The sequence below is a fragment of the Esox lucius genome, chromosome 20 (genome assembly GCF_011004845.1).
Source record: "Esox lucius isolate fEsoLuc1 chromosome 20, fEsoLuc1.pri, whole genome shotgun sequence".
Lineage (NCBI taxonomy): Eukaryota > Metazoa > Chordata > Actinopteri > Esociformes > Esocidae > Esox > Esox lucius.
This window is the reverse complement of record NC_047588.1, coordinates 36151055-36424914: the sequence shown is the minus strand read 5'-3', so window position 1 is coordinate 36424914 and position 273860 is coordinate 36151055. Positions and strand designations below refer to the sequence as shown.

The following is a 273860-nucleotide window of genomic DNA, read 5'->3' as shown; positions in this document are numbered from 1 at the left end:
GTGTGAGGTAATGTCTGCCTGTCGGTCGGTCTCGCCACCACGTCTGTGGTTCCCCACTCCGACACCCAGCAGCCGCTCTAGCTCAAACCTGCCTGACAATTGTGTGTTTTTCAAAATAGAATGTTTACCTGTGTCTGATATTTAGCCAGCAGATGTGAAGTTGTAGGGTAATTCCGTTAATTCATCATATTGGGGCTGAAAAGCTTAATCTGCTATTTCAAAATATGTATTTAGTGCTGTCGAACTATTAAAATAATGAGTTGGCCTTGCTCAATTTTGGCTGGAAAAATATATATTGAATATATTGTGGTATACTTTAATGCAAAGAAAACCAAAAAACAACTTTTATTTTGAACAACCGTTTACTGTAATTTAAAGTTGTCATGCTTCCATTGTTAAGGTAAGCCTACATCTTCAGAGCAATGCTTGAAGACACACACAAGTTCACTCTCTTGTTGTGAATGACAGAGCACTTACTCTCTCATTTACACTATTAAAACTTGTTGCTGGTTATTATTTACTATTTGGGTGGTATTGGTGCCAGCAAGGTACCAAGCTAATAATGTAGTCACTTGTTGTGTTATGGAAATCAAAGTTATCCCATATTCAACAGACAAAACATTCAACAGATTTTGGTTTCCTGATAACTTATTAAATCAGCGTACTGTGTTATTTAACTGGCTCTACATTATAAAAGCTGTCTGAGACTGTTGCAAACAAATAATACTAACTAGATGATGCAAACAATTTTGCCCCCATGGCCGGCCCTAGCTTTCTTCCCTGTCTGGTGGACTTGGGCCCCCTAGAGGTCGGGGGCCCTAAACGACCGCATATGTCGTTTATGCCTAGGGTCGGCCTGGTTACCCCCCAAAAAACCAAGTCATCCATTTCATTTAGATGAACAGCATTCTTTACATTTTGGAGACTATTTCTGTTGACGGTTATGTTTGGACTGTCCCCCACAAGTCGAGAGGCCACTTTAGTTAGTGGGTATAACAATATAAGCTTTTGGCTATTTTATCTTATTTAGTTTATCCATTATCTATTCATCAGCTGGATGCCTATGTTCGGCACAGCAATGCGAACCCCGTCAGCTATTATCTGAAAAACTAGTGAGGGTAGAGCTGTATTTGCTCTAAGGATGGATCTGAGGTTCAAACATGTAAAAATGTGTTTATGGTGATAAATATTGTGTTAGAATGCATATACACTTAAGGGATTTCCAGGAGGTTCTACAGCTATTAACTTCAGAAGAGCAAGGATCTACTCATACCACTATCTTTCAGTATATAATCTAGTCAGTAGGTCATGTTCAGTGACATTTTATTAACAATATTATTTTGCCATGGCTGTCACTCTAAGAATATGGTATAAAGCATCCAGGCATTGCATTGAATGGTCCCGTAATTATTAAAATGTTTTATCACGTAGAAGCTATGGTTAGCATGTCTTAATTTTTTGTAAAATATCTCAACCATGTTAGCTAGAAACAAATGTTACACAGCATAATGTATAATATCGGCGGTGTTGGCTAAAAAAATGGCAGTGGACTCCTTTGTGTGACTCAAAACAGGAACATGGTCAGACTGCAAGTCAATGGTCTACATGAAGCAATGCTTGTCAAAGTGATCAATCAGATTGTTAGTTTTCCTCACAAATGCCGGTTGGTGCTCTTTTAGGACAGTTGCGACTTTTAATGGCTTGTATGCACACCAAACGGGGTTAAGGACCGTCACTAGTGAAGCTAATTATTAACTGAAAGAGTCTGTGTCCTACATTTTGTGTGGCAGGAATAACTCAAATTTGAGGTGCATGAATGCGTTTTTGTGGGGGAGGTTATGTTTTACAAGGCTAGGGTTAGTCGTCAAACATGGCTGGTGACCCTTCTGACCATTTGTTTTCAAGAGGCATCACACAGGCAACAATCCATATGTTTGGATTTGGTGTGTATTTGGAGGTGGACGAAAGACTCTTTCCACCCTGGGCATCTGAGCTGAGATTAACTTGGACAAGATGAAAGCCGCCTGCTGTGTCTCTTTGTAATGTAGAACACACTAGAGGAGAGTGATGCTCTAGTTGGATGGGCTAGCGGGCTGGGAAGGGTACTCTCATGGGTGAGTCCAATGCCCTTCACTTCCTGCTATCTACACTGAGGAACACAGTCCGTTAGAACACTGATATGGTTTAGAATGTTTGGACACCAACTCAAATATCCAAGATAAAACCAGTTTAACTGAAATTGGAAATTACTCAAGGAAAATGTCAGTCACTAGGTGGGTAATGCTTTCCTAAAATACATTTTGTGCCTATCCCCAAAATTTTAAACCAAAATGATTATCAGTTTCATAAACATTTTATAATTTATTATACATTTAGTGACTTTGGTATGATGATAAGAAAATATATACATAGGTTACACTTCAAGATTAAATATTAAATTAATCGATAATTGGGAGGGTGGGGGGGGGGCTTTGCCCATCTTCCAAAGGTTTTGGTTGAAATCATTGTACTTATGTTTTTATTGTTATCCAGTAATCTAGGTGGGACTACTTGGCCTATTTCTCAGCCTACTCAAAACATGACTTTAATATGAGGCCACTGAATGGTGGCAAAGTTTAGTTAGCTCCGTCACTGTGAGGTCACGGTTTGACTCCAGCTCGTGGATGAGCTCAGAGGTGCAGCAGAGGGCATTGCAGTTGTATTAGCCTACTAGTATTAGCTTTTTTAGTATGGTTTGTGCATTCCTATATAATACCTATATAAGGTTATCATCCCAGAGTTGCGTGTACCAACTCAGTTAATATAGTGTAAACCTCGTAGTGTTGGCTTACATTTGTTATCTAGCTAAAAATATGTACTGTTAAAACAACGTTTTGGCTCAATAATTAATAATAATTAATTCTGGGCTTGAATATAGCATGTATAATTACAATTTGTTGTTAACTATCCTTTCTGGAAGCAAACACAAGCAATAGTCAGTGCTGCCTATAAGCCTGTTCATACAACTGACAAAGTTATACTTCATTTTCAAGTTCCTCCAAAAATGTCAACAAGCTAGGTTATTGTCCATCATATCTGTGAAATGTTAGGATTATTTCACCCCTATTAAATTATTCTGGTACCTGTAGTTTTTCCTGATCTGTTAACCTAATCAGGTAAAACTCTGGGCATTTCACATTATGGCCGTTGAAAATCCAGCTTTTGGCCGTTGAAAATCATTTCTTCTGAATCAATGTGTTCATTTTTATGACAAAAACTCTATCGTGTGGGCAATAGGAAATACAGGCCCTGATCTATACTTTTAGAAAAAAAGATTCCAAATTGTTCCTCGGTTGTCCCCATAGAAGAACCTTTTGTGGTCTCCAAAAGAACCATTGTTGTTTTCGAGTAGAACATTTCTGTGTCCCATGTAGTAACCTTTGTAAAAAGGATTCTTTATTGAATCAAATAAAAGGGTTATTTAAAGGGTTCTTCTATGGGGTCCGCTGAAGAACCCTTTTAGAACCCTTTTATTTCTTGTGTCCACACCCTAACCCAGATGATTAGATGGTCACTTATAATCAGAACAAATGTGTCAAATTTGTGACAAAGTGGGAAACATTTCCATTCCACCTTAACAGGCTGAAATTCTTACATATTTTTTAAACCTCCATTTTGTACACAGCCTTCATATGGGCCTTTTTTTTTTTTTTTTTTAACAGATTACATGGTTTAAAAATAACCCCTGGCCTTGGGCAGGGTGAACAGCCTGTCAAACTGCAGCAACGTTGTACATTATGTTTTAAAGATAGACAAATGGGGGTTTCCCATGCACAGACAGAGAAAGCAAAATTAGTGGACAGTAAGATTCAAAGGGCCGAGCTTGGTTTGTGCAGGTTTGCATTTTCTAGACCTGCACAATGCAACTGTCTAATTTAAAAATAAGGTCTGCTATTGTTTTTCTTGATAAATTGTAGTATATAATTTGGGGTTTTAAAAGTGTATACTAGTTGGACCAATTTGTAATTTAATCCCATTTACATTTTTCTCACAAAAAATAACTATAAATACATTGCTTTTACACCCAGTCAGAGGGGCTAGGAGCACAGCAGAATAAAATGCATTCAGCTGCTGCTGGTAGCCTTCAGTTGACCAGATGGAAACTATCTTGTTTCCATACAGTACAGATTGCTGATGTGTAGGGCTGCTCCACTTTTAAATAGTCTTTCATTGGGTCTGTTTGGAGTGGTGTTGTCACACCAGGTAAATATATAGGCAGCAACAAAACTACCATTTAACGGACAGAAAAATTAAGAACAAGTTTTTTAATGCTTTGCCTCAATATTTTTATTAAATTACTTCAAAAGTGCTTTGGCACATGTTTTCTGGCAGCTCTGGCAACAGGCTTTTTATAGCTTTCAGTATGCCTCCTTTCAAAATGCATACGCATAGCTAGCTATCTAGCCAAGTAAAGTTTAACTAACTGCCTCGTATTTCCATATTTCATATCTGAAATATGGCCACTGACTAATTGCAGTATAAGTAGTTTTCTTTCCAATCATTTTTCATTTGTTTAAAAAGCAACTTTTCAGTGTAGGATTTAGTTGGAATATAAAAATATGAGTTTGTATCCTAGACATTTTAACAATTCTCTTTTGTGTGTAGTTTTGAGACTAACTGCCAATCATGACAAACATGAGCTTATGCACTGCATGTTTATTTGACTTCATAAGGCAACATTCAGTTACAATGGGCTCCAGGGACTCGAACTGTGTGTGTTTTGCTACTAGGGAGGAGAGAACTGTGTACCGTACAGACCTCAAGGAAGACGTCGATTGACTTCCCTTTGAAAGGCCCCTGATCTATACACTACATTTCCCTGTTAAAAGAGCTACTTTATTGGCTGTCTATCAAAAATGGCTGCCGCACAACTGAATGCACAGCCAAACAGAATCGGAATGAATTCTAACATTCCAACTCCTGAACGTAAAGAACAAAAACGGGACAATGGCTTCAAACAGTTGCCCTTCAGTGAGCCAGATTAAATTAATAGTGAATATTCTGTCTCAACATATCTGTGTAGCGTGTATGAACTGTATTAAAGTCATGCTCCATCAGGAGGTCTTCTGGCAGTATGCTCCCATGGCATCTCTCCATCCTCAGTCTCTTCTCCGGTATCATGGAGCTGAGGTCCAGCTCCTCTGTCTTCGTCTGCCCTGATTCACAGGCCTTCTGCTGGGATGCTCTTCCTGAGGTCAAACTCTTCCATACGAGCTGGGCCTGGAGATCCTGGATCACGTTTGTGGTATTTTGTTACCTCAGCTCCAGAGCTAGTGCTGTCTGTTCTTTCTCAGCCAAAGTCATACGTTCCCTCCCAAGCTCTGGCTTTGGCCTCGCTGACAATTCCTTCTTTCTGACACAACCCGGGATGCGCTTATGGCTTCCTTCTCATTGATGGACACTAGACCCACTGGCCTCTACTCTCCTGGACCTGGACACCGCTGGTCCAGGTCCATCTACTGATGGCAAGTTGGGCAGCCCGGGAGCTTTTATATAGGATACCCGGTACAAGCCTTTGGACCTTGGTGAACCATTTTGTCCCATCAGCATGGGTCCATAGACTAAAGTTGTCTGCTTTGATTGGACCAAGGCTCAGCATCAAAGACCATCTGTGTCTCAGAACCTCAGGAGCTTATTGTCCACCTTTTTTCCCTCAGACATTGTCGGCGGGCCTTGAGGGTCAGAGGTCAGTGGGGCAGTCCAGTTTGTGCAGTATCTGTTGTCCATGACGTACAGGTAATCACAGAGCGGCGAAAGGTCTCTTTCATGGCGCTAAGATGTTCAACGAAAGAGAGTAGCCAGGTGACTCAGTGTTCCGCGTATTAGCAACTGTAGGCTATGACTGTCACCAAAGGCACATCTAGAACCTTGCCAGGTGACGCAGTGTTCCGCGTATTAGCAACTGTAGGCTATGACTGTCACCAAAGGCACATCTAGAACCTTGGAGGGGACAACCTGCAGCTGCACCAAGCTGTTTATTTCATCCTGCTGTTTAGATGTGAGGGCAGTTGAGTCTGCATAGAGAGCGCCGATGTTGAAGGAGTTCTTGTAGTGCTGGACTTAATCCTGAAAGGAGGCTATCTCTCTCTTGCGGTAGGTGTACAGGTTATTCTTTCCCATCTAGCAGCATCTGTCTGAGACAGAGCAATGAGAGACACACTCTAAACAACCCAGTAACTTACTTTCAAAAGACAAAGATGGCTGTTTAGTGAACAGGCTGTTTGTGAGGTGTGATTGCCCTGGCACTAACGGTATTAAGCCAAAAACTAAGGGAAATGGAAATGTTTTCATATGACCTCTCCCGCTCATTTCTCCGGTCACAAATGCATTATTATTATTATATTATGTGAATGTTTCCTAGCAACGTGAGATGGATGTGTTAGTGAAATCATGAAATCATTCAATTTAGCACTTATGGTAAAAAAAATGACCTGACTTGGGTGCTGAAAGGTATTTTCCCAGGACTCCAGAAAGATCTTTCAAGTGGCCGTCTAGTCAAGGCAAGTGAAACACTGCACAACAGTGGTCAGATTTTCCATTGCTTATTCTCCAGTTTAACAGAAAGGAACAGGGCAACAAGAGGTTTGGACAAAAGCAAACATTCAGGCAAAAGAAAATTGACTGAAAAAACAAAAGGTTTGAGAATTCAATAGGAACAGAGGCCATGAATTAGAGGCCACGTGTTTGTGTGTGACTTAACATGGTGGGGCTAGTCGCTCATCAGAACATTCTGACCGTTGTGATCTGCTATCCAGGCCTCTTGTCATTTTTCAATCCATCTCGGGACAATTTCCAGAGTGCAGCATTCCAGAATCATTGTCCTGAGATGTTATTAGACCCAGAGTCTGCTGGAAAAGTTAAACCACTCTGCCCGAGGAAACAGCTTTTTGCCACAGCTATACAATCCTGAGCATTGCCTCTTAATACGTGTTTTAAAAACTTGTCTTTGTTCAATTAGCCTGGAATACGTAACATCCTTCATTACCCTTTGGGATTTTAGAATAATATTGACAGGCATTCAGAAGGAACTATATTTGCAGTGCTTGTGGTTGCTGAGCAATAGACATATCTAAGTCTAGCAACTATGGGCTCAAACACACTGTCACTGAACACTGACACAGAAGTGTGATTGCTACAAGTCACTGCTATTGCCCTGGCTGTCAATGTGTTGAGAGGTTAGTGTCAGTGTGCAGGGCTTCTAAAAGCTTTTGTGTTTACACAGCTCTGCGTTCTAGATGGCAAAGACAGACAGGCGCGGATATGAACACAGTGAGTGAATGAGGCTTATTCAGGCACTGACGTTATGTTATAGCAGTCAATCAAAGCATGCGGACAGTGTGTTGTCATAAAGCATTTAAGACATTTAACGTTTAAGTATATATATATTTTCTTTTTTTGCTAGGCTACAGAATGAGTCACAGTGTGATTAAATTAGTTATTGGCACAGTTTTAAAATGCCTTTGTTTGTTCATCCACATATTTTTATAACGTCTTCCTTGGAACACATACTGTATAAGAGAGGTGAGCATAAGTACTTTCCTTAAAAACGTAGCTTTAGAAGCACTGATTGTAGGATTGAGTTGCATTTTGATACTGTGCAGTAACAGAGACACTTGGGCAAGGTATATGACTTCCTCCATTACTGTCAGTGTGGTGTGTGAAACCAAGAACAGCTTGCCTAATACATGCAAAATATTGCTTGCAGTGGACAAATCCAATAAACCTTAACAGGCGGGTAATGCAGTGGGTGAGTGGTCATAGTGTACCAAATTGCTGTTGACACAGTATTTTTCGTCACACCATATACTGTAGATATCGATCCTGTTTAGGTCCCGTCTAATGTAGCACCAGTTTTATTCCCTTTTATTCACATAATAGTTTGCATGGTTGTATGGACACACAACACGCGGTTAGGGTTGCCTTGCAGAGTTTTCAGTGCCTGGGGGGCACAGAGGGGTCAAGAGCAGGTCTGGGACCTGATTTATGACGTGGCTCGGGGGATATCAGGAGGGAGGGGAGAAAACGGTATTACTTTGATAAATCTATTGTAATATTGCTGTGGAACAGCAACATGAGGACTGAGGACGACCTTTATGGTTTTTGAGGAAATGTGTTGTCAATTTCCAGCGTATGATAACTATTATATTGGATTGTTTGTGAGTGTGTGTGTGTGTGTGTGTGTCCCTACAAAAGGGATGTGGTCGCTGTGTCCATCTGAGTTACCCCACACATGATTCTGGTTAAGCGTACAGAGAGCAGATCACCAAGGGGCTTGTTTACACTAAGCCATATCTTCCGAGAAGAAATCAAACTCGAGATGCTAGATTATTTGGCAGCGTGAACGTGCAGATGCAGACGGCTCGAGACGCCACCTACCGAGGTAATGTGCTCCATGATCTTGCAAGGTACCTCTCGAACGTGTAAATTCAGTGGCTAAGAAAATTATTATGTGGACCAAAATAAGTCTATCTAGCATTGTTATTCTCTCCCACCTAATGTATACCAGACCATTGTACACGCCTTCCCCTACTGAGACCACCAGTGCAATGATTGAGTATGAAATAAAACAATTATCAGAAGTTTACATACCCTTGAATGTTAGTGTTACAGACACAGAAGGTGACTCACACACAGGTGAAAATGGCAATTAAAGGTGAATTGCCCACACCTGTGGCTTTTTAAATGGAAATTTGTGTCTGTGTATAAATAGTCAATGAGTTAGTTAGCTCTCATGTGGATGTACTGAGCAGGCTAGATACTGAGCCATAGGGAGCTGAAAAGAACTGTCAAAAGACCTGCGTAACAAGGTAATGGAACTTTATAAACATAGAAAAGGATATGAAAAGATATCCAAAGCTTTGCAAATGGCAGTCAGTATTGTTCAATCTCTCATTAAGAAGTGGGAAATTTGGGGATCTCTTGATACCAAGCCATGGTCAGGTAGACCAAGAAAGATTTCAGCCAAAATTGCCAGAAGAATTGTTCGGGATTCAAAAACCCACAGGTAACCTCAGGAGAAATACTGGCTGCTCTGGAAAAAGACGGTGTGGTTGTTTCAAGGAGCACAACATGATGATACTTGAACAAATATGAGTTGCACGGTTCGAGATGCCAGAAAGAAGCCTTTACTGCGCCAATGCCACAAAAAAGCCTGGATACAATATGCCCAACAACACCTTGACATGCCTCACAGCTTCTGGCACACACATTTGGAATGACGAGACCAAAATAGAGCTTTGAGGTCACAACCATAAGCACTATGTTTGGAGAGGGGTCAACAAGGCCTATAGTGAACAGAATACTATCCCCACTGTGAAACATGGTGGTGGCTCACTGATGTTTTCGGGGGATGTGAGCTGTAAAGGCATGGGGAATCTTGTGAAAAGATTATGGCAAAATGAATGCAGCATGTTATCAGTAAAGAATGGCAGATCATTTTCATTCTTCTGCAAAAAAGCTGCGCATGGGATGATTTTTGACTTTCCAGCACAACAATGACCCTAAGCACAAGGCGAAGATGACCGTCCAGTGGTTACAGCAGAAAAAGATGAAGGTTCTGGAGTGGCCATCACAGTATCTTGACCTTAATCATCGAGCCACTCTGGGGAGATCTCAAACATGGGGTTCATTCAAGATGACCAAAGACTTTGCATGATCTGGAGGCATTTTGCCAAGACGAATGGGCAGCTATACCACCTGCAAGAATTTGGGGACTCATAGACAACTATTACAAAAGACTGCACACTGTGATTGATGCTAAAGGGGGCAATGCACAGTATTAAGAACTAGGGGTATGCAGACTTTTGAACTGGGGTCAGTTTTCTTTGTTGCCATGTTTTGTTTTATGATTGTGCCATTCTGTTATGACCTACAGTTGAATGTTAATCCCATAATCAATAAAAGACATGTGCTTTGCCTGCTCACTCATGTTTTCTTTACAAATGGTACATATATTACCAATTCTTCAAGGGTATGCACACTTTTGAGCACAACTGTAAATACCCATTTTTGTGTCAAGGCTTTGCATACCTGGATTTGGGCAGTTTGTCCCATTCTTCCCTGTTCATCCTCTAAAGCTCTGTCAGCTTAGATGGGGAGCGTCTGTGAACTGTGATTTTCAGTAGTCCCTATAGTTGGTCAACGGGATTCAAGTCCCGGCTTTGGCTTGGCCACACAAGGACATTCAAATACTTGAACCTAAGACCCTCTAGCGTGGTCTTGGCTGTGTGCTCTCTGTTGTCGTCGCACTGAAAGATGAATGTGTGTCTCTGTCTGAGATCATGAGCACTCTGGATCAGGTGTACTTCGAGGAACTCCTTTTATTTTGCACTGTTCATCCTTCTCTGCATCCCGACCAGTGTCCTGGTCTCTGCTGCTGGGAAGTATGCATTAACTATAGACCACAGAAAAATGCATATGCTGGAGATTTGTCTGCTTGCCTGAGTCTTTTGGGAATAATTAGACCATGGGGTTGAGAACAGCAGCTTGGGAAGGGAAGCAGCCTAGTGCTGGGCTTGGATCGTAGGAGGGGGTGATGGGGGTTGCTTTAGCATGGCCCACCGATAAGACACACGGCGGCAGACAAAAAGGATCCTCGGCTAGTTGTTTTTTCGGCAGCCATTCAATTTCACAGGGACCTTTGACTCGACTCCAGATTTTGCTCAGGATCTTTTCCCGGACATGAACTAATGTGCAAATACAAAGTCAAGGTATGTGCCAACTGAAATCATGATTGAATTGTCATGTTTGTGAACCTGTGGTTGGGTCTTATTTAGCTGACAATGTTTAGTTTATAATACAGTGTTGTGAAAAATTGGTTGGATCCAAAAGAATGACTGGTGAATTTTCATCCTGTTTGTATTGCAATGTCAGTTTGGACAGTTTACATTGACTGTATTTTAGTGCAGTCAGACAGAACGTCTTAACTACATTCCTCTCCACATCTGTTTTCAGTGAACCCAAAAGATACATTAATTAGTTCAGAAAATATTCAGGAAGCAGCTGGCCATTCACTTTGTTACCAGCTGTTTTTGAAGATAGTGACACATATGTTTGGTATTATACAATACAAAGCAATTTTATGTTTCAATTGAAGCAAAACTTAAATTTTGTCTTTCGGTTTGGTGATCCATTTTCTGAAGAAATAAGCAATAAGTCAAGACAGCATCCGTTTGTATCACACTTCTCTGAACTGGAAGCTAGCAACTTCTGTAAAGGTCGGACGTGACATTTTTATTTGGCCAGTCAACACAAGATACTGTGTACTGGGATTTTAAGCACACCAGTATCTCATGTTACAAATTAACTCCACTTATACTTTTAACAAGAACTCCTTTCTCTCTGGTTTCACCATGGTTTGAGGGAAAATGTAATAGTCAAGCATAGATTGGCCAGAATGCAATATAGTTTTCCATAGCCTGATTCTGGCATCTGTCAGCCCGAGGCCTGCCCACTGTTCTGACCCTGGCCCTGGTATCTACAAGATGATATCTTGACAAAGATTAAACTCAGAACATACTACCGACTCACCTGATACACTGCATGTGGTCTTCTTTGAGAACAAAGCTTGTAAGTAAACTCACTCCTTTTAGTCAGCACCTGTTGTTAATCGCACTTTGCATTGCAGTTTACTGAATTCTTATTGATTAACTAAGGAAAATATCGTTGCTTTACAGATGAGGAATGGCCGAAGTATTTCAACCTGCTGCTTTGTGATCCTCATGGCTTTAACAAGTAAGCAACAACGACACACCTTTCACAGACTTTTCCCTGTAACTGGTATTATAACTGGAGCTGGAAGACAGTGGTTTATAACTGTAGCATCAAACTCATTTCATAGAGGGCCTACTGTAGTAGTGCCTGCAGGTGTGGACAACCAGGTGTGGGGAGTGGCAAACTAATCAGTGGCTTTAGTTCATCAATCAAGTCCAGGGGAGGAGCAAAACCCTGCACCCTGTATTCCATTGTGGTCTACAGAATATGCAGTGTAGTCCTTATGCTACTGCAAGAACGTCATCAGTAATCGATATCAGGCCATTATAAGTGGGGGAGAAAGCACTAAGTCACAGCTGTCGTATTCCCACAAAAAGAGCTTCGTGGTCCAAGTTATTTCACTTGTTTTTTATTCTAGCTATAATTGAAAAACATTCTAACTAGCTGGTGTCTACTGGGAGAGTCATGTGAGACACTATAATACTTCACCGCCTCTTCCCTCACTTAGTAATGGGCTGTGATTTATTTGAAACATTATTTGTTCATGGACTCACTTTATAGACATGACATGACATACCCGCACGCTATTACATTCGGTTCAATTGAATGGTTGATGTGTTATTATGTTCCTCTTTATTTTCTAATACACTGGGAGTTGGGAGAAACTAGTCTGCAGTCAAAACATGTTACGTTTAACACACTCTAGTGTATTCTTATCCCAGGGTTTAGTGAAGGAGGCTATAATGCATCGTGCAACAGTCTCCAGTTTGAACGCTACGTGTATGAGGACTGCATCCCGCACTTCAACCACAGCATGGAGGCAAGTGACTACCTGAACACATGTCCCTGGCCCACCTTTAAAGGGTGAGTTTGTGTTGTTCCCTCTGACCTGACCTGTCTTCGCCTGTGAGTGGTGTTTCTTTCTATCTTGGAGGCCCAGGGTGCAGGTTAATTGCCGCTGCCTGCGCCGCCCTTCGCATCTGAGCTCGTCGTGACGTGTTCGTAGTTGATGAGTGGGAACAGGGCCGGGTACAGCCGCCCACGACCCTCTTTAACGTCTCTTTCCTCAGATACGCGACCTTTACGTCATGGGAAGGTCAGCCACTTCCTGTCTCCGTTTTGTTTTTGTTACTTCCATTTATTTGGTGGGTTCCCACCCACCCGCTCTAGCTTGTATTTCTCGGACAGCGCATGTTTGTACAAAGTGAGGATGTAGTGCTAGCCCTATAGTTACAGGGGTAATAGTCCCTGTGTTACTATTGACCCTAATTGCGAGGTCACTGGACACTGTACAGGAAAGCAGTGTTCATCTAAGAGGAGGAGCTGAACAATCAGCCACACTCAGACTTTTAGCAGTTGGTTCACATTAGTGTGTTTAGCGCGCTCTTCTTTTATTAGACAGTTTTAATTTTTTTCCCCCACTGGCTCGGGCCCATTTCCTAACCCTGTCCTCGTTGTCGTTTTGCACTTGGTCATGAAAGGAAAACGGTACCCAGTCAAACGTCCTTTCCCCTTGCCACTCGCAGGTCCTACTTGGTGTTGAATGACTGCGTGGGCAAAGTCGCCGTGGTCACCGGGTGCATTGAGCCGTCGCTGAAGGACAGCGTCTTCCTGGAGGTGCACCGGAAGTACTTCAGCCTCTGCTCCGGCCCGGCAGATCCGGATGGGCCCGTTCTGATGCTACTGATCATGCCCTCGGTCATCACCACCCTGGTGTTCTCCGCTCTGTGTTTCCACCTCACCACCGGCAAGACAGCCAAAGGGCTCTGAGAGAACAATCTCTCACACAGACACACACACACACAGACACACAGACACACACACACACAGACACACACACACGCACACACACCCCCCCCACACACACAGACACACACGCACACAGACACACACACACACCCCCCACACACACAGACACACACGCACACAGACACACACACACGCCCCCCACACACACACAGACACACACACACGCACACACACCCCCCCCACACACACAGACACACACGCACCCCCCCCCCACACACACACACACACACACACACACACACACACACACACACACACACACACACACCCCCCGACACAAACACACAGACAGACACACACACACACCCCCCACACACAAACACACACAGACACAGACACACACACACCCCCCACACACACACAGACACACACACACCCCCCACACACACACAGACACACACACACGCACACACACCCCCCCCACACACACAGACACACACGCACACAGACACACACACACGCCCCCCACACACACACAGACACACACACACCCCCCCCCCCCATACACACAGACACACACGCACACCCCCCCCCCACACACACACACACACACACACACCCCACACACACACACACACACACCCCCCGACACAAACACACAGACAGACACACACACACACCCCCCACACACAAACACACACAGACACAGACACACACACACCCCCCACACACACAAACACACACAGACAAAGACACACACACACCCCCCACACACACAAACACACACACAGACAAAGACACCTGGCAGAGACATGACTTTGTTAAGTTGAATGTGGGTGTTTAATTTCCCTCAAAAATGATTTGCTCGCCCACACATTGTTTGTTGAACACCAGTGGTAATAAACTTGTTCTTTACTGTTATGTATTTGAATGCCTTTTAAATAAAGAGTTCATCAGTGTATTTGAAACACATAAATATTTATTTTCAGACAAAAAAATAACTTTTTTTATATAGTTGTTTGAAAACTCCTATAGAATAATAGCAGGCCAAACTGCTATTCAAGTATCCACAGTATTGCTAATGCTAAAGTAATTCATAATTCACTTTTTTTTGGACAAACAGACCATACTTTGTCATTATAGCCAGACATTATTTTCAGAGCAAATAGAGAGTTTCCAGTGGTGTGCCACTTTGACATTACCATATTGTGACATCGTTTTTGACTTCCACACACAGGTATCATATGTGCAAACTATACAAATTCTGACATGAAAGATCACCTTTTTAATAGTGACATTAAACACCTTGTCCTTCATTGAGGGATACATAGTATTGTATGTCATTAGTGCCACTCCCTTTTACAATCTGAGGGAATTCTAGAAACCATGTGGAGAGGAACTTTATCACTTCATGTTTGATACACAGCAAAAACCTGGAGGATAGTAGGTGGACATGACCCATTCATTCTAATGAAAATGCAGTCCGGGACTTAAAGAAAAGATGGAACTAGAATACTAGCACTTACAGCAGGATGTTGCCATATGGTTGAGGGTGTGCACGTTCACACGCATACACAGCAAAGACAGACGGGCAATGTAGTTGCATTCATGTACAGTTGATTGTCTATTCCTTAACGGCCTTATGAACATTCTAAACAAAACAAAAACTGTCCATTCTCATCCGATTAAAATTAACGAGAAGAGGCCCCAGAAACGCTCAATCATAGGAGAGAAAGGTATTTAGTGGCTGTTCAAAAACAACAGGGCTATATTTCTAGTGTTTGAGTGGGTGGTCTGCTCTAGCATGGAGGTATCAGACAACGGTACGTAGTGGATTCCCAACCTCTAACGTGCCAGGTCCTTTTCACCGGCCCATTACTGTTTTCATGTTCTAGTTCCAGCGCCGAAGGAATCCAGACAGAAGAGGAGAATGGGGCAACGCTACACCTGGCATCGCTACACTCCCAATTCTTTTCATTTGTTTTCGCCCAGCGTCTGAGTGATCGTTCAGCTGAGCACAGCTACCCCCAAACACCACCACCACCAAACCTCCCTGCTGTGGCATGATCCACATGGATCTCCGCCAGGGTAACTGCAAACCTTTTTGGCTTAGACATGCCAGGGGCCCTGTCGGTATAGGGCCCTGCCGTTATAGGGCCCTGCCGTTATAGGGCCCTGCCGTTATAGGGCCCTGCCGTTATAAGGCCCTGCCGTTATAGGGCCCTGCCGTTATAGGGCCCTGCCGTTATAGGGCCCTGCCGTTATAAGGCCCTGCCGTTATAGGGCCCTGCCGTTATAGGGCCCTGCCGTTATAAGGCCCTGCCGTTATAAGGCCCTGCCGTTATAGGGCCCTGCCGGTATAGGGCTCTGCCACTATAACTCCAATCCCGGAGCAATTCACAACAATTTTGGCCCACGACTCTGTTGACTTCAGTTGTTCCTTCAGAATCCAATCCAATGACGCTGGCACAGCTCCAGTTTTGTGTGGTAACCACGGAGACACAGAGCACACAGTGTAGACAAAGCAGAGAGTGACAATCAGAACAACGTCCCTAAAGACGGACCGGCCTATACATTCAATAAGTCTCACATAGTGGGCTCAAGTTGGCTGCCACAACTACCCCGGTATCTAGTGTTTGTAGAACAGGAGTCACAGACAGGTGATCTTACACTTCTCTAGAGGGGTCTAGAAAATAAAAACTTGGTAAGGTACATTAACACATCATGTAATTAACAGTTTCCTGAAACTGAACAGATGTTTTGACATTTGAAACATGGGCTTCTATGGTTCTCCAGCTTTCTTCATGATAATGTATACTTTAAACAGAGACACAGTCCACGTGGTGTTTATATTTGGAGCTTGACTTAAGTGTTGAGTCCATTCACTGTGGTCAGACGTACAGGACCACTTTTGAACTACAAACCTTGATCTACAACCAATTGTATAACTTCAAACAACAGGGCTCAACAAACCGGTGGTCAACGATCTATTTGCAGTTTAAAGGTTACTTCTACCTGAAGCTACGGTAGCGTTCACATCCAACATTTACGTAACAGCAGCGGGTGATGTTGATACCTGTGTCATAATCCCAGCGATGTCACCTTTTTTTGAATCGTGTTTAACTGTTTTCACATTCCTCCAACATCCCAGATGTCAATATGGCTTTATAGGATTTAAGCGACTAACAACGTTTATTAACAACATTCCATTTTTTTATAGTCACAAAAATACAAAATATAAAGTATGTTTACGGTCATCAGATCAGGAGGTGTTTGCTCTTGCACAGTCCACAGTCAAATCCAGAATCCTGTGACTGGCCGGTCAGACCTAACGTACCTCAAGAAGTTAACGCCTCCACAAAACACATAGGCAGTCATAAGTGCATGTTCGTTTCTTGGGGTAACAGCGTTGACAGGGGTCACTGAAGGGTCGTCCTGCTCTTGGACCACGGACACAGTGTGGCAGCGCAAATTGCGGTCAAATGTCAAGGGTGAATGTTCCCTGCCAAGAGCAAACAACCTAAAAGTAGACACAAGGGACATTCCAAACCTCCTGTTTGGTTTAACGACATCATCAAAACGCATGATGCTTACAGTACCAAGACCGGGAAGAGGCAGTTACACTGAGGAGGCAGTTTAGTGTTGGCAACCGGTGAAACCAGTGTGGCTATTGTACACACAGTGTTCATCCCACCAAACATATGGGACTACAACACCGGCCTACTGGAGCACTTGGGGTTTTTTGTCACTAAAGCGTCTAGGGAGGTCAGCCACCAAACGGCCGGGGCTGGGAGGAGACCCTGCACAGGGTTTCTGGGGAGATGAGTGTTTATGAATTCCCGGTCTGCGATTAAAATGTGCCAAGCACTTTAGGATTTCTCACGGACTCAGCAACATCAGGGACACAGAGCGGTTACTGACCTTTCTTGGAACAATACAAATAGTTGGAGTGGGAGGGGGAAAAACATGATAATGGTGTAGTTATTCATTTATACTTACAGCATTTTAGATCAGAATGTATGTAATATATGTATGCACATTACATATATATACACGATTCTCTGTTGGACAGATTTCCTAGTCTCAGCACATCTGAGTGTTTCAAAGACACAGTAACCCGGACGTAGTAAGGTTTGTCTCCCAAAGAATATTGGTCGTGATTGGTAAACGTTGAAAGATGGAGAGAGTCTACTGAGCCACCCTGTTACATCTGTCTACACAAGCATGTGAATTTCGTTATATTCGTCCCGACCGTCCTCGTCAAAGTTGGGGGAGTCCTCGTCCCCATCCAGCTGTGTAGAGAGAGAGAGAGAGAGAGAGATAATGAGAGAAAAGAGTGAGAGTTTCAGCCATATCTAGATTACTTAGATTCTCTTCTTTATTAGATTCTTCTCTCGTGACACCAAGTCAATAGGCTCCATCACATCTGCTCCTTCCATTGTTATGTGGATGACACTCACCAATTAGTATCTTTCCCCCTTCTGAAAGCTAATTGGCGACATGCGTTTCTGCGTGTTTGGCAGCCTTCTCTGCTTAGATGTTGGCCTGCCACCTCAAGCTCAACCTCAACAAGATGGTGCTGCTCTTCTTATGTGGGAAGGCCTGTCTGCTACAAGAGCTTTCCATCATTTCTGATAGTACCCCCCTCCCAGATTGCAAAACAACCTTGGGGTGACTCTGGAAATATCTATTTGTTCCATGTTAACTTCAAGATTCACTGTTACTTCAGGTGATCTGTCAACTCTATCATTTGACATCATTTCATTAATTAATTTCCATTGATATTATTAGCTAGTAAGGGTTTTAACAGATTTATTTTGTGTGGAGCAAGTTACCTGCATGCAACCCACGCAGGCAGCAAGCAGGAAGGCTGCACGCATGCAGCTCAAGATTATTTGACAGTTCTGGTCCCCTAGTGATGGATGTTAGTGATGCACGCTTCAGACATTGCACTTCTTCACAGACCAAGTAAATACACTTTGAAATAATCTCAAGCGAAAGGTTTGTGTAAGCATTTTATACGCTGTAGAGTGCCCCTGCAGACGTATAACTGAAGCACCCGACGTGTGATACTCCATTCTCTAAGGACCCTGTATCCTGTTTATATTGTCTGCTTGTGGTTTGGAGCCTTGTATACTGTATACCCCCCGTTCTAAATCCAACTGTTGTTACAACGTTGTCTCATTGCAGCAGGCTTGGGGGAGTTGAAATCAGGACGTACTTCCCACTAATCACACCCAGCCAAGACATTCTGATTTCTTTCCCACTGCTTGCCCAACTCACTGTGTGTAGAGTGCAATCCCAGCCAGCAATGCCTCCCCTCCCGGGCAGTGCTGGGCCAATACGCACCGCCCTATAGGACTCCCGGCTACAAGCCGTTATATGACTGTAGGTTCAACTGTGGAGCGCAGTGTGTACCTACCCTGAGAATACAAACAACCGTGTCACAGCCGGGAACCCGTGCCACAGCCGGGAACCCGGGGGCCCAACGCCGCCCCGGGTGAGGGGCCTGGGTCAGAATCCGGAGAAGGTTTTGCCATATCCACCTACCGCCTGGAGCTCACGCTCCTCGAAGAGCCGCGAGAGGACGAGGCGTCGGAGAGGCACGGTCATGATGAGGATGAAGGGGAAGGCGAGGGAGGCCACCGTTGACTTGACCACCCACAGCAGCACAATGCAGGCCAGCTGAATGATGGTGAACATGTTCATTCGCCATGTCTTCACCTGCGGCCCACGCCAAGAGACACGGTCAATGGGCTACACCGCCAATGCTTATAACAAGTGACCATATGCAGTCTGGTTACAATGCACCCTAACCTTATATGATACGTTATAACTGAAACCTAACGCTTCCCACCGGCATGTTTTAACCAGGATTGAACTGCATGCATATTGTACACAGAGAAACACAGGCATGAAGATAGGCAGGCGGGCAGACAGGTATAAAACATGTTGTAAGACAGTCTTTGACGCTAGCCATTCTATCACAGAGCACAGGGTTAAGGATTCTGCCTATGGAAAATGTTGCATAGAATGACATGGATTGAGCTCCATCTAGTGGGGGATCCCTACCAATCTGTTACAGCCTGACAGACGGGGATCCAATATTGACCTGAACTACCGCAAAACTGACATTAGACCAATGGCGACGTGATCCCATTAAATATGTCTGTCAACTACATAAAAAAATGAGAATCAACAAACATCCAAGTCACCAGCAATACAAACATGCTCGGGGTAGCGGGTCCACAGCAGCGACCCAGGTCACAGCCCCACCTTGGTGACGTAGGTGTGGTCCGGGTGGTGCTTGGCGGGAGTGAACATGAGTGTGATGCGCTCGTACAGCTGGATCCCGGTGATGGAGGTGATGCCCATGTAGAGGAAGATCCCGAACAGCACCGCCAGCGGGATGTTACGCAGCACGTCTGTCATCACGATGGACATGCCTGAGGAGAACGGGGCAGTCGACGTTGAGAATTCAGGTGTGTGTGGTCGCTTCTCCGGCTTCAGACCCAAACAGTGCAGAATTGAGTATCGATGGATGAGCACGCCAGACTCCCAATTGATCACCAAGCCCTCAATTACTCCACCCCGGTCAGTTTGTGTGTGGTAAAGTTAAATACGCCGATCGATTATACCGCCGGTATCAGAATGGGACCCCCCCCCCCCCCCCCCCCGGTCGAACAACGCCATCCTACACCTTCCGAACGGCCGCGCCGGAAGTCCACACCCAGCCCATCCCAGAACGGCGCAGCATCGCCCCCTCACCCACGAGCACGGCGACGACCAGGCCCGTCACCCGCTGCTCCTTGACCTCCTGGATCATGGGCTTCTCTCCGGGCGCCGTGGCCTTGCTCATCACGGTGAGGGCGTTGACGTGGGTGACGGAGCGCACGGTGGCAGCGGTGAGCCAGGGCAGGCCTAACAGCGGGCACAGGGCGCCCAGGGTGACGATCAGCAGCAGGTCCAGGTGGAAGCCGGAGCCCTTCACCAGCCTACGCTCCTTCTTGCTAACGATTAGTCTGGAACGGGAAGGTGGGGGGGGGGGGGGGGTGGGGGTGTATGCACTTAGGATGTATGCGCTTACAGGTAAGTCGCTCCGGAGAAGAGGGTCTGCAAAATGACTAACATTTCAAGCTGTATCAACGGTACATTTAGGTGGCCCAGAAGGCTGTTTTAATGTTGCTATTTGTTGGGCATTGTAACAATCAGTGGCCATAGCAACGGGCAGCGCTTACGAGGTGATCTGCGTCTCCATGAAGATGAGGATGAAGACGAGGATGGCGGGCACCACCGACGCTCCCATCATCCACGTGGGGAAGGGCTTCTGGTCGCCAAAAGGGCTGATGAACCAGCCTCGCTTGTCAGGGGACGTGACTGAGAAACCGGACGGCACGTTGAGCTTCTGTAGAAGACCAGGCAACAGACACACGACCAGTCAGGGCAGAGGTACGGTGTGTTGGTAATTATGTTGTATCAGTACGTATGTTAGCGGTTGTTTATGTGTCTGATATGTAACCAGAGCCTTTAGATAACTGTACGGACAGGTGTAGAAGTCAGCTGGGAACAGCCCAGTCATGGTCACCTGGGTATACGTGTCAGGGACGCAGTAACTCAACAGCACAGAGAAGAGGATGGAGATGGGGATGCCAAAGTCACCAATGATTCTTCTGGCCTGAGGGGGGGGGTGGGATCAGGTGATATGACACATTCAGTTCATTGGTTCACTACAGTGTCACTCTGCGCCAACGACAGCCGAGAGATTTTGTGCACCGTTGGACAAAGAAAACGCTTGACACCCCCCGCCCCCCCGGTTACCTTCCCGCCGAGGAAGCGGCTGTTGCGCAACTTCCTGAGGAAGAACGCCACAAAGAAGGTGCCGAGCATGAGGACCAGGGACAGCAGGGCCGTGTTGGGCTGGTTCACCACCGGGCCATCGGGGTCCGACAGGCTGATGAAGTCCATGCCAGGCAGGGTGAGTGTTGGAGGGTAGTTCCTCATCAGAGGATGCTCCTGAAACACCTGGAACAAGGACACAGGCACACGCGTGTTCAAATTGACCAATTTATCTTTTATCGCATTGACTGATGTTTCTGTTATAATTATTATTATTATTATACAGACTACATCTGGACAGGCTCTCACTGATCGTATTGGATTCTGTTTTATTACATTATATTCTATTATACTGCATTCTCTTCCAGAGCTCTGTCCTCATGTAACAAACTGGTTTTACCTTGATGAGCTTGGAGAAGGTCTCGTAGATAAATATGAGCGAGATAAGGAAGGCGAAGATCTCCTGAGTGAAGGGTGAGATGTATTTGACCAGGAAGCTGCCCTCAGCTGCCACTATCAACAGAACTATGAAGACCAGCCAGAACCCAATCCACACCCGGCCAGTCAGGTACTCAAAGCCCTGGGCCTGGCAGAACTGAGGGTGGGAGGGAGGAACAGAGGGAGGGACGAAGGAAAGAAAGAGAGGGATAAGGGAGAGAGAAAGACAGTGAGAAATAGAGGGAGAGAAAGAATGAGAGGGATGAAGAGATTAACAGAGGATGAGGCAGAAGGGATGACCGCGAGAGTGAGAGAGAAAGAAGAAAGGAGGGACGAAGAGGGAGGGATAGAGAGAGAGAATGAGGGGGAGTTAGAGAGGGTTGGAGAGAGGAAAGTGGGAGTGAGGGACATTTAACAGTTTTAATAAAACCGGAAGCATGAACTGGCCTAACAGATGCATCGATCTAACCTTTCTAAATAATCATGAGGAGTTATAGTGACTTTGGGATGGATTAATGTATCCCATTGCCTGCTGTACGTTTTTATGATCAGGCACCTTATAGAAAGCCTCCTCAAACACTAGCAGGGGTCCTGAGAAGCCAATGATGAGAAGTGGCTGTCCGGCCAGCAGTGAGAAGAGCACCCCTAGGGTCGCCGTGGAGATGATGAGCTCAGACACTCCCATCATGCCCTCTGTTTTTTCTCCTGTTAAAATATATTAAAAGGGGTAGTCCAACCCAGACAACATATATGATATACAGTACATGTTGAATACCATGGTATATGACAACCTAATATGTTGTGCAACTACTTTTGCATGTTGTTTTATATAAAAATCGAGCAAACCGAAATGTGAAAGAAATCTAAGATTTAAGTCGATTGCAAAACACACTGCAGTCCTCCCTTTAGACTGGCTGACGGGCTAGATTAAGTATATCCACAGAATGAAACCAGAGTCCATATCAGCAAACGTCACTACCAATGTGTTAAAATGTGACTGTGTGGCTCCTGTCATTTAGTAACAGCTTCTTTAAAAAAAATACAGAACAGCAACAAAGTCCACATCTAAAATATGAACACAAAGAGAAATGGCCGACAGCTGGAAAGTCAGTGCGTTTCCTCCCGCTCCCTTACCCAGCAACCCTCCGAAGGTGATGGTGGGCGAGAGGGCGGCGAAGTAGATGAAGATGACCGCGGCGATGCACTGCGAGTCCAGGGCGTCCTTGATGTCGCTGACATAGCGCGGGTAGCGCCGCTTGATGTCATGGATGAGGCCTCCGAAGGGGACGCCCGACCGCTTCATTGGGTCCACCTCCTGGTCCTCCTCCTCCTCCTCCTCCTCCTGGTCCTCCTGACTCATCTCTGTGGTGGAAGTGGAACAAGTGTGTCTAACACGGCACGGGGTACTGAACAGCAGGGAAGGTTCTGCATTGGATCCTTCCTACACTTTGTCATTAAATTTACTTCCCGGGTTAAATAGCGGAAACATCAAACAAGGTAAAAACGCGTATGTGTAAGCCGGATGAACTATTGACAATTATTATTACTTTTAAATGAGGTCTGAATGCATGAAAAGGCATAAATGACCTTTGGTCTCCCGGTCCGTGCCGGGGGTGAAGAGGGCCAGGCACTTCTTGATGTTCTCCCTCTCCTTCCTCTTCCTCAGCATCTGCTTCTGGAAGGAGGCCACAGTCTTCAGCAGGTCCTTGCCCTCCACGTCCGACGGGGGGATGACGATGCTGCAGTCCAGGAACTCGTTGATCCCGTTCAGCAGGTCCTGCCGGTCGTCCGCACAGTAGGCCACCTCGTGGAAGTTCTGGGGAGGTTCGGGAAAAGATCAGCAACAGCCTGAATAATCCCAGATCCTAATCAAGACTAGCCTTACTTCAAAGCCTGAAAGGATTTTGTCCCCGGATTAGTTTTAATCTGAGTAAAAAATAAATACAAATAAAAACATACAAGTCAATCAATCAATCAATCAAAATTTATTTATAAAGCGCTTTTTACAACAGCAGTTGTCACAAAGTGCTTTACAGAGACACCCGGCCTTAAACCCCAAGGAGCAAACAACAGTAGTGTTGAATTTCAGTGGCTAGGAAAAACTCCCTAAGAAGGTCGAATTTTAGGAAGAAACCTAGAGAGGACCCAGGCTCAGAGGGGTGACCAGTCCTCTTCTGGCTGTGCCGGGTGAGATATTAAGAGTCCAATTGGAATAATAAATACATTTCTCTTGGCTAAATCCAGAGTATATTTGATTTTAGACTAGGTCAGAAGTATGACCAAGTGGACAAGGACAGGAACAGCAACGGTCCCCCCAAACCAGGTAATCCGCAGGTGTGGACCAGGACCTCATCTCCTTCTAAAATTTAAAATTGGAGGAAACTGAGAAAAGTTAGTAGTACATCCCTCATGTCCCCCAGCACAATAATATAGCAGCGTAACACCTTGGAAACTGAGACGGGGGGGTCCGGTGACACTGTGGCCCTACCCGGGGGAGGCCCCGGACAGGGCCCAACAGGCAGGAAATCAATCCAACCACATTGCCAGGCATCAACCAAAGGGACACCCACCAACCGCAACCCCCCTGAATGAGGGCCGAGTATTGCTAGTAGCGTACAGCCCAACTGCACAAGTGCGCAATAGAGAGTCAACAACAAGCCAGTGACTCTTCCCCCGAAGGGCATTGGAGGGAGGGCATCCCAGTGGCGACGAGAGCCCACCTGGCAAGACAGCAAGGGTGGACAGTATCAAGCCTACTGGTCACCTTCACGCCCCCGGGCCAGGCTACACCTAATTATAAACCGTGCTGTAGAGATGAGTTTTTAGTAGACACTTGAAAGTTTGCACTGAGTTTGCATTTCTAACCTTAATTGGCAGATCATTCCACAGGAGTGGAGCTCTATGAGAAAAGGCCCTGCCGCCAATTGTTTGTTTAGAAATTCTAGGTACAATTAAAAGGCCTGCGTCTTGCGATCTAAGGTTACGTGTAGGTATATATGGCTGGATCATTTCAGCAAGGTAAGTAGGAGCAAGTCCATGTATTGATTTATAGGTTAAGAGTAAAACCTTAAAATCAGCCCTAACCCTAACAGGCAGCCAATGTAAGGATGCCAGGACAGGAGTAATGTGTTCAAATTTTTTTGTTCTAGTTAGGATTCTAGCAGCTGTGTGCAGCACTAATTGAAGTTTATTTATTAATTTGTCTGGATAACCAGAGATAAGAGCATTGCAGTAATCTAATCTAGAAGTAACGAAAGCATGGATTAATTTTTCTGCATCAGTTTTTGATAGGAAGTTTCTAATTTTTGCGATGTTTCGAAGATGAAAATAAGCAACTCTTGAGACATATTTTATATGTTCTTCAAATGAGAGGTCAGGGTCAAGGGTAACGCCAAGGTTTTTTACAGTTTTTTGGGATACGACCATGCAGCCGTCGAGGTTCACAGTGAGATCTGCTAACAACGCTATTTGTTTTTTGGGTCCTAAAAGGAGCATTTCTGTTTTATTTGAGTTTAAGAGCAAGAAATTCTCTGTCATCCACTTCCTAATGTCTGAAACGCATGCTTCCAAAATAGCTAATTTAGGGGCTTCTCCATGCTTCATTGAAATATATAACTGTGTGTCATCAGCATAACAGTGAAAGTTAATATTGTGATTTCGGATTACATCGCCCAGAGGGAGCATGTATAGTGAGAAAAGTAATGGGCCCAGAACCGAGCCTTGAGGAACTCCAAAGCATACCTTTGACTTGTCAGAGGATATGCCATCCACACTAACGAACTGATATCTTTCAGATAAATAAGATTTAAACCAGGCTAGAACATGTCCACGTAGCCCAATATTGGTTTCCAGTCTCTCTAAGAGAAGGGAGTGATCAATAGTGTCAAAAGCAGCACTAAGATCAAGAAGCAACAGGACGGATGCGGAACCTTTGTCTGAGGCCATTAGAAGGTCATTTGTTACCTTCACGAGTGCAGTCTCAGTACTATGATGGGATCTAAAACCAGACTGGAATATTTCATAAATGTTTTTTGTCTTTAGGAAGGCATTCAGTTGTTGGGAAACACATTTTTCTAAGATTTTTGAGAGGAACGGGAGGTTCGATATTGGCCTATAATTGTTTAATATGTCGGGATCTAGATTAGATTTTTTTAGAAGAGGCTTAATTTCCGCAATTTTTAGTGAGTTTGGTACGCATCCGGAGGAAAGGGAGCAATTTATTATGTTCAGCATTGGCTGACCTAGCACAGGAAATAACTCCTTAAGTAATTTTGTAGGAATCGGGTCTAGCTGAGAGTTTGTGGGTTTAGAACTCATTACAAATTTTGTAAATGTGTCGAGCGATACGGTATCAAAAAACTCAAGTGTCCCCATTGACACCTGATCAGGGAGGCTCCGGAAATTTTCCGGACAACCGAGATTTTTAGGACCATAACTATTTAGGGATTCAGTTATTTGTTTTCTAATGGTGACGATCTTTTCATCAAAGTAGTTCATGTATTCATTACAACTAAAGTGAAGACCCACTTCACATGCTAAGCTTTGCTTTTTTGTTAACTTTGCAACTGTATCAAAGAGAAATTTTGGATTGTTTTTGTTCGCCTCAATCAGGTTGGAGAAATAAGCTGATCGAGCAGACGTGAGTGATTTTCGGTATTGTACTGTACTGTCTATCCAGGCTAGTCTAAATACTTCCAACTTGGTGGAGCGCCACTTTCGCTCCAATTTTCTGGAGGCTTGCTTAAGTGCTCTAGTATTGTCGGTGTACCAAGGAGCAAGTTTCTTGTTGCGTATTTCTTTAGTTTTTAGTGGTGCAACTATGTCTAATGTATTTCGCAGTATTGAGTTTAGATCCTCGATTTGATCGTTTACAGATTTATTTACTCTGTCATTTAAGAGCGAACTAGTAAGAATATCAAGGAATTTATTTGTAATCCGAGAATTTATAGTACGGCTTTTGAAACTCATTGTTTGGGGGGCAAGTGAATTTCTTGTTTTAACGGTAAATGTAATAAGACAGTGATCCGATAATCCAGGATTTTGGGGGTAAATTATTAGATCTACAATATCTATTTCTCGTGACAGGACTAAATCTAAGGTGTGATTGTGGCAATGTGTTGGACCTGAGACATGTTGGATGAAACCCATTGAGTCGATTATGGCTTGAAAGGCTTTTTGAAGAGGATCATGGGGGTTTTCCATATGGATATTGAAATCGCCAAAAATTAGAATACTATCTGCCATGACTACAAGGTTAGACAAGAATTCTGGAAACTCATTGAGGAACAATGTGTATGGCCCGGGGGGCCTATAAATAGTAGCTATGTAAAATGATTTATCGGCCTGGTTAACTTTCATGAGTAAAACTTCGAAAGAATGAAACTCTGTGATATGTTTGAGAGTAAGTTTATATTTACTGTCATAAATATTAGCGACACCCCCTCCTTTTCGGGATGCACGAGGGATATGATCACTAGTATAGCCAGGAGGAGAGGCCTCATTTAAGGCAGTGAATTCTTTAGGCTTTAGCCACGTTTCACATAAACCAATAGCATCTAGTTTATGATCAGAGATTAATTCATTTACCGCAACTGCCTTTGGAGCAAGAGATCTAATATTTAGGAGTCCCATTTTGAGATGCGAAGTGATACAATTATTTTTATTTTTGACCGAGGTGGAGGAAGGCTTTATCTTAATAAGGTTGTTTTTGTTAGCACTACCTTGTTTAACTTTTCTCAGCCTGGAACGAGTCACAGTGGCAATAGGTAAAGCTGTACTAACTACTCTGGCTATGCTATTGACAGACTCCACTATGCTAGCAGGCTGGCTAACAGCCTGCAGCCTGACCTGCACCCTATCTCATGTTAAAGCTATAGGAGTGAGACTCCTGTCAATGTTCCTAGACAAAAGAAGAGCACCACTCCAGCTAGGATGGAGTCCGTCGCTCCTCAGCAGATCAGGCCTGGCCCTATTTCTGGGAGAGTCCCAAAAAGAAGGCCAGTTATCTACAAACTCTACCTCCTGCGACGGGCAGAACTCCGTTTTCAGCCAGCGATTGAGTTGCGCAAGTCTGCTGTAGAGCTCGTCACCACCCCTAGCTGGGAGGGGGCCAGAGACAATTACTCGATGCCGACACATCTTTCTAGCTAATTTACACGCTGATGCTATGTTCTGCTTCGTAACCTCTGACTGTTTCATCCTAACATCGTTGGTGCCAACGTGGATAACAATATCTCTGTACTCTCTATACTTGCCAGTTTTAGACTTCGCTAGCACCAACCCCAGATTTGCGGCTACGTCGGTGGCTCTGCCCCCCGGTAAACAATGTACGATCGCCGGCTGATTCTTTAGTCTAATACTGCGTGTGATGGAATCGCCAATGACTAAAGTTTTCAGTTTTTCAAGTCCACCGGTAGAACATGCCTGCCGACCATTCCCCTCCGAAGACGGCTCGGGTCTTGACTCCGACTCCAGTGGGGAAAACCTGTTCAAAGTCTCAGTTGGTTTTAGCAACGATTCAGGTTTAACTGGTCGACGGCATTTCTTCCCAGTGACCAAGAGAAAGTTATTGCCCGGCTGCAGGAGCTGTGCCGGGGGGCTAACAAAACTATCGTTTCTACCTGGTGGCACTGACGCAGATTTTTCTATTTCTACACTAGCATAATCCTTGCCTGGCATTTGCGTCAGAAGCCGAGCCTCTAACTCTGCTATCTTTAACTTAAGACGAACATTCTCCTCCGTGTTGTTGCTACAACAATTACAGTGAAAAGGCATTGTAATGATACTTAGCCTCGGGTGTTCAGGGGTGAGTAGTTCTGTTAATTATGTCCAAAAAGAGTCCCGGTGTAGAAAAGTTGGGTAAGAGGTCAACAGATAAATATTGCGTTGGTAAAACTCTAAAATAGAATTTTGACCAATTAGTTTATATCGAGTAAATTCGAAAAAGTTTGGCAGGTAGCCAGGTAGGTAACAGCAGGCAGGGTACAGCACGTCAACAATCCCACAATGCAGTTCGTCTCAGCAATATACACTAAAGATATGCCACACTCTAATCAGCTAATCAAGTTTGTTCTGTTTACAGCTAAGGGTTTTAATGTTGGCTACCTTGTCGGACATGAGGGTGGAGAAGGAGCGTCCAATCTCGTGGTAGTCCATGTTGGCCTGGGCGGGTCCGAGCAAGACGAAGAGGAAACGGACCGGCACAGGCACCTCCAGCACAGACTCCAGCAACACGGCCTCGCTCAGCCTGATGAAGGCCATGGCTGGCTGTTCCAGGAAATCCACACAGCCTGAGGAAAAATGCACAGTGGGAAAAGGGTTAAAGATGAGGACAATAAGAGGGCGAGCCACAGGAAAACTAGATGTCTGAACAAAACATTTAAATGTACTCCAAATTTCCTAAATTTGGCACTTTATACATTTATGTCCAATCACCATTTTTTTTCTATAAGCATCAGGACAGTGTACATAATCGCAGGCATGTTCCAATATGGCATCATTTTAAGCCAGTAAAAAGTTGATTTGCACACTGAACAATGTAGAGCACCAGAGATTTTAAAAAGTGCTAAAACAATGACATCATATCTGAATTCCTCTATCATTATTAACCTTCTCCGTTGGTACACATTGCCTTTGGCCTGACACGTGAACTGAGTCAATATCTCCACAGACAAATAAAGCCCTGGAAATACAGATATAGAGGAGAGCGGGGGGGGGGGGGGGGTTGGCCGAGCTAAACAGTTAGCGAAGCCAGTCCTTATTTCTGGGAATATTTAGGAGGAGGTCATCAGTTCACAGAGTGTGAGAAAGAAAAGAAAACTCATGGATTTTAAAGTAGTAAGCAACTTAGCATAGCTCTAAGAAAAGTCAAAGACTAGCGTCATAACTCATAACACGGTCATAACCATGTCATTATCGAAGATGGATAGTTCAGGGGCAGAGGGGCATGTGATTTCTTTGATGGGACACTGACTGTGATTTATAATATATGCATGAAATATATGTGACAGTTCAGCACATAGGCTAAACAAAGAGCATCATTTTTTTTTGACCACTATCAATGTCAACAAAATTGAAAGTATATCCCTCACCCCAGATTATCAGTGTGGGATTAGGCTATGAGCTTTTTCTGACCACAACAATATCCGATAAGCATGATAAACTATGCGCACTCAGCTCTTCACTATACTGGAGCTTCATTCATATCACAGAAGCCTGACTCCGGACATTTCCTTTAGAAGTCATTTTCAGTTCTCTGCTGCAAATGAATGGAACAAATTACAAAAGACTCTCAAACTTGACACTATTACCACTCCTTACTCCTTATAAATACATTATCTGAGCTGCTACTTAATCACTGCATCTGCTAAGCACTTCCATATGTATATATACATATCACCTCACACGATAAGCAACATATTTGCAGAACCTTCTATGGTGTGCCTTATTGGCATACTTAACGGGTCTCTTGCCAATGTCTTTTAAGGGAACTTAATACTGAACTTTAACTTGGTTCTGTGATCTGTTCATGACGATGCAAATAGCCATCTGCAGCTTTCCTTCCCATGATTTCAACACCTTAAATGTTTTCCCAATGTTTCCATTATTTGAAGATTAGCTGAGGGGTCCAGTTGAGGGTTGTGCAGTCGGTAGGTGTTCCAGAAGATATGTCTCTGGGAATTTGGTGTGTGGGAATGTTGGTTCAAACTTCAACAAGCAGAGTGATAACAACCCAAATGGCAACAGAATAATTGCAAAGTATCATTTCAGATGCAAGTTTTTCCCAGGATTGTATTTTATTCAACTGTTTTCTGAATGTCATTTCTTTGGGGGGGGGGGGTGTTATTCATTTATTTATTTATATTATGATGGTCATAATGCTTCTTGACGAGTGACACAGAATTCACAGACGCAAGCACAAACACACACTTTCCTTACCCACTAAGACCACAGTAGCCTCGGCGTCCCTGGGGATCTTGGCTAGGAGTTTGGAGTGCTTGGTGAGCCCATGGTCAAGGACAATCGGCAGGGGGGGGTGAAGAGCTTTCTGAAGTCACAAACCAGACAAATGTTAACAGCTGTATTGGAAGAGTTAGGTTATTTTTGTTTCAAGCTTAGCAAAGCGAACACAAAAGCTTTCCTAGACAGTCACAGCAGATGTCCAGGCACTCTATTTTTTATTAGCTGGTCCAAAACACACAAGTGTATTTAAAAAACATACATTTTGAATGACCCTCATGAAATTTAAATAGGCAAACAGTGCCTATATGGTTTTTATCAGCAGATATAAATCAACCCACACCCGTGACAAAAGGTACAAAATGGCTCAAATCAACTTTCAATTGTTTTAATACAGTTGGAGTTTCAGATTGTTTCATGAGCTGTTTTCAAGCCACAGGGAACATTAAACTTTCATAATGAATTCACTGAGACGTTTTAACAAGAAGCACCTTTAAACTAAGGACCTAATTCCTCACATGTGGAGTGACTAATGGGAGCGTTTCTTCAGTTTCTGAATCCAAGCATTATCTAGGTTTCTATTTCCCACTGTGGCTGGATTACTGAAGGGGTTAGCTGGGTCAAATGGCAGCCCAATTTCCCCTACTAACTGCATCTATGGCGTTTCTTTGTACAACATAATGTATGTTCTGATACTATACAACTGGGGGGAATTAGAGTATGATATGTAAATCATTGAATACATATTTAAAGGTGACATTTTGGTAACATCTTGAATTAGCCCTGTCGCTAAACACATACATTGCTTTCAAGTGAGTTGGATGAGGCCATTGAGCTCAGGAGAAGTGAATTCTGTACATCTGAATGAACAGTGAGGCTGGAAATCTCTGCTGCAGACACAAACATGAAATGATAAACAGCTCTGGCTGCATTGGTCGCACTGGACTTACCTTGGCCTAGCATGAATGAGTACAAAGCGAAACAAACGAGCAACACTCTGCCCAAGCCACTCACAAACAAGCTCACAAACACCTCTTTGTCATTCTCTATGGCTTTGTTGTCAAGGTGATGGAGGTGGTGGTGGTGGGCCTCGGCCAGGTTGACGCCCACCAGGGGCAGGACGGTCTCCGGGACATGGTTGTGGTTACGGTTGAAGCTGGTCTGAAGGCTGGTACTGGAGTGGTTGCGGTGAAAGAGGCCCTCCTTTTCGTCGTTGGGGTGGCTGCAGGTGGAAGATGCCGGAGGCCAGGTCAGGGTAACAACACAGGGGTGCGAGGAAAACAGCGAGCAACCAGAACGCTCATGAAGGTTGTTAGGCACTGAAATATTGACTGTGATGCTTTATGTTATTGTGTCCATTCAGGAAGTGGTTTAGTGGATGACGGTTAATGCATTGAGTATCAGAGTCAGAATCTAAAAGCATCAGTAACATACAGTCCAAAGGCTGAATGCCTGGAAGATTCTATCAAAACAATTATGGATCCGACCTATTCAATTGGGCAACACTCAAAGGGCTGTGCACGTATTTACTGGCACACAAGGTCGTGTTGGATGTGATCCTTTTATGAAGGACAAACCTGTGTGTGTGTGTGTGTGTGTGTGAGAATCCTGGCTCCTGATATCATTTTTTGGTGACATGACCTCCATTGCCAAGTCCATTCAATCTGTTTACCCGTCTCCTGAGACAGACCCGAAAGCCCAATGTAACAGAGACGCAAGTTGTGACAACACAACAGATTGTACTCAAGGTGTGACAACACAGCATATTGTACTCAAGGTGTGACAACACAGCGGATTGTACTCAAGGTGTGACAACACAGCAGATTGTACTCAAGGTGTGACAACACAGCAGATTGTACTCAAGGTGTGACAACACAGTGGATTGTACTCAAGCTACGCCCAGGGAATCTTTAAACATGAGCTAAATTCTATAGGCACCCGTGATGCGTTTCCTACCAGAACATGAATTCCTATCCAATCTTGGACAGGTGCAGATAATTAGAAGGTGTTTCCCATGAAAAGCAGCTGGTGACATTGTGGATCTGTATAAATGGTTGCCTTTAGGATTTGCCTAATGGTGATAGGCTGCCTGGTGACTTACGACTGACTCGTAAGTGATATACAGGGAGGTTGGCAGGTGTCACTTCTGGGATAAAGCCACAACTATTCTTTGACAAAAATGTCTGGGCTTTATACAAGTTTGGGCTTTATACATTTTTCTCAAGGCAACAAATGGACCTTTATTTTCCTGGCTACATAATTGTTTTTCCAAAAGCTACAGTAAGGCCAGAGACCTCACTGAATCCCCTATTATTACAATATGTAGGTGCCGATACATGTGATACAGTTCTGTGTGAGTGTGTGTGTGTGTTTGAAATCTTACAAGATGTAGACTCACATTCAATCATGGCAAGACTCCTCAGTCTCTAACTCCAAATGACGGCTGACATCTATCTCAGACATCTAAGGCTTTTCATCTCATTGTAAAGTTTTATAGATGACCCTTTCATGTCGGTATGACTCAAATCTTTTTTTCTATATGTTTTCTATTTTATTTTAATATTGCAGGCCTTAACTGAAAGAAACACACGTCTCTAGCTTCATTTCCCAGTATACTGTATATAAAGGTAAAACAAAATGATAATGACGGCTCATCCATCATGTGCAGAGCAAACAAGCTGGGCGGTCCTGAATGGAGTGTGTGGGCATAGGACAGAACTGGCATGACGTCCATGTGAATTAGTTACAACAGTGCCATATATGGTTCAGCCAGGAAACCAGGCACTCAACTGACCATGCTAGTGACCAAATGCATTCCACCAATGGGTGTAGGTCTGACATCACTCTATTCAAATGGCAGTGAACCATTGTACTTTAAATCCCACCCACAGAGCCACACGGCGCAGTGGACCAGTGAACCAGTGGACCAGTGGACCAGTGAACTGGGGCTTCCGCTCAGCATGAGTGTCTGATTTAGAGCGGGTGAACAGTGTATAGGGCAGAGGGCAGCATGGAGGCCGGGTACCACTCACTGGTGTTTGAGCAGCAGGGCTCGCAGCACGTTGGCACGGTCCTCCGCTCTAATCTGGTCCGAGATGATCATGGTCTCCACCATCAGGTGGGCAATGCCGGGCAGGGTGTTCTGATCCAGATCCAGCAGAATGGCACCTCAGGGTGGCATGAGGGGGGGAGAGAGAGAGGGCCACAGATTTATCACCTGTTGTTGAGTGTGCCTGTGTCCGTGTGTGTGTGTGTGTGGGTGTTTCTGTATGGTGTGTGTGTGTGTGTGTTTCTGTGTGGTGTGTGTGTGTTTCTGTGTGGTGTGTGTGTGTGTGTGTTTCTGTGTGGTGTGTGTTTCTGTGTGGTGTGTGTGTGTGTGTGTTTCTGTGTGGTGTGTGTGTGTTTCTGTGTGGTGTGTATGTGTGTTTCTGTATGGTGTGTGTGTGTGTTACTGTATGGTGTGTGTGTGTGTGTGTGTTTCTGTGTGGTGTGTGTGTGTGTTTCTGTGTGGTGTGTATGTGTGTTTCTGTGGTGTGTGTGTGTGTTTCTGTGTGGTGTGTGTTTCTGTGTGGTGTGTGTGTGTGTTTCTGTGTGGTGTGTGTGTGTTTCTGTGTAGTGTGTGTGTGTGTGTGTTTCTGTGTGGTGTGTGTGTGTGTGTGGTGAAGGCTTCACCATGCGTGATGGTTCTGCGGAGCTCCAGGAGGCTTCGGAAGGACAGCGAGGCCACGTGGGGTTTTCCCCAGCGGTCCGTCTCCTCCTCCACATTCTCCTCAAACTTAATCCAACGGGCCGTCTCCTTCCAACGCATCTCCTGGTTTTTATCCACGATCAGCTCGTTGAGCTCCACAAACACCTAGAGAAACAAATCATGACTTCACGTAAGGCAGGTCTTTTCTGGGAAAATACGTGAAAATACATTGTATCCATAAAAAAAATACAACTAAAAAAACATGTCAAATTCAATTATTTCCCAGTCTGTGAAGTAAAGCATAACGTTTTATTTGGGCCTAATAATTGACATCTGTGCTGTTGCACTGTGGGAGACGTAATGAAATGTTCTGGGATCACACAGAGTCGATGTTCGGACTGACTTTCCAAGAACATTCGGAGGACCGCGTACAGTCGGCCGAGCAGGCGCCGCACCGAGCCGCGGGAGACGTAAAGGAATGGTTTACCCACCGGATGTGTTACCCTGGGCAGGGCGTAGCAGCAGTCCAACCTTGTAGAGCGTGTTGTTTCAATGGCATCGATTTCTACTGGGGTCAGTATGAAAAGGCTGTATGTATGTATGAATGTATGGGTTTGCTCTCTTACTGTAAATGGCTCTGGATAGCATTTGGGTAAATTATTTTAAATGTAAAACCTTTGGGTGATTAGAACATCATGCATGAACGATGTTGTTTTCAGTCACATTGCGTGAATGGGATCTGTGGCCAAAACGTTAGCTTTTGGAAACGGGGCCGGGGGAAACTAAACGAAAGAATGGATTGCTGTTACACGCCAATCATATGTACCCTCTACAGCAGCGAGTCCCAAGTTGGGGTACCAGGGCCCCTGGGGGGTAGTGGGTCAGTCAGTGGACTGATTTTAGCTGACTCAATGTGGTCCTCCAAATCTTCTTGGAAAATAAGATCTAACTTCAACTCTGTATTCCAAGAACATTCTTTGGAGAAACATTGAATTATCAGTCCCACGACCTGAATGGGGTTTCTGCCACAAAGGGTAAAAATGACCATTTAGAGTTCCAGGGAGACTAAATCAAACCATGGATTCCTATTACACTTGGTCCATATACTTTTTACAGTGGAAGGAATCCAGTATGTAACTGTATTTTAGATATTGACTGGGCATTGACTGGTTAACAGGTAAGGAAACCAGAGTGTAAACTGGTAATTTGGGAGAAAGATTGCTTTAATTAAATGCTTCAACTTCTCTAGTACCTTACAGAGAAGTTAGTTTTAACTTTTCACGAACATTCACGATATCACATTTTCAGCTGGACGATCCATTCTTAGATCACAACATCATGACAATGGGATACAAGGAAATGTTACACTTAATTTGCCCTACAAAACAATAAACCTCTTGTTTTGTAGGGTATCCAAGTATCAATATCCATTCATACAAACCTTATAACACTTGACATTCCTAATGCTACAGGATTATTTTACTGCTGTATGAACCTGGCTCAACAAGATACAACATGAACGGCACGACTGCAACAAAAGAGTCTGTCCATCAATTAGCCAATCAACAGGTGCTGTGAAGTCTGATCTCACCTCATGCGTCTTCCTGTTGGCCGCCCTCTTTTTCCTTTTGAAACTAGACCTGGGTGGAGAGCTGACACTTGTCCGTGGGAGTTGGCATCGGGATGACTTCTTGACCAGATGGCGCCTCACCCCAGGGTTGTCCTCAAATCTGTGACCTGGAAGCACACCATCATGAGCTATTGTTAATGGCTCCGGGATGTCGGCTGCAGCAAAAGTCACCGGGGGTCAGTTAAGGTCTAATATACACGCACAGGTTGTTCATAGAGTGGTGATTGATTTTGAAACAACAGTAAAAAGCTGAAGGATAGGGAGTGGAGAAATGTAATCACCCTAAAATGCATAGACAGAGCACTGACTGACCATACCGTTTTAAACCGCTTTCAATGCTATACAGTGTTTACACTTTGTTAAGTACTGGAGTAAAAGAGGCAAATGTATTGGGTTCTGATGGGGTACGACAGTTGAGCGAATCTTATGAGGTAACGATACGTTATATTTGTCAAGAATCGACAGATAAATATCCTGAACTTAAGTCCAAAAATAGATCCAGCCACTGCAGACTGTCCCTTTAAAGTTCCCAATGAAAATAAAGAGCAAATACAATGGCAGCAATAGCAGCCAGGGGCCGAGCCAGGCAAATGGACAGCGGTCGTTATGTTCGATTGTTGTTCGCCGCAGACCTTTATAGCCAGAAAGAGAGGCCTGATTCAAGTTTGAAGCTCTTTAGGCCACAAACCATACTTTATAGAATTGTGTTTGTAATTCACGCAGTCTTCTCATTAGAAGGGGTGCCTGGCTGGGCTCAGGGCCTGTTAGGATAAAGGTTGGGTGAGCTGGATGAGCTGCGTTTGCGTGTGTGCACGAGTGAGTGAGTGTGTGTGTGTGTGTGGTGCAAACGGATGCTGAACAGTGGTCTGACTCATCCCCTGGCCAGGTCCTTAGCGGCTAGTTGTTGTGTTGCAGTCAAACCAATAAACGTTCTGATTCTCTGCGTTGAACTGAACGAGGCGCCCCCAGGCTACATTAGACTCTTATCTTTGCTGCTCGTAAAGTGGTAAACTAAAAAATGTATATCTCACCCGGCACAGCCAGAAGAGGACTGGTCACCCCTCTGAGCCTGGGTCCTCTCTAGGTTTCTTCCTAAAATTCGACCTTCTTAGGGAGTTTTTCCTAGCCACTGAAATTCAACACTACTGTTGTTTGCTCCTTGGGGTTTAAGGCCGGTTGTCTCTGTAAAGCACTTTGTGATAACTGCTGTTGTAAAAAGGGCTTTATAAATAAACTTGATAATGTAAAAGTGGTATATTTATTCGGAACACTCTCACTGTTCTGGTGGTATTGTGTTTGTTTTTCAGGTTTTTAGGTTATTTCAGGATGTGCACAAAAAATCTAATTCTCTTAAAGCCCCCATGCAGTATTTATGCATATGAATTGGAGTTTGGTGTTTAACTTTAAGAACTGTCTGAAACGGAAAAAGAATCGACCCCTTCCTGGAAACAGAGTGGTCTTCCTATAGTGAAAATTGAGATATTGATTGGTTTGTGTAATGATATGTCCTTGAGGGATCAAAGTCCCTAGTAAGGTTTGTGTAATGATATGGCTGTGAGGGATAAGAGTCCCTAGTAAGGTTTGTGTAATGATATGGCTGTGAGGGATTAAAGTCCCTAGTAAGGTTTGTGTAATGATATGGCTGTGAGGGATAAAAGTCCCTAGTAAGGTTTGTGTAATGATATGACTGTGAGGGATTAAAGTCCCTAGTAAGGTTTGTGTAATGAAATGGCTGTGAGGGATAAAAGTCACTAGTAAGGTTTGTGTAATGATATGGCTGTGAGGGATCAAAGTCCCTAGTAAGGTTTATGTAATGATATGGCTGTGAGGGATAAAAGTCACTAGTAAGGTTTGTGTAATGATATGGCTGTGAGGGATCAAAGTCCCTAGTAAGGTTTGTGTAATGATATGGCTGTGAGGGATAAAAGTCACTAGTAAGGTTTGTGTAATGATATGTCCTTGAGGGATCAAAGTCACTAGTAAGGTTTGTGTAATGATATGTCCTTGAGGGATCAAAGTCCCTAGTAAGGTTTGTGTAATGATATGGCTGTGAGGGATTAAAGTCCCTAGTAAGGTTTGTGTAATGATATGTCCTTGAGGGATCAAAGTCACTAGTAAGGTTTGTGTAATGATATGTCCTTGAAGGATCAAAGTCACTAGTAAGGTTTGTGTAATGATATGGCTGTGAGGGATCAAAGTCCTTTGTAAGGTTTGTGTCACTATTCTATGGACTTACTACATTATGCGTAACCAACACCAAAATCTCTCATTCGCCTCTTTGTGCTGCTGGGACTCCTTTCTAGCTGGTCCATTATTTTCACCTGAGAGGGCAAAAGCAATTGTTCTGGAGACAATGTTCCAACGCTAGTTAGAAATTACATTCAAAATGTATGAATGACATACACTACCACTCTAAAGTTTGGGGTCAAATTTCCAAGTTTTGGAAAGAAAAGCAAATTTTTTGTAAAATTTAAATCACAAAATTGATCTGAAATAAATTGTAGACATTGTTAAGGTTGTAAATAACTATTGTAGTGCGAAAGGGCTGATTTTCAATGGAATATCTAGATTGAATCTAGAACTTTCAATGTCCATTCTGGTCATCACTGGTCATCAGTGCTACAATCGGCACTTAATCCCCCCTCACAGCACTTCTGCAGATTACCAGTGAACACTATATCCAGTGCCAGTCAGAAAAAAACACAAGTATAGTTTGTCAATTGGATATATTTCCGCTCCAGTAACTAACAGGCCCAGCGTGGAACGGAGGCCATCTGATCGATGATTTAGTAGGGGACAGTGTGGGGAAGGGTTCAGGGCTGGACAGGGGCCACCAGGTCGATAGTTTAGCAGGGGACAGTGAGGTGTAGAGAGGAGCCCAATTCATCCATGACTTTGGACTTGAGAGGGCATTGATTTCCCTTCCACCACTGCCAGGCTAACCCAACATTGAAGTTAATTAGCTTGTGTTGGTCTCCCCATACAATCAATGAGAACGACTCGTCACTAATCGATCGCCAATGTCACCACCAAAAGGGGGAATGCCACTCCACCACGTCAGAGTCACACTGTCAAACCGGTTACTATGGAAATAGCTATATGATATAACTAGTTGTGGAGTTCCTATGTGCTACATTAGTGTATCTCAGAATATGCCGCCATATACAGCTATTGGAATCAATATTGTACCAATATACGGACAAAATCTATGTCAATGGAAACAGTGTGTGCATACTTTGCGTCAGACATACAGTCCATGAATGGGAGCCTAGGTTATCAAACACTATTTAAAGTTTGCAAACGTGAAGGTATATGAAGCAAATTCTAGATCCATGTCATGACCCAGACTGCATGGTTTTCTGTGTCTACAGAGGGACCAACATGATGGTAATTGCGGCCCCGTCCTCTGGGTCCTCACAGGGGGTCCCCTGGTACTTACGTATGGGCTCCAGGGTGTCCAGGTCCGTGGGGGTGCCCAGGTGATCATGGATGGACTCCAGCAGGTCATAGTCGTCGAAATCCAACACAAACTCTTCAAAGTCGTCCAAGCAGTCCATGTTGAACTGAGTGGAGCGGTACATGACCTCCGACCCCTCACCATGCTGGCAGTAAATAGTGGAACGCTTGGGTGACATGGCCATGGTCCCCGGGCGGCAAACGCTGGCCGTGTTGGCGTTTGTTCCCAGAGAATACGGTTGCTCGCACCCCACTAAAAGCTCCAGAGTGGAAACTGGTGGTCCCTGGTTCCCCTGCCCCAGGAGGTCTGTCATCTCCTGGGTCGGCGCAGGTGTTGGTGGTGCCTCCCCACCCTGCTCCGGACAGGCACTCTGCTCATCCAGCGTTCTGGCGTTCTCTCGCCTAGCGTCTCACGCTGAGCAGTCAGTGTTAGCAAACAGAAAAACCTGTGTGAAGAAATTTGTCTCTTTTTGCCGATGGGGTTGATATTTGCACAGAACAGGAGATGGAGCACAAGTGGGCTGGTGGTAACCAACAGGCTTTCCTTTTTGTGTTGACTGCAGCTGAGTTGACTGTCTAGGTCCTCTTCTGGACGCCCTGCTTTCACTGAAAATCCATTCTACCATGTGAAGATTCCCTTGAATGCAAAGAGTTCCAAGAATGCAAAAGACAAAACAATTACATTTATCTCCTCAACATCCTTCCAATTTGGCCCAATTCGTCTCAAAAGCTGAAGAGAAATATTCCTGTCGTCCCCTGGACACAGAGACACGGGGGGTAGCAGGTTTACTCGTGGAGTTAGTGGAGTTAGCGGTACAGCCTCAGGCCGGACATGCTTCAGCGGTAGGCGTGGAAAAGTCTGAAGACCTCCTCTGGCCTGCTCCCACAGCTCTATTAACAGAGAATCCACAAGCTTTGGCTGTCACTCCGAAAGGAAATATGGATACCAACTGATCCAGTTTTGTTTTAGACCTTCCTTTAATCTATTCGGACAATTCAGCCGTTTCCGTGACGTTGGCCATGCATTGATCCTGGGATAGATGCTCGAATGGGGTGGAGAATCTGTGTGGGGTGACACCCCCTTTTGGTGTGCATGGCACCTTGTCGTGGCCAGGGCAGGCACCAGGAAAAAAGTCAAGGCTGAATCAGAGGTTTAACAGGAAAAAAAAAAACTGGACTTCTCTTCTCTCAGAAAACATCCAGACATCTGAGAAAAGCATAATTCCGGAACACAAACACAGAGACACTGTTACACAGACAGCAAGAGCCCGTCTCAAGCGGAGGTCTCCATGGAAACTGGGATTACTTTAATTCCCTGACACACAATGCCCACAACAAGTCCCGATGCAGAACACAGACTTTTCCTTTAAGCCTGTATTTACAGTGTGCATTTGTTTATGTGTGTTTGTGTGTGTGGGGGCTGACCTGCATGTGTGCTTGGTGTCTTTTTCTTGCTTTGTGGCATTATAAACATGAGGACCAATTGGTGAGGATTCAAAACAACCTACACGTGACTGTTACATTAACAGGTATCCCCAATGGTCACAGGTAGCCACCATGGTCACTTGTAGCCCACGTGCTCACAGTTAGCCGCCACTAAGCGGGGCAGCTGAACTTACAGTGCCTTGAGCAAAAACGGGCCATGTCGTTGACATTAACGTTTAATGAAGCAAGGATGAAACAATAGATAAAAATGTATACCGTAATGTATAAATACTTGTTTTTATCCACGTTGTAAAAAGACAAGTTCATTAATGTGCCTGAACTGTTTTGTTCAGAATGGAAATGTATATGTGGCACTGGACGAAAAATCGATCAGATTACGAAGCCAGTTTACCATCAAACTTCAAACCATATCATCCATTACCAGATCAACAGTCAACCTGCACACAAACACAATGCTACATGCTGTTACTGAATGGAGGCACAGACTCGTTGGTATGGGGCAGGGAGGTGGAGCTGATATGAGATACGGGTTAAAGCCCGGTATGTTTTTTCTTTCGTCCCTGACATCTGATAGCTTGTTTGTTGCATAGCAGTTCCCTGCTTCTGGTCCTACAGCCATCGGGTCCAAACGGCCGGTCGATGCTTCCAGTGCTGGGTGGGTAAAAGCAGGAAGGGCCCTGGGCAGGGTCGCTGACAAGGATAATCGACCACTGCTCTACTCCCTTAATTATTGCCCCGGGATCATGAATGGGATGGGTGGTATGGGCCGTGGATTGCTGCCTGTCTGTTGGCCAAAATGGTCCCTCGTCTCAACTCTCTTTCTCTCAATTACATTACGTTTAAAGGGCTTTATTGGCATGGAGAATGTAATCAGATCGATCTCTCTCTCGTTCTCTCTATCTTTCTTGTTTTCTCTCTCTCTCTTTCTCGTTCTCTCTATCTCTCTGGATTTTTCTCTCTCTCTCTTGCTCTCTCTCTCCCTCTGGTGAACTGTCATTGTTTCCGAAACCAACTGGTCCAGAACACAAGTCTGACTCCAGACATTAAGGCGGTGCATGGCCCAGCAAACAAACACAAGCCCCCTGCTTTTCATTTCAGGTGTAAACAACAAGTGTGTCGGCCTTCTGATTTCCTCCAGTTTATTTAAACATGCAAACAAAAACACACACGTACCACGCACAATTCCCGAATGTTCTACTCCACTCACCCGCGTACATTCACATTTTCTTTTTGCACTGACTGTTTTTGTTTCTGTCCCTTTGGGGTCACATTTCCACCCACCATATCTAAACAAACTTGTCAGAGCACAACAAACAACAACGCGCCACCGTGTAACACTCTCACATCACCAAACCCTACCTAGAAAATTACACTGACGATAATTAAACAGACATGTAATATGTGTTTGCATCAATAGAGGGCACCCTACACTAGCAGATCTTCCCTCCTCTTTTTTAGCTCCTCAAACATTAACCATGGTAAACACGGTGACATTAACCATATTGTCATGCTTTACAGATCATGTGGGGAAAGTGATTTATGATTCATCTATCGTCCCTGTACTCAAACCGTCCCCTTTAATATCAACAGAACAGCTTAGAAGGTAACTGGGGCATGACATCCAAATAACCAACTTGTCTTGGGTGTGAAGGACGACGGCTGGGTTTGACCATCAACACCAATGAGGAGCCAGGTGCTGGGGTAACATTTATTCACTGAGTTACAAGTCACAAGGCACGCCACAAGGACCACAAAGGCATTAGGTTTTATTGAAATAACTTCCCAGAGAGCTCTTATAAAACACAGCATAACATTATTCGGAGCAGGGCACAGAAAATCGCCAGGGAGGTGTGGTCAACCCCGCCTGGCTTTTGTGCCTGCCCTGTATGAACACACCAGAGTAAGCCAATCACGGCTGTGGCTAGCAGGCGATTAGCATAACCAGGTGTGTTGATTAGATAAGCAGGAGGCCTGGGGGAGGTGGGGATTAAGGACCTGTCCATTGGGATGGGTCCATTGAGTCTGGCCTGTTTCTGTCAGTGTGTGCGCACGTGTGCTTACTCTTCATGTCGTCCAGGTCTGCGCTGGCCAGCATCTGGGCCTCGGCCTCGTCGGTTGGCACCTTCTGGTACACGGCTGTTTCCACCGTCGTCATGCTGCCGATGCAGATGCGCTCCCTCAGGTCGTAACTGGTCCTCTGGGCCGGGTGGAGAGGGCTCCTCCTGAACCAGCTGCGGGTGGTTACGCTGAGGGGGTCCGAAGAGGAGGGGCATCTGGTGGAGGTAGGATGGTGGGAGGTGTGTGGGGGTTGGTGGGGGTGGGGGGGGGGCGGAGAGACGGTGGGCACGTGAGTACCTGTGAAAATCCTCTGCAAAGGTTCACACTGCCTTAGACACATGCCAGCTAAATGTCTGTAAAGCACTATGTTTATCCTCATGAAGACAAGGAGACAGAAATCCGTTTGGGTAAGTGCTTCTTGGTGGATTGATCGGATAATATATGCATTTTGCTTTAATATTTTCTTAAGAAATGATCGTGGTATCGAAAAATCGACTCAACCATGTGATCAGGTGGGAGGGGTCAAATGGTCGGGTGTATTGTGGTCCATCATCCAACAGAGAGCTCCAGAACACAGCACAGCACCATATTAACATCACCATAACACTAGCGTTACGTATAGGATGCGTAGCATTAAAAAAACGAATCCCTCGCAATTAAACATGGGAGTGAACTGTGGGTCTGTCTTCAATCGTATTAACATCACACCAAACATGGGTGAATCATTGCTTCAGGGCATAGAGATCCAACATTGCTAAGAGTACACTAATTGGCCCGATGGCAGATTTGATCTGTTCATGTTACTAAATATTTCACCACATGGTACCTTAATAAATATGTATGTATAAGTGGAATGTTTTTGCATCAGTCATACATTGCGAGGTTCATATGAATCATATCTTGTTTATAGCAAGCTTTGCAGGCCTCTTTAGTAAGAAGGCAATACCTTCCTAGATAGCAAGCTATATGAAGCTAATGATGATACTGACCAAACTAGCTACCTTGCTAGCTTACTCAAGATTGTCTTACATAAACAGATTGTTTTATTTAGCATGCTGCCTCTAAATCTAAAGGTAGTGTTTTTTGGAAATCATACTCTATATCAACATATCTGCTATGCTTTTCATCAGGTATTTACAGCAGCAACTGACACAGGAGTCTACCAGCATTACATTAATGTAGTAGCCATTGGTGCAACAACAGAGAGCTAGCTATGTCTTGCCATTTAGCCGAGAAATCACCAACAAAAGTAAAAGAAATGTGAGAGGGTAAAAAGTGAAAATAGCTCCTATATTTTCAGCGTAATAAATACAAAAATGCTGAACGTTTCTGTTAATATTTGTATTTTGGCTTTAAAACAGATACATGACTGGAATTGTGTGCAATCAGCATTGGCTTTTTCAGATGAAATTAAAATGAAGCACATTGTAGGAATAGCTGGGAATTTCTGTTAAACAATAATAGTCCTAATGTAGTTAATAGCACTATTGTCAGAGCACACTTGCCGATAGCCTGTATTGTGTTAGATGACTACCCCAAGTGATGAACCCCTTGACGAGTGGAACAATTACAGCTTTAGTCAAGTGTCAGTGACTAAGCGAATTCAGAAGAATCTAGATTTATTAAGTGGCTTACATTCACACACACACACAGAATCTTACTTGGTAAGATGGTCCTGCCAGCAATATTCAGTAGACAGAACCCTAAAATACTGATTGATTCATCAGTCTTGTTGGAGAGTGAACACACCTCGGACGGGAAAAAGCAGGAAGGGAAGGCTAAGCACTTTAATGTTCTAGATAGCCTCCCCCTTATCACGAATCATTAGGTTAGTTGATACCAGCCTAGAGACTGACTTGCAGTCATTGTCTCTGTTATATTGGATGCAAAAAGACAGCTTATGAGGGCAAAAGCCCATTGCCAATATGTTCCTATAATTCCTCTGTATTCATATTTTTGCAAATCGACAAGTAAACAAGCAAAAACAACAAAAACCTAAACCAAATCAGATTGGGAGACTTCCACAACCACAGTGCAAAGACGGTTTGGGAGGGAAGTGGAGGAGCTGTACTTTGGGATTTGGGAAGCAGGGGAGACATACTTTGGGATTTTGGAAGTGGGGGAGCCGTACTTTGGGATTTGGGTAGTGGGGGAGCCAACTTTGGGATTTGGGAAGTGGGGGAGCAGTACTTTGGGATTTGGGAAGTGGGGGAGCCAACTTTGGGATTTGGGAAGTGGGGGAGCCAACTTTGGGATTTGGGAAGTGGGGGAGCTGTATTTTGGGATTTGGGTATTGGGGGAGCCATACTTTGGGATTTGGGTAGTGGGGGAGCCAAGTTTGGGATTTGGGAAGTGGGGGAGCCGTACTTTGGGATTTGGGAAGTGGGGGAGCCTTACTTTGGGATTTGGGTAGTGTGGGAGCCTTACTTTGGGATTTGGGAAGTGGGGGAGCCGTACTTTAGGATATGGTTAGTGGGGGCGCCGTACGTTCAACTTTCTAGTTGTATCTAAAATGTTAAACTGCTGGTCAGTGGAAGTACAGGAGATCAGATCCACCCCCAGGTCTAATTTTTACCATGTGCAGGAGCTTTTGCTGGATCCCACCCAATATAACCCCTCTATGTACCCCACACAATATAACCCCTGTATGTACCCCACCCAATATAACCCCTCTATGTACCCCACACAATATAACCCCTGTATGTACCCCACCCAATATAACCCCTCTATGTACCCCACACAATATAACCCCTGTATGTACCCCACCCAATATAACCCCTGTATGGATCCCACCCAATAAAACACCTGTATGGATCCCACCCAATAAAACACCTGCTAGCGCCTTTTAGCTATGTAGAAAACCTAATGGGTAGAAACACTGATTGTACCAAGTGGGACTGGGCGGTTGTACGCCAAAACCATCTTGGTTAGGGACAGACAAGATTTTTGTTATATATTAAACAAATGAACATTCTGTAGATCCTTCAAACTCAACTCTGGACCTCGAGGCCTGTCCCACTCGAGGTTTTCATTGGAACACCACCAATCTGGGTCTCATTTAGAGTCTTATTTTACCTGTGGCACCAGGTGAGTACAATTTATGATGAGGTAGAAGAGAATCCAGTTATCTCCGGACCTTGTTATGTAGTAGGGGAGATCAAAACTCGTGGAGACCATTGACGTTTCCATCATGACAATGCAACAACAATATACAGCAAATAATTTAATAAAGAAGTTAAGTCAATAGAAAATCCAATAAGGGCACCATGCTATTAAAGATAGTACTGTTAAGTTGTATAATAGGTTAAAGTGGCAAGCACAGTATTTATAATATTTACAGTACTCGTACAGTACATGTCAAATATGGTGAAGTGGGGATGTTTGAACAGTGGATAATTAATAGTAACAGTCTGACCATTAATGGATAATCTGAAAGAAGTCTGTCGCAACAGATAAGAATATGCGTTAGTCAAAATCCATGTGTAAGTGTGTGCGCTCAGTCAGTCCACTTCCTGTGTTGACCAGCCTAATGGTTTGTAAACAGAAGCAGTCTTTGAGCCTGTAAGCATGGGATCGCACGTTACAGACCCCATCTGTCTGGCAGTAAAGGAACAAATAGCGTGTGACTGGAGACCTTGATAATTCTGTTTTGTAGGGCATCGTTTCAGACAGATGCCCTGTATGGGTGGGTGCCTAGCCCCAGTGATGTACTGGGTCATCTTTACCGCGGCAGAGGCTTGTGGTTGTGTTACCAAACCAGGCCGCGAGGCAGTCGCTCAGGATGCCCTCGCTGATTCAGCGCTAACATGTGAAGAGGACCAGAGCGGTATGCCAGGCTTCTTTATTTGCCGCAGGGAGTAGCGTCTCGGCTGTGTCTTTTTCACAACACTGGTTGCATTAGTCCATGATAAATCCATGGACATTTGAACCCTGAGAAACAAAAAAGTGACTGCTGTCTGCTGTAGCTCTGTTGATGTAAATCAGGGTGTATTACATCCTCTGCTTCCTAAAGTCAACCATCATCTGTTTGTTTTGCTGCGTCATGAGAGAGGTTGACATCCTGGCACCACAATGCGCGTTTGCTTTCCTCCTTCCTGTAGGCATCATTGTAGGAGAGTAATGTTATTGGCCATTTGAGGACGGAGCTGGTGTTGTTCTGAGAAGTACAGTCACGGGTGAACAGTGAGTAAACTGGTGGGCCAAGGGTACACCCCTGGGGGGCACCAGTATTAACAATCAGTGAGGAGGAGGTGTTGTTACACACACTCACAGTCTGAGGTCTGACTATCAAAGAGTCCAATATAAAATTACAAGGAATGGTGTCTGGATCCAGTGGCTGAGGTTGGAACAATGAGTTGGAATGACAAATAGTGTTAAAACCGTAGTCAGTGAACAGAATTATCGTTCTCCAGAGGGCTCATTTAACAGTAATGTGAATGTACAAATCTGCGCATAACCCAGGAGTGTAATATTTCTACGGAAAGTGCAAGAATTTCAACTGTCAGGAAAATACTTTATTTATTGCAACGTGTCAGGCTACGGTATTTCATGTAATTTGACCACGTCAGTTCATTTGTAATAATAATAGTCATTTGTGAAATTATTGCCATGTGTAAAACATTTGTTGAATTATTCTAACAGATGGAGAAAATGGGAAATTAATTCTTAGATGGCTGATGCTCGGATGGACATTTGCTACTTGCTGTATTTCAATTAGCAAATTTTTGCAAATGGTTGAAGTTTTTACACACTGTACAGTGGCAGAGCAGATATTGTTTTTGGCCCTGTACAGTTGCAGAGCGGATATAGTTTTTGGCCCAAAAAATATCTATCATATTTTAGAGAGGTAAACAAAAGATAATGATTGCCATTCGGGTTCACATTGCCCTTGGGTTGGTGCAACAGGCACTCATTTATGGATCTTATAAGTCTGGCATCTCATCCTGGATTAGCCAGACGATTTATGCCCACAACACACACAATTCCATAAACTTTCCATACAGCATCTCTCAAAAGGTAGGGGTCAGTAGATGTTTATTTGATGTTTATAGGTTCATGAAACAAACTGGAGGAATGGACAGCACCCAGAACGTTCCACTCAAATTGTGGGTGGCATGGCTTGTTCATTCTGCAGAACCTCAATGATGGATGGCATTTATAGCTAGGCTACACGAAGGAGCTGTTGAGGATGATTGGAGACTGTTGAATATACAATTTGAAGAACAGCCTGTCTTTAGTGATTTCTTTTAAATTTTACCTGGTCAAGTTAACAACGGCAGAGCGCGAAATATAAATAAGTTTGGTATGCATTCAACATGTGACACTATAGCACCTACACCACAATCATTTTTATTGGGTTTTTATAAAACATAATTAATGCTACAGCGTTGCATTACATTTCCCATGGACTAAAAGGGATGATTTTGACCATCAATGGTTCATTTGAGGCATGTGAGAATGTAAACAGCCAAGGTTGTGCACAAGCACTGAGGCTGAGAACCAGTGGTATTTATCAGTGTTGATACCAGTGTGTGGAACACGGTCGTAGGATACTTTGATAGATCACGTCATAAGCACCGATTCTAATGTAAATTCCGTAACACTCCCCAAGAAGTCTATGTCTGGACTCACCTATTGTTGGATTCTTCATCACCGTCCTCTTCCTCTTCCGTTTGCTCCGGGCAATCCTGTCGTGGCTTCCGCTGCTCCCCCTCCTCCACCTCCTCGCCTGTGGTCAGCGTGGCCCTTTCCTGTGGGGGATTTTGTAGTTCGCTCTCCATGTGATAGGAGGTGAAGGGCAGAACCGGCTCCAAATCCTGCCCACTCCTCAGGCTGAACTGAGAGGACAGGGAGTTGTTCACGTTGGTCCACCAAGTACAGGGAAACACTAATGACTCAATGTGAAGGTTCAATCCAAAGGCCGGTTGACGTGGTCTCGCACCATGTCAGGAGCTGTTCTGTCCCAGTCAGGCTTTAGTCAACAAGGTGTCAAACACAGGACTCCTAACTCTCTCTTTCTCACCCTCTCTCTTGCTTACTATCTCCAGGGCACCTGTTAGACTACTATTTGGCAGATCTTAAACTTTCCTGTGTCAGCTACTGCTGATCAAAAATCTCATATTACACAGGAGACTAGAATTTCCTAGGCAGTGACACATACATTGTTGTTGTGAGTGCCTCTGAATGTACATATACCGAATGCTGTAGCAAACTATTTTGTCATTACACTTCATCTGCAGTGACAAAATAACGTGTAAGCCACTTAGACAGTACGTGTAACAATGGCGGGAATTTCTGATTGGCCGTCAGACGCGATCGCATCGCCATGTCATGTTACCTGCGGTTGGTTGTCAGGTCGTTCAGTCGGTGTGGCCACCAAGTCCCGGCCCTCTGCCTCAGACTCCGCCTCCTCCTCCTCATCTACCTCATGGATGGTGGGAGTGAACTCTGAGGGAGGCATGGAGGTCTTTTTTTTCTTGCGCTTTTTCTTCCGCCTGTGGTGGCGGTCCATGCTGAGCACCCGTTTGCGTAGGCGTTGGGGCGGGGGCAGGTGTGTGGACAGAGGGTGGTGGGTGTGGAGGAAGGTATGCCGATGATCTAAGAAAGAGACGGAATTGGAATGAACTGAATTTAAAAAAAAGAATGGAAAAACCTGCCAAAATCACGCATTGTCAATAACATGTAAAACCCCTTGTATAAAGTCATACCTCTCTCATAGTGATATGTTTCTTGTTTGGAGTGGGGAAGGAACAGACACCTTTGATCACAAAGGCTAATATTGTCACTGTTTGATGAAAACTAAACATAAACTTTTCAAGGAATCTAAAAAAATGGCCCTGTTAACTCACATTGAGTTCAGTAAATTGGTAGAAAATGTTCTAAGAAAATAATCTGACTACATTGACCATAGTTTCTTCCAATACTGTGACCATGTGGAAATATTTTAGTTCTAATTTTATTAGATAGCGATGATATAACAACTAATCAGTAAACTGGCAGGTTTAAGTTAAGTGCTACAATATTATCTTAACCATAGATATATTTACGTTGGCAAAAACCTGAGGCTTACACTCAAAATCTTTCTCGTTGTAATTGCGCCCCATATTTTCTCCACTGGTATACGCAGAGTCAGCGATGATGTCACCAAACCTCTCCACCGATAACGCCCTCTCCCAGTCCTCTTCCTCGTCCTGCTCTTCTGTAGAACCCTCATCGTCCTCGTCTTCCTCCCCATCCTCCTTTATGTACACAAAGAGAGAGAGAGAGATAGAGAAAGAGAGGATATGCCATCAACTTCACCGATTTGGACACTTGGACAGCCAAGAAGCAGTTCATCCACAGTACAAAGCTCCTACACCAACGCAAATTACTCAGAGGCATTACATTACACTACATTTTGACTAAAACCAACTAACGTTCAATGTGTCAGTGAGTTGTCACAAAGCGCGCGCGCATGTGGGCGTGTGCATATGCGTGGGGTAAGTGTGAAGAGAGGGAAAGGTCAGAAAACATGCACAACCCACGATGCCGGAGGGGGAAAGGAACGAACCAAACGTTCAGTCAAGACCATATCAGTATCCGCTAGTTAGTGCAAATGTACACACCAGGGAACGGGTCGTTAGGCGGGTCGATGCAGCGCAGAGTGCTTGGAGACGGGATGAGACTACCCTAATGCTCCAGAGGCAGTCTCGGTAACTGTCCGGGGGGAAACAAAAGGGCAGAGGCAGCGTAGCACTGAGCGACGTCAGCCGTGGACATCAAACACCCCAGCGCTCATCACTGACACGCCCTCAGTCGTTTGTCCCCCCGTGAACCGGCGCTGGGACTCTGAAGTGATTTTGTGAACGACAGCTGGCCACACGGGGGGGGGGGGCTTTCGGGACCACAGGTGGCCACACCCTAAAGCTTGCTCTGGCCTCCGAAGGCTTTCCGCCTGGGCTTTGACGTCGAGCGAAGTCGGGTTCTGTTGTTGGTCCCACTACCACCTCCACGTTTCCTACGAGTCTACGCATTACGTCTTTGAAGCAGTGACTTTACTGCTTCAAAAGAAATCCTGAATACCATGAATATTTTATCACGCTAAATGGAATGCTGTGGCCAGTGGAATGTTGTAGTAAGAGAATCATTCAAATATTTAGAAGGTGCTGCTGGGAGGCGGAAGGAGGGGTCTGTTGTTTCACTACTTAAACAAGATACCAGACTAACTGATTGACAGATGGACACAGAGTGAAAGAGCGAGAGAGAGAGAGAGAGACATAACCTGAGACACAGATTATGAAGCATGACAACAAACCAGTAGAGAGTTACAGAGCCTAAAAAAAGCTGTAATTGGAGTGGACTACTGAAGTGGATTGTTTGTGTGTGTGCCTGTGGCGGCAGAGAAACCTCTGTAATGGACTGTGCTGACCATTACAGAATGCTGCCAGGGACAATTTCACCTTCAAGGGTAAGGCAAGGAGGGAACCCTGCAAACCATCAGCCATTTTGTGTTCTACACCAGTACAATGTAATACAGTTTGCTGCCTATGCTGCGATGTGTTGGTGTTCTTACAAGGAACTGAACAATTCTAGACACGACCGACTTGTCGATCGGACACAAACCCGCACATCCACTACTGGTGTTTTATAGCAGGAATATGGCTTAATGTCTGGGCAACACTGGTGGCAGTATGTGGCTTTTAGATTGCAGGCCTATATTATTTTTCCTTTTTATTTAATCAGGCCCGCTAATTTAGTTTCTTCACTATTAAGAGCAAGTTCTTGTTTACAATAATAGCCTGGTACATCTACTACAAATACAAATAAATAATTAAATAGCATATATCTATATATATATACTTTATATATACATATATGTTTGTATGTAAATCAGCTCTCTATTGGACCCAAGCAGCTGGCACATTGCCAAGACTCTGCTAATACAGCTGGCACAACAGAATGGTTTTCATCCCTGATTCATCTGAAACATGTTCACGCAACTTTTGTCACGTTGTGACAACATGCAGTTGTCTACATACACTTACTCTGCTGTCACTTCTGCCAACCTGTTTTATACCAAATTTGGCCCTGAATTGTGTAATCAAGCAAAAGCCAGAAACAAGGCCTGTCTAAGCATCGCATTGTATAGTGTTTGTTTGTTTGGCCCACGCAGGTTATCAGTCCATTGTGTCAGTGGTAATTGATCAGTTGCCACGTGTGAGCTTGAATGAGGGCAGTTAGAAGGTTACAGCCTGTATTTCCATTTGTGACACTGGCATGACAAACAACAAGCAGCGTCGCTGGGAATTCAGGAAGGGCTCACAGATGTGTTTGCCCTCCATGTACATCAGGGCTCTGACTAAACTGCAGATAGATTTCAGAGACGTCAGAGACACCAGGCTTGTTCTGGTAGGAGGTTTGTTTAGGGCATTATCAGTCCTCTCCATCCCCCACCAGGTGGAGGCCTGTAAGTGGTCCTGAACCTTTAAAACATGTTCAGAATTGGTGGTCACCGACCTAACCCGTCACACCAACCTGTCTCATCAACATGTCACCCCAACCTGTCTCACCAACCTGTCTCATCAACATGTCACCCCAACCTGTCACCCCAACCTGTCTTATCAACCTGTCTCCCCAACCTGTCACTCCAACCTGTCACCCCAACCTGTCTCCCCAACCTGTCTCCCCAACCTGTCTCATCAACCTGTCTCCCCAACCTGTCACTCCAACCTGTCACCCCAACCTGTCTCCCCAACCTGTCTCCCCAACCTGTCTCATCAACCTGTCTCCCCAACCTGTCTCATCAACCTGTCACCCCAACCAGTCTTATCAACCTGTCTCCCCAACCTGTCACTCCAACCTGTCACCCCAACCTGTCTCCCCAACCTGTCTCATCAACCTGTCTCCCCAACCTGTCACTCCAACCTGTCACTCCAACCTGTCTCCATCAACCTGTCTCCTCAACCTGTCTCCCCAACCTGTCACTCCAACCTGTCTCCCCAACCTGCCTCCCCAACCTGTCTCACCAACCTGTCTCACCAACCTGTCTCACTAACCTACACCACACAGGTTTCCAAGAACTCACAGATTCACAGGTATGTGAACCTCTTCTGCCCAGAGAACAGTTTGAACCACCCCCTTAAAATAAGCTTCAGTCTACAATAGTGAAAAATGTCTCACCTCCACAAAGGACATTTCTACCTTACCCACCCATACATTCACACACACACACACACACACACACAATGCACCCCCAGATCTCCACTTGTTACTGCTGCTGAGATAGGTCTGCAGCTGTCTGCCGGCTGCTGGGATGACATCACCATGGCAACACGATCTCAGCTGGCCGCTGGTGTAAGGGGCTTGCCTGCATGTGGTTTACGTTAACCCCCACCCCACCCAGGCCCCGTATGGCTGTCCCCCACCCACCCCGGCCCCTCGTAGCTGTCCCCCAACCCCGCCCCTAGTAGCTGTCCCCCACCCACCACGGCCCCTAGTAGCTGTCCCCCACCCACCACGGCCCCTAGTAGCTGTCCCCCACCCACCACGGCCCCTCATAGCTGTCCCCCAACCCCGCCCCTAGTAGCTGTCCCCCACCCACCACGGCCCCTAGTAGCTGTCCCCCAACCCCGCCCCTAGTAGCTGTCCCCCAACCCCGCCCCTAGTAGCTGTCCCCCAACCCCGCCCCTAGTAGCTGTCCCCCACCCACCCCGGCCCCTCGTAGCTGTCCCCCAACCCCGCCCCTAGTAGCTGTCCCCCACCCACCCCGGCCCCTCGTAGCTGTCCCCCACCCACCTCGGCTACACCAGAGTGCATCAGATTGTCTTAACATCCGCTTTAGCTTGAGATGCTGACTGTGTGTGTGTGTGTGTGGACATGAGAGAAAGAGAATGTGATAGTGAGAGTGTGCGAACGTGGACGGCTCCAACCAGAAAACTGATCCTCTCAACAGCTGCAGTCGCAGCACTGAGCGTATCACAGTATTTCTGCCGCTGTCCACAATGACTCATCGCAGCCACTTACTGGAGCTCATTGTGGGAGAATGCAGAGAGCCCTTACGCAGCCAAACACCAGACCCAGCCAGAGAGACTCTATTCATTATTATCCCCATAACCAATCATGACTCCTGACTTCGCTAAGCTCATTAAATTAGAATGGATATCTTCAACAGAGACGAGACAGAATGCTGCAACAAGAAGGGTGAGATGTGTTTGAGGACGGTATTTCATACTAGAGAGTAGATGGTATTGCAGGTACAATATCCTAGCCCTGATCGACAATGCATTGCATTTGCTAGTTAAAGGAACACTGCTTAATATAGTCGTTCTGAATAACAAACCAATGTGTATAAAAAAAACAATTAAATAAAAATAAAAACAACGATAAATACAGTTTGGGTCGGACATATTTTGACACTGACACAATGTTCATAATTTAGGCTCTGTTTGCCACCACAATGAATTTGAAATGAAACAACCGAGATGCAATTGAATTGCAGACTTTCAGCTTTCATTCAAGGCCTTGAACAGAAATATTGTATAAAACGTTTAGGAATTGCAACCATTTTCACACACAGTCCCCTTATTTCAGGGGCTGAAATGTAATTGGACAAATTAACACAATCATAAATAAAATGTTCAGTTTTAAAACTCTGTCGAGAATCCTTTGCAGGCAATGACTGCTTGAAGTCTGTAACGCATGGACTTCACCAAACGCTGGGTTTCCTCCTTTGTGATGCTTTGCCAGGGCTTTACTGCAGCTGCCTTCAGTAGTTGTTTGTTCGTGGCTCTTTCTGCCTTATGTTTTTTCTTCAGAAAGTGATATGCATGCTCAATAGGGTTGAGATCAGGTGATTGAATTGTCCATTGCAGAATATTCCACTTCTTTGCTTTAAAAAAACTCCTGGGTTTTGCATCATCTGTACTGTGAAGCGCCGTCCAATCAGCTGTGCTGAATTTGGCTGAATCTGAGCAGACAATATATCCCTATACACTTCAGAATTCATCCGGCTGCTTCTGTCTTCTGTCAATTCATCAATAAACACTAGTGACCCAGTGACATTGGAAGCCATGCATGCCCATGCCATCACACTGCCTCCACCTTGTTTTACAGATGATGTGGTATGCTTCGGATCATGAGCCGTTCCAAGCCTTCTCCATACTTTTTTCTTCCCATCATTCTGGTAAAGGTTGATCTTAATTTAATCCATCCAAAGAATGCTGTTCCAGAACTGGGCTGGCTTTTTTAGATGTCTTTTGACTAAGTCTAATCTGGCCTTTCTTTCTTGAGGCTTATGAATGGTTTGCACCTTGTGGTGAACACTCTGTATTTGCTCTCGTGATGTCTTCTCTTTATGGTAGACTTGGAAAATGATATACCTACCTCCTGGAGAGTAATCTTCACTTTGCTGGATGTTGTGAAGGGGTTTTTCTTTACCATGGAAAGGATCCTATGATCATCCACCACTGTTGTCTTCCATGGACATCTAGGCTTTTTTGTGTTGCAGAGCTCACCAGTGCGTTCTTTTTTTCTCAGAATGTACCAAACCTGATCCAAACCCTTCCTCTAATTTGGATGTGAATACCCTTAAATTAAAGGTGAGAGACTGCACTTTAAGCCCATAATCATTATTTTACTGTAACTTGAATATATTTTGGTAAACTGCCAAAGTAACAAAATTTGTGTCAGTGTCCAATTATTTCCGGACTTAATTGTTTCACTAAGTGGACATTCAATATCAACGCAGATGGAAAAGCTAGTAGTAAAATGCTATAGATGTACACTTTTGCTACCATGCTCTTTGTCAGACATCTTAATAGGGCTTCCTCTGGTTAACATACACCCTCAGATCCACTTCTCTACCTGGCAACTAGCATGGTACTATCTGCCAAGCAAGAGCTGTTGCTGATAATTATAAAAAAAAAAAAAGTTGGTGAGACAGGTTGGTAGCATACTCTCTGCTAAATGGGTCTATATAGTCTCTATCTCACTCTCGCTCTCTCTTCAATTCTTTCTACCTATTTTTATATACATCTCTTCATCCCTTTCTCCATCTGCCTCTTGTTCTACTTTGCTTTTTGTTTTGAATTCCCCTGACTAGTAGCTCTGATCCTCTTCCTGACAGGCTGGTTTTCTCTCAGTTACCTCTCTCTTGCTTCCACACCTGCTATTTTTCTAAGAAGCTCTATCTTTTTAAGCAGTAATCCCTCTCTCTCTGTGGGCAGTAGGACACAGGCTTTTTTTCAAATGCTAATCCCCACTCTACTCAGGAAAAACCAGTTATCAGACATTTTGTATTCACTTTGACATTTTGCAGCAGTCGCAATAGATTCATTTACAAATATCTTGAGAGTTGACTTCCTAACCTGTATTCTACTATAGATGTTTTTCCTCATTATGCCTCAAGCTTCATTATCTAGTTTACATTCAAATAAAATTACCCTGACATCAGATCAATAATGAACAGGTTATTATTTGTGCTTTCCTTTCATCTGGAATGAAAGTGGGGTCTGCAGACTAAAGGACATCCTTGGTAGCTCACCCTATGCAGTCCATTCACCACCGGCCTTCAGGACGTATCCCATAGAAACCTTTCATAGCACCAGCACACCTACAGTGAGGTCCAAAGGTATTTGGAAATGGTCCAGATATGCAGACAGTCAGAATTTGTAGGTTTCTTAAGGGGTTTTGGCACAACATTCTCCAGGGAATCTTTCAAGATGGTCCAGAATGATGGCGTTTCTCATTATTAATCTTTTCCTGAAGACAGAACTGCCACCAAGGCAGTGTATGTGATTGGTCGCCTTAACGTTGGCGGTGGGGCTTTCATTTCAAACAAGCCGTTTATTTTCGAGCCCACACTGTGTACTGAAGTCGTATTCAATTCATTATTTAAAACCCTCATGAACAGGATGGGAATGTTATCACCTGTCATATACCTTTTTCCAACCTAGTAGTATGCCCCATCATAGGGGTGAGGAAAGGGCTGATCTTGACCGTCCCATGTCATGGCCAGAGCTCCCTGTCTGGCTGAGATTCGGGAATTCCATGTGAATGAATTTTATTCAGTCTGGGCTCAGACCAAGGAAAAGTTATATTACTGCAACCGCTTTAGCTGTAAATTATACTGTCAATGCTTTGGATGCCAAAATGAATTGTGCTGCCCTATTTCTTTTGATACTGTTGATCATTCAATCATGCAGAATAAGTTGCCCTTGTTAGGGTTTAACACAGACGTCTGTATGTGGTTTTAGGAATTACCAAGGTAACAGAACCCAGGCTTTAAATCTGAATTTAATGAATTCCATAAAGTGGTGCCGAGGGGTTCAATACTCTGTGTAAATAATGTACATTAAATTTAAAAGAAATGCTGAGAGAATGCCACATGTGAAAAGCTGTCATCAAGGCAAAAGGGTGTCTAATCTAAAATAAAGAGTGCCAAATTTGTTTAAAACCTTTTTTGGTTACTACATGATTCCATATGTTATTTCATAGTTTTGATATTGTCACAATTATTTTACAATGTGGAGAATAATAAAAATAATGAAATACCCTAGAATGAGAAGATGCTTCTAAACATTTGACTGGTACTGTATGTGAGAAAATGACAGAGACAAATACCAGAAGACAGGATTATGCACAGTCATGGTGATCTACATTTATGTAGGACAGTGCTGGGAGACGTACTCCATTCTATTCATGATCAGTCAAAGATGATCAGTGACCACAAAAGTATCATTTAATTCAAAGAAAAATCCAAGTTCAGTCAATGACATGTTAGGTTTGTATAACCAAAACAAACAATGTGAGAATTTGTCACAAATGTAATAAAGGTCCACCTCACCTATCTTGATGTCATACTGTGAAACTGCCTTTCCTCAGCGGTTGCTTGGGAGACTCGTAGCAAACCAGGCTAATCAGAGACATTCGGGTCATTGCACAAGCTGAATACAGTCCGTTGGCTTTTTCCCAATGTGGTTCAAAGCCCTGATCTAGGTATGAATTCCACTGGGAGGGTGGACTTCAATCCAAAAGGCAAAACCAATGACTAATGAATAAGAGCCTGCACAGTATGTGTAATGGATAACTAATAACAATGTAATCCTTAAAGAGGACCTTGTCGGCTCCATGTGACTGTAGTATTCCTCAGGCTTTAGCGCTTTCTACATCAGCGGCACTTGACTCTCTCCTCGGAGACAGGCCAGACATTTCACAATTTTGTAGTAGCCCGGAACCAGCTAATCTGTTTCGGTTAATCAACGGAATGATAATTAGACGACGTACTGAATCGGCCGTGCTGGCTTGGGAACAGCGTACGGCCCAGAGGAGAGCCTCTGCTGCTTAAACCTCTGCTTTTACGCCTTAGGCAACAAGGTAAATCCAATCTCACCTGACGCACGCTGATCAACACATCCTTCTCATGGGCTTGTCCTTCTGCAGCCATGGGGCCGAGGACCGGGAGGGTGGGGGTCGGGAACGAGGGGTGGGGGGGGGGGGGGGGGGTAACTGGGTGTGATGGGGAGGGACGGGGGGTGGAGGGGTGGGGGGGGGGGTTGATATCAGAGTAGCTAGGACTTTGGGAGCTGGAATCAGCCCTTCTCCTTCACAGTGGGTGTTCCAGGGAGCCTGTGGGATGGCATAACCTGCAGGTAGACAGCCGAAAGAACAGCAGGGGGGGTTAAGGTCAATTATACTTCCACTTGAAAGCATTTGCCTGGTCACCATTTGGGGATTATGAAATGCGGTGCTTTGAGGTGGGTTTGTTTTGACAGGGGACCTTTTGGCGGGTCCCGCAAATTATGTTTCTAGTCATGTTTCATTTCACTTTGCATATATATTGTCCGCATACATACTGTTCAGAAGATCGCACACTCGCTGGGGCAATATCACCGCTCTTTCGCTATTATTTTCTTTCAGAGAGGAAGATTAAAAAGTATGCAAACGCATCGTGTTGGACTGGACGAGAGAAATGGTTCAATGGGTTATGCAATGGGGATCTACTGGGGACTTTAGGGGGTTAAAGAGACATTTGTTCTGCCTGGTGATGGGAACACTGACGAGAACAAACACACACATTTTCTTAATTTTTTATCCTTGTGGGCACACAAGAGGTTATTCACTATGGAAATGCTAACCATAACCACAAGGAGCACACCAGAAGGAGCACACACAAAGGCACTACAGTTCAATTTGTAACCTTAATCCTGAGGAGTTGGCCCACGATTGATCTCAGTGTTCAGTGTTCCTGAAAAACTAAATGTATAATGATTTCACTCTGCTATTCAATTTCACAGAATAAACAGAGTAGACCTCAATTAAACTGGTAAACTGCAAAACACTTAAGAGGATTTGAAATGAAAATAGAATGAAAGTTACCAGTGTGATAATGTTGAGTTTCGAGCGAGGGCACGTACGAGGAATGAAAGCTACCAGTGTGATAATGTTGAGTTTCGAGCGAGGGCACGTACGAGGAATGAAAGCTACCAGTGTGATAATGTTGAGTTACGAGCGAGGGCACGTACGAGGAATGAAAGCTACCAGTGTGATAATGTTGAGTTTCGAGCGAGGGCACGTACGAGGAATGAAAGCACCCAGTGTGATAATGTTGAGTTTCGAGCGAGGGCACGTACGAGGAATGAAAGCTACCAGTGTGATAATGTTGAGTTTCGAGCGAGGGCACGTACGAGGGCACGTACGAGGGCACGTACGAGGAAACTGAGAGGTGGTGCTGGCCGGGTCAAAGGCAGTACAAAACTGTTGATCCAATTAGTTACTGTAGTGGACCCCATATTTACAAATGCTAGCGCATTACAAAGCGTATTCAAACCTGAACAGAGACAGAGGAGAGTGTCGCCCTGAGGAAAGTGCTCTGATCGGTGCCCTGATAATATGGACATTGCCTGAACTGGGTTCACAACCACCAAATTAATATTTTCCTCAGTTTGGTGCCCGTCAAACATGAACCAGGAATTGACCAGCAGGGTCAGAGAAGCCCTGTCAAATAGAAGCCCAAGCTGCCAGAGCGAGCCAAGGGCAAATGTCTTCAGCAAGCAGATAATAGCAGGCGGACGAGATTGCAGAGGGCTGCTGCCTGACACAAAATAACCAAACACACACACACACCACGCATATACAGGCTGCAGGAATAGGTCAGGCCCGCTTTTAGAACAGCAGCCAGTATAAAGCATCTGCTCTTGATTATCTCAATCCCTCTCCACTACACCAGTCTTGATTATTTCCAGTGGCACCCTGCCATCCCCGAAGGCAAGCCCAACACCCGCTGTCCGTCTCTGTCTTTCCCCTGGGCCTAATGCCTTAGGACTGACCAGACAGTCTCGCTGTCTTTTCACTAACACCGTCTGTATGTCCACTCTCCTGTATGCCAAAACACAAAAATGAACATACAACATCAGTCCATGTGTGTCCTCGTTTGTTGTCTTTCAGGGCAACTTTAGGCGAGGCCATTTCGTTTTGTACCAAACAACACTCCTCTTATCACCTGTCGGTAAATAGTGACCCAAGGCTTGTGTGACCCTTATATTTCACTGTGTTCTTTGGTTCCCCTGAAATGTATTGTCACCAGGAGGTGGTTACAGGATCTAGTGCCGTGTAAATTCAACTACTGCATTGTGTAATTATGTTCCTAACTACGATTAATTAGACAGTCTAATCACAAATAATACATTGGCAAGAAATCTGGCAGAAATCTACCGAAACAAGCAGGGCACAGTGTGAAATTACAAACTGCACTGATAAAATCAGTCTCCAACTGTTTGACCTATTAAACAATGAACAACTCTTGCACCAATAAAGCTTTGTGATTGGAGCATGTTGTTATCATATTATACAGTACCAGTCAAAAGTATGGACACAATTGAAACTTGAAAGGGTAAGCATGTCCAAACTTTCGACTGGTAGTGTATAAATCGATAAGAATAATGGTTAGAACAAAAACACCAGAGGGGAAATGTTTACTTTGATTTCATTTAACTGGCCAAACGTGTAACTGGAGCAAGTCACCTGAAGGGACATGTTTGATGGACATTGGCCAAGAAAATACTACATCTGCCATTCTAGATGCAAGTATATCGATGCAAACAAATCATAATCCCTAAGCAGACTGGCTTCACAAGTATTAGCAGGTTTCCAAGGAATTATCTTGTGCTATGCCAAAAGAAGCTCACCCATCGAGCTAGCATATTAATACCTTGCATGTTAAATGTGTGTTTGTTCATATCCTACAATCAACCAAAGCAGCAGTGGAAAACTGCTTTCAACGCAATGAAGATTACCCAGGGCACATGGGATCACTCAATAATCCTGACATTGCCAAAATAGCCGCGACTTATTGATATCTGCTCGGGGGAAAGCGACAGGTGCCTCTCAGCCATGTAAACATGGCATGGATAGTAAATCCATAATTACCCCAGCCGGGGCAGTGGGAGAGGGGACTAAGTGTTATGACAAGCGCCGGGTTTATAAAGGCCTATGTCATGGATAAGAGGCCTGTGTCTGAGCACTGCGCAAACTCTGCGTTGCGTTGCGGTAGAACGGCCCTTATCCGTGGTATATTGGCCATACAACACACTCCTGTGTTGCCGTATTGCTTAATTACCCGACACCTTCAGATCCACAGGGGAAGCAAGGTGGCAGTTTACGAAAGGCTAAGAGCCACTATTGTGTCGTTAAGCAACTGTCATGGTTTACAGCCCCTGTTGACAGGAGGGACAGTATGTAAACAATCCCCGATGGGATTAAAAAAGTGTGGTCAGCTTCTGCCACCCCGGCCCACCCGGCAAATCGAGGGTCCTGTTCAGAAACAACATGCCCTCCGGTGCAGCTCTGAAAGATCCGGGAACCGGTATCAACTGTTTAATATGTCCACAATACATATAAACCGATCAAAGTGCAACCCTACAGCGTCAAGTCTTTAGTGTAGCTATCTACTAGCACCAGCATTAGCTTCAGCCCCCATCTTCGGGAAGTGGTTGAGGGATCCCAGCGCCAGTGAAGTGGGCCACCGCGCTTAGAGCTAGAGCGAGGACTTAGTTATGCCGGCACTGTAATTGAAAGGCGTGCTCAGTGTGTTGCAGTAAGCAGTTCAAAACTCCAACCATGATTAATATCCTAGCCCTGGATGTTAGCCTGCCCGCAGACAATTCTGTTTCAGCTTTAGCTCAAAAGCTAAAAGCTCTGATGTGGCACAACTCCAGCCTGAGTGTTGCCTGTCTTACTGCCTTCTAGTGCTCTTCTCTGAGACATCTGGTGCTCCTATAATTGCTTGCTTTAAATTGAAATGAACATGGGCATGTCCTACCTTTGCCTCTTTCCCCGGTCTGTCAAGATGTCTTCCTGTGGGAGCGAGTGGCCACAACTAACCTCTGCATTGACAGTCACCTCTCTTCAGTCCACCACATTGAATTCTGGACAGGCCAGTATCAAATGTCAAGGCCAATATACAACAGCATCTCGCTGCATAACAGCATGGTCTACACTCTGGGGGCTGGCTTTATGCCATGTCTGAGCTGAATTGGGATTTATTATTATTGTGTGTGTGTGTGTGTGGTTCCTCATGCATATTTGTCTATCATCTGAGGAAGGCCTCCATCTATAGAGAAATCGGTATGCTCTATATCAAACATAGGAGTAAGGAATGCCCACAACTCAAATAGGGAACGTTATAGTACACATCTCTGGAGCAGCTTTGGAAGATGGAAGGAAAACTTGAAATAAACGTATGCCCACACACACACATGATCAGCATATGGCAACAAGGTTTACATCAGTGATTTCCAAGACCGCACAATCTGGTGGCCACTGCTCAAGCACTGCCCAAGAAAGGTCTTTTGTTGGTTTGGACAATTTGCGAGGCATCGCTGATATTACAGCGTGATCTTAAGATAGTCACTGTCAGCTGGCTAGAAGAAACAAATTCATTGGTACTCCTTCCCGTCTCCAACCGTCTCATCAAGAGTCATCAGCCAGCTAAAGGGGCACTGTGCTGAATCCTGACACTAATGTTTACAAGACTGTTGTCAGCTGTCACAAAGTGCTTTTACAAAACACCCAGCCTGAATCCCCAAGGAGCAAAAATAGTGTTGATGCACAGTGGTCAGGAAAAACTCCCTAAAAGGGGTCGAGATTTAGGAAGAAACCTAGAGATGAACCAGGCTCGGAGGGATGACCAGGTAAGCATATTAAGAGCACAAATTGTAATAATGAATAAATGCATGAGGGCTGTGTCCAGAGTCTACAAAACATAATCCATGTCAGAAGCATGACCAGATGGACAAGGACAGGGACAACCGGGGGGGATGGGTGTTGTCAGCTGGAATCGTCAGGTTGCGTCTTGATCTGCAACACAACCAGGAAGACAACAACACGATTTGTCTCCTCTTCTCTTCTTCTGTTCACGCACATAGTCATGCTAGTAGTGCTGTAAAAACGTACATATGGGCCAGATATTTGTTCACTATACTGAAATGTACTACCTGGAAACGGCCTCACAGACACCACAATGGGAGGCCAACCAAGATGTAGCATCTGGATTTAGTGTTTCCATTATGTCTACTCAGGTAGGCTTTCCTACAGGCGGCCGACAGGAAGGGTCGTAGTAGAGAAAGGCCAGGTTTGAGTAGCGTAACATCCGACTGCTTCTTGGTGCCGGGACGATCATTAGATCTACTAACAAGCTTTAATAGGCATACATTGATTTCATGTTAGCTTTTCAGTCAGTTAATTTTATAGGGAGCGCGGCTGATTATTCCGATAATTAAGCGTCGGGTGTTGGGAGAGTTGCTCTTGTTGTGGGGAGATGATTGCTGTGCCACGTTAGCGTGTTAGGCAGCTGGTAAGGCATGAAACATGCATGAAACTGCACCCCTTCTGCCTGAGGGATCCACAGGGAAGATCTACATTACACATTCACGCTCTAGTCATTTAGCAGACACTCTTATCCGGAGACCGTTAGGGCAACCTGTATCTGATATAAAGTATAGCTTCATCGTTTGTCTGGACTCGAGTATTGACCACGAGAATACTGATAAAGGATTGGTCTTTTAGGTCATATATGGGGAGAGGGAGGTATGGTGTCCAACGCAATGACACTAAAATATTGTAGGCTGCAATATTTTATGTTCATTCCCCCCCAAAAAATTTGAGGTTTTCCCTTTTTAATAATAATGAATAGGATTATACACGTGGGAGACCTACACCAAGATCACCAGGTCCACCTTGTCTATGAAATCATCTTACATTTCATCTACAAGACTAAACAGGTCCAAGATCAGTATTGACACTCTGAAATGCTTTATAAATTCAGGTTGAAGTTACAAAAGCATAACAGTATAAATTACTATGTGATAATATGATATAAAGTGTAGAATACATTTCTTAGCCTAGTAGTGACAGAATAACTATGCAGCTAGCTTGCTACTTAGATACATGCATAGCTTAACTTTAGAAGAGAAATATGGCCAATTCTTCACACTTTTCTGGTCCACTTTAGCCTTTGTATTCCTTCCTCACTTGAAAGTGATACCTATATTTACTTAGGTATTCAACATATTGAGGTATGGAGGTCACCATTTTGCCTGGACAACAGGGTTAACACCCTAACTCTTCCAATCACTGCCATGTTACCTTAAATAATCACAGACTGTCAGGACACCTGTTAAAAGACAACACCCCACACAATGTAATGTCCCCTCAACTCCTCTGGGTCACTGGGATTTGACCTTTAGTCCAGAGTGACACCTACTGGCCTTATGACACCACATCCCACAGCACCTGGCCTCCCAGGCAATAGAATGTTCCTGCTTAGCTTCAGAGGCAGCTGAATGCAGAAAACCATGCAATTAACTCAATGGATTTGTGAAATCGCCGGACAGCACTAATCCAGGGTAACACACTGGCATAACAAAACTGATGGATAGACTTTGAGCAGAGAATGTTTATCTGCAATTCACGAGTACTAGTCGAGAAGCTCACTTAAGGCAATATCTGCCCACTCCGGGCAAGCTGTGCGCTGTCCTATGCGATGATGTATATACCTATATTTAGAGTTTAGTGGGCTGCTGCGGACACATTGGGATGGTTCACAGTTTATAAAGGCAACCACAGTGTCAGGGTGGGGAGGATGAAACCTGGCTTGGTTAAGTTAATTGGAATGCAAAATGCTGCATATGACTTCATATGGCTTGCTGAGCAAAATGCCACTCCGCCCCAAAGATTCTGACCAATTGCTCCTAAATGCAGCTTTCTTCTGCGTAGGTTTGTGTGTAACAACATGCTGCGACAAATTGTGAGAAATGTACGGATACCAGTAACACAATAATTAATGTGGATGTGTGTAATGTGGGTTAAAAAAGCTTGTACAAAAGGTTAACAAACACATCCGGGCTAAAATAAATAATTCAAATACTGAGCTAAATTACACTCACCTAAAGGATTATTAGGAACACCATACTAATACTGTGTTTGACCCGCTTTCGCCTTCAGAACTGCCTTAATTCTACATGGCATTGATTCAACAAGGTGCTGAACGCATTCTTTAGAAATCCCCCACACCATTACACCACCACCACCAGCCTGCACAGTGGTAACAAGGCATGATGGATCCATGTTCTCATTCTGTTTATGCCAAATTCTGACTCTACCATCTGAATGTCTCAACAGAAATTGAGACTCATCAGACCAGGCAACATTCTTCCAGTCTTCAACTGTCCAATTTTGGTGAGCTGGTGCAAATTGTAGCCTCTTTTTCCTATTTGTAGTGGAGATGAGTGGTACCCGGTGGGGTCTTCTGCTGTTGTTGCCTATCCGCCTCGAGGTTGTGCGTGTTGTGGCTTCACAAATGCTTTGCTGCATACCTCGGTTGTAATGAGTGGTTATTTCAGTCAAAGTTCCTCTTCTATCAGCTTGAATCAGTCGGCCCATTCTCCTCTGACCTCTAGCATAGACAAGGCATTTTCGCCCACAGGACTGCGGCATACTGGATGTTTTTCCCTTTTCACCCCATTCTTTGTAAACCCTAGAAATGGTTGCGTGTGAAAATCCCAGTAACTGAGCAGATTGTGAAATACTCAGTCCGGCCCGTCTGGCACCAACAACCATGGAACGCTCAAAATTGCTTAAATCACCTTTCTTTCCCATTCAGTTTGGAGTTTAGGAGATTGTCTTGACCAGGACCACACCCCTAAATGCATTGAAACAACTGCCATGTGATTGGTTGATTAGATAATTGGATTAATGAGAAATTGAACAGGTGTTCCTAATAATCCTTTAGGGGAGTGTATATTGTAATGCAAAACAAAATTCAGACAATTACAGTTGCTCTAAGAAGAAAGTATGATTTTCTAAATCCATTGGAAGGGATATTAGAATATTTTTCTTTTCAGAATAATTCCTGATTATTCTGAACTGTTAACCAGGTGCTGTTTCGACCCAAACAGTGTTATTAGTTATTAAGATAATTTGTGGAATCTGAATTAAGCAATGACAGGACATTTTGTCATATATAAAAGAAATTAATAACACCGAAGTATTGTTACCATGTAATCTACATGCTGAATTCAGCCCCGTGTCATCACTCGATTTCAAAATGGTTATTTCATGGTTAACGGAGGTATGATAGCGACTGCACTTATAGATTACACAGACATAACCATCATATATTTAAAATCCAGACCATAATGGGAGGTCTAAAAAGCTGTATTTTGTTTATTATATATATAACGATTCAACCAAAGTACTATGACTGGTCTTAATAAATCGTAAATGCGCAACGGTGTGACACAGATTCATTAATAAGGAAGGTCCTTGGAAATTACTCGGAATACGATTCTTACGATGAAACAACCGTGGACCGTTCGCTTCCCCCCCGGGCTAAGAAGAATTGGCCACAAGTGAATCTTCCAGCAAGACAATAACCCCAACCACACACCAATATCCCTAAATGAACGGTAACATCGCTACAAAATCAATAGTTTCAGAAAGATGTTGAAAGTAGAGCTGTACGGAATTTTGACACCTACTGTTTCGAGAAATAATAACGCTACGATTTTTTTGGTTTGTATTTGCATTTATGTTTTAAGGATGTATTACACCCTGTATTTAGGCACATCATGAGGCCTTGCATATAGGCTAATTCTATGATTGTGATGCTGTTTAAATCTAATGCTTGTTCTTTGACAGAAAAGGCTACTGGTTTTAACGGAGACCTCATACCGAGGCCATGTGGTTTTCAACAAAAAGGACACCTTATTCCAGTCCAGAATCAATACGGGAAGAAGACAGTCAATTTCGAAATTAAAACATCAACTGCATGAGATACGATTAGATAGCGAATGATGGATTGAATAAATGGGACAGTTACTGTTTTCTTTATTGGCTGAAATATCAGTACCAAACCTTAGTCTACACGTTTATCAAAACTGAATGCCAATCACTGCAACGATAAACCTTTCAAATAATTTCCAAATTTGCACAATAACGTTGATGCCGTGCGCTTTCTTCCAAAAATGCAGCCCTTTGTTCCCTGCGAATCGATACCATCCTTCCCTGTATATCGATTCATTGGCCCAAGTGATAACGATTAACCTTCAAGGTGGCAAAGAAGTGCAATTTGAAAACTTAAGACAAATATGCCGTCAAAGGCAGCGCCACGCAGCAACCCTTGTTCACCTGCATCGACACGAGTAGTAGGTAGCACTACTCCGCGGCCGTGCCGATGGATAACCTGAGAGCGGTTGTTTATATGCAAGACTGCATTGCATCGTTGCATGCCTCAAACTGCTTTGATTACGGTTTATAGCAGTCAAACGCAGATAGGCTAGGCTTGTTGGTGGAAGCTTGGAAGAGGCAACTCCTACCAATATCCTTAAGTGAAATTAGTGGTCTCATTCACTGCGCTTCCCGAGTAGCATTTATTTATTTATTTATTTATGTTGCATTGTATGTCTTTTCAAGATGGTCAGAACCCATTGTTTATTTGAATTTTAACGCTTACCTGTGCGTTTGGAGAGAGGTCCAGTTGGAAACGGTAGGAAAGGTTTGGAGTTCAATTGCGCAGCAGTCGCGATGACGCTTCATAGTGGAAACGCGCTGCGATCCAGCCAGCTGCAAATCTACGGAATGATGCTTCAACCACGTGATGCAATGAAGAAACCTTCCTTAGTCATCAGGACCATAACAGAACAGCCGTACTGTACTAATAGTAGGCTATTAATACCAGTAGGAAGGAATACTAGTAGGCTAGTAAGATTGACATCTAGCAATAGTATAAACATACTGGTTGATTAACCGTTTTGATGGAGAAATATACTCAACGCTTTTCGTATAAATAACGTATTTCGTGATGACACAGAAAGTCAATTTAATCCAGACATATTAGATGGGTATTCTTATTAAATGGCAGTTATGTAGTGCTTCACTTGACTAATTCCAGGTAAACTGGAAACCGCTCCAGGTAAACCGCTCCGGTTCCTGTTTTAGGCAAAAGGGCAAGCCTGATTGGAAGTTTTACTAACACATTTTGATTAACATAGTCTAACGTGCGATTTGGCGGTTCCTGCACTTATTAGCCGAAGTCAAGCGCTGCAGTTATGTGCAATACAAAATGTGCCATGCAAACAAAAATAATGTATGGCCAAAAGTAATTAAAATAGCATAAAATTACACTATCCTGCCTAACCCTCATCATTCACCAGGGCTTGTTTCCAAAGACATGCGGCATTATTATTGTCATTAGGCCTACGTCACCTACCAGTGCCGGCCCTAGCCTTTTGGGGGCCCTATGCAAAATGTCATATTGAGGAATCACTCCCCAAACGACAGGTGGCTCCCTAGCAGTCAGAGGCCCCCTATCGGTTGGGGGTCCAAAGCGACCACTTATGTCACCCTACATCTGGAGCCGGCCCTGTCACCTACAATATTAATAACTAAGTGAAATGTTTTGTTGAACAAAATGTGCAACCTACAAATAATGTCCAGAAGCAATGTAGCCAACATATGTTGTGGATTTTCCGTGGCAGGTATTTTTAGTCACTTTGGATTTAGTTTACATCACATTATCATCTGACTACTTCAAGAGAACTGCCATTAGCCATTTTTGCATAACAAGTAGGCTACGCCTTTTAAAGTCTTGCCTGTGTATGCGTCGATTTTCAGTTTGACACAAGACAGATTTGAGGCAAGACAGCTTTATGTTTTGAAATAAATCTTGAGTTATGCTAAGTTTCTGACTGTATGGCTTTGTTTTCACTCGTAAAATAGCCAGAGTTAAATTTTCCATCAAAGTTTCTAGCAATGTGAATGTGTTAGGCTGTATGTTACTGTAGTGTGAAGCCATTCCACCGCACAGCAGAGTACCAGCAAGAAAATGTGCAGTGGTGTGGTAGTTTAGTGTGCTTTGTGGATAGAAATGACTGGGACCAAGACAAAGCTGTTTGGGGGATGTCTTCCCATAGAGTTGTTAAACTTTTAAATAGCCTATTACGCTAGTAACCAAGGCCTAACCAAAGGCTGTTGAAAAATATAGGGCCTCATTTGACACAGCATTTTGCATGTAGTATAATGAAATCTCAAAGCATTGAGGCAGTCTGCTGACAGAATGATTTGTAAACTTGCACCCTCATCCAGACAGCTCCTCATCTGAGCGCTGCTGCAGCATTTTCTGTTTGTGTCTTGACAAATGAAGTTCACCAGATAAATCGCGCAATTGTGGCACAAAGCTAGAAGTGCTTGTACGCTATCTGGTACTTATTTAAATACTTCGGAAACACGTCACTCTCTTAAATGTAGCTGCATTATTAGTGGTCTGACATGCAACATTTTATTCTGTGTAGCTAATTTAGCCAATGTAATACATTGGTTTATATAAAGATGTCTAGTGTTTAGTCTATTCAGACTGTTTAAAGCATGCTCAGCCTTGTGTGTTTTATGCTAGGCTACTTCTCATACCCAGAGTAACGTACAGTCATCAAATAGCTAGATGCAGGGCCGGCCCTAGGCATAGACGATCGCTTAGGTCCCCCAGACCACTAGTGTGCTCCGAACTGCTAGTGAGTCCCTGACCACTAAGGGAGAGTGGGGCCCCCAAATAAAATGTTACTTAGGGCCCCCAAAAAGCTAGGACTGGCACTGGCTAGATGGGCCAGCCGTAGTTGTCCGTATGCTTAATTATTGAAGTACTGGCAAAGTAGTAGAAGGAAGAAAAATAACACAAATTAGTCCACAGATGCTGTGGTGGATGCAGGCCCATATCTACCATTGAGACCGAGGTGAAAGTACAGGTATCGCTGTATTTTACATGTGAATTAAGGAAGAGACACTTAGTAATGTAGCTGTAATGTAGCAGTCATGCTCAAACTTTCTTTGATCAGTAGAAGGGCTTACTAGGTTTAGCCAATCCATGGATCTTGCTTTGTGGGAACTGTTTGTGGGGCTTTATAGAATGAAATAGGTTTGAAATGTAAGTTGGGTATTCAGAGCATTTAGGCTTTATGAGAATATGTGAAATTAGCCACACCTTCCACTTCAATTATGTAATACATAATCTTTGTAATTTAAAAGATATTCTTGTGTCCAAAGGGAAGACCGAGAAAGGGACGAGTAGTTGGCACAGACTGACTGTGACTAACTGCAATAACCTCAGTATTTCTGTGTCCTAGATATGGCCTTGTGTGGGGGAGTTATGGTCTTGTGTGTGGGGGGGGGGGTGGGGGGTGATTAGAAGGGTGTTTTTCTTTAAATAATTAGCATTGTCTCGAATCATACTCAGATTTTCTACAAGATATTTAGTGACGATTAGCTTAGCAACCAGCACGACTTGAACATGATGGAACAACAGTCTGCTGGCTGGGAGCATTCATTTATTGACAAATGAGATGAATATCTTCACATTTTAAGACTCAGGTTCTGAGATCCGTGCAGAGCTCACTTAGGGCTCACTTAGAAATGTCCTTGTTTTTGAAAGAACAGCATGTTTTTTGTCCATTAAAATAACATCAAATTGATCAGAAATACAGTGTAGACATTGGTCATATTGTAAATTACTATTGTAGCTGGAAAAAGCTGATTTCTTATGGAATATCTTCCTGGGGCGTACAGGGGCCCATTATCAGCAACCATCACTCCTCTGTTCCAATTGCATGTTGTGTTTGCTAATCCAAGTTTTAAAAGGATAATTGATCATTAAAAAAACATTTTGCAATTATGTTAGTACTGCTGAAAATTGTGGTACAGAAGCAATAAAACTGGCCTTTCGACTAATTCAGCATCTTCAGCGTCAGTGTTTGTGTGTTTGCTTACAGGCTCAAAATGGCCAGAAACAAAAAGGTTTATTCTGAAACAGGTAAATCCATTCTTGTTCTGAGAAATGAAGGCTATTCCTCGAAAGAAATTGCCAAGAAACTGAAGCTCTCATATTACGTTGAGTACTTCTCCCTTCACAGGACAGCGCAAATAGAAAGAGATGGGGGAGGGCCTAGTGCACAACTGAGCAAGAGGACCAATACATTAGAGTCTAGTTTGAGAAACAGACACCTCACAGTCCCTCAACTGGCATCTTCATAAAATAGTAGCCGCCAAACACCAGTGTCAACGTGAACGGTGAAGAGGCGCCATCGAGAGAACGCCTTGTAGTTAGAACATCTCACAGAAGGATTGAAGGATTCTGCTACACTCGCAACAGTATCTGCTGTAATGTTTATGTGACCAAGAAAACAGAAATGTAGTGTAAGTATACGACAAGGACCCAGATGGCGGAGTGGTACGCTACGCAGAGCTTGATTTATTATTCCCTAAAAGGCCGTAGTTAGGCAGGCAAAAGTCGATACACAGAAGAGCAGAATGGCAAAGGCACGAAATCAGGCAGGCTCAAAACAGGGTCAAGAAGCAACTGGCTGGAAGGCTGGTCGGAAGGCAATACGTAAAGAGAGCTATCAAGAGTGGCTTGGTATGTCATGCAAAACAAAACAATACCTCACAAAGAAACAGGAGCATCAAACTGAACTAAATAGGGCAAACTAATGAGAACCAGCTGGGTGAACAGGTGATCAATATACAGGTGATTGGGAACCGGGGAGTGAGCTGCGTTCACAGGGAACGGGAAGCACGCTGTGTGCTGGAGGCAGAGGATGGGAAGGTGGACCAGGTGCCGACCTCACACACTTGAGGGTACAGGGCAAGGCTGTCTGTGTGTAAGTAATACATACTCTGCTCACTAGATGGGGACCTGGCACCAGAAATTAAATGTATTTTGCAGTAAATTCATAAAGTGAATGAAATGCCTCTTCATTTCTGTTTAACTTGTCACTGAAATAAACACTTTAAAATGCATTCCTTCAACACCACTGAACAAAAAAAAAAAAAAGAATATGAGTGTGTTTGAAATGGGTTAGAAAAACCACCTTTACTTACTAATCAATCTAGTGTTGAATAAGTATATATATCTTTTTTGTTGTTTTTGTGACCCAGCATCTTAGAATGTCAACGCCTGGATTATGTCCGTAACACCAGCCTACTTGTAGACAGGAGAAAATCCCCATTACACTGACAGGTAGAGATCTGTGAGACAGATTGTCTGCAGTTGCTGAGGTGAGTCAGGGCTACCAGTGGAGCACAGATGGAGGGAGGAGCAGGCTTGGAGAACGGTGGCTACAGGGGTCATGTTCCTAGGGCATACCATATACTGTCACCAAAAAAATGGAAACACAAGAGCTGTGTTTCATTTATCGTATGATTAGGTGGTTTCACTCTGTTCTTCAAAACGTGTTCTTCTCATTACTGGAAAAAAAAACCCAGGCAAAGTGTTTAATATAAAATATAAAAGCCAAGACCACTAATTTGCAGTTATCAAGTATACAAGCTAGAGGGCCCTGTTTACCATGTTCCTTTTTCCCTTGTCGCAAAGAAAAACACAGAGAGGCCTAGCGTTGCCGCTGCACTCACGTTTCACGTTTCACTACAGATGGGTTGAACACTTATCCACAAGAACTCTGGATTAAGCTTCACACTGTATCTCTGTGTCTTGCCACGACGCCAACTAAGCGGAGCTATGACGCGAGCTGTGTTCAAGCAAAAGATTTCCGGCTGTGTCAGAAAATGCAGGGGTGGGTATTGAGCACTGGGCGTGGAGGAATTCTATTGGTATTCACCAAGTCACTTGTGTGGGAGATACAGTAAGTATATCAAGTTGGGATGAGCTGTTTTATTTCAAGCACATACCACATTCTAGATGTATACGGAGTGTCCATACATGTTTCTATAATGCCTTGTGTTTTACTTTTGTTCCTCAGCTGGGAACACTTCCAAAGCATATCTTAGCTGAAGACCAGATTGAGTGTAATTTCAGAAGTGATCAGCTTGGACCACCAGTCCAGTCTACAGACAATGAGCTGATGTTTCTCAGTAGTACAGTGGGCTGTAAATATCCACAGTCACCCAGAATCCCAGAGCTTGACCTAGGCACATTAGTTTTTCCCCCTGGGGCCAGACAGTTTCTCTGGTGATTAGAGACTTAGCTCCCATAGGAAAGCACTGCTTACAGACCACCAGAATAGTGTAAGGGAAGCTTTAAAAATAGTTAACCTCTTTCACACCATGACTAAGTATAATTTCACAAGCCTTTGTGGCTTTGTTGTGGGTTAGTGGTTTAACATATCATTTTTACATTAGCAAGATACAGTTTGTAGGTTGCTGTTCCTGGGGTGATGTTTAACAATCTGAATGTAAAGGAAGGATCTTTCAGGCATTCTTCTGTCTAACAAAACCAACAAGACCAATTTCGTGTTTTTAACATGACTGATAAAAAATCAGAATGTAGAGACCATTGTGCCCATGGTAAAGGATGGGAATGTTTCGTGACACGATCACAACGAGTCTTTGTGTCCTCATGAAATATGTCCATTGTGTAATATATACTGCCTCAAAGAGTTGGCTGAAGCCAAACATCCAAACACTGAGAAAAACAGCCATGCTTCAGTGTCAGAATGTATCTGCTGCTTCCCGGAGGATTGACCTTGCAACATATGTTCATATTTTTGTATGTACATAATTTTTTTCACCCAAATCCATTTATTAGGGACACTTCACTTAGGGAGAGTAGGTCCATATAAAAGTGTTAAAGAATCTATACAAGTTCCCACAAACCTTTTTCTGTTCATTGCAAAATCAGCACATGGTGCAGGACACAAAACACACATTAAGAGTGGTTGAATTGCTGCGCAGCATAGGAGAAATGCAAAGAAACGTGGAGTTTTTAATTTCCATTATCTGCACTGCTCAGGGATAGGACAATAGACTGTTCCCATTTCCAGTTTTGGAGTTCAATAAAAAATCTTGATGATTGGTCAGGTTACTGTAACCACCAGGCTGGGAAGAATAGTATGGAATAGTATACTTTTATTGTTGCTGAACGAGGGAGGTAGGGTTATTCATTGTGTACTTCATTGCACTGTTCATTTGTGTGCAATGAAGTACACTATATGGCCAAAGGTATGTGGACACCCACCCATGACACCTATTATGAGCTTGTTGGACATCCCATTCTAAAACCATAGGCATTATTGTGGAGTTGCCCCACCTTTGCAGCTATAACACCTTTGCAGCTATAACACCTTCGCAGCTACAACTTTCCACAAGATTTTGGAGTGTCTCTGTGGGAATGTATACCCATTCTGCCAAGACAGCATTTGTGAGGTCTGGCACTGGTGTTAGATGAGAAGGCCCGCAACCGCCATTGCAATTTGGGGGTTGAGCTCAGGGCTTTGTGCACGCCACTTGAGATCCTCCACACCAACCTTGTTGAACCATGTCTTTATGGACCCCGCTTTGTGCACAGGGGCACAGTCATGCTGGAACAGGAAAGGGCATTTTCCAAACTTTTGCCACAAAGTTGAAATCATCATGTTGTCTAAAATGTCTTTGTATCCTGTACCATTAAAATTACCCTTCACTGGAACAAAGTCCTGAAAAAATCCTGAAACAGCCCCAGACCATTATCCCTCCTCCACCCAACTATACAGTAGGCACTATGCAATCTGGTAGGTAGCATTTTCCTTGCATCTGCCACACTCAGTATCATCCATCAGACTGCCAGATAGTGAAGCGTGATTCATAACTCCAGAGAACGTTTCCACTGCTCCAAAATCCGGTGGGGGCATGCTTTACACCACTTCAGCCACTTGGCATTAGGCATGTTGATGTGAGGCTTGCGCACAGCTGCTCGGCCATGGAAACCAATTTCATGAAGCTCCCAGTGCACAGTTCTTGTGCTGATGTTGCTTCCGAGGCAGTTTGTAACTCTGGTGAGTGATGCAACAGATGATAGGCGATTTCTACGCGCTAATCGCTTCAGCATTTGGTAACCCTGCTCTGTGAGTTTGCTTGGTCTACCACTTGGAGGCTGGGCTGCTGTTGCTCCTAGACACTTCCACTTCACAATTATAGTACTTACAGTTGACCAGGGCAGATCTAGGCAGACATTTCACCTGGGGCTGACAACTTGTGGTAGAGGTGGCAACCTCTTCAGTATGAGCCATTGTCCTGCCAGTGTTTGTCAATGAAGATTTCATGGCTATGTGGTGGATTTTATGCACCTGTAAGCAATGGGTGGGGCTGAAAAACCTGAACTCAATACTCAATACTTTTAGCTATTATAGGGTACATGCCTCTTCGCTGCCTCTTGTATTTTTTATTAAACTCATGGGCTTATATGGAGCATTGTTGCTTATTTTAATGGTTTGAGGAAGGAATGAAACTTGTTACAGATCCAGCAAATAATACGCCTACCAATATTGTCGCTATGTATGTGGATACAGAGTAGGATAGAGCTTTACAGTATATTGACCTTTGATGTTGTCCACATGGCATTTCAAAAGCACCAAAAAAATGAGCAAATTCTCATGCGAAAGGATGAGGAAATTTGCCATGGATACATTTTAAAGAACCCTTCAAAATGTAAATTCTGCAGAATGGTGGATGTTAACGAGGTAACCATGCAACCCTATACAAAACATAACCCTCACCTAAGTCAAACAAAGAAGAATGGACCTCCCTGTTTTAGACCCTAGCAAATGTCAAACTTTTCTTTAATTTTCAGATGGCAGAGGGTAAGTAGAAAAACAGTACAAGTTAAAAAAAAATATTGAGAAGGGTGTTCATTGTTTGAGAAGTATGTACAAAATACACTCTCTTTTTTATCAAAATGTTATTGTCCAAAGACTTTTACATTTGTGAGAGCTCAGTGGATAATGCAGTACATGACTGTGATAGAACACAATCCATAACGAGGCCTAGGCAGACATTTTGAAGGATATTTGGCAGGAGAAAAGCTGCAAATGTGCAGATGATGAAAAACAAGCCCGTTGGGATTCTAGTTCACAAGAACAGAATTTTTTAAAGGAAGAGTTCAGGGACAGAAAATGTGTGTATTGTATAAGCAGTACAAATGTTAGTCAGGAGTTGTAACTCCATGATCATTTTGTTATTTTTGTTTTAGAGGATAGCTTTAAGAGGAGAAAAAAAAAAGATCCATTTAATAAAGGCTAACTAAATACAAAAGAATAGTTGCTGTAATAAAATAATAACAAATCTAGTCATGATATGCAAGGAGACATGGAAACCAAACCAAAAAAATCATGGCTTTGCAAAAAGGAAATCATGGTCTTCCCCCTCATGAATGGAACCTGGACCAGACCACATGATAAAGCATGGTTACATCTCATTGTATAAACTACTGTCACATTTCCAGGAGAGAAGGACTAAAGGATATGGTGTAGATTTATGAACAGGAAGTGTAGAAGGTTTAACACTACACACCATCACCACCAGCAAAAAAGTTTACAAGAATTGTAGTTATCAGGATCCCAGTTGTTCTGCTGCTGGGATACATTACAGATGCAAATGAGTTGCTTCCATTCCAAAAGGTTGGCACTGTTCAAAGCCGCATCTCTGTTCACTGGTTCACTGCGATGGCTTGTCAGGATTCAGTGGCCAGAATCATTTGTGAATCTTCCTGGAAGCTCACAACAGAACAGAGAACATTCTGTTGAGCCATAGCGCAATTAGGACTCATGAAGCATATTGACTCCCTAGGGTCTATGTGGGAGTGGAGGCTATGCAGACGTTAAGTCGGATGTCGTGTTTGTGGTTCCTCTACTGTTGAACTCCCTGCTTTGTGAGGCTTGCTGAACAGTTTTTGTCTGTTCAGGTCTGTCTCTACTTTTCTGGAGCTTTGGCACTCTGTTTGGAGGGCAATATTTATTCTGGATTATCTTTATTAAGGGAGTTTATTTTTTTTGCCAATTAGTTTATTTTTTTGGCTTCCATATCTCCTTGTATATAATAAACAGATTTGTTGTTATTTTATTACAATTCAATTAAATGTATTTAGTTAACCTTTATTTAACCAGACAAGTCATTATTTACAATGGCGGCCTGGAAACTATTCTTATTGTGTAACCAATGACATCATCCAAGTTTCAGATGTTGCTAGAATATCTTCGTTCATGTAAATAAATGCATATGGTAATTTTAGGACACATCCTTACATCCAGCAAGTTCCACATTGTGGAGCCTGTGAGGGCATCAACATGACCATTGAAGTCATCTGCCATTTGGATGTAGCCAATATGGTGTGACTTCCTACTTCACCAGGAGGTATCAGCCAATGAAGCTGAAAGTTTGCTTGAACAGGTGATTAGAAGGAATGAATTTGTCCCACACATTGACAATAAAATGTTGGTTACTTTCAATGGCGATGTCTATGCAAATAGTGTGTTTTGAACATAAGGCCTCTAACTAATATTATATTATCCCAAGGCCTACATCCACACAAAATACCTTCAAGTCTACAATGTTTTTTGGTTTATTTTTTCTATATTGATATTTGTATTAGCTATCTAGTGACAAAACTGACCCACATCTTGGGAGTGAAAATAATCTCCAAAGACTTATCCAAGAAATTGCTCCTTTAACAATGAAAAACACCATTTAAAAACACGATTATGTTCTATTCAGGGACTATACCTCCATCACTGTTGCATCGTTGCCATAGTCATTAACATTTTATAACTGCCACATACAAATGGATTACCAATGGATGAATGGGGTCTAATGAAGAGGCAATTACTGTTTAGTGTAAATTACACTATATGGGCTTGGAAATACAGCAAAATTGCAAAAAGAATTAGCTTAGTAGAAAACAACATTGCACTCATCATTGTATCAAATTTCGTGTTATGAATATCTAGCGATGCTAATGTTAGCTAGCAAAAATTCTGTGAATTCCCCTGTTACGTCCCCAGTGCTTTCTTTTGCTCTGTGTTCGTATGTGGTTTTGTCCCTTTGTGTTCTATGTGGTGGTTGCAGGCTAATTGGCTTCCTGATCGCCGGTTGCAGCTGATTGGTCGGATTTGGGCTGATTGGGGAGCCCCTATGCCAGCTCGTCAGTGGGTACAGCTGGTTTAGCCAGCATATAAGCCACAGTTCTAGTGTCTCAGAGGGAGTCACACAGGCTGTTGCTTTTGATCTGTGGTGCTATCTGTAAGGTAGAAAGAAAGTTTGTGATTAAATGTTGTGGCAAGTGTCTGTGTTCAAACTTTATGTGCATTGTGTGTTGTGGCATTTGTTTGTGTTTAAACCTTTTCCATTTGTTTCCAGGGGGAAGGGGAAAGCCATTGTGCTTTAGGCAAGAGGCCCTGGGGCATACACCTCCCATAGCTTTACTCTGTCTAAAACCACTAGGTAAGACCTGGGCGGACCACCCCCTGTATTTTGGTTAGAGCACCGGCGCAAGAGGTGCTAGTTAGGTAAGTTCTTGGTTTGACAGGTAAGGTAGGTTTTAGAGGGTTTGGGTTTACTTTTATGTTCTTTGCTTTGGTTCCGTCCAGCCCCTTTTCCCTGAATTACCGTTACGTTCATTAAATAGTCCTGAAAACAGTAATCCTGTCTCTGTCATCCATTCTCGCACCCACGACCCCATACCCATTCAGTCAAGTCATAGGGTGTTTTACGTGTAGCGGGGTGTTGCGCTCTCTCCTCCGGGAGGCGTGCGTAACATACGTGGGGGCTCGTCCGGGATCCAAACGATCCATACGACCTCGCTACACTGAGCGCCACTGTGGTTTTGGTGGGATAGTGGTGTGGCGGCAGTGGTGGTGAGATTGGTGTTCAGTTTCGTCGTTTGCCAGGTCTAGGTCAATATTAACTAGGTAGAATGCTCAGTTTGACCTTAACGAATGTTCATAACAGAATTGTGACAAAGCAATATCTTAAGGTTTGGAAGGTCTGCAGTAGGCTTTAGAAACAGTGTGGCTTTAAAGGTGGGGTAAATCCTAAATATTCCAACATGGAGGGTATTTTGGGTCAAAAGGTGTTGCCTACTTCACAAGTTTTTTGTTGTGCCAGTTGTGGGCCATATATTTAAGTGTCAATGTCTTTAGTTGAGTTGTATTGAAAGGGCAGTATACGTTTCTAACTGCTGCATAAACACAGGCCCTGTCTACATGGAGGAAAACGGACCTGACTGGAGCTGGAGAAAGACCTGGTTGAAAGACTGCAAGTGTTTCCATTATACTTATCTGTTCATGTTTGTGTTCATTTGGAACTGAACTGAATAAATCCAAATACTGTAGGTGTTCAGTAACTAATTCTCATTTTCATTTTTCTTTGGAAAGCTGCATAAGGACCTGGATAAACACTGCAGAAGTGCTGCACATTCTTTTATCTCTTGAGTATGCTAAGAACACACTCTTATTTACAGCAATGACCTGGGAGCAAGGACTACAATTTCTTTTCAGCTTGTTCCCTCAGGGATTAGAACAGGCCTGGCCCAACGCTCTTGACTACAAGGCTACCCTGCTCATAAATCTATTTCTATCTATTGATTCAGATTTGTGTTCTTTAGGCACCAATTGGGCACCATTTTACTTTTCTGCGAAAAACATGGTGCTATTGTGTATAATAGCAAACATGGTTTTAGTGTGCAAATAGGACAACTGTTCTTAAATGTACAACCACTTACCCTCTAATCACAGCTATAATCTCAAACATACTTACAACCCAAACCCTTTTATCACAGTTTTCATTTCAAATTTAAATATGACCCCTAACCTTCTGAAACATCTGAACCATGTGGAGCTCTAACAACGCGTTTCGACATTGTACAAACTAGACCCAGGCTTCCAGATATTGCATAAATTTTTCAGGGAGTATATTAGAGTGCTTGTAAATTATTGTTACAGACATATTATTGCTTTCCTTGTACACAGTGTCAAGTCATTTTCTTTACACAGATTACTCTGATTAAAATGTGTACGTAATTACCTTAATTAGAAAAGTGCCCCTGGAGTCACTTGTCTCATCTCTCATGCCCTACACTATAACCATCAAGGGGGATTTAATAATACTAATAATAATGCGTGGATAACCACAGCGGGAATCAAGCATGTCACATTAATATTGCCCCCACTACGCTCTACCAGAAAGACACACAGAAACATTAAACAGGGCAACCTCAGTCCACTCTAAATCAATATCCCTGCACCACCCAGAGGGGTAGACCTTCACTACTTTCCAGCTCATAGCGGGGCCAGTCTAGGGTCTCTGTTCCCTCCGTGACTTCAGGAAACAAGGTAATTTGCCCGGCCTCAGTCCCTCCAGACTGTTGAGCCTGATGCAGTGAGCAGATCTCAGCGATGAGGTCATTGTCTCCCTTCATCATCATGGCTCCAGCATTTCCCCCCCAAAATCACCCCACCATGTTCCCCTTCCCAGCATGCACTGGTGACTCAACAATGTGTGTAGTTTACCCAATCTCTGTTCAAGTCAGCTCCAGAGAAGACCATTGGCCATCAACACTGACTGGAGGGCGTGGGGAACTCGCTCATGACAAATTTATGTAAAAAAAAAAACTTTTCCATAACTGACAAAAGTTTCTAAATTCTTACTTAGCTGTAGTTGATATATAATGTAATGTGAAGGGGAAAGTATTCAGACCCTTTCACTTTCTCCACGTTTTTTTTTTTTGATTTATGCCTAAGAAGATTTAAATATCTCATTTATCATGTATCCTGTGTCCTTTAATAACACTTATTATTTATTCAGAAAAACATGCAGCTGTCTACTGGATATAAGGTTACATACTTCACAATGCATGTCAGAGCAACTATAGAATCTGAATATATATGTACAGTGGATATAAAAAGTCTACACACCCCTGATAAAATGCCAGGTTCTTGAGATGTAGAAGAATGAGACAAAGATATCTCATATCACTTATGCAACCAGGTTATTGTAAGGTTTTTATTTTTCATTTTTTCCCCCTTGAAGATTTCAGTTTGTTTTTCAATTGAATTGTTCACGTTATAGGTCACATTCAAAGTGAAGAAAGTTCTTACGTCATTTATCTTTGTCTCATTCTTTTACATCACAAAAACTGGGCATTTTAACAGGGGTGTGTAGACTTTTTATATCCACTGTACATCAGATATTTGGTGTTTTTATTTTTAATTAATTGGCATACATTTCTAAAAAGGGTTTTTCACTTTGCCATTATGGGATATTGTGTGTAGGTTGATGGCAAAAATAAAAAGTAGCCCAAATCATTATTTAATCTATTATGGCTAGATTATACAATAAGTCTATAATGCAACAAAAGGTGGAGAGAGTGAATGTGCATGAAGACTTTCTGAAGGCATTATTTCCTGTTTTATGCAATTGGTGTTGTGCATTAAGACATCTCAAGTAAAGCAAATTAGATTTTTCTGAATAACTGTGTTTCTTGCTTCCTGTTTAAAGACGAAATCAACTGGTGGCCAGCACAGCTGTTGAAGGAAACAAGAAACACATGGAGCTGCTCAATCTTGAAGCATTATTACTGCATATAGGCTCCTACCTCTGGAACACATAACAGTACTTGAACCTAGTCAGAGGTATAGGGGCTATGTAGCAAAAGCAAAACATATCAATACACTAGGATCATCTAGACTAATACACGTTTCATGTCATTTGTTGTTTATGTTCAGCATGTCCCCTCACCGAATAGCCATTGAATCACATGGGTTTATACGTGAATAGTTGATTTGAGTTTCACAGCCTGGCATTTAGACCAAACTTTGTTTTCGAAAGGTCACATGCTATTATAAGTTGCATTTGCCAATGTCCAGTCACCACTTTATTTGGAATATTGCCGGGTAATGTGACTGGCTCAAGTGAGAAACGTAAATGGAGCTGAAAAATAAGATGTCAGTAGACAGAGTGGATTTACGAGTTGGATGAAGAAGTTGGCACATCTGCCACACGTTGGGAACACAAATAAGAGCAATGACAAAATACACTCACAGATCTCTCTGCACGCATGCAGGCAGTAACAGAAATCACTACCTGTAGAAACCACAGACACGGCCGTGTTGTTAAAATAATGTTGTACCGAGCTGTCATTACTCACCAATGAGCTATTTGTAACATTACCTTCCCCCGAGGCTCTGCTTTCCCTCCCCGTCCATTTGTCAATCATCCACCAATCAGTCAGCGGCTGCCATGCTCAGGTTCAGGACCATTTTAAATACATTAAGGGTGTTCGTAGAGGCTTGCAGTGGCAGGCCTCGATAAGGGAGATGGACAATATGGAGAAAGGCTGATTTAGTGTTTGACTCGGGTGTCAATGGAGGTGGTTAACATGAAGAGGTATGGTGGATGCTTCACATAATATTGGCCCAGTGTGTGAAAAGGGGTATGGAAAGCACACATAAATCCAGATTTTTGCAGTATTAAGTATTTGTATATGTACAGCTCTGGAAAAAAAATTAAGAGACCACTGCACCTTTTCTTTCCCAAAAGGTGCAGCGGTCTCTTAATTATTTCCGGACCTGTATATACACTATTGTTCAAAAGTTTGGGGTCACTTAGAAATGTCCTTGTTTTTGAAGGAAAAGCAATTTTTCTGTCCATTAAAAAAACATCCAATTGATCAGAAATACAGTGTAGACATTTTTAATGTTGTAAGTGACTATTGTACCTGGACACGACTGATTTTCAAAGGAATATCTACATAGGCGTACAGAGGCCCATTATCAGCAAGCATCAGTCTTGTGTTCCAATGCTACATTGTGTTTGCTAATCCAAGTGTATACTTTTAAAAGTCTAATTGATCATTACAAAACCCTTTTGCAATTATGTTAGTACAGCTGAAAACTGTTGATTTAAGAAGCAATAGAACTGGCCTAGACTAGTTGAGTATCTTCGGGATCAGTGATTGTGGGTTTGATTACAGGCTCAAAATGGCCAGAAACAAAGAACTTTTTCTGAAACACGTCAGTCTATTGTTGTTCTGAGAAATGGCTATTCCATGGGAAAAATTGACAAGAAACTTTTTTTCTAAAATTGCCAAGAATACTTCACAGAACAGCGCAAACAGCCTCTAAGCAGAATAGAGCGAGCAGTGGAAGGCCTCGGTGAACAACTGAGCACGAGGACAAATACATTAGAGTGTCTAGTTTGAGAAACCCAGGAGTTTTTTAAGGCAAAGAAGTGGAATATTCTGCAGTGGTCGAGTCAATCACTTGTTCTCAAGCCGATCGAGCATGCATTTCACTTGCTGAAGACAACTTATGGCAGAAAGACCCACAAACAAACAACAACTGAAGGCAAATGTCTTGTGAAGTGTCACAGGGGAAACCCAACGTTTGGTGATGTCCAAGCGTTCCAGGCTTTAAGCCATCATTGCCTGCAAAGGATTCTCGACAAAGTATTAAAAATGAACATTTTATTTATGATTGTGTTAATTTGTCCAATGACATTTGAACCCCTGAAATAAGGGGATTGTGTATGAAAATTGTTAAAATTCCTAAACTTTTCATACGATATTTTTGTTCAACCACTTTAATTAAATCTGAAAGTCTGCACTTCATCTTGGTCATTTCATTTCAAAATCTGCTCTCCATCTCGTTTCATTTCAAATCCATTGTGGTGGTGTACAGAGCCAATATTATGAAAATTGTGTCAGTGTCCATATATTTTTGGACCTAACTTTGTATATATTTTTCAGCCATATATTATGGCCGACAGTTGGCCCTAGTGTTTAAAGCATCTGACCAGTCAAGGCGGCAAAACCGGAAAGTTGAAAACTCTACTCTAACAAAGGTTAATTTTATCTGCTCTCAGGCAATCACTTATTTTATAAGACGTGTGTCCATATATATAGTAAAAGTATTGTATTGGGTTAGGGTGAATAATAATACCGTATTTATAGAGAGTCTTTGACCCCTTTTTCACATTTTGTCATGTGTGCTTTAGTAATGTATGCATTCACATTATGTTTTTTTTCTATTTACCTGCACACCATACTATTGTTCTAGTTTATTGGGAAATAAAATGATATGCAAAAATTATGAAATGGAAATATGCATAAGTTTCCACCTCCCTGAGTTAATATATTGTGCAAGGACTATTGGCAGTAATTACAGCTAGCATTCTGTTGGGATCAGTTGGGATATGTCTATACAAAATGTACACACCTAAAATTGGCAATGTTTGACCGTCTCTTTTTCTTTCAAAACTGTTCAAGCTTTTTGAAGTTTAATGGGGGGCTTCAACTCATGCCACAACTTTGAATGGATTTAGGTCAGGGCTGTGACTGGCTTATTTAAGGACATTTACCTTCTCATTAGACACTCCACTGTAGCTTTGGCTGAACTTCAGTCAGAGTTGGAGCTGTCGTTGGTTGGTCTTGCAGAGGGCGGTGTATTGCATATTGTTCAATTCATTTTTCCTTTAATTTAAGGCCTTGAAAATATTTCATACCAATCCCCAGATCTGTGTCTTTTTACACCTTTGTCTCATAGTTCCTTTGAAAGCTTACAGAAACTGATGAATTCACCATCCAACAGGGGGAAACCTACAGAAACTGATTAATTCACCACCCAACAGAAGGAACCTACAGAAACTGATGAATTCACCACCCAACAGAAGGAACCTACAGAAACTGATGAATTCACCACCCAACAGAAGGAACCAACAGAAACTGATGAATTCACCACCCAACAGAAGGAACCTACAGAAACTGATGAATTCACCACCCAACAGAAGGAACCTACAGAAACTAATAAATTCACCACCCAACAGAAGGAACCTACAGAAACTGATGAATTCACCACCCAACAGAAGGAACCTACAGAAACTGATGAATTCACCACCCAACAGAAGGAACCTACAGAAACTAATAAATTCACCACCCAACAGAAGGAACCTACAGAAACTGATGAATTCACCAATTTGTGATTGTGATGAACGTTTTTGAATATGATATACAGTCTACAGTCATAATCTCAATGAAAATCCAAGTAATACAAAGAAATACTTAATGTCAAATGAGATAAACAACATTAATTGGAAGGAGTCAAGCCTGTTGTTTGTAGATAATTAAACAGAAATAAATGGTTTTAATACCTACAATGGTTTTAATACCTACAAAGCACACTTCTTTTCAGTAATAACTGTGACAATTGTGATTTTGATCCAGTTTGTTGTACACGATTTGTGAGCATCACACAGCAAAAAAAGAGTAAAACGGAAAGCAATCTGTTTGTACCAATCACCTGAATAACCATGGTCCTTTAAATTAAGCAGCACTGGAATCAGTAGGACTTGTTGAGGCTATGTCACTGACCAGCTATGTTTGTCCAGGGACCTGGCTTAGAGAATGCCTGTACAGCATTTTATGCCTGTTTGTTACAAATGTATTTGCATGTCTATGTTAGTGATAACGTCTCCATATGTATTACTTTTTCCAAAGGAAATAGATATTGGTTCCTTGTGACTCACTGACCTCAGCATGATAATTGCAGGATAGGATACCCCCACTCTTACTGGACACATGGGGGTAGCTAACATCTCTGGAAGCATCTGGAATAAACTTATGAGAGGGCTATGCTTTTTTTCTCTCTGCTGTGGAAAAACGAGCTCACACAGCCCTGCTATAAAAGCATGACATCAGCTGCTGGCACAATTGTTTAATACCTAGTGATTACCCTGGTGTTGGAGAAGAAAGAGAAATAAATCTCTGGCTGTCTTTCATTACTTTCTGAAAAGAAATACGTATTTCCCAGCGTCGACATACAACAAGTTTTGTCCAAAAAAAAATAATGTTTTCAATCATGTACTATGAAGCAGATACAAATACTCTTTACAGATGCAAAAGGCCACTTCTATTTCTCTTTTTTCAAATTGATTCAATTGATACACAACACTAATGGGTTTAATAAAAACAACATGGAAAGAAAGAAAAAGAAAAATCGCAAGACAAAACAAGCCACGAAGAAAGAAGTTACTCCCATAACCATCCCCCCTCAGCCCGCCCAGCCAGTACTCCCCAGCACTCTGGCCCATCCAGCCCCCACCACCCCTTCACCCAGGGGCACACTGTTTTCTACACAGGGTTCTACAAATGTATAATAAAAGTGTGCAAACAGATATTCAGCAGAGGTTACAACATTTTTATCAGGCAAAATGTTAAGTGATTTCGGGTTTGACCTAATTGTCTAAGGTTTGGATGAGATGGCATTTGTACTCCGTTCCGTTAAGCCTTAAGATTTTCTGCATCAGTTTGCAGATTTCTTCCCCAACTTGTGGGCGCCGGGGTTTGGAGGGATGTAAATGCCACAACGCAAAAAGAAAAGAGGAATTGCTTCACTGCCTTAAAAAAGAAGGATGGACTATGGGTTGTGATGAAAGCAAATCACTCTACTGTTTGCCAATAACTAAACTTTTATCAGGAAAGAGAGTGGAACAGTTTCCTGTGGCTTTTGTATTGCCTCCAACTCTATTGTATAGCCTGGAACTTTTTTTCCACATGTGTGTATACATCAGTTTTGGTTCTGAATCTTATCTTGGTGTTTTCCAGAATACAACAGGGAATGTATTCATTTGCCTGGAAATCATGTCATAGTCTTTTTTGAAGAAGTATTTATAATAGAACTGCCTATGCTCACAAATCTACACGTGAGAGCAATACTGACAGGTAGATTCATAGAAAATGACTTCCTCTTCAGATTGATTTGTGACTGAAGCAGCAAAGAGACAAGTGACTATTCAGAGATGGGCGTTGTTTCAGTAAGTTAGTCATATACAATAGCAGCACGTTCAGTCCTATCATGACATCTAGCATTGTCCAAATCCTTTCTGCATGGGTAGAGTATGTTTGCCTCAAGGGCCTAGTGTCAGATCAAGTTGAAGGATATGAACTGGAGGGTATGGACTACAAGTACACATCAGTTCCTTTGTCAAAAATCTGTTTGTGGAAAACAGATTGATTGGATGTGAATTTTCCAAACATCTTCACAAACATACTGCAAGCCTTGAGGACATAAAACATTTGATTATCTATATTTTGATGATTTTCTCTCCAGAGCTCAAACACATGTTCATTCCTGCATTTTGTGAATAGCTTTTAGCAAGTTATTTTGGCTAAAGTCACAGCCACCTGCTTAGAATACTAATAAGACATTGTGTTCCAGATGCCAATAATGTCAGGCCTAAATGTGGGTGCTACCAATCTACACTGTTAAAATGTCATTGATTATTGATGGAGAATAATTTATTAAATGCCTATATTTTAAGTGAATCACGCAACTGAATATGAGTTCTAGGAGGATTCACATCAGTGTCATACTCTCTAAAGAAATTATAATAACAGATTTTACTGTGCTCCAATGGGACATTCAATGTCTTGGAAATATTCTAAGATCTCACCCCTAATGTTGCTTTTAAAGAACCTTATTCTAGACTTGCTTTGAATGCTCCTTAGTTTTCATGATTAATTTGTTGTAGAAATTGCACTAACCAATCCCTAACCGGAAATCATACAAAACACCTTGACTGCACACAGATGGACTCATAACCTGACATTGGCATGACAACCGGTGGCGCCCCAGTTCATGCAGGTGTGTCAAAGCAAAGACGGTTAACACTTATACGGTCAATTGTTTTTCTGCTAATTGTTATTTCATTTTTAACATTTTGCTGATTTTATTTTTCACTTTGACATTATGTTGATCAATTGCAGGAAAACATTTAATTAAAACCATTTTGATTCAATGTAATGACACATTAAAATGCTGAAGTGTCCAAGGGAAGGGGAATCCCATTGCGAACCACTGTACATGGTTGGACTGAGAAGTAGTATAAAGCACACCCCTTAAAACTGACATGAATAATGCCCCAACGTACGATGTGGTGAACTCGACAAATCAGGAAAGGATTTGGTGACTTCCTGAGACTCGCCTTAGTAGTCATCATTTCCTGGTCTGATCCTCAGCAAATACCGTTCTCACAGAACAGGGTTATTCCTCACCAGTCCTTGTTCCAGGAGACTGTTATGAACAGAGATAGGCCAAATGTAAGAAAAAAAGAAAAGAAAACAAAGAACAACCATTTTATTCATCATTAAAATGTTGGCTAGAGGAACAAAGACCGATGGTCGTAATTCTGTCATACATAAAATTCTTTGCATGCTTTGTTTTTTAACATAAGAAAAGGTTTCTTAGCAATAAATCTTGCTCTTTTTCTGCAAAAATAAACAGACATTTCCAATATCTCTTTTCTTTTAAGTTAGACTTACTGTTATACATTTAACCTGGAAGGCAATAACAAACGTTTTCCTGCCTATGTTACATCCCACAGCCTGTTGCATCTTGTACATACACACATACAGGCACACACAATACATACAGTACATGAACGTATATAGTTTATCTATTGCTTAGCGCCGACTCCGGTCCTTGAGTCAAAGAACCCTGACGAGACATGTTCTTCTGCCTTGCATATAGTTTCCCTTCCGCGGCCTCCAAGCCGCACGGTCTGGAAAGTAAACAAACGTGTCCGTCCAGCATTCAAAGACCAGTGTCGGCCTTCATCCCCCCTCTGAGATCGCTGGGCAGTGAGTCATGATCCATGGTCTGAACCCTCTTAACATATTCCATCAATGGTAAAAGCAATTCTACAAACAAGTCACAAGTTTTCCCCTGCAACAGCTTTTTTCCCGCTTTTAAGTTTGCCAAATACTTTTTTATTTAGGAAGAAAAAACATGCATCCCAGTGTTACAATCTACAGTTCAACGTGATTAATTTCATACCATTGAACATGTAGTCACAGGTGAACATAGGATCCCATAATCTAGACAGCCTCGAACTTTAACTGAAAAAGTTCCAATGACACCCATGGAAAAGGAAATCCCTAAATCTGGTTCCCTTTCTGTCCCTGTATGAGCTTGTCTGAGAATGTGAGAGACAAGTGTTGTTTTTTTTATTTCCTCATCTGTCACTGCAGAGTGCATTACAGGCCAGTCTGTTTGAGAAGTCCTGTTGGAACGCGCTCCAAAGGCCCCAACAACACTTTGAAAATCTATTCAGGGTTCTTCATCACTGTGAAAGAGTCATTACAGTCCATGTCAGCCAATAAGAGAAGAAAACGATGTTCAAACTGGCATATTTTGAAGTGGGCTAGCACCACCCTTAGCCTAGGGCTAGCTAGCCCTGCTCTGGTGCAGGGTTAGCACCGAATTTTCAGGGCTAGCCCCAGAAAGCCACAGTGACAAATTAACTAGTGTGAAATGGGTCAAGAACAAAACCATAGAACGTTTATTGTCCAATCACAAAACCTGCCTTTATTTACATATGCTTGTGACGCACACCATTACGAACAGCTCCATCTGTTTTGGTCCTTTCACTCTAAAAGCTTTTGTTGTTTTATTATACCTGCTAAATCTTAGCAAAGTTGTTATTGCAGCTTGCTTTGGATGTAAATCTAGCAAAAAGAAGAAGAAAGAAGGTTGACTAAGTTGTCCAAGCAAATACCAACAGGGTGGGCATCTTGATTAACCAATGTCATGAAGTTAATTGAATCGTGGTAGCGTAAAATTTATCATGTGTCTGTGATGTAGGCAATTGTAACAAAATATGCATGCCAGAGAGAACGTAACCTTTGTAGCTTATCATAGAACGTAAAATGGTATTGTGTCGTATATTTGTCCATTAGCCCAGGGCTTAGGAATACAATTGTGATTTTTTTGCCTAGGCTTAAGCCTTAGCCCAGGGTTAACAAACTCTTGTGTGAACACAGGCTAAGCTAACACAGGGCCAGTCTTAGCCTGGGTCTAAGATAGCCCAGGGCTTAGAACAATGCAGTGTTACAAGGCCTTATGTGCATATTAGTTGCCCATATCATCAAAACCACACATTTTCAAACTTCTGAGGCTAACTGAGATATGATAATGATCCCACTCTTAGCTAATGCACAAATTAAGAAAATATTACACATCCAGACCAAAATGTTAAATAAATATTTTGTCATTTGCAAATGTCCAAGACTGCATCTTTGATTACAGGTAAATATATAGTGAACAAAAATATTTAGACAGTGACATATTTGTTTGTGGCTGTATTCCAGCTCTTTGGATTTGAATTGATACAGTAAAGTTGGGGATAAAGAAGTAACGTTTATTACTGTGTTGGCCTGAAGTCTCTGATACATAGACATCACCAGGCGTTGGATATTTCAGCTGGTGATTCTCTGCCGAACCCGTGCTTGAGCCTGTTCCTGCTCTTTCTCACTTACATCTTCACCATCACACACAAAAAAAAACACTTTCACACTTTCAATGTCCAAATACTTTTGGAGTTTAAAGAACAAACAAGTGGCAGGTAGGAGACAAGTTTGACGATTCCAGAATGCTCAAAATAATTCATCGGACATTTGGGGATTGTGAGTCAACGCTGAGGTCACTTCAACAGGAGGTGTTCATATGTGGTCACTGAAGGGCTCTGTATGTGTTGGGGGGCTTCCTAAACACATGCCTGACGAAAACATATAGGTTAGAAACAACATAACCCTTTTGATTCCAGATGGCTTTCAAATCACATGATCAAAGAATGTTCTGTCAGAAAAAAAAACATCAATCACCAGGGGCATTGCAGGTCATGGTTTCACATTTCCGGTACTATTGGTTGAAAATTGTTAAAATACATGCAAGGCTCTAATTTGACCCGTGTTAACCATGATATGATTTGAGATCTGACTTTTTGTATTTGACAAAAAGTCGGGAAGATAGTGAAAGAAATTACTGTATGTTTCTGCCAAAACAGTACAACAAGTTAAACAAAACGACTTTTTAGACCAAATAAAACAGGAAGTATGATTCCTTGAATACAGACCAAACCGACCGTTGAACACGGAGTGGACTCTTCCAATAAAACGACAGGGCCTTGTTCCAGGTATCTCTTGTTTTTGTTCTCTCCTTTATTGGCAACACATGTCTTCTGGTTTAAGGAGGTAGATGTGTTTCACAGATGGTCAGGACCCGTGAAACCACACACTGACAGGGGAAAAGCGATTAAGGGGGCAGCTCAGCTGCGTCAAATTGTTTCTGTGAACCTGGTGTTGTGGCGGAGTGCGTTGTTACAGGCAAGGGGATAGCAGTCTGCTTATATGTTACATTACTTCGGAGATCTACCAAGGGGAGTCTTTCGCCAATCCCGCACACCTGCAAATGGGCAGCCCATTTTTTTTCCCCTGACGTTTGCTCTGAAAACGTCAACGCAGAGTTTGACACAGAGAATGTTTAATTTTGAGGTTTTTGAAATGGGAACAATTTGGGCAAATGATTCAATTCATGCGGGTGTGTAAGCTCTGTTTATAACAATATTTATCAGCCGTTTCCTTGGAGACGGGGTTTGCTAATTATTTCCATTCTTCATTCAGGTCCCCAAGCTAACTTCTCTACCAAAGGAGCCCACTACACAGGTCCTTAACATTTGATACACGCGAGTCAACCATTCCTTGGAAGCAGGTATGGAATGTTTTTTCCATGGGTTGAAGATAAGCTTAAGGCTATAAATTTGTGTTTTTTAAATGGTTTTTCAGTCTGGAAACAGTATAAAACATTTTAGGCGACAACACATTTTGTGAAGGAACAATCTCTCAGATGTGTTTAGGTTTCTGTCAACAGAGATCGTACGGATGCAGCGAACGAGGTGAAAGTTGTTCGGATATCTTCTATCTTGGAGTTCGCAGCCACGTGGGAATTGGATCAACCACAAATGGATGGGAATAATCTGATTTGAACATCATTCAAGATTATAATAAATAACATTTGTAGGGAAATTTGTCTATCATCCCCGAGTTGTAACATCTTAGACATGCTAGACATCTGAAAGCAGCACATACGAAGCAACTACTTCTAAAATCCAATCTGTTATTGCGAGACAGTGTAAGCAGAGCCGGCCAAGAAGAGAGAAGGTTTCTGAGTGACTGACTGACTGACTAATCATTGTTAAATAGTGTAACGATGACAGACGCAGACTGCCACACAGGAGCCCAGGTAACACATCTGGCTATGTACAATGAACATTAGCTGAGGATAAGCTGGCTACAAGTATCAGTAGCTAGATACAACCAAGAAAACAAGCCTGAAGGGAAAAAAAACCTGCCACATTGTAGCAGAACATTCACCACAAATGTGCACAATTTGGGTCTTGCCATCTCAAGATGAACATGTTAAATAACACTGTTTAATGCTCCAAATAAGCCTCTTGACCAATCAGCACGATTATGAACTATACTGACTTAATTATATACATGTGCATTATTTTTTACACATAGGGATTACAATATAATTCGTAATGCAAACGTCACAGTGATTCGTAGGTATGTATGCAATGATGCCAGGACAGTTGTGTTGCAAACCTGTCGTTGAAGGAAAGGCAGCCTACTGTACATTGACTGTGGCTAAAAGGAAGGTTTAAAACTCCCATTCCCCTCTTCAAGATTGGTAGGACAGTTGGACAGAAAATAACTGACTAAAAAGCTAGCTGATGTGAGGTTCCTTGGAGGCGAGTGCACAAAAAGGAGAGGCAAAAAATTTAAAGAACAAAACGGAGAACCAACGGCAATAGGAATAACGCACCACACAGTCTCAAACAGATGACACAATAACCCACGAGGTGCGGGTGAAATCAAGAATCTGAAATGAACTAAATAATGACTGATCAATCAATCAATCAATCAAATGTATTTATAAAGCCGTTTTTACAACAGCAGTTGTCACAAAGTGCTTTTACAAAAACACCCGGCCTTAAACCCCAAGGAGCAAACAACAGCAGTGTTGAATTTCAGTGGCTAGGAAGAAAAAAAAACTAAGAAGGCCGACGTTTTGGAAGAAACCTAGAGAGGACCCAGGCTCAGAGAGTGACCAGTCCTCTTCTGGCTGTGCCGGGTGAAATATTAAGAGTCCAATTGGATTTAGCATGTGGGCTAAATCCAGAGTCGATTTCAATTTAGACCAGGTCATGACCAGATGGACAAGGACAGGGACAACACGGGGGAGGGAGGTGTCAGCACAGTAGCAGCTGAAATCGCCAGGTATCGTCTTGATCTGCAACACAACCAGGAGGACTTTAGACAGGGACAGCAATGGGCCTCCCAAGCCAGGTACTCCGCAGGTGTGGGCCAGGATGTCCTCCTAAAGTTTAAAACGGGAGGAGACTGGGAAAATTCAGAAAATGCATTCCTCATATCAACAACGATTTATTGTGGAGAATGAGAACTTAGTGGGGAAGGAGAACTGACCCTACTCACTCAGCACAATAATACAGCAGCGTATGAGGAGCGATTGATGAGGAGCAGGTGTGTCGGTCAGGTGCGCTGCTGCCATCGTCTCCTGCCAGCGGTTAGTACTCCGGCAAGGTGGAGTGCTGGAGGGGGAGAGGGCATATATCACAACTCGGAACAAACGTCACAGCTGATAGATGCAAAATGTTATCCATGAAGTAGCCTAAAAAAAAAAATCCCTGAAGTAGTCTTGCGAGGCCACAGCTCCAATCTTTTCTGACCTCATTGGTGGTCTGGAAACGTACCCATTAAAAAAAAGTTGCCGCTGTCTCTCAGTGGCAGGATTTCTATTGGATGTTTTTTTATCCACTCACTGGCTTGTTGAAGGTGGGCTTAGCGTGGTTTCACTATTTCTTCAAACCGGATAGAACACATATCCTGAAAGTAATTCGTTCCTACCTAGGTTGCAACATATCAGAAAATAAGTAAAGATGGAGGAAAAACATTATTCGGTTTTGGAAGATCTTTCTATTCATTAGATCGAGTCAATAAAGCCATTACGACTTCTCGGCTTAAATGCTGTTCTGAAAAAAATAGATGTTTTTGGCGTGCCTTCCTACAGGCTATGGTAAAAGCTTAATTCATCAAGCATGGCCGACAGTGTGCGATTTATTGAAATTGAAAATGGACGAGTCAGTGATGCTAGTGGTTACTCCTCTGATTTCAAAAATCGAGGAACACCTTCGTGTTCTGATTGCAAAATGAATCGCAACAGCATACGCTGGTCAAAACGAGACGGAGGATGAGATTCATACATACATACATCTTCTTCCGCTTCATCCGGGGCCGGGTCGCGGGGGCAGCAGTCTAAGCAGAGATGCCCAGACTTCCCTCTCCCCAGACACTTCCCCAGAAAATTTGTTAGGTGAAAATATTTTGTTGCATCTGGGGGTTGAAACTGCCACACCACCTCCTTTCGTTCAGTTCTAGCCTTTTCTCCTCACAAAAGTGGTAATTCGACCTCATCCACATTTCTTCATTCAGCGTAACTGTTCCTCTTATCTTGCGCGAGTGTGTAGTCTGGTCGCAATAATGCCGATTTACCTAGGAAAAGGTTATCTTTGTTTCTCAAAGACTGATGTGGTTCACCACAAATGCGACATACATCCACAGATGTCGATGGGGTTTTATTTAACGATTTTGCTGCCTTCTTCACTTAGCTAGATACAGTTGCAGTGAAGGCATTTGCGTTAGTACCTCTATAAGCCTCTTCAAAGCAATGTATTTGACTGGGTCAATCAAGTGTTTTGTGGCATTAGCCCGAGTGATGAATTTGGTTGAGTTAATGTGTTTTGAGATATTACTGACAAAAACGATTTTCCCACGTTTTTTGCAACAAACATTCTACAGATAACATTCTAGGCCTGGTTAAAGAGGCTATCCCTGAACAAACTTAGCTATCTATACCAGCTAGCTATCTATACCAGATAGCTATAAGTTCCCCTTTAACGGGGAAAGCTGGCCGGACAAAAGTTGACGGATGGAAACAATGTTCTCAAAAAACAAATACAAATTAATTAAGTAGCAAGTTGTTATCGTTTCAGTATTTATAATTTGCAATTCCGTTTTCGATGTTGGTCATGTTTGGACTTGGTCAATTCAACTAATGCAAAGGGCTATCGCTTTCAAATAAAATGTAAACAAATAAATAAATAATCTTCAATGCCCCAAAACACCCCCGGTCACCAGTCACTAGGATTGCGTGAGGAACAGAGTGAGTTTTGAGTGAGGAACAGAAACGTTCAATTTGCGGTGGTCTCTTAATTTAAACCCTTCTGTTCCTCACTCAAAACCTTCCTTTTCGACTTTTTTGGAAAGGAAAGAAAAAGGTGCAGTGGTCTCTTAATTTTTTCCCGGAGCTGTATTTGCAACTTTACTGCAAATGATCACTCTTCGACAAGCTTGTAACTACGGGAGGAGATACAGAAAATAACCTATATAAAGAAATATATATTTTCTTATTATTGACATATTTATTATTCAGTTAAGGAAAGAGGATGAACAAGAGATTCAAATGTAGTAAATATGAAAATATTTTGCTTTCACTTTATATCTGTTGGAATTTGAGATGGTCTGTGCAGGTTTATTAGGCTAGCATTTCATCCCACTCTCTCCACTGACATCAACACACTTCATCTAAAATATAATATTTAAATAAGTTGTATCGACCAATCCAAGGAATTGGTGGGAACTTGACTTGATGGCTGTTTAGTCTAGTTAAAAATATATATATATATATATTTAGGAAGGACTGTATCTTAAGACAGTTTTTTTTTTCAATTGAATTTCATAATCTTTTGTTTCCTCCCAGAAAGGTCCTGAATTTGCAAGGAGTGGGTCCTCCCAAAAAATTGTACAGTGTATAATTGTGTGTATATTCATTTGTTGTGCAAGTCATGTTATAGATAAATTAGAAAGTAGCATGGTTTTCAATGTGTACATTCTTTTTTCTGACAAATCAAATCTGATTCAAACGGGATGTGGCAAATTTCAATAGTCCTATTTGTTCATAGGGGTTGAAGTAGATTCCACTTGTATCTGGTTTCTATCCCTTGCCTTGGCAAAGTGTTTGTGTTTCTTGTAACCAAAACACATTTTTGAGGGTTCGGTATAATTTCACACCTACTAATAAGCCATGAATCCTGAAAATAATTTAAGGATTACATTAACAAAGATCCAGCTGCTTGGGGGTGGTATTCAATGTGAATGCAAAGGATCATTATAATGATTACCTTTAGACAGCTCTCTGGGCTTGAATATCCCTTGATATGTCCACTCTTATATTCCTGTAAGTGATGACAACATGAGGTTAGTTCTTACCAGTGAGTTTTCTAACATTCGGTTGTAGATCAATCCATTGCTTATCAGTGACAGTAGTGAATTATTATTATTATGTATTAGAACCAGAATTTTGTATTTGTCAGGTTTGAAGCTAGATGTGCATTTATCAGATCAAGGTTGATAGTTAGATACGGTATACCAGATTTGGTTTGAAACACCTTTTTGACAACACCTTGATAGAAATGGAAAGCTCCATCTTTCCAATACCAAGGTCTTTATTGCTACGACTTCCTTGTACACAATGGAAAACTCTGCTAGTCAGTGCTTGATTTAACTGGCTACAGTCCAGTCATGGCATTCCTCAGGGTAAATATGTATTTGAGTGTGGATGGTGTAGTTTAAAGTTCAACATTTGACAGCTTCTCCAACTACTGCATGGAATTTACCTGTATTCCCGTCTCTTACACAGTTCCTTTATATAGTGCAAGGGAGTGCTTTCCACACACTGTCATGCCCAATGGAAATACTACGCCTTATGTTTCTGCTGGAAATTGTTCAGGTTTTCCTTTATGTTTGCTCTAGATGGACAACTCTAGGTCCAGGGCCTAGACTGCCACTGATGTACAGGTTTATTTTACCAGTAACCTTACGGTCTTGTGAGTCTCCTCAAGTATCGGCCGAATGCTCCCAGTAGTTCTAATACCCCTGTTTGGGAACTGCTGGTTTTGGTAATATGGCAGAATTGATGGTTTTGGTAATGTACATGAACCAGCTGTAGAAAGTATAATGAAAATATACAGCAAATATGCTTATATACTGACAAGCTCTGTGGCAGCACGCTAGCTTTCTGTGCAATTGCTAATATCACCCCCAGGCTATTGAGCACATATAAGAATGACATAATAATAATTTGAAGAAGGCCTAAGTTTGAAAGTACATTTCCTGAGGGATGGCAGTGAGTTCAGTGAATCAATGTATAGTGAGACAGCTCCGAATGATGCGCATTTCTGAATTGAAAATGTAAATTAACACAATGCTTCCAGTCTAGCCTGAGCCAGCCAGTTTCATAAAGAGTAGCCTATAACAATACATGCAATGTTTTTTCATTTAGCCAGCCAACTACTATAGTAGCATTATTTATAGCATTATTTATAACTATATATAGCAAAAAAGTTTAAGTGCATTCACTGCCACTTTGTTCAGTACAGCTGCGCTGTACACTCTGCTATCCCACAACAGTGTTATAACATTGGTTGAGTAAGCTGAATGCTATCATACCAGGTATTAGTCACAACCATTTTAATGACTAATTTGCCAAAGTCGACAGATTGTTTAGACAGATTTTCCATGCATTTGGGCGGAATGTCTGGGAACAAAGTAATGCAAAAGCTAGGCTAGCCATCTTAGCAAGATACCCGTCTTAGGTTGCTAGGTAAGTGACAGTGACTGAAAAGGTGTGACAAACTGCTGGCATTACTGCCACGAGGAAACTGAAGACATGAAGAAAGAGTGACAAATGGACTCACTCACTCAGACAAACACACACACACAGATCATTTCATTTCTTAGTACTTCTTCATCAAAAGGGAAACATTCATTGCAGGGGTGTGCCTTACTTTCAGGAATCCAGTGCCAGACAGCCAGGTAGACAGTACACAGAGCAGCAGGGGGACAGGCCATGATTCATTGTAATGTCTACTCCATGCAGCTATACCCTCACTCTGGCTACCTTTTCTGATGACCCAATTCTTGGCCGGCCTGCTAAGCAGCATCACAAAGGATTGCCGTTTCCCTTCGCGAGAGTAAAGAGGAAAAGCCAGTGCTAGTTGCAGAGGGGGTTTGAAATGTCTGACACTCGACCATGTTTGGGCAGAGCTACAGCTCCAAACAGCTGCCTTTCGGCTCTACCTCAGCCACAGTCCCAATGGCCCTCCTCCACATCCAGTCCTGATGGAAGTAAATCACCTATGCTTTCTGCACATTGAGAACACGGCCCACAGCTGTTTCCTCTCATTAAATACCTGAGATGTACAATACAGCCCAGAGAGTGCAGTGAGTCTGTGGATGGGGAATTGTTACGTTTAGGTCATGTTCTGTAAGGTACAGTGAAGAAAAAGAATACTACAACAGAAGTAGTACCTTCCCATTTCATACCCTTTTAAAATGTTCAGCCTACTCAATAGGACACTACTACAGATTAACATCCTCAGAGGCTATTCCACATCCTCTAATTTGTAATCTTCAATGTAGGACAAAGGCATTTTTTATTCAAATATTTCTAGTTCAACTATATGTTAGTGAAATGTTACTAATGACATAAAATGTTTGTTTGAAACTGATTTGTACTGCATTCCTTTTTTAATGTTTACAATGCAGATTTTCCCAACAAGCTCTACTGCATGTTGATATTATCAAATTTGTTTTATTAACTTTTTTTGCATGTACATTGACTGATGAATTTATCTTTATGTCAAGTTGACCATCTGTCAAAATATTTGAAAAACCAAATTCTATTAGTTACACAAAACCACCAGATTAAAGAAATCTTAACATGTGCCAGTGACATAAATGTATCAGTCCTTCAGATCAATGATACTTGTAGACATCATGGCTCCTGTCTCAGGCAGTCTTGGTTAACCTTGTAGTCAGTAACCCTTTTGACACTATTGCTGCCATTACATTGTCCAACATCCAGGTTGCCATACTGAGACATTATCCCTCATTCGTAGTACTTCCCAAGGATGTTTTTCTATATCAGAATAGGAACTCAATCATCCTGACTAAACAATTCTATACATTCCCCTAGAACTAATGGACGACATAGCAGAACCTCAACCTTATGTTTAGTAACTGACTACTGTTTAGTTTCAAGTCAGTGAGAAACAACGTTTACCCAAGTTTGTTTGAAATAAACCATAAGAATGATCTCGCCCACCTCCAAACATAGCAGCCACGGCACCATCGGTGGTTGACCGTTCACATTGCCCATCTTTTGACAAATACAGTGGGCCATAGACTCTGTTCTTATTAGTGTAATAGAGAGATGCCTTTCTGCCCTTAAAGCAGTAAAACAGCACTTTAATGGTCCTGCTTAGCAACTGCTCCAGGGAGGGGGTGGAGAAGGGTAAACCACTGACAGTTTTAAACAAACAAAGCTTTTTCTTATCTGTTCATTCTTATCCTTGCTCTAATTCGGATCCTGGTGGATTGTTCCTTTTTTTTTCGATGCCACTATGTCAGAAAGGATGGCGAGTTGGGAACAAGGGTGTAGTTTCACAGAGCTACAAATGACTGTGAGTGGATGGTTATGAGAGAGGACTGACAAAAGGGGGAGGAAAATTAGTGTTGCCAGCATTCTTCTCATTTAAAGCAGTAACTACTGCAACAAAAAAAAAAAGCACTAGCACAGTCTGGGTTGGGTCTGCCTTGCTCATTGTGTACTGGAAGTGTTCTCTAGCTACATGGTGCAGTGATAACCTGGACATTTCATCCCTTTTTCCCCTGCTTTGTGCCCAAGGAGAGCCCATGTCTTTCTTATAGACATGAAGAGATTTGTGCATTCAAGGATTTGGCTTTTTTTGGTTGTGTCTGTGGCTCTGGTTTTATTTGTGAAATGTCAAGAGGAAAACAATGGTAAGTACCTAACTGCTTGTTCATTGCAACTTTTAATTGCTGATAGGTACAGCGTTGAGAGCGTGGCTGTTGGTTGAACTTTTAACGTGACCCTGTCGGACTACGACTTGGGTTGAATTTTGACATTGATCATTTGTTAGTTTTATTTTGTTTATTTAGTTGCTGGGTTATTCAGGAGTGTTCTGCTAATGACAGAAAGAGTGCTGGTCGCACAATGTGCCTTTTTAAAAGTTGGATCTGTTTTTGCCAAAGTAAATAGCAAGGATTTGACTTTTCAAACAACTTGTTTGCTTTTGTATTTTTTTCTTCCGTTCTAATGAATAGCAGCTGAGGATAGAATGACGGCATGGAACATGTAAGACACATTTCTGTGAAAGATGATTGGTGCAGACCAAAGCCAGCAGACTGTCTCAGATTCGTTCCAGCTTTGGTGAGGAAGAGATGAGACTAATTATAGTGTGGATTATCTTTACAGGACCAATAAGCTCTCTATCAGATATTACCTCATGGTCTTGAATGGACATACACAGGAAAGTGAATTTAGCCAGTGACACATTTATTTATTTATTTTACTCTGCACTTTTTAATAAATATGATACAATGACTGTTGTGTTAAAGGTCACACTGTCAGCTTAAATTACAGGGTATTTTCTTCCATATTAGATTAACCATTTCAGCATGTTTTGAAATGACAGCATATTTTGTTCATAGTATCATTTTAGGGTACCAAAAGTATTTGGACAATTGGCTTCACAGCTATTTCTTATTTAGGCAGGGAAAGCATAGCCATAGTAAATGGTAGACCAAGGTATAACTTTAAGTATGTCTACAACTGGGACTGGCTCACTTGTCTTCATTGATGATGAACTAAACTCATCCGTTGGCGCTTCATTATCAGTCAGAACAATGGCCCTAAACACACTACCATAGGATTTACTCAAGGAAAGTGGAATCCTTGCCACTAGACAAGTCAATCAACCAATCTTAATTAAATTGAGCATGCTTTCTCATGTTGAAACCAGACTGAATCGGAAAAGACCCGGAGAGATGCAAGAAGCACAGATGGGAAGATACCTAGTGTCTGTCGATTGTACATAATGCTAATAAATACTTCTGGAAACCAAGAAGGGGGAGACTACTGTATGTACCAAATGCTGTAACTTTGTAAATGTGAAGAAACTCTGTAAATGTTTCTTCTGATATGGATGACAATATCCTAAAATTAAAGCTGTGTGTGCACATGTTAACCTACAGTCATTGAAGTCGTCATTGTATTATTTAAAAGTATTAAAAGTATCCAAAGTATTTACTACTTTAATACAGGGTCAAAAACATCAACGTCCAAATATCTTTAGAGTTCACTGTATGTCAGTGCTGCCAATGGTGTTACATGTTAACTCTGAAATGCCAGAAGGAAACCCTACCAGAGACAAAGAATGCCAGGGGACATACTTTATTCCTCATCTCTCTCGTTCGTTAAGTGTTACCACTTTTTCCTCTCTGCATACTACATCGGCAGACTATTTCAACACCACACGTCTCTGAGGGATCACAGCTTGCATTCTAATGCAGGGCAGATGTGAGGAGGGCAGACAGGCAAAAAGGAAATGCTGTAGGACTCATTGAGTCATTGAGCTCTCTCTGTACAAACCCTAGGCAGACTAGGGGCCCAGCCATTAAAAACAACAGAGCTGGGACACCTGAGGGATGTTATTATAGTGACTACATGGTTTATAAGGTCCTTTCTAAAATTCTGTGATGTCATGGAATGTTGTATGCATGACATCATGAGGAGCAAAAGTCATCAGGCAGGATTCTGAGAAATGTATTTGGGGAGCCTTGTTATAGAGAGCTGTCAAGGCAATACTTTTGACTTAGCTGAATACTCAGTTGAAGTGTTTTCCAAGTAGACATATAGATGTATTTGTTTATACATGTAAATGTGTGTGCATATATAAATATTTGTATAGACACCATGCCCAATTCTAACTATTATTAAACGCAACTTAACTGTATTTCCTAAATATAACATAATTGTATAAGTTGAACAGTGCAGAAGAAAACCTCTCCAGGCAATGCTTTTTTCTTCTAATCCAGCGTGGGCCACGCCTCTAAAGCATTTCATGTCACACCTGCTGTATTAGGTTATTGATTGATCCACATCACCTAGCAAGACAGCCCCCTTGAGGTGAACAGAACAGATTCTTTAAGACATCCAGTTCAACAATGGAGCACATTTATATTCAACAAACTAACATACTAAGATGAGTAAATTACTATTATGGAACAATCTATGGGATTGGTGGATATTATAGGACTATGTGGACAACTGTATAGCAACAGAAGATGAGGAGAGGAAAGTAATTGGCAGGAAAAAAGCCATATTTAAGACTACTGACCTAATGCCTTTGTAAAATGGATGATGAATGGCGACTCCAGTCTCTGGGGGTGGATTGTTTTCCTTTATGCTCTTGGTGTAGGCCAGGACCTCATGTTCCCACAGATCATTGACAAATGATGGAAGCCCAGGGAAATAACACTCAAATCTTATCCGGCCAGTGCAATAGACGTTTTATTCAAAATCTTGCAAAGTAAAGAAACGAGTGAACTGTATTTTTAAGGGATGTTTCAGTGTATGTTGAGAGGTGCTGAATATTATGCAATATGGAACAGAATCCAGTGGTTGGATGGGATGCATTTTTGCAAAACCCCATGTTTCAACATCTTGGTTTTTATTTAATGTAAGAAGATTGTTTTAAAATGAGTAAATAGATTGAAAAATATTCCAAGCTTTTGTCTCAAGCACAATGAGCATATATAACACACACTTTGTGCCCTTATAATAGCCGAGTTTATTGGAGATTTTTATATGGAAAATGGCGCCTTACAATTGAGTGTGGTTGAATGTTGATGAAAACGAGCAATTGTACACAGACATTCTGTCTCACAGCAGTTGGAACAGAAGAGTAATATTTATCTGTTGTAGAAAAAAGACTAGCCATGAATGGAAAAGTAGATGGTTGGAGGGTATTCACTTTTTTCCTCCATCAAAACTGGCTAGCTTTCTCACAATGGAGAGATTTGAGATGAGTCTGTAAACAAGTTTCAAGCAAATGTTTACAATCCAAACCTTATACTTTCACAGGTTTAGATGAACGTTTGCATGCATTTGATTTGTAAATCTGGTCACTTAAAGTTCTCAAACTCTTGGTAGCCTTGCAGAGGACAATTAAGTTGTCTAAACTTTGCACGCTCATGCAAACAAAATCCACCATCTATCTTTAGATGTAGCTCTTCACTTGCACAATACAACATGTTCTGTATGGTCCCCCCCCGAGTACATAGTCTACAAGATATAACTTGCAACTCCCAAGTAACCAAAAGCAGCAGTTTATGCTCATTGGTGGAGCAGTGAGAAACCAAGCAAAAATGTCTTACTGTGTGAACCCTCCCCTTCCCAATGGACCGACTGACATGCCTGTAAAACATCTTCAAAGATGGCTACGATGAACATTATACATCAAAGTGACTTAAATGAGACGGTGTGAACCTTTGGGGAACGTATCTTTTTTAGTTTTTTTACTTATAAATGTGTTTATAATTTTTGTTTTAGTTTGTGTCAACATTTTTGTAATCAGGACAGTTGCCAGGCACAACTTTCTTTTTTCATCTTTCTTTCTTTCTTCCATTCTTTATCTCCAAAATCGCTTCAAGTTGTTGTTGCCACTTAAGTAACTTATCGCAACAAATGGGGTGTTTTCTCCCAAAAAGCAAAATGTCCAAACATATGAATTTTAACAGGTCCGCCAGACGTGGCACTGATTAGAAACATGTGCTGCATTTTTGCACTATGACTTGATTACACGCCTCTTTTCTCTCCCAAGTCAGCCTAAAAGAAATCCAGATTGCACTCGGTGTCGGATTTCACCTCACCCAGGGAAGCAACTCTCTGGGTTTAATCAATGGCCAGGTGTGATAGCCGTTGGCGTTGAACCTGTACAACACGGCGTCACCAAAAACAGGCGACGGACCTGATGGAGTCCTTGAGACCTCTCTAAGGGAACTACTTACGAACCATGTGACTCCAGTCAGCAAGCAGGGGAGTGGAGGAGGGATGATTTCCAGATGTTAAAATAGTTGCTTTGGCAGTATTTGGAAAATATTAAAACAAGCCTTTGGAACTGAGGCGGGGGCAGGAAGTTATAGGGCTGATGTAAGCCGCAGCATATCAAGGGCAGAGGGCTGGGGGGACATGGAAAATGCAGGTATGCCAGTACAGTTTGAACCCTCTATACCCCCCCTCCCAACCCCACTACTCCTCCCTTCGTGTTAGTAACAAATGGTGCATTTTGAAAGTAGGCAGTTGAGCCTAATTAAATATGCACACGTAGCCCAATAAGCCTATGAATGGGAAGTTACAGGTCATTCTTTCCCCACAGGATAAGGAGTTCCAGTGTCTGTAGAAGCCTACTGAGTGAGACGATACGCAATTCGTCACTGATGACACACCTTGAAGTGTTGTTTAGAGTGTGGGGTGATCTGACTTACTGCATAGGTGCACTCCACAGAGTAGGTGTTCCCCCTAAACACGCAAAACATCTTCCCCAGCCTACCATTAAAAGTGACAGCTTCTGGGATATCGAAGTTAAGTCATACGAATGTGCAACCTTGTGTTGCATCGGCTCTGAATGATACTTCCTTCTAAACTGGCTCCGTGATCCGCTCAACAAACTGTCCAGGTTGAGGGGATATTGGCCTCGTTCAAGAACACAATTGTAAACTCTCATTTTATGTTGCCTTTGCAGGTTTCAAATGTTTATACAGCTGGTTGTACTTTGTCAGACGAGTTCGGGAGGGACGCATGTCTCCTGGAGTTGATCCACTGAGGGTTGGCAGTCTTTAAATATACTGAGTTCTTCCTCTAAGCGTGTTCTCCACTCACCATTTCAAAGACTGCCGTAATAGATATAGAAATCCTCAGATTACATGACACGTTATTATGTCACATAATGGGAGGTTCTAACAGGTAGACATTACATATTAGGAGATTCTCCCATCTATATTGTGTAGTATGGGAGGTTCTAACATGTAGATATTTCCATAATGGGAGGTTCTCTCATGCAAGTGGCACATCACTGGTTGTTCTCCCATGGAGGTCAATCAATCCAAAATGGCTTTATAAATACATTTGTTTACATCAGCAGCTGTCAGAAAGCGTTTTTACAAAACAAACGGCCTTAAACCCCTAGGAGCAAACAACAGTACTGTTTAATTTTGGTGGCTAGGAAAAACTCCCTAAGAAAGGCCGAAATTTAGGAAGAAACCTAGAGAGGACCCAGGCTCAAAGGGGTGAACAGTCCTCTTCTGGCTGTGCCGGGTGAACATATTTAGAGTACAAATTGTAATAATTAATAAATGCACGTGGGCTGAGTCCAGAGTCTATTTAAACTTAGTCCAGATCAGAAGCAAGACCAGATGGACAAGCAAAGGGACAACAAGGGAGAGGGGGAGGTGTCAGCACAGTGGCAGCTGAAATCGTCCGGTATCGTCTTGATCTGCAACACAACCAGGAGGACTTTGGACAGGGACAGCAACGGGTCTTTCAAGCCAGGTACTCCTCAGGTCTGGGCCAGAACCTCTTGTCCTCCTAAGTTTAAAACGAAAATTTTGAAAATGCATTCCTAATATCTACAAGGATTAATAGTGGAGAAGGAGAACTGACCCTACTCCCCCAGCGTAAGACCTTGGGGCTGAGACAGGGGGGTCCGGCGACACTGTGGCCCTCTCTGGGGGAGGCCCCGGAAAGGGCCCAACAGGCAGGAAATCAATCCACTCACATTGCCAAGCATCAAGCAAAGGGACCAATCACAACCACCCTGAATGAGGGCAGAGTATTGCCAGCAGAGTACAGCCCAATTGCACAAGTGCACAACAGAGAGACAACAACAAGCCAGTGACTCCACCCCTGAATGGCATTGGAGGGAGGGCATCCCAGTAGCGATGAGAGCCCACCTGGCAAGACAGCAAGGGTGGACAGTATTAAGCCTTTCTGGTCACCTTCACGCCCCTGGGCCAGACTACACTTAATCATAGACCATGCTGTAGAGATGAGTCTTTAGTAGACACTTGAAAGTTTGCACTGAGTTTGTATTTCTAATCTTAATTGGCAAATCATTCCTCAGTAATGGAGCTCTATGAGAAAAGGCCCTGTCTCCGGCTGTTTGTTTAGAGATTTTAGGTACAATTAAAAGGCCTGCATCTTGCGATCTAAGGTTATGTGTAGGTATGTATGGCTGGATCATTTCAGCGAGGTAAGTAGGAGCAAGTCCATGTATTAATTTATAGGTTAACAATAAAACCTTAAAATCAGCCCTAATCCTAATAGGCAGCCAATGTAAAGAGGCTAGTACTGGAGTAATGTGTTCACATTTGTTCTAGTTAGGATTCTAGCAGCCATGTGCAGCACTAATTGAGGTTAATTTATTGATTTGTCAGGGTAACCATAAAGAAGAGCATTGCAGTAATCTAATCTAGAAGTAACAAAAGCATGGATTAGTTTTTCTGCATCAGTTTTTGATAGAAAGTTTCAGATTTTTGCAATGTTTTGAAGATGAAAATAAGCAACTTGAGACATATTTTATATGTTCATCAAAGGAAAGGTTTTTTGGGATACGACCATGCAGCTGTCGAGGTTCACAGTGAGATCTGCCAACAAAGCTCTTTGTTTCTTGGGTCCTAAAAAAAGGATTTCTGTTTTTCTTGAGTTTAAAAGCAAGAAGTTCTCTGTCTACCTAATATCTGAAATGCATGCTTCCAAAGTAGTTAATTTTGGGGCTTCTCCATGCTTCATTGAAATAACTGTGTGTCATCAGCATAACAGTGAAAATGTATATTGTGATGCTGGATTACATCACCCAGAGGAAGTATATATAGTGAGAACAATAATGGGCCCAGAACCGAGCCTTGAGGAACACCAAAACATACCTTTGATTTGTCAGAGGATATGCCATCCACACATATTAACTCATATCTTTCAGATAAATAAGATTTAAACCAGGCTAGAACATGTCCACGTAGCCCAATATGGGTTTCCAGTCTCTCTAAGAGAAGGGAGTGATCAATAGTGTCAAAAGCAGCAATAAGAGCAAGAAGCAACAGGACGGATACAGAACCTTTGTCTGAGGCCATTAGAAGGTCATTTGTTAGCTTCACAAGTGCAGTCTCAGTACTATGATGGGGTCTGAAACCGGACTAGAGCATTTCATAAATGTTATTGTCTTCAGGAAGGCATTCAGTTGTTGGGAAACACATTTTTCTAAGATATTGGCATAACGGGAACGGGAGGTTCGATATTGGCATAATTGTTTAATATGTCAGGATCCAGATCTGCTATTTTTGTGAGTTTGGTTCACATCCTTAGGAAAGGGAGCAATTTATTATGTTCAACATTGGCTGACCTAGCACAGGAAATAGTTCCTTAAGTAATTTTGATGGAATCGGGTCTAGCTAACATTTGTGGGTTTAGAACATATTACAAATTTAGTGAATGTGTCGAGCGATACGGGATAAAAAAATTAAAGTGTCCCCATTGTCACCTGGTCAGGGAGGTTCAGGACATTCTCAGGACAACTGAGATTTTGGGGACTATAACTATTTAATAAGGAGGAGTCGGTTATTTGTTTTCTAATGGTGATGATCTTTTCATCAAAATAATTCATGTAGTCATTAAAGCTAAAGTGAAGACCCACTTCACTTGTTGAGCGTAGCTTTTTTGTTAACTTTGCAACTGTATCGAAGATACATTTTTGATTGTTTTTGTTTACGTCTATCAGGTTGTAGAAATAAGCTAATCGAGCAGATGTGAGTGCTTTCGGTATGGTACTGTACTGTCTATCCAGGCTAGTCTGAATACTTCCAACTTGGTGGAGCGCCACTTTCGTTCCAATTTTCTGGAGGCTTGCTTGAGTGCTCTAGTATTGTCTGAGGTCTCATGGTGAAGATGCAGCTCATGACAGAGAACTACCTACACGGGTCGAAATACTATTCATTCCCGTCCTTGCTTTGCTGTGCACTTCTGAGCTTGTTTGAAGAAGTTAAGTGAGTAACAACGTTCATTAATCGACATGAAATGCTGTTAATTAGACACTGACAGCGTCGCACAAAGCCAGGAGGGGACTCCTGTGGCTGCCCATTGGTTCAGTGCCATCTGTGGTCCATATGCTACCCAGTGTTTGACTACATGCGGCCACCCGAAAAACCCTAAATTCTAGCCTTTATTCTGCGGTTAAGGTCTATGGGTGCCGCCTGAAAAGGCATGTGGGTGGCGGTGGTCATGGTGATGGTGTTACATGGATAGGCTGCATGGTCTTGTTGTATGGAAAAATTTGATTGGTAGCTGACGGAGGTTGTCCTCTTCTAGTGATGCCACTGGTAGTCATTCTAAAGGGCCACCACCAAGGCCTCAGTAAAACCCCAGAATGGCCTGGGGTCAGAGTTCACCCCTGAATGGCTGTTACGCGGTGAATCACTGTTTACATGGTAGTTATTGTTAGAGTGGTGAAGTCAAATGGAAGGCCATCTATTTTATGTTATTAAAACTTTAAGGTATTATCTCTTAACTCTATTTGTGGCCCACGTTGGCTCAATGTTGGAGTATTTGTTTTGATAGCCTCAAGGACTACATTTGGTTATTTAAAGGATACCCCAAAATAGGATGCCAGTTGCTCATTCATTTTCGTGTACTGTGAGGCCTGATCTAGATTTATCACAGGTGAAAGATCACAGTTGAAAGTTCACAGGTGAAAGTTCACAGGTGAAAGATCACCGGTGAAAGTTCATTAGCTCAAGTGAAAAGGGTTGTGGTGCTGTTAGCTAAATATAGGACCCTTCATAGATTTGTTCTACACTTAGAGACCTCTGATGAGAAGCTTGGATTCTAGAATTATTTGAGTAAATTCATCCAAAGCCCTGCTGGATATTTTTTCTAATGTGAAATGGAAATATCAGCATGTCTGATTTTAGAGTTCCTGTTCAAATCCCTGAAGAGATTTACCTAATGGTATGGATGTTTCCGGTAATTTGGAGCAAATATGCTCAGAGAATTCCTTGGCATCAAGTCAAGCCTTGGAATCCTTCTGTTTAGTGTCCACCACACTACATCTGAGTTGTGGGGTTCTTTGTGGGTTGTCTGTCTGTTTTTCAGGACCATAATGGTCTGACATTGCTGTGCAGAATACTATACTTATCCAGCAGCTCCTAGTATGACCGTCTAATAATGTCCCTTGCAATTACTCTGGAACAGAGCAGATCCATTTCAGAGTCAGCACTAAGTGCTGACCGAGTGAGGTACGGTGTGTGGATTAGATCAGACGTGCTGAAAAAGGGATTTGTTTTCATTACTATACATTAAAATCTCATCTGTGAATCTATTTGATTAAAGGTTACTGAAAGACATAGCCTCGTGCGTGTAACAGCCTCACATGCAAACTCTCATTAAATGCGAAATGGTGTAAAAAAAAACAAAGATTGTTAATATGTATCCACAGTGAATGTCCTCTCATGTGAGGGAAAACAGATTTTTGCTAAACCGTGCTGTTCGGCATGCTGTCAGTTTGAATCAGGGTATTTTTTTCGCTGGACTCTTCTTAGCCTTGGGCACCTCAACATAAACCCGAGATTCCCTTGGCTGGACTCATCTGTGTAATGGGCTATAAAGAAAGCCTGTCTGGAAATAAACTATGCCGAAAATGAATGCATTCTTTCAGTACAATATAGGACTGTGTTGTCGGGGAGTCAGATACCCGATGTCCGTTCCCCATCCAAACATTCTTGATTCCAGTAAGCATATTATTCAGTGTGCCAGTCATTTGAATGTCTGACCATGGAAAAGTCTGCAGGATTCACTGTGAATCATGGCTACCAGGAAACTCAGTTTGGTGTTTGGTGCTTTGAAGGAGCCGGCCTGGTTGACAGGCATGTCTTAAAAATTATTTGAAAACCTTCGCTGACTGCGCTACTGTTCTTGGACCCAGATGTGGTATTAGGCTAATAGGACATTTTACACATTAGATGTAACATTTAGGCAGATGAGAATTATAAAAAAGAATCCAACTTATCAGATGCAGCACAGAAAAACTTGTCCGCAACTCTGGCAACAAAAAGGTTTCGATGCAAATAAGATCTTTGTCAGGTCATCCACTTTTAGGTACAGAAAGTACAGAAAATTATTATTATTATTAAAAATTATTATTTATTCAAATATTATTGAGCTTTTGGATGCTTGCTGTATTTGCAGCATTCAAAGTTGACTCAAATTAGTTATCTGGGGGAACAATTGCTTGCAGAATTGCCTTGTAACAGCCATGGCGAATTGACTAACTATTTACATTTTCTGTTTAAATTACACCTAATGGTCCATGGATGAAGGGAATGGAGCATCAACACAACCGTGCAGGGTTTCTGGACTCAATACAAATGTTCTTTTACCCACCCAGGCTCACTGAGCACACCAGGACCTTGAGATATCTGGTTTCCAATGTTTTATGTGACTAAAGACAAGGACAAGCTGTCTTCTCCCTCCAGACCTTAAGGTTTGGTTGGCAAGTAATCATGGGAAGTTATGTGTATGTATGCGCACACACGTGTGTGCTTTCATGTCTGTTGGTATGTAATTGAATAGCTTTGCGTATAGCACACTTAATCAAGGACAGACTAGGTTCTCTTATCTCGGTCTCCTCCACACAGACTGTGCTATCTTCTTTGCAGGAAGTGCTGTCACGGTGGAATTTCCTCTGGAAGAGTTTCGTATTTTGGTGTTTTGTCTCTGGGATTGGGTAGTTCATCCACACGTAAAACTTTGGAGAGACACAGGAAATATTAACTTTGTGTGTGAGTCTCTAGGGGAGACGGAGGTGCGTGTAATGTAAATGCGAAATAAAGTATCAAGCATAATATATCTCTTGGCTAAGAAGTGACTTCGAAAACTCAGTTCCTTCAAACCCTTCTTTGTGCAGTGTTTAAGCAGTAGAGCTAAACAATTTATAATGTTCAGTTTAATTTACAGAGCAGTCTTGGGTACTGTATTAAATAGAACTACTACTGGAGTGATTAACCTCCAAGGTAGGCTTTCACTTTCCAGAAGTGGAGGGCAATGTGGGCAAGTGGATTTTCATCTTGACAATCGATCCGTTTCTTTCTTCATTGCAACATGGCTGATGCGGTTGTGGGTGAGTGACTCAAACACTGACCAACACAATGGATTGCTGGTAATTGGGTCAAGTTGTGATAATATGCAGCTGTGGTATTGGAGTCTGGACCTCCAAGCCAGTTCCACTCCGTCTTTTCATTGAAAACCTCAAATCTGAGTCTCATTTAGACTTGGGACATCAGGTGGGTAATGATCAGGTAGAACAGAAAACGAGTAGCCTCCAGACCTTGTGGGGTAGGATTTTAATATCCCTAGTGTATGGATTACCTTAAAACTGAAGAACAAACTTTCTGAATGGGAGAAGACATTTTATAATTGTTGAAGCTCACACAGCTGCTGATTACAATCAGGAAATATGCTGCTGATGGAAGCTACAAAAAAACTAGAGACCACTTGCCTATAATACTCATACATTTGGCTGTGCTATATTGAAACAATTCTTTGTGATATTATAAGAAAAAGTGATTCACTGCCTCATGTTTGCATGCTGACAACATTGATTGATTGAAAGCTAACATTAAGGTTAAGTATAGTTATAAAGAATGTAAATAGATTGTTTGGAATGTTGCTTTTTCATCCACTATCCACATATATGCTTACATATCTTTCTGTTTCTGGATGTGATTCTCCTGCCGTTGTGGAAGCTACTCTTATATATATATATATATATATATGTATAGGTATAACAAAACTTCTCAGACTTGATTTGCTACTACAAAAAATGCATTGACCACTGCAAAACCTTGTATACAGTATTATAAGCTCCTGTATGAACATGGCTAAATGTAAGGAATTCCTCAGGTTGCTATGAAATATAAAAGTCTCCTCTATACTGGGTACTGAGAAGATGTTTCTTTGTACTACCATGCAATTTGGATTCCACTCTTCATCTACAGCTGTAACCCTTTGACCCCTCTGGGTTCTGTCTCCAGATTTGACAAAGATACAGGATGCCATAAATCGTAATGGGGTCATTTTACAAAAAAAGTGAAAACCCTACATTATGTGACTCCACCTCCCTAAGCTTTCATTCGAATGATGTCACCCGAGGCAAGGGGCCCCATTTCCAGATAGGCTTTCACTATCATCATCTCTGAGATTTTCTCCAACAACAAAATGTTCTAGTTCACTAGAAAAGTGTTCCTGGTTGCAGCACTAGTGTATCATTATCCAAAATGAATCAAACGCCAGTCCTTGCGGTGCTCTGAGAAGTATCGAGGGCATTCAAATGTCTGAGTCCGACTAAAGTACACAAATCTGCGGTCCAGTCACAAGATGTAGCCTAAATATTTAGAGCACACATCTTAGGCTGCCTCAGGCTACTCTGAGCAACACTCTGTAATGTAAGCCTGCAGCATGGCAAGTCGGCTGTATTGGCTCTGCTACTTTTCAAACAAAGAGAAGAAATGGAAAGAGAGAGATGGAGGAATGGGTAGTAGAAAGTAGGAACATTTGCAGGAAACACCAGGCAAGGTTTTTCTTGATTCATTGCTTTCAATATGGCGTTATTTCATTATTCCACATAAAGGTCAAATGGAAGGTAGCGGCAGTATATCTTCAAACAACCCAGGGATGTTTCCAATTACATGCATATATATCGGATGCCATAGAAATGGGCTCCAAGACCATCCTTTCATAAAGAATGATAATAATCCAAGGTGTGTTTAATCTTAAGACTGGGGTTGAGCTCATGTACTGATGTTGTATCATAATTTAAATGATCCTTTTGCAGCAATCATTTCCCTTCACAGCAGGGAATGCAAGGTTATTCAAGGTTTAAAAATACCTTTAGAGGTATTATATTTCCACGTCTTAGATGGGCCCTCATTTAAAATCATCCACACCAGAAATGTCCATATATTACAATCCACATGACATTTCCTGTTGCTGCAGGATTGTCCTCCTGCTTTGAGGAGCTGGGGCCATTACAGCACCAATAAGGTTTAATATACACATATAGAGGACCAGCTTAAATGCATTCTCTGTATAACGATCTAATTGTGACAACGTTTGTGGAGATCCCCACTCACATCCTGGATGTGTTGGCTCAATGGAGGTTGTTCCCCAGACCAGATATATGTGTGTTCTTGACTGACAGACTGCCACACTGTTCTCTCTGGCGTTTACCTGATAAAGCATTGTCTCGGCTCTGCAGTATTGTTCAGGCGTCCGCAACGCCCAGCCAGTGGAACACGTGTCGATTGCATCATTCCCATGAGCACGGTTTTTCTTAGCCAGTAAGTGTGGTAGGAATTCAGTGGCTGCACCGTCAGCCTGGTGTGCGGGATTTGGCAACTCTGGTTCGGGAGGGCTGAGACACATTATGGTTTTTATGCTCTCCATCCAATCAGGGCCAGATTCAGACCTGGTATACTAGGTCAGTGCAATTAACTATAAATTAACCACTGGGTAAAAGAAAAGGTTTCGGCCCTCCTACACCAAATGTGCCTACCTTGACTTTAATGTATGTTCAAGATATTTATACTTTTGGGTGTGTGTGGCTACTGCATAGAAACTTCACTCTACGTTTGTTCATTTGTAATAGTAATCATGATGAAATCACAACTGACAGTTGAAATCGGGAAAAGTGCAACTGCTATGTTGAAGAACAGGGATCAGCCAGCCTGATTCTGGAGCGCTGCTACTAGTGGCTAATTGTGCTGCAACTAGGCACTATGCTGAGATAAAACCTCTTACTAATCAGCTCAGTGATTGTTTCAATTCAACACCCCAAAGTTCCTGCGACAGAGATCCTAAAGAAACCTTTGGCTAAAAGGTTGTTGTTGTATTTCACCATGCTTCTTGCAATTGAAAATGATCACAAATTCCTTATCCACCTTTGTTTGGGGAATTGAAGACAGTTTTCTTCACTGATTTGATGTAAAACACCAGGATGGTGTGACCTTGTTTGTACAGTAGATTAAAGAGCTGACTGGTGAACTGTGATGTTGTACATCAATGTGTAAAGTTTCCATTGCATCATACCTGTTGGGTTGTATTCATTTTCCACAAAAACAGAAGAGAATGGATGAAGTGACAACCTGGACTACAAATGTTGTTTTCCATTTCACATGACATGCTGTCGTAAATACTCTGGTGTGGTGGTTGCTGGCTGGATGGCTTATCCTGTTTGGAAGATGGAGGAAAGAAAAGGAACTTAAAGTCTCTATTGAAGAAATGACAAAGTTTGATTTTAAGTCTGAAGCTCGGTTCATATCCAGCTTTGGCAATTAAACATTTGGGACAGAGAACTTAGGCATTTACATGTTTTGAGTTTGATTCAGAAGATCGGTTACAGGACAGTCTTCCATAAATACAGTACATATGTTTTCACAAATGGAGAAAACGTACATTCTGCACATTGTTTTAGCAGGACCATGTGTTTGGCCTGGTTTGATCTAGTAGGGTAGTGGATGCCAACCAAGAGGATGTGCAAAGCACAAGTTTGATTATTACAGCAATAAATAATGTGATGTCAGCTGTGGTCATCACTTTACACACTGGAAAAGTAGACTGTCTCAGTTTGGTGTTGCCGCCTGGAAATCACATGCTAATGCATCTGACAAAGTGTAGGTTATGACATCTAAAACCACTTTGGGTTTAGTGAAACGTTATTACAGCCACAGACATGAGACATATACCATCACCTATTAGAGGTTATGGAGGTTTCTGAGGGCTTTTACATGGAGATGACATGCTGTGATCAGGGTTTCTTCCTCATGCCTGGGTTTATGTGGTAAGCGTGTCGTGATACTGTAAATGAAATGGCATATGGCTTTGTGGTAAAACTCCAGTAATTCATCTGAAAGCAGAAAAAGCAAGAGGACAAAAGCAAGAGGATAGTTACAGGGAGACACTTGAGGTGAATTGTACATCCTGGGAAGAGTTCCAGTCATGTTGACAGCAAGGCAAGGACAGGGGGCGTTCTGAAGCAATAGTAAGGCACTACAGCCATTGATTAATCGTAAATATGTTGCCTTTAAATGGCCCTTTTCATCCTGACGTGACAGCAGAGGGACACTCCAACCTTTTACTGTACATGAGAACTTTCACGACAAAGAACTGCCTCGCTTGTTTTCAATAATTGGCACATTGCTGTACCTTGCAACAGTGGGCCCAGATCCTTGATGCGACTGTTGCCTTTCTTACTTTGATGTACTGCTGGTTAGTAGTTGGGCTGTTTGCTGTACATTTGCTCTAAATTCTCTAAGCTGTATTTTACAGAAACTATGTATTGCAGAAAGCTAGGTAGGCACATGAGAAACCCTAGCTTGTTACTGTAGGCTTTAGTCACGTTTGAAGTGTTTACGTGAAAGCTTGATTACCATTCTGATTTGAGCCCATCATTTTTCCCAGGCTTCATTACTTTCTCTACTGGCTTGCTTGGGCTGGATTTCTAGCCAGCGTAAATATGTGGTATACCCAAATTACTTCTCATTTACTCCTTCCTTGAATACCAACGTATTGCTGAAAAGAAAAGATTCAGGGTCTAATTACAAAAGACATCTCCGTTAAAGTACTCACATGGCAAAATGCCAGTTACAGCAGACCCGATTGAAACTGAATTTAAATTTGTTAAACCTACTGGGAGTGACATGCATTGGCAGTGTTGGAATTTTGGGGACTACGTCTCTCTGACAGACAAGATTAATTTAAATATCAGTGTATTTGATAGGTTTCAATGCTATTTAAACCATGTTTGCATTGTAGAAATCAATTGACTGTAGGAACAGATACAATGGAAAGCTAGGAGTCACCTTAAGGGGGCCAGAGGTAGGTTAGACCACATCCTCTCAGGCGAAAATGACGAGAACCAACAGAGCATGTCATGTTTGTTTAAAAGGAGCCCCGACCACCAGAGACAGCCCCATAAGAACAAGAGGCACAGGCATGTAATCAGTGCCTTATTCATTTAACTTTCCTGGCTAGCCTTCCTTCCCCATCCCCACCCTTGGTTAGCCTTATTCATGGAAGGGGAGATGAGGTGCCTGTTCAGACCAGAAGGAACGGTGTTCTGTCATGCCAACAAAGTTTGCCTTTAATCTCCAACTGTCGTATCTGACAACTTTGGAATATAGCTTTTTTTTGCAGCTTACTTAAATGTGTTTAACCTTTTGCAGAGAAGCTTCTCCTCTGGTTACAATAACAAAGTACAGGGACCAGAGAAGATCATAGGTTTTATGTTACCTTTGAACTGGCACTTTGTATTAACTAGCTGCTGACTAGACAGAGTCAAATTCGTAAATGTCCTTAAATGCCAACTTGGGGCATTAAAAAACGGTACACGCTCAAACAGCTTTGTCAATGTAATAACTGACAATGGCTGCACGTTAGTTTGTTTCATTGATGAAATTGATAAGTATAAGTATATCACCCTCACCAGATACAGCTTGTATGTAGAGAAGGGATATATATGCTGACACTGCTAACCGCCAGTCCTACAGTACACAGCATTTGTATTTGTCATTTTTGAAACTATACAGCTCTGTAAGAAGTGCACTTGTACTTTTCCCCCCTGTTGGCCTTCAATGACAATTTCAAGACAAAACGGAAATGCTTGTCACATTTTACAGAAGCTACATGCAATCAAGTCTTAGTGAAAGCATAATCACACATAAAGCTTACGGCACATCTCGCGAGGACCTTTCACATCACACTTCAGTGTGGATTTCCTTTGATTTGTAAAGCACGTAGCCAGGTATTATTACATGTTGCGAAGCTTGATAGAGGCAAGTGTGCCTGTGTTGCTGTGGCTAATGACTGTCCTGAAAAGCTTCATCAGGGCATCGGTTTCAGGCCGGGGTCAAAAGGGAGCAGGAACTGAAAGATTTATGACGACGCCAGAGAGTTCAAAGCAGGCATAAACAGATGCTGCAGAGCCACTGAGCAGCTGTATCTCATCTGCAAGACCTGGGAAAAAAAACAGACAGGTCTGTGACAGTAATCGTCTGGGATTTACACGGTCAACAAGGATACTCTGGTCTTCCCAGATTAGAGATCCATTAATAAAGCATAACAATGAACAAAAATATAAAACCATTAAGTCATATCAATAGGATCAGACTGCTTTCAAGACATTTTGCTCGTTTTGGAGTCAATTCTTTCGTACACAAATTGGCTGCTGTTTATGGGGGGGGGGGGGGGGGGGGGGGGGTTTGAATGACTCATTGTTTCCATAAGGTCATTTTTTTTAACCCCAGTACTCGTGGTTGCAGTGGTCTATCCTCCAAACGCAGACAGTTATTAGCATTTCTATATTAGCCAGGGGATTTTTCCGCATGCAGTATCTGCCATATTCATTGGGATTTAACTGCACATCAAACCTTTCTCCAAATGGTTCCAGCTTCTCAGAAATGTGTTACATGGTCTCAGTGTCTGATCCAGTGGCCGCCACTCAGTGACTATTTATCTTTTCTCCTCGAGGAAGGCGGGCAAAAAAAAAAGGCAACGAGGCTCTTACACTCTCAATAACCTGAAGAGTCCATGTTTTAGAGTTGGGGGGAAACCAAATGTCTTGAGAATACTAATGGAAAATACAGATCAGGCAAACTCCACTGAAGTGTGGGGGGGGGGGCTTTTTCACTGATGTTGTGTTTCATGGAGTCTGCAGAAAGTATGGAACCTGACAAGCTGAGAGGGAAGGAAAAATTGAACCACCTCCTGACCCTAGCCTCGAGAGAAGTGTTTAGGAACCACCTCCCCCTCACCCTAGCTTCTAGTGAAGTGTTTAGGAACCACCTCACCCTAGCTTCTAGTGAAGTGTTTAGGAACCACCTCACCCTAGCTTCTAGTGAAGTGTTTAGGAACCACCTCACCCTAGCTTCTAGTGAAGTGTTTAGGAACCACCTCACCCTAGCTTCTAGTGAAGTGTTTAGGAACCACCTCACCCTAGCTTCTAGTGAAGTGTTTAGGAACCACCTCACCCTAGCTTCTAGTGAAGTGTTTAGGAACCACCTCCCCATCACCCTAGCTTCTAGTGAAGTGTTTAATACGGCCCAGCGATCCACACTCCTTCCTCTGTAAACTTCAGAAAACCCCACTGACGCCCCCTTTCCAAAAACCAACAGAATGATTTGCACTTTCCAAGCACTGTGGTCTATGGCTTCGCTCAACTGAGATACTTGACCAGACTATTCCCCTGTATTTAATTGAGGTGCATTTACACACAGTTCTACTTTTTTTACATTTTAGTCATTTAGCTGACACTTTAGAACAACTTTAAAGTTCATTACAAAATGATTTATCATACTGTTCTTTGTACTCGTCCCCGAAGGAAATTGAACCCATAAACCTGGTTTTGCAAGCACAATCCACCACCGACTGAGACACACTGGACGCCGTCATGGTTATAAGATGCACAGGAGTAGTCAATCTTTCTTTAAAGAGTATCTTGCCTGCAAATAATCGTACAGTTATGGAAACAAAGTAGGTTAATTTCTAATGCTGTTTCTGGTTTTCTTTAGAGAAAAGCATATCGGATGTTTATTTCAGTGTTTTATTGATTACATTCATCCAAACTATTCAGAGCAATAGTCTGGAGAACAGGAAACTGGTTTTCATTGAACAGAGCAGGGAGTTTAAACATAGTACTTGATTTAGTTATGGATAGTACTTGAAGTCAGACCTATAACTTATCCCAGCCCAGGACATTGTCTTGTTTTCAGAGTCGTCCAATGTCTACAGCATGAGTCGTCCAATGTCTAGACATTTTCCTGATGGCCTACCCACTGTCTCTAGAGATGTGACTAATGTAAAGCCAAGACAGAGGTCCCACAAAGAGGTCCAGAAATAAACACTGCTACTGATAAAAGGCATATGGGACTCTGTCGAGTGTCACAGGGTCACGGGGTCACTGTCCGATAGTGCCTCCCCTGTTTGGAGTCTAGTGGCCAGGGTGTCTTGGGTGAGGGGGAGCAGTTGCAGACCAATGTGTGTGATTAGGAGCGGTATCACTCATAACCACATTTGCCAGTTTAAGGGGAAATACCTAACAGAATACCTTAATCTGAAGGTTGTCCATTAGCATTTTTTAGAGTCTATAGTTGTTATTTTAAATTGAGGTGACCGTATAGTTTTAACTGTGTATGTTGAGGCATGTTTATAAGTCATTGATTGTATAAGTTACATCAGCCCATGGACAGTCTGGTTACGATAGATTTATTTGGTTTTGTTTAGTTTAGTTTATTACGATAAGAGTATTACAGATTCTTTTAATCTGTGTGCTGCTCTCTTGGCCAGATTTTTTTTAATGTACTTTTTCATCCTCTATATATACACATGTAAGTTCATTTGGTACATGTCACAAAGCGAGCTAACACATACTACTTTGCAGATTCGCTTATCTAGCATCGTCAGTTACCCCTCCGGTGCGGAAAGTGATGACGCAGCCAACTGCTTTGTCTGTTTCCTCCCAGTCAGACACAACGGCCCAGGTTGAACCAAGGAAAACCTAGAAATGGAAACATTTCAGTGTTATAAATGCGGCGGTGTGGGAGATGTCGGTGTCGCAGACATGTTCCACTGGGAGTCTGGCAGATGCTAGGTTAGGTTAGCCTGGCATTTACTCCGGTCGAAAGTTTACCTATGAAGCTCAGGGACGCCACCTGCTGCTTATTATGGGAACAGGTAAATGACCCAGTACGGCCTCTTTCCAAATCACTTCTTCTGGGTGACATTTCTTAGCTTCTTGATACATTCGCTTGCATTGGGTTTTTCATTTATCGTGATTATCTAGAAATGCTCAACTGCTCTCCATCAAATTGTTGGTGTTCTTCTGAAATGACAAATTTCACACAAAACATCTTGAATGTTACATGTTTCTGTGTGTGCACTGACTTTAAGATATGAAGGAAATCGATTTAATGATGTTGACTGTATTTAACATTTTACTGGTATATCAAGGGAAACTACTCATTGGGATCTGGGTGAGTTTTTTGTTAACCCCCCTGAGTCAGGTTTTCAGGGTTACCCAATGGAGGAAATGAGCTAACGTCTGAATGTGGGGAGACTTCACCACTACCAATGGTCACCTTTTCCAGAAGCCTCTTTTCCCCTTAGTGGGTTATAGGTTTGATCCAGTGCAGAATGGAAAACACATGTGCTGGCTCAGTGTTAAATGCGGCAGAACAGTTATCTGTGGTTGATTCATGATAAGCCATACTACGATAATGTTACACTCGCATCGTGTTTGAACTGTCCAATCATGTACAGTTATTTTTATTAATACTACACATCAGCAACGAATGCTGCAGGTTTAACAGTGTCAGGATCTACTGGAACGAAATATGTAATACGAAGCTGTACAGGAAGCAAATAGGAATGATGTTCCTTGGCCTTTTTTGAATTTATAGCGGGCATCCTCTGTGGCCATCTGCCTATGACTCATCCCGTTCATCTGAAACATATTGTACAAATGTACTAGTACTGGTCTAATGTCTTCCTCTCCCTGCTCAAATCGATATATTCAAAGGTAAGCACATCCACTCACTAGCTGAGGCTAGTTCCCAAACAAGGCTCCTGACCTTTGACCTGTGCCCCCCCCCCCACAGGAGATGACTGTATGGTCGACGGCCAGGTGTACACCAACCGGGACATCTGGAAGCCGGAGCCGTGTCGGATATGCGTGTGTGACAACAGCGTAGTCCTGTGTGACGAGATCCAGTGCGACGAGGTGGCCAACTGTGAGAAGGTGGTCATACCCGAGGGCGAGTGCTGTCCTGTTTGCCAGACAGACGCCGGCACCACCGACCGCGTCGACCCCCGACCCGGTGAGCAGTGAGAACGTGCGACCCCCGAAATGGTCCTGACTCCGGGTCTGAGCCCAGCTCGGGCCATCACTGAATGTATACTTGGCACATGGCTATGTTTTGGGTTGTCATAAATCTGGTGCTCTCGGCTGTTTTCGTCACTAATGTGAACATAAGCCGATGCTTAGTAGTGAAATAAGGAGGACATCCACTGGTCAGAACGACTGGACTGCTTTTCTAACTTTGATTCTTTGTGTCTGTTGTGTGTCCTGTGGCGTCAGACGGCGGCAGGGTTTACAGGGTAAGATCCCCTGTCTCAATTTACTAGTAATATTTTAGACTGACTGTAACTATTTAAAATCTTCCACACTGTCGTGTTAGCAACTGGATTCAAATGATGCAGCGACGTCTTTTCCTTGCTGTTCGTCTGTAGGGTCAGAAAGGAGAACCGGGTGATGTACCGCTAGTGACTGGGATCAGAGGTCGTCCTGGGCCCACGGTAAGGTCGTCGGTAACTTTGGGTTCAGAGTAAACTGAAGTAAACAGAGTTAAATGGATGTATATGATACTTTCTCAAGATTCAGCATGACAGCCGTTTCGGTGCATGTACATAGCTTCAAGGTTCATGTTTTTATTTAACAGTTGTCTCCTTCGCTTTGTGGATTTTGTAAAACCCTCTGAATGAACACTAGATGGCAGAGGAGCTCAGTTACCTATAACCTAACCTGACAGCATCCCTGTGTAGAACAGCTGCACTCAACTGAGCATCACTAATGACTTCCCTCGGTTTCAGTAGTCATAATCAAGAAACGTGGTTCACTGAGAGATATTACCGTGGACTCATGTTTGTGATATTTGTTTTTGTCTTTTTTTGTGTACCACCACAGGGGCCTCCCGGCTCACCAGGATTTAGAGGGGAGAGAGGACAGAAAGGAAGACCTGTAGGTTCCAAACACACCCCATTCACTGCTAGGGCACGCGCCGACCGAGCGCATCATTAGTTGTGTGTTGGTGTAATGTTTACATTGACGTGACGTGGACGAGAGAAGCTGAATCAAATCTCAAATCCCTTATCATTCCTTTGCGTGGACTGAACCACTGCCGTGATCACCCAGCCCTGCTAATGTAACATCCACTCAGAAGCAGTACGATCCACGATCTACAATTCACCCTGACAAAGTAGTGCAGACGGTATTCCATTACCCACCTGTGCAGTCAACACAGGCCATGTCTTGTTAATACAAAATGTCATAAAGTTTATGAGATTTACGAGAAGAAGCCGCTTATTAAACGAAGGGTATGACGCAAAGAGACTTGCTCAACCTTTCTCATTGAGTTTTCATCCAGTTATAATAGAGCAGCTTGGGGGTTTGTGGTGTGCGGCCCTTGACCAATATCTGCTGGCTGTACCCATCCGCCTTGGGTGTTATTGTTTCAACGTCTTTATGATGTTGTTTCTCCCAGAGGGCAACCTAACTGAAAGCGCATAATAAACGTGTTACTCCACCGCTACCCTGCTAAGAAACATGACATCAGGACATCCATAGACAAACATTAGGTTGTGTCACCGTCTCCGAATGTTAGGTATTCGTCAGTACTTACTAAATACGATTACAAATGATAGAAAAGGAAATCTCACAGAGAGCTAATGAAACAAATATTTTAGACTGATATGTTTGTGGAGATTTTTCTCATTGATGAATTACACCTTGAAGATCAAGAGATTGCATATGAACATAAATTGGTCAGCCAAACATTTATTTTCAGTTTCAAGGAAAAGATGTCTGCATTATAATGCAATCCCAAAGGCCTTGAATGCAGTACACAGAAAATATGTTCAGTAAATGATGAATGAATATGCCCCCTTCATAAGAATTCTATTGCAGGAATATAATTATGTTTAAAGAAATACATTATTCTTCATGATTTATGACATCACGTCCTTGGTCTGCCTCTTTAAGGTTTTACACAATTTCTTCATAAGTTTAGTCAAGAATACGCTACAAAAAAATGAAGAAATAAACATTGTATTTCTACTGTCATTGTGCTTCAGAACTAGAAAAACGTCTTACAACACAAGGCAATATGTAAACATAGCATATGAATAAAAAAATAAAAAACACAGCTGTCTCACTTGCATCAAAACAAGGTCTCACCAGCATCAATATATAAATTGAGGAAAATAAAATTTGGCTTCCGCGGTTACCCATCAATTTAGAGTCTGGTAACAGATGAAATATTTACCTGTACATGAACACAACATCCTTCATCTAAAGGGGCTGCGTGGACCGGCGGGCTATGATGGTGAACCGGGAGTGCCAGGAAATCCAGGAGAACCAGGTCCTGCAGGAAACCAGGGTCCGCCGGGAGTAAGTACCGCCTTAATCTGAACACCACAACCATCATCTCAACCGTGTAACATGGCTAGACATTTTAAAATGAGACTGTCAATAAAGAAAAACGATGCTATGGACAAATACTCAATGCGGAGCAGTAAGGCCAATATTTCTTTAATAAAATACATTGGTCAAATACGTCTGTACTTTTTGTTGGTGTAACATTACCTGCGTCTTTTCTGAAACGTCATAGCCATTTAAATGGTCCATGGTATCTCCAACTTAAAACAACTAGGCTTAGTACAAATCACAGGTTAAGAGAAAAACAGGCAAGGACTGTGAGATCTGTCCATTTCCTGAGTCTCCATGAGTCAAAGTCCTCCAAGCAGGATGTTACTGCTCCTCTAGGTCAGCAGGATGTTACTGCTCCTCTAGGTCAGCAGGATGTTACTGCTCCTCTAGGTCAGCAGGATGTTACTGCTCCTCTAGGTCAGCAGGATGTTACTGTTCCTCTAGGTTAGCAGGATGTTACAGATTATCTTTGTCAGCAGGATGTTACTGCTCTTCTAGGTTAGCAGGATGTTACAGATCCTCGAGGTTTGCAGGATGTTACTTCTCCTCTAGGTAATGTAAACTGCTTCGAGAAGTTGAACTTATTAAATGCCTTCAGATCTATGTCAACAGTGTTTGGTTTCCGAATCCCAGGATAGTATGGTACAACTTCTTCCAGACGTTGAACTGCATGTTGCCCACATGTTTGGACATGTCTATTAGCAGTCCTGAGTGGAGCTGTGGATCCAGCCAAAATGACTAAAACCTGGCTTGGTGAAGTTGGGTGTTGTATCGCTGGAGGAAGGTTATGTTGTCACCCTCTCCTCTAAGGCAGGCTCTCCTCTAAGGCACGCTCTCCTCTAAGGCACGCTCTCCTCTGAGGCATGCTCTCCTCTAAGGCAGGCTCTTCTCTAAGGTAGGCTCTCCTCTAAGGCACGCTCTCCTCTGAGGCATGCTCTCCTCTAAGACAGGCTCTCCTCTAAGGTAGGCTCTCCTCTAAGGCGCAGACAGTGTTTAAGACTTAACTTCTTCAATGTTCTCATCAGTTTTTTCTTGTTCAACTGCTGGCCTCCTCCTGGCCTCCTCCTGGCCTTCTCCCGGCCTCCTCTTGTAGCAGAATAGTACGAAGACTATCAAACTCGTCATGGTACGGGATCTTCAAAATGTTGCCCTGTATTACAATGTTTTCTGTTGTTCGATCACAAGTTAGTTTGGCTCCATGGAAGCCAATCAACATCTCCTTTAAGGGCTTCAGTTCAGCCTTTACACTCTCCTGGAGATCCTGGAAGATTTCCTTTATAGGACAGATATTTTGGAACTTGTGACTTCTAGAATTCTGACACACCAAACAGAGGGGAAGTTGATCCTCCGGACAGAAAAACCTGAGTTTCTCTTTGTGCTGAACGCAGATCCTCTTGCACCTGCATGGCCCAATGTAGCCCTTCTGCTGTTGGAACCCCTCACACAGTTTCTTCAGGGCTTACGGTGGGAGTAGACAAGGAGGAGATGCTCCTGCAGACCGGCCACTTGTGTTTCCAAAATTCCCCCAGGCAGGTTTTATACGTGCTGTAGCTGCAAAACAGAACCGCAGGATCCTTGACGATGTCCCTGCACACAGCACAGGAGAGAAAATGTTCTTGGGAAAGTGATTCAGAAGCCAAGTTGGTTTACTTCTATCCGCGTCTGTAAACAACCAAGTAGAAGAATCAGCTTCAGTTGCAGGTCCAAGAGCAGCAAAAGTCTCTGGATCAGTGAGATGGTGTTAGCTAAATTACCAATCAGTAGAAGTATTATCCAACTTCACACTCATGTAGGAGGATGGGATGGGCTGATTTCCTTACCACTGACTGAATATTCCAGCCAATTAGAGAACAAGGGATAGTATCAGGAGGTGATACCATACAAATCAGGAGGTGATACCAGACAAATCAGGAGGTGATACCAGACAAAAAGCTGTTGATGAGTTGAAAGGGAGGAGATGAGAATGGTCTATAGAGGAGATGGTGTCAAAGGAGGGACATTAATGACCAACATCACCATACTGAGGATCTGGTTATCATCTAATTTATTCAGAAATGGTTTGAGAGTCAGGACAGCACACTTGGTTACAGTTTGTATGATAATTGTAGGGAGCTTTAAACATAACAGCACAACACAAAAAGGGCCGTCTAAGCAACAATATTATTGTGGTTTCCATAGGGAATCATTAAGTAACAAATAACCACTTCTGGGACTTCTAGTTCAGACTAGCACATTAATGTGGCTTTACATGCCACTTCAGACAACTGTATAAGCGAGGGGATCTCAAGTGGGGTCTGTGGATACCCCAGATTTAATACAGGTACGGTATGTGGTCCACAGCAAGATTATACACATATGAAAAATATACACACTGACCTACATAATATCTAACGGAGTTGCCAATATAAAGGAAACACTTGTGTAATGATACTATAGGGTCTATTGAGAGAAGTTCCCTCCAGACAGCATAGGTAGTCGCATGAAGAATCGGCGGAAAACTGCTTGTGTGGAATCTTTTTAACCAATACAACCAATCAATCCATTAGCCTTACACCTCAGTGGTTGTCAAAAAGTGTTTACACACAGTTCTCAACAATAAAATAAAGCCCCCCAAAGAGCAAATCTGAAGTACAGTGAGAACAAATGCCTCGTAATCAGAAATGGAGGCGCAGAATCGGGGTGACAATGGCCCTTACGGGAGACCAGGAGGGAGAGGGAACAAAAAGGAGGTTAATGCAAAAAGACCACACTAATTATCTGTCCAACTGAGGAACATATTTCGGGAGAAAGGACAAAACACCTAGCCGTTAGCTGGCATATGGAGATGCTTCGAGTTTGTTTCAAGTTTATTGATAAAATGCACCAAATTACTCAGCGTCATCCTGCACAATTAAAGTCTTGTGACATGGCACCCGACATTTGTTGCAGTTTCTGCTGCAGAACAAACATTGTTAATCACATTTCTGTTTCCACAGGGACTGGGAGCTCAAATGGCTGGAGGCTTTGGGGATGAGAAATCAGCTGGACAAACAGCCATGGTTCCAGGAACAAGGGTAAGAAGTGTGTATTTACTAGCTATGCTGTGGTGGCTAACTGATGTTGGCGTTTGCTTGAAATACTGATTTGTTGAACAATTATTGTATGATGTCACAGGGTTTCTAAAGTTAATGATTATGTGTACTATGTACATTTTTGTCTCAGGGAGATGCAGGTGCAAGAGGACCTCCTGGGCCAAGTGGATCGCCTGTAAGTTAAAAACAACCAATCAAAACCTAACTGAATCCATTCTGTTAAAGCAAGCCCCTGGCGACATCACTGTCTATCCCCCCCAGGGCCACTCTGGACCTCAAGGACCCACCGGGGAAGTTGGTGATCCAGGTCACATGGTATGAAAACAGTGTTCCTGTCCGGTCAGGCGTTCCTTGTTATTGCAGCCACTGTCCACAAAGCATGTTTACAGAGCAGCACCATGGGTAACGGTGGCGCCAATCACGTTCACCTGCTCCAAACAAAAACAACACTAAACTGTCAGCTGACAGAACAATCCACAATGCATCTTTTGTTTTGTAGACATTGTCAACTGTCTATTGACATGTAATCCCCTGGTAACACGTCTTCTGATATTTGCACATGGTATGACCCTTCTGTGTAATACTACATCCCCATCTTCTGATGTAGGGTCCATCTGGACAAAGAGGACCTGAAGGACCAGCTGGAAAAGCGGGTGAAGATGTGAGTAAACTACTCATCGGTCTTCACCAGAGATGCCAACGAGCCTGTCTGCATGTCTAATACATGGTTTTGGTTGCCTAGCGGTGATGTCAGTAGCATTGTGTGGCTGTTATTTTGAGGGGAAATCTGTGTTGAAATGCAGGTCTGGTTTGGCAGAGATCACTTGGATTCCATGTGTTATTTATTACAATAAGGTTTGGAAATGTATAGATTACATGCATAGATTATTTAAAAAAAGGTTAACTATTATCCGTTATGTTACCAGCAAAGTATTGTAATCAGATTACAAATGCAAAAATGTGATCACTTCTTATTTCATTTTACATGAAGAAAGGAAGAGTGGAAGGATGAGCTTGAAATAATTATGACAGCTGTAGTGTTAGATCTGGTTTGTATTCTAACAAATGCCTAGTAGTGCAGTGATTGTCTTCACCACATATCCTCTGTGCTTGACATTAACAAGTTTCACATGTGATTGTGCTAAAAATGAATCAGACCATTCCAGACTAGTGACCGGAAAGCGCAAGTTTCATTTTCTCATGTTTTGCCTTTTGAGTTATTATTTAACATTTTCAGATATAACAATGGTGGTTACAAGTGTATTTGATACAAATAGCTTGCCTGGCAATGCCATCCATGGACTGGAAATAAGCTCTAACATATTATAGGGGATTTATTATATTTAAGAATGAAAAGGCATGTTCGCAACATGGACTCTGCACAGCTAACCAGTATTAACACAAGATGCTAACCAAGACCTTTGGACACAAACAACATTACACTGTGTTCTCAGGCAGGATATTAAAAAAAGATTCTACTGCATAAAAAATAGACATCTTACTCATTTGATATCCTAGGGTGAAGCAGGAAAACCAGGAAATGCAGGAGAGAAGGGATTCCCTGGATCAGCTGTAAGTTATTCAGTGTAACAGTGGAATATCCATATTTGTATGTTAAGGCTGTAATTAAATTAGTTTAATTCTGTTCTGAAATTAAATTACTATGATTCTCTGTGTTGAAATAAAAGGACTAACATGTTGTTTTGAAACAAAAATGTAATGTGCTTCAGGGAGCTCGAGGGTTTCCAGGAACACCTGGGCCACCAGGATTAAAAGGTCACAGAGTACGTATTTTAAACCATTCTCATTGTGTTAGTCATCGGTTTATAATAGCAACAAGGCATCTCAGAGATGTGTTCATAAACCACAGCCCCTGGCGTCTTATCGCTTCATTATAACAACCCCCAATGACATTAAAATAACCGCCCGGTGCCGTCACGTGTCAGACCATCACTGTCACATTCGCCCTGAAAGACGATAAGACATGTTCCTTCTTACAGGGTCACGCAGGTCCAATGGGTTTAAGAGGAGAAACGGGAGCTGTAGGATCAAAGGTACAGCATCCATGCTATGGAAAAATCGGACTTAGTGCTTTTGTTATTAATAGAAAAAAAAAAGTGCTTTTCTCACCTGGCCTAATGAATGTACAGAAAACTGAAAGTCACTCTGGATAGCTCAAATGTAATGATATGTCAGTCATATTCACGTGTGATCAGTACGTAAAATAAAGTGCTACAAGGCGTATATTGATTAATGCCTTTTTGTGTCAATGAACTCCTAGGGTGGATTGGGTCCCACTGGTCCAATTGGCGCACTGGGCCCTATGGTAAGTGGAAATCATCCCAGATCAACAGTAGAGAGGACCGGCAATGCATACGCCAAAGTGAGCCTTCATATGCAGCCACCGCCGGAGATGAAGACAGATTGACCAGAAAAATGATATGGTTGCAAGCAAAGTGCGGGATACCTATGATCCTTGTGGTATTTGCTGTGTCCAGTCTAGACTTGATAGTTTGGCATATAAACATTATGCCTAACAGGCACAGCTAATGCGTTACTTATTAAATAATGTCATTGCTCTGTAACTGCTCTGGATTAGCTGTGGGTCCTACAGTATTGGCACAGTTAATGCATTACTTATTAAATAATGTCATTGCTCTGTAACTGCTCTGGATTAGCTGTGGGTCCTACAGTATTGGCACAGTTAATGCATTACTTATTAAATAATGTCATTGCTTTGTAACTGCTCTGGATCGGTTGTGGGTCCTACAGTATTGGCACAGTTAATGCATTACTTATTAAATAATGTCATTGCTCTGTAACTGCTCTGGATTAGCTGTGGGTCCTACAGTATTGGCACAGTTAATGCATTACTTATTAAATAATGTCATTGCTCTGTAACTGCTCTGGATCGGCTGTGGGTCCTACAGTATTGGCACAGTTAATGCATTACTTATTAAATAATGTCATTGCTCTGTAACTGCTCTGGATCGGCTGTGGGTCCTACAGCATTGGTAGGACACACTAGCGTTCCAATGAACACTTGTATATTTGTCTATTTCTTTCCGCCACTGTGAGGGTGATCCATGTACTGATGTATTTTCAGGGCCCTGTAGGGATGCCTGGGGAGAGAGGGCGCGTAGGTGCGAGTGGTATACCGGTAAGGATGACAAAGGCCTAAAGCAGACTGGTACACTAAAGCATATCCCTCTTTCCAGTCTTTCAGAGCACTCTCATTCTCATTCTTACACACAAGGGTTGAAAACCACTTTAGAACATCTGTAATTTTGTATTTCTGTATTTCTTTTTATTAACTGTAGGGGACGAAAGGCCCTCCCGGGAACGTTGGTAAACCAGGTCCAATGGTAAGACAGGAAGATGTATTTCATTCTGTGCTGTGGCTACTTCCAACTGCAACTAAAGTTATTTTGCCATGCAGCTGATACTAAAAATTTTATAGCTACTCTGCAATTACTACAGTACATTACATTTTATCCTTTCAGGGTCCATTAGGAATCAATGGTCCCCCAGGATATCCAGGAATTCCAGGAATGAAGGCAAGTACATCACAAAGTAGAACACCAAGCATTCAATCCACGTTCAAATCAATGTAACAGAAGCCATGTTCACACCTTTCATTAACACGTGGTTGTCGTCATCTGATCAAAATGATCTGATCACTGTCTGATTAAGCTTTGTAACATCCACGGCATGTGCCCACTGAGCCTGCATTAGGAACCTGGTCGCTGCCTGTAGGGAAATTATTCCAACCTCCACTGAATCTCCACTTATGACTTAAAATCTCATTACCACCTACTTGTGTGTCTATTGATTTTAGACTAGGAGTAATGCTAACCCTACATACCCCCTGTCCATGGCTGTACGAATACATTATGCCAAGCTCTCTCCTGGGCTTAAAACCGTAGTCATACTGCACAAATGAGCAGTGTGTCTGGACAACAACCAAAGAACTCTGCCCACAAAGGTTAAAAGGTATATTAAAATATTAAAAACATTTGTATACAAATACAATTTAGTTTGCAAGCCAAAATATCCCAGACCAAAACAGCACCAAACAAAAAACTTTAAATCCCGGGAGAATCCTCAAAAATTATTTGGCGCTTCCGCCAAATAATCGATAAGTGATCAATCAGTAATGGGCTTATTATAATTTTTTTTATATACTAAAATAATGTATTCTATTGCTGAAAATAATTATTGCAAAACACAGCCAGTGGGAATAATTTGAGAGGGCAGAACAGTCATGAGGTTGGCCACGATATGTTCGGAAACATTTAATCACAATCAATTCACAATACATCTTTCAATTCTCTACACTTAACTAATTTCAACTAATGTGGTCCAGAACAGGTTGACGGACACAAATAGGTGCAAATAGGAATTCTGACGTTGCAGGCTGTTTATGTAACCAGATAAAACACACAGCTAGCTACCAAGATCTTGCAGGGCTATGCACATGAAATGTCCCCACTGAAGATGTGAATAAATGACATTTCAGGGCCAGCCTGGTGCCACAGGCGTGCGAGGCCCCGAGGGTCCCCAGGGCCAGAGGGGGGAAACTGGACACCAAGGCAGGGCAGGAGCAGTCGGCCAACAAGTACGTGTTTTATTCCTGCACACATCCGATAAACCAGCTGTTAAACACTATTCGTTCCTGCACACATCCGATAAACCAGCTGTTAAACACTAGTCGTTCCTGCACACATCCGATAAACTAGCTGTTATACACTAGTCGTTCCTGCACACATCCGATAAACTAGCTGTTAAACACTAGTTGCTCCTGCACACATCCGATAAACCAGCTTTTAAACCAGCTGTCTTAACGAGCTCAAGACTTTCGTTCATTAATGATGTGCGTTCCATTCCCAGGGTCCTTCAGGAACGGACGGAGGCCGTGGTACTAAGGGGCCGGTGGTACGTGGATTGGTGTCTTATTTAAGCGGACGTTGTTAAAACACATGAAACATAAGAGATGTGTACGATCAAGGCTGAAGTGTACTGAGAGATACTGTTGTTTTGCAGGGTAGCATGGGTGTGCAGGGTCCAGGGGGTCACCTTGGCCCCGCTGGTCCACCAGGACCTCAGGGAAGCACTGGACAGCCTGGGATCAAAGGTCAACTGGTAATGTGGCTTCCATTTACCTTGGATCCGTTATTATGAATTCTATTATTTTTGTTGATAAGCAATCTTGTAAATACTTTTACAAGATTGCTGTAGACAAACACTTCATTTTCGTTTTTCACTTTATCTATGGTGCAGAATGAACTCTAAATTGTGATATTTATCTGCCTGTAATATCTCCGTTTCAGGGAGACGTCGGTGTTCCTGGTTACAAAGGAGAGGCCGGACCCAAAGGAGAACCTGTACGTTTCTAAGTGACCATTTACTTATGTACATTCCTCCTGATTTTATTTACAGTTTTTGTAATATTGTACAATACACAGATGTGGAAATGTACAATACTGCCTGTTAGATGGATGAAACGCACAGTCCTGAACTAGCTAAAAACGGGGATGAAATCGACAGTACATTATGCCCTATTGGGTGGAAGAATTAGAGTTAGAGGGTTTCCTGTCTGTAGCTGTCAATAAACAGGCCCTTACTACCACTTATGTACAGAGTGAGACAGTTAGGTGTGAAGGCTATTTGCAAATTTACAGGGAAAACTACAGTTACTGTGGCTAAATAGGAACTACATGAAGGTTTCACCAAAAGCGCTGCCACACCAGGGGGATCCGGCTGAACCCAGTTCAAATGTTTGCTCTGACTCTTAGGGTCCCCCAGGTTCCCAAGGAGTTATCGGGCCCCAGGGCGAGGAGGGGAAGAGGGGACCTCGTGGTGACTCTGGCTCACTAGGACCTCCGGGACCTGTTGGCGAGAGGGTGAGTCCACCGCTTTATTAATTGACCGTTACAGAAGATACGTATTCAGGCAAGTGACCGCCATTTCAAACCAAACGAGGAAGGCTACCGAACCTCGACTGGCTGGGCTGACGTGTATCCTTAACCCATAGGCAGAATCACATAGCTCTATGTAGCAATATTACTTTTACACTATGTGTTTTAGCTTCATAAATGGATGGACATTTGTGTTTCAGGGATCTCCTGGTAACAGAGGTTTTCCTGGTGCTGATGGACTACCCGGACCTAAGGTACAGTCACAGGAAAGATAGTCAGAACTCGATGACGATTATTGGTGATCAATTTGGTGTTCATTAAACAGAGCCCCAGCCCAAACCTTACAGACTATTCTGTTTGTCCCAAAGGGCGCAGTAGGAGATCGTGGACCTTCTGGCATATCTGGGCCTAAAGGTTCAGGGGGGGATCCCGGCCGCACTGGCGAACCTGGCCTTCCAGGGGCAAGGGTAATGTAAAGACGATATTGACTGCTTTAACATCTAAATTATACAGATACGTATGTCTCACAACCTAATAGTGTTAGGTGTAGTGTGTACTGTGAGCACATTTCATGTTTTTTTTCTTTTTCCCAGAAGCTCATAACCTCATCTGTTTAATAGGGTCTGACCGGAACTCCAGGAGTCCAAGGAGCTGAAGGAAAGCCAGGACCACTGGTAAGTTTGATCACTGCACACATCCGACTCAGTACACGACTTGGAAAAAGCAGAACACGACCGGAAAGGAAAAAGGAATGTACTTTGGGACTACTACCATTGCAACGACTGTTCTTAGGCCATCAGGGTATGTCAGCTGACCAGTAGACGGACGGTGTCTTTTTCAAGAGAGGTTTGATTGGTGTTCAGGTGTCAGGTGTCTTAACACAGAACAAACGGTCAGAAAGTAACAGTTGTTCTCGTGCCCTTGGTATGAAGGGTCCAGCAGGAGAAGATGGCCGTCCAGGGCCAGCAGGGTCTATAGGAACCAGAGGTCCCGCAGGAACCATGGGAACCACAGGGCCAAAGGGCTTCAATGTAAGAAACATACTTCTACAGTCCTTAAGATGTCTGACAAACATGTCCATGACTACTTAAACAACCTCTCGTATTTTCGACCCCGAAGGGAGACCCAGGAAAGACCGGTGAACAAGGATCTCCGGGTGTGGCAGGACAAAGGGTCAGTGTCTTTGTCAATGAATACTAAATAGCCCCTGCCTTTATGATTACGTGGATGTTCACAAATACTCACTTCCTTATCAGGGTCCTCCTGGGAAAGACGGAGAAGTGGGACCTTCTGGACCTGCTGGGCCTCCGGTAAGTCACCAGTTTTCCTCCGTTTGCCGTTAAACCTTAACTTTAAAGCTAGAACAGTTTCCAGTGGCAAACTTTCATCTACCTTTCTGTATTAGCACATTTTCTTTAATCAAACAGCACATCAGAGAGTTTAAAAAGGATGTTGTATCACAACATGACATTGTCTTTGTATGAAGGGGGTTGCAGGTGAAAGAGGTGAACAGGGACCGCCTGGAGTGAACGGTTTCCAGGTAGATTATAATGTTTTTGGTCATGGATGCATGAAGGACATTTACTAGCAACAATTGAAAAAATGTATTGCCCCTTTTTGTAGTCAGCTAAAGTGCACAAGCTTAATTTTTCAGGGATTACCCGGCCCACCTGGCCCACCTGGAGAGTCAGGAAAACCAGGTGATTTGGTGAGTAGGAGAATCACTAGCACTTTAGGAAACTCTACGAGTTAGCTGAAGTGCACTTTTAATGAAGATAATTACTTTCTCTTCAACGCTACGGGATTCAATTCCCATTGAACAGTGCGTTAACCTGATGGTGTTCACGTTTCTTTTCCTTGTGAAGGGTATTGCCGGAGAGGGAGGAGCTGTTGGTCAAACTGGACCGCGGGTACGTTTACCACCATAATAATGTAAATGGGAATACATTGAGCATACAGTATAGTCGTGTTGCAGCAGACATCGTTAATGACCAGCCATTTTGTGTCTGACAGGGAGAGCGTGGAATCCCAGGAGAGAGAGGAGAACTCGGATCTCTGGGTGTGGCTGGACCAAAAGGAATCCCTGGAGCACCAGGACCCGATGGACCAAAGGTATTTATTGTATATCCATCGAGTTATATGGAGCAAATGGAGAATTGTACAACCCTGTTTCCCGATGATGTGCAAATAATTTGTCCCTACATTTAATTGAAAATAGTACCAATATCAAATGTTGAAACTGAGAAATGGTATTGTTTTTGGAAAAATAAATGCCCATTTTGAATTTGATGCCAGCAACACTTTTCAGAAAAGTTGTGACAGGGGCATTTTTACCACTGTGTTGCATCAATTCTTCTTTTAACAATATGCTTTGTATGCTTTGGGAACTGAGGAGACCCATTGCTGTAGTTTTGAAAGTTCAATCTCATTCTTGCTTGATATAGGATTTCAGCTTCTCAAAAGTTCAGGGTCTCCTTTGTTGTATTTTCTGTTTCATAATGCGCCAAATGTTTTCAATGGGTGACAGGTCTGGACTGCAGGCAGGCCAGTTTAGCACCCAGACTCTCTTTCTATGTAGCTATTGGCATTGTCTTACTGAAATAAGTAAGGCCTTCCCTGAAAACGATGTTGTCTGGATGGAAGCATATGTCGGTCCAAAAACCTGTATATACTGTTCAGCATTAATCGTGCCTTCACAGATGTGCAAGTCACCCATGACGTGTACTAATGCACCCCCATACCATCACATATGCTGGCTTTTGAACTGTGTGCTGATAAAAAGCCAGATGGTCCCTCTCCTCTTTAGCCCGGAGGATGCGGTGTCCATGATTCCCCCCCCAAAAAAGTCCCCAAAAAAGAACAGTTTTCCACTTAACTTCAGTCCATCTTAAGTGAGCTCAAGCACAGAGAAGGTGGAGGCAGTGTTTCTGAATCTAATGGTTTCTTCTTTGCACGGAAGAGTTTTAACTTGCCTTTGTGGATGCAGCGACGGACTGTGTTCGCAGACAATGGTTTTCAGAAGTGTTCCTGAGCGCATACAGTGATTTCCTCTTCAGAATCGTGTCTGTTTTTAATGCAGTGCCGCCTGAGGGCCCAAAGATTACAGCCATCCAATATTGGTTTTCAGCCTTGTCCCCTATATACAGAGATTTCTCCAGATTCTCTGAATGTTTTAATGATTTTATGTACCGTAGATGATGAGATCCCCAAACTCTGCAATTTTATGTTGAGAAATGTTATTCTTAGATTGTTGCACTATTTACCTGCGCAGACTTTCACAGAGTGGTGAACCCCTCTCCATGTTTACTACTGAAAGACTCATCGTCTCTGGGATGCTCTTTTTATACCCATGTTACTGACCTGTTGCCAATTGACTTAATTAGTTGTGAGATGTTCCACCAGGTTTAGTTTTTTAGCATTACACAGATTTTCCAGTCTTTCGTTGTCCATGTCCCAGCTTTTTTGAAACATGTTGCTGGCATCAGATTCAGTGTGGGCCTATATTTTTCAAGAAACAATAACATTTTTCAGTTTCAACAATGGATACGTCATACCATTTCCTTTTGAAAAAAGGGTTTCAATGTTTTTCACATCATTGCATTCTGTTTGCCTTTACATGTTGCACAGCGTCACAACTGTTTTTGGACACTAGGTTGTTTATATTGAGAGCCTGAAAACATTAACATGAACCCTTACATGTTTTTCTAGGGTAGTCCTGGTCCCTCTGGTGGACTCGGTGACCTAGGCCCTCCTGGACTTCAAGGGATGCCTGGCGAGAGAGGGATCTCAGGTCCACCTGGACCTAAAGGTGACAGAGTAAGTATTCAATCTGGCATGATCATCTTATCACATCCATTCCATCTTATGGAGATATGTATAGCTTTTCTTTGTCCCCACTTACTGAACATACAGCATATGCATATATATATACTGACTATATATACTTTTCTACTGTGTTTGGTGTGGGCCCTAAAAGGAGTACAGTAGCTTTACCAAAGAAAACAATTGCATAATTATGTTGACAATAACATTAATGTTGGAAATTGCCATTGTAGGGGTCTGGTGGAGAAAAGGGATCTGAGGGTACAGCTGGAAACGATGGCGCAAGAGTGAGTTCATTTCTACACATAACTACTATCTTCACATACACACATAACTGCCTTCCTTTGACCGTAAAAATGAATTTGAAAGATGCTTGCCCGAGGTGCTCACAAACCTTGTTCAAACTGCGAGCACTGTTGCATGTAGTGCTTGTCTCGGCAACAGGACTTGTCATCTGTACTGTGGTCTTGTGAAAAGATGTTTCTTCTTAATGGATAAATTGTTCTACAGAGGAGGATTGCAGTTGAAGCTGGTGGAAAGCCTGTAGCAGCATGTTCTGTCAGGGAAACAGAATGCTGCTCAATTAATTGCAAATGTCAAACAAATGCCTCCTTCTCAACATAGGGTCTTCCTGGCTCTCTTGGCCCACCAGGACCCCATGGACCCAGTGGTGAAAAGGTAAAGATTTGGTTTGCTGTCATTTGCTGTCAGTTTGTTAATGTTTATTTACTGGAACTAAAACATGCTGTAACTGCAGGGAGAACCTGGACCTAAAGGCCCACCCGGTCCTCACGGATCGAGAGCAATGCCTGTAAGTTTGGCCAAATGGACATCTAGCATGACATCATACAATAACACGAATACATATGGTGTCATATCGGGTATCCTTGCATTGTAGTTACTTATTTCCCTTGTTGTATTAGGGATCCCGTGGTGAACCTGGTCCAATTGGTCCCGTGGGATTTGCTGGACCCCCTGTAAGTCTTCCCAGTGTAACCTGTGATGCCTGTATAAGACTACATTGAACACAGTTGTGTTATACTGTATAACATCAGTCACAGCGTATATACCATATTATTAGACCCAATCTTGTAGTAAGGAAAGTGGTGATATTTGGATATTTCCGGAACTCATCCATAGCATCTAATTGTCCAAACAGGGTCCCGACGGTCAACCAGGTGTCAAGGGGGAGCCTGGAGAGCCTGGTCAGAAGGGTGACGCTGGTTCTCCAGGGCCTCAAGGCTTGTCCGGGTCCCACGGACCTCCTGTGAGTTACCGTGTCCTAGTACCCTAACCCAAAGACAGCCGAACAGGAGCAACAGTCTCACAGAACGGTCTTCCTCTTTTCACAGGGTATCGTTGGTGTGGCCGGACTGAAGGGTGGCAGAGGAACCCAGGGAGCCCCTGTAAGTGCTGCTTTGACCCAAGTGTCTTGGCACCGTGACAGGATTGTGTCCACGTGTTGATGCGCACAGCAACGCAATATGTACGCTTTGAGCATTCGTGCAGACAGTGCTGGGCATTGTGGGGAAGTAGTGAATGGTCTGAAAGGACTTTCAAGCCAGTCATGAACAGGTTTTCAACCACGCCACGGTACAGACCATGTAATTGACAGTAACTGTGGCAATCTTCCTGTCTTCCTTCCTCAGGGCCCGACTGGTTTCCCTGGATCTCCAGGCAGGGTTGGACCACCAGGACCAAATGTAAGTATCATGAAGCCGATGTAGGTCGTGTTGCTTGAATCTGGCTTTCAGAATGAACTCCTGGCAATTGTTAAAATATGCCAGTGGGTAATGAAACCCACAACAATAGATATATAATACAACACAGTTTCAAAATGGACTATCTCATGAAAGGGTCCCATTGGAGAACCCGGACCCCTTGGTTCCCCTGGGAAGGAGGGTCCTCCTGGCCTTCGTGGAGAGAATGGTTCCCCTGGAAGACAAGGAGAAAGAGGCCCTCCAGGAGCAGCTGGAGGCCCAGGAGACAAGGGAGACTCTGGAGAGGATGGACCCACGGTAAAGAACGACGTTTGGCTTTACAACAACAAAGAATCTGAATTAGTTCCTGAGTTCCAAGGGATTCACATTAACAAGCCTGTGGAGTTGAATTGGATGTGTGCGTGATGACTACAACTTTAAACGCCAGACGTATTGGATATGTATTGAAATAATAGAAATATATTTAACAAAATTGTATTAAAAAAATAATTTAAAAAAAAGATTTTATTTTTGCTTGAAACTCCCACTTTGTTCCCACAGGGTCCTGACGGACCCCCAGGTCCCGCCGGAACAACTGGACAGAGAGGCATTGTGGGTCTTCCTGGTCAGAGGGGAGAACGTGGGATGGTTGGACTTCCAGGACCAGCGGTACGTGTGGAATTAAACACCTTGTTCTGAATCCTTTGAAAGTCTCAGAAGTGCATGTTACCCATTGTCCCCGATGGTCCCGCCATCTCCGTGGTGCTTGTAGGGTCCTCCAGGGAAACAGGGGTCTACTGGAGCTACCGGAGACAAAGGCCCCCCGGGTCCAGTCGGCTCTCCTGGTGCTAACGGACCTCGTGGCGATCCTGGTCCCGATGTAAGTTGCCCTCAACACAAACTCTTAACAGGTCACTTTAGGTCCTCTTGTTGCTAGCAGTAATCCAATAAAAATTATACAGTGATAATTCACAGTACATTGTTTTCATTCAGGGTCCCGCTGGATCTGATGGGCCGACAGGGAAAGATGGAGTCATTGGTCTAAGGGTAGGAGCCAAACTGTTTCCACTGGCAGTACAGTGTACAGCACGTCTCAATGATTACTGTGCAAGACCAACTTTTATCATATGTGGACGCTTCTGATTGTGGTGACTCCCACAGGGCGATCGAGGGGACCCAGGTCCAGAAGGACTGCTCGGGACCACAGGACAACCCGGTACCCCAGGTCCAGTCGGTGCGACCGGTGGCCCTGGGAAAAGAGGAGACGCTGTACGTTGGATCTAAAATTCCCTCTGAACTAAAATGCCCTCTGAACTAAAATGTTACTGTCAATACATTGAGCCTGTGTTGGAGAGAGAAGAGGGTTTAGATATCAAGGTTTAGATATTCCTTCTATAGACTACATCATCATCTCATGTGAATGTCCTGTTTGAACACAGGGATCCAGAGGACCAAACGGCCCACCTGGATCGGCGGGAAAGCGAGGTTTAACGGTAAGAGCACGTCATCGTCATTACAGGAAAAGAAAAAACGCTGTCATCAGTTTGACTTGAATAATTAAACCGCCAATTGGTACGAAAACGCCAAAATGATTTTCCTGTAAACAGTTAAATACATAATGATTCCCCAACACATGACCACGAACAGAAATCAGCGCTCTTGTTTTTCTTTTAATGGACGTCCCCATAAAACGTGATGTCCTCACAGGGACCCCAAGGACCAAGAGGTGACAAGGGAGACCTGGGAGACCATGGGGAGAGAGGACAGAAGGGACACCGAGGCTTCACCGGTCTACAGGGTCTTCCTGGATCCCCCGTATGTTAAACCCACACCTACCCATCATCAAGTAGAACTTATAAGAAACCCGGTACAGTTGAAAACTGTCTCAGTATCATGTTTTCACTCCTTTCGTATTAGGGTACACCAGGAGAGCAAGGAGCGGCAGGAATCGTCGGACCGAATGGCCAGAGAGTACGTATGGTGTCGACATGGTTTCCCGTGTTGGTCTGTCTTGTCCGTCGTGTTTCCTTGTTTTTAATATAATACGTCATGTTAGGGACCTTCCGGACCTGTCGGGCCGCCAGGAAAAGAAGGCTACATCGGCCAGCCTGGACCAATGGGGCAGCCTGGAACACGTGGATTAAGTGGCGAAATTGGACCTGAGGCACGTTGGCACCCTTATAATCACAATCACCTTCAATTGCTAAGTAAATGTACACATACTCAGCGATTTCACAAAACCCACATACAGTCGCCATGCAGTCATGGACACTGAGCAGTGAGTACATTATATATAATATGGATTTACCGTTGACTTGCGCATACACAGTTTCAGCCAAGTAAATTGAGAATCTCGATGCAGAGAGATGAGCAGAGTTTAGAGAATATTATAGAGCAGCTCTTTAGTTGGCATTTTGGAGATAATCTGATGTGGTAAGCAAGGTCTTTAAACCCTGTGAGGCTAAAATACCAGGTGAGAAACAGGTGACAGATTTGTTTTGGTCATTATTGACCAGTCTAACTCGCCTGCCCTCTGCCAACAAATACATAATTAGCCGCGATTTTCTAAAAACATGTCATTTACAGTGTCTCATTAAACCAACATATACAATGACTGATTTCCTAGGGACCCCCAGGAGAGCCCGGCCCGACTGGCCCCCCTGGACCCCCTGGCCCCCCCACAGCTGCCATGGACGACCTGTTTGTCGACATTCAGGACTACGACTCCGGCCCTCCTCCTCCTCCTGAATTCAGTGAGGACGAGGCTCTGCCCAATAGCAATGCCACCCAGCCCCTTGACCCAGGCGTGCAAGCCACTCTGAAGGCTCTCAGCAGCCAGATCGACAGCATGAAAAGCCCAGATGGCAGCAGGAAGCACCCAGCCAGGACGTGCCAGGATCTGAAGCAGTGCTACCCGCTGAAGAAGACTGGTGAGTCTTTTTTCCCGTGAGGCCGGAAGTGCTACACATCAGAACATATCGTTTTGGTCTGCCTTGTGTTTATTATATCGTTAGTGAAATTATTTCCCAAAGACAATTGTACATGGAACACTGGATGGTTTGTGTTTGAAATGGTTTTAAAAATGTTAAATGTCTCCAAAGTAAACAAGCCAAAAGAGCAGGGCAGGTGGGACTCGATGCATGTGTAAATATTTGCGAATGCAGACCTTTCCGAATGCGACAAAAGAGGTACCTCTGTTTCCTTTGCTTGCTCCAGGGGAATACTGGGTCGATCCAAACCAAGGAAGCTCAGAGGATGCTATCAAAGTAAATTGTAATATGGAGACGGGAGAGACCTGCATCTCGGCCAATCCCGCCAGCATACCACGCAAAGTATGGTGGAGCACCTCAAGGAACAAGCCTGTGTGGTTTGGAGCCGATATCAACAGAGGAAAACAAGTAAGAACACGGACGATCACTGTTATATTTGTGTTTTAGCACGCCTAGTGTTGTTTCTCAGTATGCCTAGTGTTGTGTTTTAGCACACCTAGGGTTGGAATTATTAGCAAAACTACTCCAGGAACCGGAGATCCTAAATGTTCCTGCTTAGGTTTTAGGTAGAATTATTTGTATTTTTTTTATTCTGCTCGCATGCATTGCATCCATTCAAAAATCCAACCACAGTTATGAGATACCAGTCTTCCATACAGTAGTTGGATATAGATGTGGACAAATTACTCCTTTGTAAAGCAAGAGTGACCACTGGTGGTCATTTTATGAATCTGGCTGCAGACTCATGGGACTGTCAGATATTTGCTACATCCGTTCCAACAAGAGTACAATAACTGCTGACGAACATATCACAATTCCACCGACAAGCTGGAGTTTTCCTTCACATTTTGCGTTTTTCTTGCAGTTCACCTACGGTAACAAAGATCAGCCCGCCAACTCTGTCACCGTCCAGATGACGTTCATCCGTCTGCTCTCCAAGGAGGCTTCCCAAACCGTCACCTACCACTGCAAGAACACAGTGGGCTACAAGGATGAGGCGACGGGCAACCTGAAGAAAGCCGTCATTCTCAAGGGCTCCAATGACCTGGAGCTCAAGGCGGAAGGAAACAGCCGGTTCCGATACACAGTGACAGAGGACAGTTGTGCAGTGAGTACACGGTTCTCCACTGATCGTACACAGGTCCTGAGGTGTTTGAATCCAGATCCATGCTGGAATCTTGCCAGAGATCTTGACAGGACCATTCTGCTTTTCCTCCTTACAGAAATCCAATGGCAAGTGGGGCAAGACGGTGTTTGAGTACCGGACACAGAAAACTGCCAGACTTCCCATCATGGATATGGCCCCTGTGGACATTGGGGGGTCAGACCAGGAGTTTGGTATCGATATCGGGCCAGTATGCTTCCTATAAATTCCAACAGTGACAACAGCAACAACAGGGAGGTACTGAAGAGAATCCTGAGACTCTCGGACTGACAGCTGAGGAGATCAGCCTTGTGTACATATAAGTACTGCGGATAACAATCGCCCTGTGGCATGATATTTATTGTGTCCTTCCAGCCATTCCCGTCAAAGCTGATACGTTGTGCCCAGTGAACACTAGATGAATGTTTGGGTGAAATAAAGAGCAACATTTAGGAAGGTTGAGTGCATTATACCTAAGAGTATGTTGTCTTTTATCTGTGTTTATATGTAGAATACTATGGTACCAAAACCCCAGTACATTGACACAATATTTGTTTGTTTTGGAACAAAGATTATTATTTTTTAAAAGCTGCCAAAAGACGTTAACATGAATACTTTAGAAAAAATGTGTAGTCATTAACTGCTGTTTGTGGAAATACAATTTGGTTACACTTTTAATTAAGTTGCCCTAAGTACTATGTAAATAGGTCAGAATTATCAAAATGGCGGCTTTCAAAGTGTTATAACCAAACTTTAGTTAGAGTGGAACAAAAATTATGTATAATAACCTGCAGTAACACACTTTGATTAACATTAAGTGAATGTGTAATTATGCATTCCTTGTTCCAATTGCATAGACTTATTCTCCAACTAATGTTTGCATAGTAATTACAGCAACTTTATAGTTTTACCCACTATTCTACAAAAATATAGCAGTTTATTCCAACATTATTAGATTGCCTAATGTTTTTCATCATGCTAAATGTCTTTTTACAAACTGTTTTCCATGTAAAATGTAAATTGAATGGTGCTATTGAGGAAATGAATCCAGCGAAATGCTTTAACAAGTACACATTGTTTTTTCTTTCGGAACTGAGTGAGCTTGATACAACTGATTTCTGTATCCAAGTTACCCTGACTCAGTTCAATCAAAATTAAAGATCCAACCAGACGGTCAATTCCTCAGTTTTAGCTACCTCGTTTCCACAAACATGGATGCCATTGGATGGCATGCAACCCGATCCACAGGTTTGGTGCTATCTGTTTGTAATCATGTGCTTCTCTGCCAGCAGTGGTACAAGGCAGGGGGTACCAATAAAGATGGAGAGTTGGAATGGCGTGTCTTGTGAACGGTGTGGTGTTTGTCTTTTAAGATAACTGCTTTTGTCTTTAATAAGTCATGGTCAATATAACACTTTGTGTTTTATTTGCAGTTCATGATCATTTTAAAGCTATTAGTTTTTTTTGTTTTTTAGCTCTGGATCATTTTAACACTACTACTGTGTTGTTTTTAATCTGCATGTCGGTAAGCTTTTAAAGTCACTTTCTCTTAGTTATCCTTTATAAACACAGCTTGAGACATTGAACAAGATTACCTTAAAAAAAAAGATTTGCTTCATGTATTTTTGCTATGCAACAAATTAAAAAATATGCTTGTCTATCCCCAAAGCTCTTTTTTGTCATATTAATTAGTGACCATTCTAATTTTTACAAAAAGCTGAACATTTCTGCATCTACTAAACAATGTTTCCATGAAGTAATTGTTGACATAGTCATAGTTGACAGGGTTGAAATGTAGTTTTGTTTATGCAAATGTATTATGTCAATTGTGTTGTTGCTTAATGTTTCATTAGTTAATGTTCATTAGTTTTCTTAATCAATACACAGATTGCTTTGTTTTTAGGGGAACTTTCCATAGATAGTATTTATTACATTTTTCTTAACTGTAAATATTCTGGTGGTTGTGCTGTAGGTCAGATCTCAGAGCTAGATCAATAAGATAGTCCAGTCAATCCTGGATCCAGGTCAGTTTTCTCCACTGTAATAAATTATGGAATTATTTTGTTCTGCCTGTTTTCATTTCAAAGTGTCTTTGATTATGCATTTTAACCCTCTTGCTTCTTCTGTACAGCGCTGTGAAATCAAGCGTGCGTAACTACCTTATACATCAGCAACATGATTACGTCCTGTGGCTGAGGGAACACCAACTGGGAAAACATTTCCTAAAGTGTATGGCCTGGGTATGGCCATTAAAACTCTAGAGGGTTCACGACTCAAAAGGGGTTTTCATTCTATTGAGTGAATATAAACATCGACTGAGAAGCTAAACAAACAATCCCCATTGACTTGTTTTCTCTTGATGTCCATCGACTGTCCATCCTCAGTGGAGAAGCATTGTTCCAACCCCCCAGTACAACTACCAACACGGTACTACTGTGGAAACTTGCCATTCAAGGAATAACCAAGCGGCCAGCCGAGGTAATCCACAGAGGGATGGGGCGGGATAAAACGCAAAAACTCGGAAATGTAAAGGCCAAGCAATTGACGCAGAGACCATCAATTACATCAAATTAGTGTTTTGAGGCAATACATTGTCATTATAATGATTTTACTATAAAAGTAAAACAAGCTAATATTTTGGGTTCTGATAGGGTACCACTGACTCATGGAACATTCCGAAGTTATAACCCTATAACTTACATTATTTTCCCTTTTTAAGCTGCTATTTTCTTATACCTGTGAGGTAATGTGTAATTACACTAAAAACAACTTAGTTATATAAAAATGTCTCAAGCAGGTCACTCGGTAGAGCACAGAGCTTACAATACAAGGGTTGTGGGGCCAGCACCAAAAACTATGAAGTATGCAGTGGGTTCTTCACCGTGGATACAATTTAATTGTGAATGTATAATGTTGCCAAAAATTACTTTGGTAATAGCCTTTGGAAAAGTGTGACAATAACCGAAATGTGGTTAACAGAATCACTCGGCACCATAGGGATTTTAAAAACATGGCAGTTCCAAACCTTGCATGAATGATATCATTTCGATAACGAATGGAGTAAAACTTTCTTTAATAACTGTAACAGCAAAGTCATATTGCATACAAACTTAAAGTACAAGTGGATATAGACAGAGGTTTTCAAAAGTGCTTTCTGGTGCAAGAAAATACTGACATATTTCATAAGAAAGTAAAATAAATTGCAATACACACCGATATGGTAAATGCTTATAAAACCAATAAAACTAATGTCAGGTCACAATGACAAGAAATATATCAATTACAGTCAACTAAAGATACATGAAAAAAAAAGTTGATGTAAAGGCAAGCTTACAGCTTGATGAGTGTTAATACAAGAGATGCTACCATTTAGGTGTCTTGTAAATTGATGCTAAAGTAACGTCTGACAAACACGAACGTGGTAACAATGTTACTGTATTCTACACATAAGACGTACCAAAATGTTGCCACGTAATGTGCCCTTGAACATACTATTAACAGCCTTCATCGCATGTACAAGCAAGGGCTCTCAAAACAATTCCTTCCCATTTGAGTTGTTACAAAAATAGTGCTTTCTATTCGAGATGTGAATATACCTTTATATAATAGTCTAAAACCCAAGTTCATATGCAAATACATATAAACCTCAAGACAACAACAACATTGACATCTTGACTGCGGACCCAATTTGGCACTTTTATTACAAATGAGTTGAGAGACGTGTCCTTCTTGGCATCAGCAGCGACCGTCTAGGGGGTCCAGAGAAAAGACGGCCCCCTCCAACGTTAGTCCCATATTGAACCCCTCCTGTAAAACAAGCGCCAGATTTTATCCCATGTCAATGAGGGAGGAAAGACATGAAATGCGGCACGGCAGTTGGTATAATCACTAGTATAGTTTATCTACTGCACGCAAGAGGGAAATGCAGAACACCTAGAAGAGTCTCAGGTGTTTTTTTATTTATTCTTGCATGGTCGGAAATAGCATGAATCCTTGTAATAACTAAGGGATATGAAATATACAATGCTGAGTTCTTCTCAGCGGTAGTATTAGAAATTAGAGCTCAGGGGGGCTTTGGTTGAAAAACAAACAAACTTCATATATGAACCATAAAGCGTCTGTCCTATGGATGTAGACAATAATAACTGCAGGTCTTTAAAAATAATCCGACCTCACATGATCCCATCATTTTCCAGACAAAAAGTAATACAAACATGATGAACCTGATTGACAAGCGAAAACCCATTTTCTGTTAATAAATTATAGATAAAGATGACAGCCAAGTGCACCCAACACAGTATTAGATCAGATTATATTTATTAATATCCTCTTCTTTTGTTGTTGACGTAAAAGATAAAATCAAATAGTCTGACTGAGAAAAGAAATGTTTCTGTAACCAGATGTTTTTTTTTTTTAACTCAAATTAATCTTCGTGAAGTTAAAACCAGGTTAATGTTATTTTTGAAATACAATGCAAAGGCAAATGTAACTCCATTCAAATTATGTCTAGAGCAACATGGAAGTTTGTGAAAAGACCTGCTGGGTATGCTTGGTCAGGTTCTGTACAGAGTACTCAAACTGAACACATGCAAAATAATTCACCATGACACAGTCCAAGTCACCATCACCATACATGAACTCTTATGGGTCAAAGTGAAGGTACCAACCATCTCTGACGCTGCAGCAGTAGGGGAAAAGAAAAGATGATAAGATATTGTTAACACACACAGACTTAACGACAGCAAGGACAAGAAAGAAGGAGAACAGGTCACGTGGAGGTCCGCTTGCCTCCAATACTGAACAACCATTGGAGAAGAAAGTCAGACGGGAGGGAACTCTGGCTTTCCACATCCAATGGGTTATGGGAAGGAGACTGGGATGGGAGGAATAGCAGTTGAGAAACGGCCTTAGTAACCTGCTAGCACATTATTGCCTCCTACTGGAACTACTAGAGAATACCATCAACGGCCAAACTGCGCAACATGATGCATCAAAGGAGCACAATGCCCACAGACAGAGGGGTTATGCAGACGGTTATGTACAGATGGATGCCATGCAGGTCTACAAAGTTTAATTCCAATTAAATAAATAATTTACTCTGCCAACCCAGTGTTGATTCCCATTTGTTTTTTAAGACGTGAGCACTGAAATACTACTTGTAATTACAGATAAGCTATGCTCCAACAATGATAACAGCCATGTAGTATCTATTCACACGGCTCAAAAAAGAAATGTGTGCAAGGCCAACATGCCTCTCCAATAAAGGAGAAACACATGATTCTTGCATCCATAATGCAAACATGAACAGGTGTTGTTTTGAAATAATGGTGTGACATCAATGATTGTTTTGCATCTGTTATCAATGAGTGACAGAGGATAATTGGTAAGTTTTCAGAAACAAATAACTAAGTACAAAATATATAATAATGATAATCCATTAAATACCATACCGTGTACAAAATAATTTATCTCATAGAGATAACTTGTATGAGATGCAAATGTGGATTGGATTGAATATAGAAAACATTTATTAAAAATCCATTTTGATTAAGTGCATTTTGGGCAATACTATTTAAATGACTGTTTTGCTGCTGACTGACGGCGATATACATTTTAATGTCATTAAAGAAACAATTACAATGTTAGGCAAAGAAAATCAGCATATGGCCACTTTTACCCAATTTTACCCATAAAGTCGATTAGGAACACATTTTTATTTACAGCGATGACCTTAGGGGAATGTAACTGGAGGAAGAGCTATTACAATTGACTTGCTCAAAAAGGACAGACCTTTCAAAAAGGACAGACCTTTCAAAAAGGACAGACCTTTCAAAAAGGACACACATTTCAAAAAGGACACACACTTCAAAAAGGACACACATTTCAAAAAGGACACACATTTCAAAAAGGACACACATTTCACTTTGGCAGTCGTGAGATTGGAACTAGGCACTTTCCAGACACTAGTCAGATGCCCTAACCACCAGGCCACCTAGCCACCAAAATGACAATCACAGTCAGGAAACAAACAAATGAATCAATCAAGAGCCAAAACTGAACCATAACGAACAAAGATAAGGGTTAAATAATTTCCGGTTTATTGACATTTTAAAATATAAACAAAAATAAGATGGTCGGGAGCGCCTCACCTTACCGGGGGGACGGACCTACTCTGAAACCGAAATAATGCTAGGGTTCACCGCTGCTCTTATGGGCCCACTAAACAGGCCTTATGTTCATTTACAGACATACGGTCACCTGCATCTCATCCAGCTTGGACTGGATATCCGGGGAGAAGTCGGCTTGGCCACAGGTGAATGGATCAAAAGGTTCCGCACCAAACAGGTCTTTACCTGTGAGAAAGACAGAACACAGTATGAGATGCAGAAAAAGTAGGAGTGACTATATGGACACACAGTACATTGGAAACCCTCATTTATTGAGTTCATAAACACTTTTGAGGAGAGTTATTTGCCTTCTGTCTATAGGACCAAACCTGTGGATCGGGTTACATCCAATCAATGGCATTCATGTCAAGTACAACCCCATTTAAAAAAAAAAGCTGTCACACTGTGTAAGATGTAAAGAAAAACAGAATGAAATGGGGAATGCAGATGTTGTCAGGAGTGCATACAGGCACATGGGGGCCATTATAAGTTGCCATGATGAAATTTGGAACAGCCTGTGATTTCAATTGTTTACTTAGATTTTCGATGGGAGTTTGAATCCAGTCCTTTACTCAGCGCCCCGACTTTTTTGGAAACGGGTTTGTAGAACTGACTGAATTTTAGCAATGTAATGCAATATGTTAATGTACACCCCCGAAGAATAACATTACTTCTTATTTATATTTTTACATTTTCCTAACAAATGAGCACACATGTTTATATTCACCTTTCAAACTTTCAAAGAATGTTTGAACCAATGTAGAGCATTTGTGTTCAGATGGTTGGGACTTAGGACCCAAACTGAACCAGATGGTGAATTTTCTTTGGTTGACAAAATGTTATCTGGAATTATTTATTATTATTATTATTAATATAGAATTTTTACAAGGGAACAACATTATCACTAATTCCATTTTGCTCATATTGTTAATTATTTATGTTGGCATGCTCACTTTAGGTCCCAAACATCTGCTGTGTTAGAAACACTATTCAGCAGATGTGTATAGACAACAAAATATTGTTGTATATATTTACACATACAAAACTAAGTTCTCTGATGATTACGTAAATGTATTATAAGTACTGAACACTGTACACTTTTTTAACTAAGAGATCTACAATCCATTCAAAACCTCCCGCCAGTAGAAAAGTAAAGCATTTGATGAATTATATGTACCATGCATGTAACTGCATCAATCTGTTCTGCCAACAATGTCTTTGTCATGGAATTACTTTGATAAAATATAACCTAATTTCAAAATCTATTCTAAGGTTGGTTTTGTAGTGTCTTTAGGCGCTCTTTCGAAGCACAAAGATGACCACCTGTCAGTTCCACTTTAAATCACAAATGCAATCGCACAACCACCCTTCTACCGTAACGGTAACCAGAGCAGGGTACGTACTCATGTCTGAAGGAGATGTGGTAGAGTGTAGAGGGGGTGTGCCGTTGCTTGCTGGTATTGGCACCAGGGGTGTCACAGTAGAGAAAGGAACCATGTCAAAAACATCTGTGGACATCTGGGGTTTTAAGGAGATGCTGCCAGCCTGTGAGTGTAAAGGTTATTAGATCATTCCATTGACTCCCTTATGCCATGGGCAATATTGTGACCTAGATGTCAATATGAAAATGCATTTGAAGTCAGATTGCCGTTCCAACATAAAGATCGATGCAATGAAGTAATTCAGATTAGTCTTTACATCTCTTCAAATATTTATAAGTGCATTTTGCACATCTTCCTTGTCTACTCAAGAACAGACAAAACAAGCATTCGTAATCAGAAAAGAAGGAGACGGTACACGAGGCCGCGGGATGCTGCGTCCATTTGTGGGCTTTGGAAGGAGAGCGGGTTTAGCCGGAGGAGGGGTTAGTAGCCCTGCAGAGAGGTTGGACTCTGGCGAGCTCATAGGGGTGAGTGTAACCGAGGAGATCTCGAGACATGAGAAAGACGTCAGATTGTGACACCAGAAGAGCGAGGAGGGCCTGGAGAGCATGTAGGCCTCGTTAGTAGAGTTTATGTGCAGCAGCTGTGAAAAGATTGCACGCAAACGATTTAGAAGAAGGCTACAACTCGCTAGTTAGTTCACACACAGCATGACAGACATCTTACTGGGGGCCTTATGGGTTACTTAGGGGAAGACTAGACCCTGGCTGGGATGTCCATGCAGTTCTTACTGGTGGTACAGGAGCAATCATCAATTGCTCCTCAAGATCCGAAAGCTGCTTCTTTAGCTCCGAATTTTCAGTTTCCAGTTCTTGAATCTGCAATAAACAAAAACATATATATATATTACAAAACTCTTCCTATATTTGAATAAAGAAATAATGTGCTTTTGTGAATATCATTGATGTATGTAGGTGGAGCTCCCTTATGTCCAATCCCTATCCCACATGAGGGAGTAATTCCATAGCACTTGTTCAACCAGTCTTACTCTTTTCTGTAAGGTTCCTATCTGTTTCCGGGTTTCAACGTCTTTGCCACCGGACTCGAGGAACTTCTTGTAGGCTAAGTCGAATGCTTGGCCAATAGTGAGTGTTATCTCCTCAGCCTAGAAGACAATAGCATCCTCTGTGAATTTTCTACAAAACACTGCATTTTACACCTCCTTTGAACTGGATAGGCAAGATGTGTGTTTACTTGGATAGAGTTTAAAAAATCCAGTAACTTTCGCAACATTCTTCTGTTACTCCAGACAATTTCAGCTGCCTGTCCATTTACTTCACGGGAAACTTCAACCGGGATTTTAAAAACAAAGGGAATTTTGAGAAAGTTACCACCATTATGCCACCCTAAATCAGGATCAACACAATTCTCAATGTTTGTTTTCCTTACACATTTCTCACTGTCAAACACGTAGCAGAGGTGTTTGTTTGACTCAGAGTCTTTGCAGATGAAGGTAAATATCCTTTTATCGGTCTTGTCATCGGCACAGAAGGATATCCTATGCAACTGGCAGTTGTACTGAACATCCTGAAAACAAAACAAACATTTCATTTTATTACAACAGCACCTTGGTAACAACTCCAATTACTGCTTCTATATTGTGTATAAAATCAAGTATTGTTTACTTCAAAGACATGCCGTGATCAGTAGACTCACTTTTGTCTTGGGATCCAAGATCTTTACGCCATAAATGGAGATTTGCAATTCCACTTTCGGGGTCTTCTGTCCTTCTGATTTCTTGATATGCCTTTGAAACTGGAGGGGTAAATACAAATATAAAATTGTCACTTATCCAAGCTACAGAATAATGAAATGGTAATCAAACTTAACCTAACACATTCTGTAGCTTTCAGTCAGCCCATTGTTAAACCAGAAAAGGAACCAGGCAAGCCTAGTTCAGCCAGCCCGCTGTTGAAAGTAAAGAACGTAGTTGCCCACCCCAGATTCGACAGCATTTCAACATTAGATCATCTTGTCACGCATTGACATCACGCCAAGTTTGAATCTTTCGCTAGAAACCATTAAGCATTGTGTTAAACTTATGTTTCTTATTAAGTTCACCTCCACCACAAATAGCATATATTACCTGTATGGCTTTTGCCACTGGCTGTTTTAAGAGCTTATTAGCCATTCGTGAATGACATTGATACAATAACTATCAATATAGGCGACGATAACTGACTTTGGCATCAAGTGAAAAGACGAGAGAATCGTGTAGCCAGCAAAGCTTTTGTCCATGCTGAACAAATTCTAATGCATAATTCGAAAATCCACCAGAAATAGTCACATTATAACAGTAAAATACAATTGTGTAGCCATCGTTTTTCTTTGTCTATGGTGAACAAATCCTAATGCATAATTAATTTTGACTGTAACAGGAGTCGAACGCGGGATTTGTTGCTCAGTAGTCCGCTTCTCTAACCACTACGCTATTTAACAAAGGGTTGTCAGTCAGGCATTCAGTCACTCATCATTCACTCATTCACTCACAAGAGACATTGGCTTGTCTAGGCTGGCTCTGCTTATGCGGTCTGGCAAAAAAAGTAATATGCATGTTAACATAAAAATTATTTAAACGGGTAAGGGCCAGACTGATTGAAATATTGTGTCCAAAGTAAATTAGAAAAATGGCACTGACAAAGGATTTTGAATAAATATCTTTTGAAGATTCAACTACTGTGACCCAATAACTAACCACCCTTATAGAAAAGTGTTGAAAACTTAAAGTAACAAAATGAGTGGAAGGGGATGAAATCAAGGTTCCCCATGAAGGGCTTCCAACTGAAATTTTGGCAGAAGAAAAGAGCAGAGAAACCAAATGCAATGAAAAGAAAAAAGGGGTACAATGGTAGCAAAGCTGGCTGAACCTCCATAGTTCGAAAGATTTACGAAATGTAGGTACGCTACAAGTAGCTGTGTTATTTTGATGACTAGGAATAGTAATTGCCTGGGGGTAAAATCTTATTTTCGTACCAGCTCATACGGAAATGTAATATATAGCAATATATGTATGTAATTTATATGTCTTATATGAGCATATATGTTGTAAACATATTTGGTTTGATCAACACATGTACATACATGTGAAAATATACATGTGAAAACGGCCAATTCACATACATGTGAATTGGCCGTTTTCATATAAGTCAGATTTAAATATGTAATAACATATATGATCATGCATTTTAAAATATAAGTATGGCCATATATTAGATTTCCGTATGGGAGGAGACCCTTAAAACCATAAAATAACTTGGACGCTAGCTTTGGTTTGAGTATAAACAGTACGGATACATTCCGATGCCAGTAAACAACTAATTAAATGTAGACAGCGGGCTGACCTAAATGTCTAGGTTGGTGCTAGTGGATGTAGGGGCTAACCCTGCAGTGTATATTTCTGTCCAATGAGGTTCAGGTCTGGGGACACTGTTTATACTCACAAACCTCATTAGACGGAAAAAGTTCTGCAATACAACCTAAACTCAAGTTGCCAAGGAAACAAATTACATAACTAACTTACCTTTAGCTTTCTAACTGCATCTTTAACAATCTCTGTGCCCTTCGGTTGATCCACCTCTGTGTTCCCAAGAAACTAGAATATAAAGGGAATATAAAAGCTTGACTTTAGGCATACAGCTATACCAAATAGAGCACCATGAGACAGCTAATGTATCAATGAACACCACGCCATGTGTCTTGTAGCATGTCAGACAGACAAAAAGGCTTTGGAGTATGTGATGTTTTTTCCCTCCCGGAAAGAGTTGCACTACTGCTGCTATCCGACAGATGGTGCAAAGGACCTTTAGCCTGAAGCTCCATCTGTCCATGGAAACAGTTGCACCGTCAATATGGCTTCCTCTGGTGAGGTTATGAGAGCATGGACACCCACCCACCAACCCCGCCACTGCATCCTATGCCATGGCAACAGGCCACCGTTTCAACATGACATAGTTACAGGGAGTTTTCTTCATACGTTTATTTTTAAATAAGAAAATGAACTATATCACAATAGTTTAAATATACAAGTTGTACAGAGAAGCGGAGCAGCCCCCCCTGTATGAAGAGTGTGTGACACTGCACCCACTTCCTTCATGATTTATTTCCAATATGGAACACATCAGGGGTTCGCGATGGGCCAACAATGGCAGAAATACGCCACTTCACACTCATCTCAATGGAGCGCAAAGACGGATGGGCCTGAAACTGAGGGGTGTCAGCATTCCGCGCCCGCCTTGACAAATGCTGTCCGCACTCAAGGACACACACGGTGTAAAGCGCTGACAGTTTCCGCAGGTGGATTTGGCAAATGACAGATGCGCTTACATGAGGCGGAGTGGGTCTTGTTTCTGACCAGTGCATTCTGTCCTGCTGGACAGTGGAGGCGGTTCCACACTCTGAGCTCAGCCTGGGCAATCCATCACCTTGTGAAGTTCATTGGCGCCGGTGCAGGTTTCCTATCCACTGCCTTTGGGCACGTCTTCGTTTGGTGATGTTCCCGTCTTCAGCTGCAGCAGATGTGGCAGCCCGGACATTTTTACTTTAGCCTCCTTTTCGCTTTACTTCAATAAGACATCTCTGGAGCTCCTGGATGCACACTGACAGGCGGTCGGCTTCAAACCTCTTGAAAGATGAGACACTTTCTTTCCTGGAGTTTCCCTTTAAGGTGTGTGCAGCATAACAAAAGACACAGGACACTAAACAAATCTGTTGATTTGTAACAGTCGGTTATTCCTTTCAGAATCTACTGAAGTGTTTCTTAGGCTGTCAGGACGTGTTTTTGCCAGGCTGCATGTCTGTATTCCTGCTCTTTGACTGGAGAGTGAAGCAGAAACATTCGTCTGGGGGAAACTAAACAGCTTTAAATTGAACCAGTTTTATTTTTTAACAAAGCCATTGTAAAAACTGAAAACAATCTATTCCCATGTAAACATGACTTTTTCATGTTTTTCAGCTCTGTGTATGTATGTATGTATGCATGTATGCATGTATGTATGTATGTATGTATGTATGTATGTATGTATGTATGTATGTATGTATGTATGTATGTATGTATGTGTGCGTGTGCGCGTATGTATGTATGTATGTACGTATGCATGTGTAGTTGATTTGTATGAATAACATTTTGGAAATTCTGAGCCCGTCACAATGAGGCATCCAATGACTACAAAACATTTCTAAAACAATAAAAGAAATGCCGGAAATATGCTTTGTTACCCAACTGGCTTGATGCTGACGCTGAGTACCAATCCGCACTGGCGTAAATGTACGAGTATCAATCCCCACGGATGTAAATGTATGCAGAAACTATACAGGAATGTGATCTCAAGTGCCTGAAAAAAGTTCTTAAAATGCGTACCTTGGCATTGTAGGGAATGTAATGCTTTGCCAGGGCTTCTGGCGTATGCATCCAGGATTTATCTGAAAAGAGAAAGCACACATCACTTAAAAAAGGGACACATGTGCTTAACGTTTCTAAGCAATTCATCTTTTAAAACAGGTACGAATTAAGGTTCTTTATTTCCTGTTTATGAAATTCTAAAAAGAAAATCAACCAGGAGGATCTAAGAAGTGTTAGGAAATAGCTGTGCATGATTGCTAAATAGGGTATTGGATTTCTTTATAATATGTAAGATGGTTATTCATTAGCAGAGGCTCAGTCTCTGAAGCTCATGAAGCTTAGAAGATATTTTCTCCAGTTCATAGAAGCTGGGCCCTTGCAGTCAAGCAAGTAACTCTGTCTCATGAGTCTATAAACTTTTAATTTCTTTGACTGAAGACTAAACTTTAAAGAAATAATACATTTCAAATTGTAAATGAAAACAACAGTTCTAATGCAAATCAGGTGTTTAAAAAAGGCAGATGTGATGTACGCCACGGTTTAGAATGCAAATGCCTACTCATTAAAATAAAAAAGGCAAAACTGTCGGTAGAAAATAAGAAATTGGCACAATTAGCAAATAGCAGCAATGTATTCTTTCATAATGAGCAGATTGGCCACCAATGATCAGTATACTAGGCTTCTTCATCTTGCAGCGCCACTGCAAAGTCTATTCAGTAGCCTGAAAATGTCGCTGCTCAAATTTAAGCTATAACAATATGCCAAAGTGATTACAGCTTTATTATTAAAAAATAAATTAAAAATTAACAGTTGGGGGGCAAAGCTTTCTTAATCCAGCCATGCCTTTATGACCAAATATTTATAGAATAACTTTCAAAGTAAACAGATGATTACATTCTGATGTCCTCCCACTAAGACTCTGAAAAGCACAAAGCTTATTTGGTTACAGATTTAAGTTATGTAAGTTACTTCACAGGGTTGTGAAAGTGCACAGGAATGAAACTGATGCGCCTTTCCAATGATTATAGAGGGTCTTAATCTGGTGACATGAGCTGTAGCCTAGAGAATGTGTGGGCACAGCTATTTAACAGCCAATGATACATGAAAACGTATTAGGTACATAAAAATGTAAGTGATTAAGTATTTTGTCATCACACTGCTTTTTAATCAGCAAACACGTCCGTTTGGTGGTGACAACACTGTCAGGAAAATGTGAATATTTATACGCAAATTTTCTTATTCTGGCATGAAACATCTTTCCATCTGGTGAAACCCTACAGTAGCTACAGACAGTGACCAAGCTACAGACAGTGACCACGTGGAAGCCAAGCTACAGGCCTTGACCATGTGGAAGCCAAGCAACAGGTGGAAGCCTAGCTACTGCAAGGTTTTTATCTGTGACCAGATAAAAACCTTGCAACAGGCCATGACCACATAGAACCCAAGCTACAGAATGATCACATGGAAGTCTAGCTATAAGCCGTAACCACATAGAACCCAAGCTACAGAATGATCATATGGAAGTCTAGCTATAAGCCGTAACCACATAGAACCCAAGCTACAGAATGATCACATGGAAGTCTAGCTATAAGCCGTAACCACATAGAACCCAAACTACAGTCACTGACAACATGGAAATCTAGCACGTCTTAATTTCCAAACCAGTGATAGACAGTCATTACTACACAATCAGGGACAGACCCACTTCTGACACACGTACAGTCATTATTTCCACTTCAGCAGCATATTAATGTCTTAATGCAGCGCAAAAAAATATGCTTGACAGTGACCTTGACAAGCCCAAGACCAGTGAGGGCTTGGCCATTAAAAAACAACTTCTCTCAACAAGCCCATGGCGTGAATACAGTCCAGTACCTATGAATGACCAGCGCTCTGATTTAGCAGCCACAGCCACAATGCTTCTGAACAACACCGCTGCCTACTCCCGTAGCAGAGACACAGCACTCACTCTATCCATCCCCAAAACTACTTATCACCAAAGAGCAAATGAAGGAGATCAATCTCCCCCCTGCACCACCCCCCACCACTCCCTCACTCTCCCTAAAGAACTGTAAATTCTAACTATGATGAATGGGGGCAGGTCCAGGAGTCAATGCGGCGAAGGCAGGAGTAGCTCAGACGGTTTTTCTATGCGTCAGCAGCCAGCTGTGATTAATAGAGACAGCTCCGCCTCCTGTGCCCACCTTATATGAAAAGGCAAAAGGCGGCCGGTGAAGTCGCCCAAGAATTTGACTGGCACCGGAAGGAAACGTATCAACAGGAGGAATGGACTGCTGTTGGGTGACAAGAGCGGGGATGGGTTCAGGCTGAAGGTCAGTTTGTGTGTCACGACGACCTCAGATGTATGACCTGGTGACATCATTCAGGTTACGTTGAAAGAGTTGATTCGCTGCCATTTCAGACAGAAAACACCACATAGGAGTTTAACCATTTATTGGAGAACTTATGTACAGCCCTGTACATGCAAGTCTTGGCATTAGGTCCTGCTCCTTCACGGTAACTCAATGCCATGACACAGTGAGGAACGGTCAGGACCCTCCATGCCCTCAGAGTGGGGCTAAGGATAGATGCAAATCTATATATATATATGGATGCAATGGCCCGGCTGTCAGATCTGACTTTCATCTCAATTGGAAAAAAATACTTTCGTTTTTAAAATCAAAAGACAAGCTACAAGAACCTGCCACTGTGTGAAAGTGAGTGGGTGACAGTAAGTGAGTGGGTGAATGAGTGAAAGTGAGTGGGTGACAGTGAGTGGGTGAATGAGTGAAAGTGAGTGGGTGACAGTGAGTGAGTAACTGAGTGAATGACTGACTGAGTGAGTGACTGAGTGAGTGACTGAGTGAGTGACTGAGTGAGTGAGTGACTGAGTGAGTGACTGAGTGAGTGAGTGACTGAGTGAGTGAGTGACATTGACTGGGTGACTGACTGGGTGGGTGAGGGACTGGGTGGGTGAGGGACTGGGTGGGTGAGGGACTGGGTGGGTGACTGACAGAGTGACTGACTGACAGGGTGACTGACTGACAGGGTGGGTGGGTGACTGACTGGGTGACAGTGACTGGGTGAGTGACTGACTGGGTGAGTGAGGGACTGGGTGACTGACAGGGTGGGGGACTGACAGACAGGGTGGGGGACTGACAGACAGGGTGGGTGACTGACTGGGTGGGTGGGTGACTGACTGGGTGGGTGGGTGACTGACTGGGTGGGTGGGTGACAGGGTGGGTGACTGACAGGGTGGGTGACTGACAGGGTGGGTGACTGACAGGGTGGGTGGGTGACTGACAGGGTGGGTGGGTGACTGACTGGGTGGGTGGGTGACTGACTGGGTGGGTGGGTGACTGACTGGGTGGGTGGGTGACTGACAGGGTGGGTGGGTGACTGACAGGGTGGGTGACTGACAGGGTGGGTGACTGACAGGGTGGGTGACTGACAGGGTGGGTGACTGACAGGGTGGGTGACAGGGTACACCTGTTAAATTGCTTAGTGGTTAAAGACACGGACCTGCAACCAATAGGCCCCTGAATTTAAATGATATTGTTCTTCCCAATGGCAGTCTGGACACATTACAACGTTTTTCAAAGTATCTGAAAGTAATCAAAATCGGTACATCTAAACTAGTCCATCAAAACACAAGAAACCTTGTCATCAGAAGTCTCCCAGAGTTCTAGGTGGACCTTGCCTGAGCTAATTTTCACCGCAGGTGTTAAATTCACAAATTACAAATCCAGACAATGTTATTTGGGACTACAACCCTCCATTTGCAAATGCATCATCCATGATACAGTACAGGAAAACAGAGGCCAATAAATCTCCCATCTGTCTCATTTAGAGGTCTGCAGGATCAACCAGGAGCAGGACTAAAGACAGAAACACCTCCAGATGTATGTAAAGCCTCCGGATATCAGTCTTAATTAAATGGAGTGAACTGATACAAATGGTTAATCATTAAGGCTAAAGAAAAACAATGGATCTCATCTAATCATCTGTTCCAACAAAATTCAATAAAACAAGGGGGCTGCTCTCGGTTACTGCCTGTGTCCTCACGTTCCTTAGCACAGACTAAGTCCAGCAAGAATCACCAAAGATTAATAGCAAAGCTGAGAATTCGGCCTTCATTTCCGAAGACAGTTATGGGTTTCCTGTTGCACCGACCTCACACAGATCTAAACTTACAAACGCAGCGGCATTCAATGATCCCCCAAAAGGTTACTTACAGTATCATGCTTCCAAAATATTACTCAAAAGCATAGTACCAAAGTTAACTGCACCTTTAATCATTTGAGCGATTTACAGAAAATGAACCATAACCTCAGTAGATTTCGTGGTACTGTAGATGGACCATATTGCTCAAGAGAAACATTCAAACAGGATTTGTTTATTACAGTGTTAGATTTGGCCACACAGGAGACACGGCAGTCTTGGTGGGTTCTTCCACAGCGCCAAGCTGGAAATGTCATTGTTCCCACTACTTGTCCAATGGCTGTAAAGCCCCATGGACAATGCAAAGGGGCAACCTCCACCTGAGGGGGCAGCATCGTCAGCGGGGATCTCCTGGTTTAAACACGCATTACCAAAACCATCTCTGGTGGTCTCCATGCATGGCTCAGGTACGGTGAACACTGATCAGATGAGTCACCGATTTGTTTCCCCAGAGGTACCCTTCTGATAAATTATTTCTTATTTTGTCTTACTGTGTAAATATTTGCTGCTACTGATATTTGTAACTCAAATTAATAGCAGACTTCCACTTTAAAAGCTTATTTTCAGCAATTAGGTGTGGGCAACTGATTCGTAAATAGACGTTTTACAATTTGCATTTAGCAATTGTTTGCTAATTAAACATTAGTTTCAGAGAAACCACTTTCACCAGACATATTGGTTTCAGAGCTTTCTTGAGTTAAGCTAAAATACAAGTTATTGTTTATAATATTATTTTACACTAAATGCTATATCTCATCACATGGTCTTAGTTTTAAATCACATTTTATTTCATGACCGAAAGGACAAGATCCCGGATACAGGCGGCCAAAATGAGCTTTCTCCGCAGGGTGGCCGGGCGATCCCTTAGAGATAGGGTGAGAAGCTCGGTCACCCGGGAGGAGCTCAGAGTAGAGCCGCTGCTCCTCCACATTGAGAGGGGTCAGCTGAGGTGGCTTGGGCATCTTTTTCGGATGCCTCCGGAACGCCTTCCTGGGAAGGTGTTCCGGTCCCGTCCCACCGGGAAGAGACCCCGGGGAAGACCTAGGACACGCTGGAGGGACTATGTCTCCCGGCTGGCCTGGGAACGCCTCGGTGTCCCCCCGGAAGAGCTAGAGGAAGTGTCTGGGGAGAGGGAAGTCTGGGCATCCCTGCTTAGACTGCTGCCCCCGCGACCCGGCCCCGGATAAGATAGATGGATGGATGGATGGATTTTATTTCATATGTATTTTACAACTGATGAGGCCACACGAAGGGCAAAGGTAATTACAGACTTCGGTGATAATAAGAAGTACCCAAAATGGCCAAAGGATTTATTGTGATAGATTCAATAAAATCCTAGAAAGACACAAAAATGCAGTGAATTAACTGGTGAACTTGGAAAGTTGTCAGTAACATACTTTCCCTTTCCTTGGAAAAGGGTATTTCTGGAACTGAAAACAGCACAACCTAGAACAGCACAACAATTAATTCATTAATCAAGAAAAAGGGATGAAACCATGAAACCTTAGCTCAGTGATTGAAACACAATTGCTCTGAAAAGGTTGTTCAATGCAGGGTAATGTTCATTTCTTTGTGTTCGATCAAGTCAAGCTGACAATGAGATTGCTGGCTTTGCAAACTCTTCATCGTGTCACATGTTCGTTTGCTGAGCAAAGCAGCCTTGTGAGCTGTGGTTCCCATCAAGTGCTGGGGGAAATTAGCCTTGTACGAACCATTCTACCAATGCTACAAAGGTAACAGAATACATCCTTGTGAGATCAGGATGGTTCGTTAGAAGGGAAATGGAAATGTCATTGGCTCGGTACATTCATTAGTGACATTAAAGCAGTGCCCTTTGTGAGAACCAATACCAGTGAGATGCTCATAAATCACTTCCCTGTCAAAGAGCAAAGCGGTGTTTCAAAAGACAGTAGCTGTATAACGAATGACCCAAACATTGTGTATGGAACACCTCTTGACTTTTTCTCTGGTCTTCTTTCATACATGCCCACATGGGGAAGTATACCTATAGATGAATGGTAGCTAAAATCCACCCCAAAAAATTTTTACTTTTACAGACCTAAACCTAAATCACCTACAATAAATTAACTAATCCCCACAAAAACACTAGCAATAAAATAGCCATCAATATTTTCCTCAACGCCCAGCTTCCTGTAGTATTTTTGCAGGGGCGGAATTCCAAAGCTGCCTCATTCATCTGCTGGTCAAATGAGTTTAGCTCAGCCCAAGCAGTTTATCACCTCCCATACTTTGTTTTTTACAGGTTCTGTCTGGATATGAGCTGCAAACACGGTAAAGAGAAATTAAAACCTCTTCTAAACGTCTGCATCTAATTTTCCACATGAGTGAGGTTATCTGCTGATATCCAAATGACAGATATGTGGGCATTGAAAGCAGACATATTCCACTCTAGTGTTGATGCTAGTGTACAAAATCTTAATTGCGTTCACATTTCCTTGGTTTCTTATTCTGTCCATCTCTATAAAATCAATATGATGATAACAAAATCTCACCTTCCCAGTTAATTAACGCTTTTAGGAAGTGAAGCAGAAATAAACAGTGTTTAATGCATACAAGTCCAAGGCACTAAATTAAATTTGTGTAAAATGTACATTTACAATTACTTGAGGATGAATTTTGCATAGATCATTTTGTATTTGATATGGAGTTGTAGGACCTATGTAGCATTCCTAAAATAAAAGTGGAAAATGATTTGATAAAACAATGAAAGAACGTTGTGTTATTGTCCATAAAAGTAGGTTCTACAGAATTGGTTTAAATAAAATGTGAAAAAAAAAAGTTTTGTTTAATTATTTACTGCTTTAACTACTTTGAATCCAAAAGAAGTATTCATTTTGATTTCATTCATTTCATGTAGCTGAAACCACTTGGTCATGGACCCTTGTCTATGTGACATGGCTACCACCACTGACGACACCGGACAGAGGCGCCTATATCTAAGGTTCTGAGTGCCAGCGTGGATAAAGGTGATGACCAGCGCATTCCTCTTTCAACTGATGTATAACAAACACGTCAGCAATGATTCGATATCTAGTCTTAGTGACATCTGTCTCGTTCGGGCACCCCACCTCTGTAAAAAGACCACATATGGTCCACTCCGGTAATGCACTCCGGTAATGCAGTAGCACATATATAGCCTGGTTTGCAAGACTGCTGAAAACAGTAAAAGAAACAAGGTGCGGCTGGCACAAAATAATGGAATCAGGCTACACATAATGACACGCCCGTGTGACACATAAATGCGCCCCTGTGATGTTAGACTGGCGGACAGACACAACATCTTAACTATTACAGGCGGCAGAAAGATGAACTGTTATACAGGATTAACCAAACCAAAAGATTGCCAAATCAAATCCGTGAGCTGGTAAGATATCCATGATTCGTGACAGAGCCTATGGAGCAGGGTGGTAACACTACCTGCTCACGGTAAAATAATAGGCAATTAAGTGTTGGAATCAGGATCAAAAGGTCAATTCAGCATGTTATATTATGTGTGTTTTCTTTCACTTTCACTTTTCTTTCACTTTCTATGTTAGTTTGTCGTATTTTTCCCTATGGGACCAAATGTGCACCCGTGACTCTGTATAAATATTGAAAATAAAAAGGCAATCTTGGGTTGAGCACTGTTACACATCTGGACAATTGTCCTTCATATCCCCCCTACAGATCCCCTTAAACATTTTCCTCAGAGAGAGCTTCATCTCATATCACCTCTCCACCTCTTAACATTCCCAGTCACGTCTCTGGGCATCGTCAATAAACATCGGTGATAAAAATGATCAAAACCTCTGATGGCATCACCCTCCAGACTCGACAAAACCCAGCATGGCACAGACATTAAGGGGCTATAAATCTTCAAGGCCAACACGTCTTAACCAACACAAACCTGTATCAGAATGGTCCTAGCGTCACAATGACGAACCTCTGTTTGATAAGCATAGAACTTCTGGTGAGTGGGGGAAAAAAAGCTTCACAACCGCAGAACATGCAGCCATCTTGGTCTCCTCTGACGTCCCTGCGCATGCCATTACCTCTGAATCACAGGCAGCCATGCCTTCACTGGGTGGTAATTGGATGCACAAGTCTGGAAAGAAAATGTTGGAGACAGATTTGCACCCAATTATTTCTCTGTTATCATTAGATAGAAAAGCGTGTCTGTGCCATGGGGCCTTGGTGATTACAGGTTAGTCGATTTCACTTGGAAACAAAATGTTAATTGCGCAAGTAGAGTTTACACATTCCCATTGCAAAGTCTCAGTTAAATCTTCACAATAATCACATCCCGGCCAGTTGCTCCAGGTTGATAGGTTCATGTTCTATCTGTTAGCACCTCATCAGGGTAAAGGCAAGGCGCAAATGTGTATTGATGAGATGGCAAATTCTAATACTGTATTTACACTAAACAATATGGCACAAGCCATTTTATTTTGGTAAGTAGATTGAAAAGTTAAATGCATACATCCAATGATGAATTATGTAATTTACTTTGTGTTTGACGAATGATATGCACTACTTTCAAATCTATACTATACCACAAGGTCCATATAATTGTAAATTAATCTGAGAAGTGGAAATGGCTTTTATTGAAACAAAATCAAAGCGTATATTTCCAACAATCGCATATGCCCAATAGGTATAACAGGAGTATTTAAATCCATTACTCCATTCAAATTTAACATGAAATTGATAACAGAGTGATACGGATATATTGAAATGTTTCTAACCAAGCAGACAATTCAACAACCTACTTCGTTGAGGAAATATGAAAGGAAGATATCCACAATGGAATGGACATTCTTTAATGCCTTATAGATACAGCAAGATTAATCAGTTGAACATTACGTTCAGCATGGGTCCAAACAGACCAAAATAATTAAATAAATCACCATGACAATGTTGAATAAGGAATCGAATAATTTATGATAAAACATTCAGTCTTAACTTCACAGGAGGCTTTTTTTTACCACCACAAATGAACGCGTGCGGAGACTGCAGTATCACCTCAACATATCCACGAGTAGCTAGTAATGATTCTGCACTCTTACAAGACAAGGAAAACAACACCATTAACTGGATAAGAAACTTCTGAGCAACATGCTCCGTTATACCCTTTCAATTATTTCAGCGAGACCTATTCTTGATCAGTAACGAGCGATGCTCTGGTAATAAGCAGCAGCCTCCAACAGTCCTGTGTTCTGTGTTTGTTACAGGGTAAAATGTCTGTTGTGTTCAGGGAGGGTTTGCAGGGACCTTTGTCCTGCGCTGAAAGCTTTAACACCCCCTTTATGCCAGATGGCTGCATGCGCCTCTGTAGTTCTCTACAATAACACAGAACTGGACTGTGTATGTAGGGAGGCATTTTTTTTGGGCCCATCAGCGTGAGGCGGGGGACGGTAAACAGCCACTGTGTCTTGGGGATACTCCACTTAGCATTTTCTGTGTCAGCTGCGAGACATAATTTGTGTGTCATGCCCATTCTCTCAACAGACTCTCTAAACATGTCCACCAGACTCTTAGATGAAAATATAACAAAATATCAACTTAGATTCACGAGAACGTAAAACTCCCACCATTTTCTACTGACTAATAGCAGAGCATTTTGACGCCCAGCTGTATTCCAATTTGGTCTCATCCGAGCCAGGTGTGGAGATGTGCCTAGTCTGATTACTGTCTTTATCCCCTCACCGGTTTCCTGACAGGGTTGCGTTAAATTATAAAGCTGAAATATCATTAGAACATCCAGGGCCACCTGGGCCCCAGAACTGTCCAGAGGGTCTTGACTTTTCCGGGTATGATGATTCATGCGACTGGAGGGAGTGGTATGACAGATGGCCATAAATACATCAAGCTGTTGTGGGAAAACCGCAGCCATCACATCAGACGTGTTCAGTTCTACTCTGGCCATGTAAGATACTGGCACAAGCACAAGTCACTCATTAAACTCAATCCACTAAACTCAAAGATATCAGAACTGAACATGTTCATTCATGATACGATCCGATGGACCGTGTGGAGAAACTTAGTTCACTTCTGAGCTGCCTTAAAGACAGGGAGCAGAACCAAAATGTGGCTGAGTGCTCACCTTTTTTCCTGTTAAAAGCCCGGTTCATGCTGGAAAACCTTGCGTCTTTGTGGGCCCTCCTGTGTATCTGCCAATACTCCACCTGCAGAGAAAAAATAATGTTTTAGAATCCGTTAAAACCCCAGGCTTTTAACAAAGCAAACCTGGGAAAAATGGATGAAAGAGCCGGCTTGATGTCAGCCTCCGCTTCAGGAAACCACCACAGTCAGTAAGAATATACACCAATGATAACCTGAGACCTACTGCAACTTTACCTTTGACTTAAAGACACTTAGCTTCGGAGTTGAGGAGTAGAACATTTCGTTATTTTTCGTAACTAGACAAGCTGGCAGAGTGATTTTCCATGGCTGAGTTAGCATACAAAACATGTTCTCAACACATCTGTCACTGCTATTACATTTCAATGTAACATTTAACCCATTAACTCTGCTCAAATAACAACACCCTCTAGAATTATTGGGACCCCAGGTAAAAATGAATCTACCCTTTGATTAAATGGCCGGTATTGCAATCAATGCCAACGCATCAATGCCCATTCCAATCCAATATTGACCATGTCACCCTGACGAGCGATTGACGGTCACCAGTCGGGCCCATACCAGTCAGGCACAAAAAACCCGGGAAAGTTCCTACAACCAATCCCCAACTGGTAGGGAGTTCAACATTGGGGTATGGGTGATCCTGCCAGTGCCCAGAACACTGGCAGGCTCAGTGGAGGGTAGCCCTACAAAGCGGTCGAGAGTGTATCCCCTGTCACTTATGCCTACATAGACGATGTGGTCATCCCTAGCGACTGTTGTTGTGGAAAGTCATCGGCAATTGCAAGCCGTGCTGTCCAGGCAGGAGGCAGCCGGCCTCACAACTTGCCGGAACAAGCACCAGCTAGGGTTGAGTGAAGCGTAGTACCTAGGCTACACAGTCGGCAAGATCAGGGACCAGGGGACAAGACGAAAGCTATACGGGACTGGCCACAGACCCAGCCCAAGAAGAAACTCAGGGCGTCCAAGAGCCTGCAGGAGGTTTTGGTGCTCTTACCCCTTCATGTGGGTACCGACTTCACCCAAAAATTTGTATTGCAGATGGACTCCTCCAGCACGTGCCTGGGAGCTGTCCTGGCACAAGGCAAGAGTGAGGCCAAGCGACCCATTCTGTACATCAGCAAGAAACTCATGAACCGGGAACGTTGTTACACTACCATGGAGAAAGAGGCCATCTTGATCAAGTTGGCTCTTGAGTACCTGAATTGTAACCTGCAGCTTGGTAGAGCTGCCTCGTCATTGATTTTGTTACTGTGTCATCCATGAGGCCGGTTTTCAGACACTCCAACACCGATGTGCCCGGGCTATACGTGCGGACCTCTGAGCCCGTTCTGAGGGGGAAGGTGTGAGGCAGTTCCATGGTACAGTGGAGCATAAGACCAAGCAGCTCCGCCCACAGAGTAATGGCCAATTAGAATCAACCATAGGTACCCCGGGGAAGTAAATGTTTGTGAACCTATCCCCTATAAAACAGGTCCCTTTTATAGTTTGTACAAAGGGAACGCCACACTGTACTGCATGGCAGCAGCGTGATAAAAAGAGGACCAGAAGACTGGACCCAGAACAATTATTTAGTGGTCATTACACTTTAAAATGAAAATGACCTGTCATTGTTTGCCGCTCATTAATAGGGGCAAAAGAAGGACCATGATGGCCACGACCACCTTTCAGCCACCTATGTTTACTATCCCTGAGATTGCTTATGATGTGTTTTCAAGACGAAAATAACTATATATAAAGACAAAGACAATCCTAAATGCTGCTCTGTTTTGACTGAATTTATTGGTTTGTTTTTCCACCAGTCCCACCTATCGTGTGTGTGTGTGTGTGTGTGTGTACAGCAGTCCTTCCCACCAGCCGTTCACGACAGCTATGTGCCTGGAAACTCCCATTTCCACTTCAAGGACAATAACTAGTAAATGTAAAACAACTGGAACTGTGATGATCCTGCAAAGAAGAGGACACATGTATTTTGCATCCACGTACACCAAAGAAGGATGGTTCAAGTGGGGGAAAAAATCTCCAAGAACGACGTTAGGGTCACCAAGTCTCCAAAGCTATGATTAGATGCCACCTCCATGTCATCTAGTTATTTGGGGACAGGTCGCCAGAAGAAAGCCACTGGTGTCACCAAACTACAAACATACGCACCTTGAATTTTGCTTAAAAAATTGTCTTATAGGGCTGTCACAATTAGGACATTTTAGATGATTATTTGCGATTAACGATTTAATTGTTTATATTGGAAATTGTACGCCACTATTCCAGTGTAAGCCAAATAATATTGCAGGCCTAAAAATACACATGATGGATCCGGTGATGGTTCTTCTGATTTGTGGTATTTGTGGTACCACATTTCTGGTACGAATCCGTCAATTTGCCTCCTCGAAAATATGGGGTTCACTTCTTTCATTTAGCTTAAAACCAAAATGTGCCCAGGCTGGGCAATTGCTACCACAAAATGCAACTTTCCTGCCCATCATGACGTTTCCCCTCTCGCTCTGCTGCACATATTATAGCCAAGTTAACTGAAATAGCCTTCCTCACATAGCAAAACATGTTTCAATGCTCAGTTAATTCAGTTAAAAATGTACAATAACGATTCATTTTACTTTCAAATGTTAATATGCAGGGGGACAACATATACTTCTATGCATGAATTTGTATTTTAAAATGTACACACGCTGAAGTGTTCTTTTTTTTCCTTTTGTCGATCAGAGTTGATGCAACAAATAAGCGACAAACTCGTTTGTCTATTAAATAATAATGTTGCGAAATTACATCATTGATGCATTGGTGCAAAATCATTTTAAATTAGGTTTAAACATTTTGAAATGAAGAAGCAAATACATTTCAGTAAGTTATTTGTGGCAATAACTTTCCGTGGAGCTTTGCTCTTCTGCACCTATGCGTTAGACATCCTAACTGATGGAAATGGACATCATTACATGGTATTGGTTCAGACATTACTAATATTGTCCTACAAATCCCTTATTCAGGTTGGAAATATCTGTTTTTGGAATCTTAAAGTGGAAAAAGATCGTAAAAATAATTGCGATCTGGCTCAAATAATCGCGATCAGGCAATAGACTCTGTGCACCAGCGTAGTGAGTAACTTCCGCTTTTGTCTAGAAGTCGGTATTGCAGTTTCCGGTTTACTTACTAATACTCATCCGCATTAGTGAACACCTAAACTCACAACAAGATGAGTGATGCTGTTGTACGGAAAACATTTTTTTATATAATGTACGTGACTCATTTAAGTTTCAAGGTACAAGTGGGGCATAATTTTAATCAGGAGAATGTCCTCTTTTTAATAAAATATGTCTTGCGCCATTCAATGACTTCAAACGCTAGACTAGAAATAGTCAGAAAAGGCGATTATTTTAGGCAGGTCTTGGAGACCTCTACTAAAAACTGAAATTTTGGGTGATGCGGGTGATCGCCTTAAGTAAACCGGAAAATTATATGCCGACATCTGGCTAAAGCGGAAGTTCGTCCATACGCTTGTGCACAGAGCCTATTACGTAAGATTTGCAACAACCCAAGACTTGTCTCAATTATTTAGACAGTTGCTACACTACTTTCATCACCTCTGTTCTTATTGATATTGATCAAGCCCCAACAATTTCCATCTCTGCTTTGCTTTGCTTTAGTGATTTCAGAAAAAAGCAAGAAAAAAAACTATTACTGAATGGACGGCCCTTAGATGTTTCCTCTTTCAAACATTCCAGTCTAGTAAATCTTACGTGTAATGAGGCACTAACGTAACTTACGTATGAAGTAAATATAAATGTTAGTCAAACATACTGTAATCTGATAAACCATCAGTAAACATCGGGAAGTAATCAATTGCAGCAGAGCTACCAGTAATTTCCTGAAGTTACTAGTATCTTCAGAAGAAAATCAGCCAATGGCCATCGAAATAAGCAAAAGGACAACGTCAGTAACATACACCATATAACTGAAAGAATTCATACACAGAATACATTTTCTTCACCAGAAACACCATAGAGTTTTCAGCAGAGGAGCAATATTTAATGAACAAATTGTCAAATAAACTTTTCAAACAATAAACATGCTACCAGTTAACATTTGATGTTATTTTGTTATTCTGATTTTTTACAAGCAATAAGGCTACACAGAGGACAAGAGATGATTAGAGACCTAAATAAAGTTAGATTCTATATAATCAAGTACTGTTCTCTCCCTTTGCCACGCTAGTTGTTGATCATTTCGGAAGTAAATGTTCCAGTGTCTTACAAAACACAATTTCCGCCGAGGACATAAATACAGATGAGTCCCAGAGATACAAATTACTTTGTTGTCTAGACATGGGAGCAGTTGTGAATCAAACAACATAATTGAAAAGTTCCCTTTGAAAGAATTCAAATGGAGCCTATCTTTGTTATGAACCACTTTAATACAACTGAAGGATGAAATCCTTTAAGACAGATAATGTAGCATCGGGCAACACTATACTGACAAGTTCATTGCAGACAACAATATGCCTTAACACCCATATGGTCAACAAAAATTGCATTGGACAAATTAGGTGCACATACATATTGAAAGGTATTGCATTAGACCCATAACACAATTCAGCACCCATCACACTGCAGCAAACCAAAAGTTACCAAACACATGCTTCATAATCTTCTGTTACACTGACAGATCTAGTGCCTTCTGGAAGTACTCAGAGCCCTTCAGTTTCTCCACATGCAGTTGTGTTAAAGACATAATTCATATTTGATTGTTTCCTTTTTCCAGCAATCGACAACCAGTTCCCCATAATGACAAAGCAAACATTTGAAATGTGTGCATATTTATTGAAAATGAAAAACAAAAATATTTCATGTAAATACATTTTCTGGCCATGTATACAGTACATTGTAAAAGCGCCTTTGGCAATGATTGGGGCTTAAAGTCTTACTGGGTAGGCCTGTACCAGCTATGCACACCTGAACTTGCAGAGTTTCACATCAATGTAAACCCACTCAATCTCCATCAGATTGGATGGGGAGCACGGGTGAACTGGAATCTTCTGGTCCACCCACAGATGTTCAATGGGGTTCAAGTCCAAGCTTAGGTTGGGCCACTCATGGACATTCATAGACTTCTCCCGAAGCCACTCCAGCATTGTCTTTGCTGTATGCTTTGGGTCATTGTCATGCTGAAAAATTTATCTTTGCCCCAAACTGAGGTCCTGTGGGCCCTGGAACAGATTACATTCACGGACCTCTTGCTTTTTTCAGACTTCCCTCAAACCTGACTACTCTTCCATTCCCTGCTGCAGACACAAGGGAGTGAGTTTGGGTTTCATATTGGTGGGGGTATCATTTTTCTGGGATTTCCAGTATCTTCTGGGGGTCGAACTGTCAAGGTCATGACCCCCTCCCCTCTCCTCAAATGTACACCCCTGCACTGAGAAGCAACCCCATAGCATGATGCTCCCACCACCATGCATCATTGAATGGATGGTATTAGCCAGGGCATGACCGGTACCAGACGTAGTGCATGGCATTCAGGCATAATAGTTGAACTGACAGACAGTTGTTTCTGCACTCAGGAACGACTTCTGTCTAGCTACTATCATACAGGCCTAATTGATAGAGTGCTGCAGAGATGGTTTTCCAATTTCACAAGAATGAAGCACACTGTGCATTTATTCCCCCATCAACTTTCAATGATATAACATATGAGGTATACAGAGAGTTCCTTGGACATCAATTTAAATTTTCCACAGATGGACTCAACGATGATCAAGAGACGTGATGTATTTGAGCAAAATCTGGGGTGTCATGGCAAAAAGCCTGAATACTTGTATGTACATATACCGGCCTTTCATTTTCAATAAATTGGCACACTTCTACAAACATGTTTAAATTTTGTTATTATAGGGTATTCATTCCATAATGATGGCAAAAATATACATTAATCCAATTAGAAAGTCAAACACAATAATACTACCATTCAAAAGTTTTGGGTCACTTAGAAATGTCCTCGTTTTCAAAAGAAAAGCAAAATGTCTGTCCATTAAAATCACATCAAACTGATCGGAAATACACTGTTAATGTTGTAAATGACACAGACAACGGACAGAGAAAGATTGGGGAAAAAAAGTGTTATGGACAGACAAATCTAAGTTTGGGATAACAAAGAACATACGCCAGATGCAGACCAAATGAAAAGATGCCGGCGGAGCGCTGAATGCCATCTGTCAAGCAAGGTGGAAGCAATGCGATGGTCTGGGTGTGCTTTGGTGGTGGTGAAGTGGGAGATTTGTACAAGGTAAAAGGGATCTTGAAGAAAGAAGGCTATCACTCCATTTTGCCATGCCATGCCATACCCTGTGGATGGCGCTTGATTGGAGCCAATTTCCTCCTACAACAGGACAATGACCCAAAGCACAGCTCTAAACTATGCAAGAACTATTTATGGAAAGCAGTCACTTGGTATTCTGTCTGTAATGGAGTGGCCAGCACAGACACCTATTGAGCTGTTTTTGGAGCAGCTTGACTGTATGGTACCTAAGAAGTGCCCCTAAAGCCAATCCAACTGAAGAGTGGTGCTTCAGGAAGCATGGGGTGAAACCTCTTCAGATTACCTCAACAATTTGCTGCAAATGGAGGATTCACACACACACACACACACACACACACACACACACACCCCCCCTTCGGAAAAAATAAAGAGACCTCTTCACCTTTTTCTTTCCTTTCCAAAAAAGTTGGAATGGAAGGTTATGAGTGAGGAACAGAAGGGTTAAAATTAAGAGACCACTGCAAATTGAACGCTTCTGTTCCTCACTCAAAGTTTTCCTTTTCAACATTTTTGGAAAGGAAAGAAAAAGGTGCAGTGGTATCTTAATTCTTTCCGGAGCTACATATAACACGCGCACGCACACACACGCACGCACACGCACGCACACGCACGCACACGCACGCACTTCACAATTTAAAAGTTGAGAACAATGAACCAAATTACTTCGAAAAGGATGCTTACATATGCAAAAGATCATTGCAACATTTAGTATATAACGGCTCATACTCAATGGAGCAAATCACATGTCTAGGTCTGTGAAGAACACTGAGGTCAGGGATACTTTTTTTAAGAGGGGTGTGGTGCTAAATGCACTGGAGATCACGCAACACAAGAGTCTACAAGAAGAGGAAACACATGCTATTTGAGAGACTGGGAGCTTGTTCTTGAAACTCCATGTCAATGTTTTTGTGCCAAGAGAGCAATGTTTTCTTACTGCCGGACCTCGTAAGGTACTTGATGTCAACTGTGAGCTGGAAATTGTGACTAAAGCGTCAAAATTTGGCTACTAATCTATAAACATCTAGATTAAAAAAAACTAAAAAAACAATAGTTAGACTTGTACATGACTGACCTGTCCAACTTGAGAATTCAGAAAACAAAATGAGAAATGTAGTATCATTCATACCGATTAGTTTAGCATGAATACACTGTATATGGTATTGTATTTTATGAAATACGGTGAGCCACCACATAGAAAAAACACATCTAGATTAACATCTTCAGCATGTCACCAAGAACATACCTTATGGATATTAGGATCATACTGTAGATCACCATTTTCAAAACTTAACTACAATCTCTGTGTATTTACTTTACAACCTCTTACAATAAGTATGTGTACAAGAATAATGCCAAATAGACAAGTAGTTTAGTCCCACAATTATAGACTAAATGTCCCTTTTTTTGTATTAGCAAACTTTTGTACTTTTACAAATGTGAAACCCCAATGTGATGTTTTGGGGGACTTGTATTTTCTCTCTCTAATGTTTCTTCAGGGGAATACGTTACAGGGTGTGGACTGGGACATTCTGAAGTCCGCCAAAATACAAAAGCTTTTCTTTCACTTAAAAACACAGATTATGTTTCGTTTATTATCCACAAAATATTCCTTTCCCAGCCAAGACCTGAACAAGGACACCAGCCATGTCCACTACACTGAGGGAAGACAAGACAACTTTACTGCACAGCTCACAAACAATAGGCTCGGCGCCAAGTCGTTAAGATAAAATAGAGGATTATCAAAATGGTATCAAAGATTTGACTTGCATTTTTTTTCAATATATACATTTCCATGTTATGGTGACATTACTTTCATGTGGATATGAGCACAGAACCTATGCACATTTTCAGACATTTGGTGTTTTCACCACACTGACATGAAGCATTGGGTTGACTAAGGGCAAATAAAAGGTCAAGAAATGGGTTTCCTGTGCAAATGCAGCCTTTGAACACCAGTTCAGAAGGGTGCAGTGTTAGGGCGTGTTTCTGCTAGATCTTAGAATATATATCTCACTCTCTGCTGACCACATCATATGTTATAGCCTTCTGTCAATGTGATACACAGCCATTGTTTTTTTTCGCAGGCAATGTCCGAGCAGTGAAACAGAAGACAGAAGTTGACAATGGGTACATATATATGTGCTGTATATTCACTGTTATCACACCAAGAAAGCATGAATGGGAACACATTCTCATTTTCAACAATGAACTGGAAGCAGTCATGATTGTTCAGAGATGGAAAAACTGATTTTTTCTATTACCGGCACGCATTACCCATTCAGACACCTTTTTAATCCACATTAAAAGCTAACTTCGCCAGACTTAGAGTACCAGTCAAAAGTCCAAACCTTTAAAATCAAAAGGTGCTTCAACAAAGTATAAGTTTAAGGGGGTGCACACTTATGCAACCGGGTTATTGTGGGGTTATTCTTTTTTCGCAAAGATTTCAGTTTGTTTTTCAATTGAATTGTTCACATAAGTCACATTAAAGGTGGAACATTTCTGACATGAGTTATCTTTGTCTCATTCTTTTACATCACAAGAACCTGGCATTTTAACAAGGGTGTGTAGACTTTTTATATTCACTGTACATCAATAAAGTCAGCCCAATAAAACTACAGTGCAGGCTTACAGTGCACTTAAACCGCCTCTAGCAATAAGGCAGGAACCTACCCTATACTTAAACAGTCCATCCAGTTAAATAATGTGGGAATGCCACATTGTGTGAGTCCAAATAATGGGGCATGGTTTGCTGGAGTGTCTGCAGTCCATCCAAGTGCCAATATGCTTTCTACCCTCTATTTTGCAGGCTGCCTGTCGTAAACCAGATACTGGCATACCTCCTGACCTATCCATTTGTATATCTGACTTAACTGTTTACATAGAACGTCAACCAAACCAGAGCAATACGTTTTCCTGCATAACCCTGTCATCCGGTAGCACAACAAACAAGAAGCAGTATTCCACATCTTGTGTAAGCTGCCACGCGAGTCTATGCAAGCGGGGCACCACGCCTCCTCACCATGGACGTGTTACCATGACACCGTGGATGTCACACCTGGCCCGACACCCTGCTGTGATGTCACTAGTTTTGAGTGACAGCAGCTCGGTTGGCTCCTTTCAATGGTTTTTTTGGGCCAGCGAGCACTCCTGTCCTGGGGGAGACGGATCCCCTGTCTTAGCGCAGAGTCACAGACCTCCTCACTGCTATTCACCATCTGCGGGGTGTTTGAGCCCACGGTGGCGCTAAAACACGGACGTCTGGAGAATCATGGTGGCTAAGCAGGGCTTATTCTCCCAGGCGGTGGGATCAGGTTTCACAGTCCCTGGGAGTGCGCGTGTAGCGTAGCTCACAACAAGGGGGGGGGTAGAGTGTGTGGGGACGGATGTCTCCAGAGGGGGCGACAATGACTATTGCAGTGTTTCCCAAACAAGGAGACACGAGCCAATTTGCAAATGGGGTTCAGAAAGAAACGTGCTTGCTACATACAAGGATCGTTTTGGAGTTATCTTAGGGACCCCGTAGAACACAGTGGACAAGATCAGGCGAAAGTGATTTTTTTTCTTTTTTAAGAATTGCCAATGACTGCTTTTGTCAGAAGACAGAGGATTGTGGGCCGATCTTTCTTGTAACATATCTACATAATATCATCACATATCAGTCACAATAGCTGTTGAGTACTTTTGCTTTATACATGATTGGGTAGAATATATCTTCTTTAATATCTATCAAAATGGGGTTATTGGTCAAAACAATCAGGGCACCCCTGGACAATATGCTTATTTGCCCAAAGGTAACAGAGGAAAGACCTATGGCCTGAGCACTTACAGCACTGTATTAACAAAATCAGGTCTGATCATGATTGTGTTAAAACAACTGGGACATAAGTAATGCCACATGACAAATCAGGGGGATGGTGAAACCACGGAACAGTGTACGAGACACAGATTCAGTTCTATTGGAGGCAAATGTGGAAACAGGTCCGCAAAGGTTCAGTGGTTCTCAAACTTTTGGGTGCTGCCACGGCAGGCCCAGGGCGCTGCGAATTATTTGTCCTCATTATAACAACTCCTTGTCTATTTGTTAAAATAACGTCTTCAAGTTGACTATTTTTCCAAATGAAATATCTGTCAAAATGAATAATTTAGATTTATTTGGAACAAAATCATGTTCATTCAGTACCATAGACCTACATCAATATTAAACAAGGGTTGTGCAAACTATTTTGTTCGGTTATTAAAAGTCAAAGTGCCTTGAAAAAAAAATCATTATCACTATGAAGGGGTGCCATGTTGTTGAAAAGTGTGGTGATCAATGCTCTAAGACACCAGAGTGTCTACTGCTACATACTGAGGGAATGTTTCACTAACTGGCTGAAGCTCGTAGGGTTTGTTATTACACACAAAAAAAAAGAAAAAACATTCACTTTCAACTGCAAGATTCAACTTCAGTGACTCAAACAATTGGAATTTAGTTTGGGAAACAAAGCTGACCTACTTTGACCTCAATGAACAAGTATTTTCTCTCAAGCAAGTATTTAGTATCTCTCAAGCCCAAAAGCCAATAAAGGATCCACATTCTCATTTACCAAAAATAACATGCTAGTGTAAAGACAAAATGTTAAAAACAACATTTATGTCCCTTTTAAAAGCATCGCTAGCAGCCATTAATCTGAGCCATACGCGCACAAAGGCAGCCACCATTTGACATGGGGTTTCAACAAGCACTGCACTAACGCAATGCCCCTCGAAAAACTACTGCTCTTTGTTTCGCCACTCGCATTCACCCGCTCTGGAATTTTGCTTGCAAAGCAAAGACATTAGTATTAAAAACACCATCACTTTATTAATTTACCCTGACATTCCACAATGGAATCAGCCAGGATCCCAAGCCAAGCAAAGCACAGCCTACAGAGCTATGTTTCTCTCTGACTCAGTCAGACTCCCACACAAAAATCAGATCCCAACAGCAAAACAGATTAGGAAACAGACCAACCGATGCTTTCCCCCCGTTGCCAAGAGGAACTAAAATAAGAGAATGGCTTTAGAGTGGTATTACAGAAAAACGCAAGATGCCTGAGCTGCAGAACCACAATAAAAGTCACTTACTTGCTTTGAAACCGGGTGGAAGAGTGAGAAGGACGTTCCAGTGGTCTAAAAGTGTTCAGTTCAGCTGTGGGCCAGATGTAGATACATTCAGGACTGCCGTAGAGGATATGATGGGTTTGCAAAACTCCAACAAGGTTTTTTTCCCCCCACAGAAACACGATATCTGGATTTCAGAGTCAAAATTCCTCCACCCACAACTCATGCTAAAGTTGTTTTTCTGAGTTTTTTTTTTTGTCTGGTAGGACATAGAAAACTATCAGCAAAAAGAATTGCTTTTTAAAGAAATAGGAAACATGGTATGATAAGTCCACTGTCAATCTGTTTTTACCCCAAAGATCACAAGATTAAAATGATGACAACAAACATTTTTATAAAACCAAGTGAAAAAGAAAACCTTTGAAAAGGCAGACAGAACACATAGTGGAATTACTAAACGCCACTCCAAAATGTTCAATGATGCTTTCACAAATGCAGGGTAACATTGTGTTTAAATCAGTTTGGATTGGAAGCAGCTTATGCAACAAATGAACATTTGATTAACCACTGGCACCCTACTCTGAACCAAGTTCACCACTGCCAAAGCCCCATTGCACCATATTCCTTAAAATGTATTCACTACATGGACAGAATAACATAACGGGTCCCAGAACTGTAGTACACAGAAATGTTTCACAGTGAACGTCCTTATTCTCTTCCCAGTGGTGGATCCTTCCAGTAAAACACTGTAGATTGTAATGCCGGTACATAGCGCAACCAAGACTTCTGTAAAGACATGCCTCAATATATATTAAGTCCGATTGTGTCACAGAGTAAATTAATGTGGGATAAAATGAGCTTGTTTTAAAGGTTGAGGAATATGGTTTCCACTGCAGCTACAGGAATCCTTGAGTGGATGGGTACAGTGGATGCTAGTACATTGAACTATGATGTACCTATGTGAAATCCAACACCTCCATGTCTTATATAACACAAACGGCTCAAGACAAAATTGACCAATAAACATGAGGTTTAACCACTCACTTTTTTTTTCCAATCAAACCTGGAAACTTTGTCTTGAATTCTGCAGTAAAAGTCGTGTTAAAAATGAAACCTCAGAAAGAAAAAAGTGTTTTTCTGAGGTTAGAGCAAAAACTGATTAGAATCACTGAAAGTATTTAAGTTGACCTATTGGTCTCTTGACAAAATATTATGACTGTATGACTTTAATGAATAACTCTTGTCTAGAGAAGGTCTGCTATTTGATCACTTGAATCAATACAAAATGCTCGAGGTATCCAATGATAAGTCAGTCACAAAAGAGAAGTACATTACAAGAGGCTGTCAATTTGGAATGCATCTATGAAGTCAAAAACAAAAACAGTCGATAACTCATGTGTCAGCTGTCTGTCCTTTTCTTTGTGTCGCCTCTCTGGAGATTCCAGTCAGAATAATTGTAAATTATAAATGCTGTATTACCTTTGCGAAATAACTTTTAAAACTTAGAAAAGTCAGGAAGAACAAGTATGTGATTTATATCTGTTCTAAAACAATACCATAATGCCTAAATGCATTGAAGTCTACATTTTTCACACTTTTTGTCTATAAAGCCCTTCTATACAAAATCCCACACTATACAAACCCCTGTAGCGGTTCCCACCAAACAATATGATTGCATTGGCTGAACCTAGTTGTCTCTTCCACTCACCATGGAAAGTTTGAGCCTGTCCTGATCAATTTGTTATTAGGATATAAAATGAAGAGACATCCAATTGAGTCCAACGCGTTAGCTAGCCAGAAAGTAAGCTAGCTAAGACGATACAAAAAATATCAGTCTTTATTAAATCTAGAGCTCAGTGAATGAAAATGACAGTTTCTGTCAAATAACAAGAAATCTGTGAGTTCTCTAGTTACCCATCATGCTTGTCTTCTTCATTACCAGTCCAACTAACCAACTACTCCCAGCACTGAAACAAAAGCAACACTTCATCAATCCCAGAACAACTGTCACAGACACAACCTTTCAGAGAATTTCAAAAATTAATTTAAGCATGTATCTGAGAACTATGCACACCAATATACTGTACATCCAATGCCTTGGCATTAGGTTCTGTTCCCTTGTGGTAACTCACTGCCATCACATGATCATATACTGTACTATATAGGAAACTCCCGACAATTACATCACAGTAATATTATTAACAGCAATCCCCATAGGCAATGAGCAAGGTAGACAGAACTGACTCCACCCACTAAAGGAAACACAGAACCAAACAGGTGGAGGCAGGGTTGGGTGGGTGGATATACACCCGTATGCTAGTACAATCATCAGCGAAACCCGGCCATTTAATGGACAATTGTGAAATCTGATACTGTGATAGGAGCTATCCGACATCAGCGGATGCTTCTGCGGCCAATTACCACTTGGGTTTCCTGGCTATGCTAATTTATTATAATAACAACAACAATGAATTGAAAAGAACACAGAGGCCATGACCTCTGTGTTTTCAATAGTAGATGAAGGTCAGCACTTGGTAGAGAACAACCTTTTGCATTTGACTGTCGCCCCAAATCCTTTGAATAGGCTTTGATTGAACACAGGCCCCAATTTGGTGCCCTGTTGATTTTGACCGAGAGTTCCAGGATCGCAGCTTTTTGAGTGCCATTTAAAACAGGGAGGGACAGGCTCTAAGGACTGAGGTTTTGTTCACACTTTATTTTCCTAATGCATTGCTCTGTTTTGCTCCATCATTTCAAGCTTCAGTCGTGTATGGACAGCTGGGGTTAACTAGGGTCTTAGGTTTGTGCAGACATTTGCCAGCTCTCAAAGTAGCAGTCCTTCCACACACAGCAATGTGAAAGATCACATGTAAAGAGGAATGTCAAGCCGTTAAAATATCTGCTGACACCAATAGAAAATCTTTGATGAGAATCTTTTTGCTGTGTTTCACCATTTATTTTTGATCGCACGATGGAGAACCGTGTAGTTCAAGAAAACACAAACCTGACAGTCCCTTAAAACACTCTACAAGACAGAGTATACTAGCCAGAATAAACGCAAAAGACACAGAACTGTCTGGCTGTAAAAGAGAGCATAAACCATCAAGATAAAATGTGATAATCAGAATACTAAAATGAAACCAAGACGATATAATGGCTAGAATACTCACTGAGGTATAGAACACTTCCTGCGCATGACGGTCAAAGCATGAAGCAGTACTAACTGCTAAGCCCAAAATAAAGCAATTAACATCACTACACTACAACAAACAGGTTAAGGCCATCTGAACTGGGTCTCTAAAAAGTCTAAAGCAAGGCCGGCATCCTGACACTCCAGCACTCATCCTCATTAAAAGAATGATCATTAAAAAAGGGGGCTGCGCTGTATCAAGAACTGACTAATGTAAGCAGCATGGCATCAAAAACATTAACCTTGTTTAATGTATTTTTCATAATAGTCAAGTCATTGTTTATGGCCCTTGGACATGGTACATAAAGTAATGAAGCATACCAAGAAAAAAATCTAATCTAAATGATCAGGCTAAATACTGCTATAAATTGCTGAGATGTTATCCCTTTTACCACACATATTCAACAAAAGTTAAGGAGCAGGGCTTGAAATGACTGGATAGCCGCATGCATGCTAGCTACATTAATCAGTAAACTGGCTGGCTGGCATTGGGATGGGTAGCTACTGCTGATTACAATGGACAAATATATAAACACAACATGCAACAAAAAAGTTTCTGATTCACAGTTTATAGAAGGATCAGTCAACTGACAAATTAATTAGGCCCTTATATATGGATTAGACATCACTAGGAATACGTACGTATGGAACATTTCAGGTAATTTCTTTTTTTTCAGCTCAAAAACCAGGGAAACAGCACTTAAGGGTCGCTTGCTAGCTTCTAGCCATTCCCAAATGTGTATGTTTTTTAATCTAGTGCCCTGACATCATTGTCAAACACACTAGCATCAGCAATAGCATTAGCAGGTGCTATGGTGGCAGTGCTACGAGTAGGTTCATTTTCGACGTTTGGCTTCAAAAAACGCATTTACTCCCAGCAAGTATGATTGCCACTTGTCACACATCTAATCCAATCACCACGCTTAAAACATTACTTCACCTACTGTGGCTAAAAGACGACAGGGCCACTCTTTACTGAGTGTGTGCAAAGGCACCTTGGAAACCCTCCTACATCTAATTAACTTGTTGGAGATCAATATCAATCCCCAGATTGATATCTCTAAGACATGGAAGTTCTCCAGTGGTTAATGCAGGTGTTCCAGGGCATTTGTCATTAGTACATTTTAATATTATGGAAAATTACTAAATAAAAGATTCCATATACTGGTGTGTGTGTGTTTTACTATCTTAGTTATATCACTACAATCGTAAAACAAGACAACATTTGAATTGAGGACAATTGGCCGGTCCTCACTTTGACAAGAAGCTTCGTCTGACTTGGGGTTAAGTTTAGGGCAATAATAAGGGTTCAATTTAGGCATTAAGGCCTAGAGTTTAGGGTTTGGCTTAATTTTGGTGAAGAGGACATTACGGCTGCAACAACTAATTGAAGATGTACAATGTCGATAACAAAAACAGTTGGCAACGAATGTCACTATCGAGTAGTTGGGTCTACACAAGATGCAGCAACAACAATAAAAAAACTTCTGAAAGACGGCTGAGATAGTGGAGATATCACCATAGCGGTGAACAACTTGAGCACGTTGTGTGTGTGTGTGTGTGTGTGTGTGTGTGTGTGTGTGTGTGTGTGTGTGTGTGTATTTGAGCGGCTCCGGCTAGCTAACCATTCACAACGTTACTGATGAATTGATCCATTACTGTCAAATATGGCTAGTTCTATATTTCTCCACAATAAAAACGTTAAGGTATTTAAATGCAATACCATATACAGTATCAGTCAAAAGCCTCTCAAACAGCTTCATGTAGTAGCTTACCTGGAAGGCTTTTTCAAAAGTTTAGAAAATGATATTATGATAACCCAGTTTTTGCACATTTGTATTTATATTATAACTACAGCCTACAGTTGTTTTAATGAAGGCATTTTAAAGGGATGAGAAGTACGCACGCACGTAAGTAAAAAGTTAATAAAAACCTAATGCATAGATGTGATTTAAACACTAAAATAGCAACATATCAGACAAAATATCAAATGTTGAAACTGAGAAATGTTAGTTTCTTAAAAAAATATGCCAGCAACAGATTTCCAAAAAGCTGGGACAGGGGCAACAAAATACTTGAAAGGATGTGTTATTCTAAAAAAATTTAAATAAAAACTGGTGGAACATCTCACAATTATTAGGGTAATTGGCAACAGGTCAGTTACATGATTGGCTATGAAAAGAGCATCCCAGAGAGGATGAGTCTTTCAAAAGTAAAGATGGGGAGGGGTTCACCACTCTGCGAAAGACAGGGCAGGCAAATAGTGCAACAATTTAAGAATACCGTTTTGCACCAAAAATAGTTTGGTACATAATTTCTCATCACTTATGGTACGGCCTAATATATATATAGACCACACCACCCAGCCCTAGTGTGCCTAATAATAACAAGTGGCCACTGAGTGTAGGAAAAACACAGATTAGTAGTGAAATTGGCCTTCACCACCAAATTATGAAGTCAAATTCCTTCTACTTCATTAACATTCATTCCACAAAGACGTATAACAAACTAAAATCAATTGTTCAACCAAAAAAAGGCACAGAAAGAGTCAATAGGTCACAGACTGGCATTTCTTGCTGATTCTACAAGTCCAGCGTATTATAGGTAAGAAGCTTGGGTTCTGTGTCAGGTAAAAGGTGAAAATGGCACAGGCTTCTGCAGGCTATGTTCAGTATTTGGAGTACTTAATGAGAACGCACACTCAATTTCTAGACAACTCGAAAGGCCACAGTGGGTATTGTTGAAGAGTGTGTGACTGGTAAATCAACAATATCTACTTTTATGAAGACCCGGCATGTCAGCAATCTAATTCTAGAGTGCAAACAAATCTTTGGTTATGAAAGATTTAGTTGACTGAGGACAGTAGTATAATAACCCTTACTCACCACATGTTGCCTGGCCATTACATCGACCGCAGGTACAACAACAAAACACACTATCGGTTTATACTTGGAATATACATGCATTTCAAGAACTGTAGGGGCACTGTTTTGATTGAGCAGAATCTTTTGTTCAATACTCGACTAAAACCAAGAAAGCAAATAAACATGTTTGAATGCTGTTATGCCAGAATATGGGACATATTTTCCACATTTCAGCATGTCTTCCACCTGAGTCAACAGTCAGTCCTGAAACTGAAACTGCAAGCAAATCTTCGAGGTAGGTTTTCAGCTGTTTGTACTTGAAGGCTGAGCATGTTTTTTCAACCATGCTATGCTACAAGGCAGGAAATGTTGTGTTAGGTCTTCATGTCACAAAGTGGAGAACACAAAGCTGAAAAAGGAAAGCTAGAAAATAGGTCTTATTTTCTGTAGTTCTAAATGGATTCCGGCCACGCTTCTTGATGAACCTCGTCTTTGAATGAAGCAAACAAAACGAGAGGAATTTGAAATGACTCTCACTGTCAGATAACTCATTCCATATGTACGGAAATAAAACTTCATGAACAATGACGAGCGTGCAGACCTGCTTTGGCTCAAGTATGTATAGGCGGCCCTGCTAACATACATCTGCAATCTTTTTTCACATCACAAACCAATAGCAGTCCTTTCCACATGTCAAGGAGATGTTCAAATCACATTTCATTTCAGGTATTTTTGTTCTACATAGAAAAAAAGCACCCAACTGTCACTAGGATGGGGCTGTATTTCATTCTGGCTACACCACATGACAGAAAATCTGATAATCACCCACCTTCCATGGCTAATTTATAAGCTGTGCAAGTTTACGTATCGTGATCCAACATCATGACCCTAAGCAGTCCCAAAAAACAACCCCCCCCCCACATCCAAACCACCATTACACAGAGACTGTCGCATTTTATCAATACGCAGCTGTTGTGCCCAAAGCGTTGGGTAATCCACTTTCAGATCAGTGAAATTGAATTTAGACCTGCATACAGTAGGCTCACAGAATATCAGAGCCCTTTACATGGACTGGCATGTGGCAGCGAAGAGGGGTTAACAACTTCTATTTCTTGATGGAATAATTTGGCTAGCTGGCTGCTCTGCCAGGTAACATAATGGGGACCAGTAAACACTTAGTGCCAGAGGAAAAAGAAATGTCTACTTAGATTTCTGACTGTCATTATAATGGGTTTGATCGATCCTTTGACCCTAGTTGGAGACAGATATTCTCGGGTCTCAAACCAGTAATTGTGTTACTTTGTATGCATGTGGTATGCATAAATCAAGGGTTATCACCTTCAGATATTACAAAACTGGTTTGAAATAAAATCTGACGTGCCATTGTGACAATATATGTTGCTTTTAAAGTGCTCAAGTCAGGGTTAAATCTTACGAGCAGCAAATCGGTATGTGTGCAGGCTTTTGTTCTAACCAAGCAGAGGGAGATGTATGTACTCCAAAAAGATTGTAATGGAGCCACCACAGGTTTGACCGACCCCCCCATCCCCCCCCCCCCGCGACAGCCACTGTAACAAAACAAACAAAATAAACACTATCACAAATACATTTCAAAGCTCACAGCATTAAAAAGTTACAGGTAAACCCTAACAGTCATTGCACTGGTGTGTCAGCTAAAGCTCAATTAGTGCCTCAGAGTATGAAACACAACACCCTGAATAAACAACAGACACATGGGAATTATAAATGGCTATGCATGACATTGATTCAAATCATTGTTGAAAAAATTTGAGAAATAACAAAAGTGCGTTCTTTTTGTTAATGTGCAAACATTACATAATATCCATGGAAGTAAACTTAATAAAATGGACATAATTATCACGCTATCTAGCAGTGACAGTCACGCAATCAAATTATGTTCGGTCTGTCCACTATCAATTGGAAAGCATGGAGTTTATAAGGCTACAGATGAAGGAACTAATGACACATTTCACCAGGCATGGTTAAAGGGCTGTATTTCATAATTTGAGGAAATAAATAAAAATCTGACTCGGACATAGGATATCCCAATGATAACTAGTCTATTACCCACACTGTATCTGCCAGTTGTTGGCTAGAGAGCGAGTGTCCAGACCACATTTGCCATAGGTTTTTAGTGCTAGCTTGTTTTAGAGAAATTTCCTGCATTGCTGACCGTGGTGTTTGTGTGATTTATCTGATGTTATTGGCTCTCTGAATTGCTGTTATGCACCTGGCCACTGGCTCCTATCTGTTACTTCGATTTGAGCTATGCCCTGGATTACGATCCTGGCCGAACAAATACTACTGCCTGAATAATAACTACCTACTCTCCTCTGATATCCTTATGCCAATCTAGTTGCCTTAACCTCCGTTGTGAGTCACGTCGAAACCGGTAAATCAATTATACTACCGGGAGCAACATTATCTCTCTCTGGTTTTACTCGGGCCCTGGTCCCAATCCATCTGGTTCTGGTAAGCATGAAAGCTTTGAACCTGGAAACATCCATGCAGTCACCTCTCGGTCTCTAACTAAATAACTTTGCTCTCCGCAAACAACTACAAAGAGGCCATGCTCCATAAACTAATATCTGGCATGAAACTAAAGCGGCTCCATCCTAATGGAAACATTACAACCACCTGGGCATTCAGCAGTTGCTTCATCCATTTCTGAACTTATGAATGATTGAATGAAATGTACCAATTGATGTTTGAGGAGTATAAATAATAAATGCCTCATGAACTAAGTTCAACAGTTGTACCTCATCAGAATCCCAAAATAGGCTTTAAAATGTAAGTGTAAACAAACATTATACCACCTCAGACACCATTACAACCAGTGCATGACATTAACTTTTTGGCTCACCACTGTGGCTAGTGGTTTTCCAAAGTTACTAGCCACTCCGCATTTTCACTAGCCACCATATTATATATATATATATATATATATATATATATAAGGGGTGGTACGCCAACCCTCGCACTCTACCGGACTCCCCTCTGTGAAATACTTTATATAATATGTGGCTACACATTGGGAAAAGACAAATCTTATTAAAAATTAAATCTGTCCTGTTGTCCATGTCCAAGTGAGCAGGTGCAATGTCCTCCTAAATATCAACCAAAATATATATGCAATATATTTATTCTTAACATAGTCCTACAGCTATATTATTAATAGCAGTCAATATTATTGTTGTTATGCTATATTCTTGTTAATATTGACTTGCATAAAAACGAAACAGAGCTGTATATATTACAGCCTTGTCACGTAATGTTTTCCTCCATTGCCTTGACGCCACATCGTTAATCTCCCCATCTCTCGACTTCCTTCAGCTGTACTAGGCTCTGCTGCTGTCGCTGATCCAAAGTATTCACGTTATTTACATTCTTAGTGACTTAAATATGTTAATCGTGTATTTTTCCCCCCGCTGTACATTGAATATATAGCCCAATGTTTTTGGTGGCAGTACACACCCTAATCCGATGATCTTTTTAACAGTCATCTTCATTTGTCTGGCGATCTCTCTTTAAATAAATCTGTAATGTAGGCTACTAGAAGTCACCAGAAAAGTTTAACAAAATGTATGCGGACTGGATGTAGTTTGAGGTTATTACGTTTCATTGAAATATTTTGACATGCTTGGGTGTAAAAGTAAACTATGATCCACTTGTATTTCCAAAGTTACTTATCTCCGCAATGTCTGGACCCGTGTGGTTCCGTTTGCAAGGCTGCCAGATTTCCATTGACGTTACAGCTATAATGAAAATGATGTTTCAGATCCCCCCCCCCATCCACCATTATAACTATGTAAAGATAGATTGCAAAGTTCTGAAACCATATATAATAAATAGTTACTGACTAGATTGCTTCAGAATGGTTGCTTGTCTGTCATCATAAGTTTTATTTTATTAAAAAAAGGCTTTAAAACATTGCGCGTGAATTGTCATGAGAATGCATTGGTTGAATGAATGTTTGTTTCCTGGCTATTTTCTCTGTCTTCTGTCTTACCTCTCCAAGTTTTATGGCTTTTGAGGAGATGGTGCCAGGCAGAAACATTTCTCTAGAGAGCGTAAATGTAAATCCTTACCCTGGGGGAGGGTGTAATTGGGTGAGGGAGGAGGTAAATGTTTTGAATGCCAAGAGAAATGAGTCTTCGAACGGTCACACCTTCTGAGGTTTTGGTCTCTTATATAGTCAGGGTGCTTGTCTTTCAAGATATTTTTTCATAAAATTAATGAAAAAATGTCTGTCTGAATAAAGCCTTCCTGGTCCACTCTCCCCTTGTTTATTGTTGCTAACTCAATACTTCCCCAGAGAGCTTTAAATGACCCAACATGTTGACCACTGAGGACACATCAGAATCACTATTATCCACTCATACTGTAGCTTCATATCAAGGAATCGGGAGACTTACTCAACATGCACTAATCAGGCTTTTATGGTAAAGTGGCCAGAGAAAAGCCACTCCTCTGGAAAAAGCAAAAGACAGTCTGCTTGGAATTTGCCAAAAGGCACCTGAAGAACACTCACCCAATGAGAAACAACATTCTCTGGTCAGATTAAACTACATTTGAACTCTTTGGCCTGAATGCCAAGCATCACATCTGGAGGAACCCAGGCACCACTCATCACCTTGCCAATACCATCCCTATGGTGAAGCATGGTGGTGGCAGCATAATGCTGTGGAGATGTTTCTTAGCGGCAGGGACTGGGAGACTAGTCAGGAGACAGACAGTACAGACAGATTATTTATGAAAACCTGCTCCAGAGCACTCAGGGCCTCCGACTGGGGTTCACCTTTCCAACAGGACAACGACCAAGCAGACAGCCAAGACAACACAGGCGTGGCCTCAGGACAAGCCTGTGAAAGTGCTTGAATGGCCCAACCAGAGGCCAGACTTAAACAGGGACACGCCCCATCCAAATTGACAGAGCTTTAGAGGATTTGCATACCGAAGAAGACTCTAGGCTGTAATCACTGCCAAAGGATGCTTCAACAAAGTACAGACAGAAGGGATCTGAATACTTATGTAAATGTGAATGGTATAGGATAGACGACAGACTACAGAGAAAATTACACAAAATCTACTTGAGATAAAAAGACTGAAATGTGCTTTAGTAGACATATAGTACATGTATGTGTAACATGATTTGTGTTACATGTTATACATTTTTAACTGAATCATTTCTTTACCATGCAAGTGGATTAAGAAGCAACTCTTATCGACAGCAAAAAACTGGGGGGAATTTTACAGGGGGAGGTGGAGTAATTAGGTTTAACTGGGAGAGTAGAAGCAATTAGGGTTAACTGACTTGTTCAGGGACAGAACAGAATAGTTTTCACCTTGGTAGTAGGAGGATCAGAACCAGGGGCACTCCAGACACTAGTCAAAGGCCCTAACTATTATGGCACCTTGGCAGTAGGAGGATCAGAACCAGGGGCACTCCAGACACTAGTCAAGGGCCCTAACTATTATGCCACCTTGGCAGTAGGAGGATCAGAACCAGGGGCACTCCAGACACTAGTCAAGGGCCCTAACTATTACGCCACCTTGGTAGTAGGAGGATCAGAACCAGGGGCACTCCAGACACTAGTCAAGGGCCCTAACTATTATGGCACCTTAGTAGTAGGAGGATCAGAACCAGGGGCACTCCAGACACTAGTCAAAGGCCCTAACTATTATGGCACCTTAGTAGTAGGAGGATCAGAACCAGGGGCACTCCAGACACTAGTCAAGGGCCCTAACTATTATGCCACCTTGGCAGTAGGAGGATCAGAACCAGGGGCACTCCAGACACTAGTCAAGGGCCCTAACTATTACGCCATCTTGGTAGTAGGAGGATCAGAACCAGGGACACTCCAGACACTAGTCAAGGGCCCTAACTATTACGCCACTTGCCGCACGCAGGGTCTGGAGGAGTAAAATATACAAACGTGATAATAATCAAAAAGGCAATGTGATTTTATAATATGGAAAAATCCACAAAATAATATTGCCAATTATTTTTTAGGACGAATATGTGTCTATGGTAGATTGTCAATATATGTATATTATAAATGTAAAACTGATATTTCAGAGACAATGAAGGTCTCAGCATGGATATGGGCACCCTAGGTCAACACCAACATTTGCATAAAGATCTATTGCAAATCGTATGAAGATGTAACTAGCGTAGCATAATATATTATCAGAAAAAACATGAAAGGCTGCTTTTAGCACTACTAAAAGACTTGACTATAAAAGGAGACTTGGAATTTTGGCTTTTCCCAAACTTACTATCTGTGGTCAACTTAATTATTTTAAGTGATTTACGACTTTTACTGAAAACAAATGCACATCAAATACTGTGGCACAGTAAAAAAAAAAACTGAACATGAGAAAGCATAACTAAGTAAAGAAGAGTAAATATCAACAGTTATTATGCCATCAATTTTCAGGAAGAGCATTCATGCCGAATAAGTAAGTGAAATGTGGGAAGACTGAGTCACTTGAAAATATACGCAATGGAAAAATAGATGGGAGAAAAATAAAAGTATTTATATCCACAGGGTAATTTGAATCGTGTGGAGTGCAAAGAGCTGACTGAGCAAACCATTTCTGGTAAGGCATGTGTACTTTTCTAAAAACTCTGGGCAAAATCATCAAATCTGTCATGCGGCATCACCTGGGAGCCCTGATGATTGCTTCCAATCCCCAGTATAAAAATAAATTATAATTGTATTTTACCAAGTAAGTTGACTGCAAAAACATTCTCATTTACATCAAGGAACAGGGGAATAGTTTCATGGGGTGGAGAGGGGATGAATGAGCTTGTTGGAAGGAAGGGGCTGCTTATAGAGCCATGCTGGTATGTCGCCCAAAATTTGAATTAACCAGATGAATGACAGCCATCCCCTTCTTCAGCAGGCCATTTTCATCAACCTGATCCAAGGATTGACACTAAATATTTATATGAATTCACCTGATGGTTCCAGAGATTCAAATCCCTTTATTGCCTTGCAGAAAGCATTTGTTGAACTGAATTATTTTAAATCAGGTACTAGTAATTAAATGTAAAAGCCTTTTGAAAAAGTATCAGTTAATTTATGCATACATACATACCCATTCACTTGAAGATCTATGTCCAAACTTGTGTGGTACTGCACGTTGAATTTAAATCTTATTAATCATGTTTCTGTTTAAATAGCTAGGTATCTACATGGGCAAAAGGCTTTCCGTCAATAATACTAATAACAATGATTGTATAATTAATACACATAGTTGGTAGGAACAGGTCATACCTTTCGTTAAAAAACAGAAAAATTGTTCAGTTGACATTCCTTCCAGTCCTGGACTAAGTTCTACATAAATAAAACTGGCACTCAATTGAACACGGATCTTCATTGTGTATTATGTTGTTTTTCAGATCAACAAAATGGTTGAATTGTTTTGTTAGTATATTCTGTTCATTTATGCATTATAAAATTCCAAAGGCCACTGTTGTAAGTGTATAAATCAATACAATGGTTTAAAAAAAATATATATAGAGAAAAAAACTAAATAGGAGCTCTGTATACACAATGTATTAACAACTAAAAAACGAATTCAAACCATGAGGTTTCTATACAGGCTATAAGTGCCTCACCTGGAAATTGCCTGATAGGGGCAAGCATTTCAAAGGAATATTTCAAAACTATATGCACGTTGCTTACAAGACATCATTGGTTATGAAAAACACATTTCCCAAAACAAGTCAGCGCCACCTTGTCCACATAGATTACATGATTCCTCGGAAGACTGAAGTGATTAAACAATCAGCTCCCCATGTGCTCTACTTTGTATTCTCATAATGAATATTCAAAGCAATTGTAGTGTTGGCCTACTTTCCATATGTCAAAGCAACATCTGATGAAGATGTGTAGGGTTCAGCGGGAACAGAAGTATAATACATATTTATGGAGCTCTGCTTTATAGAGCATGATATCTAATTAGATGCTTTGTTAGATTATCAGACGGGCCTTGATAATAAAACACCTTTCATCCTACTCCAACACGCAAAATGTGGGCGTACTTAGCAGCTGCAAATGGCCGGCATTCTTCAGCAGATATAAAAGATTCATTAAAAGACTAAATGGCTGCACTTAAATCGGCAGCTCAAGTCTGATCTTTTCTTCAATAATTGGTCTTTCAACCAATCAGCTCTTTGAAATGTTTCATGTGAAGAGCTCTGATATGATTGGTTAAAAGACCAATTAGGGAACACAGATCTGAATCAGCTTATTTGTGGAGAAGAGGTCTTTAAGATAACAATGGTCTCCCCTGACTGTTTTATTGTTTTGACCAAAATACCCCAAACACAATAGCATTATTCAAATAAAAATTATTTTGTGCAATGAATTAGGGTACATAATCATTTCTTTTTAGCTTAAGTTTCAAAACAATTTAAAGTCCCTTGTGATTCCATCAGATTTTGAACTAGAGATAATTTATCTTATGGGGATTATATTAATACATTTTCAATAAAATGGCACAAATGCTTAACAGTGTTAACACATCGTCATAATGCAGTATTGGCTGCAGACCGATGGAAATATTAATGAATTAATTAAGTTTTAACACAAAGCGTGGAGACAGTGAAGGGGGTTGGAATAAAAATTGCTCAAAAAAATTAAGGGAACACTTAAATCACACATTGGGTCGTAAAACGAAATATATTAAAGTACAGTAAAGATTTTGATCTTTTATGTAATTTGTTGAGAACAAAATGACATAACGGCCAATGGAAACAAAAATCACAGACCAATTGAGAGCTGGATTCAAACTCACACCAAACATCTAAGTAAACCATTGAAATTGCCCTGTGCCACGAGGGGGCTTAGGCCCCTCAGTTGAATTTTCCACCCCCCAGTTTAACGTTTAAATACTCTACAGAAAGATTTTCATTCTTTTCTGCCACCTCAGTCACTTCGTCCTGGGGCCGGGCCTGAATTGAAATCACAGGCTGTTCCAAGTTGCGTGAATTACATCACGGTAACTCATAGTGACTCAGCAGTGAGTATGGCCCTCACGTGCCTGTATGCCCTCCCAACAACGTCTGTGATCCCCCAAGACACGGCGGATGGTGTCCTGGGGGGAGGGGGGGGGGTCACCTCCCAGCCCGGGATCAGCGAGTTCCTGGACAGTCTGTGGCGCTACTCGGCGGCGTCGGATGCAATGATACATAACGTCCCAGAGGTTCTCAATTGGAGTCAGGTGTGAGGAACATGAGAGCCAGTCAATGGCATCAATGCCTTCATCATCCAGGGACTGCCTACACACTCTGGCCACATGGAGGCCGGGGCGTTGTCCTGCACCAGGAGGAACCCAGGGCCCACTGCACCAGCGTAAGGTGAGACAATGGGTCTGAGGATTTCATCCTGGTACTTAACAGCAGTCAGGTTCCTGTTTGCTAGCATGTGGATGTCTGTGTGACCCTCCAAGTATACGCCTCCCAAGAGGCACCGCCACACCGGTCATGCTGGATGATGCTGCAGGCAGCGTAAGTTTCACCACAGCGTCTCCAAACTTTCACATCTGTCACATGCTCCGTGTGAACCTGCTCTGAGCACAGGTGACAGAGTCATGATTGCTTATGCTTCCAAACTGGACAGATTGATATCCCTGAAGTTTCATTGGCATGGTGTTAGTGTGAGGATTACGTGATCCCTTGGTTTTTTTGGATTCCATTGACCGGTTACATCATTTTGTTCCCAATGAATTACACAACGTACAGTCAATATTTATTATATTTTGTTCCCGATGTGATTTATGTGTTCCCTTCATTTTTTTGAGCAGTGTATTTGGTTGTGGCTAACATCTTTCAGGAAATCTACTGTTTACAGGCCCCCACCTGAACCCCATTCAAACCGCATTTCAGCCTAAACATCAAAAGACAGTACCTTCACCTGCAGAGGAGTGATTCAGTGGGTTAAATGCCTGCACACCCTGTAGCTGTCCAGATAAGAGGGGCTGATATGTGTTTGATAAACTAGCCTAGCGTAGCAGTTATTGTCCTTGGTACTTTAATCAAGAAAACAATAGGCATTGGTAGAACAATGGGATCATAGACCAGCACCCTTCTATTTAGATTTACATTTAGTTGCAGACAGTTATTATGGTAAGTTATGGACAGACATTGTATGTGTATAAATAAAATTATATTATGGGCTGTGAAAATTTGCATTTATTTAATTCCAAGTCAAGCACTGTCCATAGTTTGCAATAAAACAAACTGTCTTTGCACTGCTTTTTAAACAGAAGTGTGTATTAAGGGCAGCACTTGAACACATTCTAAAATTGAGAATAAGAGAACAATCACAATTACAGAAGATTATGCATATATACACATACATACATATATATATATGTACATGTATGTATATATATATATATATATATATATATATATATATATATATATATATATATATATATATATATATATGTGTGTGTACACATTCAGTATCACAGTGCTGCATGACCACTGTCTTTTTATTAGTTTGGTACCGATATTTTCTTTTGAGTTGTTTACATTAACCTTAAAACTAAAGCTGTTGACATCAACCTTACATTAACTTTTATTTTACCCAACAGACTATGCTCAAGAAGAAAATACATGCAAAATGAATATTAAATTGTCTTTTTGATACATTGTTTAGGCACAAAGCAAGTGCAGGTAAGAACTAAACATACATAGTTAGACAACAGACAATGACAGAGTTGGGGGTGGTAAATGGGCTTTGTATTACCACAACAGACATGTTTCCACACATTCAGTTCAAACACTTAATTACAGCCACGGTCAATCATTTCAAACCATTGGTAAACTCCACTTCAGCCAGACCCCACAGTTAGAAAAACAAATCTGAGGGGGTAGTAGCAATTTACATGGTTTTTGTAATTTTGGCCTGTAGCCTATTGGGTCTATTGGGTAACCAGCTCCATATTGGATGAACTATAGAATCAATGTAACCAATTCGGGAGCCTTTCACTGAGCACATTAGCATTGCAGATTTGACTGTGTAGTCGGTGGAAATCCGATTACCCGTCGCTCACGCATCACAGGAAGCTCCACATCTGGGGGAGCACCACAGGGGCGTGAGCAGGGAGGTGGGGGGGTTAGTCACCATATCCTATAAGTACACAAATGGATGGGAGGGCTGCCCTGAGCAACCTCTGGGATCACTTTGTCTAAATAAATTGGATTGGCGGAGGCAGAGATGGCTGGAGGCTGGGACCTTTGGCCGGCGCATGCCATTATTACGGAGCCTCCGTGACGACCAGAGACCTTGAGACCGGGCAGCTGGGGAGGGCCGGCTGGGGTGGACGGCGGAAACCATGACTAAGGCCGGAGAGCTAGAACAATCCCTGTTAATACTGTACCCCCTGGGCAAGCAATTAGCTTAATGCCCACATAAGCAAAATATAAAAAGTAGCCTCCTTTTGAGGTTTCTAATAACAGCATGGGGAATAAAAAAATATATAATAGGCTGCACACACGCTGTACAGATCAGTGGTATCTCTCTGAGAAAGCCGCTTTCAGTCACGTACATAATGGTAAAGCGAGTAATAGTGCATTGGTACATTCCAAAAGGAACAAACTGCTGTAAACACTGCAACAAACATTGCATGTAAAAGGCGATGGGTGTGAAGTCCTGAAGAGATGTGGCCAGGAAATGCAACTGTCCACAGAGCCACACGTTGAGTTAGGACAATTTGCAGGAAGTAAATTCAGTGGGCAATGGTGAGAAAAAGCCAACTTGATGCATGAGTTTTCTCTAAATGTCTTTGACTATCCTTGGCTACACACCTTACCTTGTGCGTCACAATCCATCTCCTGAGTGGACATGATGCTTGATAGCACATCCCATTATATTAACATTTTCTGAGGATTAAAGATGTGTTTCACCAGCTGTGAGACTGTGGCTATTGCTGGTGGCACAAGCTTGTAAATCTCAGAGAGGTCCAACAACCTGATTAAAGCTCAAATCTACTTTGACGATGTAACGCTAATCTTCACAACAGTTGTTGCATTTTGAGATATTATCTACTCCGATGCAATTGGGGTCTGAGTTCTTTAGAATAGGCCGTATTTTATTGTTGCCCACTGTATTAAAGTGTTGACCTCTTTGGGAGTCAGAGACTGGTACTCGAAACTGCATCTTTTGCAATGTCATACAACTTTTGACAGCTTGGTTTTCCGGCAAGCACCCAAAATCAGAAATGTCAGAGAAACTGAGACTCGCACACTTATTTGGCAAGTAAAACTTAATATAACTCAATATATACATTATTTAGGTTAAATATATCTAGATTTCCCCTTCAGAATGAGAAATTAAAAGGCACAAATCCAAGGGACGAGCAATGTGTCTAAGAGGCTTAGTCAACTGTCATTAAAATGTCACCTTTTCCTGCAAACATCACAGATATGATATACATGGCTAAAGGCCCTGACTGGAAAACAGCTGCCGGGAGGGCGCTTCATGAAATATATCTTCACTTCTCAAAATAACCTTTCATGAATTTGTTTACGCTGTTATATCGCAAACACTGAGCACACATGAAGATTGTTTAGGGAGCTCTGGAGAGAGCTAGATGTGAAGACAGGCTGTAATCAATAGTCTCCAGGATAGGTCCAGAGTATTGGTTGTTCACAAAAGCTTTCTTACCGGAACCTTTTTTGAACGATTAGGATCCTGTTATCTCACTCATCTAATGGCCCCAGGAACCTCATGAGTGCTGTGTTGTCACTGGTGAGTGGGGGTGGGGGCAGAAGCATTTAGGCTTTAGGGAATACTAAGTGGTTTACACTATTCAAACTGAATTGATGCTGTACCGTCACCTGCCATTGGTCAGTACATTTAGTGTCTATTTTTGTATTTCCATTTCATACATAACTATTTTTTCTGTTTTATACATAACATATGCTAGAAGAGCAGTGGGCACTGGTTTAGTGAGGCAGCAGCTTGGACCGCTGTTCCACCTCAGACCACATCTCGAGTCAATTATCCAGAAAAGATCCCCAGATTCCAGTAATGTTTCAATAACCTCCCGTGAACAAAACCTCAGCAGAAACCAGACAGGCACACATACACCGCCCACCAGAACCCCCCCCCACCAAAAAAAAAGAAACGGGAACGAGCCAGACGGAAAAAAGTCAGTGACACTCTGTCATCTACCTAACAGACCGTATTGAAAGGAAAACATGTTGCATAAGAGGAAAACCTGTTTACAGGCTGAGAGGAAGTCAATCTTAGTGTTCCACAGTTGAATTAGACAACCTTAGCTATTTCAGTAGAAACCCCGGATTCTCTTGTCATCAAGCACACCTGATGATTTTCTATAAAAAAAGTTGTCATACCAGAGTCATAAATAGGTGTATGTGGATGACTCTATTCTATTGCAAGGAGATCATATTTTAGCAGGACAATATGCTTCAAACTATACTGTATTAAAGACAAAATAGCATTCTCCTTAATAGCATTAATGCCAAAAACAGCCCATGTATTACTCTCATTACATAGAATTTCTCTAAATCATCTTGGGAAGGGGGAAAAATAACAGAAAACAGTGATTCCCTTAAAAAGGAGCGAAATCTGAGCTTTCCAAAGCTAAAATTACTCCCGAAAATAGCATTAATATCCCCAATAGTATAAAAAGAAAACTGCACACGCAATACCCGACTGCAAGAACAACAACAACAAAAAACAATGCACAGGGGAAAATTTTGCCTTTTAATCTGAATATACAATTTCAAGCAGAAATAGCCAACATGAATAAGTGAACATTGTTTCTATTTCGAGTTGATGTTAGAAAAATTTTATTGTCTTGGCTCCCTGGCTGTACACCAGTTTAAAAGGTTGATGAGTGACTGAAGTAACCTTCCCGGAGCTGTGTGGGAGAGCTGGGCAGATCAGCTCCATCAGACAAGTCAACTGAATGAAAGGACTGCAATAAATATTCTACAAGGAGATGAATGCATTCTTATAGTCGGACAACACAGATGAAACTGAGCTCCATTTCATATGAAATGTATAGTGTCAAGTAACATTTTTGGCTAGTTGGTCCAAAGTGGTACAGTGGCCTGGGTTACTGCCTGGAAATACAACTGTGTCTTTGTGGACAGGAGTTTGAATCCTGATCACAGCAAACAAAAACAGACCAGAGCCTATCCATATTTTAAATGGCAGATAACAATAAGGCAGACAACTGTCATGCATTGGACGTCTGATGCACATTTGGGTGTCAAGAAGCACTTTTACTTGCCACACAGATTAAAAAAAAAAAAAAAAAAAAAGTACAGCATGCATGGCCTGCTTCAGGTTCCCCCAAGGCTTCTCAATAGGATTGAGATCTGGACTTTGACTTTTTGAACCGTTCTGTTATAGCTTTGATTGTTTGTTTGGGATCATTGTCTATTATAAAGACTAATGTCCGGTTCAGCTTCAGCTTTTTGAGCGTTAATCTCAAATCGTCTTAAACAATTCACTGGTACAATATGAAATTTACAGGTGCTGGTCATAAAGTCTGAATATCATCAACATTTTTATTTATTTCAGTAATTCCATTCAAAAAGTAAAACTTGTATAACGTATACATTCATTCCACACAGACTGATATATTTCAAGTGTTTATTTCTTTTAATTTTGATGATTATAACTGACAACTAATTGAAACCCCAAATTCAGTATCTCAGCAAATTAGAATATTGCGAAAAGGTTCAATATTGAATACACCTGGTGCCACACTAATCAGCTAATTAACCCAAAACACCTGCAAAAGCCTTTAAATGGTCTCTCAGTCTAGTTCTGTAGGCAACACAATCATGGGGAAGACTGCTGACTTGACAGCTGTCCAAAAGACGACCATTGACACCTTGCACAAGGAGGGCAAGACACAAAAGGTCATAGCTAAAGAGGCTGGCTGTTCACAGAGCTCTGTGTCCAAGCACATTAATAGAGAGGCAAAGGGAAGGAAAAGATGTGGTAGAAAAATAAAGTGTACAAGCAATAAGGATAACCGCACCCTGAAGAGGATTGTGAAACAAAACCCATTCAAAAATGTGGGGGAGATTCACAAAGAGTGGACTGCAGCTGGAGTCAGTGCTTCAAGAACCACCACGCACAGACGTATGCAAGACATGGGTTTCAGCTGTCCAATTCCTTGTGTCAAGCCACTCTTGAACAAGACACAGCATCAGAAGCGTCTCGCCTGGGCTAAAGACAAAAAGGACTGCTGCTAAGTTATGTTCTCTGATTAAAGTAAATGTTGCATTTACTTTGGAAATCAAGGTGCCAGAGTCTGGAGGAAGAGAGGAGAGGCACAGAATCCACATCGCTTGAAGTCCAGTGTAAAGTTGGTTTAAGGACCATGGTATCCCTGTTCTTAATTGGCCAGCAAACTCGCCTGACCTTAATCCTATAGAAAATCTATGGGGTGTTGTGAAGAGGAAGATGTGATACACCAGACCCAACAATGCAGAAGAGCTGAAGGCCACTATCAGAGCAACCTGGGTTCTCATAACACCTGAGCAGTGCCACAGACTGATCGATTCCATGCCACGCCGTATTGCTGCAGCAATTCTGGCAAAAGGAGCCCCAACTAAGTATTGAGTGCTGTACATGCTCATACTTTTCATGTTCATACTTTTCAGTTGGCCAACATTTCTAAAAATCCTTTTCTTGTATTGGTCTAATTTTCAGAGATACTGCATTTGGGATATTCATTGGTTATAATTATAACCATAAATATAATCAGTTATAATCATCACAATTAAAAGAAATAAACATTTGAAATATATTTGTCTGTGTAATGAATGAATATAATATACAAGCTTCACTTTTTGAATGGAATTACTGAAATAAATAAACTTTTTGAAGATATTCAAATTTTATGACCAGCACCTGTATGCTAGACTCAATGACGGCAAGTTGGCTAGGAAGGAAGGAAGCAAAACAGCCCCAAGCCATAACCCCACTGCCTACGCTTTACAGTTGGTATGCTTTGACTCAACTGTCCAGAGCACATTGTTCAAGTAGTTTGGGTATTTACCTAGGTTTTATCTGGCAAACAGGCAGTCGTGCGTTGTTATTCTTTCTCGAGATCAGAGGCATCCTCCTGACCTCCCGTAAAGTCCAGGTTTGCACTATTTTTCTGACAGTTGACTCATGCACTTCAATAGTGATTGGGGCAAGAGGCCTGTGGATCCCTTGATGTTACCCTGGGGTTCTTAGAGACTTCTTAGAGCATCGCATGGCCTTCGCTTGGGCTGAATTTGGTGGGACGACCTGTCCTATGCAGACTGGCAGTGGCCTGGAATTTTCTCCAATTGAAGATGATCCATTGGAGACTGGAATGACGTACTCTGAATTGCTTCAAAACGGCTTTTGTAACCCATTTTAAATAACACCAGTTTTGGTGCACAGAATTCTTATTTCAGACCTTTTAAGTGAATGTACTGTAGATGTACTTACTTATTCGGCACAGTGAAATTGCATTTTGGTTCGTTTGTGTTACCTTTATCACTGAATGTGGATGGAACTTAGCTCATTATGTCCAAAATACTTACAAGAGGTTGTATATTATTTTTCAAACAATTGCACATAATTCACTTAACTTGGTCATTGGCCCATTAGCGCCACAGTAAACGCATTACCCTATAACTACGAAATGGCAGAATTCAGCATCCACAGAGTATAGAAGTTGAGAGCTTGGACCGCCAGATCACATTACATACCCAAAATAAGTATGAAGCTTAATGGGCAACTGATTCAATTGAGTGGGACAATACATTGGAAGATTTTCTAAATATTTTACACAGATTTTCGTAAACTTCTTGTGTAAATAGTCTGGTTTTTATATATAATTGTCCCTAATCTGACATTTTTGGTTTTGTTATTTTGTTATTGTGCATAAGCACACCAGGCAGACACCATATGCATTAATTCAAAACATCTTACCGACTCACACAAAGAAGCCAAAAAAGGTTAATCAAAGCAGAATAAATGACACCTCTGCAATGAATAGCAATCAAGAGTGTGGATTCACTTTGATTCCACTTTGTTTACCTAAAAATCTGGGCCTAAGTGTGAAGAGAGCAGCAGGGTGCGTCCCCCACGCCAAAATCCATTATTACTGTGGCTAGATATTGTTTTTGCTAGCTTACATTATCACCTGCCCCAGTTGCATCTTAACCAACATAAGAAATATTCAGAAAGCTACACTTTTGGGTGGGCAGTGCAGGCATTTTATTTCTTTATATGCTGTGAATATAGATAATCCACTGACGTATCTCAATTAACATCTCTTAGGTCCTTCAAAGCAAGGTGACTCTCATTCAGCTATTGCTACACCTTACGCAATCAAGCCATTAAGTTTGAAGTTCAACTTACAAGTAGTAAGACATCGGTTTTTTTCATTAGCATGGGGGTGGGCATTCGAAGGCCACATTTGTTGAAATGAGACTTTAATATCTCAGGGATGCCTGGGGACTGATGGAACCCTCCAACGCATCTGCTATTCAGCAGCCGTTTGCGTGAACAGAAGGAGCCTGCAGCACAAACGAACCCCAGATCTCTGCAGGGAGGCATTGTTAATGCATCGCCCTAGGGCGCGCTCCCTGGCCTCCCCTACGGTCCTGCTGCCATCCTCGCGTATCAGAGACCCAACCAGCTGACAGAAAAGTGTGGCCGAAATGTGGATCGGGTGGACACTAAAGACAACACATGACTTTCAATGTCCCATCAGCAGGTAATCACAAGGCATTATGTCGCACCAACACAAATGGAACGTACCAAAATATAACCCGTCGCGCGGACGCAGAGGCTCTTCCATAGTCACTATTAATTCCATTATGTGATCAGACGCCCTGTGAGGAAGAAGGTAGCTCGAGTGCCTACTAAAAACATTAAAAGAACAAACAGTTCTAGAAAGCATAGGCAGTGTGTGAACCGAACACCATAAAGACACAAAGCAGACAGCACAACAACGAGACCTAGAGACAGCGAGAGAGACTTCAACACCACCTACCAAATTGAGAGAATTACAGTATCAAAACCAAATACCCCTAGTTTATAGTTCAAGTTGTGTTACTTGAAGATACAGGGCAAATCCAGCATTATGGATGTGACATTTGGACACAGAATCACAACTTTGATGTCCCTCGACGCCTTCGGGATGTAACATGAAAGCAGTTGCTTTCCGGTAGGTCCTGTGATTGAGAGGAGTCGGGCCCAGGGGTGTGAAGTTGAACGACAAGGCACTGGATTGACAAACCACCCTTGCTGTCTCTGCCTGGCAGGCCCCACAATGCACTGGGCTATTACAAAGGATGAGTCACTGGCTTACTCTCACTCGTCCATGTCATCCCTAAGAGGGCGCCTCATAGGATTTTCACTAGGGTTGTGCTACGGTTCGATAGCCTACATATTGTGGACTTGGGGCCACACTTAAAAAAACAAACAAGTAAATGCAAATGCTGCATTAGTTGACAGATGATTGCAAACTTATCCAGGAATAGATTATGAGCCCTACAATGCCTGAGAACACAAGTCATTTCTCTTAGACAAATTACAGATTATTTTAATAAAGAATTTCATTAAATGTATGCTCCGTAAATGAATGTAAGAGGCTCATAGCTTAGGTCAGAAGATAACAATAACATCAACAGCGGTATTCGAGACATGGCCCCAGACAGGGGGATCGGTTATAATCTACACTGATTTAAATTAAAACTCCACCATCTGTTATCTTAGACTGTTCTTCCCAAAAAGGGATCATTTAAAATGCAGCAATTCGGATGTATGTTTCGATTACAACATGTTCCAGTTGTTTACCTAGAATTGCCTACAGTCTCTTTCAAGGCAATTCAATCATAGCCAAGTCTATTGTCTATTCTATGCATTTGAAAGAAAGAAAAAAAAAAAAAGTCCCCGTACTGAATGGCTCAGTACAAATACCTTTATACCTCTACTTTGCCACACTCGATGTCAGCGTGTTGAGTCAGTGCCAAACTCTGTCTGTTCTTGTGCCCATCAGACTTGCAGAGATGAGAGAATTAACTGAGTGGGTAGAGCTACTTCCTGCCTGGTGGTCGCTGTCCAGGGATATATCTTTGAACAGAGCCACAATGCTCTACCAAACTCCACTGTCGCACCGTCCATTTTGCAATAGTTCATTTCTGGCCAGTGTCTAGAGTCTGTCCTGATGTCCTATCGGATCACAGATATGCTCCCTCTAATTCTTCCCTACTCACCTCACTCACTTCCCTCCAGGAAGACTGGAACCCGAGGATAGCACAGGACTAGTTGGCCTGACAACTCCATCTGATCATCTTGCTGATCTAGATTCTGCCTAGTGATTCCTGCTGTCACTGCCCACAGGTCAAGTAGCTGTGTTGCCATTTAAAAACATGCCTATGACAGCCAACTGACATTTACATTGTCTCTGGGGGATCTAATCTTATTCTCTATCTATAACCACAGTTGTTTTTTTTAATGGTAGGTTGTGAAGGGCCAATAGACAATCGGACAGGCCAGCCAACTCCATTCTTTCTAGGTCCTGGCTTTCTAGTGTTCATCTTGCCACTGTACTTACATCTTATTGCTTGCTCTACTGGGTTTTAGGCTATTTATCTTTTAGTATGATGTGATAACTGCTGATAACTGCTGCATTTGAAAAAGTTATTTGAGATATAGATATATATATATCAAGGATGGACCAACAAAGAAGACTGTTTCTTATTTATGAAAGACTGTACTTCCATTGGATAAACGCCTCGTTTGCATAATATTGACCATGGCCCAACTTCTTGACGCGCCGGAACAGCTCAAACGGCCACGCTGCCTTCCCGATACGCTTCGCACAACAGTCAACAATGCCTTCACGTTATTCATAGAAAATGAATTGTAACCGTGCAAGGCAGCGTGCGCGCCGGACCAGTGGGCATCTACATGAAACACGACCATTATACAGCAGTTTCAAGCGGGCACTGCATCGAATACAACTAAGCCATATCGTACAGCCATCGGACGCATCTCTCTACAAAATAAACGGAAAACGCATGCTTTCCGCGACATTTTCGATTATGATATTGCACTACGTGATGTTGCTAAAACGGAATATTGAGTCAATATATTGTGCACCCTTAACCTACAATGAACGCTCCAGAAACTAAGATATACGGAAACAATGCGAGCATAACACAAACGAGGGTACATTTTACATTTGATGTCCAGAGCTGAATTTTTTTGTAAACGGTGACGCAGCGTTGGCTACCTTTCTACTTGACAAGGTTATTTCACCTCATTTTGCTAGTTGGTTAGATAGATTTCCTTGATTATGTTCACGTTATTACATTGATGATGAGAAACACTTATACTACGTAGAAAACATTTGTATGAGCGCAGATTTTTTAGAATAGGTTTCTCCAAAGTATTTAGTCGATAAGCTAACGAGCTAAGCTGTGTCCAAGCTGACACATTGATTCCATTTCTTGTTGGAAAATAGTGTTACAAACTGGTGTTCTCTGCAAAATGTTAAGAAAAACAAAAAAGGTTTAGTGAAACAATCCACAATGTCTATGTGTAAGCGAATATTGCTCGGAAGAAGCAAATATTGTGTCTTTTAGTGAGATTTAGCCTTGTGCAAACTGGTCGAAGTGCGCATATTATTGCTCCATCTAGCGCTAGATAGCCATCAACGAGTCTCTGGAGTATGATGATGCATCCAACACAATAGTTAGCCCAGATTACGTTTTGATATATGTTTATGGAAATACAGGTGTCGGGCTAATGCATAATCACAAGACAAAACAGATCAAAACAGCACACAAACCAGACTGAGGTGTGGAAAAAACAAATGGAACAGAGTGAGATATTGTTTTAGTGTGGGTTTGGAAGAAATTTACCTGATATCCGGTACAACATCACATCTTGTGGGCAAACCTCTTAGAGTATGAATTAGGTTTTTGGAGAAGGTTTGAATCTTAAGCAACTTGCTTGCCACACTGTAAGCAAAAGCTGCATATTACAAAAGCTGGAACATCAAGGCTCAAACATGGACTGGGGGGTGCTTTTTTCATCTTCAGACAATACTGTCCTGAATTAAATGTTTTATTATTGAATCGGGTCAGAAACCACTAATTTGTTATTGGTTTTAATAGACTCCAGCGTAGTGTGGAACTTCCGCTTTTGTCTAAAAGTCGGTATTGCAGTTTCCGGTTCACTTACTAATACTCATCCACATTAGTAAACAACTAAACTCACAACAAGATGAGTGATGCTGTTGTACGGAGAAAAAAAAAATATATATATAATGTACGTGACTCATTTAAGTTTCAAGGTACAAGTGGGGCATCATTTTAATCAGGAGAATGTCCTCTTTAATAAAATATGGCTTGCACCATTCAATGACTTCAAACTAGAAATAGTCAGAAAAGGCAATTTTCTGATATACTTCCACGTAACGCAGGTTTAAGAGCAATACCATATAGGACCAGATGTTTACTTCCTATGCCAGTTGTTATTTTTCAGTTTCGTTGTGAAATTAGGTTACAGTAGTAAAATAAAAGATGAGACCTGTTTTGGTGCTTTTTTGAGGCTATGGAATTTTAAGCTTAATTCAGGTTAGAAGAGGCTGAACGAAGGTTCGTTTCAATTCACTTGCTATGGGGACACGCTAGCGTTCCAGCTCAGCCAGCGTTCTTTTGCCGTTTTTGAGGCTAGAGTAAATTTTTACGCGTTCTATTGTCCTGCCTAATACTACACTAAAAAGGAACACGTCACTAACTAGCTTAGCCGATAGCCGGCCGGCACACCACAGTAAACTACTTACCCTCGTAGTTGTGCAGATAACTCGATACGTAGAGTTTGAATCCCTTGTTCCACTTGCTTGTTGGAGCAGGGGACCAGGCATCAACAATTCGATGGACATCACTAATGCTTATTTTAGGCAGGTCTTGGAGACCTCTACTAAAAACTGAAATTTTGGGCGATGCAGGTGATCGCCTTAAGTAAACTGGAAAATTATATGCCGACATCTGGCTAAAGCGGAAGTTCGTCTATACGCTTGTGCACAGAGCCTATTGTCAATAATCTGTTGAAGATGGAGCAAATGCACACAACTTACAAATGCACAAGGTTGACAAAATAGGCCTACACAATACAAAAATGCACATGCTTCTGAGGATAAGATATGATTCAGCCACAACATTTATGCACATTAAGAAGGTTAGGAATCAAAGAGTAAGCCAGTATGGTCAAGTAGGAAGCACCAGCAAAATACAAAAAATTGGGAAATGCAACAGAACTATCACAGTAATGTTAAGTAAATGACAAGAGAAGTATAACAAATTCAATCACTATCCCTGGATGCAAGTTGCATGATTATTCAAATTTACATGAAAAAAAAACGGGCAGCGTGCCATCCTGCCCGGGTGGTGTTTTGACCAGGGCAGTCAAACGTTGCCGAGGCGGAAGACACCGGGCGACAAGCGGCTGAGACAAGCACATAGAGTAGCAGACATGTCAATTCAGGCTGCAGGCGCAACGAGCCGGTGTCATTACACATTCTGGGTAACAGACGTCCTGTCTCATTCATCCATTTCCGGATTCATAGCGCACTTTGAAAATAATTTTGTGACTGGCCAAAAAATGCGTTGTGACTAACTTGAAGTTTCTTCGACAATCAAATGCATCATAATTCCTGATCATGTTGATATTACACAACAAGGCAGAACACAAAAAACACCAGGGTATTTGGCCCTTAGTATGTCATCATTATGACTAACACTGTGGGACAGCTGTGAGTGGTAAAACAAGCTCTGTTAGCCCTTCCTAATGGCCATGCAAAATGGATTGAAATGCCTCGACTGGGACTTGGCCCGCGGCTCTGAAATGGCCAAGTCACAAGGATTCTAACATAGAAATGTACAATATAGTCTGCATTCCAAAAATATTAACCTCCAGGATAACACTGACCTTGGTTTTATTATTTTAGGATGCCCAGATTGATGCCTGGAACCGCCCATAGCAGAAATCCTTGGCAACAAGACAACATTCCCATTGGGTGTAAGTTAATCATTTTTGAAGGTATGCACCGTGCGTTTTGTTTTTAAGTGCAGTGCTCAAGACCCAATGGGAATGTGAGTATTTAGCACCAGCAATGCGCTAGTTTTGTCCTGCTGTTTTTTTTGTCACTCCAAAATGTGTCGGACGTGAAGTGGAAACAGCAGCCGTTCTCCCAAGCAACTGACCAGGGTTTGTGTGGTTGGTAAAAGAGTGCTGCTGCCAGGGGAAGATAAGAGGCTGAGGCAGAGCTACGCAGGCCATCCTTTAGCCCGCACAATGCCTAAAGAGGGGTGTGGGGGGGGGGGGGGGGGGGGGGGGGGGGGGGGGGGGGGGGGGGGGGGGGGGGGGGGGGGGGGTTGCACTTCCTGTCCCAATAGGGGAGACAAGTGTTCTGGAAGGAGTTGGCAATAATAAACAAGAGATGTCCACTACTCTGATATTACCAATCCCAAAACCATATAACCAGAGGAGGTTTCAAAGCCCCAGGACTTTGTATCTAGTGCTTTTTTCACTTATTTTTTTCAAGAGTAGCATTAACCATTAGATGATAAACCCCTTTTAAACAATGCCGGAAAGCATGAGACTAGACAATGCAATATGCTAAAATACATACATACATACTTTACGCATGTACGCACACAGTATGATGCATGACGAACATGTATTAACCCTTTGCCAATTTTTCGACCTGGGACCAATTGTTTTAAATAAAATGTCTTATATCAAGCTGAAAAACAGCCAATATGTGGTGAAACACAATATACTTCAATTACTAGCACCAAGCCAACAGGTGGGACTCAGGGAAAGCATACTGCATGTATCACTGCCTTTAAAAGAGATTAGCTTAACACCCTGCTCCACTTGGGATTGCTCTTCTAAAGCCAAGGTGTGCTATATCACCTATTGCAGCAGTCTTGCATGTGTCAGAAGAAAGTGGGTTGAAACGAAGGTATGGTCCAGACACAACCTGCCTGACCCGTCTAAAAGATAAGGGATTTGTTGCCAACTGCAGAAAAGCCTGTTTGGACTTTAATTCCATGGGAGCGAAGAATAATTAGTCAGACTTTCTTTCAATTGCAGACAGCGTGACTGGTGGCTGGCAATCAGAAGAAAAAAAAAACACAGATTGGTTTTATTATGGATGAAACACTACCTGCATTTGTTCATTTAGAATCAACAGAGACACTTCATGCATTCGGTTGGCTCTAAATGTGCCTAATACCTTAAAATCCAATAGTTATTATGGTCCTAGTTTGTCTCTGTATTGTTTGTGAATAAGGGCCTATTCTAGTGATGTGTAGTTCACGAACAATTTGTTTTTTCTGAACAAATCTTTTTAGTGACCCAGGACTCAAGTCCTTTTTTTTCTAGTAACTCGTTCAATTGTATCGTTCATTCGAACATTTGGCAATAGATTTCAACCACATGATTACCTGCCTCATACTCGGTCCTCCAGCTCAGTTCTCCGATCAACATCTATGTACTCTCGTAAGAAAAATAGATCATGCCAGGAAGATTATGAAGGCAAGCCTATAACTGATAATTGAACACAGGCTATAATAATGAATACACTTAATTGATTTCTGATGCCATGATAAACACAGATGAAAACAAGCACCGATCCTTTGTGTGAGTAAAAAAGACATGTGAATGATGGACTCGTTCAGTTTTATCGTTCAACTGAACGATCGTTTCATTTATTTGAACAGCTGGCAGCGGAGTTCTAACCAATCACGGAATATGCTGCAAGTTTTACATTTGCAAAAAAAAAATAGATCAAAACAGTAGCATTATAAAGACATGTTGGTAACATAATTGGACACATTGATTGTAATGATATAAACAGATGAAATCATACACCAAGCCTTTGCTTAAGTCCTGGTTCAACAGGACAGGTTCTACTCAGAACAGCCTCGCCATTGTCGACCAAAGAAGTTGAGTGCACATGCTCAGGATCATATCCAGAGGTTTTCTTTTGGAAATAGACATATGATTGCTGCCAGCATTGCTGCAGAGGTTGAAGGGATTGGGGGTCAGCCTGTCAGTGCTCAGACCATACGCCGCACACAGCATGAAATTGGTCTCCATGGCTGTCATCCCAGAAGGAAGCCTCTTCTAAAGATGATGCACAAGAAAGCCCGAAAACAGCTTGCTGAAGACAAGATGACTAAGGTCATGGATTACTGGAACCATGTCCTGTGGTCTGATGAGACCAAGATAAACTTATTTGGTTCAGATGGTGTCAAGCATGTGTGGAGGCAACCAGGTAAGGAGTACAAAGACAAGTGTGTCTTGCCTACAGTCAAGCATGGTGGTGGGAGAGTCATGGTCTGGGGCTGCATGAGTGCTGCCGGCACTGGGGAGCTACAGTTAATTGAGGGAACCATGAATGCCAACATGTACTGTGACATACTGAAGCGGAGCATGATCCCCTCTCTTCGGAGACTGGGCTGCAGGACAGTATTCCAACATGATAACAACCCCAAACACACCTCCAAGACGACCACTGCCTTGGTAAAGAAGCTGAGGGTGAAGGTGATGGACTGGCCAAGCATGTCTCCAGACCTAAACCCTATTGAACATCTGTAGGGCATCCTCAAACGTAAGGTGGAGGAGTGCATGGTCTCTAACATCCACCAGCACCGTGATGTCGTCATGGAGGAGTGGAAGAGGACTCCAGTGGCAACCTGTGAAGCTCTGGTGAACTCCATGTCCAAGAGGGTTAAGGTCGTGCTGGAAAATAATGGTGGCCACACAAAATATTGACACTTTGGGCCCAACTTGGACATTTTCACTAAGGGGTGTACTTTTTTGTTGCCAGGGGTTTAGACATTAATAGCTGTGTGTTGTTATTTTGAGGGGACAGCAAATTTACACTTTTGTACAAGCTGTACACTCACTACTTTACATTGTAGCAAAGTGTCATTTCTTCAGTGTTGTCACATGAAAAGATATAATCAAATATTTACAAAATGTGAGGGGTGTACTCACTTTTGTGAGATACTGTATGTGTGTATCATGAAACATTCCTTAACAGTTTTTTGTACTCTTCTTTTTATGCCTGGTCCTAGGCCCTATGACAGTTCCTAAATCCTTCAAGACACACTCCGTTTACTTGTTCACTTTATTATAATACAAACTTACAGAACTTCAGAACTGTATAGGCCTACAGCTCCTACGCTGACTTTGAAGTTTAGTATAAATAATGGGCAGATGGCCAATCCAATCCGCCTTGGGGTTATCTTTTTCAGTAAGCAAGCAAGCTAGATTTGACAGAGTGTGACCTTAAAGTTAACTGTCTGAGCGAGCACAACTTCAAGCCACTTTCAGCTTGCAGTCTTGTTTTTTCCCCCTTCAAAATATAAGGCACATAAGCTCTAATAAGCACCTTAAAATAAGGGTAGGGTTAATGTAAGGCCAGGGGGAGGGAAAAACAACTTACAACTAACTTTTCGGTTATATCTTCACTTGACTTGTCTGAACATATTACACTAATCAATATCTCAAACAGTATTTTGCATGTATCGGTTAAATAATTGCAATACATTTTGCTTTGGGCAAAACAGCAAAATGTTAAAGGAAATGAATAATCTCATAAAACCTCAAAAGACATTTAGCAAACACCGCTGTGTACCAAGTAAACCATACAGATCATTTGTCACAGACAGACACAGCATACAATATTGAAACAAGACATGGGTTTGCCCATGTTGTGATGCAAGTACATCTGAAATGGCAAGTGGAATTACAAATTGAACATAATCTGTGTAGCCTTGAGCACAGTGAATACTGCCTGAGAGATCTATTGGGGATTCTGATACGTTGACGTTAGAAACCATTTAAATGTATACGTCATTAAACAACGTGCTGCGCCTAACAGCCGCTAATCGTGGAACATTGGCTGTATAAATGGCTTTCAGGTTTTCACCCCCTTGGACATTTACACATTTTATTGTCTTACATGAAATACAAATGACATTTTTGCTACTGAAACAAAAGTTTACAATGTCAAATAAGTGAGAAAAAAAAGGGGGGGGGGGGCTCATTCTTGATTGACACTACCAGCTTTACAACCATCGGCAAAAAATCCCAGAATTCATCTTTAACAACAACACAGTACTAAGACCAACAGAAATGTGGATAACTTCACAAACAATAAATGAAATGGGTATTCAATGTGTTATATTGAATATTTGTCAATCTAATAATCAATAATGCATCTGGTACAGGGACGCCGACAGGAATGACAGGACCCGGGACAGAATTGAACATTTAGGACCCAAACCACGGGACAAAAAATTTATTCATAGTAATTAAATGACTGTCCAAAAAATAAGTCAAGCATTTTATTGTTTAATGCTTTAATTCATTACTAGGCCACATTCAAATCCCTTTGTTTTCAACACAGGTAATTAATTATGTCCCATCTTTTCTATTCATAACCTACTCAGTCCCAATTAGCCATTACTGAACTGCTACACATATTAAGACGTTCTCTTTTAGATTTGTCCTTCCATTTCTGTCCTCCTAGTTTTGGTTGCATGGTGGCAATGTTTTAGCCAGATAGCTACAGTACTGTAGTTAGACACATTTATTGGTGAATTTTTTGAAAGTTTTGCTTCACTATGTAGGATTTTTTAAAGTAAAACAAACAATTACAGTATTTTGCAATTACTCATCCGTCAGAAAGCGATTCTGCACCAATGCTCGATAGAGAATCACTTTCCAAATAAAAATATGAAAAATGTAATTACCTGTTCCAAAAAAAAGCACTAACTCAGAGTTTTTCTTAGCCTTGCTAATGTTAGCTTAGGGTTTCTGGTTGCTAGCTACAGAGAGTTGGTCTAAGCCTTCTTTCGCTTTGTTATTTATGTAGTGTATTCTGTAGTAGACAAGGGAGGAACTGACGGTTTGTCGTCCTGGTCTCTAGCTGCCATTAGTTTCTTACAGTAAGCAAACTTCGCCCATTACGGCATAGTTAAGCTATATATAATATCATCCAGATAAAAAAAGCCAAGGAGGAAAGGGATTGGCAGGAAAGTAGCGGCATCCACCGGCACTTATCCTATCTAGTGCTGCTTTAACAAAGTTATGTTGGCACTGGTGTTTAGGGTTTCACCCTGATTGGCTGTTGGTGTTAGGGTATCATTGATTGGCGGTTGGTAGAACAAATCATTTTTACAGAACAGGGTTTAATCATAATGCTGTATATAAAAAAAAAAAAACAGCAAAGAGTAAAAAACACGAATCCCTTCAACAATGTAATTATTCTGTTTAAAAACTGTTAACCTTCTCGACAGTACTGAATTCAACACTGACTGACAGATAAATAATTATATGTAAGCCAACCAAATAGGACCCCGCCCCAACCCCCCCCCCCCCCCACCCCCCAAGGCCTGGGCCCGGGACAACATTCACGGTTGTCACCCCCGGTCGGCGTCACTGATCTGGTATACAGTTGCACATCTTACTCTTACTCAGGGACTTGACATGACAGATCAATACACAGTAAGATAGTACACAACAAAACACTTAGTAAAAAATAAGACCAGAACTTTAATGGAGAAACTGATCAAGGATCCAGAAATGTTTTCCCCCAAACCAACGGAGCCTTGGCATCATCAGTTAAACTCAAAGCCAAAGGTGCCACATGGTACACTGACAAATAAACACTGACATTTTGTTTGACAGTCCACGTGAACCCATATCAATCACAGATCTTTTACACTCCAAGGCCACTAAGAAAAAACAGACAAGGAAATATAACCTTGCAGCTCATTCATCGAATGAGTCCAGTGTTGAAATATTTCAGTGTAGAAAATAGGCTTGTCCCAGCATTTCACTTAAGACCAGAACAGCTGTAAAAAAGCTTGACTGTATAATATAAAATAATTCAACACTTGGTGAGATATGGGACTCAATAGGAACAAGATATGAAGCTCAATAGGAACTTTTAGAGCACATGCCAGCACAACAGCTTCAAGGGTGTGTCCGAAATATTTCTGCCATTTCATGGAAAATATGTAGAGAACTGTTATCCTGTGGCTGAATGTAACCGTCCACCCCTAGTGAGACATCTGTCAGAATCTACTGACTGAGGACTAATGGTGGGAGTCTTCAGTCCTGAATTTAAATGGTTAGCTAGCTCTTTCAGGAGCTGACATATTAATGGCTGAGAAATGTAATTTCCAGCCAAACTTCAGTCTATTTCTCATTTGCCAACAGTTTAATTTTGCAGCTCATTACTTTAATTGATTTGATCACCTAGAACAAGTGTAGGGTTTTGAAAGTACATTGCCATTGATCAAATATAATGTTTAGCTGGGTTAAGGATAATCTTTCTTAGTCTTTCACAATTGTCCTCGCTTTCCTCCTCCCTTTCACATGATGTTGTCAAAGGACATCATTAGCTGCAGACCATAAAGCAAGCCTACATTTAATTATTTATTGACAAAGTCAACACAGGCCAAAAACCAAATAAACTAAATGTGCCAGCAAAATATTTACATTCATATTATACATTGCTAATATTGTTTGCTCCAAAAAAACAACATGAATCATGGGTGGAAGTGACAAGCTAACAAGTATTTACAAAGAACATTAAATCATTTCATATTAGATTTTGGTTTCATGAAGATGGGACAAATTTGACAGCCTGCTTACTCACTATGGAAACACCACTCAACTAGATGTAAATGATTGCAAGCAAGTAAACAATACCATCAAAACAGTAAATGGTGCACACCAATAACTGTGCTTAACAATGAATTGGTATTGTAACTAAACTATCTAACCCACATTCCAGAACAAAGCAGTTTGTCCCAGTACTCCTTAAAATTTCTTTCAGAATATACAGTTTACACAAACATACCCATTCTCTCATAAATGTGCTAGTGGCAGATAACATACAGGGAAAGTAAAGCTCTTACAATACGGAGACCCCCCATTTTAGGGAACCAAAAGTAACTGGAACAAAGTCTGTGGGTATATAATCACCAGGCAGTGGGTATATAATCACCAGGCAGTGGGTATATATCCCAGAAGTCTGTGACCCATAGAATTCAGGGTTAGATACCCAACGTCTGGTGATGTCCATGGGTCACAGATTTCTGGGATATAAACCCAATGTTTGGTGATGTCTGTTACCCATAGTTACACCCCCCTACAGCCTTTTTGTCTTTCGAACAATTTTCTCTCTGATAGACTAATTATCCAACAAAATGAAGATCTGATTATCCCTCCTCCCTGGCATATTTCGGATTGGATATGGTCGATTTTGGATACCAGTCGAATTGGGTATTGATTTGACAACAAATCGGACACATTTTGGGTGTTGGATATAAACATCACGGATACAGTTACGCAGGGATTTCGTGATCCAACGAACTTGACCATGAGGACACTTGAACTCGACCTAGCAGACAGTGAAGCATTTAAGTTGTTCTTAGTCGTTTATTCTTGTGCTTCCACCGAGGAGAGACCGATAATAGACTGATGGAAATAATGGGCATTACATAATGTAAGATTACATTCGTTCAGTGGAGAGTTTGGGGAAAGTTTTTTTGTAAAATCAACAGAGTACAAACCCAACTTATGAGGACATTTAAGAATTTAATTTGAATTTGTATTTATTGACAATATTCTTCTATTCTCTTACCCAACCTACTTTAATCTCTGCTCCTATTCTTCCATTAAATAAATATTGTTCTTGCATTTAAAAAGACATCACAATAAAATGTAATCAAACAAGGGTTTCTTGAAATAATACAAGAAAACGTAAATCCCTACCTTTAAATGGTATTGTAAATGCAGAGCCATTCAGCTGCATTGACAATACACTGCAGAGGATGTTTTGCGGCATAGTACAACATGAGAGGAAATGTGCGCTCCACTTGTAAAATAGAACAAGCAGTCAGGGAAACATTAGCAACTGCTTTTCCCTGTCACACGTGAAGATTATCGGATTTACAATTATCCCCATTATGGAATTTCTCAACAATTTCATAATCATGAGAAATTTCCATCACAATTAGTACTGACATAGTATATCGTCCCATCCCGAGTGGTGCTCCGCTAGGCCTGTACTGTAGCAATGTTCAGGTCCTGTTTGTTGCGGAGCAAGTCGAAGGCTCAATTTGATTCAGGTCGGGCAAGTCAAGAATATTTTAGCCCTGAAACTCCATGTTTTTTTAGCAGCACAATTTGGGCCATTGTCCTGCTGCAAGATGAAGCACGCCCTGCAATAAGTCTTGAAGCATTTGGTTGTATCGGCAGACAATTGTTTCTCTATAATGCAGAATCCAACCTACTGCCCTTGGCAGTAACATCAGTGAAGATAAGTGAGACATCAAGTGGCAACTATAACTCTGAAAACATAACCCCCCTCCCCACACACCTTATTTCTCAGAGAAGATGGTTTGCAAGTTAGTTTTCCCCCACACTGCATACCATTACTCTGATACATGTTAATAATTTGCCCCAATTTCTCTTTTTCCCAGAACTCTGCAGGTGCTTTTATTTTTAAGACTATCCTTTTTTTGACGCCAATTACAGTTTTTCACCTTGCAGACCAGTCTCAGCAGTTTGGCTGGTGAAGTCATTTGCTAACGTTAGTGGTTGACACAACCACTCCTACGCCCTGGAGAATGTTCCCGATCTGTCGCACAGTCCTTCATTAGATGTGTTTTCTCCATTATGTTGAGCGTTCTTTGGTTATCCACTGTAGAGGACATCCCTGGTCTAGCAAGGTCTAGCAATTTGCCATTGCTAACCAGAGGTTCTTTCTTCTAAAATGTACCAAACAGTTGACTTTGGCATGCCTAATGTTTAGGCTATGTCTCTGATTTATCTCAATCATGGCCAGTGTGACTTGCACTGGTGCTTTGGTCCTCGTGTTGACAGACACCAGCAACCAAATCAAATCAACCCAAAGCAAAGCCTAGAAACAAAACTAGCCCTCTTGTGCATGCACTAATGATGCAATCAAACACACCTGCTTAATAAGAAACAGCTGTCAATTTTCCCAAAACCTTTGTTACCTTTAGATGGAGGGACTATGTACAAAACATGTAATAAAAATGTAATGACCCCTAATTAAATCTGACCGTCTGTACTTTAACCCAATTGCAAGAATACAGAGCCTAAACAACTACACATGCATTGTACCTGAGATATTCCCCATTTACTGACTAGATCGTCGGTCGGTTTGTAGGTTTGCATTAACATATAATCTCCTCTTACTTGCTTCAGACACTCACAGTACTATTCCCCCACCCTAATCCACCCTGGACTAGCCAATACTATTATGGCCTTGAACAGAAAGAGAATACAAGGAGAAAATTTGTGTTATTGTTTAAAATTCAGCCTCATGAATGTTAGAGTCAGGATTGTACACAGTGCCCCATTAAATATTATCGTGAGATTTCTTCAGTTTGCAGTGAACAGTCGGAAGGTACCTTGATGTGTCCTTCTGGTCTTTTTGTGGGATAATTGAGGGCCAAACCACAGGGAAAGAAAGTGTTCCAGTGGCTGTATTTGTACAGGTCCTGATTGACTGCCGGAGGACAATATTTAGGGACAGTGAGTGACAGAGGTGGAAAGGGTTGGCAACGATCTTGCCTGCACGCTTTCTACCCCTTGAGTTATGTAGTCTTGAAGGAGGGCAGGAGGCAGCCGATTTCCCTTTCTGCAGACCAAACAATGTGCTGCAATTGACCTCTACAGGAGACAGATGAGGACCTAAACCAGACTGTGATGGAGGAGGTGGGGATGGACTCTAAGATGGATGTGTAGACCCAGGTCAAGTTTATTTTTTTTGCCAACGGCAATCAGTTGTACATGCGCTATTGTGCCTTCTTGAGGATTGCTTACACTCTCTGACCATCGGAGGTTGTGGGGATGATGGATTTTGTCCGGAAATGACAGTAGGGTCCTAAATCAAAAAGGCGTGGCGGGTGGGGGAGCCAGTCCCTACTTGGCCACTAGCCAGTCAACCACGCCAATGTACGAGGACTCATTGCCGTCAGTTTCCTGTCCTTCGTAAACGTTCATTTGAAAGAGCATAACGGTTGAAAGCCATTCGGTAGAAAACAACTGACACTGCTAGAAGGAACAGCTGGCAGGAACCTATCACCATATTGCTTTTCCTCATCAAGTTTCATCTACGACGTGCAAATTGTGGAGCTATAGTTGTACAGAAAGCCAAAACGGGTCGTAAAACACACCATGCCCAGACCACCAACGAAGACAGCATTAACACTTCAAGCTAAAGACTCATTCCAGTAAACAGCGGCCCTCAGGACACGGGGGGGGTGGGGGGGGTTGGAATCACCTTGGCAACCATCAATCTGAACAACACGGTAGCCTGGCCCTAATGGTTATGATCGACCAGCAGTGAGGGGAGACTCATGCAGTCATAGTGTGCAGTAGGAGCCTCATCTGGGGTGTCTGTGAGGCAGCCTGGCCAGAGAGACTATCATCCATCCCAGTCTTAGTTCTGACAGATCAAGGAAATCAAGAGTGGGTAAAATAATTTAGGCTGTACAAATGGATGTGGGGAGAAAAAAACCAAAAAAAAACCTTCTGACCTTAAACAAATAGGAGTTGCACTCCATTTGTCAAGAAATCACTAATGTAAGGATTAAAAAGGATACAAAGGGAGGGATAGGTCTATGACATGTTTTCAGTAAAGTAAGTCATTTATTGATGATGATTACAAATGTAATATGCACAAATATCAACAATCAGTTGGTTTTTATGAAGAATGTGTCCACAATTTCAAATGTATTCATGCATTTTTCAGGAATAATAATTTGACCGGTAGCAATAATTCAGGTATTTCAATTGTTTGCTTAGTATTAAAAGAAAATTGACATTTTCGAGATCGAGCTTATGTGAAACACCCATGGGTTTTAAGGACACACTGTCGGGAGAATCTTTCGTTTTATCTCTACTTTGTTCTGAAAAACCTGCACAGTCTAGAAATGTCTAAACACAGATTGTGGTGACATAAATAGATACTATTACCCAAAACATGCAATACATGACAGATCTATACTAAAATATGCAGGTAAGGATGAAATATGCTTCTAGTAGCTGTAAAGCATCTTGAATGTTCAATTATTAAAGTTAAAATGATTTAGATCCAAGTGTGCATATCATCATCATAAAATTATCTTTTCAGCATAATCTCTACTGTTAAGAGAGGTTTTAGGGTTGGACATTAAAGCAGTTTATAAGGCCTTCTTTAATTAAGGTTTAAAAGCTGGCCTTCTGCTCCTCGTAATTATCTCAGGAAAAAAAAAAACTTGAAAGTGGCCCTCAGCCTTGCAGCCGAATCAATGCAACTATATTCTCAATCAAAACAAAGGAGTTATTCATCAGCAAGAGGGCATCTGAATGAATCACAAAGCTTTCATCTAGATTGGGCAAAGCATGAGAATCTGGACAGCACTAGTCAATGAGACGGGTCCTCGTGTTCATCTGGTATGTCACAGGAAGCTGTACAGGATCTACGGTTCATTCCAGGTCCTTCAGGATTTAATTATTAGTAGCTACATGCCACATTTGTCAGTAAACAGCTGGGGGCCTCATCAATCAAAGGTGAAGGCCATAAACAAAAAAACTAAACACTGTGTGGTATCAATTCGTTCTGATGTTCATGAGAAACCAAGTTGGTATCCATGCAAACCTTATGGCGTCCTCCTACCTCATGCACAGATAGTCGTGCTCCAAGAATTACGGTACATTTCAGGCAAATTTTATTTGGGGGGAAATAGAAACTCCACAGGATTTCCTCCACAGGATTGATGATACTGGCGTTAAAAAACTTTTATACATTCACAGTGATCGAAAGGATGCATTTACCATTGCAGATCAAAGTTGGAATTTTTCAGCTTAATTTTACTATACAGGCCAGGAGTATTCAAGTCATACCCTACAAGGTCCGGAAGCCTGCTGGTTTTCTGTTCTACCTCATCATTAATGTCACCCACCTGGTGTCACAGATCTAAGTCCCGGATTGGGGGTTGCAAGGATAAAATGGAGGGGAACTGGCTTCAATGTCCAGAATTGAATACCACTGATACGGAGTCAATTATTTTATAGGAAATGGGTCCATCTCTGATGATTGGTTAATTCCCATTACTTCAGGCTTACAACATACACTCACCAAAAGGATTATTAGGAACACCATACTAATACTGTGTTTAACCCCCTTTCGCCTTCAGAACTGCCTTAATTTTATGTGGCATTGATTCAACAAGGTGCTGAAAGCATTCTTTAGAAATGTTGGCCCATATTAATAGGATGGCATCTTGCAGTTGATGGAGATTTGTGGGATCCACATCCAGGGCACGAAGCTCCCGTTCCACCACATCCCAAAGATGCTCTATTGGGTTGAGATTTGGTGACTGTGGGGGGCATTTCAGTACAGTGAACTCATTGTCATGTTCAAGAAACCAATTTGAAATGATTCGAGCTTTGTGACATGGTGCATTATCCTGCTGGAAGTAGCCATCAGAGGATGGGTACATGGTGGTCATAAAGGGATGGACATGGTCAGAAACAATGCTCAGGTAGGCAGTGGCATTTAAACGATGCCCAATTGGCACTAAGGGGCCTAAAGTGTGCCAAGAAAACATCCCCCACACCATTACACCACCACCACCAGCCTGCACAGTGGTAACAAGGCATGATGGATCCATGTTCTCATTCTGTTTACGCCAAATTCTGACTCTACCATCTGAATGTCTCAACAGAAATCGAGACTCATCAGACCAGGCAACATTCTTCCAGTCTTCAACTGTCTAATTTTGGTGAGCTTGTGCAAATTGTAACCTCTTTTTTTTCTATTTGTAGTGGAGATGAGTGGTACCCGGTGGGGTCTTCTGCTGTTGTAGCCCATCCGCCTCAAGGTTGTGCGTGTTGTGGCTTCACAAATGCTTTGCTGCATACCTCGGTGGTAACGAGTGGTTATTTCAGTCAAAGTTGCTCTTCAATCAGCTTGAATCAGTCGGCCCATTCTCCTCTGACCTCTAGCATCGACAAGGCATTTTCACCTGGATGTTTTTCCCTTTTCACACCATTCTTTGTAAACCATAGAAATGGTTGTGCGTGAAAATCCCAGTAACTGAGCAGATTGTGAAATACTCAGACCGGCCCGTCTGGCACCAACAACCATGCCACGCTCAAAATTGCTTAAATCACCTTTCTTTCCCATTCTGACATTCAGTTTGGAGTTCAGGAGATTGTCTTGACCAGGACCACACCCCTAAATGCATTGAAGCAACTGCCATGTGATTGGTTGATTAGATAATTGCATTAATGAGAAATTGAACAGGTGTTCCTAATAATCCTTTAGGTGAGTGTATATCAGTATTATTCTATCAATTATTCAGTTAAACATTATCTAATAAAAAAAAAGACTGATAGTATCCCAATTTCATATAGGCCGATTAAACATTTGCTGTGGATGTGTGGTATAGTTGCATGAGGTTCAATCTAATCTTAGTCTACTCCAGTGAACAATACAAAAATAATCTATTTATAAGTAAAACACTTAGCAACAGCTTGACTTTTGAATAAAAGTATGTATGGGCTAATTTATTTAACGGCTCAGTTTGTACTTCATTTAATAGAAAGTGCAGCTAGTGTTCAACACTTAAAATAGGGAATGTGTGTTCAATTTGAGAAGTCAAAACATGAAAACATCCTGCACATATGACCAACACTGAAATTATATTAATTTTGGAATTGTCCATTGTTTTAGAAACATTACAGGGCCAATTACAAATATTACCAAATCATTCAGAAAGAGGGGAATTAAAGTTAATGCAAATGGTGAATGGAGGTCGTTTTCCAGGTGATACTCATATTCCATTAATGATTCACACAGTCATTGAGCATCAATTCAATAGTTTGTCAGTGGACACGGCCCATGCAGTGGACACGGCCCATGCAGTTTGTCAGTGGACACGGCCCATGCAGTTTGTCAGTGGACACGGCCCATGCAGTTTGTCAGTGGACACGGCCCATGCAGTTTGTCAGTGGACACGGCCCATGCAGTTTGTCAGTGGACACGGCCCATGCAGTTTGTCAGTGGACACGGCCCATGCAGTTTGTGCAGCAGTCATCCAAGAGATAACTCCAAATTGAATGTTTACATGGCAACTCGTAATTAGATCTCAAATGGATAATGGCATCAGGCCGAGCTTGGAATTAGTCATGGAAACAAATAACTCCTCATCTAAATATGCATAAGGTCATAAAAATAAAGTAATAAGTGAGAATACACTGATTAAACCATCAGATTCTCTCAACAATATATATAATTATGAGGACATACAAACAGCTTAAATCAGAGTTCCAGCTGTGCATTTGTTCTGTGCAAACTGATTCATTATCAAAGTCCGATAATGTAGCCTGATATCAACTGTCATGTAAACAAAATTGTTTTACCATTCCAACTATTTTGGAATACCAACATGTGCATTTGATAGCGCTCACTAAAAGTTTGTGGGTGCATTCTCTGCAGACAAACACCAGTAGATAACAGCTGCTGCTGTCTGTTTGTCTGATCACATTGACCAACTCATGGTCCGTAGAGAAATCCAGCGTATAATTGTGGCGCTAACAGTCTGAGAGTTAAGTCAATGTGTGGGAGCTAGATTCAGACCTGGAGGATTCCTCCTGTGAGATAGTGTCAACCAAGGCTTGAGCACAATTGGCGGCCAGACGCAGCCCCGGCTGAGGCAGCTCCCTGCGGTGGAATTACAGGCTGGACTGGAATTGAATTATATGCCCTTGGGCATTCCTTCTCTGTGGTTCCACACAAAAACGCAATACCTCACTGACTAACATACTGACGAATCTCATACGGCCGCAGCACTGCATCCAAATCTCTCAAGGTGGCCAAGTCAGCAGAGTGATTGACCTAGTTAATGAGCATGGGTGTGCACACCCCACACACACACACACACACACACACACACACACCACACACACCACACACACCACACACACCTGTAGCATTAATTCTGTACAGCAACCCTGTGTGTTTGCCCAGTCTTTATCGAATAACTTTCCTAATGTTTGAAGATAAATTAAGGGATATAATCTTGGTCGATGCCAATTTAACAGCCGTTTTGGTCATTTCCATAGCAACCAGCTACCAGAGTCATCTGTGTTGATATTTAACTGGACGGGGGACTGTGTCCCTGAGCTCCAGGGGCCCCGTGTGACTAATGCGATGTTGTACCATTGGATAATGCCAGGGATCTTTCATTACACTGCAGCACCCTTTCACTTTGCAGCGGTGCGATTAACGGGATTAATTAGCGCTACGGTACTGAAACTGAGAAAAGAAAATGTGAAAGGCTGAGAGGTCAGTGAACGAATGTGCGTCTAAAGAACAAAACAGGCGAGCACACATTGTGTACGCCCAGCGACGCGAGAATCTTTTAAGAAGGCTTTGACCGATGGATCACAGCTATTGCGTCCTGTGCAGATGTACTGGTACTGGTGCCGCGTGGGTTTGATTCTGTCCCAGTGCTCTTTCAACTTGTAAAAAAAAAATACAAATAAAAGCCCATGGGTTCCAAGGCCATACATAATTGGATGTATGGTTTTCACTGGTCTATTAGTTGTGGCTGAAAGTTAAAAACACAATGTGACCCAGATGAAGGCTAACTAGGACCATTCTGGATGAATAGTGAATTAAAAGACAGAATTTATTATTGCTGGAGTAACAGTATGACTTGGCGGCAGCAGCGAATTGTGTGCGTCCCAGCAGAGGTCTGTTAGGGACAGGTTGTGTTTAGGCAGGTTAGGTTAAATAGAATTGTTCGCAATAAAGGATTGTTGTTGTTGTGGTGACAAATTGCCAGTCCTCCCCTTTGATAACAAAACCAACAAGAGACAGAGTAAATACTTCATGATACAGTCACCCTGGCAGTTCATAGTCTCAGTATGAATGGGTATGAGAGAGACTGGAAGCAACATTCATTGACTGAAACCGCCGGACTGCGGTAAGAAATGGGGACCTCCAGTCTGTGACAATTTGTTTGTGTTTGTAATACCACCGCAAGGAGGCAACTCAACGAGGGCGCCATCTGGCCACAGAGTGTCAGCAAAGGCTTGGCACCATCTCAGAGGAGTCCTCCTGGCCTGTATAGCCACTGAACAAAAAAAATCTAATAACCCTGAGTCCCGGATTTTAAGAGCCAGAATTACACACTGGAATTTCCTCACCGACCTTGAGTTGGTCAATGCAATCAGACATCCATTTCACCCTGACCCCCAGACAGAGATGTCGCAGATGTCGGCCGAACAAACAGCAATGCAGTTGTGTAAAAATGGGATTCGTTCTGCGCCCAGACTTGAAAATTGGTGTTTCCTGTTAGTAATGTTACCATCAGGGTACCTGGAGGCAAATGGTTCAAAAGCATTTCTTGTCAATTGCTTCCTTAATTCATTTTTGGAGGTAAGAACTAATAAATGACAGGATGTATACAGCTGCGGAAATTGTGAAATTTAGGGATAGTTTTTTTTTTTTTTATATGACTGATCATACAAAAAAAGTATTTTATTGAAGGATAGTGATTGTATGAAACCATTTGTTATCACATAGTTGTTTGGCTCCTTTTTAAATCACAATGAGAACAGAAATCACCCAAATGGACCTGATCAAAAGTTGACATACCCTTGAATGTTTGGCCTTATTACAGACACACAAGGTGACACACACAGGTGAAAATGCCACGCATGAGGCTTTTTAAATTGCAATTAGTGTCTGTGTATAGTCAATGAGTTTGTTAACTTAGATGCACTGAGCAGGTGAGATACTGAGCCATGGGGAGCAGAAAAGAACTGTCAAGGTAATGGAAATTTATAAAGATGGAAAAGGATATAAAAAGATATCCAAAGCCTTGCAAATGCCAATCAGTACTGTTCAGTCATTTACTAAGAAGTGGAAAATTCAGGGATCTCTTGATACCAAGCCACGGTCAGGTAGACAAAGAAAGATTTCAGCCCAAACTACCAGAAGAATTGTTCGGGATTCAAAGAAAAGCCCCCAGGTAACCTCAGGAGAAATACAGGCTGCTCTGGAAAAAGATGGTGTTGTTGTTTCAAGAAGCACAATACAATGATACATGAACTAACATGAGCTGCATAGTCAAGTTGCCAGAAAGAAGCCTTTACTGCACCACAAAAAAGCCTGGTTACAATATGCCCGACAACACCTTGACATGCCTAACAGGCCATGGCACACTAATTTGGAGTGATGAGACCAAAATAGAGCTTTATGGCCACAACCATAAGCGCTATGTTTGGAGAGGGGTCAACAAGGCCTATATTGAACAGACTAACATCCCCACTGTGAGGCATGGTGCTGGCTCACTGATGTTTTGGGGGTGTGTGAGCTCTAAAGGCACAGGGAATCTTGTGAAAATCGATGGCAAGATGAATGCAGCATGTTATCAGAAAATACTGGCAGACAATTTGCATTCTTCCTCACCAAAGCTGCGCATGGGACGCTCTTGGACTTTCCAGCACCATGTCTGGCAAAAGTCTATCAACTCACCAATAAGGACATTGTTTGAGACTGATATTAAATGAGCCATTAAGGCTCATTACATTGTTTACTCACAAAAAACTACACAGGCAGACCAATGTGATTATTGTGTAATTAGAGCGACAACTCAATAACCGTCATTATCAAAAGCACTTTGGACTTGATGCCTTAACAGAAATAAGAGCACATCTCTGTGTCCCTGCCAGTCCTGGACAGTACATGGTCAACATCTGCCAGCGAACAAACTGGCAAATGTGACAAAACTACACGAGGGCTGTAAGTGTTGAGAAATGCCATCATGCTCCAGCATTCTAATACTGATTTAGAAGTATGAGTCACTGACTGTCTGGTCCATGGGGTGAGGTTGGCAATTCCTACTGCATCTAATGGCATTCATTACACTAATGACACAAAGGACACTTCTGGATTTGCATAATACATGACTGATTGATTATTGCTTTTTTTTCCAGGAGCACCGAGGCGGAGGGACCACAGAACGGAAGTGAACGGGACGTGTCCAAGCTTGCATGACCGTTGCGCACGCCTTCAACCACTTTAAGAAAATCTACAGAAGCCCTGTTTGTAAGTCAATCCCTGTCCCAACCAATGAATGCCACAATGCACATTTTACGTGGCTTGTTTACATGCAACCTTAGAAAATATGCGTGGGGTCGAATTCAGTGAAAAGACACTGCCAAGTGTAACCTGACAAGCTTGACAGACAAATCAGAAGCCATTTTTAAAATCAGAGTTAGGCTACCTTATTCTACTCGGTGGAATGGTGGTTATTAGTAGATAACATTAAGAAATTAGACTAAACGTATATAAAGTGTATGAAAATAGAATGAGAATAGACTAAACCTACGTAAAAGTTTATACAAATAGGTGATAACATGTAACTTCAATACAGCAGCATTGGTCGTTGTGGGTTTTAAAGTCAGGACAGTGGTATGCAGAGGGGCCACTATCCTTTACTGGAAGCATGGAGACAAATGACCATCCACACTGTGCAAATGGACGCCTGGAGGCAAGGGGCCTCAGCAATCAACCACAGCCAGAATAGGGTCTGAGCGGGAGAACAGCAGGGCCAAACAGAAAACCAGTCCAGACACCACTGAGTAAACATGTCCTCTGACCCTCTCTGTCGAGTCCAAGATGCTTTTTGAGGACCGTTGAAGAAATTGGTTTTCAGGAGGTCTACCCCCCCAGCCTCCCCATTCACGCAATCCCCTCAAATGAGCGTTCGCGTCTGAAAGGCTTCCTAAAGGTTTCGTGGCCTGACAAGGAAACGGTTTTGATAACCCAAAAACCAAACCCACACCTTGTAGATTGAATGTGAAACTTTTTCTTTATGCTGGCCTCACCCACTCTCAGTGAGACAGGTGAAAGCAACATTTTAATATCTTTTGAAGTCTGACGTTAAATATGCTGGAAAAAATAGACACAGTGACTTCATGCCTAATAAAATGTCAGGAAGCAGAGGGATTTGGGCTCACTTATCTATTAAAAATGTGTCACTCACACAAAATACTTTCCCCTAAAGATTTCCCCTGTTTATTCTTCAACTTGAATTGAAAATGTTAAGAGGGAACTGGATTTAAATTTCCCCATCTCATTATTCCGCATTGTGCATTCAACCTGAAAATATGCTAAACAGATACCATAGTTTGGATACAGAGAATATAAATGCACCTGACGATGTATAGTGGGTCTGTTTTTACTGACAGGAAGACATCTTTTTCTTTTGATTAGGCACAAATTCAATTGGGGAAAACAACATTAGACAAACGAGAAGACAAAGGTTGTCATGTTGCTGGGGCCCAGATCGATACAGGGTCTCAGATCCAGGCTTTAAAAGTGTCACGATGTGTGAGTTTCAAACGAGCCTCTACTGACCATTTGAAATGACACCTCGGTCAGACGGGCCATGCAAATGTAACACCTAAACGCTCTGGCGAGAGCATCGGAGACACACTGCTGCTGAAAACCCATCAGGGTCAGCTTGCACGCAGACTCTGAGCTCCCAGAGGGAGCAGAATTTCGTTAGCATTTAAGCTCTGAGCTCATCATTGAGTGACGAGTTGTTCACCCCAGAGGGAAATGTTATAAAAAACACTATTATAGGGAGGCTCATAATAAATAGTATCCAGAGCATAAACCCTGCCAAGTACTTAAGGACACTATGCTTACAGTAAGTGTCAGCCATTTGCTAACAGGAAACACTAAGACAATATAACAGCTGTCAGGTGAGTAACATATACAGTACAACTCAAATCTTTGGCACAACTGAACTTCACAGGCTCAAAAGATTACATCTGACTTAATTATTGTTAATGAGGAAAACCACAAAACCAAGGAGGTACCTAAGGGCAAAGACAACCCTGATCGATTCCAGTTAACAAAATCATGCTTAGAGGAAATGTTATGATAATCTCTGAGATTAAAACATCAACCATTAATCCACTAGTCCCATGGTAGAAAGATGATGCTAAGAGTTTCAAATCAGCACCCTCATATGCAGGCTAAGTATTGACAATCCAAATGTGAGCACAAACAACAATATTAAACTGAGTCAATCCTGATTATATTGGCCCGAGGAGGCAGAACAGTAATGGCTACCTAATAAATCTCACTTATTTTAATGTGGATGAACTTTATGATGGTGTCTGCCTCGTAGGCATCTCACCAGGCCTGGTTGATTGGGGGAACCCGTAATGAATAACTTACTCATCTGAGCTAAATTATGATTCAAGCCTTTTGCAGCCTTGCCAAAATGTATGACCTACAGACATTTCAAGCCTGCCACGATGAGATATGTAGTCTGGCCACACGTGGAGGATGAATTGAGCTCTCAAACCTTTCCCCCAGAAGCACTAAACAAAACTAATAAAATACAGATCAATCCCAGATTCTTTACAAGCAGTAAGAAACAACAAAAACTGTCAGAAGTAGTTAAAAAACATAAGGGCGCCACAGGGTGGGAGAGCTCCGTGCCTTGAAATGAATGTGAGATCAAGACAATTGAGCTGGTAATGAATGGCCCACTATGGAATCACGTAGGCATTAAATGCTACAACGTGGCCTCAACAGGGCTCTTCAGGAACAGCCTCAGGCTTCCAGCACTACGGTTCGATTCTTACAGGGGACCAGTAAAAACATTAACAAAAAAAATATATGCACCAACAACTGCTAAATTAATGAAATATCAATACAATTATAGTCACACTCATAATTTGACAGGCTACAATAAGAGGCTCTTGTAGATTGGGGCGGCCTGGCAGTGTAACCTACTGCCTCTGGTACGCATGGATTCATTCTGGGACATTCTGCCCACAGGCATTGCGGCACGGCCTCTCCATCTGCCGTACCACCTCTCCCCTGGCCAATAAAGCATGAAATGCAAAGAACACAAACATAATTAAGTTAATATAAAGGGCTGTTTGACAAGACAGAGAGAAGAAGTTTTAGGGATCACATGTTGGTAATTTCTCTAGGGGCGTTGCTCCTTAAAGACATGACTTGCTGTGACTCCGGCAGCATTAATGTCAGCGCAAACACAGAGGCCACTGCCAGATTCTTCCTTAGCTCTGCTTAGCTGGGGAACATTAGTAGCCATCTGACACATAATTCACTCCCCAATGGGTGGCAGAGTAATAAACTACACACTATTCTACCCAACAATCCAACTCCGGGTTAAAAAATGTATAAATACAGTACCATGACAAAACGACATCTCGGGTGCAACGTGTTTACAGCTGAAATGGAGAAACAACACTGGATCCAGATCAAAACCCGGAAAAATATGTCAATGCTCCTGCTTGATGTGATTCACAACACGACTCACTACAGATTATTAATGACGGCAGAATCAGCAAAATAAACGGTAGAACAACTTTATAATGAAAGCAACTTCCTAGCAAATAAAATGGTGAATACCTAATCTAACTGTGGCTGTCATGGGACTTGGCATGAATTTCAGGTTGCCATAGTAAGCAGAAAACACCAGCGCTGCCTACACTAAAAATAGACACCCTAAATTGGTTAGTCCTCATTTTTATTTAGTATACTTTGAAGTGGGAAGAACACTCAACTTTGTAATGTCAACAAAGTGTTAAGAGTGGGCAACAACACAAACACCCCGCTGACCTCCAGCACGCCAGACCCCTCAGGAGCGTGTGCGACGCAAGCACCACCACGTTTGCCTGCTGACACGGAGGTGTTAAACCTGATCACTGACAAAGAGGCAGCCGTTGGAGCGATGTCTGCCAGACAAAAAGAGCCGATTACGGAGGACCATGTGACCGTCCACATGAACAGGGCTCTGGTGGACTGGGCGTGGAGTTCCCTCCGTGCTCGCTTCATCAGTAAAGCAACACAATCCACAGCCCAACCGTTGTGAGGAAAGCACTGTTTTTCCCCCTCGGCGGCCTGACAAGAGTCGGCATGGGCCGTCAGACCTTCAAAAACACACCACTGACAGCTGTTTGACAGCCGGCGTCACCGGTAACATCGATACCAGGCAGTCTAAAAAGACAGACCCAATAAACAATGACCCCAACCAACCCCAGGAGACTATTCCCTACAGCACAGTATTAGTCTTCCTTCAGTTGACTGTGAGTAAGTACAGACTTTCTCATAAACAAATATCTTTAACACAATTGTATTCATAAGCCTATCTAGTAAATTAACAGAAGCTTATAATTGATCTCCTACTAATCCACTTCTACTGCTTAAACTAATAATAAAAAGACAAAGGCGTACGACTGTTAATTGAAAGAATATACCATATCTACACTGCCAAGGGTTAGGGCGCGGAGGGACACGTTTTCCTCTCAACTAGTTCATCCTGGAGGCGATGGATGTCCCACATCGTCTGCGCGTTAGGATCAATAGATATGATATGACTAGTCATTGTTTTCAGGAGGTTTTTTGGCCTTTGTCATGTTGTCCCATGATTTTGCACACATCAGGTCCTTTATGTGCAGAAGAATCCATTTGCAGACATTACACTTGCCTGGTAAAGCAATTGAAATGAGGCAGGTCCTTCTCCGTTCAATCAGCTGGTAAATAATTAGATGACTGATAAGCATGAACTAAGGTGTGTTCAACCTGAATATCAGCGCGGTCCTACAGAAGGCAGTGTAGTAAGCAAGTATATTTGAAATCCATAAAAAATGTAAACCCTCCATTGCAAAGCTTCGTTTAAAAACCTACCACCCATGAGCACACACGAAATTGGAAATAATCTATAGTGCCATTGAGGGGAGTAAGAACTATTCTGTGACTTTGTCATGGGAGGAAATTATTTGGGAAAGGCAGGCTATAATGAACTAAACCATCAATAAAGTTCACAGAAGACTGCCCTGGTAAATGAGATGTATTTTATTAAGCTGCACATAACCCTTGACACCAAACGAATAAAAGCTCCATCGTATTACTGTCAAAACTCTGGGGGGAAAAAAAACTAAAATATCATTACAACCCTTACAAACAAAGTGAACATGGAAGTATTTCAAAGGTTAAAATCAGCAGGACCAACAACACTTGAAAATGACAAAATACAAACAGTACATGTAATGAGTCACCGAAATGACTGTCTGCTATCAACAAAATAATTAGTGATAGTCTGTGGGACTGGTGCAATTTAAATGAGCATTGAAGCAGAATAAAGCTACAGGTCTCCTGCCATTATAAATTCAGACTCCGTAAATACGGCCTCACCTAAAGGCCACAAGTATAATGAGATTTATCCCTGATGAAGCATGTCTTATGTCCTTCAACGTGGGCTTGCTCCGAGGTCAGAATAACTTACACCAGACAGCATTACAGCAGGCTTAGAAATCCTCACTGGTTGCTCTGGAGGAGTTCGCCAAATGATAAAAATCTACAAAGCCATTTCCCTGCCGACATTGGTGAAACAATATATGCAAAGTTATTTCCTGTATCTCTGACCACTGCAGAGGTCGCGGCATCCTTTCAGATCAAACCGTTCAAAGAACATCTCTACGGTAGAGGCTGTGCCCCAAGAATATTACCAACATAGTACCACACAGATGCATTAAGCTCTCACCAACACATTTAAACATTTGCTATAATTTTTAGCCTATACTAAGAGAGGATTGAAAGAGACTGAGACCAAAGTATGAGTGTAAGGCCAACACAATGTCAATCTGAATGTTTTTAGCAGCACAACTTTCTCCCCAAAACCAGAGAAGCGATAATTCAAGGTTTACGGATTGTGCCGTTTTCAAAGCCTGTGTACAATTAAACAGGCTAGTTTTTAATTATTTGACAACATACAGCACTGCACAGACTTGGAAAAACACACTGATTGCGAATCTTTTCATTTATTAATCGTTATTTTACCAGGGAAAAAGTGACAGTGTGGTGAGATGGGATGAATGAGCAAATTGGACAACAAGAAAACAATCAATCATCACAATCACTAGTTAGCTACACATGATTGATTTTACTAAGTCAATTAGCACATACTTCATTATAATGCATATAATTAATGTGATGCCTCTTAACTCATCACAAAATCACAGCCTCCTTCAACTTTGCTGATTTAACAAAAGTGCAGCAAACAAACAAACAGACCATAAACATCACTAAGCAAAGGACGTTGAAAAGACATCTTCCTGCCTGAAAATATGGTGAATAGACATTGAAAAGGCATCTTTCAAGTTATTTTGCTCAACTAGCCAAAGGCTCTTCAACACTTCATTCATTCAAGCAGCTCTTTAATCTAATGCGTTTGTCAGCAGAGCTTATTTCAATGCATATGTTCCGCTTCCCCATTTCTGACTTCGATGGTGTAAACAGTTTACATCATTTAATAATCATGGAATACTCAAGCAGTTAGCCATTTTATCTGAATTTTGTTGATTAGCTTTCTTTAAGCCTTATACGCTGTAAGCGAGTAGCAACCCAAACTATGAAATATGAAAATGACCAAAGATATCGTCAGGTATTGTTACTGCAGATGGCTAACTTGTTGATTTTCAAAAGTGTATTTCCTATGGGATATAAAAGGTATGCCTCCTTTGTTTTTGATAGGCCAAACCAGAGAAATTAACGAAGTGCTGTCTGGTAGTTAAGCCAGATTATGGGGTTGACCTACTGCCAAACCAAAACCGAGCCATCATTAATTGGCTAAACTGCTTAAATGTAATAGCTCTGAAACACTGACACAAATGTTTTGCCAGAAATTGACAACTTACTTGAGGTCCAAGCCCTGTGCCTTTTCTAACTATTATAATCAGCCAATTAATCCATCTGCAGTTTTGGTACCAATATTAGCTGTATCATCATTGAAAAACAAAAATCCTAAAAACGGCGGACCTCTGGTAAACACCCCCACCCGTACGACAGCGCCATTGGGATCTTTCAGTGACCCAAGAGAGTCAGGACACCAGTTACAAGTCACAGATGGCCCCCTGCTTACAGCCATGTCCCCTTCACTGCCCTGGGGCACAGGGATTGGTTTTACATTCATGCCAGAGGTAAGTATGCCCCCTACTGGCACTCTAACACCACCTCCATCACCATTCACAGACCGGCAAGGACCGACCCTGCGAAGCTTCAGGTGCAAGCCAGAAGTAAAATGCAGTGTGCCGTGTTGTTGGCATTATAAACATCTAAGGTGGCCTAGGTCATCGCCTCTAGTGCACATTCACCGCAGCAACGTGGGTTCAAGTCCCACCCACTGCTCGTTGGAATAAAAACCCTGCCCCCGGACTTTCACAACTTTCCTGTCCAATAAAGCATTCAATACCTGAAATGCATATACATGATATATCAGCACAGAGCCGCAGTGTACTGGAACACCCCCTGGCCCATGTCCCATTCAGTTCAACATCACAGACCAGGGTTCAATGCCAGCAGCTTCCCTTCCTACTGTTCTCCCGCCTCCCCATCTTAGTAAGAATACCCCCTTTACAAAAACGTATGTTAATGCACCCCTCTCTCCCGATTCTCATTTACAGCAGTTCATTTCGCAGGGACGTATCGGAAGTGCTGTTTGTATAGTTACATCATCAACATTTACATAAGAAAAAGGGGCTATTACTGTTGCCATTCTGGAATGATTCATAGATTGCCCTCAGACATTCATAAGGGCATCATACATGCCTATGCCAATTCTTACAATTGCAGTTTACCTACTCGCATTCATTAAAATGTTGCCCATATTTCATTTCTGTTGCCAATTTACTTTTGTGGTCAGGATATGCGATTTATAGGACTTCCCTCGGAGGCTAATTGTGCGATTTTGTTAGAGGAACCATGCTGACATGTTGCATCATTTATCAAAATGAAAGGTCTCATTAAGCCCGACACCTTACTTAGAGCACGTATCAACAGGTGAAACCACAGCAAAGTTACCCCCCCCCCCCCGGGTCCATGTTTCTGTAAAACGCTGAGAAATGGGGCTGGGGAAATATAACCACGTTAAAATTCACAGAGTGGTCTTAGGATGCAAAGGCCAGACCGTGATGTCGAAAATATCATTTGAAAGGGATGTAACTGCATAGGAATTAATTCCCTTTACTGTGACACACCTGGATGAGTGCTGGTGTAACCAACGGTCTTTAGAAGTCACGTAATTAGTTCAGTCGAGGCCGTCTGGGTGCATTCGAGGTGTTTCACATGATTTTAGTTTAAAGACACCTGTTTCTGGGAAGTCCCGCAGTTGGTTTGTAACAATTCCTAAGAAAAACAACATAATGAACACGAAAGAACGTTCAAAGTAAAGAGGTAAAAAAAAAAAATCTTGAAATGCATTCAGTCAGTGGTAGGATACAAGAACTTTTCCAAGGCCCTGAATATACTCCGGAAGAGTCCGGTCCAGTGTTAAGGAAGGGAGAGGATATGGTTACAACTGTATCTGTCTAGAACAGGTCATCCTGAAACACAGTGTCTGGGCAAGAAGGACACGACTCAGGGGGGCCAGACTTGTGCTTATGGAAACTAAAGGGCTTTAAAAAAAATAATAATAAAGTGAGTCTTCCACAGCTGAACTGGGAGATCCTGTTCATACTGCAACAATAGGCTGGGTGGTACACAAGTGCCCTTTATGGGAGAGTAGCAAAAAAACTCATCAAATATCGGCTAGTTTACCACAAAGCATGTGGTAAACTGAGACCATGTGGAAGAATATTCCACGCTTTTTGGCCTTAACGATCACCACGTTTGGCGCAGGCTTATAACCGCACATCATACTGAGAACACCATCCACACTGTGAAGCATGGTGTCGGTAGCATCATGCTATGGGGATACTGATCTGGTCAGGGCATGAAAGCATGTGAAGACTTGGAGCAAAGTACAGATAAATCCTGGAAGAAAACACATTGCAAGAGACCTGTGACTCCCGCAACTTCCAGCAGGACAATGACAAAAAAATTGATCCAAAGCCACACTGGAATAGCTTATAAACAAAAAGGTGAATTTCCTGGAGAGTTGAAAAATTCTGTTCACCAAAAGGTCCCCATCCAACTTCACAAAGCTTAAGCAATTTTGCAGAGATGAATGGACAAACACTTCTGCATGGGCAAAGTTCAACATAGACTGGTGACTGTAATTGCTGCCAAAGGCCCTTTTATGTTGACCATATTGATTTCACAGTGGAACAGTCCAATGGGGTGAATACATCTGAGAACCAATGTACTGTAACTCCTAAAATATCCATAGCAACTCCAGAATTCCCCTTTTAGTCTTAAACCCACCAATGTGGAAAGTGCAACAACTACATGGAATCCATTATTAGAATCCATTGTTCTGAGAATTGCCCAGCAGAAAATAGATGCAATGATCCCTCACTCAATTATACTTTGTCTCTTGTTTTGCATGTCATCACTGATGCCGTAGTCACACAAAACAATAAATGTATTTTCCATGCACATTTTGAATATTTTCCATGCAATAACATTAGAATAACTATCCTGCTAGCAGAGTCACAGCAACTCCTATCTCCTTGCCTTTAAGTCCATATCCATCTGGCCGATGTTTACTACTACTTATTAGTTGCCATTTTAAGGGTCAGTAACAACAACTGTAAGCCCCAATTACTAAGCTGTCCTGTCCCAAAGCCTCTTGCTAGCAGGCAGGTGATTTGTGCTGCACAATGCCACTTTGACACACATTTAAGCACTTACCAAAAAAAGTGGGAAATAACAGGACTGTCCATTCTGTGCCTTTAAAATGTCTGTAAATTGCCATTTGAGATGTTTATTCTACAATAACGGTCCGCTTGCCAGATCATATAGTCATTTATTGCCTTTACAGATTTTTATTTATGTGGCCATGGATGTTAACTCCACCAGATTAACACTCATCTTATTCTACTAGTTACACAGTTTTTGAAGGATGGCCGATCGATTGGCCGGTGACCGGAATAGGCAGGTTTTCAGCTGATCGACCATGATCGACCGACACCCACGCGATGGTTCACGTCGCGCACGCAATTTTTCAACGGACATTCAGACGTCTAACGTAGGCTTGATGTCAATGTTAAGCCTGACTGCGGGTGGACAAAGATTTCCAGCAACACCAAGTCCATATGCCAGGCTCCCATACTGCTGCCAATCCAACAGCCACATTTGACAGAGTGTTGCAACAGTGGGACATAGACATGCGGTGTTGAGACAACACTAGAAATGACCACCAATGCCATTAATGTTCAAGTGATCGCATTAGGTCTATAGATATGTTGAGAACAGGTGCTTTGTTTTATTCTTCAATAAACCGTCACACCAGTTTTCATTCGGGAAAAGAACAAATACTGCACTTGATTTTTAGTTGGCACTTTTTTATTTTGAGATTTGTTTGAGAGAGGTGAGAGTTTTGGTGAAAAATTGAAGTTATTTAGTAATCAAAGTTTTATTATGAACATACAGCTGAATTTCAATTTTTCATAAAATAACATTTATATAAATGTTTGCATGTGGAAGATTATAGTTGTTAGAAAGAAAAAAATCGGCCAAGATCGGAATCGACAGGTCATACTTAAAAAACAAAATGGACATCGGCCAGAAAACTGCAAACTGCATCTCTACTTTAGATTCACTTTGTGAACGATTCCAGTTCGTTAGGACTCATTAATCTGAAGTACTGGATATCATTACAGTAATGTAGCATAGTATAAAGTATATTTTTTACAAGCTTATTATTTGCTTGATTATCCTGTTGAGCAACCACTATACGAAACAGCTGATTTCTAACAATCCACAGGGTATACATTAGTTTCCCAATAACTTATTTATACAGAAAAACACAAGCACCCACAACTGACATTAAAGCCCATTGTTGAAATACAAACAAAAGTGTGCCTGTGATTTAAGCAGTATTTACATTTTCTTTTATACTATCGGACATTTTTACACTAGAGCTTGGGATGGGCCCAAACAGACATCAAGTTTGACACTTTGTGTACATAACAAAGGGACCCATCACAGCTCAGAGGTCCTTTATTCAACAACAACAATTCCAGTCTGCCTTGAAATATTAAGATAAAGAATGCATATTCACCCAAGGGGAAATATCACAGAACCTAATCACTTTCTGCCACATCATTTGCCAGGGACAGTGATTAATTGAGATGTATAATAAGTGCAGACAGGATTTCATTCACTTGTTGTGTCGGTGCAATTCAAGGCTCTGGCATTTCAGACAGTCAGGGCTCAAATCAGGCTAAAGTATGAATGATTTAGACACAGCGCAGCACTAAAGAATGGACAACTCAGACACTGAAATGACATGAAAGCAACATATAATCAATGCAGACAAGATATGAATTCTTAGCACACCTTTGAGATAAGTGCTGTTTAACTGTCCGTCACTTATCTCAATCACATAACTCAGTAATGTCTTAGGAGTGGGCCTATTTGTTAAAAGAGATAGTTTTTCTTGTGATAAAGATGAGGGCCATCACTCTAACCTACAGCACAGGTACTATGAATTAGGGGGGCACCTCCCAAGCATGTTGTTTGAAGAGGAACTTGGAGTGACCGATATTCATGGAGTTCTGTGAGATGGTGAGGGATGTAAAACAGCATAAATTATTTTCTGTTGCATTATTCATTTGAAGAAACAAAATAAGATGTTTCTGAAAATCTCTATATTTCACAAGGTTTCAGATTAATTTAAAGAAAGGCAGATTTCATCTGCCAGCGTACCTTCCTATGCAGCTCGACACCGACGGCCTGTTGCTACAACTACACACATTCAAAGGCGTCACAAAACTCCCCACACACGCAGCGCTGTTTCAGAGGCTGTTTCAGAGGCTGTTTCAGAGGCTGTTTCAGAGGCTGTTTCAACTCGTCACAACTTTCCTCACAAAAGACCTCACAGGGGTGGATGTGGTTCCCAACCTCGTTTGGTTACCGTACCACCAGCTGAATCATGCAAGGTCTACCTCTGAATCATGTCTGGAATACCTCTGTGAAGTATCCCATTTTACCAGTAAGCCTATGGTCTAATGGCTCCAAGGTGCACCTAAATTGTACATGTTTTGGTAAGAAAGGCTACGGTGGATAGCATGATATTGGCTACTATAAGGTTTGTGGAAACCATGATTTTGGCTACTGCTGGCTATTGAAAGGCTTGTGGATAGCATGGTGTCAGCTACTGTATTGTTTGTGGAAAGCACAATATTGGCTACTGAAAGGCTTGTGGATAGTATGGTGTTGGCTACTGTTAGCTACTGAAAGACTTGTGGTTAGCATGATATTCACCCCTGAAAGGACTGTGAATCGCATGGAACTGAAGAACTGTTCGGTTATGATTTGTTGAGCAACTTTTTGTGATTTGACCAAAGTACACACTTTGTCTACGTTCACTGGCCAGAGTATGGAGAGCTCTTGCTTCAGTTTTTCAAGAGGTGCACTCATGATTAATTCCCCTATTCAGCTGTTTTGAGCCAAGCACGCTTGGGCTGTATGAGACAATTTAGAGTGAGGGTATTCTCTTATTCTCTGCACATCGTGCGGGATATCAAGTGGATCACTGCTCTGCTCACAGCAGTCTTACGCTTGGCAATGGGGAACAGTAACACAATTAAGTAACATGGCATTGCCGAAGTGAGCGACCTCCTCCCGGGTTTGGTACTTATAGCTGTCCATGGTTCTGAAACTGCCCCTGTGCCTTTTCAAAACGGAGCACACGCTTGTGTTTACATATTAGGTTGACAGCAGTGCATCCCCCTCCCTAAACAACTTGCTGGACACCGGAACCTCATTTTAATTTAGATTGTGATTAGTGGTCATCTGTGTGAGGCTAAGTTGAGATCACCTTTCTTCAACAGTGCGTTTTTGAAGAAGCTTGGTGCTTTCAATGGGGTGATCATGTGACAGGAGTACACCTTTAAAACTGAGAACATTTGTGTTAACTTAAAGTGGGTTACACACACACACACACACACACACACACACAAAAGTTTAATTAATTAGGCTGCAATCACTACTGCTATAGCCAACCAGGTCATGTCCTATGCTTAGGTACCACCTCAGTGACAGTGAGGAATAGGTGGAATCGGCAGATAGTAATGACATCATCAGTCACTGCGAGTATGGTCTCAGAGACACGAAGTGTCTAGAAAGGCCACTGGACAAGTACACTGAGCAGAACATCATTGTTGCTGTAAGGTTGGACCAAATGAAATCATCAGCCTTGGCAAAATGGAGAAACAGAACAATTGGTCACTGTGCAGGTACTTCCAGACGCAGCACTTCTTAAAACAACTGAAATATCTAACAAAGAACAGAGATGCATCCAATCGACCCGGCAAAAAAAGAATCCTGTAAAGATTAAAATCTAGAAAGCAAGGCTGAAAACTTTGAGTTACGCCAAGTTCACACGATCAGAGAGAATGTTTCAGAGTAGCACACTTGACTGTTGAGTCACTTTACAAAAGCTGTGTCAACACAAATTACTGTGGATTATCTTCCCTCCACCGCACTTCAAACAAGTGTCATCGCAGTGACATTCATTCTGGTGTTTCAAAAACATCCTCCACAGATCTCAGCGGGACTCAGAACAGTGGGTCAGTTCGGCATAACATGGCTGAACCCAGCAAAATCATCCTGTGACCACACACTGTGGCTCATGCAATGTGTCACTTTAGGTGATTCGTAGCTAAATAAGAAGAATCTTTTGTCGCCTTGCTGATATAATGACCTTAATTCAAACCCTGCCCAGAGTTCCATGCTCTGCATCCCTCACCGTCATGTACTCCCGCTAACATCAGTTGGACCTCTGCTTTGTCACGGCCCTGTAAGCTAAATCAAAAGGCTTAGACAAAAGGGCTGGAATTTGAGTACAATAACAGCCTTAAGGCAAATGTACATGACATCACGATTTGCTAAAGCAGCACACAAAAATACCTCTGCTGCATAACAACCACAGTAAAAGTGGAACGAGGAAGTTAAAATGACTTTCATTGACAGTGTCTTACCGCAAGCATTTTGCAGATAAGTAGACTATGCTAGGGAAATGTGAAGTTGGGAAAGAGAAACTCCCAATTCTGATTCTTGTTTGTCGGATATTTGACAGCTGCAACAATCAAACTAGTTGCTGATCGGATAATAAGAATCTGCAGAAACAGTTACACAATGCAGTTAGCGTTCCATTTACTGATCACAGCTTAGGTCTCAGCGTTCCGTTCTCACTAACAAGTGGCCGACATTTTGGTAGCACTTCACCAAAAACAAGTTACAATTTCTGACAATGGAAACATGGCTTCACGAGATGCAACAGGTATTCCTGTTTCTCAGTCGACAGGCATGGTGTAGTACGCCGTTTGGCCGGTGCCTAAAAGGTAACACCTGAGCACAAGTGTCTGGCAGGTGGATGAGCCCAGGCCAATGCTTCTTAATAAACAAGTCAGTAAACCTTTACAACCACACAGACACAATGTTTCAGTCATCAAAACCTGCACCCAGTGTATGCTAGGGATGGTTGCCAGTTTCACGATAAAACATGGTCAAATTCTAGACAGTATTACCATTTCGAATTTGAATCATCATCATTAATACCGTGTTTGATTACCACGGTTTGAAAAACTCATTGTAAATACTGTCCAGCATCAAACAAAGTTAGCAACAGTCTGATGCAAGGACAGCATGCAAAGTGGGCTTTGTTTTGAGTGAAAACACAGTTCAAGGAAGTGAAAGCGCTCAAGAGACTTTTTAGCCTTCTAAGATTACCAAATCTGAAGCATGGTTGGAATTCTTTTATTTTTTTTAAGAGTGCTGACGGAAACTTAATCAAAGATGGTCACCCTGTCTACGGAAAATGAACAAAAAAAGAAAAATGGCACATCTCAAGTTATCGTGACCACCACCCACACTACCTTATAGCAAATGCAAGGCAAATTAAACTGGACAAAGTAAATATGCTGAAATATTTACATTTTAATCTCAAGTGAACAAAGATGCATACATAAGGGTATAAGGCCGGCAGCAACTTATTTCTATATGAAAGAGAACAGGCATACAATCACTGCTGTTTATTTGATTACATATTGTGTATTGTTATTTTAATGTCAACACCTGCACATTGGATTTGTTTACACACAGTTGTATTGTTCTTACATACACGTTGCTTTAATGTGCACATTTGGTTTGCTTACTTAAGGTTGTGTTCATTAAAACCTGCATTAGGGAAACTTTTAACTCTCATGCCATTTTGCCATCATTTGCCAATGTTAAAGTTATTAATACACAAAAAGTGCATAGTGCTGCTAATTATATTTGTTGTTTGTTGGTTTTGAAAATAAAACTTATTTTGAAACTTTATTTTAACATTATTTCAGTGTGTGTATCAGTACATTTCAAGTATTTCCATACACCGCGATAATACTGATAACTGTGATATGGAATTTTCATACCCTTTCATCTCTAGTCTGCCAGATAAAGACCACATCTACCTGACTTATGAATTATTATTTTTTTATACATTGTAACCAAATGTAATCTATATTGATCATGTTAAATCTGGTGCAATGGCTGCTTTCACCAACACAGTTATATTCAGATTTATTTGTTTTGCCACCAACTGCTCTTTTCACTAATCACATCAGAACTTTGGTTAAATTTGGATTGCGTGTTGTTTCCATCCTGTCTTCCCAATTTGCCCCAGAGTGAAAACTAGTGTGTGCTTCATCTCTATACTGCCCCCCAGCCACTAGATGGGTGATACAACTGGTGTGCCACTAAAGACTGCCCCCTCGGAGAAACAGTGCAAGGACACGACCAAGAGAGGCTACTGAAGGGAAAGGTACAGAGAAGTGGGAGTCAATGACAATGATTAGCATGGAACATCTGCAAATCGAAATGGAAAACAACAAATGGGTAGTAGACGGGTCTTCACAGTGCAGTGGTATTTCCTTTACTTAATCTACTGTAGAATGTAGGCTTCAATTCTAATTGCAATTACATATTTTCTGAATAGAACATAATTTAAAGTGTTACAGATTATCATAAAAATATTTAAAATGTCCATGAAATAACAGTTACAGGTATAACTAAATGCTGTATAACCAAGTACAGTACTTACAGAGCCGGATGAATTAAAATAGGCTACCGAATCTGGTGTCTTCACTTATGCATGCAGTTATGGCACACAAGTTCAATGGAGGAATTGTCTTTTCTTTTTGCCTTTTTTTTTTTTTTGTCAGGACACCACCATTACATTGCATTCCAGTGACGTTGTATGCCTGTACCGAAACTTCAAATTCCACTTGACGCTCGCATCCATGTTGAATACAAAGCCTCTGCTGTCTGTCTGCGCGCTACAAAGTTTATTCAACATCACCGAGTAAAAATGAGAATGTGATATCGACTGAACCTAAACCCAAGTAAAACAATTACAGCACATACCAGATCTGTAAAGTTCAACATAGCCTACCTTGCACTTGCCCCTAAGCGAATTATTATTATTATTATTCACTAGGATGCACGAACAGAAAACACCAAATGGTTACACAAATACCACTCCAAATTTAACACAAAACTAATGGGGAAAAGTATGTTATCTTATTCCAAAGCCGTATGAAACAGTAACTTGTTCTACTTACGTAACAACACGACAGTTACCAGGATGTCCTGTAAGGTCCTCGTCGATACGAAACGACATCAACCCAAACCCACACTCTCAGTCCCTCTTCTCATCTCACCACACAGCTCGTATAAAAGTTAAGTGACGTCAACGTACTCCGGTTAACGTCGCTATTCTCCTGGAATCGCAGGCAAACCTTACATTTAAAGCGACAGTTGAGACATATGATGATAGAAAATAATACATTCGTCTATACCTGCAGTTGTCGTTTTGAAAGTATTTTATGCAGCTAAAAAAAATAACTTCTAAATTCCAGTTATAGGCTAATTAACTAATATATTTGGTAGTGGCGGTGAAACCACTAGACCCTGAGTTAAGTTGCGATGAAGAAATCTGGGCCCCAAGATTTTAGTAAACTAAATGGGTTATGATAAATCAGACAACATATGAACGATCTAGATTTATGCAGGTTGGCTCTGTTTAGACAAAAGATTAATGTCCTTTTTCATTATTCTAGTTAATATGGGGTTTAAAAAGTAGACAGTGCATTCCAACATTGACTATATCCTACCCAAATGTTTTTACAAGATGGACTATAAGTACATTTTACACCTTTGTTGACCTTGGACAGATAGGGGCTTAGCCTGTACGTAGCTAGAAGATCCGACTAAAAGATTGTTTCCAAATAATAAGAGGACAGCATTTCAGATCACTAGATGTATGCTGCATTTACTAAAAAGTTTGCTTGGTTCTTTCGGGAGTGATGGGATTTCCAGAGAAGTAGTGAGGGTAATGAACCTTTTTTTGTGGAACAGCGCTTACCCCCTTTTATTTTAGTTAACTGTCACTTATCCACTTTTTTCCCATTCCCAGCATTGTTCAAAGCTAATATTGTTAATGTTATTTATCTAAATTCTAATAATGTCAGCTGCTTTGAGAACATTTGGAATCATGAGTCAGGTGTGCTTGTTTTGCATTCATTCATCACTCCATTCAAGAGCAAACATCACTCACCTTCGTGCACACTCCAGACTTACTTTAATCAGACTACCTCAGCTGTAAGTGATTTGTTTGTTTATGTTAGATACAATTTTGATTGCATGTCCCATTAGGATCTTTTGTTCTGTAAGATGTTCTGTAAGCCCTTGGCCACAAGAATTACAGGAAAGCATGTATTTTAAATTCTGATTTAATCGAAAAGATTGGAATCGACTTGGGGGATCAGAGTTTGTACAAAAGTGGTTGCCCTTGATATGAAGTGGACTTACTGCAGCATCAACCATGAGGCCTTGGCAGTCAAGAAAATGCCTGAGGATTTAAAATCTGTGCTAGACTCTGCTGTCAAAGTTAGTGAGAGAGAGAGATTTTATCAAGGCTTGAGCACTAAATTCAGGTCTTTTCAGTGTGCTCTGTTGAAATGGGCAATGAACATGCAGCTTTTTTTACATACCGTTGTAAGATTGTCACAAGGCTTTCTGAACCTCCCTCAGAGGTGTAGATGTTTTTACAAAAGCAGCAGTCTCCCTTGGTAAGTGAATTTGATGATCCAGTATGGCTGGCGAAATTAGCCTACTTGTCTGATATATCCTCTGGCTTGAATGGGTTGAGTATGGGACTGCAGGGGTTCTCAGACATTTCGTGATAAGTGACAAGATCACGACTATGAAAAAAAAAGCTGCAGTTATTTTGTCAATGAAGTCAAGGCAAAATATGTTTATGCTCTCCCAACATGATATGACCCGTGATGGTGTTCGTTTAGAGGTTATGGTTGCAACTTTTCTCTGGAAGAGCCTCTTGTTGCTGGACGAGCAGTTCTCAGTGTACTTTCCAGTTGAGGACACACCAAAGTGGATCAGGAACACTTTTACTATTAATAAGGAAGCCTTAAGGCATTGACCTGTCCTCAACAGGATAAGCTTTTGGAGTTACCGTCTGATGAGACAGAATTGAAACGACTATTACTGTAGAATTATTGGATCCAAAGACAGAGCGAAAACATTTGCTCGCTCATTAAAGGCACATTTTTGATGCTTTTTGCTTCTACCTACCCTTGTGAGAAAGGCTCCTCTCTTCTCACTGCAATGAAGACCTAAGCACTTCAGCAGAATGGATGCTGAGCCACATCTGCTTTCTGAAGCTCACTGTCCTCGTCCCTGACACGGTGGGTGGCCAGGGCTGCTATTATTATTATTATTATTATTTGTGAGAGAGAGAGAGAGAAAGAAAGTGACAGGGAGAGAAAGGGTAAAAATTGACATAGTTCCTTTTTTATGGTCAGACATTGCAGCTGTGGTCTAAAAAGTTTGAGAAGCACTCAAACTTTACAAGGCCTGCAGGCCACTGGCGGCCCCTGGTGGCTTTCAGTGCAGCCCATGTCTGTTTTTTGTCTTTCTTTTCTTGATAATGCATCCAAAAATCTTGTTTTCTCTACATTCCATTAAGGTTTAAATTAGTTTTTTTAAGAGAACTCGCTGAAATATCTCCAATGCTAAAACATGGTCCAGATTTAAGAGTTTACAAAAGCACAGCTCCAGATATCCATTACAATAGGTCAGTTAAAAAGAAGACTCAGCCGAAACGTCTGAAATATTGAGGGGAGAAATTCTCAGGTGAGGCTTCCCTGCCTGAAGCTGGGGACTTTGCATACATTTGGGGCCTCCCGAGTGGTGCAGCAGTTACTCCGACACAGGTTCATATCCCGGTCACAACATGTGGACCATGCCCAGGAGTCCTGCGAAGGGCTATGCAAAAGTACCTGATTAATCCAGCAGTGTGATGAGAATCATAACTGCTTGGCAAAATAATATTTTCAGTTTGTGTGGAGACATCGATGGATCAATACCACGGCTAGCTGAGGGGATTTTTTTTATTTGATAGATAGAGAAGAGTTTTATGGCTAAAAAAGCCATTGGCGGGATTCGAACCCATGCTGCAGCAGTACATGTGTACCTGAGGCAGCAGTTCAGACCAACGGACCACACTAGACCACAGCTGAAGGGGGTATAATCTTCATTTAAATTACGTATTATATTGAAATTTGGTTTCTTGTTCAGCATTTCTCTTTTTTAATTAACGATAAGTCCCTCCAGTTAACTTTGATGAAACTAAAGAGCCTTCACAATATACTTTCTTTTGGGAATATATCATTTGATTCAGAGTGGGGGGGGGTAACTAATGAAATAGTATTTTATTATGAAATATAAATAGTTATTAAAATAATGCAATGCCCAAACAACAAGCCAGTATTACTGCAGGCTTGGAAATGTTAGACCTGATCACTGGGGTTAACCAGTTTTCTGGCACCACTTCACTTACAACAGAGTCTGGTGTCTCATCCAGGTACCTGGGATAAGAATCTGGGAAGAGCTTACATTTCAAGCATGCAGTAAAGGGTTGTTAACATCAATAAGTCTTTGTCGAAAGCTTATGACAAGTGCACTATTGCGTGCTAAACAAGGTAGCAAGCCTATCATTGCTTGGCTGTGCAAGAAAATGCTCATGAATAATTAAAGAAAATGCTAAAAATAAGCTGAGGAAATATGTGATATGGAGGGTATGTGTTACAAAATGTAATATTATTTATTTGTTCTGAGATATTGTTGTTGACTATTAAACAATTTCAAAAACACTAATGTAACAGTTGATGAGACATGGACAGAAGTGCAGGGAGAACGGAGGACATTTAATAAAATAATTTTAATTATAACAAAAGAAATACTTGACAGGACAGCAAAAACAAAAGGTATAGGCCGAAAAAGACCTAGGAAAGGAGGAACTTAAATAGGGACAGTAATTAGGGATACAGGTGAGGGCGATAAACAACAAAACAAGTGTCCGTGAACCAAACGAGGGGGAGAGGGCATTGGATCTCACTGGAACGACAAGCCTGCCATGCCAGGATGTGACACCTAACATACAAGCCACTGTAATACATTTGTAAAAAGTAAAAAAAAAAAAACTGTTTTGGCTTTGTCATTAAGGGGTGTTGTAATGAGAAAATTTTTTTTTATTAAATTTTCAGTGAGGTTGTAAAGTAACAATATGTAAACATTAGGATACAACATGACCTAGCCTACCATCAACGCTAAACCTTAGGATACAACATGACCTAGCCTACCATCAATGCTAAACCTTAGAATACGACATGACCTAGCCTACCATCACCGCTAAACCTTAGGATATGACATGACCTAGCCTACCATCAATGCTAAACCTTAGGATACGACATGACCTAGCCTACCATCACCGCTAAACCTTAGGATACGACATGACCTAGCCTACCATCACCGCTAAACCTTAGGATACGACATGACCTAGCCTACCATCACCGCTAAACCTTAGGATACGACATGACCTAGCCTACCATCACCGCTAAACCTTAGGATACGACATGACCTAGCCTACCATCACCGCTAAACCTTAGGATACAACATGACCTAGCCTACCATCACCGCTAAACATTAGGATACGACATGACCTAGCCTACCATCAATGCTAAACCTTAGGATACGACATGACCTAGCCTACCATCACCGCTAAACCTTAGGATACGACATGACCTAGCCTACCATCACCGCTAAACCTTAGGATACGACATGACCTAGCCTACCATCACCGCTAAACCTTAGGATACGACATGACCTAACCTACCATCACCGCTAAACCTTAGGATACAACATGACCTAGCCTACCATCACCGCTAAACCTTAGGATACAACATGACCTAGCCTACCATCACCGCTAAACCTTAGGATACGACATGACCTAACCTACCATCACCGCTAAACCTTAGGATACAACATGACCTAGCCTACCATCACCGGTAAACCTTAGGATACAACATGACCTAACCTACCATCACCGGTAAACCTTAGGATACGACATGACCTAGCCTACCATCACCGCTAAACCTTAGGATACGACATGACCTAACCTACCATCACCGCTAAACCTTAGGATACAACATGACCTAGCCTACCATCACCGGTAAACCTTAGGATACAACATGACCTAGCCTACCATCACCGCTAAACCTTAGGATACGACATGACCTAGCCTACCATCAATGCTAAACCTTAGGATACGACATGACCTAGCCTACCATCACCGCTAAACCTTAGGATACGACATGACCTAGCCTACCATCACCTCTAAACATTAGGATACGACATGACCTAACCTGCCATCACTGGTAAACCTTAGGATAAAACATTTATGTTACAAAAATAAAGAAAGAAGGCTGTAGACCATAGGTACCACTTGACTTGGACTGAAATAAGAGCGTGTTCTCATTTTAGGTGCTGGAAGTCTTTATGTTTAGCCTAAAGAGCTCCACAATCCTTTTGAGCTGGTGTTTTAGAAGAGAAGCCTATAAGCAGTCTACACTGAAAGGGCCTGGTACTTCGCTTGAGAGCTCCTGTCCAAGAAAAGCTCTGACCATTAGAAAGATGTTTGAGTGCATGTACATTCCATACAAAAAAACACAAATATTTTCAAATGAATGACCCCAACATCAAGGCAATATTAACATAATCAAAATTACTGCTCCCTTGTGAAATTTTACAGCAGATTTTAAACTACACTCTCAAAGAACTGATAAACATCAGAGATTCAGAAGGCCTTCTATCAGTCAAGGCTCTCCCACTCTGTCTCAGCTATTTTAAACACCAAGCCCTGTAATGTTAATTGACTCTTTCTAATGAAGATTCCAATGTTCCTTCCTGTTATCGGAGCCTTGCAGGCAAGGAAATTCCTCCTCTCCTCTGCAACCACTAAAATTGGGTATATTTACTATTGCACAATGTGATAATCCGACCTACAAAAAGCACAGTATTCTAGACAAACCCACGATGGCCTAAAACATCAATGCATTCATCATACAGATTATTCCCTTGCAGGGAACAGCTTAACTTCACTGCAAAGACAGAGATTGAGGCATTATATGGAGGGGGCTCTATCACTATAAAAAATCTGAACATTTGGGTTTACATTTATATGATGCTGATATCATTGATCATTTGAGTTTGTGTTTTGGATTTGTACTTAAAATAATGTAATTACACTTGAAACACTTTATTAATTACATTCGATTAGACAGTAAGACATATGTATTCAATCGTGAGCAGTATACTACACATGATGTGTTTTTAACACAGCACATAGCACTGCTCAAAGACACCACACAGTCAAAATCTACAATATGTCCCGGAATGTCTTCTGTCTTATGAACCATAAAAATCACAGTTGAATAGACTGAAATAGTTGTTGCGTCATAATCCCCATAAAACCTACAGGCAAAATGTGATCCTGGATCTTTTTGCATTTTACCATACATTTTTCCCATAAGGAATTTTGGAATTACTTCAAATAGGGTCTGTGTTTTATTTAGGCTTACCCCAGTTCTGCATTTTGAGATGTTAGTCTCAAGTCTGTTATATTGAAAATAGCACAAAACTCCAGCTTAATTGAGGCCATACCTGAAACCAGGAAGTAATTTGACTAAGTGATACGTGGAACACTTTAAACATATCAGTCCCTGAGGTTAAGAAGGGCTCGCTTCAGCAAAAGCCAAAAAAAAAAGTGTCTCGCTGAGGCAACTATTTCACTGAGGCAACTATCTCGCTGAGGCAACTATCTCGCTGAGGGGAACCATCTCGCTGAGGGGAACCATCTCGCTGAGGGGAACCATCTCGCTGAGGGGAACCATCTTGCTGAGGGGAACCATCTCACTGAGGAGAACTATCTCGCCTTCTCCTGTCCTGTCTGTCGTTGTTGGATGCTGGTTGTGTTGTGCTCCTGGTTGTCATTCATTGGGTAATGATATTTGTGGAGTGTAATGTTGGGTAATGATATGTGTGGAGTATAATATTGGGTAAGGATATGTGTGGAGTATAATGTTGGGTAAGGATATGTGTGGAGTATAATGTTGGGTAATGATATGTGTGGAGTATAATGTTGGGTAATGATATGTCTGGAGTATAATGTTGGGTAATGATATGTGTGGAGGTACAGAAACCTTTGTTTGCAATCACAGAGATCATACGTTGCCTGTAGTTCTTGACCAGGTTTGCACACACTGCAGCAGGGATTTTGGCCCACTCCTCCATACAGACCTTCTCCAGATCCTTCAGGTTTTGGGACTGTTGCTGGGCAATACGGACATTCAGCTCCCTCCAAAAATGTTCTTTTGGCTTCAGGTCTGGAGACTGGCTAGGCCACTCCAGGACCTAGAGATGCTTCTTACGCAGCCACTCCTTAGTTGCCCTGGCTGTGTGTTTCGGGTCATTGTCATGCTGGAAGACCCCGCCACGACCCATCTTCAATGCTCTTACAGAGGGAAGGAGGTTGTTGGGCAGGATCTCGCGATACATGGCCCCATCCGTCCTCCCCTCAATATGGTGCAGTCATCCTGTCCCCTTTGCAGAACAGCATCCCCAAAGAATGATATTTCCACCTCCATGCTTCACGGTTGGGATGGTGTTCTTGGGGTTGTACTCATCCTTCTTCTTCCTCCAAACATGGCGAGTGGAGTTTAGACCAAAAAGCTCTATTTTTGTCTCATCAGACCACATGACCTTCTCCCATTCCTCCTCTGGATCACCCAGATGGTCATTGGCAAACTTCAGACGGGCCTGGACATGCGCTGGCTTGAGCAGGGGGACCTTGCGTGCACTGCAGGATTTTAATCCATGACGGCGTAGTGTTACTAATGCTTTTCTTTGAGACTGTGGTCCCAGCTCTCTTCAGGTCATTGACCAGGTCCTGCCATGTAGTTCTGGGCTGATGCCTCACCTTCCTCATGATCATTGATGCCCCATGAGGTGAGATCTTGCATGGAGCCCCAGACCGAGGGAGATTGACCATCATCTTGAACTTCTTCCATTTTCTAATAATTGTGCCAACAGTTGTTGCCTTCTCACCAAGCTGCTTGCCTATTGTCCTGTAGCCCATCCCAGCCTTGTGCAGGTCTACAATTTTATCCCTGATGTCTTTACACAGCTCTCTGGTCTTGGCCATTGTGTAGAGGTTGGAGTCTGTTTGATTGAGTGTGTAGACAGGTGTCTTTTATACAGGTAACGAGTTCAAACAGGTGCAGTTAATACAGGTAATGAGTGGAGAACAGGAGGGCTTCTTAAAGAAAAACTAACAGGTCTGTGTGAGCCGAAATTCTTATTGGTTGGTAGGTGATCAAATACTTATGTCATGCAATAAAATGCTAATTAATTATTAAAAATAATTTTGTGGATTTATGTTTTAGATTCCGTCTCTCACAGTTGAAGTGTACCTATGATATAAATTACAGACAGGCATATCAAATACTTTGTTACTCCGCACTGTAGATGTGATTAAAAACATTCTTTTCTATGAATTTGGATTTTCTTTCAAGGGATGCAGAACATCTTTAAAACATACAATATGTAGTATGTACAATAATGGCTTTTCTTATGATGACCTGATATTGAATTAAAAAAAATCTCACCTCCAACTCACAATTCACCCCCTAAACATAAATGTTTTAAACAGCTTGTCAACAAAATGAATTGCATAACCACAAGGTAAATTCAGTTGTCTTCGGGGAAATGGGTGCCGGTGTTCTGTGACAGTGGGGAATTGTAGGTCAGACGTTTAATCAATGGAGTGTGGTGTGTGACGTTTCACATAGATCTTACATGTACAGTGTGCCTGCATTCAAGTACATATTTCTATGTTTTACTTCAAAAACCTGTCTATTCTTTCACAAGTTGCTATATCCGACTTTACAAGGCAAACGAAATGGCCTGCCAGTTTCCTGATATATTTCGGAAGGTCCGGCTCCATAAGATGACTAAAATGCAATTGTTAAATGTAGCATTATCAGATAAGGACATGGGGCCCTCACCTGCTCTATTGTAGCTTCTTTTTCACTTGGTACATATTACTTACATTTTTCATCAATGTACTGCACCTCCCGTGTCAAGTCAGTCGTCTCCTCCTCCCCTGATGCAGCTTGACCTCTTTGCCTCTAGTCTCATTGATCATCTCATAGGTTTTTTGGAGGCACTGTACAATGTGGATCTAAAAAAAACAGCACAGATTATTATTTTTGTATTATTCAGCAAGAACCGCAGCAGAGGCAGATCACAAACTTAGGGAAGAACACACACATTGGGAAGAAATAGCGTGGCGACCTCGTTGGTTTGCATTGGTTTAGAGCAATGTCACGTGTTATGACGAGCCCAGAGCAACCTATGTACAGTGCAGCCTCTCATTCACAGATGTTTTGTATACTGTTGTATTGTAGGTTTTTGTAACCATGACTATCCTTGCAACTGGATTAAATATCTGATCTGTATGAATCACTTCACATCGTCGGATGTTACCAAGGGCTTCCATAGACACTGGAGTGATTCTCAGGGTCATTTCGACATCCCACGCGTCATTGCTATCTTCACTAAGACCCAAATCATGTCAGAGGGCGTTTCATAGAACGTCAAATGTGACACCTATAGAAACACTTGCAGTCCAATTGTGGTAATTTTGTTTAAAAGTATGTTGGGGCAGAATGGCAGAAATGCTTCATCCAAAACTACAAATGTTTCTGCTGTAGTTCTTTTTCACCACAGTATAACAAATGTGTAGTCTTTATTAGATAAGGATAGTGAGGAAAGGGCGAGAAGAGAGCATATGCTTTAAGATCTGTGGGTGGGATTCGAACCCATACTGCAGCAGTACACGTGCACCAGAAGCACCACTCTACACCACAAGAACTCCCTAGGCAACAATAACCAGCAGGTCAGCTGCAGTATATTGTCAAGATATGCAAATTGCCTCCAAAAGACCAAAGTTAACCATAGCAGTCTTTCTTTGAAACAGATATTTAATTCAAATCCAAATACCTTGACTGCACTGGGAATGTCAGTCCACCATGACATTAATTATCCTGCTCTCTGTACTTACTGACTGGAGGGATGGCACACGATCAACGTCCTCAAAGAGATAATGAAACCTCTGTATGAGAGAATGGCCAGCGACTGCTTGCTTTTATTTCTCCCTGTATTCCTGTCTTGACACAGCAGTCGGCAACATGGTTCATGTTTTGCCTCAGAAAATCGTTAATAAAATATAAGCGCACATATGGTTAGAGCATCTGTAAGGCGCAGAAAATCAATGATTTAGGACACAGCATTCATCACAGTGGATAAGCTTTGCTCAATGGGAGCAGAGCACGTGTTAAATGCTGTATACTACTCTACACTATAAGCACAGTAGCATCCTTTTTCCAGAAAGACCATGTGAATATAAAAGTGTTGGTGAATATAATGTAGTTTGAATCGAACTAAAGCCTTTTAAATGTGTGGTTGCCTGCAGAAAATGTAATTATGGAAAATAATACCAAAAAAAGGGGCAGAAGACAGTCTCCAAGTACACACAGACTTCCACTATGTCACTCTAATAACCACTGTTTCATTTCATTTCTAAATAGCCTCATTGACGATGTTCATGCCAATACACGAGATGTTGTTGAGACATTGGCAAATAACAAATATGGCCATCTGCCAAATAATGCATGATACATTATTTTACAATTCATGAAAGTTTAATTAAGGTTATGGACGGAACCTGGTGAGAGAAAAGCAATTTCTTTCAACTTTGACCAAGTGTAACATCTCAAAAACGTTGTTCCCTTTGTGGGACATCACACTTCTTGGAACAGAATGCAGATCAGATGTTTCATCAATGAGAAGATTGGCTGAATGTTGGCCCACTTCTCCCCTCACTCCATAAGATTCAGATGCCCCAGCCATTGGGCTCTCTCTCTCCGTGGGGACTCCCGGAGTGATTTACTGTATATATCCGGCGGGCTACCTGGCTATTTGTCCATCTGTAGCATCATATGGAAGATAGCATTGACTTCTCGCTCACCTCTGAATCAATGGCAGATGGAGCCAGTCCATTCTGGCCGTGTGTGTGAATCGTTGTTCACAGCAGCAGATACAACCCCAGCAGGAGGCACCACATCAACTCCAGAGGGGGGAACTGGAAATCCCTGAAGAGCACCGTTAGTGCCTTGTTAAGACCTGCATGTTTTCAACAAATGGTTTGTGCCAATTCTTTAATCCAAACAAGGCTGGGAGAACTGAATCAACTGTGACATTTAACTTTGAAGGAATAACATATCATGCCTTATTTAGTAGGTGAAAGCACAATGCCATTGTTTCAGGAACGCTTTTCATTGAAGGTGTTCATGCAAGCTAACATGACCAGTGTTGACACAAACACTAGCTGTTAATGTAGTTTCTGTCATGATAATAAATCCACAATTTCAATCGACCCTTGGGAAATGCTATCGCTTGAATATCCCTTTAACAGTTCTATTAGGAATTCAGCTTATTTTCTTCTCCGACCTCTCACGTGACGTGGCCCTCTCATGTCTCCACTTCCTGTTCGAAGGCTGTATTGTGCATTAACCATGCAGCTCCATGACCTAAATGTTCAGTGGCTGGGTTACTCTGTAAAATTGCTCTCCATAATTTCACACAGTTAAATATGTAACAAATCCCCGTGCTTAGAGCTTCTTCAAAAGGCCACACTAGGAGCACTGATTTGTATAAAAAAGGAACAATTATTCGCTCAATTATGAAGGCCTCCTTCTGCGCATCATTCTTTGCCCATCATTCTCTGGTGAATGGGAGACTTCGTCAAGGGCACTGTATAAACTAAACTGAATTAGCTCAAAATCAAATCGGGAAATAGCAATAAGGCTGGTTCTTGCAAAATATGATTGGGTCTTTAAAAGTGAGTTATGGCTTGTGAGAGGCTAAATTGTTTTCTGGGAGAAAGTGAAAGGACCAACGCAGTCAGAATTCAGCGGCATAGCCACGTCCCAGCTGGCAGTGCCACAGCCACTAGCACCATGGCCAATGGATTTCATTACTTCGTTTAGCTATTGATTTTCTGTGCCCAGGAAGACACACTGGAGAAAATATGAGTGCTTTGAGGATAGATTGCCAGCCCTTCAGAGGGCATAAGGGATATTGTGCTGGGATATAAAACATCATGCCTGAAGATGAGGAGGGTTGATTTTATTGCCGGACCACCTGCCTCAATAAGCATTATTTTGGTTCACTCCACTGTCTTAGTCAGAACGCTGTGAAAATGTGTGGAATGTTTTTGTTTCCATTTATTAAAAAAAGGACCTCTTGAAGCAACTGAGATACACAGATGGCACATAGCAAACAGAGGTTTATCCACATAGCTTAGCCCTAAACGGTATTTCTGAATACTCATGCATTGTTTCAGTAGGCAAAGGCTTTATCAGACACATTTGTAATAGATAAGTATTTATTAAATGTGTCAAGCTGGTTAGCCAGCAGGGTGTCGGCAGATTGCTTCGCATTACAATACTAATGACACCATATGAAACTTTGAAGAGGATTATGGGAACTGGCACGAGGGGTTGGTATTTCTACTGTTTTGCATCTCATGTCTCTTCATAGAAAATGACTTAGCAGGGCTTCCAGTTGAATAGTATGGCGCCATGTACTGGAATTTGAATAGTACCATTCCAATGTTCAGATATCAACAATGATATTTTTTCATATTTTCTTGACAGCTCTTTTTTTAAATGTAAAATAAAAGCACACTTGAGAACAGAAGGAGTACACTTTCTGCTTTGTTGATTAAATTGCATAGTGACAATGTTAAGAAACACAGAAAATGTTTGACTTAGTTGATTGAACTGTATAGGTCACAGAGCGATAACTGCGTAATGACAATGTTATGACAACTTTGGATTGGGGAGAAAAGTGGCCTTCGGCAATAGTGTCACTCTAGCTGGAAGGAATATATAGTTTTTTGTTAAATGGCATACTCATGGCAAAAGTTGTGTTCAAAGACATCCTCTGCAATTTTAAACAACTCTTTTAGAAAGCCATAGCCTGAGTATAAATGCAGTAAAGTTCTCACATGAAAAGGCTCCTGCTCAGTCCAGTCAACGGGCCTTTCGGTCCTGGCACCCCACTGGTAGAACTAGCATCTCATTGAAGCTCGGACATCAGAGTCCCTGTATGTCTCCCCCAAACTTCTGAAACTCCACCCTTCCAAAGAATATATTAAATGATCCCTCCCTTTCGTGAACTAATGCTTGCACTTTCTCATTTTCTTCCTTCTAGTACCTACTTGGCTACTTCAATGACTCAATTGTACTTACTGTTACTGGGTTGTGTGGCTGTTTAACCTAACTATTTAGATTTTAACCTTACAAGTAAAGTTGCTAGAGCTTACTTTAACTGTTTTACAATTAAAGTTAAGTTTAAAGTGTAGAATTTGAGATAGTCTGATGTCAAACTAAGATGGTTTGTTCTCTGCAGCTTGAATGGCTCGAGAGGAAGAGATACTGTTACACCAATGAAGTCAAGGAAGAAATCCCTGTTGAAAAAACCTATTGAAAAACTAAATCCCTATTGAAACCTGGGTCAGTAGAATTTCAAAAGTCAATGCATTCAAGTAGCATTAGCAAACATGCTAACTGCATGGTAAGGGTTCATCTGCCTGTACTGTCCACACATTTTAAAATATCATCATTAAATTTGACAATTACTCATAGTGGTGTCAACATGTCACTAGTTGGATTCGAGGCCATAACACGCTTTAGTACAAAGTTACAAGCATTTGCAATTCTTCCCCCCATTTTGGAACTCTGCTTTGATTTGGTCGTCTTCAAAACAATTGGGAGTCTTCAAATTCGGTCCAACTGTAGCTACCCTTACAGGTGGGTTATTCTGACTGACATTTTTCCAGATTATTATTTTACCTTTCCTGCTTACTGCTTGTCCTTCATCCATTCTCGGAAATGATGTTTGCCTTCAACATGGCCACACAGTGTATTGAATTTGAATCCTCAATCCGGACACCTTTACACCCCTGTAAAAAAGAATTCAGCATGACGCTGTCAGCCTTTGGAATCCAGATAGAAAATGTGACGTTTGCATTTGTAACATACTACGTACCCTTTAAATTGCATAAAAAAGGATACAGGGGTGCGACTTTAAAATATATTTTTTCCAGATTTTATTTTACTTCCCAAGTTATTATTTACTCTGCAATAGAACCACTTCCTAATAATGGAACAAAAAGATGCTTAAAATATCCTGTTTGATTCATTTCATCAGCTGTGGTCAACATAGCCATTGCTCTCTCTCTGCTCCACATGCCCTGAGTTTTAATGTGTTTTTATTTGGTTATCAGAAAGCTGCTAAGGTAAGTCTAGTGTCTACTGTGGGTTGCTCAATACCTTCAGTGGCAGGGGGAGTGGTATATCACCATGGCAATATAATTTCCTTGTCTTGCTTAAGGGACCAACAGGGGCAATTTTAATATATATATTTTTTTTGAGTTGGCAAGTTGCCTCAAGAAAGCTTAGCACATCCCCGAGTGTCACAGAGCATGGAAGCCGACAGTTCCCTAGAAGGGAAATATGGAGACCAAACCAAATGCAAAATCCTCTGTGTCCAACTTATGTGCTGGAATGCAAGGCATCTCTGTAAAGGCTTCTGGCAGCGGTCCAACCAGGCGTGTCCTCAGCATAATGACCCAGTAAAAAACAAAAGGGGGACTTTTTCCTGTCCTTATACCCATGAACTGCCAAGCACAGTCGCCTGAAGGGTTATTTTGCCTGTACATGGCTGCCTGAATGTGGCTCTTCAGCCTCCACTGAGTTCTCTCACGTCAAGCATGGCTGGAAATGATACACAGCATAAGCTTTCTCAGTGATTTTACGGAAGCAACAGTCCATTAGTTGAGCAGCTTTTAATAGAAAATGTTTTAGAAAATTAGTTGACCTCTTGACAGATGGGAAAAAATAAAAAAAAAACTGCTCAATTATGTGTACTTTTTCATAGTGTTATTCACATCTATTCATTACATACAGTGGCTTTCCAGACACTATAGCAATTTATTCGGTTTAAACAACATTGTTACTTTTTTATATTGCAAAATAGTTTTTAACTATGCTGTATTATTTGAACAGATATATTAATAACAAAAAATGAATAAAATACAAAACCTTGAGAAAAAGATACAAAGTATTTGTGCAGATGTTTCTGGCATCACATTTTGCAGGCAGTATAGTCTCAAACAATTCCACTGAGTTTGTGAAAATATGTAATGGATGACCTTTAGCCTGGCTGTAATCAGCAACTCGGCAATCTCCTACTGCTTGTTTTGAAGGACCTACTGCCAGAGCCCTAACTCAAAGTGATGATTGAGAGAGAGAAGCTTGATTGGATTTTCAGTCATCACACAGAGAGTACATTCTGGGTGCTCAATAGAGAGTGAACAACACATATTAAAAATCCATCTGCTTCAGTAATATTCAAGAGCACTCAGGATAAGGCCAGAAACATGCCCTGGTAAAATTATGTTAAGTTGCTCTGCTTGTTTAGTAACCCAATTAAGTTAATACCAGCTAGTGAAAATATTGTATTAATGTCACAGGCATGAAACCATCACTTAATTTGATTGGTTGATTGGATGGTCATGTGATTGAAGACGTGGTATTTAAACCCCTGTGTTCTTTGTGTTTGAGATGGCTGAACATGGTCCAGTCCTTAAGGTACAGGTGGAGCCTGGCATATTCAAGATGGGTGGTGTTTGAGATGGCTGAACATGGTCCAGTCCTAAAGGTACAGGTGGAGCCTGGCGAAATCAAGATGAGTGGTGTTTGCGACGGCTGGACATGGTGCAGTCCTAAAGGTACAGGTGGACCCTGGCGTAATCAAGATGAGTGGTGTTTGCGACGGCTGGACATGGTGCAGTCCTAAAGGTACAGGTGGAGCCTGGCATAATCAAGATGAGTGCTGTTTGAGACAGCTGAACATGGTGCAGTCATTAAGGAACAGGTGGAGCCTGGCATAATCAAGATGGGTGGTGTTTGGTGCGAGCACACAGCTGCATTGTATCATGTGCCCCTTACTGTTGGTTTGTGTGTGTGTGTTACTTTGTATATATATTTTACGTGGCGAGGTTTAAACAAATAGAAGATGAGGTATGTAAAGGCGACTGAATTATATTAGCGTTTGCCGGTGTGTGGAGAGTTTAAGTTAACGTATTAAATTATTGTACTGGTCTTTTCTGTCTTTGTCCCTATGTCACTCTGACTGCTCCACCCAGATCTGTAAAGGACTGGTCTCATTTCTCACATTGTGAGATTAGCATGTCCATAGTGTTTATACTTAGATATTAGATTACGTCTCCCTTGTAATTACACTGTTAAACACTGCTTTATTGGCGACTCAATCAAGGACTACTGTATTGGATCAAATGTATCAAGTTTTCTTGACAAACCATCTAAATCATTTAATTAACTCTGCTGTCTTGTTGCAAAAATGCCAAATTACATACTGTCGGAAATTGAGTTTCATAACACATTTAAAAACGAATGTAACATGTGCGTTACTTGTTTTAGCAAGAGAAAGAAAAAGCAGCGTATTTGTTTAAACATACATTGGAAAACTGTGAACAGCAATGTACATACAATGCCTTGGCATTAGGTTCTGCTCCTCTGTGGTAACTCACCGCCATCACATGATCATGTATACAATGCACCCAAAAATAACATCACCATAAGAGCATAAATAACAATCCCCATAGGCAATGAGGTACGCGGTACCGATAACCCTGCAGGGAAACACTGGAAACACCCAACCAAAAAGGGGTGGAGGCAGGGGTGGTGGCTGGATTTTCACCCGCATGCTAGTACATCCATCAGCATTTCAGACTGAATGAGTTACCTGGCAATTTAATAGACAGGTATGAAATCTGATATTGTGATGGGAGTGATACAACATCAGCTGATGCATCTGCAGCCAATTACCACTCAGGTTTCTGGGTTGAAGTGGCTATGCTAATTTATTGCAGCATTTAACTAATAACAAAAATACCCCAATTATCTGGGCCCCCTTGAATTTGTTGTTTTTGAAAATCTTATTGATATTCATTAATGTACTGTTATTAGGAATTGTTATTCCAGGAATACCTTGGATAATACAGTACATATTTGACCTGATCGGATGGGAAGTCAGTGAGAGCAGTTCCAAAGTGCTGTCCATCTCTGTGCAGAAACTGTGGGACTGCATTATTCCAATCAAACAGTACAGTGTTCATTTCCATGACAGTGCCCGTCAGAGCCCATCCTTCAAAAGTACAAGTTCACCACACAGAACCTGGTGCTGCCCTCATGAATATGGAAAACAAATCATGAGCATTTAGATACCTTGTTTATCTCTTGAGTTCAAGGGAGTAGTGTAGACATAAAGGATCGATATGAGCAAGACATTAACAAAAGCTGCCACACTGAAACTTATTTGCATTCCCAGTTTTAATCTATGGACCTTGTGCCATCAATCTCACTTTGTAATGATGCTTAATCTTTTTTTGACTACATTTCCATGTCTGATGAGCTGATGGGTGGGCAAACATGTTTGTATATATTGAGTGCATTCAGAAGGTATTCAGATCCATTTCCTTGATCCATATTTTGTTGTTATGAACTAAATGTTAAAAGTATTACTTATTTAAAATGAATCAATCCATTATACCCATAATGTTTTCAAAAATATTATTTTTCACTTTTTATAAGTATTCAGATTATTTGCCATGACACTCCAGATTTAGCTCAAATGCATACTGTTCGCTTGGATCATCCATGAGATGATTCCCGAACTTCATTGTAGTCCATCTGTGGCAAAGTCAGAGGCACACATCAGTCTGTACAATGTGCCAAACTTCACAATGAATTTCAGAGCAATAAACATTAAATATAAACCTCAGAAATGTGTGTTGAGGAATATATATGTGTGTTGAGGGTAAGGTTATAAAAATTCTGAAGGACGGAAAGTTCCAAGGAGCACAGTGGACGCTGTCATTCCCATCACATGGAGAAGCATGGTGGTAGGAGCATCATGCTATGGGGATACTTCTCAGCAACAGCTACAGAGAGACTAGTCAGAATTGAAGAAAGCATGTACAGAGCAAGATATAGAAAGGTCCTTGAAGAAAACCTGTTCAATTTCAAGCCGAAACATGAATCCCATTGAACATCTGTGGGAACAACTGAAAATCTCTGTACACTGAAGCACCCATTCTGACAGAGCTTGAGAAGATCTATTAGGAACAATGGGAGAAACTGCAAAAATCCAGGTGTGACAAGACATACCTATGAAGACAGTACTGAATAAAGGGAATGAATACTTATGTACAGGAGATCTTTCATTTTCAATATTTTCTATTTAAAATTTCTAAAAACAAGTTTTCGCTTTGTTATTATGGATTGAAGGCAAAACTATTTTACAAGTGTAAACAACAAAATGTGGAGAAAGTTAAGGGTTCTGAATACTTTCCGAAGGCACTGTTTATAAAATATTTTAGTTATTTTATAATAGAAATAGCATATATGTAGCGGTTTGTCAAACCTAAACCTAACCCTGATCTTGAAAGTGAATTTCAAAAATACAAAAATCCCAATCAAAATATCTACTACACCCTGAACAAGATGTGAATATGAAGAGTAACTCAAGTTTTCAGTTTGACCGTAACACGCCTTGGCTGCATTAACATTTTTGGGTGGTAGATATACAGCTTAACTGTAAAATTTAGGGATGGAGCCAGAAGCAAACATCAGATCAAAGGAGTTTTAATTCCACTCAAAATGAAAACCGAAATACAATGACAGATGTACTGAACCACGATAGCCAATACAAGCCATACAGGAACATCACAACATAACAATGATTGTCAACGACAGGGAGAAAATAACTGAACAAAATATGCAGACTAACGAGGAGACAAGAAACAGGTGAGGGCTCAACACAGGTGAACAGAATGAACTGGTTAACTGAACTGGGAAGAGAAAAGACCAAACAAGGACATGACAAGCCCTAGAATACACAGAAAACATGTAATGGAACGATCCTGTTTGGCTGGGACTGTTACAACATCATATTAGAAGGGACCCTGAAATGATATTTCCCTGTCTGAGATGGGCACCACTGATAGTGGCTGATCTCTGTATTAGATTATCTAAGTCTTTGATCAATATTAAGGGTTTGAACTAGATTTGAAATACATTAACTGTTTTGATTAAATGCGGTTCCTTGAATTGGTTTTGCATTTTGAAAGCTGTGAATACCCCATGGCAGTGGAAGCACTGCCATAATGCAAACCATTGAATGGGGTGATGGTTACTGCTACAGATGTTAGCTCTGTTTGGCTCCCATTTAAAAGGCTAGAACAAATGTAGCATGTACAATGAACATTTCCAAAAACATATGAAAACATTTGTTTTAACATGAGCCTTTCCCAATAATGTGAAGGGACAGCAAAAATAAGAAAACAATTAATTACAAAGATTTTAACAGACGCAGATGTGAAATATTGTGTTTGAAGAACTAACAATCAACACCCAACCCAAATATAAGGCTAAGAGGACTTGTGTAGCTGCTTTGTGGTGCAATATTACTTTGTGTTTTTAAGTAGAAGCATGTGTTATGTGGGCTTATCCAATTCACCCTTTCAACCTCATCTTTCAAATAGCATTGCTTTTGTAAAGCATTTGCAAAAACATTTGTTTTACTGATAATGTGAAGGGATAACAAAAATGAGAAAACAATTAACTGGAAAGAATTTAACAGAGAGATGTGAAGTATTATGTTTGCAAAATCTAATAATGAACACCCAACCCATATTCAGATGGCATCGAAAGCTACAAGGACTTCATATTATATTTGTGTAGCTGCTTTGTGGTGCAATAATACTTGTGTTTATTTTTTAGGTGTTTTTAGTACATTTAGTAGAAGCATGTGTTGTGTGGGCTTATTCAACTCACCTTTTCAACCTCACATTTGAAATAGCATTGCTTTTGTAAGAAAATGAAAAACCTGCTGTATGTTTAACAAAAATATAACCCCAAAATACACAATGTTTCAAGATAACCCTAAAGTACATCATGAAACTCTTAGAAGGGCGTTTGATGGTAAAAATCTTAAGCCTTAAACAAATTTTGCGCAAGCAATGAGATTGCAACTGTTTTGGAGAAGTGAATGCCAGGATCCTTTGGCATTTTAAAGGAAAGGACAGGAGTTAGCATCAGGGGTAAACGCTACCCTGGCAATTAGAGCATCAAACCAATAACCAAAAGGTTGCTAGATGCAAACTCCAATGCGGCATGGTTTGTTGTTTTGTCCTGAGAAAGGCAGTTAACCCTAATTTACTCTCAGGTCTCTGACAATACACATATGTGATACTGAATCCAGTATGATTGAAAGAATCAGTGTTGCCCCACACTCCTGTTTGTGTGTGTGTGTGTGTCTGTCTGTGTGTGTATGTTATTCATGAAAATTAATAAAATAAACTCTAAAAGCTGTGAAATTATGCAACACTGCAACATGCCCTTCAGGTGCCTTTTAGTAGAAAGAGTTTTTATTATTTTAATTAGAGAAGACAAATTCAATAATACACTCTTTATTGCCTTTAATGGGATATCGCTAAGCATAATCTGAGCAAAGCTGTTTTCACGCCACTGTGGTGACCGTGTTCGTTATCTGGCTCTTTCCAGCTGTTGGGACGTATTCACAAGTGTCTCGTGTGCCGTCCTTATTCCCTTTTTACCAGTGTTTTGATTAGGAGAAACATCTAATAATTACTCTTCCAATCAGTGTAATTGTGTTAAACAGAGATATACATTGTGTCAGACTGTGAGTTCTGGACTTCTGAAAGCAATACAACACAAAAGATGGAAAAAAAAGGAAGAGAGAATAAGATCAGGATTGCCTTTATTTGCTTACATTTAGACAAACTCCAAATGTTTAAGTTGGTGTAATGACACAGATAATGGTGGACAAAATATTCAGACAGAGAAACAAAAATATGAGCTGACAAATGATTATACAATTGGCGATGAGAATATGAGATAGCAGGGTGTGAGTGGTGCGTGTATACTATACATTAATGTACGTGATGTACATCTATTAAAAGAAAATGTAGAGTACATTTGGTCTTTCTTTTCCTTTTGAACAATGTGACTTACTGAAATGTTTAAGGGTTGGGGATGTGTTCACCAGAAAAAAGCCTGGGTTTGTAACTACATGGAGCGTGTTAAGTGATGCTATGATCTCTCCTGTGATGTCAAAATCATCACGAATCCTGTCTGCATGTAACTCTGTAAGTTATCCTTCACATTAAATGCCTCAGATTTAATATGCTGTCGAAAGCATTAATTACACACTTCACAGAGAATGTTCTGGCCTTTTACCCCTGGCATTAGGCTTGTAATATAAAAGCCTAATTTGGTGGTAACCTCTGAATATGTTCTGACAAAACACTTAAGCTAACAGAAAAAGGCTGGTTCCACAATAACTGTGCAAAGTGCAACTAGGGCTAAAAAGGTTACAAAGGGAAAACTAAAGCCCGAAGCAGCTTTTATTTGGGGGGGGGGGGTAAAAGAGGGTCTAAGAGATGATGACGCTACTGTAAGGTGTATAGTTGAGAGTGACTGTGGTATTACCCGGCACTTGGTGGATAACTTTGACTTAAGGTGGAATAACACAGCGCACTGTGAAGACGATTGAGATGGTCATGGATTTGACAATGTCTGCTAATGCATTCTGCTGGTCTTTCTTTTTAGCGACATGTTCATCGTTTGACGATGATGCTATTAATGATATGTTATAATATGTAACTTAATAAGATACCATGATTGGTGAAATATCTGTCCCCAACTGGTGCTAACAAAGGTCACCTCTATTCTGGTTTTAAGTGAGTTTTAAGTTAGTTTTATTTATCTTTTTCTAAAGAGTTAAGCTTAAAATGTAGGATGCAGCTGCAGCTTGTGATTCTTTAGGGAACATGATCTTCTGAGATATGAAATGAAGCAGATGCACAGTTCTGATTGAGTCCCTAAGCCATTCCCACTGAACAAATGATGGTGAAAAGACGTTCAAAAGAAGTTCAAAAGATCTTTCAAATTATTTTGCTCTGAAGGTTCTAAAATATCTCTCCTTCTGAATGTTTTTTTGTACACAGTTTAACTTTTTTCATTCAGGGTCAAACCTGACTGATAGGAGGAAAATAAATTGCTCAGGAAGTTTTTTCAAATTCAGTGAATCTCAAACGGCTGATCTGAAAATAACTTTCCCTCTTTCTTTCCTCCACAGTGGTCTGGAAAAGATGTTCTTTAAATTATCTCCCTGCATTTCTTATAGTAAGAAAGAATTGCCACAGGTCTTTCGAACGTCAGAAGATGATTTCAGAGGTCATGAACATCATAAATATTAATATCAGGACAATAGGAAAACTGTGTCCTAAATTAATTGTCAAAATAAACTTTAATGAGGTATTGAATGGTTCGATTAACAAAAGTTGACATTCGCATTTTAGCTGACACCCTTAGCCAGAGTGACTTACAGTAGAGAGTGCATGTATTTCCAACATGGTCCCTCATGGGAATCAAATCCACAACCACTGGCATCGCAAGCACCATGCCCTCCCGACTGAGGGCTATTTCATTTTGAAAAGGAAATGATTGGTTCTCTAAAAGTAATGTAAACAGAAAACTCTTAACAGAGAATATCAACTGCTTCTCAGTACAGCTGCATCATTGGAACCAGGTGCTCAATTCCTGATTGCGGCATGCAGACAGTGCCCAAAGGCCCAGCAGGTTGGCTCAACACCATTTGCAGTGGATGGGTATGATGTCAGACATGGTTGCCTTGTCTCGTGGCACTCTAGTGACCCCTTGTGGCTGGTTAAATGCATGCAAGCTGTTTCGAGGTTGTTGCAAGCTGTTTCGAGGTTGTTGCCAGCTCTCCTCCAATTGGGTAGTGTAGGTGATGATTTAATTTTACCATGGAGATCGTTAGTGTGCAACCTAGAGCCCAATTAAATGCTTTGTCCATGAATAAAAAATAAAATGGTACATTCATTTGTATTTAAGATATTATACTGTTGTGAAATGTTTTCATTTGTTTTATTTTAGAAGTCTGTTAAAATAAGTTGTTTTGCAAAAACGTAACGTACATTTTTGCTTCATGTATTTCTTAATGCTTGCTGCGCAGATGTCACATGCCATGTCATAAGAATTTCATTGTTCAGAATTACGCTATGTTATTTGGAGCATTTGATAAATAAAAGACTTTGACTTTGACTTTTAACTGGCTGTAGATCACTCTAGATGATAGCAACTGCTCAGCAATGTTTTTCTACAAAACATTATAATGAAATTCATTATTGAAAATGATGTGAAGCTTTTCAAATTTCAAATCCTCAATATAGTCATGGTTTATCATTGACAAAGGTTTAATATTGCTATTTCCAAGTAAGTAATAGCACGGCATTGAAGCATAACTCTTTGGTCAAACTGATTAATAACAATTGTACAAAATAGTATTTCTGTCAGGAGAGTACTTGGTAACAATTCAATATAAATGAATTACATTTGCCACATAAGCTTCTATCCAACTTCAGATTATGCAGTTTTGGTAAGACTTAGGTACAGCTAGTTAACAAAAAACCTGTCTTCGTTGAGGGCCACATTCTGGAGCCCTTCTACCCAAAGTGTTAGCAAGCTCAGCCCTGTAATATGTAGTGCAGAACTGTATACCAGACAAGAGCCCAGAATCTCATTACATATCCTGTCACTTTTCTCAGGTGTAGTGAGTAATGAAGCCTCCCTGTACTGAGTACTGACACGGCACATTCCTCCGCAACCACAGATTAATACCGTACAGTGAATTAGAAAATAACGCCTTGGCTGAGGTTTTCCTGCAGTTCCCACGTTTAATTGAGTTACAGAACGAAACATCGCTCATCCCCTCACGGCGGCACTGATATGTGAAGGAGCTCATGGGATTAGCTGGTGCTGCTCCCTCTGACGAGCATAATGGCTAGAAAACTGCCTGATCAGTCGGCTGGGAAAATAATAAGAGGTACTAGCAAAAAAGACAAGCCGCGCCGAATTGAAAGGCCAACTGATGTTCAGTAGATTGGGGGGAAAAAATCCCTGATTGGATTGGATTCAAGTAACTGGATTGTTGTTCCCGTCCTCCAAGACCAATCGTTGGCTTTCAAAATGGCTAACCGTCAGTACCTACACTCAGTACACTCAGGGCTAAGGCTTCTCATCAGATCCTCCACTCCGCCCATTCAGGGCTAAGGCTTCTCATCAGATCCACCACTCCGCCCATTCAGGGCTAAGGCTTCTCATCAGATCCACCACTCCGCCAGGCTCAGGGCTAAGGCTTCTCATCAGATCCACCACTCCGCCCATTCAGGGCTAAGGCTTCTCATCAGATCCACCACTCTGCCAGGCTCAGGGCTAAGGCTTCTCATCAGATCCACCACTCCGCCCGCTCTGGGCTAAGGCTTCTCATCAGATCCATAACTCCGCCCGCTCAGGACTAAGGCTTCTCATCAGATCCACCACTCCGCCCATTCAGGGCTAAGGCTTCTCATCAGATCCACCACTCCGCCAGGCTCAGGGCTAAGGCTTCTCATCAGATCCACCACTCCGCCCGCTCTGGGCTAAGGCTTCTCATCAGATCCATAACTCCGCCGCTCAGGGCTAAGGCTTCTCATCAGATCCACGACTCCGCCCGCTCAGGGCTAAGGCTTCTCATCAGATCCACGACTCCGCCCACTCAGGGCTAAGGCTTCTCATCAGATCCACGACTCCACCCATTTAGGGCTAAGTCTTCTCAAACTCAGCATGTCATCCTTCTGTGCAACATATTCATCACTGTGTTTACAGTGTATTCTGACTCATGGCGTCCCTCAAGGCTCCATTCTAGGCTCTCTCCTCTTTTCTGCATGTGTAAAGTCATTCAACTCGGTCGTGTCCTTACATGGTCTCTCCCATTACTGATATGCCGATAAGACTCAACTGCTCCACCCCTTCTGACACCCAGGAGGCAATATGTACTGTTTCTATGCGTGCCAGACTGATGTCCTGTCTGCCAGGCCTACATCCTTATGCTCAAATTGGCCCACTCCCAAGACATATCCAGTGTCCACCTCCCGGAACGCGAAGAGTCTTGTTTTTGTTGGCATCAAAGCAATGACACTCCTCTACACAGTAAGCTGTGCAGGTCCGCTCACACTCATCCCAGTCAGGACAAATGTAGGCTAGTCCCCCTCCCTCCCCCCACTCGATCCCTGTCTTTCTCTGCAAGCATTGACTTTGCTGATACCTTATCAATTATTACAATTGTAATCTTAATATTTCACCCGGCACAGCCAGAAGAGGACTGGTCACCCCTCTGAGCCTGGGTCCTCTCTATGTTTCTTCCTATATTTTGACATTCTTAGGGAGTTTTTCCTAGCCACTGAAATTCAACACTACTGTTGTTTGCTCCTTGGGGTTTAAAGCTGGGTGTTTTGTAAAAGCACTTTTTTTGACAACTGCTGATGTAAAAAGGGATTTATAAATACATTTGATTGATTGACCTTATTTATTGAAAACAATTGCATTTACTCAACTGTGACTATCTCTGTGACTCTCACATGACTATCTGAAGATGAATGTGGTTACTACAACTGTGACTAACTCTGTGACTCTCACATGACTATCTAAAGATGAATGTGGCTACTATAAATTTGACTATCTCTGTGACTCTCACATGACTATCTGAAGAATGTGTCTGATGAACTGATAAAACTGGGGTGTATTTTAGCTCTCTGAAAAGAACTGCTTACGACCAGGGACACTAGGTGAATGTAATTAACAAATAATTTCCTGATTAACAGGAAATGTCCTGATTATCATTTATAGAAAGGCTTTGTCCTTTTAGGACCAGGATAGAACAGACCTGGTATAAATTAATTAGAATTGTGACAGGGAATAGATATATATTTATCTATATATCTATATATATATATATCTATCTATCTATATATATATATATATATATATATATCTATCTATCTATCTATCTATCTATCTATCTATCTATCTATCTATCTATACATATATATATATATATATATATATATATATATATATCTTATTTGACATTGATTTCAGCATAATTTTGGTTTCCAAATAATAGGTTCTGCACTCCATGTTCCAGACAGGCCGGGGCCAAAGAACATGACTCCTCAACCAAGGGAAACATGGGCTTTCCTTCCAACAACTAAAAATACTGACAGAAATATACTGGATGCATTTCTTTCCTACCTAGGCTTGGCATGCCTAAATGTCTCAAGGGCAACTTTCCTCTGCTCTGTTGGCCATGATACAGTCCCTTTGATGACACTGACTGACTTTTCCTCAGCACTCAGTGTTAAATGTCAGCTTCACATGCAATCTGGACCAGATGAAAATGTTTACCACCAGTTGTAAATGTATGCATTCAACTTCTAAACAAATATAAGTTAAGAAAGACTCTGACGTCTGAAACAGAATGGAATTATCTATCAACTTACAAACTCTGCTTGTTGAATATTTTACATTTTTTTGACAGGGTGAAAGTACTGTAACCTAGCACTTAATCAGGAACTGAAAAATTACCAGAACCAGAATCCCAGAACCAGGAAGAGGAAATATCTATTGTTTTGTCCCTGAGAAGCCCACATTTTCATCCAGGTTGTTTCAGCAAATAAGAACATATTCTCAGTGGACCTAGCTGGCAAAGACTGTTTTAAAGGAAACCTTTTTATGATGGATCACTTGACACTTTTCCTGGGCTGTTGCATTTCACTGGGTCAATCCAGGGACAGTTGTATACACACCAAAAGGAACAGTGATCACCAGTCCCCTTGCAGTTTGTGCTCTCCCCCTGCTTCTCAGGGTCGCTACTGTGTGGTCTGTTTAAGGTCAAATAGAGTCCTATAGACTGCTTTTTACTGGAGAAGAGGTATTTCAAAAGTCAAAGGTGGAATAGACAATATAGGGGGGGAAAGAGAGCGGACAGCCACGCCTCTGGTTATTCATTAAGAATGTGCTTTAACTAGGGTGAGATGAAAAAAAGGGGCAATGCTTGATATGAGATACTTAGGCTCCACATTCATCGTCATAGATGTTTCCCCCATCGTGTACTTCGGGTTAATTAGTATGGCTTATTCATGCTCAAAATCTATTGGAGTGGCAGGACATTCTCTATCCATAGCTCTAGATTCCCTACAGGGTAGAATGAGTGTGTCTGCCTGTGAGACAGAGGTCTAAAAATGGAAAATCATCTGTCTCAGTGGCTATTATGAGGGGATTTAGATACGATTTTTACGGCATCTCCCAGCACGCCATTCTGTGAATGCATCTTAATGAGACTTGACAGACAGTTCTTGAGGAACTGAACTGATCCCATAGTGTTTTGGTACTTCTCGTCGGTTCTGTTTTTCCAGAAACTAAAAATGAATCTGTGTTATTTACTTCATTAGTGATGTTGTGGGATTCTCAGAGTGACAGGTGGCAAATAGAGGAGGGAAAATTCAGACAGCAGATCCTGGAGTCCCATGGCAGCTGTCTTGGAGACTACATCAACAATTACAATAGGCAAACAACCATCACAAATACTGAAAGAAACATTGAAAAAGTTTCGTTTGGTGAGTAAAATAATTAACACAACACATTTGTTTTTATATATGTGGTTGCACAAGTAATAATATACATAATGTTATTGCTGCTTAAATAAAATCAATACATTTTGCAATTTACACTAACCAGTGTGCAAACACTGTGTGCAAACCCTCATTTCTCCAAAACAAAAGACAAACAAGTGATTGAACCATATTATTTACCTATATGAAGTGCTCAAATGCCACAGAATATAAGACAAGACAAGACTGAAGATAGGAGGAAGTTGTTGTTGCTAAGACAATGTCTGGCTTATTGTTTGGACAATGTGTCAACACACTGAGTGTTTCTACTATATTCTGCCATTCAATGTGTTTGGTTTTCTCCAAAATTATTGTTGTCCACTGCAAGCAAAAGTTCTCATTTTATTTAACTTACCAATGGATTAAATTGAATAAATTAGGAATCAGATATCTTGTTTAATTTGATAGAAAGAAGGATCAAATACAAACAATATCCTTGGCATGATGTAAGTTGACACTGACATTGAAGAATAACAACACACTGTACCATTGATGTCCTGAATATTGATGTTTTTCATTTACTGTCCAAAAAGAATACTTAAAAACCTACTGCACGAGAGTGAAACATGAGACACATCCCTGGTCTATGAAAGAGACTCATTTGAATACAGGAAGTGAACACAGCTGATTGATTTGCTTTGGATGAGGGATTTGTCATTTACAATTAGTCATTCATCCTCAGTCGAGTATCGGACTCTTCCAGGCTACACACAGTTGATATCAATTGGAAAACCTCAGAGAAAATCAACTCAGTGTGGTCCATCTGCACTGAAAGGTAAGAATAGATTTCAGATACTCACAAGAGTGATATTTAATTTCATGAAACAGCTGTGTAAGTATGATTTTCAATGGAACTGTCCTTATAATAATAACTGAGCTGAGCAGGCTCCCTATAAAACATTCCTCCTGTTCTGTAAGATGTGTTCTGCACAGAACCCACTTCTCCAGTGTTACTGAGCTGAGCAGCTCCCTGTAACTGAGCTGAGCAGGCTGCCTATTAAACATTCCTAATCTTCACTCTGCACAGACCCCTCTTCTCCAGGGTTACATTTATTTCCAAAACATCAGTTGAATGAAATCTATTCAGTAAAAGATGCGTTGGGCCAGTATGAGCAGCAACAATTAAATGGCGAAAATTCAGAATCAGAAAGCGTTTTATTGCCAAGTAAGTTCCACAACAAACGAGGCATTTCTTCTGGCCGTTAGTGAGAGAATTGTGTACATATTGTGTGATCAAGATGTTCCCTCTGATGCACATTAGCCAGAGCAGTTCTGCTTCTGATCACTCAACCGTGTATAAACAAGTATTTGCCGGCACATACAAGCTTTGAGCCTGTATGTTCTAGCCAACAACCGTGACTGAGCTTGCAGGTGCTTGACTTTCCACAATGAGTTGCTCAAATGTGAAAAGAAATGGCAGCCTGCCCTGTCTCACCTCCTACCCTCATGCCCTTACTTCCTACGCCTCACCCCAGTCAGTTAGGCAATTGGTTTCCCCTTTTGTGGGACCTCTGGGCTCAGTCTTTATGGACTTGGATTTGAATTCCTGGCAGTCTTTCAAGCTAGGCTGCTGGAAAAATGGTTGGATTAAACAGTTGGACTTAACTAGAACCACTGTAAAATAAAGTGCCTTTTTATTCTAAGATTATGGCTGGATACCAGTCTACTTAATGTTTCAAAGGTAGGTTACTGTCTTGCATCTTGATTTACCATAACCCAACTTATATTTCACCCTGGAACCATAATCAGATATTAATGAGTTTGGAGTAGTACTGGGATGTTAATTTCCGAAGGATGCCTTTGTAGTCCCATTTGTGTTTAACGTAATTGTAAAAGTTAGAATCCCTTAAGGCTTCATCCAAAGGAATCTGGTAACTTTTTCAAAATATTTTTTTGTTATTTATAATTTTGACAATTGTACTATACCTGTCTGCTGAAAAAAAAAATCCACTTCGGATGAATGTGTTAGACTCTCCCTCCTTTGCCTGTGGATGACCCAAACACAAAATAACAGCACAAATGCTGGCCTTGTGTTATCATGGATGAACTCCATGCTGCTTGATCAAGAAACTTGATCGGACCACACATCTGCTCTCTGTATATTTGGTCTGCTGTTGTGTTTGCGCAAAGGGAAGCTGGCATTTCACATTCAACTATGAGATGACATTCATTTTCTCCCTCCATTTGAGGTGTCAAATAGACTACATGACTAACGCACGCATAATTAAGAAAAACATATTACAGTGAAATAAAGCCGTAAATCCAAGTAATATATCGTTATAAGTCATAATAAGTGTCATTATGCACAGTAACATTATTTGCGTTCAGAGATATTTGACATACATGACATACATTACGTTATGTTTATGTGTTAGATGAAATTGTTTATCTCAAATGGGTTGGCACAGTGAATGGCAATGAAAAGCCACTATTTCCGTGACTGTGTGCTATCAGTTTATTTTGCTTCAAAGCTTGGAAGACATTTTTAGATGCCACCATCTTGTGGGAGATTTGTACAGGGTTAAAGGGATCTTGAAGAAAATGAAGGCTATCACTCCATTTTGCAACGCTGTGCCTGTGAACAGTGCTTGATTGGAGACAAGTAGGAACGAAGCAGTCAGAAGGTATTCTGTCTATAATGGAGTGGCCAGCATACCGGATTTGAACTCGAGCTGTTGTGGAAGCAGCATGACTGTATGGTACATAAGAAAGGGCCCATCAAGCCAATCCAACTTGTGGAAGCATGGGATGAAATCTATTCACATTACCTCATCAAACTGACAACTAGAATGCCAAAGGTCTGCAAGGCTGTAATTGCTGCAAATGGAGAATTCATATTTGTGACCTTGTCAATTACTATATTATTCATTTTGCTATATTTCCCATTTAAACTCATTCAATGTATGTTTTCATGGAAAACAAGGACATTTATAAGTGAACTCTAACCCTTTGAAAGGTAGTATATATATATATATATATATATACACTCACCTAAAGGATTATTAGGAACACCATACTAATTCTGTGTTTGACCCCCTTTCGCCTTCAGAACTGCCTTAATTCTACGTGGCATTGATTCAACAAGGTGCTGAAAGCATTCTTTAGAAATGTTGGCCCATATTGATAGGATAGCATCTTGCAGTTGATGGAGATTTGTGGGATGCACATCCAGGGCACAAAGATCCCGTTCCACCACATCCCAAAGATGCTCTATTTGGTTGAGATCTGGTGACTGTGAAATAGTGCATTATCCTGCAGAAAGTAGCCATCAGAGGATGGGTACATACATGGTGGTCATAAAGGGATGGACATGGTCAGAAACAATGCTCAGGTAGGCAGTGGCATTTAAACGATGCCCAATTGGCACTAAGGGGCCTAAAGTGTGCCACGAAAACATTCCCCACACCATTACACCACCACCACCAGCCTGCACAGTGGTAACAAGGCATAATGGATCCATGTTCTCATTCTGTTTACGCCAAATTCTGACTCTGAATGTCTCAACAGAAATCGAGACTCATCAGACCAGGCAACATTCTTCCAGTCTTCAACTGTCTAATTTTGGTGAGCTTGTGCAAATTGTAACCTCTTTTTTTTCTATTTGTAGTGGAGATGAGTGGTACCCGGTGGGGTCTTCTGCTGTTGTAGCCCATCCGCGTCAAGGTTGTGCGTGTTGTGGCTTCACAAATGCTTTGCTGCATACCTAGGTTGTAACGAGTGGTTATTTCAGTCAAAGTTGCTCTTCTATCAGCTTGAATCAGTCGGCCCATTCTCCTCTGACCTCTAGCATCAACAAGACATTTTTTTCGCCCACAGGACTGCCACATACTGGAGGTTTTTCCCTTTTCACACCATTCTTTGTAAACCCTAGAAATGGTTGTGCGAGAAAATCCCAGTAACTGAGCAGATTGTGAAATACTCAGACCGGCCCGTCTGGCACCAACAACCACGCCACGCTCAAAATTGCTTAAATCACCTTTCTTTCCAATTCTGACATTCAGTTTGGAGTTCAGGAGATTGTCTTGATCAGGACCACACCCCTAAATGCATTGAAGCAACTGCCATGTGATTGGTTGATTAGATAATTGTATATATTTATATATACAGTGGGAAGAATAAGTATTTGATACACTGCCGATTTTACAGGTTTCTCTACTTACAAAGCATGTAGAGGTCTGTAATTTTTATCATAGGTACACTTCAACTGTGAGTGACGGAATAAAATAAAAAATCCAGAAAATCACATTGTACGCCGTCATGGATTAAAATGTGTCATGCACTAAAATGCAAATCAATAACTTAAAATCATAAATTTTTCTGGATTTTTGTTTTAGATTCCGTCACTCACAGTTGAAGTGTATCTATGATAAAAATTACAGACCTCTACATGCTTTGTAAGTGAGAAAACCTGCAAAATCGGCAGTGTATCAAATACTTGTTCTCCCCATTGTATATATATATATATATATTCTGTTACAGTGTTTTTAGAATAACCTTCCTGCATTAACAACAACAAAAGTAAGCAGCCAAGACAAGGGTCCTTGAAAATAATATGTGCACTCCCAACACTAACTCCCAACACTACCACTGCTGAAAGAAATTCTAGAAGAAACACTGACATATACAAAGTTGAAAATAATGATATCTAATTCCTCTACTGTTTCCCAGCAACAGCTGGCTGTGTTTTGCCCTCAGGTCTAAGACAGCACTCCCCCATCATATATCCAGCTCTCTGTGTCCAAACAGGGACCACAAATCTCTGGGAGGCCATTTCAAAAACATCAGGAGGGGGTGACAACGCAAGATAAATAATTAATTTCTGCTAACCTTTCTGGAGGGAGTGGGTGGTGATTTAAGTCTTTCAACAGTAATAACGGCACTGCGTTATGTTAGAGAAGCCACTCAATCATTTTCCTCTTAAGCTCAAAGTAATAATGGCAGTATTACCTCTGTGAAGTCTGGGAAGTCTTGGTGAAATATTTCAGATGGTCATGGGTGCACGTCATAAAGGTATACTATTTATTACCAATAACTAATTTAAATAAAATATGCCTCTTAAAGTTGCATTCCAGGAATTATGCAAATTACAGGGAAAAAAACACAAAATCAAAAAAACCTGGGCTAGCTCTATATGTAGAATGACTATCATAACTCACTCAGATATGAAATTACTAGTTTGAAAGCAAGTGGTTTTGATGACACGAGGCAAGTATCGAGACAAACATATTACAATATTTTTGGGGAACCATTTTGGCTCAACAATGCCACTCTTAAAACCAGTGGCAAAATATACCAGAATGTGCCTTTAAGTATTACCAACATTCAGCCTTCAACTTTCATTCCTTCATGGTCAATGACTGAATCAATCCTACTCTCATTTTCATTATTGGGTAAGCTATCCAGTCCAGTTAGTTACCTGTTGAAACATTTTATTTAATCAGATTACTTAATCATTAAAATGAATTGGTAGGCGAAGGAAAATAGAAGAATAAGGACAATTTAATAACGTTGATTGCAAAAGTTTACATAGTGGCCAGACTGTATCAAATCATATCCATTTGAAACAAAATCAAAATCAAAATGTCAAATAGATACCTCTAATAACAATGTGGAAGGTGCTAAAACAACAAAAGCATATAAAGCCTGTGTCTCCTGTTTCTATCT

The 273860-nt window shown here is 41.7% G+C and overlaps 3 protein-coding genes across 16 annotated transcripts; 1 reads left to right on the top strand and 2 right to left on the bottom strand.

The window, feature by feature from the left end:
* Positions 1-14457: 14457 nt before the first annotated feature.
* Positions 14458-58464, bottom strand: slc4a3 (solute carrier family 4 member 3). 5 transcript variants are annotated; one of them, XM_029115752.2, is made up of 22 exons: positions 58378-58464; positions 50080-50248; positions 49348-49607; positions 48642-48847; positions 43014-43225; positions 36012-36157; positions 34405-34585; positions 33765-33900; positions 31747-31954; positions 30712-30820; positions 28879-29063; positions 23362-23590; positions 22909-23136; positions 22331-22479; positions 21737-21931; positions 21319-21522; positions 21086-21175; positions 20739-20905; positions 20269-20522; positions 19777-19946; positions 19051-19224; positions 14458-17792 (listed from the first exon to the last, which is right to left on the bottom strand). In XM_029115752.2, the coding sequence occupies exons 1-22, from the start codon at positions 58429-58431 to the stop codon at positions 17715-17717; spliced, it is 3804 nt and encodes a 1267-aa protein (XP_028971585.2). In that variant the 5' UTR covers positions 58432-58464; the 3' UTR covers positions 14458-17714. The 5 variants fall into 5 exon arrangements, with proteins under 5 accessions (XP_028971585.2, XP_012994639.3, XP_012994638.2 ...); XM_013139185.4 differs by having other exon boundaries at positions 31765-31954; XM_013139184.4 differs by lacking the exons at positions 50080-50248; positions 58378-58464 and having other exon boundaries at positions 48642-48842; positions 49348-49527.
* A 41289-nt stretch (positions 58465-99753) lies between these two features.
* Positions 99754-143738, top strand: col5a2a (collagen, type V, alpha 2a). Of its 2 annotated transcripts, none has more exons than XM_010884407.5 (53): positions 99754-100065; positions 120820-121038; positions 121299-121318; positions 121451-121516; positions 121905-121958; positions 123294-123386; positions 126401-126478; positions 126627-126671; positions 126758-126811; positions 127104-127157; positions 128015-128068; positions 128227-128280; positions 128497-128550; positions 128778-128822; positions 129603-129656; positions 129817-129861; positions 130000-130053; positions 131016-131114; positions 131387-131431; positions 131540-131638; positions 131827-131880; positions 132292-132399; positions 132615-132668; positions 132783-132881; positions 133035-133088; positions 133347-133445; positions 133534-133587; positions 133671-133724; positions 133901-133954; positions 134069-134122; positions 134280-134324; positions 134428-134526; positions 136123-136230; positions 136470-136523; positions 136861-136914; positions 136994-137047; positions 137160-137213; positions 137396-137503; positions 137589-137642; positions 137886-137939; positions 138093-138254; positions 138498-138605; positions 138709-138816; positions 138930-138983; positions 139098-139205; positions 139376-139429; positions 139644-139751; positions 139854-139907; positions 139993-140100; positions 140563-140866; positions 141153-141334; positions 141792-142034; positions 142150-143738. In XM_010884407.5, the coding sequence occupies exons 1-53, from the start codon at positions 99975-99977 to the stop codon at positions 142294-142296; spliced, it is 4485 nt and encodes a 1494-aa protein (XP_010882709.1). In that variant the 5' UTR covers positions 99754-99974; the 3' UTR covers positions 142297-143738. The 2 variants fall into 2 exon arrangements, with proteins under 2 accessions (XP_010882709.1, XP_019896957.1); XM_020041398.2 differs by lacking the exon at positions 99754-100065 and adding an exon at positions 119655-119896.
* A 1388-nt stretch (positions 143739-145126) lies between these two features.
* gulp1a (GULP PTB domain containing engulfment adaptor 1a) lies at positions 145127-240736 on the bottom strand. Of its 9 annotated transcripts, XM_034289179.1 has the most exons (14): positions 240595-240736; positions 165342-165423; positions 163182-163343; positions 155036-155097; positions 153200-153271; positions 151336-151434; positions 151069-151206; positions 150668-150784; positions 150411-150497; positions 150035-150262; positions 149641-149782; positions 148329-148423; positions 146738-146748; positions 145127-145877 (listed from the first exon to the last, which is right to left on the bottom strand). In XM_034289179.1, exons 2-14 carry the CDS (start codon positions 165367-165369, stop codon positions 145856-145858), a joined length of 1263 nt encoding a protein of 420 aa, XP_034145070.1. In that variant the 5' UTR covers positions 165370-165423; positions 240595-240736; the 3' UTR covers positions 145127-145855. The 9 variants fall into 9 exon arrangements, with proteins under 9 accessions (XP_034145070.1, XP_010882710.1, XP_010882714.1 ...); XM_010884408.2 differs by lacking the exon at positions 146738-146748; XM_010884412.5 differs by lacking the exons at positions 146738-146748; positions 240595-240736 and adding an exon at positions 240075-240416.
* Between the last annotated feature and the right edge of the window lie 33124 nt (positions 240737-273860).

What these genes read in the sequence shown, in the direction of transcription:
- slc4a3 (XM_029115752.2), bottom strand. Translation starts at nt 58,431, where the DNA reads ATGGCTGCAGAAGGACAAGCCCATGAGAAGGATGTGTTGATCAGCGTG. An exon ending in GATGAAGAATCCAACAATAG is followed by an intron (nt 43,226 to 48,641) that starts GTGAGTCCAGAC and finishes TACCTCCACCAG; the next exon opens with ATGCCCCTCCTCTTCGGACC. An exon ending in ACCACACCTACGTCACCAAG is followed by an intron (nt 19,225 to 19,776) that starts GTGGGGCTGTGA and finishes CGTGGGCCGCAG; the next exon opens with GTGAAGACATGGCGAATGAA.
- col5a2a (XM_010884407.5), top strand. Translation starts at nt 99,975, where the DNA reads ATGAAGAGATTTGTGCATTCAAGGATTTGGCTTTTTTTGGTTGTGTCT. An exon ending in AGGGATTCCCTGGATCAGCT is followed by an intron (nt 128,069 to 128,226) that starts GTAAGTTATTCA and finishes AATGTGCTTCAG; the next exon opens with GGAGCTCGAGGGTTTCCAGG. An exon ending in TGACAGAGGACAGTTGTGCA is followed by an intron (nt 142,035 to 142,149) that starts GTGAGTACACGG and finishes TCCTCCTTACAG; the next exon opens with AAATCCAATGGCAAGTGGGG.
- gulp1a (XM_010884408.2), bottom strand. Translation starts at nt 165,369, where the DNA reads ATGAACCGGGCTTTTAACAGGAAAAAAG. An exon ending in TGTTTGACAGTGAGAAATGT is followed by an intron (nt 150,785 to 151,068) that starts GTAAGGAAAACA and finishes ATTGTCTTCTAG; the next exon opens with GCTGAGGAGATAACACTCAC. An exon ending in CCAAGCTGGATGAGATGCAG is followed by an intron (nt 145,878 to 148,328) that starts GTGACCGTATGT and finishes CTTGTTTTACAG; the next exon opens with GAGGGGTTCAATATGGGACT.